This window comes from Indicator indicator, chromosome 4 (assembly GCF_027791375.1).
Source record: "Indicator indicator isolate 239-I01 chromosome 4, UM_Iind_1.1, whole genome shotgun sequence".
Lineage (NCBI taxonomy): Eukaryota > Metazoa > Chordata > Aves > Piciformes > Indicatoridae > Indicator > Indicator indicator.
The window spans coordinates 9,079,075-9,363,738 of record NC_072013.1 but is presented as its reverse complement, the minus strand read 5'-3'; the positions used below and the strand labels follow the sequence as shown (position 1 = coordinate 9,363,738).

General features: G+C 44.7%; 6 protein-coding genes across 6 annotated transcripts; all 6 read left to right on the top strand.

Moving 5' to 3' along the window:
* The first annotated feature begins 11,109 nt into the window (after positions 1–11,109).
* On the top strand, positions 11,110–12,534 carry LOC128981791 (transmembrane protein 151B-like). The gene has a single exon (XM_054400736.1). It carries the CDS (start codon positions 11,137–11,139, stop codon positions 12,532–12,534), a length of 1,398 nt encoding a protein of 465 aa, XP_054256711.1. The 5' UTR covers positions 11,110–11,136.
* Positions 12,535–19,199: 6,665 nt separating this feature from the next.
* On the top strand, positions 19,200–60,961 carry TYRO3 (TYRO3 protein tyrosine kinase). The gene is made up of 19 exons (XM_054400019.1): positions 19,200–19,287; positions 22,754–22,937; positions 25,232–25,332; positions 29,951–30,121; positions 32,464–32,550; positions 36,555–36,670; positions 39,460–39,637; positions 40,105–40,247; positions 41,532–41,676; positions 45,976–46,105; positions 46,932–47,032; positions 48,053–48,148; positions 50,421–50,501; positions 52,496–52,588; positions 53,320–53,441; positions 53,728–53,837; positions 55,290–55,449; positions 56,807–56,943; positions 59,582–60,961. The coding sequence occupies exons 1-19, from the start codon at positions 19,200–19,202 to the stop codon at positions 59,955–59,957; spliced, it is 2,619 nt and encodes an 872-aa protein (XP_054255994.1). The 3' UTR covers positions 59,958–60,961.
* Positions 60,962–87,269: 26,308 nt separating this feature from the next.
* On the top strand, positions 87,270–136,639 carry MGA (MAX dimerization protein MGA). The gene is made up of 25 exons (XM_054400722.1): positions 87,270–88,333; positions 94,469–95,399; positions 95,753–95,840; positions 95,974–96,069; positions 99,707–99,835; positions 101,294–101,392; positions 102,238–102,887; positions 103,770–104,127; positions 106,484–106,707; positions 107,590–107,730; positions 108,115–108,187; positions 109,593–110,113; positions 111,528–111,825; positions 113,536–113,652; positions 113,707–114,222; positions 114,870–115,169; positions 116,986–118,652; positions 125,879–126,003; positions 127,323–127,374; positions 129,025–129,210; positions 129,911–130,022; positions 131,821–132,054; positions 132,644–132,820; positions 133,221–133,373; positions 134,363–136,639. Exons 1-25 carry the CDS (start codon positions 87,270–87,272, stop codon positions 135,643–135,645), a joined length of 9,594 nt encoding a protein of 3,197 aa, XP_054256697.1. The 3' UTR covers positions 135,646–136,639.
* Positions 136,640–158,812: 22,173 nt separating this feature from the next.
* Positions 158,813–252,338, top strand: MAPKBP1 (mitogen-activated protein kinase binding protein 1). Its single transcript, XM_054400301.1, has 31 exons — positions 158,813–158,929; positions 186,628–186,719; positions 210,287–210,349; positions 211,080–211,137; positions 214,099–214,269; positions 215,309–215,446; positions 216,242–216,424; positions 217,029–217,046; positions 217,584–217,744; positions 219,972–220,161; positions 221,134–221,280; positions 222,157–222,341; positions 222,454–222,545; positions 222,909–223,034; positions 224,716–224,786; positions 225,228–225,349; positions 226,274–226,349; positions 228,387–228,498; positions 229,196–229,259; positions 232,166–232,291; positions 238,430–238,578; positions 239,279–239,328; positions 239,828–240,064; positions 240,983–241,152; positions 242,804–242,949; positions 243,434–243,604; positions 244,511–244,589; positions 246,102–246,403; positions 247,181–248,242; positions 251,020–251,105; positions 252,045–252,338. The coding sequence occupies exons 1-31, from the start codon at positions 158,813–158,815 to the stop codon at positions 252,336–252,338; spliced, it is 5,058 nt and encodes a 1,685-aa protein (XP_054256276.1).
* A 4,834-nt stretch (positions 252,339–257,172) lies between these two features.
* JMJD7 (jumonji domain containing 7) lies at positions 257,173–266,161 on the top strand. The gene is made up of 8 exons (XM_054400511.1): positions 257,173–257,239; positions 257,934–258,087; positions 259,013–259,266; positions 260,485–260,541; positions 260,962–261,057; positions 262,784–262,860; positions 263,943–264,102; positions 266,073–266,161. The coding sequence occupies exons 1-8, from the start codon at positions 257,173–257,175 to the stop codon at positions 266,159–266,161; spliced, it is 954 nt and encodes a 317-aa protein (XP_054256486.1).
* A 1,729-nt stretch (positions 266,162–267,890) lies between these two features.
* LOC128981607 (acyl-coenzyme A thioesterase 1-like) lies at positions 267,891–271,086 on the top strand. Its single transcript, XM_054400510.1, has 3 exons — positions 267,891–268,344; positions 269,659–269,861; positions 270,484–271,086. Exons 1-3 carry the CDS (start codon positions 267,891–267,893, stop codon positions 271,084–271,086), a joined length of 1,260 nt encoding a protein of 419 aa, XP_054256485.1.
* The last annotated feature ends 13,578 nt before the right edge of the window (positions 271,087–284,664 follow it).

Here is a 284,664-nt window from a genome sequence, read left to right as displayed (position 1 = left end):
AGTTGCACTGAGGGATCAGCTAGGCATGAGACAAGATGCAAAACACCGAGCAGCACAGCTACAGCTCCTGCCAGTCACTGAGCTGACAGTGGTTTGGAACAGCATCCCAGGAGCTTTCCTGGGATATATGATGCTTTCAGCAGTTGACTTCTAAGTGTTGAGGTAAGCCATGTTGTTATACCTGTAAAAGTGACCCTGTGTCTGCTAGGAACCTCCAGCATTCAAGGTGGGAGAGTGGGTAATATGATGAGTGCTGAAAGCGTAGGGAAAAAACCAAACCTTTCTTGGAGCTACTCTTGCTCTTAAGCAGCTCAAATCCCAGCTTTTCTTTCCTGATGAACTTATTCCCAACATTGACATTACTGTGAAAAATCCTCTGCCCCCATGATATGCTCTTTGTGTTGCTGCTGAGTTGAAAGCCAGTGGCAGCAACATCAGCAGTTTGGGGGAAAAGGGGATAATTTTGTAAGTGTAGCATTTTTGTGAGCTTGTAAGAAGCTGCCACCAAAATAGCCTTGATTCCTATTTTGCAAATGGTGACCACTTTGTTGCTAGGATTCCTTGGCATTGAAAATGTAACTGCATGTTTTTCCTCAGAGCAGCTTGTGAGAGCATCACCTGTGGCTGTGTCTAGGGCCAAATTCTTCACACCATTTGCATACATGCCCACATAAATGGCTTTCCCCTCCTGCTGTGATGTGTGGCATGTATGTTGGCTGGGATCCAAATGCTTTGCTTTTCTGGGATTTCCTTTATTTCTGCTTGAAGAACTCAGAAGCATCCTGCAAGAGCTACTGCTGAATGTGACATTTTAGAGGACTGGAGGCACCTTCTGTCCTGACCTCTGCTTTCTTCATCTTCAGGTGGTGACTTGAATTCATGAGAGTCAAAGAGCAGGCTCTTTGGATGGTATTTCAGGGGTGTCCTAGCATTAGGAATTCAGGAGGGTCAGCAAGATTTGTTCCTTGGTTTGCCTTGTCCTGTGATAGGCTCTGCTGGGGAGAGGATTTAATTCTACCATTTTGTGCATCTTCCCACCTTGAGGAGTTCCTGCTGACAGCTCCACTGATGGAAAGAGGAGATTAAATCTCCACAGGAATTTAAGCAAGGAGAAACCAAACGATTCCTGCTCACCCCAGGAGGGCTACTACTGAAGTGAATGCCCGAGCCAGAGACACTGCAAACAAGTGGAATGTGTGCAGGTTATTCTTTCTAAATCCAGTAACAGTGTTTCTGCTGGGCCCTGACATCAGGGCCCTTGCTTGCAGGAACTTTCCATTCTCACAGGTGTGCTGTGGCAGAAAAGCAAATGGTGCATCCAACGCACACATGCAGCAGCCAATGTGCTGCATATTCAAAGACAAGAGAAGTTCACTTTGATGCAAAATGGCTTTTTCTGTTGCTTTCTATCCCTCATATTTTCCTTTCCCTCTGTGCAGGCAGCCACGCTGAGAGCACTTGCTACGGGCTCAGCATGAGCTAGGGGTAATGGGCTTCTTGCCATTCAAGATGGATAGCAGGAGGGATTTTGTTTCAGGCTCCCCAGGAGGGGATTTATGAGATGACTGTTGTAACATCTCCCTTTTCCTCACCAGGCCTTATTACTGATGCCTCATGCAGTGACCAGATTGGGTCACGCAGTGGAGGTGCACTTCTGCCCATCATACACCAATGTCTGGTTTAGCACAGCCCTGCAGGCTCCTGCCTTCCTGTACTAATGAATATCTGACCCAGGAGTTGATTTGGCTGTGGAAAGCAGTAAGAGGTTTTCTCTGACTCTTCTCCTGCAATTGTCATCTCCCTGGTTATCCCAGACCTCTTGGGACACTCATTGACCAGGATTGCCTCAGGAGCTGAAAGATATTTGTACCCACATCTGTTGTGGCTGCCTGAGGACAGTGGGTAGAGATCTTCTTGCTCTTCTCACATTGTCCCTATCCACTGCACAAATGGTGCAGCCTTTCTCCGGTCCAGAAGTTGAACCAAGTGTCAGAACTCACCTCAATTATGCTTAACAGTGCAGCCTAAGGCTAACTTAGCAAGGACTCAGGGGTTATGCCCTGTCACATCCATCAAGAGGTGGAATATTTTCTACTGTTCTGTGGAAAATGTGCCCTTGATCAAGATAGAAGACTCTCTCATAATTAGAGACAAAATTTGCTTTCATCCAGGAAGATCACCACGTGCCAAAGTGTGTGACTTGTGGTTATTGATTATTCTTTCCCTTTCATGTATCTCTATGGGATATATTAATCACAAGCACAAATCTGCAGAGGCAGATGCAATTATGAGTGCTATTAATTTATCCACCCTTTTCCCCTCTTTCTTCCCTTTATTCTTTTCTTCCGGTTCTCTATCAGTGTTTCCCCCACTCTTTTTTCCCCCATGGACAGGAAGATTACTCTTGCTAAATAAGAGGAAAAAGGACAAGATAAGACTGACTCCTTGCTCACATGATTAATTCCAAGCTGTGGGGTCATTTTGTTGTTGAGGACAATAATAAAGTCAACCTGTAGCCCCAAAGCCAGGCAGAGAGCAGGAGCGTGCTGTGATGCCACACATCTCACTGAAACACAGCTGCAGCATCAGCCCTGCAGCACATCGTCACCTCTGTGGGAGCTCCCTCAATTTAGCACAACCTTATCCAACCCCACAGGCTGCAGGGAGGAGTTAGGGGCATAGATCTGGTTTCTGGAGAAGTTCCCAGTGGTGAGAAAGCAGCTATTCAGGAGCAGCTGCTTTCCAGGTCGTAGATGGACCAGCAGGACTGCTGGCTCATATGATGCTTTGGTATTTTTGGGCTTAGTGCTTCCCTGTTGATCCTTGACCAGGTCCTTTCTCTGGGTCTGGTTCCCTCCTGCCGAAACTGACTGGTCTCCATCCTCACCTGCCAGCACCCTTCCCCTGCCTCGGTGGCAACAGCATTCAGAACATGTCTAGGCCATCCTTTAATCTTCTCCACCTCTTCCCACCACCCTGTGTTTCTCCTTCAGTTCCCTATTTCCATTCAGGCCACATCTTCACTACTCTCTGTTTTCTCTTATTCTTTTATTTTAGACATCACAGCATTTTGCTTCAGCAAAACTGCAGCTCCCAAGGTCAGCTACCAAGGGCAAACAGATTTTACAGGTGGGGTTTAAAAGGACAGGAAACCCTTTAGGCATGATTTCTGCCAAGTAGAATTCTAATGCTTTAGAAACTGGGGAACCCAGATATCTGGATGCAAACCAGACACAGACAGTCAATTGTGGGCCCCAAACTGTCCACAAAAGAAAACACATTAGAATAAATTCATGCTGTGGCAGCATATTTTCTGCTTATACAGTTCATGTTGGAGTTCTCAAGGAGCCTGAAGCATGCAGTCTGCCAGAAGAGGAGAAAAACTTTGTGTCAATAGTAAGCAAAAGGCAAAATTCTACATCAAATTTTTGAAGACTGTGATTCTGCCAAAACAGTTTAGTCCGTTTCCTTCGGACTTCACAGACTTTTTCTTCACCTCTATTTGGGTCAGTTTGGCAGCTTTCAGCTCCAATTTATTTTGCCAGTCAAAATCAGAAGTGGACAACACGAGGTTTTTTTGTTGTCACTGTAACCATTTGCGTGCCATAAGCGGTGCTGAGGCAGCTAGAAGAAGAGATGCCTCAAGCTCACACTGCCATACAGCTGCTCTTGGAGTAAAATACAGCTGCTGATGAAGAACATACAGCTGCAGCAGGCAGGTCACTATGTGCTCCACAGAAGCTTTGGGAGGCTTTCTCTTAATATTACCTGTAGAGCTGCATGTGGGATTGCTCCAGACAGTGGACACTGGAAGTGTGCGGAGCACCTCTGTGTCCATGTAATGCCTGCAGCTTTGTTTTTATGATTGACAGCTTTGTGAAGAGAGTTGTCTTGTACAAGGGTGTATTTAGCCATTAGATTGATGGGGTTATGCAGGAATGATTACCAGATTTGACACTAGCCATTGGAATTAAACATCAGAACATTGCTGGTAACATTTACAGTTGGCACAAACATTATCAGGCCAGTCTGTAACGATAAGAAGAGCACAGTCCTGCAGGGAGAGCTAATTCATTTGATGATTTCATTACCCAATCCAAAACCAGGTCTGAAGTTACACATTTCAGGGTGAAGAGTGCAGCCAACTCTTCAGCTGTCCTCAGAAACAGTGGCTCAAAAAACACCTGGGAGCAAAGTGGGTGAGTGGCTGAACATGAACTCTCAGGGAGGGGCTGGGCAAACATCTACTGAAGTAACCCCTGGAGACAGTAAAAAGGGGGAATGAGTAGGGATGGGAGGTGATTTTATGCTTTGGTATAGTACTAGTGAAATAAGTGCTGAAGTACTGTGTCCACTTGCACAGTACATGTCTAAAAATTATCTCGATGTACTGCAGAGAGACCAGAGCACCAAAAAAGAGATAGAACTGTGTAGTGAAGGGCTTCGAGGCCTTTATCCATTGAAATTGTCAAAAAGAAGGCTGAAAGGTGTCATAATTAAGATGAAGAAGTATCTTCAGAGAGAAAGGAGTCTGTCATTGCCTGCAGAATGGGTGTCCCCACTGCCATGAATAGAGGCTGAAGGGAGATGAAATTGCAATGGCAGTAAAATTTCATCACCAGAGCAAATCACAATGGGGACTGCAGGTTCTTTATTTCTTTTAGTCTATTGGTTAACTCAGAGCTTCTTTATGGGAGATGAGCTTTTACTAACCACCAGTCACCAGGCCCATTGTAGAGTGAAATTGCATTTCCTGTGAGATATAGGAGCTGTGGGGAGAGGGTGTAGTGTCTCCTAGTCTTAGGGTGTTATGTAGTTCCTGATCTTCCTGACCCAAAATAGCCTTGCAAAGTTGAGAGAAGTTTCTGTGACTACCTGTAAGTGCTAAAGAACCATCTGGTAATTTATTATATCATAAAGGACCCTGACATCACTGAGGGACAGGCACATGGCTCCTCAGTGTCCTGCTGTCACACAGACTTGTGTCTTGGGTCTGCAGAGGCAGTAAGCCATCACTGGTAAAGCAGAGGCACCAGAGTTTCAGGTTAGATTCCCAAAAATCTGATCTGGTGGTATCAGTCTGGGCTTCTCTGGGTGTGGCACTTCCTCCTCCTGCCAATAGGGTGCTTGCTTGGAAGAACAGGACACACAGACCACCTCAACCTGAGCCCTGGGAAGTTCATTAGTTCTTATCTACCTGTCAGAAGGAAGGGACCTAGACACAAGCACAATTTGCTCACCCAGAGGTATGTTGTTTCAGTTCTCTAGCATCAGACCCACATTTCAAATATGCCTTTTAAGGAGAAATCTGTGTTTGAGGGGAGGCAATGTTTTGGCATTCTCAGCCACCCCCAATGCAGTTGCTTGCAGGCTCACTCAGGATGGTTACCAGCTACAACTTTCTTGCCTGTGTCTTAATACTGGTCATTTGCAAGGAGGTTGGAGGGCCGAAACCCCAGCCACCAGAGCATTGCTCTTGCTCTCTCTCTGCTCCAGCTGCTGAGCAGGGGGCATGCCAGGCTGTGCACTCCCTCTCTGCTCTCTCTCCAGCCCTCCACACTAGGTCAGATTGACAGCCCAAACCTCCACACTGCTACAACACACAGCACGTTTTAATGATTTTAATTACGGCGGCTGCAGCCAGAACCCAGCCTGTTTGCTGTGGAGGCAGAAGGAGCCCTGGGTGGGTGTGCCTGTGCGAGGGAGGCTCCACGCCGGTCCTTGCATACCTTCTTTTGATCTTGGGCATCTGCCTTCGGACAATGTCTTTGAAGGCAACTACCCTTTCAGCCACTGCCCGGATGTTTTTATCATTTGCAAACTAAATTTTGCACTGAGCTTTCTTGAAGGAGAAATAATCAAAATGTTGCCAGCCTGGAAACTCCTGTCTGCTACAGGTGTCAGTTGAAATTCCAGTTCTTCGTCAGCAGTTGGGGCTTTCCAGAATATTTTCCAGCAACTGCAGCAACGAATTAAATAGCATCTATCATTTAGTGTCTTGGAAGGCTCCATGCCACCTGACAGAAAACAGACCATGGGAGGATGCAGAGATGCCTCTTCATTTTGTGTGGTACACAGATCCTTCACTCTGCCTGAGCTTTCTGGAAATGACATGCCAAAAAAACCCAATGCAAACGGGAAGCGGTGCTGTGAGGACAGCTGCTTGGGGACAGAGATGACTTAGGACAGGGCCATCCCCAGATCTTATCCCTCTCTGCAAGGCTTACAGCACAGGCACCCACAGCCCTACCCACACTTGCCACCTCTCACCCATGGTATTTTCCTAATTTGTGCTGAGACCTACTAAGGACTTTGGGAAATATTTTGCTGTGATTGTTTTTAAGTGTGGAAGAATAAAGTGAATGCTGGCTTGTGATTATGGATAGTTTGGGTAAGAGGTAGCAGGAGATTCCAACCCAGTCAGGTGCAACGAGAAGGAAGGCCTCTGAAAACTGTTGAGCAGCATGCCAGAGCATATCTAGCAAGAAGTCCTTTAGAAGCCTGTGCTTTTAACACAACTTGAAATCCGTAAGCAACAAGACTGACAGCTCAGCTTCTTCACAGCATTCCACCCAAAACAGGAGATTTTTACAATTTCTGCTGTCAACCTTCGGGGTGAAACATTTTATTTGGTGAATCCAGCCCTTTTCATGGAATCAGCTGTAGAAACACAGAATGGTTTAGGTTGGAAGGGACCTTCAAATGTAATCTAGACCAACCCCTGGCATGGGCAGGGATACCTCCCACTGGATCAGGTTGCTAAAAGCCCCATACCATCCCACTTCTGATGAGGGGACATCCACAACTTCTCTAGGCAATTTGTGTCTTATTTAATCTCCTGTCGAGAGGTTTCTCAGGTCAGCACTGGAAGCAAAGCCCAAAGCAAAGCCACAACAAGCAGGAGTGGAAGGATACCACTCTTGATTTTGGTTAGAGACTCAAATCCTGAGTCCTAGCTTGCAGGCAAAATGCCTGGTGGCTGAGCCTCTGTCTGTTCTGGGACAGTCTCTGACTCTGGCTTTATGTCAGGCTCTCTGTCTTTGCTTTCTTCAATTACATTTCTCTATTAACATTTTCCAGGGGTTATGGTTTTGTTCCACATCAAAACAACACACATCCCACAGCATTCCTCAAAGGATGTTACTCCCATTTGCTGGCTGGCTCAAGTTATCATGGAAATTATTGGTTTCCTTCAGCATTTATTGTGCTCATCTAGAAATACAAGCTTGCCCTGTTTCGATCTGAAACATTATGCACAGAAAGGAGAAAATTCCACGTAGTACCACAAACATCATGCATGCAAGAAGATGGTATGCTAATTAATAAAGTCTGGGAGGCACTGGTTTAACATATTAATCAATTTGTTATGCAGAGAGAGATGGAAAGATACATTTCCTTATTAGATTTTTGAATGTCTGATCTTTTTGTTGTAATTATGTCCTATTCCAGGTCTTTCTTACAAACACTCTAATAGTGTTTCCAATAGTATAATTGTGTTACTTAAATATATCAGCAAAGGGAAGGAAAAATAAGGGAACAAAGGCCAAATGAATGTATTCAGAACTTGAAAGAGGAGGGACAGCTGTGGGGGTAGACCCTGGAAGAAAGGTTCTTTCGTAACTGAGGACCTGCAGAAAATATGATCTGCTTAGGAACAAAGGAGTATATGAAATAGTGGGTCAGAAGAGCCAGGAGTGTTTTACCCAAAGGGTTTTGAATGTGAAGGCCCTGCTGGACTGGACTGGTAGGTATGTGAATTAGAGAGATGTGGCAGTGGGCTTTATGGCTTCATGTCTTCACTAATGCAAGGGTTAGGGTTTAGGGTTAGAGTCTTACATGCTGCAGTGACAGTTGTGGAGGTAGCCTGGCTCGGTCTGATCCAGCCTTATCAGTGCAGTGGGTTGAAGACCAGTCTTGAAGTGTGTCCAGAGGATGTATACAGAATGTCATCTTGGATCTACAAGCCTCTGAGCTGCTGCCAGCCCAGCCCAGTGCCACCGCAGGACTGGTGAGACCAGAGCTATCTCTTTCCCTAAATGTCATTTCATGGATCTAAGCTCATTAGGAGGCATTTGCCCGCTCTGATAATGGCCACTGATAGCCCCAACCAGCAGGGCTAGTTGAATTACCCTTTGGGGAGAAGCACACCTGTGGGTTGTAAGTTGGACCACAGAGCTGCAGAGAACAGAGGTTATTAGTCAAGGGATGTGAAATAAAGGGAAGGTGGGGATTGCAGTGCCTTTGGCAAATGGTGCCTTAACTGACATGGGGCAGCCCAGGGCCAGGCTGACAGCGCTTTAAACAAGCCACAGAAAAAAATGGGGTTCCCAGAACTGCATGGACTACTTAAGAACTCACCTTACATTAAAACTGACTGCTGGGCATCTTTTGCTGGGTCTGCTGGTGTTCTTCACAGTATTAACTGTGTGGGATTTCATGTGAGAAGTACCTGTGGAAACTTGTGTGTGAATTTCAACTACTGTGTTAGAATATTGCCCAGCTGTTTTCTTCTGCAGAGTCCCAGTGACTGGAGTAGAGAGATGTTCATTTTTAATTTTCTTCATCTCAGAAAACCTTCAGGGAAAAGAAAGGGTAGGGGTTTGCGATTCTTCATTGCAGTTTGTGTTTTTGCATTACTATCGTGCTTTAAAACTCTGAATCCATGTCGAGACAAAGAATAGAAGACACTGATTCCTGGTGGAGTTCCCATGAATCAGAACAGCCTAGGGCCCTAACCCAGGGTCCAGTGTATGGCTAGGGCAGAAGCCTATGTTGGGGCAGCACCCACATTGGGACAGAGTGACAGGTATTGGACAAGAGTTTCAAGATGTGAGACTCTCTGAGACTGCACACAGACTTAGGCATTCACCCCCACAGTCCTTTTTCAGCTGATTTGGGGACTGCCTGAAGCCCCCTTTTAGCTTTCCTCAAGGTTTCCTGCAAAAGGCTAATAAAAGCAGCCTTGTCCTTACCCATACAAATGACTTTTCACTCTTACCTACAAAAAAAGTTACATACTATATCATATATAACCCACTTAGCTTCTCTACACCCATTTTTGACTACCATAATTATTCTTTATTCTGTCACATACACATATGCAAAAGGTTTGGGATAAAAATAGAAATTCTTTACAAATTCCTTCTGGATGCATCAGGAAGACTCAAGGGTCAGATTCTACCTTAGTTCTTGCAGATGAATACTGGTGTAGCTCTCTAAAATCAATGAAATTGCACTGCACTAACACAGTGCACTTACACAGTGCATTTACACAGAAGCTAAGAAATCAAACCCAACCCCATGAAGTCTAGTTTGGTAGTGCTCACAGCAAGCCATAAAACCCTCTGTAGTTACTTAGAAGTGGTTCTCTGTCCCAGAAAAAACGAAACAAAACCAAACAAAACCAAACCAAACAAACCACAACAAAACAAAAAATTAAATAAATAAAAAAACAAACCCAAAACAAAACAAAAAGAACCCCAGAACACCAAAAAGCCCAAACAACAAACCAGCAATATTAAACCTGACCTTACTGCCCTGCAAGATAAGATGCCGACACTTCCATCTCATTGAGAAAATAGTAAATTCTCCTTTCTAGTGGCACCCTGCTATTATTTCTTGAATCAGAAGATGTTGCTCCTTAAATTCTTTGCTATTACACTGTGACTTAATGAATCTTAACTGCTATGGGACCAAGATAAGTTATACTAGGGAAGAACTTGCTCCATGGAGAAAGAAAGAGAAGACATTTTCCAACCTCAGCATCTGTTAGCATATACGGAGCAGTTTGATACGTTAGAGGTGGCCCCCGGGGAGAAGGAGTAACGTTGTGCTTCTATTTTTACATGAAATCAGGCTCGGCAGAGGGCATGATGATGCACGAGTATCAGTCTGTATCTGCTTTCTCGTTGTTGTTTCCTCAGCATTGGGGGGAGGCAGAGTATGGCAGCAGGAAGAGGGATGCAGACAGCCCTCCCCATTCTCTATCAGGGCAGCAGCAGGGGTCTGGCTTCATGCATTTTCTGCAGATGTGCAGCTGCCAGCCAGCCGCCTAACCCCAGCTGCTACTGCTCTGTGCAGGAGAGAACTCCGTTTCCGCTGGCTGCTTGGCTCAGTCTGGAGTTTTTTATTATAGCCCAGCACAGCGTGACGATGCAGCTGATTCACTGCACCACGGCTGGGGTGAGGGCTGCAGTCACACTGTGGGAGTACGAGAGTGCGAACTCCGACTTTACTCCCAACCTGACTTTTGGGACTTGAAAGGAAGGGAAGTGCTACCTTTTAAATATTCACACATACATCCTCAGCTCCAACACTTAAGCTTTCAGGTATTTTAGGTCAGAGTGAGTCTTCTAACCAGCCTGAAGCTGTGCTGCACCATGCTATAATCCTGACAATTTTTTTTTCAGCTAAATGTGCTTGAATCTAGTGATTTTCCTGATGGCTCACCTCCAAGAAAAATGGTGTCGATCATTTGGTAGGTTTCAGGGTTGAGTGTGAGTCAGCTCTGAGTCAGGCAGCATCTCCAGCTCCATAAAGCGCTAGTCCCCTGGTGCTGGCACAACCTATGGGGCTGCAGCCCTGTGATGGATGTTTCTCCCAAGCCTCCGCAGCAGTGTTGTGAAAGGAACCCAGGCACTGGGCACTTGCAAAGCAAAGGGGCAAGTCCACAGCCCCACATTTTCAGCTGTTTGTGTGCTGTGAAGCCCTCTTGGCCTCAGAAGATGGCAGGATGTGTAGATGATGCTATCTCCAGGCGAGGAGGAGGCAATGGGGACCCATCTCACCCATCATGAAAGGGCTTGTCCAGCTGGGGTGCAGACATGGAGAGTCACTGCGGCATGAGCAATTTCCCACCCTAGAGCCAGGAGGAAGCAGGGAAGGAGTTTTGTCCAGAGACCTCTGTCCTGGGCGTGGTGTTTCTGTTTATATTCACATTTTTATTAAATAGGGTAGTGTCCCAGTCCTCAGGCAGCTGAGAGCAAAGCCAGACACGGTCCTGAAGGCAACAGCCACTGAGTGTGTTGTGCAGAGTGGCGTGACTGATGGGTTCCTCACTCTCTCTTTGTCTTTCTCTCCCTTTCCCCGGTGATGTGATTGAAGCAACGCCCTGTGAAGCAGTCCCTGAGTGCCTGCATGTGCCGAGAGTCCCACTGGAAATGCCTCCTTCTCTCCATCCTGATGTATGGCTGCCTGGGGGCAGTGGCCTGGTGTCAGCTGGCCCGGGTCACGAAGCTCAGCTTTGATAGCTCCTTCAAGGGCAAGTCCATGATCTATCATGACAGCCCATGCTCGGACGGCTACGTCTATATCCCACTGGCCTTCCTCTCTATGCTGTACGTGGTGTACCTGGTGGAGTGCTGGCACTGCCACGTCAAGAGAGAGCTGCAGTACAAGGCAGACGTGGACAGTGTCTATGAATGCATCAACCGCATGCAGCAAGCCACTCCATGCATCTGGTGGAAGGCCATCAGCTACCACTTTGTGCGGCGAACCCGGCAGGTGACCCGGTACCGCAACGGTGATGCCTACACCACCACCCAAGTCTACCACGAGAGGGTCAACACCCACGTGGCTGAAGCTGAGTTTGACTACTCTCACTGTGGATACAAGGACATCTCCAAGGAGCTCCTGGGCTTGGAGAGCTACACGGCCACCAAGCTGAAGTTCACCAAGTGCTTCAGCTTTGCCAACATTGAGTCTGAGAACTCCTACCTGACTCAGAGGGCTCACTTTTTCACAGAGATTGAGGGGCTGGATGACTACATGGAGGTGAGGGAAGGCATGCAGCTCAAAAATGTGGACTTTAAAGAGCTTATGATGGCCTATGGGGACCCAGATCACCTCCCATGGTATGTGTCCCACTATGCTTTCTGGGTGGCAGCTATCCTGATGATCTCCTGGCCACTCAGAGTACTCATAGAGTATCGGACTGCTTATGTGCACTACCACGTGGAGAAGCTGCTAGGCCTGGAGTACACGGCACCCGTTGCAGCCGAGGAACCCTTGTACAGGTACCGCATGCCCCGAGATGCCACGCAGGACAGCACCGAGCTGGAATGGCACATCTGCACCAACCGGCAGCTGATCCCCAGCTACTCGGAGGCCATGCTCATGGACCTGGCCAACTCCCCAGCCTACAATGGCTACACGGTGTGCCGGTACGGCGAGACAGCCCATGGCTGCGAACGCTGCAACCGTTCCTCCAGCACCTCTTCCATCTTCTCCCGCCATGCTTTCCACAGCTGCAGTGGCACCTCCCGCCTCTCCCTCAACACCAGCCGCTTCTCCCTCTGCCGTGTCCACGGCTCCCACAGGACAGGCCTCTGGAGGAGCCGCAGCAGCAGCATCGCAGAGCGGGGCTGCCAGGACGAGCAGTGCTGCTCCTACTCCAGCCAGCTGGCTGTGAATGAAAACCCCCCGACCTACCACGATGCACGCTTCTTCCCCGTCCTCATCGTGCACAGGCCGGAGGGGCAGGACGGGCAGCGCTTCTACGTCAGGCGCTCCTCTTGTCTAGAAACCTCTCTGTGACAGGCCTCCATAGTTTCTTGGCTCCTCTGCCCCAAGGGGACAGGGCTTGCAGAGGTGCTGCTGGAGGAGAGCCAACATGAGAGGGAACTTCTTCACTGTGAGGGTCACAGAGCACTGGAACAGGCTGCCCAGAGAGGTTGTGGAGTCTCCTTCTCTGGAGACTTTCAAGACCCATCTGGATGTGTTCTTGTACGACCTGTGCTAGATTCTGTGGTCCAGCTCTAGCAGTGGGGTTGAACTCAATGACCTTTGGCGGTCCCTTCCAACCCCTAACATCCTATGATCCTGTGATGTGGTGGTCTCCGCAGTGTGTCCATAGCTTCAGCTCTTCTACCTGCCATGGCAAGAGGATACACACACTCTGATCAATGGTTAACTTTATTTCCAAGGACTTTTCCCCCTCCTTCAGATGGTCTCCCTAGTCTTTAGTTTCTCTCTACACTTTTCACTCACCTTTTCTCTGCTCCTCAGTTCCCTGCCTCTCCTCTTATCTCACCCTCAGTCTTTATTCTGTGTTTTAGTCACAGCATTTGACTGCTGTTACTGCTGGAGGATTTATAAAGCTTGTTCTTTGCAGAGTGTTTGCCCTCTTGAATACCCTGCAAGGTAAGAAACTCAGATAGCGCAAGGCTAAAGGCACACAGCCAGCCAGAGTCAAGTCAGAAGGAGAATTCAGATCTGCAGGCTCTGAGTCACCTCCTGCAACCCCAAAGGAGGTGCTGGCTTTATTTATTTTATTTTCACCACTCTTCCCCCCTCCCCCCTTATTCTATCATTTATTCTCTCCTTTCTTCATGTTCTCCTCTCCCTATACCCTCATCTTCCTTTTTTTTTTTTTTCCCCCAGTTTTCTCACTTCTGCTTCCCAATTTTTTCTGGGGTTTGCTGGGAGAAGGATGTAATTGCCTTCCATTGGGCAAAAATAAGGTAGTCATGGCACAAATGTCACTAACTGCTGACACAGCCAGAGGCTATGCCCCTGAGAAGTGCTGAAGACTTTCTTTCCAGAGCAGTGACATACACCAATAAAGCAAAAAGCCCTTTGCTCACCTTGTCCTGCCTGGTCTGCAGCAGAGACACTGGTGCATTTCCAGCTGTAGTTAACCTTGTCCAGCTCCACTCCTGTTAGCAATTGTTGAGAGCCATAATGTAGATCAGTGCCCTGTTAGTGCCACTATTTTTAGGACCTTAGGTCTGGTTTGTGGTTGTTTCATTCCTGCCACTTGCATAGAACAGCACTAGCTGGGTAAGGGGGGAGGGGCCGAAGGGGAAAAGGTAAATCTGGTATTAACTCTCCCACCCATAGACTGGAGTTGTTAAGAAGCTCTTCCACCCACAATGTCTATCAGAGCAGTTGCAGAACTGCTCTATGTTATCTTTTGGCTTTCCTTGTGCCCTGGGGAGGACTTTTGGCCCGTAGCCCACTGCTTGCCTTCCCAGGCGAGAAGTGGTGCCACCCCAGCCCCAAGCAGGGAGCACAGCTGGAAGCCAGCCACGCCAGCCACACCAGCCACTCCTGCTGGAGCTCCAGGCTCCTCCTGAAAGGTTTCCCCTAGAGCAGCTGCAGCACCTTCCAGAATTAATCCCAGCAATGCCAGACCCTGAAGATGTCCAGTCCTGGAGATGTGGGCTCCTGCACTGTGGGCTGCCCTTCTAGCCCGTCTGGAGATCCCTCGAGAAGCAGAGGCTGACCCAAGAAGCTTATGGCCACACTGAGGACCCACCAGGGACCTCACAACTGCCAAACCTCCATCCAGCAAAAGGTTGGTCATATGCTGAGCAAGCTCTATGCCATTTTGTCTTGTGGATGGTGGATTGTTCACTGTGAGTCACAGGAAAATGCAATACAATGGCAATACAATCACTTCCAAAGACAAAGTGTTGTCATACACAACAGCAAGTAGGTAAGAAACCAAGCCCCCAGAGGGGCTGGCAACAAATGCTTCCTCCCAGACCTGTTCTGTGTGTATCTATGTGTTATAAGGGATTTGTAAAGTCATACTAGTATGTGTAGATGACGTACAACTCTGCATACTTATATGGTGGTTTCTTATGGCATTGACTGTTGCACCATGTTCAATACATTTTGTTTTGGTTTGATGACTTCTTTTTGATGTGCTGTGTTTATTTTAAACCCAGAAATGGAAGTATTGCTAATACCTGGCTAACTTGCTGCAAGTGATGGCACCACCAGGAAGGTTGTTTAAATTCCTGTGAGTTGACCTTTTTTTTAATGTAAATACTTTATGTATGATTTATGTGCCATTTTCATTCTGACAGCTTGGCATCTAGTGCAAAAGATAGATAACACATAGGATGTGCTAGTTTATCACCTCTGAAAAGGAATAACCATCCCAGAAATGTGGAGGAATCAGGTTTGGTCTCAGGGTAGTGATTATGGCTGGGCTGGGGCCAAACCGGACAACATGGAAATTTACAAAAAAATTTCAAACTTAAAACCACCCTACAGTCCTAGGGCCCCCATCTACATCATGCCACCTACTACCTCCAGGCATCACTTGAAGAGTTTGGGAACTGGAAAAGGATCAGGCCTGATCTCATAGCTCAGACTCATTCCTGGTTTAGTTGTATTCTGAAGACAGAGTAAATGCAAGCCTTTAATATGGTTCCCTGTACTAATCATCATTCACACAGAAAAAAACAGCACATATGGAAGGTATAAGATCTGGAGGAGGCTGAAACTTCATGAAACAGAGAGGCTGGAATATGTCAGCACAGTTTCTAACTGAAGGAGGTGGTAGGGAGGAAGACAAGAAAGCAGAAAGGAAGAGATGATAGAATAATATGAATTAAAAGAGAACAGAGTTCAGCTGCAGCCAAGATAATTTCCAAATGAGCAGCGTAACTCAGTTATGGCAAGCTTCTCCTAGACACAGGCAGGATGAGTTTCAGTCTTCTTGTGAGTTGCTGCAGCCACCTGTGCCTTTAAATATCATGTCCAAGGTCTTGGCATGGCCAGTTTGGTTCCATATGTATTTCAAGATGGAAGGTTATATTTGGTTCCTCAGAAGTGGCCATGTTACACAGTGTTATTATCCAACATGAACAAGCTCTGGCAATCCCATTATTATGATGGGTTGGGCAGAGAATGGAGACAGTGTATGCCTAGCTTTTCGGCACCCTCAAAAGTCTCTGTAATATCCAGCAGCTCTCAAGCTGTGTCCTTGGCAGGGTTTGGAAAGTCTAGAGGGTTTCTGCTTCCTCACTCCTTTTACTCTTTGGGGCATTTATTCAAGAAGCCATCCTTAAGCTGTGAATCTGTGAGGGCATGTGTGTGATACACATGGAGCTTCCTCTTGTCACTTGCTGTAGCCTCTGCTGGTGACTGAAAAATTGGGAGCAGTTCTTTCTGGGGTTGAATGTGCTGATTTCAACAGATTGCCCAATCAGGAAGCATCTGAACAGCCATCCTAAGCCTCCTACACTGCAGAGCAGAGTTACTTGAAGATGACTTCGCTCTTCCCATTGCCACAGCTTGCTGATGCAGGCTGAGAGATCTGTCCCCTAGCAATGGAGGGGATAACATTGCTCTTCAAACCCCAGGTCAGAGGATGGAGCAGATAGGTTCTCAAATCTATGTGCAAACTAGGCAGCTAACTACTTCAACAATGGAGTAGTAGTAAGTGCCAGTAGCTTTTGCTGAACTTTTAGGTCTATGGCAGAAATAGGTGTTTTGGGTTGCTTTATCACCGGGATAATCCATCCTTGTCCTGTTGGGACTCAATAATTAGAAAAGGCTGAACAGCAGAGGAAGGTGAGAACATCCAGCAAATGCTTCCCTCCCTCTCGCTCTTCCTTTCTTCCTTTTTTCTTCTCCCTCATTTTCAGAACTCATCCAGCACTGGAAATTCACCTCTTTATTACTGTACAGATCTTCAGACAGTTTCTAGAACATGCCTATACCACCCAGCAAGTCCAGTGGGATGTGACACACTATCATAACAGGAGAAGCATGGAAAGGACATGAGCCAGAAAGGTACCCGCATGTTTATAAGCAACTCTGCTGTGTCCTGTGTGTGTGAGCAGTAAGCACTGCCACTGGTTTTATGGCCTGTAGATCAAAGCCACATTGCTTAATTCAGTGGCACAAGAGGCCAAGCGAATTTATTTGTCTTCAGTTCCTTAAAGCCTTTCAGACTCACCAGTTCCTTTGATTTGTGCATGGTAATATTGCACTCCTCCATAAGTTTTCCCACAGCAGTTTGCACTCCAACTGGCAGTGTGTGTGGGATTTCTGTCCAATTTTCATATGGCTCTTCCTGCCTATCGCTGTTGACACAAAGCCCTTCTCAGAAGAGCTGAAGCCAGATCCCCTGCTGGGAAAAGTTCCCTTTAGTCTACAGCTTCCAGCAAAGCTTTGCTCTGTTCCACCAGCCTGGAATCTGGCTTGTGCTGAGCTATAACGACTTTCTATCAGGTTTCTGTCTCTGCAGATAAAACCTCCCTTCCCCTTTTGATTCCTCTTTCCAAAGCCTTTGGAAGCATTGCTTATGACAGTTGGGTGAAGCACAACATGCACATCAAGACAGAGGCTTGCTCCAGGCATCCAACATACACAGTGTGGAGTCAAGCCTCTCTCAGTTGCTGCCTCCTTGCCCAGGCTTGGCTGTGCCTCCTCTCTCCTGCTTGTACCCATGAGTGCTCCTGGAGCCTACAGGGCTACTCTGATGTTGTAAGCCTCTGTAATGGCAACACCAGAAGAGGTCCTTGGAAGGAAACTGCTGTAGAAACACAGAAACACGGAAACTGCCATTGCTTTTTCTCGTGAGACAGCTAAAATCTGCAGAAGTAGCTACTTTCTGGAAGGTGTGAGTGCCGAAACACACTGTGCACCTGGCTAGATGGGTATATATGGATCAAAGGGGGAGAGAGAGCAGTGACAGCAAGTGTGTGTGAAGCTTTTAGCAAACACCAGTACAGAACCTCTCAGCCCAAGAGCCGTCGTGATCCTGGTGAGAGGTGTGTCACGATTCCCTGTGCCCATGAGCACCCAGGCTTCCCACAAGCTCTCAGAAGGATGGCTTGTCAGTGTCTCCTCCCAGCTGCCTCATTGCAGCGGGAGGCACTGGGGAGGGAATGACATTTCCATTCCAGTCGTGAAATCTTCTTGGCCTTGCTCCAGTCCCCTAGGAATTTCTATCAGAAATGTAAATGGCTGGGGTGGGTGTGGGGAAAGATCAGAGTTTGGGAGGGAATTACATGAGCTTGCGGTGCCTTGGTTTCTCCATCTCCCTGACAGGGATAAAGCAGTTTCTCCTTGCTCCTACATTAAGCCAGGTTTGCAGAGAATTGCAGGATCTGCTGGTTAAGTGTTACACACAGTGATAGCTGTGGTGGAGCTGAAAGCTGCAGTCATGTAACGACACTGCTCCTTATGGTGCTTTTCAACCCAGATTCTCACCCTAACTCCTACAGAAAGGCAGTACCAGATTTTTCTTTAAAATTATTTGTCGGTGATTTTTTTCGTCAGTGACTTCTTCCACACCGTGGCAGTAACTTTGGCAGAGGAGATTTCCTTCCTCAGACCTCTCCCTACTTTTTCACTGGTGGAAAAGAGGACAAGGCTAAACCTAATCTTCCTGGAGGGCATGGGTGTATATCCTCACGTTGTCGGTACTCAGTTACCGGTGCTCCTTCACAGATCAGGCACCGGGATGGGGTGGTTGGCATCCACGGTGCAGGAGTCTAGCTGGTGAGGGGAGCCTGGCCAAGCCACGGAGCCGAGGTGGACCGTCCAGGGAAGATGGGTCTGGGGATGCTGTGAGCACGAGAAGAGGTTCTATTCATCCAGAACATCCTTGATTTGGGGAGGGGGGCGAGCCCTAGTGGTGGCCCCAAGCCCTGCTCCCCCGGGGAGCTGGAGGGTGTGTGGGGAGCTCCTGAGGTTGGCCTCCTGCTTCTGTGTGTAGGTAGGGGAATAACCGACCTGGTTTTCCACCCCTGCCCGGTACCCAGACAGCTCACGCAGATGTAGGTCACCCGCTCCCGGCGCTCTGAAAACACCACCGCCCCCGCTGGGGAACTGCCTCCAGACACCGCCCTCAGCCCGGCCCCGTGCCGCCTTGAGAGGGGTCCGACTCCGGGGCACGGACCGCCACGGCACGGCGCGGCGCGACACGGCACGGCACGGCGCGGCTCGGATAGGCGGCAGCGTCCGTTCTCCTCCTCCGGTCCCGTGCCGGAGCAGCAGAGTGGGGAAGGCGGGGGCGGTGATGCGGTGATTCGGCGCTTCGGGGGCGGTGAGGGCCCGGCTCATGCATATTCATGAGCGTGATGTCAGAGGGGGAGCACAGCGCGCGGTGACCGCCCGAGAGCGCCATTTCCTGGAGGAGAAGGCGGCGGCTGAGGAGGGACGGACCGTGTGGAGGAGCCGCGGAGCGGCTGCGCGCCGGCAGGGGGAGACCGCCGGGCGGCGGCGCCCGAACAGGACCCGACCGAGCCCCCTTGTCCCTTCCCGGCGGGACTGCCGTGCCACTCGCCCCGGCTGGAGCCGCGGCGAGAAGTTTGAGCGTCCCCAGCAGCCTCCCCGGGGAAGTCCCGTGGTGGGCACCGAGAAGTGGCTGCCTTAGCCGCTGCTGCTTGCGCGGGCGGTGGGAATCCCCCGCGGCGCCAGAAGCTGGAGGGGAGGATGGTGGTGCGCGAGCGATGGAGCTGAAGCGGAGCATGGCGATTCCGCGGCTCCTTTTGCTGGGACTGTGGGCTGCGGCACTTCGGGACGTCGCCGCTGTGGCAGGTGAGAGGGGCTGGCAGCTCGCCGGCGAGCCGGGAGGGAGGGCTGGTGGTTGCCGCGGCTGAGGACCTGGGACGGTGGGGCTGTGTTCTCTCGGGCTCCCTGGTGCGGCCGGACAGGACTGTAGCACACGGCTCCTGCCGCCGGGCCGTGAGAAGGAGCTGCCCCGCCAGCGGCGCCGGGCCCATTCCCTGCCGCCGGCCGCTCCGCCACGCTGCTTCTACAGGTGCCGGCAGCCCGCTGAGAGCACTGCGCCGCCCAGCCGGCAGCGCTGGGTGCACGGGGACCGGTCTCCGGGCAGGGGTCCGTCCGGTGTGGCAGCCGCGGGGCCACGGCAGCCACAAGTGGGGGTCGGGGCTCACCCGTTTTGGTCCTCACCCGCCCTCACAGGCGGTGGTGGAGGGCTCCTCTGCACCTGTGGGTCCAGCGGCTGGCCCATCGGCTACGTGGCGCTCGCAGTGCCGAACGAGACGCTCGGGCCGTGCGGGGAACTGCGAGCCTCGCCCGCCCGCCTGCGAGTACGGAGTCGTAAGTGTCAGCCCAAATAATCCTCCGCGTTGTTTGCCGAGGCATTGCTCTGGTATTTGCCCAGCGCGGCTCAGCGCCGAGGAAAGCCGTGCGCGAACGCATTCCTGAGCAGCTTGTGTTGGCTTTTCTCTCCCGAGCTCATTTTCCGAAGTTTCAGTCTGGAGCTGGCAGGGCGTGTGAGAGCCGCTCGACACCCCCGCCGACCTCCTGCCGGCTGCACCGGGACTTCGGGCTCCGCGCCGCCCGGAGAGCTTGGGGTGACATGAGGCTGTAGGGGCTGTGGCTCCGTCTGGGTCGCTGGATCGGGGTGCTAAGGAATCAGAGGAGCGAAAAGCCTTTCCCTCGGCGGCAAAGAGCAGGCGTCTTCCTCTCTCCACTGTCAAAATAACAAGAAGCCATGTATCTGTGCTTAACAGTCAAAATATTTAGAGGTGACAAGTTTCAAAAACAAATAAGCAGATAAGTCACCTATGTTGACAACTGGTGTATTCATTTGCTGTCAGCTCTGTCAGCTGTGTGAAAAATTTGATACCATTTTATTGCCTAGCTGTACATTCCAACTCCTGCAGCTCTCACAGGTAGGCTTGGAGGAACCTACTTGGCTGAGATTATTTCTTGTGCTGACAAGAGTGTTATCAGATGAGAAATCATGAGTAGGAGAGTAGAAGGAGCAATAAGTGGAAATTAAAAGCCATATTGGCCTCTTCTGTGCTTCTTCTTGGTACCTGCAGGAAGAGATGCTACAGTTAATACTGGCTTTTGGTGTTTTGGTTTGGTTTTGTCAAAAACCTGTGAATTTATTAAAAATCCCAGATCCATATTTTTTCATTTCATTTGATCTTGACAGAGGGTTTATACTTGAGTGATGTAGAGATGCAACTCAGGCCGCACACTTGTGCTATATATTAATTTCCTACATTATTAGTTTCATGGGAGTTGAAAACCACGAAGGGTCTCTAACAACACTTTCTGTGGTTTGTGGCTAACTTAGCCAAGCAGCCTGAGGAGAGCTGAGTAGTTTGCTTTTCCATAAAGGCACCTGTAATGAGAGTGTCTGTTGGTTTGTGCGTGTGCTCAGCAGCCTGGCGACATCAGTTTTCTGTAACAGAGAGCTGCTATGAAGCTTTCATGTTTTATTCCAGTAGCGTGAGTGGTGAAGGGGCAGATACTTTCTGGCATGCATTGGGACCTGTCAGTTGTGTTACAGAGGAGTTAAGTAATGCAAGGTCAGATCATCCTCACCCAAGTTGATTAAGTCCTTTGCCTAGCAAACGAGCTGCAGGGACTGAACTGAATCATCTTACCAGTTTTCCGGTGCTCTTCGTGAATTTGCTAAATTCGTAACAGCAGATAGAAAGGCAAAAGACTGAGGGTGGGAAGCCAGTGGTTAAACAGGCTGGGCATTTCATTAAGGAAGGAGATAAAGTCCTTCTGTCTATGTTTTGGAATTGGTCTTGGACCAGTGGTGCTCTACAAGGTACCATCTGCCAGTGCAGAATGTCGGCTGGTCCCACAGTGCAGGTTCCCTCTTCTTCCAGCTGTTACAGGCTCGTGGCCAGTCCTGTGGTAGCTGTGCCCAGTGACGTGGTGCTCTCGTGGCTGTGGGAGGGTGGTGTTTTGGCAAGAAGGGAAGTGGCACATGAGAAATCTCTGTATTTGATCGCTGGTGAGGCTGTAAGAGAGTTTGAAAGCAGCAGGGCTGCTTACTTAGCAGCACTTTGGATTTCACAACTGGCATTTTCCTGTCTGGCTCTGTAGCATCCCATGAGAAAGCTGGTCAACCAGTCAGCTGAGTGAAGCTGTAACATACTGTGATATGTGGCTGGGCAAGAGTGATGCAGTAATTATTTATTTCTCCCCCCCCCCTTGGAGGATGTGAAGGCCATTGCCAAAGTGTAATATCAAACTGGGGTAGACCTGGTCTGTCATTCTTGAGCCGCTGCATAGGAAATGACCACTCTCCCTAACAAAGCTAGCTTTACATTTATGTTCTACCTTCCTGGTTTCCCACAGTCTTCTTTGATCCTGTGGTTCTTCCTTTATATGGCTTTCTTTCTTCAATGCGCTTATAGTTGGCTTCTGTGTTTTCTCATGGTAACACATTCCATGTATTTGCTTCTGCTGGAGGGAAACACTCCCCATCCACCCACACATCGCGGTGCTCCAGGCCAAATTCTGATCACTTGTGTGTCAATGCAGACCTGAGCAGCTCCACTGACTCTGGCCCTGCTGCTTTGGGATCGCAGCTGTCTACCTCTGGGTGCAACATGGTCCTTCAGCTGCACCAAAGAGTCAGGGAGGCTCAACTGAATACACCCCCACATCGTGCGACAGAAATAGCTGTTCTGTAAACAGTTCTGCTCCTCAGCGAGGCTTGCTGTGGAATAGGCTTTGCTTGCACGGGTTTTGCAAATCGCAGAGGAGCTTTCTGTAACGCAGAGGAACAGTGTACGCTGAGTAACGAGACATAATTGATTCTTTCTCCTATCCCAGCTCTTTACAAATGCATACAATGGAGCGAACATGACCAATACTTAGCAGCACAGGAACACTGTAGCTGAAATGCAAGCCTGGGGAAAAGAGGGAGGTGTAGTACCGTGTTGAGCAAACGCTCTTAGCACTGCTGGATCACTGACACCACCAAGCTCCCAGCTTTTCTGTCTGCCTCTGCCTGGGCACTGTTCTGCAGAAGCTCACCCTGCTGTTACATGAGTTGAAAAAAGTACTGTGTACACTCCAAGCCACCACTTTTCTCTAGCAGTTGTGCTTTTAATGCTTGCCTTTGACTATTGCTTAGCAGACCCAGTAGAGCAGTGCTAACAGACCCCTCTGCAGCATGTGCTGGTAGGATGTGTAATTCGAGACCACCAACCTAGAGTAATTTGCTGTACTCCAACCCCCCTTCTTCTGGGGGTGGGGCGGAGTAGTATTTTTTTTTTAGGTATGAAATTTACAGGACCTCCAATCAAATTAAAGGTGTCCCAGGGTCAACCCGTGAAACTAAATTGCAGCCTGGAGGGAATGGAAGATCCCGAGATGTTGTGGATCAAGGACGGAGCAGTGGTGCAAAGCATAGACCAGGTGTACATTCCAGTAGATGAAGAACACTGGATCGGCTTCCTCAGGTACAACAGATGCAGAGAAGGAAGAATATTGCAGAAACTATTGCAAAGGTTTCAGCTGTCAGCTCTATCTCTGCAACTGCAGTTCCCTCGCTGGGGCAGGGTATTTAGGTCTGTGGTTCAGTGCGTGGCAAGGGCATAGCTAAGAGCAGAACTGAAGCCACTGAAGACTGAGATTTTGTGCGCTAGAACCATATTGGTTTCTTGATGACTCTGACAGGTGCTTTGCTAATGCTTGTGATGCTCGAGATGTGACTTCGAGGTGAAAGGATGTTCTTGCCTTGTTCATCTTGTTCTGCCATGCAGCAGGAAGACTGAGATCTGACTTGTAGAAATAGGCTTCCTCTCATACTCTTTCTGTTCTTTCTCTTGAGCTGTCAGTTTGCCTAAAGAGTGAGGATTGTTAATTGAAATGAGACTCCCAGGACTACATCCCCTTCCTTTCTTTAGGGACAGTGTCTGTCACCTAAATCACTGAGTTGTTTTGCAGAGACTTTCCTAATACATTTATACTACATGGTATCAGCCCTGCCCCGCTCAGAGGTGCAAAAACTCTTTTCTGCAAAGCAGCTCTCTGTGCCTTTACTTCAGCAGGAGAGAGATGTCAGCTGGTCCTGGAAGTCTGGAATTAAACGACACCCAAGGTTCTGCCCTGGCTTCTTTTGTGCATAAGGAGACCTTGCACAGACAAATATCCCGTTACTGTGAGGGCTCCAAACTGCTGACTGACTGAGAAATCGCTCTTTCCTGGGCTCCAGCTTCATCTCCTGTTAAGTTTTGTGGACTGACACTGCATAGTCTCCAATTCCAGTCACTAAAAGTCTGTGCTAAAGCTTGTTTGTGAGAAACCTTTTTTAAAGGAAAAACATCTGTGCCCAGTAAAACTATTGCATAACATTTTGTTGTGGGAACAGTTTGTCTGGAAACTATACCCTTTACTTCCCCCCCCCCACCAGTTCCGCTCCTTAACTCTCTTTGCCCTTCATAGTCTCTTAGCCTGATTTCCTTTTTCACCTCGTTTTCCTCCACTGAGAACTTTCTACAGCTGCAGAGCTAAGTTAGGGTGCTAAATCTATATGTACCCATATCTTTCTCCTTTTTCCTTTCTTCTGAAGTGATCATTTCTGCACACATCAGTGTGACTGCTGCAGTTGCTGTGTTTCAGAACGTGTGGCTGGATGGGCAAGACAGCTGATGCCATTTGAAGGTACAGCTCTGAAAATCAGGCTGTAGTGGGGCCCTTTTGTGCATTTCAGCAAACACCTCTCCCTTTTCTGTCTTACTTCCTGAGATGTTCTTCCTCTTTCCCAAGGCAGACTGTTAGCATTAGGAAGGCGAACATCAGATCTGCTGAGGATCCCTGCATGGTGGCAGATGCATGGCTGCACATCCTGTGGGAGGCTATCAGCGTTTGCTCATTGACAGGCACCTGGAGTCACACTGGGTGCCTTTGGTAGCTGGGAGCTTGTTGCTTTGGGACCAAACTCTGCCCTTGCTCACCATGCTAGCTTGATGTTGCTGATGGCAGCAAGGGTACCACAGATTTTCAGCAGTGGAGCAAGGAGCAGAATTTCTCCCCTGAATTGGAGTCAATACCTTGAACGCTACTCAGTCTGTGTGGTTGCCTTCCCCTGCTTGGATGCATTTTCTCAGAAGGGGAGATGTTGGTGAGCAAGGGAGACACAGAGGTGTTCATAAGGTGAAGTCCTGTGCTGGAGTAGGCTAGCATGACCCCTTGAAATCACAAATTGAGAGGCCCAAGAAATTTTGCAGTGTGAGGTGCTCTTGGTATCAGAATAACACTGAGTGCAGCTGAGGTGAGGGGGGACCTTTTCTGACTCATCTGTTCCTATGAGAGGCTGTCATTGGTCCTGTCACCCAACTGAAGCAAAACAGTTGAGCTTTTTGGAGGTTTGAGATTTGGAATTTCCTGCTAGCTCAGCTGCTGTAGGCCAAGCTGTAGCTCTTGAAGGCTAACTGGAGTCACAATTCAGGATTAGGATGATCAGACTCTTCCTCTCTTCAGAACACAAATGATGGGCTTTCTGTGAGGATGTTTTAGAGAGACTGTCTGCTCTGCTGAGGGTTCCCTCCACCCACTTTAGAGAGGAGCCTCCCAAATCCACTGTTTTGCCACATGCTTTGTGCTGGCAGGCTGTCGTGCTCTTCCCCGGAGCTGGCTGCGTCTCAGTGGGTGTTGTCCATGCGTTTGGTTTGCCAAACACTTGAAGGGTCCTTTGGGGCAAAAACATGCTTTATCCACGTAAAATATCGATATGGCTTTTGACTTTTTTCAGCTTGAAATCCGTCGAGCGGACAGATTCTGGGAAGTACTGGTGCGAGGTTGAGAACGGGGGGAAGAAGGAAGAATCACAGCAAGTGTGGCTCATAGTGGAAGGTAAGGAGGAGTAGTAGTGCTGGTTTCCTTTCAGGGCTGACCCACCAATATGCTTTAGGTGGAAGTGGTGAGAGCAGATTGCTCCAGTGACAGGCTTCTTGGCTCTGAACTATTGCTGCTAACTGCAGTGCGATTGCTACCAAGCAGAAGTAAGAAATAGGAGTTCATTGCCTTCTGGCTTTATTTTGGCATGTCAGAAAACAAGTTCCTTTGGTGCACACACTTTGTTCCAGCCTGTCAACTCATTGTTGCTTTCATCTCTAAATAATTCATGGAATGATAGGATAGTTCAGGCTGAAAGGGATCCATGGGGATCATCTGACCCAACCCACTTCTCAAAGCAGGGTTACAGCTTGATTCTGTGTATCAGCCAAGCAGGTCTTTGAGGGCAACGTACAGTTTTAGCCAAATCCTGAGAAGTGCTGTACACCAGCACTTCATAGCTGTGACTGTTCTATGTGGCACTGTTTTTTTTTTTTCCAGTCTATGTGGTTGCCCAGAAGTCACCCAAGGCAGTGTGGATTGGTGGCATCTCACTGACTCTACTTTCGTTTCCCTTCAGCCATGATTGCATTAGATCCTCAGAAGCTCGTACTCATACGATGGCTTAATGTTTGGTGAGGAAGTCGATGGAAACAGTGCATTTGCAGCAAGAAGGGGCTTTTTGTGTGTAATTGGTAACATTTTGGGCAACAGCTGAATCAACAGTCTTCAAGAGGGGAAGCAGAGAGGTTGTCACGGGAGTTGATATGGTCTGAAAGTTTTACAGTGAAGGCCTCACTCAGAAACATTCATGGCATCTCTCACAGGAAGAGGAGTGCTTATGTGCTACCTTCCATAAATCCCAGACTATTATCCACCACCAATTTTTAGTGCAGTTTCATCTGGAGCAAGTTGTTTACAGCTTGAAACCCTCTGTTGCGTGGAGTTGCTGTTTCAGTTACCATAGCCCACTCCAGAGGTGGCTGCGTTTGCATGGTGCATTAGGAGTGACTGGATAGCTCAGTGTGCCAAGCCATCTGAAAAACCAGGGAGCCTGTCTGGATAGCACAGACCAAAAAAATCAGTCACAAAAAGTGGCTGTAGCTGGACCAGGGGGAGTGTTGATAAGGAAGGCTAAAGCTTACAGTGGGAGCATAAGCTAAAAAAAAAATGCAGTTAGTTGCTTTTATGAGAAAGGAAAGCACATCAGAGGCCAGCTGAACTTGAACTGAGCATGCAGCCATCTGAAATGGGAGCTTCTGGGAAAAAAAATAAAAATAACAAGTAGTGGTAAGTGATGGAATTTTAAAAATGTCAGCACAAGAGGAGGACAGGGAACATGGATGCTGATGATGAGTCCCACCACCACGGTGATCTCTGCCTGTTTCTTAGCTGCTGGTATAGCAGCTTTGTCTAGAAGTGGTTGCTGTATCAATAACTGTTCACAGAATCACAGAATGTTAGGGGTTGGAATAGGCCTTGAAAGATCATCCAGTCCAACCCCCCAGCCAGAGCAGGATCACCTAGAACAGATCACACAGGAACGCATCCAGGCAGGTTTTGAGTATCTCCAGAGAGGGAGACTCCACAACCCCCCCATGACAGCCTGTTCCAGGGTTCAGTCACCCTCACAGTGAAAAGAATTTTTCCTCACGTTTCCATGGAACTCCCTATGCTTCAACTTCCATCCATTGCCCCTTGTCCTTTCATTGGGCATCACCAAGAAGAGCCTGACTCTATCTTCTTGGCACTCACCCTTCACATATTTATAAACATTAATGAGGTCACCCCTTAGTCTCCTCTCTCCAAGCTAGAGCCCCATCTCCCCAGTCTTTCCTTGTAAGGAAGGTGTTCCACTCCTTTAATCGTTTTTGTGGCTCTGCACTGGAGTCTCTCAAGCAGTTCCCTGACCTTCTTGAATGGAGGGGCCCAGAACTGGACACAATATTCCAGATGAGGACTCACCAGGGCAGAGTAGAGGGGGAGAACCTCTCTTGACCTACTAACCACAGCCCTTCTAATACACCCCAGAATGGCATGAGCACCTTCCATCCACTAGGACTTCTGTTGTGCCCACTGCTGGTCCCCTTCAACTGAGAGGATCTTTTCTCTGCTCTTCTGCAGTCTTCAGTAGGTGCTGACATCTTCCAGTACGCCACACAAAACAAGTGTGGACTGCTGGTGACGTAACTTAAAGTGAGTTCAAATAGATTTCTTTGCTGTCTAATATCTGCCTTGAAGTCCACTTAGTTAGCCTGTATTGAGCAGAATTTGTAGTGATGGTATTTGAACTGACTGTGTAATACAATTAAACATTTAACCCTCTGAAATGCTCCTCAGCATTCACAGCAACAAAATTGTTTTGAAACTGCTTTCTGGAAACTAAACTCTGGCCTTACTGAGAACATGATCGTGTTTGATGCCCGGGGAGATAATCGAAGAGGCACACTGCAGAGTGTGACTGTCTTGAACATATGGATTATGTTTCTTAGAGAACTTTCCCTCTGAAATTGCACCTCTGACTGCAAGGCTGTTCCCAGGGCTGCTATACCCTGTTGTGGCCACAGTCAGAGCCCCAGCCACACCTGTATGGACAAGTCTTCCTGAATTAACACTTTCGAAAACCAGAGCTGTTAAAACAAAAAAAAAAAGTTTGTCCTATAGGCTGGATGCCAGGTTGGAAGAGGGAATAGACATGTTCGTTGCCTTGCTTTGCCACTGATGTCCTGGCTGTTGGCTGTCCAGTGCATCTGTGAAAGGTGGGTGCTGGCATTCACCTCTTGTACCAGGAACTGGGAGGCTGAAAGAGTTGCAGCTAGTGAGGTACCCAGATAATACACGTACAAAGGCTTTGCAAGCTCCTGAGCTGGATGAGTCAGCTGCACTCCCTGAACTAGGAGAGTTTTTAATTGTGATCTTGTCTGATCTGTTTAGCTGCTCCCAAAGTGAGAAAACCTGCCAAGCTGGGCTGGATCTTCCCGTAAGGTTACCTTGGGTGCTATGGCAAAGGGAGAGGAGGCAGGAATCCTGTGCACAGGTAGAACCAAAAAATGGTTCTTTGCCTTCTAATCTTCCTTGGAGAAGGAGGGAAAGTAGGTGGAGGTGTCACAGCTGTTACCTGGGAAACTTATTTGCTTTTATTGTTCATGTATGACTGCAATAAAAAAGAAGTAAAGCATGTAAGCAAAACCCAGCAGTGAATCATCATGGTGGATATACCTGCCCTGAACATTAGCCTTTGCATAGATAGGCACCATCATTCCTGAAGTGACCTATTTTTAGACCTGCTTTAGTTTGTTCATTTACTTTAACTGCTCTAAAGGGAGTGGTAAGGAGGTGAGTAAGGTGCAAAGAAGCTGCCACCTGAAAGACACAAACAGTGGCTCAATGGTCAGTGAAAAATGGGGGACATCATGTTCAGCTGGAGTACAAGGGAAGTGTTAGGCTTCTAAATCCCTCTTTAGGCACCTGTGTTAATTGCCTGCTCTTGGAGGGGTTTCAGCATCTGCCACTTAAACTGGAGCTGCTTGAGCCTGTTGTATTTGGACAGGGACAGCCAGTGTGATTTGGGAGTGTGAATGAACAATGTTGTTGGTTTCTGTTTCTGTGAGGTGACAGATCAGCAGTTTCCAGAACGTGCTTCTTCCCGCTGAGAATACCTCACTTTGGTGTAGACAGTCAGCCTTGAGCCCAAAGCCTTGAGTACAAAAGGGAATTCAGTGTTTCTCGGGGCCTTCAGCTCCTCCATCAGAAGTGCACACTGGCTGTCCTGCAGGGTCAGGCTGGTGCTGATGGCTGTGAATTTGTTACTGTTTTGGACTGTTGAAACCACAAGAGTTTTGCCGTTGCCCATAGAAGGACCCACATCCCTTGCTTCTGTTATACTCAGCTATTACCAGTTAGAGATGACCTGAGGTAGTTATCACTGCAGCTGTGTTTTGCTTCCTATGGGCCTGATCTAAGACCTCTTGTACCAAACAGGAGTCTTTCTATGGTAGGGAATTGATAGTTATAGAGACCTCTGTCTATGGGTAGCCTTCAGCTCTGAAACAAATTACCTCCAACTCCAAGGTAGCCTGGTTTTTACAGTGTTGGAGCGTGCTGGAGGGCAGCTCCTGCCAATTAAGCTGTGGAGAGAGCATTGTAAATGATCCCATTCTCTCACCAGGAGGGTTCTTTCCTCATTCATGGGTTCGTTACAGCTGCTGTTTCAACACATTCACAAGCTTCAGTTTTTAATGCATGGTAAGAAGTGTCTGAAGCTGGATTAGGTATCTTTTGAAAGTGGTGTCTGCTGCTGCTGGAGTTATTGACTGCTGCCTGTTTAAACTCCAGTCTCTCCAGCTGAAAGATGGAGCAAATACTGACACTAAAAGCTACTTCACAGGGGAGTCTTGAAGGCTTTTCAAGGGCATTTTGGGAAGAAAGCATTCTTTTCTGTCTTCTTCCAGCAGCAGTATGCACACATACATGCCCTGAGGTGATCCAGCATATCTGACCCTTGGTTGTTGTGAAGGGCTTAGACCAGGCACAGGGGCAGGGCAGATGGGTGTCCAGTGTTGGGCACTGGTACTACTGGAAATAAGAGACAGAAGAAGTCTCTCCAGTTATTATCACTTGTCTGTTGCTTTTCTAGGTGTGCCCTACTTTACTGTGGAACCTGAGGATGTGTCTGTGTCCCCTAATGCCCCATTTCATATGACCTGTGCTGCTGTTGGTCCCCCTGAACCAGTGACAATTGTCTGGTGGATGGGAGACACTAGAGTGGGGCATCCAGACATCTCTCCCTCCATCTTAAATGTGTCAGGTAAGGCTGCTGCCAATGCAGGGGATCACCTTGAGCATCAGAAGATGGGGGGAGCTCTTTTCTGATAGTGTGTAGTGACGCGGGGTAGCCACACAGTGAGAATGGTCTTTGTACGTTGAGGGTTGAAAGGTCATAATCACAAAGCCAGATCATCTCAAGGGGCCATGCTGATCTTTGTATTTCTGCTGGCTTGAGGCACACAGGCTCTTGCAGAGCTTGAATGGGTCTGGCACTTTAGTAAAGATGCTACTAGAGAAATGATACATTGGGTGCCTCTTTTGTTCCAACTTGGGGAGGGCGTTTGTGGTTAAGTGCCGTTGGCTTGGCTATCCCTAGGTACTCACAGGTGCCACATCTTCTTTCTGTGCTCAGCCATATCATGCACTGCTTTCCCCTCTCTTCCCTCCCCTCTCTGCTCTTGCAGGCTTTTATTGTGAAAACCTGACCACCTCATGTAATTGTTTGACGCTTTCAGAGCAGTTGTTTTGGTGCTGAACTGGGCTGGCTGATATCCTCAGAGACCAAGGTTTGCCCCACAGCAGGTGCTGGGTGTATGGTGGTACGACTGCCTTCCCCAGAAGCTTCAGCTGAAGAACTTGAGAGCCAGTAGGTGTTGAGGCTTTTCTTCAGCTCACTTTTAGGGAAGTGTGATGTATCTCTACCAGAACCTGATTGCAGCTATTCTTGTAATTACCTCTTAAAGATAACTTTTACCCTAGTTAGTTGTCCAACAGCTTTGTGTTACTTGTTCTCTTTGCTGCTGTTTTATTATTCTCAGCAGTCCTGAGCTACAGTTGAGCTAGCTATTTGGAAAGAAAAGGCTTTACGACGAAGAGGCATCTCGGGGGCCTACTCATGAGTGCTAATACAGTTACACCCAGGGGGAGTTTCTTTCTGTACATCTTTGGCCATCCTTTGACGGCTAATCCTATTAAACCTTCCCTTAGAACTTAATTTATATGCAAATCAAAACCTGGTTCGTGATTTGCAATGGTTTTATCATTCCTCCCTCTCTTACGTAGCCACTCGATGCTGTTCCAAGTTAGAAATGAAAACTGCTCCCTCAAGATACAATCTGCCTGTTGAAGTGGAAACTGAAAAGACTGATAGTTGAGAGGAGAAAGGCAATAAAAAAGTAATTCTCCCCTTCTCCACTGAATTCATCTCATGGTGCTTCACAAAACTTCTGTCATTGTGAGTCAGAGACCCATGTCTCTGAAGAAGGGTATCTGCTCCTAGTGATTCTCCAAATGAATTGCTATTATATATATATATATATATATATATATTTCTTTGCCCCTTTCAGTGTTCTTTTAGATGTCTCTTGGGCAGATCTTGTCTTTGCAACAGTAAGAAATTTATCTGGACACAGACCACTAAAGCATGTCAAAAAGGAAAGTTGGTAAGAAACAAGTATTGCTAGCTCAGGTTCAGGAAAAAGGCATGAGCTAGAAAGCAAACAAGTTCAGCAAAAGGTAACAGGATCATTGGATTTGGAATGCAGTGCTGGCAATGGTGCTAGAGAGCAGGGAGATCTTGGTTTGTGGTGTGTTGTTTTCCTCAGGGCAGGGCTGTGTTTTGTTCTGTCTTTGGGACATTCTTACTATGTCAGGTGCTACTCAGCTCCCTGGCTTTCAGCCTGCTGGCAGCATTTTGTCTACTTCACTGGGATGAGTGGAGGAAGCTAGAATGCTTTGTGCTTTCATTTTTTTCAGTCCCTCCTCTTCCGTTACACCATCTTTGAATGTCATTAATCCAGGGCTTCGGAGATGAATGAAAGGGCCAAGACAGACACTCTACAAGCTGCCCCATGTCGCTCTGAAATCCTTTTCCCTCCCAAACTGTGTACTCATAATGTGTCAGTCCTTAACTTTTCTCAGAGAGAGCCCTATGAGGCAGCTTAGGGCCAGGTCAAGTGAAAATGTGCCGGACGCGCTTTTCCACGTGGCTTTGCGGAGCGGTCTCAATTCTGATTGATTAGCAATACCTATATGCATCTTGGAGCAGCCAGGCATCAGCAAGATCCCTGCTCCAAAGATGCTCACCAGAACGTGAGAAGTGGACCTGCACTCAGAGCTTCTGTTCTACCTTCTTTTCATTCTTCTTTTTCCGGTGCTTTCTGAAGCTCCCCTGGAAGCTTTTCTACACTCTCTCCATTAAAAATGTGTTTAGCACATTAATTGCATTGAAATCCACGTGCCTTTGATTGGCACCCAGCTCAGCCCTCCAATTGCCTGAACAGCTTGAGCTGGATGTCACAGATATTTGAAATGCTGCTGAAGGTTGAAGCTGGATTATATAGCTGTTTTGTGTTTCCTTCCCTTTTCTTGGCTGATCTCCAGGTATTAATCAAAGCACAGTTTTCTCCTGCGAAGCGCACAACATTAAGGGATTGTCTTCATCTCGGACAGCCACTGTTCAAATTAAAGGTGAGAGAGTACAAAACAGTGGGCAGGGGACTTGGGTGTGCTCTCTGGGGAGGAAAAGTAGGGCTCCTAAATGCAAGGGATTGTCTCACAGCTGCCAGAAACCAGCACCGGTTGGATCTCTTGGCAGCCAAAACAATACTTTGTGCTCTAACAGTAGTTCCTGCTTGCTGTGCAGGGCTGTCTCCCAGGCTGTGGAAGATAAACCACATCTGATTCAGGAGTGGAAATGTGATGTCAAATAGCAGCTTTTCCTTGAAATGGAGAGAGTCAGAGCAGCAAAATTGTTTGTGGGAGATGAAGCTGGATATAAATTTGTAGCTGGGGAAATCTTTCCTTCTTGGAGATAGATGGGTCTTGTTAAAGCTGAGAAGACCATTACTTCTGTTTGCTTCTATTGGCATCATATTAAGTGCTGAAAAGACAAGGAAGGTGGTCATCAGTGGTCAGTATGCTCTGCTCATCCACACTGTGTTAATGGATTTATTCTTGGTTTTAAACCTTTGGTCTTTAAAAACTAACTCAGTTAATTCCTAGCCTGTGCGTGACCAGTTGCTGTTTCAGAGCGCCTAAGCTGGTGTCACGTTTCCTCTGTTCCTCCAGATGAGTGAAAAGATGGGGATAATCAGAGCAATCAGCTCTTCCCCTCCTCTTCATGTTGAGATGCTTCTGCATTTGAATTTTTAGTCATGCTTTAATGTGCATTAAATAACATGATTATCAGTTCCAGTAGAGGCATGTCACAAAAATTGTTTGTTCCAAGTAGTAGTTTAGTGCTCAGTGCAAATGAAAGCAGGTGTTCATGTCTGTGTCAGAACTCAGAGTTGTATTAACTAATATTCATTAAAGGGTAGCTTAAATTCCAGCTGTAGGTCAGCTGCTCTTACAGTGTATTTTTCTTCAGGACATTGTGGTTGCTGCTATGCCAAGAATGCAGTGTGCTGGGCTAGTAAGATTTATAACTTAATTTTAAAATGTTTGGAGTTGTTGCCTTAAAGGCTTGTCTGCACAAGGGGATTAGATATTGTGGAATATGTCTTCCACGGATATTTTTATACTGGGCTAGAATTTAGTTCACGAAGCTATTAGCACTTAAAAATCTCATCAAGCTGTAATTTGCAACACCACTTAGCATAAACAAGCTTTTCTCTTTCTTTTTTTTTTTCTTTTTTCCTAAATGTTAACACAGATACTTTTTAAAAACCATTAATAGGATAATGGGGTAAAAGCCTCAGAATTATTGCATTTCCCAGCAATTACATTTAGCCTAAACACTCTCTGTAGGGATCAGTCATCAGCTAACGAATCCACACAACCCATCTAGGAGGGAGGCATCACCGTCACACACTTGTGCATGTACACACGCGTTTTGTAGAGCTGAGGAAGAGCAAGCTTAAGTGATTTGACAAATGTATGTGACATATTTTGGGGATAAAGCCCAAGTTTTAAATAGCAAGTCCAGTGCTGAATTCATAAAAGTTCTGTGATACCTGAAAGATATATCTGAAAGAGTAGTTACAAATTTAGGGAAGTGATAAGGCTCTTGGAAAGAGCCAAATTTTGAAGATCTAGTACAGCCCCTGTTAAAATTAAAGCTCCTAACATGGACACAACCTCCTGTAGCAGGCCCATAAAATGTTTTAGTCCTTGATCCTATGAACATGTAGACTTCAGTAAAATTACTCTGGGGAGTACTAGTCTGTATGTGCATGATCAGGGACTTCCCCCTCTTACACAGATCCATCTTGCTCATGAGAACTCAAGTCTTTCTACAATTTATTAAACAATTTGTTTCTCCTGTGTTTCCAGAGGCAAATATTTTTGCTAGGCCATTTACAAACTGTTAACATTTATTCCTATTTGCTGCCGTTGTTGTTCATTATCTATTCTCTGTAGTGCCCACAATGTGCTGGATGTACTCCAAGCAGAAAATTACTGTTGTTGTAGCCCAGGGTCCCTGGCCCTGTACAAAACTCCATTGTTTCAGTCACTCTAGAAGCACAGAGGAAGTTAAGTCTCATTATGTTAACACTCAAGGTCCTGTTTTCAGGCTGGCTTTGCTCTCCGTGTGTGTGGCTAAGAATTTTAGGGTTGTATCCCGTGTTTCAAAGGAAACAGCCACACAGAGTTATTTCCCAAAGGATGATGGGGAAACACATCTGTCCCTTCTGCAGATTGCAGTTAGGGGAGGCTGCTAGCAAGCTGACTCTTCTCAGTCGCTGTCTCCATGACAGAGTGGCTGTGTTACCAGTTGATTATTTATTTTCAGTGGTGGTATAGCCAGTCCCTCCTTCAGGCCTGCCATCCAGTGTTGAAAATTACACATTGCTAAACCCAAAGTTCATCAGTGTATTTACAAGACTCAAGGGCAGCGTTTCAGTGTTAGCTAAGTAAGCACTGAAAGCAAGCATTTCTCTCCCCAGAAAGCTTACAAACCTGGATGCCCAACATCAGAAGGGAAAGAAACCAAGACAGAAGTATGTTAACTCACAAAGACCTTTCATTGAAAGGCAAAGAGCTCACGGCTATCTTCTACCCCAGACTTGTGTTCTGCTGCCCCACCTCCCACCCACACTCACTGTTCTCATCTAAATGGCTGCCCCATGCCTCGGGTCCTGGTAATTAGTTAACCAGATAACAAAAAGCTTTATAGGGTTGATCTGTGGTACTATCGGTTCCCTGCCTCATCCTCTCTCTGTTGAGACCTGGGGTGAGAAGGGCTTTGGTCTATGCATTTCTCCTGCAAGATGGCCTTTGTGGAGATGCTGAAGGCAATACTGTGGGTGTCCTCAAGGCACTGAGGGCGAAATGAGCCCTCTGGCAGATGCAGCTAGAGTAACCCTGGGTTGTGGTTATTTTTCCACTGCTCTGTTTTGCTGTATGCAGCTCAGGAGAGGTGGAAACTTCAGTCAGTAGTCCTCAGAATAAGGGTCTGCCTACAGAGTTTTCAGAAGTGGACTCCTAATGCTACAATTTCTTGAGATGCTGCAGGAAAAGTATTACTTATGGTAGCAGTGTAGTACTTTTTAAAATGAGGAGAAGGTCAAGGGAAAGATTAATATTCATGAAGCTGGTGATTTTTCAGGAGTGAAGTGCCTAAATAAAAACAGGAGTGAAAGATATGCTATGGGGTGTATGTGACAGTGGGAAGTAACTATGTGGAATTGCTCTGGGAGGAAAAAGAGAAGGTAAAGGGAAGCACTGAGAATCTTAAAAGGATGCCTAAGAGCTCAGGTTACTGTGACAATATACTCAAGGCCCCTGCAGTGGTGGAGATGTCTGGTCAGAGCAATAGAGAGGCAACACTTCGGTGCTGGTAGGAAGCACAAACACCTGATTCAATGGCCTGTCTGGGAATCCGGATATTGTTCTTGGCTCTGCCCTTAGTTTGTGTGGTGCTTTCTGAGTTTATTCATCCCCGGCCTGAAGGAGGTCGGGTTTGCAGTCCAGGCTGTGTCCCAGGGTGTTTCAGGAAGAGTTGAAATGGACACCTGAAGGCAGAGCTTTCACCACACGAAGGGAGCAGTCTGCTGCAAATCCAGCTGCAGCATATTGTGATCACTGCAGCAAACCACCTTCAGACTGATACCGGCAGAGCTGGTTTCGGGGGCTGGACTGAGAACCAGGGGAGGGATTTGAAAGCCCTGATCTGCTTTACAACGGAGATCCACAGGCAGTTGTGTGTGAAAGGCGGGGTCCTGCATTGCAAGGGAGGGGACTGAGTAGTGAAGGTGTAAACATCACACGTTGCTATCAAAGAGGTAACTGCTGTCTGTATGCATCGGGCAAGTAGGCTGGACTGTTAAAGAATGGATGCCAAAACTTTGTTTGCTGCTAAAATAATAGCTTCATTCACAATAATCAGAGATGCTCTCTAAAGATGTGATATTGTACCTTTTCTGTCAGTGATTTCAGTGCCTGATTTCTAGCCTCAAGGCTCTACCATTTCCATGTGAATACCTGCTCATTTTTGTGTATACTGAAAGGTCTCTTTGTTTCCCTTACAGCCATGCCTCTCCCGCCTCTCAATGTAACTGTGAGCCAGGTCACCAGCAGCAATGCCAGCGTGGCCTGGGTGCCAGGATTCGATGGTCATGCACCCCTCCATTCTTGCACTCTTCAGGTACAGCCCCTCTGGATTGTTCCCTCCCCTGAGCCATGACGTTGTTTGTTCCATCTTTTGCTCTCCTAACTGCTTTGTAGTACTGTGTGAATTCTTATTCCATAGTTTTAAAATATAGAAACTTAACTCGTGGCATATCTAGTACTAAAGAGCAGAGCACAAAGTTCTGAGTATGAAGTGCCCAGCTGTGAAAGTGAGACTGGCCCCATTCTGCCTCGTGGCACATTATCACATCTGTTGTGCTGTGACAGCTACTCCTTGCAAAGTATAACACTGCAGCACACATGAAGCACATAGCATGCTGTGGGAAGTGCACTCCAGTAGCTGCAAGGTGCTCATACATCTTGCCTGCTAGTGTGAAGCAGGTGGCCTGTGGTAGCTTGTTCCAGTGCCAGTTCAGCCTTGTGCTGTGTGGTGCCGAAGGAAATGCTGGCATTTGGATATACCTGTGAGCCCAAGGAGGAGCTTGCAAAATGTAGGATATGGTACAGGAAAGGTGGGAATGATGGAGGCAGGAGACAGAGTGGGCTTTTTTGATACAAAGTCAGGCATATTTGCATGATTCAGTATAATTTTAAGCCCTGCCAGGTTTTGATAGGTCAAAGATCAGTTGCCAAAGACCAATTTTGCCCAGCAAATCAAGGGTGATACTATCCTGTAGCTCTACTGGCTGCTGAGTACTCAGAATCTCTGAAAAAAACAGACGGCATCTTTAGGTTCCTGGGAACAATGATACAGCTTCTAGCATCACACCTTTAACTGTAAAGTCAGCTGAAACAGCTGGTAATAGTGTCAGAAAGAAATGGTGATTCCAGAAGTGCAAGCACAACTAGGCACATGCCCTGTGTACTTACCTGCTGGTTGTGAATATTGGGCTCCTACTTTTCCTTACCTCATTATAGCAGCTATGTAAGCTGGTGTGGAATTTCTGTGGGGTGCAGCTATGTAGAGGAGGATTGGAGACACAAGGTATGCTGGAAGCAGGTGTAGCAAATTCACTTGCAGTCCTTTTTTTATAGGAGGAAGACACCGAAGGTTTCATGCTCTGATGTTTCATAAATAAAAGAAACCATCGTCTTGTTTAAACTCATTGTCAAAAAGAGTGCTTGAATCTAGCTGGCCTCAATCTCTGTGTTGTGTTGCTGTTTCTGTTCTTGTTCGAGGTTAAAAATGGGTTTCTTCCTCTGTTTGACAATGCAAGTTATCTCCAATTGGAACAGCCTATTCTTTCTGGCTTGCATGCTGCAATGCTAATCACCCCGGGTTTTGAGTTCCCTCTCTCACTTTTGGCAGGGACAGGGGTGTGGGGGATGGGTCATGTGAAAAAGAGCCCGAATCAGAGCAGCTCAGATTCTGTCCACTCAGCAGTCTTCCACCCCTTTTCAAAGCCTTTTCTGTTCAGTTGGGGAGGACAGAGTTGTTCCTGTGTTAGGACCTGGGAGCAGAGTAACGTGGTGGTAACCCCCTGCTCACAGTAAGCTGTGCTTCCTCTGTCTGCAACACTGAGAGACTGGGAGAGAGACGTTGACCCACATTTCCATGTGAAAATGCATATGCTCCTGGCTCCCCATGACTGCACTTCTGCTCACAGCCTCCCACAAAGAGGAGAGGGATTAAAACTTGGCTATGGTTTTCAGGCACATGAACTGCAGTGAGTGCCCCTAGAGCACCATGGTCAGGCAGACAGATTGCTCCTGGGGACAGGGTAGGGAATCGCTGTGTTTATTGGCTGTTAACATAACCCATGTTCTAGGGCATAAAGGAGGCAGATATAAGAGCAGTGGCTCTTCATACTGCTGAACTGTGACAGGGTTTTACACAAAAGTATGATTCGTTTTTTGCCTGCTTTGATTGATGCTGATAGTGACAAAATATGCCTTTCTATTAAGGAAACTTGAGATTCTTCCTTTTTATTAGCCACATAAATCAGGGGGCCAAAAGTGTGTGTGAGAGTGAGCAGAAGGGCAGGGAGGAAGGGGGGGAGACTGCTATAAAAAGTCCATATGAGTGTTTCACTTTTTGTCAGTACAGCTTGCTTTTATTCCCAGCTTTGCCATTTCATGTGCACTTGAGAGGAAAGACAGGCTGAGCCTGGGCGTTGTGCAGTGGTTTCTGCTATTCTCAGTAAAAAAGCAGGATCATTGAGCTTGTCTGTGCATTACAAGCACACAGTGGCATCAGATAATATTAACCTTCACATTGCTTAAGAGTTTGGATTTGAGGGAGGAGGGGCAAGTGTTGCAGGAGTGGTAAAATGTTTTTCAGTTTAATGTGGAACAGTTTTGTTAACCAAACCACCAGTGCCTCCCACTTGAATCCACTACAAAAGTGAAAATACACAAAATTCTGAAAAACCAGTTGAAAGAAAGTTTGCACTGGGCAACAGGGAAGGTGATCTACCAGCTTTCATTGCCCAAATGAAGAGAGCCTCAGAAGCTAGCCAGTAGCCCTCAAAGAAACAAGCACTTTTAGCTTTCCCTAAAGGAAATATTAATCAACTGTAGAATTTGTAACATAGGTAAGAAAATGTTTTCAAGTATGGAGTCATATTTTCAGCTGGTGGAAAATTGTACTGCTGGAGTCTGGAGAGTGATGTCACTTAAACCAAATAAAGGCATGGCTCATGTTGCTTAGTTTGACAACTCCCTTTTCTGTATTTTTAAACACCACTGGTACCACGTCTGCCTTTACACATTGCTAAACTAACCATGAAATGGATTCTTATCCTTATGGATCTGTTAGTCATATGGCTTATGGGAACAGTCTTCTCCATTTCATTCTTGGTGCAGGTAGCTGAATCACCAGATGACCAGGAGGTCTCCACTGAAGTCACCCCAGTGCCACCCTTTGCCTACAGCGTGCAAGGCCTGAAGCATTCCACCAACTACAGCGTTCGTGTGCAGTGCAGCAATGAGATGGGCAGCTCTGCTTTCACTGACAGGGTTTATTTCCAGACCCTGGAACTTGGTAAGCAAATAGCAGACAAAAACAGGAAAGCAGTTCTGTATCTGAAAAAGAGACCATGATAAACTACTGAACTCCTCCTTGCTAATTCTGAAATGCAGGAAACACTCTACTGTCAGATTGTTTGTTCTTCTCTGGAGGTCTCCTAAGGTAATATCCAGTCAAGTGTGATTAATTGTAGGGATGCCCACAGGTTGATCCTGCCACAGGGCTTCTGCATGCTGGGCATGTCCCATTTGCTCTGAGATTCTTGAGGTCTGAGAAAGAAACAAGAGACATTTTCCAGCCTCAGGTTCTCCACTTGAAGCAAGCATAGTGCTGGTGGCTTGCAGAAGTTGTTCTCTCTTTTCACTCTCTCTTTTCTGAATGATCTCAGGAAAGAGGGGGAAATTGTCTTTTCAGCCATTTTCAGTGTGGATAATGCATGGTTTTCCTGAGCAGAGTGACTTTGTTCTGTTCTTTGCTTTTAGCTCCAAGCAGCACCCCACAAAATATCCATGTTATCCAAAGAGATCCTGGTCTGATTTTGGAATGGGAAGGTGTGGCGCCGGATATGCTGAAGGAAAACGTCCTGGGATACAGGCTGGAGTGGATTCAGGATAATGTAACTCAGGTAACAGATCAAGAGGGGAGCTGAGCCATTAGGCACAGAGTTGGAAAATGTTCATCTTAGTATTAGGGTGCTTCACCCCTTGTCTGTACCAGGCCACTAGATTAGCTGGCACTGCTTTTGTGTAAATGGATCTGTTCTGATTTGCAATGACTCCTCAGTATCTGGCCTCAAGATTAAGGTCCATTTCTCCCCTCCTGGCATATGCAGCATTCCTTGACTTGGATGTTTTTCTGTGGACACACCCATCTGTACTGTTCCTTGTACAACAAGGACAACGTAGAAAGAATTTGGTTAGTCTCATCTCTTTGTGGTGCTGTCCCAAATGCAGGTCACACAGTGCAGGATCTGGACTATTTCTTGCCCATTGTGATTGGGACTTGGCTTTCCAAATCCTAGCAGCAAAAGTGTGTTTAACAAGTGAATGAGTTATCCTCTAACTCACAGAAAGAAGGTTATGGATTCTTTGGTTTCATTTACTGTACATGGGGAGCTGAAATGACCCTGTCAAGGTAGAAGGCCTTTCATTTGTTCTTCAGCATACACCTTTCCCAGGTATCTATCTGCCTTTGAAGTTCACAGCATTTCTTATGGTTTCTTGCTTCTTCATATGTCTTTAGTCAGTGCTTATTAGGGCTGAACAAGCCTGTAATAATGGACAGCTAGAGGGAAAAGAGACTTATTTCCCTTTTTACGTGACCTATTTCATAGTAGGTCAGTGTCATTGACTTTGAGTGACAATATTTTGAGTTCCCATTGAATTTACATTGTGTCAGTGATGGCAGCCAAATGATGTGTGTGAAGATCCACAAAATTACTGAAAATATGTTGGCCTAGCCATCCTGAAAGTGAAAATTTGCCTTTGGGATTTGGTCAACAAGTTAAAACAGACAAACTCCTCCCTTTTGCATTAAAGCTGTCAGATGCTTTGCAGGATGTTAGCACATCTTTGTGTTTAAACCACAAGAAGGAGGTGCATCTTTTAATAGCAGAAAAAGCCATCATTTCTGTAATAACTTTCATGGAAGGACCTCAAAGGAGGAAATCATTAAACCTCCTATCTTCCCTGAGCCCTGGGAAACTATTAGCAATTTTTGAGAACAGAAACCCAAGACGCCAGCCCAAGTTAAGTGGCAACACTGAGACTAGGACCCAGGAGTCACAGCTGCCAACCCTTGCTATAGCACCAATGAAGTACACAGTAATGCTTCAGTTCAGTTTTAAAAGTGAAGTTTTAGATTAGATTCCTTTCAAGACAGATTACCATTGCTTGCCATTTGCTTTCAGGGGGAGATGATTGTACAGGAGACAAAAGCTAATCTCACAACATGGAATCCTCTCAAAGACCTCATCATCAGGGTGTGTGTGCTGAACTCTGCAGGATGTGGGCCCTGGAGTGACCTCTTCCTTCTTGAAGCTCAAGAGGTCATGGGTGAGTGTCTACTGCCTTTCCTTCACTTTAAGGAAAAAAGTCAGAAATGCTGGGACAGGTGTTTTTCCTCTGTCTCTTGTCCTTTCAGTGCTTACAGCTGACTGAGCCACATGGCTTTATACAACAGCACACTTCATCAAGCAGGATAGAAGTAAATAATATTTAAAGAGCTAGTATAAACAAATCAGCTTCTGCCCACTACTGTGTCATCTTTAACAGGCTTTTGCTGCACAGGAGGGCAAGGGGAGACAATAGAAAAGATGCAAATGGAGATTTGAAATCCTTCAGTTAGGCTTAAGCCACACATATTTACAAGTGTAAACTCAACAGAGAACTTCTCTAACATAGGTTCTTTGATTTAATTTGAAGCCATTCCTGACAAGTTTCAGTTGAGCCTGATTGAAATTATGGTCACATGTGGGTTTGGTTTTGCTGAATGTATGTATATTAAACCACTTCAGTCTCTCCTTGGGAACTGGTAGAAATGGAAGATGATGGTACGCAAGCTGTACCTTGCAATCTGGACCACGTGGAAGGGTTTGTTGTGAGCAGAAAACATGCGTGTGTGGAGTGCATTTGTAGTGACAGAGGGTGGTTAGACTCATCTACACTGGTTTGCTTGCAGTGTTTATTTCAGAGTGAATGGGAAATGGGAGTCAGGCTATGGAGAAGGGCAGGATGCTATATGGGGAGATGGCTAAAAGAGTGAGAAGAATGCTTCTTGCTTGTCTTTGTTCCCTGACAGCTTTCTGAGATTGGCAGCATCTATTTCTTCTGCAAAACAGCTAAGAGGAAGATGTTCCAAATAAAAATAGGGACTGGTGATGATAAGTCAGTGAGGTACCATGATGCAAAAATCCCACAGTCTCCTGAGGTGGAGACTCCAAATCCACAGTCTCCAGTGCCTGTGGCAGAATGAGGCAGCAATCTCTCATCTCTGATGCTGACCCCCCTGCAACTGCTTTCTTCCCACTCCACATGTCTTTTGAGGAATCAAATGGACATTGATCCCTCCTGATCCCTCCACACATAAGGATGGCAAAGGGAACCTAGAGTGGAGTTCCCAGGCAAGCAAGAGGTGGGGAATAAGGGGCAGAGTAGCCAGGAGAGAGCTGTAGCCTTACCTGCGGTAGTGCATCTAATGCTGGTTTTTATGTGCATGTTACTCAGAAGGGCCCTTTGGCATACACAGTTCCTGTGATTAAGTCAGTACTAAGAGTTATCTGTGAGCACACAGTCTGTGGGATCACAGGCCTCAAATTACTTAAAGCAGAATGAAGAGATGCCAGAGGTCAGAGCTGACTCTACTGGAGGTTGGGCACTGGCTCCATCAATTTTCTTTTCCTGTTTTTTTTGCTCAGGCTGGTTTTTTTGTTTTTTTTTTTTTTTTTTGTGGCACACAAATACAGACAGAAGTACCTAAAAGGACTCGAAGATCCCTTTGGAAAGTGACCAGCACTGGAAAGATGCCCCAGGAAATGTATAGGGTTTGCATTTTACAGGGAGCTGGAATGGGGTAATCCTGAGAGTACAAGATGTTTTCTTTTTACAAACCACTTCAAGAAAAAAGAGGAAAAGTAACGTTAGGAGTAGTGCTTGTTTTGGTCAAATGCACTCCGAAAGCACATAGATTTCTTCACAAGCGTTACTGGCTGGAAATCAAGCCTCACTGTGGAAACACTGACAGGGCCTTAAACAGCAGAGCTGCAGAAAGACTGCAGTTTTGTTTCAGGCCTGGTAGAAAATACAAGTTGCTTCCTTTCCCAAAATAGCAAACTGGCACTGGTTGCTTTATATGAGAAATGCCAGGGGTGGTTTCTGACCAGCTCCCAGTGCGGCAGTAAAGATGACTAAGCTTGTATAAACTTTTAAGTCATATTTGTCACCACAGCAAAGCTAGTGGGAGCTCCACCCTGTTCATGCAGAGATCTTGTGCACTGTTAATCAAGATTATTTTAATATTTTCAGAAACATTTTCAGTAGAAACCTCTTCCCTTTCATTGCAAAGAGAGGATCAGAATGGTCTGCTAGCTTTTTCCGTATCTGTAGTCTTCATGATTGTATGCAGAAGACTCTTGGATTATGTTCTTTGCAGATCTTTGTGATATAAAAACTGCTGCAGAAATGAAAGGGGTTCTCTCATCATCAAAGGGCTCCAAAATACTCATTTAAGCTCATCTAATAACACTGTCTTCTCTCTGCTTTGTACATGCTTAATGCATATGCGAGTTGGAAAAGGCAGTACAGGAGATGGGAGAGAAACAGAGTTGGGGGAGGAGAGGCGACTCAGTCTTTACTTGAGCTGCAGCTGTCCTCTCTAGCTCAGTGGCATGAGTGGGAAGCAATGATCTGTGGGACAGAGGAGGAGCAGCAGTGAATTTCAACATTCATTTCTATTTCTGACACATTTGCTATAAACTGTGAGATGGACTCCTGATTCCTATGAGTTTAGAAGCAAGGAGAATAATTTATTTTAGTTTTCTTTGTATCTGTTCTCCTTTTAGAGACACACTCCACCCCCTAAAAAGAAAAAAAAGTGAGCTAAAGTCCTGCTCTCTCACCAGGCCAAGTAGCAGACAGAGACTAGAAAAACAGACCAAGAGAAGTCTGCCTCACCAGAGAGAGTAGGAAACCTTATCACTAACTATTGGAGAGGACCTTTTACACCAGTGTTAATTGTTTCTAGCCTGATTGTTTGTCAGGAACAGCTCAAGTGATTGGCTTGAGAATAGTGGAGAGGGTTGGAGTTACCTTAAATTGTGTTTTCATTCCATTTATGTTCCTGATCTCTCTCCTTCCTTATAAGCAGCCTTGAATGCCAGGTCAAAAGGTGGAGCAAGAGGGAGTATCATAAAACCCAGAGCCTGTAAAACCTTCTGGGTTGGAAAAGAGTCTGAAAGTCACTGACTGAGATAATACAAAGAAGAAAATAGGTGCCAAAGCTCTGATAATTTCTTTTAAGTGGAGGAGTACTGGTCTGCTGCCTCAGTGGGCCAGAATTCTGTTTCCTTAAGCTCTACCTGTTTATTAGACTAACATTGCTTCTTTGAAAGCTTGGATGATAAGGCTCAACAATGTGATCAAGCCTTAGAAGCCTTTTGCATGCCAGGACTCTGCCAGTAAGGACATCTGACTCATTTTCATGTACAACTATGTAGAGGTTCATCCAAATCACAGACCATTAACCTAACATCTATTTTAATGACAGGTTTGCTTGCTCTGTCATGGCATAATGGAATTACTTACATCATTAGAGATGATTCTTCCTTAGCTGCCAGTAAAGCACAGTCAAGTGCTGAGGGTGAGGGAGGGAGGGTGAAGATGAAGGAGGTGCTTCAGGGACCTGTTACCTGTTCTTGTTTTCTCTTAAACAATTTGGAGAGGGCCATCCTAAATTGTAATAAACCCATTCAAACTTAACATTTAATCTTTCGTAATTGTGTTTGAAGAAGAAATCTCTCAGGGAATTGCATTAATTTCTCTGTTGTTTGCCAAGCATAGATAATATTCTTTTATTCATAACTGTATTGCTTATCTTCCTTCCCTGGCAGCTTATTCAGATTGGCAACATGTCTAGTTCTTCTATAGACAGTTTACAGACAAAAGTACATATATTCTGGGAGCAAATAGTAGACCAGAATGGAAACCTCCATGCTGGCTAACTTATTTCTTGACTCACAGGGCGCTTTCTATAATGCACCTTTTCTCTAGTAGAGAGATGTTAAGAAGTTACAGCTGATACCAAGTCCTATAGGGTGCTTCACTTTGTGGGAGGGGTAAGAGGGGAATGTAAATATTTTTCAAGCAGATTGCCATGAGGCAATTGTCTTTTTCTATTGTCTTTCAAAATGTTATCTGGTTGGCATTCAGGCAGTACTGTGTAGCCTGGTCAAGGTTTTGCTGCCTGCCTTGAACAGGACAAGGTGAAACCTGCACAGAAAACATTGATATTAAGCAACCTTTTTGTCTCGAGATTCTAGTTTGAAGGTGCCCCAGATCGTGAGCCCATGTCAAGCAGTACAATTTGGAGCAGCGTCTTTGACTTTTTCTCGAGGCTCAAAACTGAGAATTAAGTTCTGATAACTGGGTGCATCTGCTCTGCCTGTGCTGTGTGAAACAGCTAGTGTCACCCATGATTGACTGAGTAGCTGTTTATGCCAAATTCCAGTGGACAATGAGCCACTGTGTACACCAGATCCAGCAGCATGGCTTTTCCATTTAAAATCAGAGAGGAGAAATATGGTCTGTTTACTGTTGACAGTCTTCTATTTCCTGACTGGTGTTTTCTGCATTGCCTAGGTGGCCAGAGACAACCTCCTTATGGGACGTCCTGGGTTCCTGTGGCGTTGGGCATTCTCACAGCTCTGGTCACAGCTGTTGCCCTGGCTCTTATTCTCCTTCGAAAAAGAAGAAAGGAAACTCGGTTTGGGTAAGGGAGGTTCACCTCGTGCTGGTTAGAGGTATCTTTGGTTTCTCCATTAATGTAGTTTCTGACATGGTTTATTTTTCAGAAGTCATTGTAGATTGAGTGCTTTTGGCACTTTCTTTGGATAACTGTTTTTTGTTGGGGTTTTTTTGAGGGGGGAAGGGGAGTCACTCTGGATTAGAGTCCATCAGGAAAGTGCTTTAGCTTTTCCTCAAAACGAGAACGCTGAAAATACAGTAAAAAATGTTATGTCAATAGCTGGCCTTTATTAGAATATAGAAATATAAACTAGATTAAGGTCATGATCTAAATCCTTGACATTAGTGTTTAAGAGATTTTAAGAGAAAAGTTACCCACAGATGAATCAATTTCTGTTTTCTTATGGGCTGGGCCTTTTATCCCATGCTGATTTTCAGTCTAGCAGCTGCTCATAACTTCCAGAACTCTCTGGATGCTCCGGGAATGTCTCCTTTCCATCACCTGTGGCACTTGTCTGTGGGTTGCTTCCTGCTGCAAGGAAGGTTCCCAGTCTTTTCAGTCTCCCAGACTTCCCACTCACAGCAGCACATCTGTTTATGTGACTCTTGAAACCTGCTCCAACCTGCAGCTTCTCCCAGGCACTCAGGACAAGTGATTTTCTTTTGGAAGGCTCCCATCAACAAGACAGCATAGCCCCATCATTCCTCCTCTCCAGCTATACTCTCTTCAGCAAAGCAGTCTGTAGTATCTCTATGGCAAGGGGGGAGAAATCATCTGTACTGTCAACATACCCTTTTCAAAGTGAACAGCCCATGTAATCATGACCTCGTGTGTCTTTTCTGCCTTCTAGCCATGCCTTTGGCAGTGTGGTTGGCAGAGTGGATCCAGCAGTCCATTTCAGAGCTGCCAGATCTTTCAACAGGGAGGGCCCAGAACTCATTGAAGCAACTTGTAAGTAAAATGACTGGAGCAGTTCTGCCTGAGAAGCTGTGCTCATGCATGTACTCAGCTCTCTGGTTTCCCTGAAACTGATGTATTTGCATCAAGAACATGGGATTAATTTACAAGGAAGTTCGGTTACTGTGGATGGCAGAGGGGAAAGGCCAGAACTGCTGTTGCCATACCAATCACAGCACTAATTACAGCTACAGTCATTGTGTACGTTAATGCAAAGTATAAATCCACCACTCCCCTGCCCCAGTTTCACACCACAGGGACTCCTTCAACTGTAACACTAGGCAACAGTAAGGCAAACGTGGCCAACAACATTAACGGTGCACTTGAAGCTCAGTGTGCTATGAGCATGAACCAATTCATCAGCCTTGGAAGGCCAGGAATTGGTAACTTCTCTAAGAGGTGGCTGAGTCCCAGGAATGGCCAGATTTAAGATGATCCATTTCTGTCTCCTAGTTCAGCAAGGGTGTGCCTCTGTAGCAGCACTGCATGGCTGGCGTAGGAGGATGCTTCAGCTGTCCTTTGACTTTGTTCCCCTGGGTTTTGAAGTCTCTCCATTAAATCTAGTGACTATAAACCACTGGCCATCGTGTTACTCTCTCAGCCAGGTGCTGAGAGCCAATCATACAAGACTGGTGCAGCTCTGTCAGCTGAAATGAAGCTGTATGAACCAGTGTCTTATCCGTGTCCCTTCTATTTGAATTTTGCCTTCTCAGTGTTATTTACAATAGTTCTGTGTTCCTGTTGCTCTTGATGTGTTTAAGGGTGGTGTTATCACACCCTTTCCCTTTCAGTAGTGTTTGTGCTTTTTCGTGTCATTATTGGCCTCATGTCTGTGGCTATGCTGGAGGGCATGGAAGGGAACCTATCTTTTTTTGCTTTTCTTGCTTAGGGTATGGGAGTCAGATTGGAGATGGATATTAGAACTGGTGACTTTTGATGTATGACAGAATATTTAAGTAACCCTTATTTGAATCTTCCATTGTTTGTTGTTTTGTTTTTTTTTTTTCGCCCTAGTGGAGAGTGTAGGGATCAGTGATGAGCTGAAGACGAAACTCAAAGATGTCCTAATCCAGGAACAGCAGTTCACCTTGGGAAGAATGCTGGGCAAGGGTAAGAACCAAAAGTGAACAAGGCTTTACATTGCAAGTCCTACTTGTGCTACCTTTACTGTTGAGCAGGGAGAAACAATTTTAAGCAGTCTGTTTTCTCTCCTTCTGCCTGTAGACAGTAATTTAAATGGAACTTTCCTTTCCACTGGGATAAAATTTTTCAAAGGTTTAGCATGACTAAGAGGATATTGGCTAAGCCATTCCTATAATATGGCTCTACAGAGTCATGAACTGCAGTCTGTGCTCTGCTTTCGAAGGTACTGGTGATTCACTGGCATGTGAATTCCTTTCAGAGATTTAAACAAAGAAATATGCAATTAAACTTCTGCTCTTTCTACTAAAAGAGTGGTACTATAGAAATCCTTCCATTTACATAAGCATGCATTAAGTCTTAAATGGGCTGAGACAAAGATGATCTATTCCATGCTCCCAACCCCTCAGAAAAAAATGTTGACTCACATATTCTCAACATCTGGGGTTATTTGACCCCAGATTTTAATTTGGTCTTTTATAGGGGCACATTTGGAACTAGCATTTAGGTCCTTAGGAGTAGTTCTGCCTGTGGATGTCTATCTGGATATCCCACACAGGTGGTCCCAATCTTTCTCTGAAGTTTTCAGGTCAGGAGGGATGAATGGAGTAAAGGTGGGATGCTTCTCACTTAACTCTAGCTAAAAGATTGCCCCAGAAACTCTGTGTGAAAAATGGGTTTGAATTTAGATTTCCCAAATGGCAAGCCAGTGTGCTCACTGGTGAGTCATCCTTCCCCATTTCTGAGGCTGAAGGCAATCTCCTAATCAGTGAAAACATATAATGATAAGGCTTGTAATTAAGAGAGAAGCATAAGTCAAGGCTTATAACCAAAAGGAAACTGAAGTCTTTTGTCTTTTTCTTGCTAAGACTAGTTGTATTGCAGTTTTCTTTGACCCTTTCCCACCGGGAACATTCTTCCGCTCCATGCCTCCTAGAACAAATGTGTTTCTTCCAGAGCAGGAAGATCACCTTCCTGCAGAAGTGGTCTTGGAGGGCTTAACAATGCTAAGCAATTAAACAGCTGTGTCATCTGTGAGTGTCAGCTCTTGACCAGTGTCTGTCATCTCGCTTCAACCCTTCTGGACTGTCCCCATGACAGGTGACACACTGGAATTTGGTTGTAGTGAGGCCCCTTGGGATGGCTTTGGTGGGAGGGTGCTAGTTGGCAAGGATCTGGTCTGGCTTGCCAACCCTATTCCCCCAACTCCATGTTCAGTATGCAGGTTGTAAGACGGCATGACTGCATTATCTTGGGCTGTGCTGACTCTACAGCTGAGCAACAGCTCCAGAGTATGGAAGGAAGCAGTGCAAAAACGCCTTTAGTCCTTCCCTTTTTCCTCTTTTGTGGTCAGATCCACTTCTCATGGTTATTGTGAAATAAGCACATGCCATGGAGTAGTGAAGGGCAGTGCTGAAAGGTTAGTGGAAAAAGATTTGGGGTGGGTGTCTTGAGTGCCATGTTTTGCTTCCCTCTTTTCATACCAGAGTTCCTCATGCTAATGGATTTTGGGTGGGGTAAGCAGTTACTAAATTTGGGAGAGCAAATCTCGAGCCAAAGTGAATGCAAAGAGGCTGTTTGGCTGTGGTGGAAGGCCGCTTCAGGCTAAAATCATTTCAAGAGGGTTTAGCCAGTTGCATTTTCTCTTATCTCCCCTTCCTCCTGTGAATTAGCATATCACACACACACATCAGTACGTGTTCTATGTTTTGTCTGGTCAGTGGTGATTCATAGAAGTCATTCCCTGAATTTTGAGAGGTAAGGCCTGATTGTGTCTCAAATGGTTGAGTGCTGTCACCATCACTCAGCTATGGATGGCTGTCAGCACTGAGAGCTTCCTCAGCCAACCCATCCACTCACTACTCCAGCTAACAGTCCACTCTCTGAGCAGAGCCTCGCTCCGACTCATCCCTCATGATATGGCTTCTCCAGAAATGTCTGTCTGGGATCCCAGCTTATACTCTGACTCTGCACTGTCCATCTGGTAGGGGATTGCTATCTTTCCCTCATGTTTTGCTTTGCCAGCACAGCGGTCTCTGTCTACTAGCAATGCTGCCTCCTCAAGGCACATACATGCTGAAAGCTGCTGGCTTGGAACTGCAGAATGGAAAATGGAGCTGGTAGCTGCATTTCTTACGATTATTCAGCTTCTTTGCCATTGACCCCTGGAGTAAACCTGCTATGAATCACATTTTATTCACAAGAAGCTGTTTCCTCACTGCCTACTCTGGTCATTTCACAGGGGAGTTTGGGTCAGTTCGAGAGGCACTACTGAAGCTAGATGATGGCTCTTTCCAGAAAGTGGCAGTGAAGATGCTGAAAGGTAGGTGGGAGATCTGCCCTGTTCTCCAGCAAGCATTCCCTGATACCTCTCTGAGCTTCCTACGTAGCCGTGCTACTCATGTTGTCTCCCATCCCTTTCAGGTTGGCCTTTTTGTAGTGGAAGCTCTTTAGGGAAGCACCTATCTCACCTTAGTTGCTTGTACAACACTTAGCATGTGGTTGTTTAGCCTGCACAAGAGGAGGCTCAGGGGAGACCTTAATGCTGTCTACAACTACCTGAAGGGTGGTTGTAGCCAGGTGGGGGTTGGTCTCTTCTCCCAGACAACCAGCAACAGAACAAGAGGACACAGTCTCAAGCTGTGCAGGGGGAGGTTTAGGCTTGATCTTAGAAGCTCTTCACAGAAAGAGATTGCCCATTGGAATGAGCTGCCCAGGGAGGTGGTGGAGTTGACATCCCTGGAGGTGTTTAAGAGAAGACTGGATAAGGCACTTAGTGCCATGCTCTAGTTGATTAGTTAGGGTTGGGTGAGCGGTTGGACTTGATGATCTTGGAGGTGTCTTCCAACCTGGCTGATTGTGTGAGTGCAACCAAAATCAAGTCATAGCTACAGCTTCCTCTGTGTGTAGAGGATCTCATTTGGTTGCTTGATTCAACACAGCACTACATCATGTGGCACAGACAGCTCAGACAGATCTGCTTTGCCCTAATAATTCAGCAGTGAAAGACAGGATTCCTCCAAACATATATCCCAGAATAAACAGAAGAGTGTTTGTTTGGGCTGAATGCAGCGACAAGCTAACTCATCTCAGCTAGGCAGATTTGACTAAGTAGTCTAACTCCCTTCTGGTTTGTTGCTTGATGACTGTACATAACAAGGACAACAAACACATTCATCAGGCAGAAAAGCAGTTACCAGATAGGTGCAAGCCAAAGCAAGCATGTGCATGTATTTGTATATGTATATATGTCTTAAGCTATGTTACTTCCCTCCTGTTGCCTGTAAGGCAAAAATTAATCACGAGTGGTGTAAAGCAGTCACACTCACTTATCTCTGGAGCTGAGATTGGCTGCCACAGAATACCAGTTTGTGCTAAGTAGACTAGTACCACATTAGTGTTAAGTTGCATCATTTTACCACTTTCAACAATAACACTAATTAATTTGCAAGCTTCTCTGTAGTCAGACTGTCTACCTTCAGGCAGCTGACTTGAGAACTCACTGTCACCCTCCAGAGGCACCTCTGGTAAAAAGGGAACCTACTTTTATCTGAGCCATATTGATATTACTTGCCTAGGGCAAGTCATGTGAATACTCCCTTACACTCTTGAGTGTGATCTTACAGCAAGACTGGAGGACTCCTAAATTCAGCAGCAGCAGTGGGGGATTTCCTCCACTGGGCTAATTCTTGATTATATCGCTAGGCTTCCATAAATCTGGGCTAAGAGAAAGGAGAAACGATTTACTTAAAATTTATGCTGTTGTACATGACTGCTGAATTTGGTCCAAGCTCTCACGTAGTGTGGTTGTTCAAGAAATCGTAACTCTAGCACCTTTAGAAGACTCAATCATACTAAGAGATGTAAAAGTTTTGATCTTTCATGCCATCCCTACCAGGGACGAATTAGGGTCTACCATGCCAGCCATGGGGTCTAGGTACTCTCCTCAGTTTCAACATTTCCTTTAATTTTTCATGACTCCTCGTCTCCTGGACATGTAGTGTAGGTATTTTTAGCTAATTCATTCTCCCATCTCTAACTCAAACACGCATGGCTTCCAAGGAAAGTTGTTACTGAGAAAGGAGCTGCTAACCAGTAGGTCTTTCCTCTGCCCAGCACCAATTTAACAACTCTTCCTGCTGTGTGCTTACTGCTGCCCATCCCAGGAGAAAGCATCAGGCTCTGTTTTGTTGTCAACTGGCTCACCTAGCTGTCAGTCTGAGAGGATCTGCTGTGCCACTAAGAGCAAGTTTCTGATTATCAGTATCTGTGAAGTCACCTACAGAGGAAGAAAACTTACAGTTGTTTTTTTTCCAGCGGACATCTTTACTTCGACTGACATCGAGGAGTTCCTGCGAGAGGCTGCCTGTATGAAGGAGTTTGACCACCCACATGTCACTAAATTAATTGGTAAGCCAGTGCTGCTGCTTGTGCCACAGGGCACCTCCTGTTCCTGCACAATCCCACATGTCCTCACATGCTTATGCCCGCTGGTGTCCCACAGCAGTGATACTGCAGTCACCTCTGTGCTGCCTGGAGTCCTGCAGTACATCAGCATTGCTCCTCCCTGGGCATAAAGGGAGTTGGGTGTGTGTAAGTGCTCAAGACACTTGCCCTTGCATGCCAATAATAACCATTTTCTGATTAAGCTATTTCTTTGGTGTTTGCAAATACATCAGGGAGCATTTGGCTGGCTGAGATACGGCTAAACTGCTGTCAAGTGTGGACAGGTGGGGGTTGGTAGACAAAGAGAGGGAGGGAAGATTGTGCTTTTCCTAAATACTGAGTAGGAAGCAAGACATTTGTGGGTGGGAGCTATGGAACCTGAGTAATTTCCAGAATGTGGATATTGCTCTGCAGAGCCTGAGGTTTGGGGCTGTCTCCTGTGGAGCGATCATAGAAACATTTATAACCTGCAAGGAAAGCTGACAAACACATAGTACTGCCCCTGAAGTAAACAGGGTTAGAGGTATTTTAACATCTCCTGGCATGAAGCCATGCAGAAGAACTTGGAGCATGGAACCTACCTGTCCAAGCTGCGCCTTTTCCTTCATGTTTGAAAGGGAAAGGTACAGCAGCCTGTAAGATGGCTCTGGGGACTCTGTTTGCTACAACTCCTTTGCTGTGTTTGTCCTCATCAGGAGTCAGCCTGCGGAGCCGTCCCAAGGGCCGTCTCCCAATCCCCATGGTGATCCTGCCCTTCATGAAGCACGGAGACCTTCATGCTTTTCTGCTGATGTCACGGATTGGGGAAAACCCTTTTGTAAGTTTGTCTTACCATAGAATTCCTTCTGGGAGAGTATGGATTTTCGGAGAGTGTACTTAGACCATGTCAGGCTTGGTCTACAAAAGCATTGGCAGATGGTCTGATTTTTAATACCAGAGAAAGTTGAGATGTGATGTTAAAATATGTAATGCCATGCATGTTGAGGAACATCTCCATTCTGTATCCCTTGTCCCTGCTCAGTAAGCTAGCAGCAAATCTTGCAGTTTTGCCGCACATGCTTGAAAGGGTGCAGGATTAGGACTCAAACTGTTATTTCTTTCAGAACTTGCCTGTTCAGACACTCCTCAAGTTTATGATTGACATTGCCAGTGGGATGGAGTACTTGAGCTCAAAAAATTTCATACACAGGGACCTTGCAGCTCGGAACTGCATGTAAGTGACCCATGGAATTTTTTGAAGAAAAGCAAGACCAGAGTGGGTGAGAGAGGGATGAGAAGCCTTTTGTGTGACAGAAGTGGGGAGAGGTCCTGTCTGAAGATGCTGAGCCTTGCATATAAGTGACAATAGGCATAGGAGATCCGTGACCATGGGGGTGGTGGTGTGTGGAGTGGTTCCTAATGTTTACTGACCTTCCAAATAGACCTTATTTATAAGGAACTTTTCCACCATGTATAGTTTGGGCAAGGTGACTAGAATATGTGTTTGAAATTAGTCACTGTAATGGCTGTGTGTCAGCATGGGCTTGTTTGTTCCACAACATGATGTAACCAACTGGAGAGAGTGGTTTTGGCCATGCTGGGAGAAAGGAACTTCCATTGTAGCCTGAAGTCTGTACTTCCTGTATCTATTTGGTGGACTTAATTATCAGAATATAAGAAAAGTAGAATATTCCTGAATGCTTGTGGAGAATTACCTTTAGAAATAATTGCCTGGAGAACACACTGTATGATCCCACATCACTGTTCTTGTACCCAAACTGCCTTGCCTGCTTTGAAGGGAAGAAAAGTCCTTTTTTATCCTTTCCATTCTGCCACTTCCCTGAGAATGAAGTAAGGAACAAACCATTCCGGCAGACGGGAGTCTGGCTCTGAACAAAACCACGACAACCAGTGAAATCCACAACCAGGCACAGATTTCCAAAGGCATTTGAATGTCCAGATGTACAGGCAGGAGCTTATAATCATAATGAAAAATGATGAGTTAGCCTGCTTTGACATTTACAAGAAACCCATCCTGATTTCCTATTTTTAACCATCTCAGAAATACAGACCTCCTCCAGAGGAAGCTGAATGCCTATTTCAACAAATCTTTTGCATAAAGCAGAGTCCAGGCCTGGGAGCATGAAGTCTTCACAGGCTTTGCCTGCACTATTTATCCATGTGCCTAGGTTTAATTGGGTGACAAAGCAATTCAGACAATTAACCAGGCCTGGAGAAGAAGATATTGCAGATCTAGTTTGAGCAGTTCTAACAAGCAGTCTAGGCAAGCAGCCCAGTTTGTTTGGTGGGTTGTTTGTTTTTGTTTTTGGTTTTTTTTTTGGATTGCCATACACAGTGCAGGACTTAGTGATAAGCAGTGAGCACTGCAGATGTCCTCTGATAATCTTGGAAACTACAGAAAGTATCAGAGTTTGTGTGTAACAGTAGACCACCTGAACGTTGCCATTTCCTTACTTCTAATTATCTTGCTGTTAGTCTTAAGGACCTAACTGGAGACCACTAAAGTATTTCACATTGGTCATCAAGTAGATGAAGTCATTATCTCTCTGGGTAATCCTGGGTGAACTATTTTACCTTGGTTCTGTGGAAATAACTTCTTGGCTTTTCTTTTGTCTGAGATAGCTCATGAATGCTTTCCTCAGTCATGAAAACTTCTTTCCCTTAGGTTGGATGAGAACATGAATGTGAGTGTTGCAGACTTTGGGCTTTCTAAGAAAATCTACAGTGGAGACTATTACCGTCAGGGCTGTGCCTCCAAGCTGCCAGTGAAGTGGCTTGCTCTGGAAAGCCTGGCAGATAATCTGTACACGACACACAGTGATGTGGTGAGTTTTGCTCTGATGCTTTGGGGACCACTTGTTTTCCTGCTGAAGTGAAAGAGTCCTTCTGTATTCACTGGGGGTGGGAAAAGGCCCTGGTGATGGGAAAGGGAGTTTGTCTTGTGTTTGAGGGACAGTGCTACTTCTGCCTTCAGTGATGTTAGAACTCAAGACTGATAACGTGTGAGCGGTTTATGTCAAAAGACATGAACCCTTTTCCTATTGTCCTTTCAGTCCTTCATTTTTTTAGTGTTTATCTCCATCCTCTCCTTCACCTTTCCCCTTCCTCCTCCTCTTCCTTTTCCTCTCTTTATGCAGTGTATTTGTTTTTTACCCTTTCTTGTCTGCATGACAATTTGAAAGTGATACTTGCAATGAATGTAACCCACATGCTCATGTACAAGTGCAGCAGAGGTACTCTGTCCTACAAAAAACACTGGTGGAACTTCATGGATTATGAGTGTATCAGTGCTTAGACACCTCTCCCCATAATTTCAGCCCTGAGGAATGAGGCTAAACACATTCATCTGAAGTTTTTGCTTCCTTTCTCCCTTCCCCCCCCCCCTTTCTGATACCTTCTACCCTCTTCCCTTGTGCCTTTTGATCTGGTTTCATGCTGGTTTTGTCCTTCAGGCCTATGGAATTGTCTTCCCAGTTATCCAGTGTCCCTGAAGAGATCACCAAGAGTGCCTTGCATCTTGGGTTTTCTCTTGCCCAATGATGGCTGCAACTACTGTAGACTGTGTCTAGTGATTGGTGGTCACTAGTTCAGCCAGTTTGCAATAGACCCTGGACAAGGTTTTGCTTATGAAAATTATTTTTTTGCACCTAACAAACCTTGCTGTTTAGTTTAAATGTACAAGCACAGCTGTTGCAGTGTAGAGCACAAATGGGCATGAGCCACAAAGTGTTGTTTTTTTCCTTGCCCTGCTTGTTGGTTAAACCTTGCTTTCATCTGTCTGTATTTTCCACTTAGTTTGTTAATTTCTTAATGAATTAAGAAACTGATTTGAGCCTCAAACCAAAATCTTCTTATAGTTGTGAACTACAAAACTGCTGCTGCATACCTTCAAGAACCATGGGAGAGGTTTGCAGGTGAAAGACAGCAGTAGCTCACAAATCTTCCCCTGCTTCGTGGCAGGATGGGGCCAAACATGGCCTTCAGCTGTCTCCCAAGATGTGTCAGCATCAGCAGGATCATTTTTTTCTAGATAGATTTTTTTTTTTATATTGTTTGCATTGCAGCTGCTCAGAGGACATTACTCTGAACTGGGAGGATTGGCACAGTTTGAGCATACTGAAACCCCACCCCAATGAGCAGGGAACTGTTTGTTCACTTGTTCTGTGTGCTGTTCCCTTTCAGTGGGCGTTTGGGGTGACCATGTGGGAGATTGTGACCCGAGGGCAAACCCCTTATGCTGGCATTGAGAATGCAGAAATCTACAACTACCTCATCAGTGGGAACAGGCTGAAGCAGCCACCGGAGTGCCTGGAAGATGTGTGAGTACTTCCTCACCCTGCTGACACATGATTCCTTGAGAAGTTTGGCTCACTGGAAGGAAACAGGGGCAGTTGGCTGGGATGCTAATCTGAATCTCTCCACTTTCCAATACACAGAGGCATTCATTAGAATGTCTCTGGGTTAGTTACCAGATGCTCTTCACTGGCAGAGCTCCCTGGAACCCATAGTAGCTACATGAGCAGCGAACTTGGCTGAAGAGTTTGAACAGTGTCAACATTAGTAGCTCTTGGCTTTTGTGGAAACTAGAACTGTTTCCAGAAACTCACTGCTCCCTACCTCCTGAGGCCAGTATCTGAGAAAAGAGATGAGTTTCATGGCACATGCAGATAGCTGAATAGAAAAGCAGTCTGGCAAGACTACCAGGAAACTGGATTGCAGAGGCAGTAGCCTCTGTGTGTCTTTCATAGCTTGGCCCACTTTTCAGAATTGGATCTACTCACAGAAATAGCAGAATGAAAGAGAAGAGCAGATAAGAGGATCTAAGGTTCTGTAGGTCAGCATCCTACCTTAAACAACAGGTGGAAACAAAACCAGGGCAGTCTTGGAGGTACTGGTTTCAGACAGTTTCAGGCTTGCAGAAAGAGTTCAGGTACCCCATGGGGCAGCAGGCAGCCACACGCTGCAGCCTGTACTCCTGCCATAGTCCTACAGCCAAGGGGAACTATTCTTGGCCAGCAGGTTATGTGGGATATTTCATCAGGAACCTTTGCTCATAGATGTAACTATGAGCACTGACTTCAGTGTGTGTGTACAATAGACAACATAAATCCTCTCTGAGGGATTATTTAATGTGGTTTCCCTTCTGTAGCCTTCTTTCCACACAGGGAGTAATTTGTACTCTTGTTATTAAAGCTGTTAAGTTTTTTATCTTCTCAGCAGTTAATTTTAACTGTTCCTGGGCTTCAGTAAAAACACTGTGATAGCACTGTTTAAATTCATTATTTGTCTGCACCTCAACTGCTGTGAGTCGCTTTGGTTCCAAGTTGTGGAGTTTATGGCCATAGGATGTTACAGATGCCAATAGTACAGAAAGGGATTCAGAAACCAGCTAGGCCTTCAAGAAAAATCCATCAGAAACTACTTAAAATGTACAGCCTTGGCTTCAAGAGGCCTTTGATGTACAGATTATTGAGACCTGAGAGAATATACCAGGAAAAAAATCTCACCACGTGCTCACTCGTGGTTTTCCCCAAGTGTCTGCTACTGGCTACTGTCAGAGGCAGGGTAGTGAGGCAAATGGACTTATGGGCTGATTCAGTGCAGCCATGAGTTTTCTACCTTTCTTTCAAAGAAATTTCTGCTGGTGTCCAATGAGGGTAAAAGAAAGTATTTCACCTGGTGCCACAGAGTAGGAAGTTTCTATTCTATCTGGAGGATTTAGAGTTGTTTCTACTGTTTGTGAGGGATGTAAATCAGGAGTAAGTCAACTTGAACATAGAAGCTTCCTGTAAAACTAGTGTGGGATCAACAGGTCTTGTAAAGCTGATACCAGCCAAGGGACACAAGAAGTAAAATAAAAGCCATCGTGAAATGCTTTATTTCCCAGTAAAGGACATATCAGATTTTTTCCATTTATAAGTATAACTGAGGTCCATTTGTCTGTGGTGTTTCTCAGTGCCAGTACTGTGCTTTGTTCCTGTTCCCTGCAGAACTGGCAACAATAAGGCCATAGGAATGCAGCTGCCAGTCTTTTGGGTGATGCACAAAGAGGAGGAGGACAATGGCTCTGGCCAGGCTCCAGCCCTGTGAGCTCCACTGGGAGCCTGGCCGGCGGGAGGCCAGCCAGTGTGAACCCTGAGCTGCAAAAGCAGCTGCAGGGGAGCAGAACTCCCATCCCTTGCCTGAGCACAGGTCATTGGAGCCAGCAACATTTCTTCACAATGGCCCTCAGAAAATCGGAGCTGAGGTGGCTGGTGTTTGACCACAGGAGAAACACTACAGGATAGGAGCCTGAGTAACAGCACTGAACATCTCTGCTGCATAGGGATTTGCCTTTGTAGATAGAAAGGCCATTCCAGCATCCCTCTTCCAGCAGTGAAGCTGTTGTCTGTTCCCGCACTGTCCTCTAAACAAACCCTTTTTCTAGTACTGCTGGAAACCTGTTGGGCAGCAAGAGCAGCACACCTCCAATACTGCAGAGTGCTAAGTTAACATGGTGTGAAAGAAGAATATTCTGGAAGTAACTTGCATCTCCCACAGCTGGATCTCTGCTTTCTTTCTTCCTGTGTTTTATCTTGCTCTTGAACTAGAGTTTGGAGGGATGGCTTCAGCCATGGCAGGGGTTGCTGGTATGCTCTTTGTGAATAAGTTCAAAAGCTATCACTGAGTGGTGTCACAATCCTCTTCTAGCTCTCCAGAGACACTGCATCCTTTGACAGGGCTTCTGGATTTTTTCAGTACTGTTTAAATTATTTTGACCAAAATATGAGAATGCCTTTGAAAATGGAAGGAACAAGGAGTTAGATACCCACATTATGTCACCTATGCTAGACTGAAGCTGATAGGTTTTGGGAAAAGTGTCTGTGCTGTTCAAGCTGCACTGCACAGAGCCCCTGTTAGGAGGTGCAGGAGGTGCTGCTCTGTTTCTCAGTGCTCTTGTCTGCCTCTGTTTTGCAGCTATGATCTCATGTGCAGATGTTGGCATCCCGAGCCCAAGCTACGCCCCAGCTTTGGATTGCTTCGGTCGCAGCTGGAAATGATTCGGGGGAGGATGTCCACACTCTCCTGCAGTCAAGATCCTCTCTATGTCAACATTGGGAGGGACAAAGAGGCGTCTGCGAGTGACCCTGCCCTGCACGCCTCCTTTGGAAACACGGACGGTGAAGAGACCATTGCTGCAGCAGCTGCTGCTGTCACAAGTGACTATCGCTACATCATGAGCCCCTTGTGCCTTGGAGATGATGCTGAGGGTGAAAAGCATCCAGATGGGCAGGAAGGGGAGGACAAAAGCCTTCTGTATGAGCTGGAAACAGAAGGAGAGAAAAGTTGTTAGCCTGTACATAGCAGTGACACTCTGCTTCCCTGGGATGGGATGTGTGTAGCCACGGTGCTGTGTCACCTGGGGCTCTAATGCTGGATCTGGAATGGCTTTGAACAGCACTGATCAGAGCTGTTGGGCAGCTTTTGTAGCTCTCACCATCTGTGTTAGCTGCAGTGGCGGACATCTTGAAAGGACTGCAGCCCCAGCAACCCCTTGGATTTGGGGGAGGGGAGCAGTAGAGTTACAAGTTGGTTGCATCCCGCTGAAAGGAGTTCAGAGCTAAGGTGGACAGTCAGTTTATGCTCTGCTCCTTCTCAATGACTGCTGGGGCAGAGCTGAATTCACCTTCTGTTCAGTCAGTGCTTGCTCTTGTGTAGATGTTGTCTTCGATCCTGGCTGCGTGACTTTGGGACTAGTACCTCCAAAAACACTAGTGGGTGCTTACTGTGTCATTCAGGACAAGAGGGCAAAATTCCCCTTGTGTTCACTCAGCAGTACTGCCTAGACTTGTTGCCTACCTCAGTGGTTCTCAAACTGATCTGCAGATCTGCTTCTACCCAGCACTGAATTTGAACAGCTGGCTTATTTTATGCAGTGACACTTGCTGCTTCCTCAGTCCAGGACTCTTCTAAGAGGCTCAGAATTTTTGCTGAGTGATGAAATTAGAGAAAATTAAAATCTAGCATCCCTCTTCACCTCACATACCTCTTTTATGTCTTTCGTTTTATTCTGTTTGATGCCAATTCAGGCCTGATCAGACTTGCAGCTGGCATTAAAATGCAAAGGGAGGGGGAGCAGCTGGCATACGTGAGGACAGAATCCAACTTCAAAGGGATGGAAAGGAAACAGTATAGAGAGGACTTAACAGTAGTATGGGGAAACAGTGCTAATTAATGCTGAGTGCTGCCCTCTGGGAGAGGAAGGAGGTGGAATGGCAGACTTGCTTCAGTTTCAGCAGGAGCAGGATTCAGCATTTGCTTTAAAATAGGATTTGTTTAGTCTTCCTCTTTTAACAGTCCTATGAGTTTTTTGAATAAGCAAGTGCTGTAGCTGCTGTAGGGAAGGTGTGAAATTGGTGTTGCGAAGGTGGAGAGGTGTGTGTGTGTGTGTTGGGGGATCAGCTGGGAAATACCTTTCTGAAGAGAGAGTCTTCATGATGAAAAAGCTTGAGAACCACTGGCCTTCCTATTTAGGAGGTCTTCTGGCACACTGTAAAAGTCACATCAGAACATAGACTACTATCACTGCAGCCTTCCAGACAGGGCAAAATTAATGGTTTTGCTCTTTGGGTTTTGTTTTGTTTTCCAATCAGCATGTCTGACTCACTATAACTGCAAGTGCTTGTGTGGTTTTTAATTATTTAATATTTTACTGTAAATCAACGTTTGTTTCGTGCAGTGGTTCCCAGAAAAGGAAGTGCAGTTACATCTTACTCTACTGATCTTAAGTATTTGCTAGATCTTAATTTCTTTTATTTCCAGAGAGCTGAAAACTTGCCAGTATCACAAGGCTTAGAATTCCATTTTCTTCTTCCTCAGAAATGAGTACCGCAAATGTTGTCAGTTGCTGATTTGTCAAAGGTGAGACCACTCAGTCAAGTGAGATTGCAGACTTGGTATCACAACACTTCACCCTTTGATGCTCATTATTTGCTTAATGTAAAGTTTGGGGCTAACTACGAAATTCAGGTCCAGTTTCAGCCCTTAATGAGAGCACTTCCTAGGGAAGGAGAATTTCAACCTGGGGTTTGTGCATGTGTCCGTTCTGTGAAGTTTCCTACCAAGGAGCGATGTTCTACAGCTGTGTCCAGAAGTTCAGTACAGTTTCTCAGTCACAGGTACAAACTGCACCATCTCCTACCCCAGGCAGTACAGGGTTTTTATTTCATTTAGCTGCAATGCTGTGAATGCAGGTGAGAAGATAACACCTAACAAAGGGTAACATAACCCATGCGGTGCATGTGTGCAGTGAGGGCAGAAGGCTATGCTCCCTGCAGCTGCCTGGGAAGCACAGATGTACATACAGACTCTAACTTTGGGAAGCATGTCTTTAATTTTTATGCATTTTTTAATAATAAAACATGTACTGTGTCTGAGTTCCAGCTTCTTTGTGGCAGAGTGTGTGATGATGCTCACTTTAACTGTGACCCCACCCAGGTAATCTGATAGCCCTATCTGAAAGCTGTTGTTGTCTGTTCACCAAACATAATTAAGCTACCTCGTGGAAGCAGAAAACTTGTTTGGCCTCCCTCTATGGCAGTTACTCTGCATTACTCCAGCTTTGAGACTGTGAAACATGAAATCTGATGAGCACAGGCCAATGGCCCCACAGGGAGACAGGCTCTGCTGCCCCCTCTGTGTGGGAACCTGTGGAGAGGTCCTTACTGGGATGTGCTGTATCCTACTTTGGAATGCCCAGTCTCTGCATCAGTTCCTCCCTGAAAACTGTTGCTTGCACACGTCCAACTACTTGTGGTGCTCTCTGTTGAAGAGAGGTTTGGAGGCTGTAAGTAAAATTCAGCTGTTGAGTCAAATGTTCCAAGCACAGTATGAAAGAGCCCCTGGATATCCAGCTCACAGAGAAGAAAAGGTGCACCTCATGTTTTATTCTTCCCCAGCAAACAGCCCATCACATGCCCTCTGCTTGCCAGCTCACACAGAGAGGAAGAGCGATGGTGAACGGTCCGAGTGCTCACCCCCATCTGCAATGCAAGAAAAATGACTCCTGAAGCACGAGGTGGCTGATACAGTTCATGGTTAAGGTCCCGTTTGCTCAGTGAGGGCCCTGGGCTCCGGTTCAAATGATGATTTAATCCTTTTGCGTACAAGCGTGGTCAGACCAGGTACAAATGAGGCTGTATTGTGGGTGGGAGAAGCAACACCAGAAGAAGAGCTAGTGAGAAAAGAGGGAGGAAAGGAGATTTCTAAAATGGGGACAGGTGCCACAAGCTGTCAAGACAGCAAACAAGGGAGTCAGAAAGCAGAGATGGGAATTTTATATATGGAATCCCAAAGCAGAGAAGGCATTGCCTCAGATGGGAGTGAGCAGCAGGGGTCTGAGGTGGGGGCTGGCTCTGTGGTTTGGTGAAGGATGAGTTGCTCTGGTCCAGCTCAGGTGCCTTGCACTGTGTTGGTCTTAAATAGGGAAGAGGCTGTATAGAGCTGGCCTGGTTTTGTGGTTGTGTGCTGACTACACTGTGATCCTGACCCCAGGGAAGCTTCAGAGCCTAACAGTTCTGATTTAGGCACCAGTCTGGCTCACTGGTTTCCTAACTAAACCAAATATTTCCCCTGCAAGCACTTTTTTCCACTGCTCCAGAATAAGTGCAGTCCCTTGTCCCAGCCTCCCAAGCAGCAGTCCTTGGCCCACCTCTTGTGGTGGGACAGCCAAGGAGCACTGCATGTTTCTGTTGAAGCAACCTCTGTCTCATACCAGTAAGCCTCCTCCATCCACATCTCCCTGAGGATGAGACAGGATCCCCTTCTTTCTGACACAGGCTCAAGCCACTTGGGGCAGTTGCCAGTCCAGTTGTGCCCTCACAATGCCCAACAAGGGAGCAGCAGAAACTCAGCACCACCCCATTTTGTGCAGGGGTAGTTAATGCATGAAGAGAGGTGTCCTGCTGTCAGCTTCAGTGCCAGGGCTGACTGATGGGCCCTAGGCTGTGCTGGCCACTCAGCCTGCAGGTGATGCAGCCTGCAGGGATGCTCCAGCCCTAACCAATACCTGCACAGTGTGGGGAATAATGTGCTCGGGCTGGTGGCTCAGCAGCTGCTTGCAGGGTGTGGATTTATCTTGGAGCTAGTGCACAGCTACCCTGGGACCTGCCACCTTCCTTCCTGGCCTGTGCTTGGAGGGATGTTTTGCAGTCTTGACTCAGTAAAAACATTCCCTGAAATCAAATACAATTAATTTTTAGTAAAAGTTTTGAGTCTGGCTGACCAGGAAAAGGAACAATATTTGCACATAGGTATTTTCCTAGTTGACATTCTGGTTTGGTGGTAGTATTCATTCTCCTCTGATGATCAACAGCCACCAACTTTTGCAAATTATTAGACTTTTTTTAGCAGGGGTTTTTGGGAGGGGGCCCCCTACACAGGCCTAATTTTATACTGGTTTGTTATTTAACATCCATTATGCTTCTTTAACATAACAAGTTGTTCTATGAGTACTTGGAGTGAAGGAAGCCTGGTCTCCTGTGAATTTTCATCCCACAGGTGATTGTAAGCCATGGGTGAAGCTTGCTCCTAGTTAAGGTACATCCAAGACCTTTTCCCTTGGTGGAGTCTCTGGTGTCCAATACAAAGCCATCGAATTTCCATCTTTGTTGAAGGTACTGATGTGGCACTAACAGGGTCTGCCACACACAGCCTGTTTGCAGAAAACCTGCCGGAACTTAATTATCCTTCAGCCCTCAATCTTGCCATCGCATTTGGCTGAAATGAAGCAGTGGATTCAAAAGCCATTAGGGCCAACATGTGCAGCTGGTGATCAGAAAGCTCTGTTACCATGGGAAACCCAGCTGAAAATCAATTACTTAGTCCAAGATCAGAAAGGAGTGACAGATATGGGTTTTGATTGCATTTGCTCTGCCATAAAAAAAGGAACTCAGCATCAGCATGAATCAGATCTTCGTCACTGTGCTGAGGTCTAGTGGCAAAACAAAGATGATTGACTTGTCGCTTACTAATTACTCTGTGGATCCTCCAGCTCGAGACATGCTGAGCCAAGTTATTCCCAAATGTGGTTAGGCTGGGGAAATGGAATGTGTTCTGGTCATATTTGACAACAAGAACAAAATGAGGAGCTGGATGTTTCAGTGTCACGGTTGCTGGCTCCCACCACGTCCAGCTTTCCAAGCAAGCGGCTCCGATGAGCCACCAGCCACAGCTTGGAAAGTATCTAAACAGCTTTTGTTTCCTCCAGTTTCTTTTTATGGGCTTAAAATAGAACTGAAAGAAACGGTTGACCTCAGGAAATAGAAGGCACTTGTTGGTTTAAGCTTTAAGTTCAGCAGGGATTTTATGGGATTGAACTAGTTTCCATGAGTCTTAATGGGAGCTGGCTCTTGCCAGACTGCAGTGTGAAGAAGCAGAAATTTGTGAAGAGGAAAGAGGGTTTGGATGCATAAACAATCTAACTAGGACTGTAAGATACTGCACTACGTGCTGATAAACACCAAACCAATACATGTGACAGAGCTGGGAGAACCAGTGGGGCTTTGGAGAGAAGCATGCTCTGCATGCTGCAACATGGCAATCTGTGCAGAAGGTTGCTGCTTTCTTAGTTAATGTATAAGACAATGATCCTGGCTGCCACCCTGTCACTCACTACCAGAGCTTCGTGGGAGACTGCCCCTTCCTCTTTCCTTCTGCTCCACCAATGAATGCCTCTGCAGCAGCCGCTCTTGCCTGTATGACGCGGTGTTAGCTGGAGCAGAGCCCTTGGGTCACTCACTGCTGCCTCTCCTTGCTTCTTCTTCTTAAGCTTCTTAAAAGAAGCTGAACAAGGTTCTCACTGCTAGCTGATGTAAAGCAGCATGCCTCTGCTAACATCCAGCAAGGGTCAGACCTAATCAATACATTTCATGGTATTATTTGTCTACATTATCCCTCCTCTAGCTACACAAAGAGAAAGAGAAGCAGAAATACCTTGCAGACTTGTGGCTGAGCTTACGAGGAGGGACTGAGCTGCAACAGCCTTTTGGTGCCTGTGAACCTTGTACCCAAGCTGTAGGGAGGAAGGGCAAAGGAAGAAGCAGAGTTGGGGGTTATGCAGGGGACTCAGACTGCACCTTGGAACAAAGCAGGCACTTAGCTGTTGTCAAAACCTATGTCAAAAAATCGATGTCAAATCCTGACTTCAAGGCTTGGCGTTTCCTTGGCAGACAGATAGGGCAGTTTAAGACCCAGCTCCCCCACGTTTCTTTGCTCCCTTCTGCTGAAACTGGGGATCCTGGCAGCTGGGGCTATCAGTGCCGGTGCTGCTGACGGTAGCAAGCAGAGACAGCAGAGGATGCACAGTGAAGGATGAAGCACGGGCACATGTTTCTACCAGCACTGCTGTGGGGGTGGAAATCTCCGGCAGAGCAAACAGCCGGTGACTTCTCACATTCCCTCCCCCCCGTCTGATTCACTCCAGCCTGTCTGCCAACACTCCCAGCTACGCCAATGCACGTTCATCGAAGCTGATATGCTGGGCTGTACCTGGGGCAGCGGCTGGCCTGGCTACGTGAATTACTTCCCATGTTTTCCACCTATTGATGGAATCTCTCTGGGTCACCACTGTAATCGCTCAGGGATGCTGCCCTGCCAGCAGGCCAACTTTTTGTGCAGGCATCATCAGGCAAGGCTCTAAATGAGAGGAGCTGAACCTATTTATAGCAGAAAACAACACAGATCGATATTTCTCCTTTTCCTCTCTTAATATACTCCAGCAGATACTGCCAGTCTGCTGAGCTCTGTTAAGCTCTAGTTGTGGGGCTGTGGTGCTGTAACTGGAGATGACAGTTAGCCCACAGGGACCTTATTTGGGTATTTATGCTCTTTCTTTCGACCATCGTTGTCTCAGTGGAGAAGACGTTATCCAAGAGGCCTCCTGCACCACGGGCCTGAATCACCTATTGCTGACACTGCTGTGAGTCAGTGAGAAAAGTGCCAAGATCATCGGAGGTTGGTTCCCTGGTATAAAAATGACAAAACCAAGAGAAGGATGTAGTCTGTAATCTGGAAACGTACCCAGCCTGCCTTTATACCATGCCCTGACCTCTTGCTGGTGAAGATGACTTTCTGGAATGACATCGTTTTTTCTCCTCGTACCTCTTCATCCGCTGAAGCATTATTTAGCACCACTGAGCCCTGATGCTGATCCCACAGCAGGGGCAAGGCGCAGCGCTCCATGGAAGCCCATGGGATGATGCCGTCACAAGGCTGGCAAGAGTTCAACATCGTGCTTTACAGCTTGCCTGTTTCTAGACTAATTTCTCTTGGCATCAGAAATCTGTGAATGTAGAAAATCTGCACACACCTTCATTCCAGGAAGGCTCTAAACTTTCATGAGAGAAAAGTAATGGATTAATTTCCTTGGTAAGCATTGTACAAATGGTCTGGGCAACAGAGCATCACTGGCAGTGAGTGTGGCAAATAAAAAAAAGGATGTTCTTAGCTCAAAATTACAGCTTGTAGGAGTAAAATTCTGAAGAAGACCAGGCTTTCTGTGGTCTTCTCAAGCATTACCAGGGGGGGTAATGTGTGGGTGCCTCCCCTACAATTCTCTTTTCCTGGACCCACTATCACAGGTGGAAGCAAGCAAGGCATTGCCTTGTTTTCACCAGGTATGGTAGAAGGGCACAACCCACCTTCCCCTTGGTGCAGATTAATCCACAGACAATGGTGACTGTCCAGTTTCTTCCCAGTCAACCTTTTGCTTGCAGAGAGGATGCTAGAAGCAGAAGCTGAGCTGAATGTGCTCAGGTGTTGGTGATAGAATCCCTCCTGAAGTACACAGAAAACCCCCAGGGCAGCCTGAAGGGGACAAGGTTTTACCCTGAGGAGGATGGCGACAAAATGCGGTTTTGGCCCACCAGGCCACCTGCTGCTTCAGTGGAGAGCTGGGAAAGCTCAGAGAAGGCAGCAATAGGATCATGTGCCTGTTGGGGACATTTTGTCCTTTGCAGCACAATGGCCCTATCTCTCAGAAATGCTGGCCTCCCCTGCTACAGCAGGAATCAGAGCTGATCAAGGGACTCAGCTGACAACAGGCTTTACCCTGTTTTTTGAAATCCCTCACATTTCACTGTTTACGTTCCTCAGAACTGTGTCTTTGAAAGTGGTTGAATATGGGCCTTTCAGAAAGGTGAAGTCATTCATTTATAACCTGCACATCCACAGGGAAATCCTTTACCATTTACCAGAAGGTCCTGTTTCCTCCCTATTTCTCCCTCCAGCCTGCCCAGCCACAAAATCCTATTTTGCATCCTGCAAATGCAGTTTCAGTACCTCCCCTTGACCACATTCTCCTTCATGTTCCTTCCCCACGCTGGGTAGAGAGTCACCACCTTTCCTGCCCTTGGGCAGCATTTCCACCCATGAGGATGCTGCGTGTTCCCATCTATATCCTTTGCCTTACCAACCAATTTGAGACCTTTGCCACCATGCTACTGAACTGGCCTGCGTGTCAAGGTGGCAGGCACACTACCCCAGGTGGCCTTGGTGCTCTTAGAGGTCTTGCTGGTGAATAGTGAAGAGTGATTTTACCTATGTTTCTGAACATGTATTTTAATGTGCTTCAGCTGTCAAGAGGGAGCAGCAGATTGCTGAGCAAGAGAAAATTCTGGTCTCTGGCTCCACACAGTCTGAGAGCTGGGAGATTTTCTTGGCCAGACTTTTACTCCTGCAAAACTGCAGGGAGCAACTGAAATGAGAATTTGGCCCCAAGCTAGCAATTTTCCTTTTGCATTGACATTCAGCATGCAAAACCTGATGAGATTATGGATGTACAGTCGGTGAGTTCCCCTGTGCAGCCAACAGTGAAATGGGCTTGGGAAAGATGCAGAAACACCTTTGACAAGTGGCAGCTCATAGTCCATGCAGAGTTTGTTGTATGTTTGCTCCCTAGGGAGCAGCTTTGTGATGACGTTATGTTTGTTGGCAGCATCTATGGAGAAAGTGCTTTGTGCATTTGATGGTTGCCCTGTCTGTACCATTTTGTAACCTCTCTGGATGCATTCCAGTGAAACACATAATGTGTGGACACCAGCTGTAAGCAGACACCTCAGCAAACTCTTGCTTTGGATAAGGATGCCACTTTCACGATCAATGTCCTGACAGTCCCCCCTCCTCATCAGGCACTGGGGAGTTTTGGCTGAAGTCCGTCTGGGAGATGGGTTGTGGGAATGCACCTCATGCTCACAAGATGCCTAAGAGCTGCTGGTTACCAGAACTGAAGAGGCGCTGGACTGAAGCAACCATCCCTGCCCCAAAATGGGTGCAGCACAAGCAGAAGGTTGCTAGCATCAGCTGTTTTGGTCTGTGAATATGCTCTAGCTGCACTACTCTCTGATGCAGTCAGAGCTTTTAAGCAAGTTTCCTTGCCTCAGGGGAGATGGTGAGGGCTGGTGCCAGGTGTCTGAGCTGGTCTATGGCTTACGTGCCTGCCTGAGGAAATTTATTTTTCCTTTGCATCAGCTTCTGAGGTAGAATATGGGCGGCAGCCAAGCAGGCAGGTGCTTGGTGGTGAGTTGCTCCAGGTGTCAAAATTGTTTGTCCTACTGCTTAGCTTTACTGTGTTGGGAGACAGGGGTGCTGGGAGATGGTTCAACACACACATGGGATGGCTGAAGCTTTGGGCCCCCCCTGCTGTGGGCCACTCAAACACCCGTGGAGACAGTAAAAATTTTGCATATGTGTGGTAGCCTCTAGATAGCTCACAAAGGTCTGAAGATGGCTTCCAACCCATGCAGCAATATTGGTGATCCCTTTCCTCTTCTCCTCTCCCTTTTTTATATCCTCCCTGTTACCCCTAGGGGAGGCCTCTCGCTGTGGGAAAGGGGAAAGGCTTTGGCCCCGAGGGTGCTGGTGGGTGAAAGCTCTGCTGGGGCAGAGCAGGAGGGATGAGCTGTGCCTGCTTCTGTGTAAGGCAGGATGGAGAGGCTGCAGGGCAATGCTATCATCTGTCAGTGCCCTTCAGATTTTTAATATCATTTGAGGTTCTCAAAGCTGCTTTAAATGAGGATATCAGTGCATGAGAACTACTTATGAGAGCTCCTCCCCAGCTACACAAGGTCCTGCACACTGCGTTTCAGGAAAGGTTCCTCCCCCACATCCTTGCCTCCATTTATTAACAGGTCTCAGATTTATGCTGTTTTGATAACGATCTGACCTTGGGGAGCTGCCTGCATCCTCTTTCCTCTGCATCCTCCTTCCTCAAAGGTTCAGTGGGAGGAAGGTTTAACCCCTCACTCTCGAAGTCGCCTGTTACAGTGGGGAAGGAGTGGGACAAGACCAAGTTTCAGCCATCTGGGGTTTGTTAGGCTGCTGTCCCTTCAAAGGGGGAAAGGAATGGAAAAGGACCAGGCTCTGCAGCGGGACAGTCAAACCTCTGGTGAATAAAGCAGCTGGGAGAAACTATAGGGCTGGAAAGGCAGCACTGAGACAGCTTACTGCCGTTCCCTCGGGGAGCAATGATTTGTGCCTGTTAGGAACCGGCCCTCAGCAAGAAAGCCAAGTCCAAGCATCTCACCACAGAGTTTTCTCCCAGGAGGTTTCTGCTTGAAATACACGCTGTGCCAGGAGCACACTACAGACCAACACTCATGGTTCAGGTGCTGCAAAACACCTCCTCTCTGCAGAAAGACACAGGCTGAGGGGCTGAAGTGCAGTCTTGTTTCTGCCCTGCCTTCTTTGGGCTGGGGAGGGCAACAGTTTGGGTATTCAGAGATCACAATTGTCCCTGGACCCTGTGTAGGGGCCCTGTGTGAGTCCTTTCATGGGAATGCCCTGTGGAGAAGGGGACTTCACTATCCTGCAGTCTTCCCTCTTCCAAGGAATGGCTGACAGACCTGGAGCTGCTTAGCCTGGAAAAGAGCAGGGGATCTTACCTATGCTTATCAGTATCTAAAGGGCAGGTGTCAAGAGGATGGGGCCAGATTCTTTTCAGTGGTGCCTTAGTGACAGGACAAGGGTCAATGGGCACAAATTTGAAGTTCTGTCTTTACTTTGAGGGTGACAGAGCACTAGAACAGGTTGTCCAGAGAGGTTGTGGAGTCACCATCTCTGGAGACTTTCAAAACCTTCTTAGACTCAATCCTGCACAGCCTGCTTTAGCAAGGGGCTGGACTAGATAATAGAATCATAGAATGGCTTGGATTGGAAGGGACCTCAGAGATCATCTACTCCAACCTCCCTGACATGGGCAGGGATGCCTCTCAATTAGACTCGGCTGCTCAAGGCCTCAGAGGTCTCTTCCAACCCACACCATTCTGTGATTCTGTAAAAGAGAAGCCAGGAGCCCAGACTTAATAGCACAGACTCCCATGTGTCCAGAGAGGTGTCTTCATTACAATCAACCACCAACCAGAGAAGCAGTCTGGAGACCTCAAGTGAGCTCTTGGTGGGCTTTATTACATCTGTGAAACAAAGACAACAATGAAGCTAGGGGCAGGCCCTCTACTTTGCCTGCTGCTTTTTCTTGCAGCCTGGACAGGCGTTCCTCTGAACTTTGCTTCTCCAGTCCCAGCAACTGATCTCTAGCCTCAGAATTCAGAAAGCAAGAGTCTTTCCTGCTGTGCAATTACACTCCTACCTTTGCAGCCCTGGTGACAGGTACAAAGTGAAGGTTCAGGCTTAAATCATGATGATAATGCACAATAGCAGCAGCTCCAAGTGTAACCAAGACAACTGATCATTTTTAAAACTTTGCCCAATAAAAAACAGCATTCGGGTACTCAAAGAAAGCAGCCACCATCAATGAACCCTCTCCATGTACCCAGATAAAAAAGTCCTTATCTGGGATGCAAAATGGAGACTAGAAAGCTAGTAAATGCCAGTTCCACAATTATCTCAGCAATCTTTATCTGGTTCCCATCTGCATAATGCTGATTTAATGAAAAATTCACACATTATTTTCTTCATATGATCCTGAGTCATTCTGTGCCCAGGATGTTGCATCCTGACATTTTGCAGGCTTTGAATGATTGATTAAAGCATTTAAATAACATACTTCAAACACAAGGGTGGTGGTTGTTGTTAAATGTAATTATTGTTGTTTAAATGTAATTATTTTTACATTATGACTAATTATAAATGGATATTATTAATGGAAAAGCAAAATTTGTTTATCAGGGTTTGGATGCTGCAGTCATCAGGAATAAACATAGCAGGTAATGACTCTGGCAATAAAATGCCAGCCTGAGGCACGGAGCAGATTTAGCACCGCCCTTTCTCCGTGTATCACACTTCCTCCCTCCCACCAGCTCAGCCCACTCAAAACCTGTATAATTTCTTCCTGGAAAAGGATGTGCCTGTTTCTGCTCTGTTTTCTAAAGCACATGCCTTTATTTCCAAATATGGTCCTCAGTGGGAACTCTACTAATGGATCTCCAGGCCCGATTTTGTCACTTTGACTGGGATGGGTGAGAATGGAAGAGCTGAAAGTTTGACTGAAAGGTTTGCTTTAGAGTGAAGGGGAAGGAGGCCTGTAGTGAAAAACCTGTGAACAGGTGAGCAGAGAGAGGCAGGATAGTGAGTGGGAACCTTGGGAGAACTGCAGATGTGGGAGAGCAGTGGGCACCCAGGCCACTGGAACAGGCACCATGCTGCCTCCCTTTTCCCCTTCTTAAGGTTTTATCCATAAAGGAAAGGAGTGGAAGAGGAGCAGTACTCTTTTTGTAACTTACTTCAGCTCTCATGAACTTCAGCACCCCAATACTCAGCTCTCAAAGCCAACCTGATTAGTCAGCAAACAGGAGATTCTTTGTAGGTGACAAAAAGCAGAGGGAATGATCAGCAAAGGATTTTTCTCCAAAGCTTCAGTGTGCAATTTGTTAACACCTCTGCTTCAAGATTACATGCTCATTTTCAAAATGACCATTTCCAAATCTGACTTGTGCAGGAATGTCTTCAGCAGAGCACTTCTGAGATCTGCCTGCTTTGGATAAAGGATGGATTTTGCACTTGAAGACCAGACCACTTTATTTTTGTTTTTTCCTAACCATATCACATTGTTGGCTTCTTTCTGTGGTAAGTCACAAACACCATCAGGTTTACTTTCAAGACAACTACAGCTGAAATGTCTTTTTCCCCTAAGAAATAAGTATCAGTGACCTACTTCCCCTGCATGTGTTCTCTTTCATTCATCTGGAGCCCAAACACCTCTGATTCCTTTCGCATTACTTCATTCTTTCCTGGGTTCACACCATCATTACATCTGATGTTAAACAGTGACTACAGTTTGCACAGCATTCCCTTTGCCTGGCCCATTAACTAACACACATCTTGCAGCTGGGAACTGGGCACCACATCCCTCAGGGTTGCAGGAATTTCAAAGTAGCCATTGGAACTCAGCCATGGCTTGATCTGCTCAGGGACTCCAAAAAGTCAGGACCTAAACCCACCAGTGGACACCTAAACACTTCCAAACCTCAGCAGCAGGGTTGCACAAGCCCACCCAGGTTTTAGCTTATGCACCAGTTAATGTGTTTGTCCCATTGTATATGGATGCCTCAAAAACATTTATCCAATAGGTGAAAGAGATATTTTGGAGCTTCTCAGTGATCTGGGAACCAACCACTCAATTCAGTATCAATTCCAAATGGTCAATTTTGTTAAAGTATAAATCTACACCTGATTAGACCCCTCCCTTTCAGCATCTCTCCTGGACTCCTAAGCCATAAATTCTCAGAGATGATAGCAGGCCTGTGGAATGCTGATTGCTGCCACCACTGAGCTCCTCTCGAGGCCAATACCTCCATCACACATCAACAAACACCTCTTGAAGCCAAGAGCTCCATCACAAAAGTTCTGGCCCAGGGTTTTCTTCAGTCATATTTTGTTTCCATTTTCAAATGCTTTCCATTACATGGGATGAGCCCATACCCAAAGCAACCAGAAATTATCTTTACAGGCTGTACAAGACGTCTCTTTCTTCACTGTCACTGCACTCCTTTGGTTACCATGGCTGCTGAGTTCATCTAGCCTCACTAACCTGTATGTACCCACACAGCCCACAGCTCAGGGGGCTTTGTTTATTTGTCCCATTAGTTTACTTTGGGCCCAATATAGACTTTCTGGATGGTCACCTTCAGTATCACCTTTCACATAAGCTGTACAAGGGTGTTCTACTTAGACGTACTGACGATTATGTTCCCATGTTAAAGGCTACCCAGCCTTCAGTCACTAAAGTATTTTACTGTGCTTACTTACTAGGTAAGTGCTACCTAAGTCACTGCTATGGTTGTGGTTCTGTGGACGCTCAGCAAATACACTCGTCTCCCCCGGAGCCCCACTTGGTACGGAGGTTTTGTGCAAGGCAGCGGTGAAAAGGTACGTTTATGAGACACATATAACAGCACTGCACTGAGGGTCGTTCCCTGGAGTTTCAACCACCATTCGAACACGGCGCCCTGATGCGTATAACCCTCTCCTACCGAAGAACCGGCGAAGCCGCAGGGTACCGGCTGTTGCCGGGCCCGCCTGAAGGCGCAGTAGGCGGGGGGCAGGCACAGGTCCCCTGCGCCGTGACGGGGCCGCCGGAAGCGCCACAGCCACGGCAGCATAGCGCCCACGGCAGGCGCCGGCGGGCACCGTTGCGCCGCCACCGTTCCGCGCGCGGCCGAGCCCCCCACAGCAGCGGAGCCCGCCCGATCACCGGTCGCCCTTCGCCGCCGGAGCGGGGGAAGGGCAGCCGCTCCTCCTCCCGCCCCGCCGCCAACGGCGAACGCGCGTCCATGCAGCCCACGCGCGAGCAGCGTGTTTCCCTCGCGCAAGGGCGGAGGAAGAGCAGGAAGGGCGTGGCCCGGCGGAGGGGAGCGGAACTGCGTCTGCGGGCGGCCCCGGCCAATCAGCTGCGCGCTGCTGGCGGGCGTCGCGAGGCAGTTTTACCGCGGCCGCTACTGGCTGCGCTCCCGCGAGCGCCGCCCGTCTGCCGAACTGCCGATCCGGTATCTGCCTTGTGGAAGCGGCCCCGCCGCAGGGTAGGGGTGGTTGGGGTGAAGCAGAGAGGAAAGGGGCAGGAAAAAAAAAACAAACAACCACAAGCGGGAGCGGCCCACGTGATGAGCTGCTGTAGCCAATGAAGATTGCAGGAGGTTGCGCGTGGCAGGCGAAGGCCGCAGGAGTCGCGAGCGGGGCGCGTGGGCCGGGACGTTGCTCGGCGCCCCGCGCCGCGTGAAGCCGGCGGCGGGAGGCAGGTAGGAGCCGAGCGACCGCCCCCGGGTGCTGCCCGCCGTCTCTCTCTCCTTCCATCCCCCCCTGCCCCGGTTTTGAAGTTTTATTCGAGGAGGTGGCGTGAGGTGTGCGCGTCACGTGAGCGCAGCGGCCCAATCACACGTGCGCGCTCCCTCCCCTTCGGCCGGCAGGGTCGTGTTTGAAGCGAGGGGGCTGTGGGACCGCTCTGGCGGAGAGCGGCGGGTGGGCTACCCTCTTTTCTCGCTCGCCTCCGCGCCGCTTCGCCTAGGGTCGTGGACGGATGGGCGGGGTTGGAAGCTGGGAGGGGCCGGGCAGTGGCTGGTGGTCACCTGACGGGGGGAAGGGCGGGGGTAAGGACTCGAGCCGCTCCGCATCCGGGCTCTCCGGCCGGCTAAGGGTCGGGTGAGGCCCGGCCCCGACCAGCTGCTGCCTCCCAGGGCCATCGAGCTCCCGGGGACCGTCCCACAGTGGGGGCGTGGTCGGCACCACCCATGAGAGAGGGTTGGGCTGCCTCCTCCTCGCCTCGCCTCGCCTCGCCCCGCCCCGCCCCGCCCTGCCCTGGCAGGAGAGCCATTCCAGGAGACCTGCCCCGGTGTAGGGGAACGTGCCCGCCCCCTGCCCACTCGGCGCCTCGGGAGGGTGGCTTAGTGGGCGGAGTGGGTTAGTGGGGGTTGGCGGCTGCGGCGGCTCTTAGCCGGGCGCGCCAGAGGCGGAGCGTAACGACTCGGCGGAGCGGTCCGAAGGCGGCCGCAGGCCCCCGGCGGCGCGCGTGCGCTTCGGCACGTCGCGTGCGGCGGCTGTTGGTGGCGGGCGGGGGTAGTGCCAGCTTCTCACAGCTCCGCGCCCGGCGCCGTGTCCTGTCCCCCATTACTGGGGCTCAGCAGCCCGGTGCGGCGCGCTTGCCGTCGTTCTGGTATCTTCCCGCTTCCCCTGACTGAGACCGAACCGAGGAGTCGCCAGCGTGGCGTCTTCGTGTGTCGGGATTGCGCGCTCCGCCGGCCGGGCAGCCGAGTAAACAAACAAAGAGCGGTGCTGTCCGGGGAGGGCGATACGGTGCTAGTGTTGGGCGCCGTGTTTTTTGGTGGCCTTGGTACCACACCATTTGATAAGCGATTCGAAAGGGAGTTAATAGCAAGGTGAGCTCAATGTAGTTGATAGGCATGAGGCCTAGCAGTTATTTCGTCAGCTTGATTAGACGAGCGTTTTCCAGTAATGTCGTTCGAGTTTCTTGCCTAGCTTCGTAATAAGTCTAAGCTCACACAGTTACACTGCCTTACATCTAACATGTATTGCTCAAACTCATAGGTTTCTATGACACTGATGGAGCAGGCTAAAGCCCTGGAGATTTGAAGTTGCTACACACTTTGAAAATCGAAGCCTATGTAAAACCTAGGGCAGGCTGATGAATTGGTCTTGCCACTTTAAGGTGTTTTGCCCGATGCAGCAGCTGGCTTTGTGGCTGCAGCACCGTTTCAGTGCCCTCAGGCTCAGTTCCTTTTGAGCGTGTTGAGAACCAGAATGGGTAGTGGATTCTTCCTGAAAAATGTGGCAGTGGATGAGTATATTTGTGTGTGCATATGTGTTTGTGTGGGGGAAAACAGCTTAGTCCTTAGGTCTGGCAGAGATGGGCAGTGATCGTTCATACACATTTTCTACCTGGTAGCAGCTATTAACCTCACTAGCTGTTAGCTCAGTGTTGGTACAGATGCTGTTGTGCCTGTATTAGTCTCACTTGTGAATAAACTTGTTTGGTCACCTACCAGAAAAAATAATAATTTAAATTCTCGGAGCGTATGCCTTTTCTTCATTTATACTCAGATTTACTAGATCACTTCTAAAGTATGTGGCTATGTATTCTAGCTTTTCAAAAACTAATTCCCTAAGGAATGAGAAGTCCCAAGACGTTCTTTTTAGGAACACAATTAAATAGATCTCTGCCTAGAGGAGTGAGAAAGAGCTCTTTTTTAAGAAGAGTCTTTTGTTAGTTTGCTATTTCACAGCCAGCAGAGGATCTACTAAAATTTAGTCATGTCATGTACATTGCAAACAATGCCATTAGCTGTGACGCTATGAGGACTAACTTGAGGTCTGGTTCTTCCATGGATGAAGGATGTGGTTGGTGTGTGTTGGCTTGTCTTTTGGTGTGTTGTTTGGATTCTTTATTTTAATGCTGTGTGACTTTAGAACAAAGAGTCAAATGATGTGGAGTTGCTCTTCTCTGTCCACAGAAAGATGTAATATGCTTTCACTATTGGGTTCTGGTTGGTCTTAGTATTTATGATAAATCCTTGATGCATCTTTTTCTCAACTGGATAAGGAAGAAAGCAGTGAGAAATATGGCTGTGAATAATTATGAAGGCTTGTCATAATAAGAAAGCAACCAGAAGAAAGTTGTGTTGATTTTTTTTTTTTTGGTGGTGTTTTTTCTCCCCCAATCAAGCCCAAACCAGAAAGAGGCTGTAAAGGATGCTAACATTGTAAGAGACAGAAAACAAATGTGGGAGCCAGATACAACATATCTAAAATAAAAATGTTTGCATTCATTGCAATAGTCACTATATTCAGGAGGGGCCAGTTTGGAGAATTACAAGATTGTGACCTACTTATTACTAATCAAATACTTGTACTGATGAAGTTGTACTGTCTTGCTACCACTTGCAGTACAGTGCTTTCTGCTAATACGGTGTAGTCTGCCTGACCACAGAGTCAGTCAATAATAATGAGCATGGATATAAACCTGGAACTCATCACCAATAGTATGTACTTTAATTGGTATTACTGTCCTGTTACTGTCCTTTACACCATAACTTAAAAGGGGAATAGGCGTTCCTTGGCAATTTTAACTGGATGAGCCATTGGTCACTCTCTGGCAATGCATATTGCTGTAAAACAACAGCTGAATGAGTAGGATATGCCTGAGCTTAGGTAAGTTTTTTTTCACTTGTCTGACTTGTTTTGGTGAATATTTTTATTTTTTGCTCTCATTTTATTCTTATAATTTGGACAAAGTCCCCAGCTGAAGATTCGTGTATGTGACAAATGTTCCTCATCATGGCCGTAGAGGGACTGAAACTAATCAAAATGGTGTTAGTTCTGCTGATTATGGCTTGTTTCTGCCATTGTTTTGTGTCAAAAAGCACGAAAAGCTGCTTTATTATTTTATTTAGTGTTTTTTTCAGTAGTTGAAATAATAGTATATTCAAACAATACAGCTGCCATTTAATGTGCAAGTTGTGGGCACATCAGTGACTTTCTGATAAAACAGGTAAAGTAATGTAAAACACATTATTTTGAGTGTTGAAATAATAATAATAATGTATACAGATTAAAAAGCGCACTTATTTGTAATGAAGCAGTGGCTTTTCTTCCTGTCCTCTCACCGTGGTCATGCTTTGTACAAATGGATTGTGCATTCCCGTTTTGCAGTCTTCAGTGTTTGGCAAGATTCCTGTATTTCCCAAAAGTGTGGGTAACTCTTGGGAAACGGAGAATGTTGTGCACTGTCCACGGCAGGATTAACGCTGTTAAAGCACCAGTTCGGGCTCTCGTGATGGTCAGTACTGGAGAGGAGAGGCAGGTATTTCCCTCCTCCTCCCTCCCAAGTGTTTGCTTTGTTCCTCCAATAGAAACTGCAGCTTTTGTGGGGCTGTAGCTGAGGACTGGTGAAGCACTTCCTGAACTGCCACCTATTCATCCTTCAGTACTCGGGGCTCTGAGAGTTCGGTGAATTGTTTTCACGATGAAATAGTTAAGTTGATTTGGTTTTAGTGTAAAGTAATGCTCTGGGCTGAAATCTGGTGGTGCAGAAGCTGTGTCACACTTGCTGTGGGGATACACGTTCTGTGTGTGGCTGGAGCCTGCATTTTGGCATGTTTGCATCAGCAAGAAAACCTCTATCTGGAAAAGCAGATTTCTTGCACTTTTCCCCTGCAACAGTCTATTTCTTGACTTTTTTTTTCTTTAACTCTCACACATTTAACTAGATTCTACCATAACTTATACCTTTAATCTTGAAACTGGATTTTACTTTCTCACTATAGCTAAAGGAAGAATGTAACTATTGATCTATCTATAAATAGAATTACATGCAGTTCATAAAAGTAGCTTTGGGGTGAGATTCTGTTGCCTAAGAACAGAGGTCTGAAGCTGTTACAGGTGCTGCAAGTTGTTGAAGACATCTGTGTAGAGCAAACATTCAAATCTGGGAGGCAAGTACTCTTCTGGAGAAGCAATTGGAGGCTGGTGGCAAAACACTGTCTGAGTATTTTAACCCTTCTAGCATGCACATTGCACAACAGTTCAGACTGGAGCATCACTAGATTTGCAGCTCTGAATTTTTTTTTCTTAAATGGCCTGAACTTGGGACTTTGTGCGGCTGTCCAGGCTGCCTGGTCATAGTAATGAACTTGTAGACCAGGCTCCACTGCCTGCCTGCTGCTATGAATATGTATTACATTGGAACAATTGGTTTTGATAGTTGTTGTTTTCAGCTAGTGAGTCTAACTTCAGCTAGTAAATTTGAGAGCTGAAAGCCTCTTTTATGCTCCAGTAATGATTCAGCAGTAGTGCCTTTCAGCTGTATGACAGAAGCGTCCTGTCCTGTACCTACTTGGGTAGCAGAGATCTTTGTATTCAAACTGAAAAGGACCTTGCTAACAGAAAATGCAGTCAGCACAGCTCTTGTGTTTTCCACAGGTTGGCAACTGTAACTGTGCTTAACTGTCTGTAACATAAAGTTGGTCTCCCACATAGGGATCTTTAGGAAAGCCTGAGCCTTGTGACCCTCCAGCTCCTAAGCCTCTTACTGAGGCTTTACAGAATCTTGGTTTTGGTTACAATTCGAAGTAGGAATCAAGAACACTGTTTTTTGCTACAGCTCCAGCTACTGATCTCTGAACTGCCCTGTGCTGAAGTTTCAGGCTCTGCATTACCTTGTGGTGTATATGCTTGAACTGGTGCTTTATGCTTGTGGGCATCACTGAAAGAAGGAATGTAGGTACTGCAATGCAGTGTGTAAAGATCTTCAAGGTGACACAAAGTTGGAATTATGTCTGAAAGCAGCACTTTGGGGAAGAGAGTACTTCTTGGTCATGTGCTTCAGCATTTCAGATACACATTACATAAGGTATCTCCCTCTGATCATGAAGGGTAGTGTTCACTTGGTGCAAACCAGTTCATTTTTGTGCTGCCAACTGGTGTTGAGCATAAACAAGGCCTTAAACTGGCATTTGTGCTGATCTAAATGGGATGTACTTCTTTACTGCAGTACTCCTGTTTTGTGTCAGCTATAAGCTGCTCAGAAATGGATTACTGAAACTGGTGGGAATTTGTGGCATGTGACTTCTACAGGTGAAGCTGTTCTCTTGATAAACGAGGTTCTGTTTGTGCTGCAGGCCAAGATTTCTACCTGCATTAGGTAAAATGGTAGCAAAATCCCTGGCAGTGACAACAGCCTCTGGTGTTGTTTCTTTTATCACCACTGGAACATGTGGCTTGCAGGCCCTGAATTGTCTATTGCTCAGTTCTGTGTGCCTGCACTTACTCATAGAGATGGCTCTCTCTTGGTGAAGAAAAAAAGCTGTATTTCGGTGTAGTCACTGGAATCCTAATCCCTTAGTGCAAAATAGTGTCCGTGCATCCTGTGACCCTGAAACATGATGGCTGCTATACCTAATATGTGATTGCTGATGACTACTCTTGATCAGTCTTGGACAAGTTGGTTTAAGTTTTTTAATTGCTGTAATTATTTCTGATTGAATTTGTTACAGGGAAAAGCACTGTGCTGAACACACAGCTTGAGGCTGCTGCAGCTCTTTGTCTCCAGGTATAACCAGAAGCAAGGTCAGAAATGCGTTTCCAGTAGGCACAAGCACGTAGAGCATACAGGGCATGGCAGGACAGAGGTCTGCTCGTTTGTGTGTATATTTAAAAATATTTGTGTGCATATATGTGTGTGTGCATATATGTGTATGTATGTACAAGGCAGAATCCCTCAAGTAGCTGGCTTAGGCACTCAGTCTGCCCAGCAGTTGGTGCTGTATCCCAGTCTCCCCACTTGTTGGCTTCTGGACACTGAAGCCCCAGAGGCCACAGGCCTGCATCAGGTGATGGTACATGCTGACTGTGTCTTGGCTGACTGGAACTGCGCCTGATGTCCAGCACCCCTTTGTCCCACATGACCTGGCCCTTCAATGAGACGCATATGTGCATATGCACACCGAGCACCCCCTGGCACTGCCCAAGTCACCCTATAGTCAGGACCTTTGTCAAGCTGCACACACACTCACCACACCTCTCCCAGGTTTTATAGCTAAACTAGAATGCTTTCTCGATTCCTTTCTTCCCCTTAACTCACATTTGGCACATGAAACATGAAAGCATTTGGCTGTTAGCCTTGGCTTTTGCTTGTGCAAAGGTATCTTAGAAACTTGTGAGAGACAACTGTCATGTGAAGCTGTTTTAGAATGGCTGAATGTGACCCTTAGTTAAACAGATACTGTCTCCCTGTGATTTTTCCTATCTCCTTCCTTTCTCATTTCTCTGAGCTTTTTTTCCTTTCCAAAGCTGATGTTGCCAGGATTTGGGGTGTTTCCCTTCCACCACGCCAACCTTATCTAGTATATGGGTATAATGGTTTAACCCCAGCTGGCAACTAAGCCCTGCATTAGTTACTTGCTTATATCACCTTGGTGGGATGGGGGAGATAATTGGAAGGATGACAGTGGGTTGACATAAAGACACTTTAGTGGGTAAAGAAAAAGCTGTGTGTGCAAGCAAAGCAAAACAAAGAATTAATTCGCCACTTCCCCTTGGCAGGCAGATAGGTGTTTAGCGATTTTCTGGAAAGCAGGGCTACATCACATGTCACGGTGACTTGGGAAGACAAATGTCATAACTTTGAACATCCCTCTAGTCCTTATTCTTTCCCCAGCTCCCTATGCTGAGTGTGAGGTCATATGGTGTGGTATATATCCTGTTGGTTAGTTAGGATCAGCTGTCCAGCTGTGTCCTCTTCCAGCTTCTTGTGTACACTAAGACCACTCGCTGGTGGGGTGAGGAGCAGAAAAGGTCTTGCATCTGTGTAAGCACTGCTCAGCAGTCATGAAAACATCTGTTACCCACATTGTTTTCAGCACAAATCCAAAACACAGCCCCATACCAGCTACTAAGGAAAATGTCAGCTCTGCCCCAGTCAAGACCAGCACTGTGATGCTGAGGCCTCCCTTTTGCTGCTGTCAATATGCCTTCATAAAATGCTGGAAGTGTCAAAATCACAATCATAGATTGTTTTCTGTTTGCAGAATCCTGTATTTAAGCAGTTTCTCTGTAGAGACAGTGTGTCCAGTCCTTATTTTATTTAGCCCAAGCTCATTTTTCTAGTCAAAGGAGAAAAAATACTTCATGGTCTTCTACAGAGCCTACCTATGTTACTGGTTTGATGCACATTTTTCAAGTGTCTTAAAAACATATTTCCTTCAGTTAGGTGCTTTTGAGATGTTCTCCCACAGCATAAACTTCTGTTCCCAAGAAACTTTCAAACTGGCCTTTGTGTTGCTGCTCTTTTGCCCATTTTCTGCGGTAAAGGCACAACTGTGTTAGTTAAAGTGGGGAGCAGCTGTAGTGAAGTTACAGTAGTAAGCAGCAGATGGTACAAAATTCTGGTCTACTGGTCGCTCTGAATTGTGCATCCCTTCTAACTGTGATGCTGTGACTTTGTGGCACCACAATGTAAATATCCATCGTTCTGCAGTGGATGTGGTGTCATGAAATAAATAGCCATGTTATGGAAAAAGGCAGAGTGTGAGGTTCCTCCGGGCTGTTTACCTGCAGCTGTTCTGCATTTTGGTGTTAATTCTCTTAATGTTCTGAGTTGTTTCAGTGGGCTCGTTCTCAGAAATACCCGGTTGACAAGATGAAGGACTGCCGGTCTAGGCGTGGTGCTGGGTGAGGTGCCGAGGGCGGGAAGACTCTTAGGTTATGCCTACACTGTGCAAAGCCAAGTTTTTTTATTAATTAGTTTGTCTGACATGGCACAGGACACCAGGCCTTGGGTACTCAGTTAACCTAGGGCACAGGTTGATAAGTGTTAGCTGTCTGAAAGCTCTGACACTGCAGGGTCAGATTCTGACGTGAGCTTTGGCAGATCAGTGAAGCCTGGCGCAGAGGGATGGAGACTAACGCTGATCTGGGCTCTAGCGTTACCTTCTTAACAAACGGTTTCCGCGGGTGCTCACGGCCGTGTCTCGGCTCAGATCTTTCCCAAGAACTGGAAGGTGTGTCACCCATTGCATTTGCAGAGGAACGCCGCGAGGGAGGCGGCAGCCTCCACCCTGGGGAGGGCGGGACCGTGCGGATGCGGCCTGCCCGCCGCGGAGGTTCTCCTAATGCCCCCGGACGTAGGCTGCGGAGGCTGGCGAGCAGTAGGGACCTACCGGGGTCCGCCCGGTGCGCTGCGCTCGCTGCCTTTGCCCAGCCCGGGCGGCCACCGGGAGCGCGTCCCGCCGGCGCCGCCCCCCGGCCGTCGTGTGCCAGCGCGGGAGGTGTCCCCACCCTCTCCGGCAGGCCCCGAGCCAGATCCGTGACCTGGGGCGGAGCCGGGCTTCTCCGTCGCAGGGAGGGCGAGCAGTGTGGTCGGGCGCCTCGCCCGTGATCGTCGGACGGCAGCGGAGAGGCCGCGGCTTTGCCTCTCGGAGCTCCGCGGGGCTTCGAAGGCGGCAGCCGGTGCGCGCGGCGGGGCAGCCTATTCGAGAAGCTTCCCCGCGCGCGGCGCTGTGCTGCGCGAGTCCCGGCTGGGCGCCGGGCCCCGTGCTCGGCGCGGGCACGTGACGAGCAGGCGGGAGGGAGGGGGGAGCGCTAGCCGTCTGCGCGTCTGCGCGCGTTGCGGCGCGGTGACGTCAGCGCGGTGCGCACGCACGTTGTCCCCAGCTGGCGGACACACGGTCCGCGTGAGGAGAAAGGAAGTGGGAGGCCCCTTGCCTCGCCGTGCCGCACGGTAACTACGGGGAAGAGGGATTGCGCCGGGGTGGGGAGGGTGTGCTGGCTCCCGGCGCCGGTCGCGCCGCGGTCTAGCTCCGCGCGCCTCTCCCGCGCCTCCTATCTGCTTCCTTAACTGCGAAAATTAACACCAGGCGCAGCCACGAGGCACCGGGCGCGGGCCCGAGCCCGCCGGTCGCTTCCCGGCGGCTACGCGAGGCGCCGCTTCGGGGCCGCATCGGGAGAGCCGGGCAGGGCTGCGTCGGCTCCCCGCGAAGAGCGGTACGGCTTCCCCACGTGCGCCCGTGCTGCTGCACTCTGCTGTCGTCAGGTGCTGCAGGCAGTGGTTCTGGCCTCAGCCGTTCCCAGAAAGTCCGGGCGGTTCCTGGCTGCGGCTGCCTGCCCCCATCCCCAGGCTTCCGGCTGGGGGCTGTCCAGCGGCAGGGAAGGAGGGACGGGCACTTAAAAGTGACAAGTGCGTCGCTCGGGCCGTGATCGTGCCGCCACCTGCCCCGGCCGGAGCGCTAGCGTCTAGTCGCATCGGGCGCAGCTCTCCGGGCTGCTCCCGCCCCTCCGGGTGCCCGGGCGGGCGGCACCGCTGCCATAGTGTTGAACGGCAGCGCCGCGCGTTCAGTGCTCTCTGTCATTGGACCCGGCGCCGGGCTCCCGTCGGCAACGCGGCGGCGGCGCTTGGCGGGATGTGCCGCGGATCCCGCGCACCGCAGCTCCCCTCCGCTGCGTGCTGGTTCTCACGCGGGCAGCAGAGTGTCGTCATCGGGTCGCTGTGTCTAACGGTACTGCCCTTCGGGACCAGAAACCCGGGCAGGACGCCTTCCTTCTCAGCGCTGTGCTCCAAATCGTGGTCATGTTTGCACGTCGGGGTTGGGTTTGTTTTGAAACGGACTTCTTCCCATCTGGTGGTTTTGACACGCCTCAGTGCAATTTTGAGTGCTTTTGTCCGCTGGTGCCTCGTTAGATGTTGCCCTTCAAATGAAAGGTCAGCATATAGGTAAAGTCCAATATCCGAAGCTGCTACAACTTAAGCGTTCACAAATACGTTTTGAAGTACTGGATTAAAAGCCCCATACTGTGCTACGTTAATAGCTTAGTGTGTATGACCAAGGGTAGTAAAATGTGTGAAATTGTTCTTGTAATAGGCCATATTAGTGCTGAAATAACGTGGCTTTTGGCTACTCTAATTACACGTTGAAACCACATGTATCTTTGACTGGATACCGTGAGTGGTCCTTACAGTGGAAATAGCTACAAGAGTGCAATGTGAGAACTTCACATGTCGGGAAACAGAAGCTGCGACTCAGTAGCTCTTTGTATGCATAAAGTTTTTTGCTGAATGCATGGTTATGGGACTTTTAGGAATTTATTTCTACCATGTCTGGAGTTCTACCTTAAGTAAATTTTAAAGTTACAGGCTTTCCGCATATCTTAAACCAGATCTGGTTTATGATTTGAAATCGTTTTGATAGTCTGTTTCCTTAATGAGTTGATACAATGTTCATGTCTGTTGCACAGCATTGCTGTGAGCTCACTGTATGATTGTACTTTCAGTGTACATGTAAATGTACAGCTTGTGTATATAGAAAGGGTCGATTGGTGGAAAAATCAACAACTTAGGATGCAGTTTCTTTCTCCCCGTTCCATGTATCTGATTTTAAAGAGAGAATTATGTGTTTTTGTGTGGTTGGTTTTTTTTGGTGAATGAATATGAAAAAGCCTTTTGAGGGTTAGCTTTTTGTATTGCTGAGACTTAAGGTTGTTCTTTTGTGAACAAGTAAGGCAGTGTTCTGGAAAACATGAAGCTGGTTTTGAACAGCTGCCTTATATTGTGTTCTGCACTCTATTAACTAGTCCTGGATGGGTGGGGGTGTGTTTGTACATCTCTTTCCTCCTCAAAGTAAAACTGAAAGCTAGGTCTTCTAACTCAACAGGTTAAAACCTGTGAAGAACATTTTTGTTATTTTCCTCTAATTTAGCTTTTGGGCAGGGTTTTAAAATGCAAAGTTTAAAGGGTGGGAGTAGGTCTGATGTGTTTTCTGGGTGTCAAGCACATTTATCATGGAGTACAAATTACCTGCCTCCTGAGCTTTGAGGTCATTTCCCACATGCATGTGGCAGCTGGTTTGCACAGGGGGAGTGTTTCCTCCTACAGTAACCCAGTTCTAACACAATAAATGTGGAATATGTAGTTCTCTTAAAACTCAGGAATTTAGATTAATTCTCTGGAAGGCAGATGGATTGTTTTCAAGCAGCAACCTGCTTGTGATGGTGATTGGGTCTTGTCCTTGGTTCCCACCATCTATACATTTAATGCAGGAGTCAAGAATATTTTGTCAGTGTTGTGTTCCGTATGTAGTAGGGATCAGTGATATCAGCATCTAACTGTGGGAATGAATTTGTGTGTTACCAGAAACACTTTAAGTTTTCACACTGGGAAATGTACAGACTGAAATACAGAGTTGTTTATGGTCTTTTGTAAGAGTGTTGACATAATGCTTAACCTGTGAGGTGAACACACAAGGTGGAATATGCAGATGAAGGTAACTTTTTTTTAGTTCCCTACATAAGGATTAGGTGATTGTAACAGTACAAATGTTTTCTTACTTGATGTAAATGATTTCTGTCTTTTAGAAGACAGAGGTAGCTAAGGTTTCCTGGTGCTTCATGTTCATCCTTTTAAGTTTAGCTGCACAGCCTTTTGGGGGTTAGTTTGTATACTTCTCCCCTGGTTTTTCCCTTCTATTGTTTGTCTCTGCCTTTGATAGACATTTAGACGCTCTTGGGGTTGAAAGAAATTGCGAAGAAATCCCAACTGCACAGACAGTCTGTTTCAATCAAGAAATGTGGGGAAAATGTTTTAACTTTTTTTTTTTTTCCTTCCCCCACCCCCACTTTCTCTTTTCTAGTCCTTTTTTCAATTTTGAGAAGTTTCAGACCTCTGGGAACTTTTTTTGTTCTGGCAACAGCAAGTGACTTCTGCTGTTGTCAGAGATGCACCGTTAGCTCTACTGTGCATTTTGCCAAATGCTGTTTGTTAAGCAAATGATAGGAAGAGTTGAGGCAAGATCAGAACAAAGAGCGCTTTGAAATACAAGCAAAGCAAGGAGTCCTGTCATGGCAAAGCATTATATGAAAATGCAGTTTAAAGGTGTCATAGCCCTTGTGTCTCAGGTCTAAATTATATACACATGGGCAACCTTGATTTGATCTATCCTAATTGTGCTTGATTTCATAGTGCTGATTATCTTTTAAGTTTCTAGCATGAAGAAGTGTTACAAAAAGGATCTTTCATGAGGCTTAATTACTTTCTTAGACTGTATCTGAATAATTTTAATGTGGTTTTCCTTTTTTCCAGAATGGTGAACACACATAGAAGATTATCAGAACTGTGTAGCATTTGCATTTAATTCGAGAACTTGTTAGAGCGCTCATCATGGAGAATCAGCAGATTGTCTTGAGTAGCCGGGATGGTGGGACTGTATCTGGTGCAGCACCTGCTTTTTTTGTCATCTTGAAACAGCAACAGGGGAATGGTAAAGCTGACCAAGGCATCCTAGTAGCAAATCATGATGCGTGTGCTCTGGCCAGCAGCGTATCAACTCCTGTAGAAACCAGAGCCAAGGCCTGCCTCCCAGCTGAGTGTGTCTCGGGGGACATTACTGTCACCCTAGATAACAACAGCATGTGGAACGAGTTCTACCATCGCAACACAGAGATGGTCCTGACAAAGCAGGGGAGACGCATGTTCCCTTACTGCCGATACTGGATTACAGGTCTGGATGCACGTCAGAGGTACATTCTGGTCATGGACATATCCCCTGTGGACAATCATCGATACAAATGGAATGGCCGTTGGTGGGAGCCCAGTGGGAAGGCAGAACCGCATGTTCTTGGGCGAGTGTTTATTCATCCAGAATCCCCATCCACCGGCCAGTACTGGATGCACCAGCCAGTATCCTTCTACAAACTCAAGCTTACCAATAATACCCTGGACCAGGAGGGTCATATCATCTTACATTCTATGCACCGTTATCTGCCACGGCTTCACTTGGTGCCTGCAGACAAAGCCACAGAAGTCATTCAGCTCAATGGCCCTGATGTCCATACGTTTACTTTTCCACAGACTGAGTTCTTCGCAGTTACAGCCTACCAGAACATCCAGATTACCCAGCTGAAAATAGATTACAATCCTTTTGCTAAAGGATTCAGAGATGATGGGTTGAATAGTCGACCTCAGCGTGATGTGAAACAAAACCGTAACTCAGGATTGGAAGGAGGTGATGTTTTTAGCCCTGCTAGCATTTGTGGTCACCCTGCTGAGATTGATCCGTTAGATTTACATCAGAAAAGTTCAGATTCTTCATTTGGTGGTCAAAACCCATCAGATGCTGATCTGGACAAAGAGTCTTTTAATGCAGAAAGGGACTTCCTGGGTTTCCTGGATGCTGACCTGTCTTCGAGTTGTATGCCAAAGCTAAAACAAGAAGTCTCTGAAAGGTGGGTTAACTTTGTATTTTTGGCTGCTGGTTGAGAGGAGTGTTCAGTGAAACATTAAATCCAGTTAAAAGTTCTGCCTTCAAATGGCAGAAAACACTTAGTATTATTAAAAGCTTTTCTTTGCTTGGACAGCAATCTATTAGTCTAGACTTTCTGATGTGTCTGGTGGGGGTGTAAGAGTTCAGTATTCTGGTGTTGCTTTAACTCCTTTTATAAAGAAGTGTTGAAGGATTTGTCTTAACCCTATAAGCATTTTAGAAGACTAATTTTTCAGAGTTTTAGACAGAGCAGGTTGCAGTCATTGAAGCATTGCCTTTCTCTTTAAGGTTGCTTACCACAGTAATGTGTTGTCTATCTTTAGTTTTCATTGGTGAGTGGGTGAGGATGTGTGGTGTGTATGGGTATTTAGATTTGGGTTGTGTAGGGGTTGCTACAGAGCAGCTGTAACTGGCAGCATGCCAATGTTTTGTTAATAACAGCTTCTGTAAATTCTTCTATTCCACAAAGTAGTAGGAGGCATCCTGCCTCTTGGTGGTCCTTTGCCTCATGCTTGCTGTGAGATAAGAGACCCTGCCCCCAGAGAAGTACTTCAGAAAAACTGTTCACTGTTCAGACCTTAATTTACAATCTGGTAATTTTATGTCTATGTGCCAATCCATTATTGACTTTTTGAACCATTCTGCTTATGTCACACATACAGAAATCAAGGTTATATTGGGAGGCTACTCATAGCGTGGAATCTGCAAGCCAGCAAGTGTTTGTGTTTGTAGAGCAAGTCTGGTGAAACCTTTTACTGCCCTTGCACTTAAACTTCCAAAATCTAGGCCAGAGAATGCAGCCAGTCTTAGTGAATAGTTAATTTGTGTCAAGAGATGCTAGAAATATTTCAAACCTGAAGAAATTATTAAAAAAGCAAAATAAAAAACCAAACCCCAACTAAACCAAAGCTTTCTCATGTTTCTTCATGTCTGTCTGGCACAGTTTGAGTGACAAAACTAGCCTTAGGTAGATCAGTACAGCAAGAAATTATTTAGCTGCAGGACATCAGGATGATGTTAATGGTGTAATTAGAGGCCAGTTCTGGAGGAAAAGAAGTTGTATGACAATTACACAGTTTGTTTCAAAGGCTGTATTACTACTACAATATATTTTAGAGAAGACAGATTTGCTCATGTTTTTTTACTTGCAGAAAGCCTCTATTTGCTGTTTGAGTAACTGAGAACCTTTCAAATCACAATATTCTTTATTCTTTGAGGCTTTATTGAGTTCAGCTGTAATCATTCTTAAGAATGCTAGAATTGTTTTGAGATCTAGAATGGCCTAGCTGTTCTTTGGCAGTACTTTAGTGTCAGTCTATTAGGAAGAAGAATATCATCTACACTTTTTATGTTGTCCAAAAATGTAAATTCTAGAGAAAATTTGAAGTCTGAAAGTGCATTGATTTCAGAGAGGGTGGCTTGCTTTAGTTCCTAAGAATATAGTGTGGAAAAATGTGTAGGTAACTTTGCATACTGGAATTGAAACATTACAGCTTTGAAAATAATTACTGAAAGGTTTATTTTGTCTTAAAAGAGATAGGTTTTTCCTCCTTGGGGTCAGCTGCACTAGAAAAAGCTGAAATTTTGGTAATTTTCATTACATGAGGAAGCTCATTGAAGCAGGTTACTTGGAGAACTTGGAAAACTTGGGGGTTTGGTTCTCTTCTTTCCCAAGGAATAAAACCCGTTGTTTTAAGAACTCAAGGACCTTCCTTAAACAAATGGTGCATATTGGCATACTTAATTTCTTTTGGTCCAGAGCATGTTAGATGCTTTCCCTGGTTTCACCTCTAAGACACTTTATCTCTGAAATGTGCTAAAAGCTTGTAAGCACAAGTTATTCAGTGAATAAGTGTTAACACAATTCTAGAACTACCCTCAAGCATTGTCCAGCTTTTTGTTTTACACTTTTGTAATATGTGGGGAAAAAGTCAGATCCTGTACTTGGAAGAGAAAAATTGAGCTAATCAAAGAAATGTCAAAACTGTCTTTATGTGCTGGAGTTCTCAGAACATTAGTTCTCCTTTTCCTTCAGATCTGTCCATGGTGTTTTTATGCTGTGCAGCTGATACCTGTTCATAAACATCTCAGCCTTGCAAGGACAATGAGCGAGTGGCACTTTCCTTTATGACACTGGGCACATAAATACTTGCATATTCATGAAGGTTGGGCAATTTTTAATTTTTTTTTTTTTTTTGTCATGAGCAAGGTATTACTAGTAATTGATGAGCCCTCTCTTGCTTTTATACAAGATAGTGATTTCTGCAGAGTTTAAATTTGAGTGAGAGTCCAAAGCTGGGACCTGATATCTCTCAAATAATGTTCACTAAAGTAAATGGAGTTCCTAGTGCTGTCGTCTATGCTATTTCCCACCAATGCTCAGTTTTTCTGACATTTTTGAAATTGGAACTATGTTAAAGTTTACATAGGACCTGAGGATAATTTTAATCTTGCGGTATTAGCACAATGTGAAAATGAAATACTATTATATTTATAGAGGGTGGTATAGTTTTCATTGTGGGGTCTGGTAGTACGTTTAGTTTCAGCAGATATATTGTAAATAAAATAAATGTTTAATTTAAGTTGTGGATGCTTACCTACAATCACACAATTGTTTTGGTTGTTAACTGAGCACTGACAGATCACAGCTAAACCATGTCCCTCAGCAGCATATCGCTCTGTCTTTTAAATCCTTCCAGAGATGGTGACTCCACTTCCCTGGGCAGCCTGTGCTTGACAACCCTTTTAGGGAAGAAATCTTTTCTAATTTCCAACCTAAACTTCCCCTGGCACTGAGGCTATTTCCTATTGTCCTACCACTTGTTTGCTGGGAGAAGAGACAGATTCCGCACCTCACTGCAACCTCAGGTAGTCTTAGAGTGACAAGGTCGCTCAGCCTCCTTTTCTCTAGGCTGAACAACTCCAGTTCCCTCTACCACTCCACCCTTCTCCATGTGCTCTAGACCCTTCACCAGTTGTTGTTGCTCGTGCTCCAGCACCTCAGTGTCCTTCCCATAGTGAGAAGCTCAAATGTGAACCCAGGATTAGAGGCTGGACCTCACCACTGCCAAGTACAGGTGGACAATCACTTCTCTAGTCCTGCTGGTCACATTAGTCCTGGTACTGGCCAGGATGCTGTTTGCCTTCATGGTCACCTGGGCACACTCCTGGCTCATATTCATTGGGCTGTTGACCAGCACCTAGAGATGCTTTTCCACCAGGCAGCTTTCCAGTCACTGTTCCCCAAGCTTGTAAGTCTTGCATGGGGTTGTTCTGATCCAAGTGCTGGACTCAGCATTTGGTTTTCTTGAACCTCATCCCATTGTCCTTGGCCCATCAATCAGACCTGTCCAGATTCCTCTGTAGAGTCTTCCTTACCCTCACAGCAAATCGACACCTAACTGCAGATTTACTGAGGGTGTACTTCATCCCTTTGTCCATATCATTGATAAAGATATTAAAAAACACAGGCACCAGTCCTGAGCCCTGGGGAGCATCACTTGTGATGTGCCACCAACAAGCTTTAAGTCCATTCGCCACAACTCTTTGACCTTGGTCATCCAGACAGTTTTTTATCCAGGAATACTTATAGGAGTATTTATGCCTGGAAGCACTCAGGTATTTGGGCTATGAAGGGAACCACAGGCAAATTTCAGTGGTTTTTAAGTCTTACAGGCTAATGTACCCTTTCTCCATTCTGAATTTCCTGCCTCAAAATTACAAATACTGTGAGATTTTTTAAAAGATCCAGTAGTCTTCCTTTTCTCTTATAATTGTCTGTGCTGATTCCAACTGTTTATTTTTCTTCCCTCCTTGTGTTCCTTTTGGAAGAGGAAGGCAAGTCATCCTGAGGTTTGAAAACCTCAGTCACAGATAGCTAGATTTAATTCTGAACAAAACTGGTTGGTTACTTTTCCCCATGGCATATTTTAAAATAATAGGGGGAAAAAAAATCCTGTATATCAGTGTTTTCAATAAATGAGCAGCTAAGTTCTTTTTAATTTGGCAGAACACAAGCGAGTGGTTTTTATGCTTTTACTGTTTTGCTGTAAGGGTACCAAGGACAGTACTTGGGCTATAGAAAAAGTTCAGTTAAATATGTGGCAAAGAAGGAGCTAGGCAAGATGTCATTTCACCATTTTGACCTGATGTCACATTAAGCCAAGAATTTTGAGAGGACAAACTTGAATGATTCATCTTCCCATAGGAAGAGAAGTTTCTGTGGCCATTATCTTGCCCATAGCTTCACAAACTGAGGGCCCAATGAAATTACTTCAGTGATAAAAAGCAACTCTTTAATTGTTCATAAGTTGCTAATTGCAGGTAAATTTAAAAATTTAGAAAAATTATGCTCAGCGTTTTTGTGCAAATATCTGGGTGATACCTCATTTTTGTCACCATCTTGGCTTATGGCTGCAATATGAAGAATAAAATAACATTTGTGTCTGAAAAATTTCATTTTTACAGTGGAGCTTCTTTCCTTTGGATACTGTCCAGAACCCTAACAGAAACATAATTGTTGACCCAATTATACATCTTGCAACAGATAAAAATGGCTAGAGAAGTGCAGGCTTTAACTGGGCTTCCAACTGGAAACAGTAGAATTCCAATGAGAAACTTAATCCTAGCCAGCAAATTTATTAGTTTTGGGGTTTTTTTTCCCCTGTCTCTTCATTTTATTTTAAGATGGAGGAGTAGGTGAGGTGGATCTTCTTAACAGCATTCTCTTAAGTTGTGGATCTGCTGTACTAGCTGTGGATCTGCCACTAGCTGTAATGTGACAGGGTTTTGAGTTGCCCAAAACCTGGATTGCCGTAGGATTTCTTTCACAATAAACTCACTGAAGAATAAAGGCTTTTTAATCTTACAAAGGCTTTTAAATCTTCAATTTGATACTCTTAATTAAATGAAAGCTAGAAACTCTTTAACAGGAAACTCGTTGGCCAGAGAAGACAGTAGATACAACAGGACTGGTATGCCCTTCTGCTGTCTGCCATTTCCTCACAGGTTTTTGCTTCAAGCTTAATTGTGGTTACTTAGCATCCTGAACTGAAGCAAGTTTTCTACATAGGTTCTGTCTGGCTGATTATAGTAAAATGCGCACACACACACACACACAATATATAAAGTACCATTCACTTCATAATGTATTGTTACTACAATTATGTTGACTTAGATTTGAAATGATGTTAGCATTAACTACCTAAAATATTGTTAATATTTTTATAACATAAACAAGTGTAATAATTTAACATAATTAAAATGTTAATAGTATCATACATATGAAGGGAGTATTGGGTTACTATCTGATATGTTTAGTAAATAAATTCAGAGGCTCATTATGCATATGAGTTTCTCGTTTCTTATCTTAGCTGCTTCCTCTTACGGTGAGGAGCCAGGTTCTGATGTGCTTAAGTAAACTGCCAACTGCAGTTTTTTGGTTTGTGTCTGTTCCTTCAAGAAGCCCATCATGGGAGTGGAGCTGGCTTCACCATTAGCCTTCTTAGTATAATACTCAGACTCAATGGAGCGTAATTCACTAGGATATTCAGGTAAGTGTTCAAACAGCAGTTGAGTTTAGGAATTGTCTGTATGTGGCTTCAGGGTGAATTAAAAGTATTTTTGCTAAATAACGTAAACTGCAGTGTGTTAAGTGCTCACTTGGCTTCTTATTTGCCAGCACAATAGCTTTAGTGCGGTGACTTTATGAGATATGCAGCAGACTAAGGCTACTTCTGAGCATTTAAAATATCTTAGTTTAACTTGAGTTCATGCTGAGTCTCAAGTAGGAAGAAGTACACATGTCACCCTGCTATTACTAGGGAAGGAAATTGTGCTGCTGCCTTCAGATAAGACATTGGATTGGTTTTAATGATGGCAAGTTTAAAAAAATGTTGGAGTGGGTTTTTTTGAGCACATACTTCTAAAAATGTAAGCCTGTAAATGACAGCTTGGTTAGCACACTCATGTCTCGTGGCATTTTGGAAGGTTTTTACAGTATCTAGCAAAGGATTCTAGGAGATAATGGACTTTTGGTAAAGGAAGTGATTTGATAAAGATCTTGTGTTTTGTTTTTGTCCTCTTCCTCCCACCCCAGTCCCATTGCTAGCAGTTATGGGAGCAGTTCCTGTGTGGCATCTCCACTGGACCCAAAGGGGCACTTTAACATAGTTGTTAAAGAGGAGCCAGTAGATGACTATGACTATAGTTCGGGTATTTGCACACAAGGAGTAAGTGTGAAACAGGAAGACACAGATGAAGAAACAGATGAGTATTCCAACGCTGAAGAGGATGATCTCATCCTACAAAAACACTTGATGAGACGCGGGGAACCAGATGGAATCGATGGAGAACTCGGGTCTAGGAAGCGTGCGTTAACCAGTCCTTCAGGTGTCGCCAAAGCAAAAATGTTAAAACTGGAGAGTGGGAAGATGCCTGTGGTCTATTTGGAACCTTGTGCAGTCACAAAGAGCACAGTGAAGATATCTGAGCTGCCGCAGACCATGCTCTCCTCAGCCAAAAAGGATAAATCTCCTTTGAATGCAGTAGTGGATTCTGTGCCCATGTGTTTTGAAAATGACAAAGACTCTTGCTCAGGTACAGCCACTGTGGCTGAGGAGCTAGTTATGAAAAAACAATCTCTGGGGAATAAAATGTCACAGAAATACTCTTCAATCAGAGAGGCCCAGTGGGCTTTATCTAAACCACCAAGTTTTAATTCCAGGGGCTCAGTAAGTTGTCACTTTTCAGCTAAAGAGGTTTCTGGAAGAAAAAGGACTGGCATATTGAAAAATCCTATGTCCCTGAAAGGCTCTGGTGGCAATCAGAACACCCTGTCCTCCGTTACAACTAAAAGAGGAAGGCCACGGAAGCTGAAAACTTCCAAAGGTGGTCGACCACCTAAAGGTATAGGGAAAACTGTAATAACAAGCAAAAACACTTCTTTGGGGCCTGGGAGCATCCTTCCAGATGTTAAGCCAGACCTTGAAGATGTTGATGGAGTCCTCTTTGTGTCCTTTGCATCAAAGGTAAAACCTAACTACTTCAAGTAAAATTTAAACTCTTTTATAAAAATGTCTCATTTTTAAGCCCTTTCTACTTAGGAGCTGAAAGTAAATTTTCTGTTAAACTGAGTTTTGAGATTTATAGCCTGCTTCCAAATCTGCTCTTAGCTTGTCTTTATGTTACTCAATATTTTCCTACTTCTTAATAACTTGGGGGAAAACAGTGGGATCTAGAGTTGTGTATGAAAGAATGCATGCTTATTTATTAAACAGCTTCATGTCTTGCAATATTTCAGTCATAATTTGATGTGGCCTAGTTTGCATCTAAGTCAGTGTTTTATGGTAATGCACTTATTCAAGGCTCTTCATATATGCAGGAAGCTCTTGACATTCATACTGTTGATAGAGCTGGAGGAGAAGAATCACAGAATCTTCAGGCTCCCTTGTTGACTACAAATGATCCAGGTACGTTTCTGTATTTTTTGTGTCTGTTCCCTTTAATAAGGGAATAGGTAAAGGCACACTGAAAAAATAACCATTTAAGTAATGTATTTCATAGTAAATATTTTTTGTATGTTCTCGCTATCTTTTTGAATAGATTGTCAAGCAAGAATACAAATACTGGAAAAGGAATTGATGGAAGAGCTGAAGACCTTGAGGCATAAGCAAGTAATACATCCTAGCCTTCAGGAAGGTAAGTGGGCAGCATACATGTTGTTACAGCTGGTTGGGTGTTATACTTTATCATACTGAGCTGATAATTTCCTATGGGATGCCATACTGTGTTTGCCCAGTATAGCTGGCATCTGATCTTGGATATTGTTTTTCTAGTGCAGGAGGGTGCCCAGGTCTGTAGATACAAATGTTAGACTATGTAGAGAAATTCATGTGAAACTCTTTCCCTCTTTCCACTTGTAGCAGTGAGACAAAAGTGGGTCAGATGTGATAGATTCTTCTTCCTGGAGGTTTTAAAAGTAGTTTCAGCTTGCCAGTAAAGATGTTTTCACTTTCACACATTCATGTTGCAAACTAGAAGAGGTGGAGGCAGCAGAAGATGAATCCTGAGTCTCCAACAGCATAGCAAGAGGTTGCATGTCATTAAACACCTCCTGCAGAAGGTGCTGAGCCTGCAGACTTCAGGCAGTGCCTGGTTTGTAATGAGCTAATTCTTGTAGAAAGCAGATGAAGTTGATTTTATTTCTCCATATAAAATAACAGTTTCCTGGTAGTAGAGGAGCTTGAGATCCAGAAACACTTAACTATAACACTCTGTTTACTGTGTTTTGAGTTGGTCACGGTAGATCCAGGTTCACAGGGCCAAGCACATTACTTGTAGCTTGTGATCTTTCATTTATATACAATATTGTCTTGATCAGATGAAAGAAAGTCAGGTATCAATACAGCAGAACTTAGATGTTCTCTTTTGAATGTTTTGTAAGTCTTCAGCATTAGTAGTCTTGTGACTGATGGCACTAACATAGATGTCAGAACAGATGGAGAAGAAATTGATCCAAATAGAAGGGTCATACCTCATGCTTTTGAGGTACTGACCCTGAATTTTTCAATCACACAACTGTAATGCTGTAGGGATTGAGACTCAAAATACTGATTTTGACTCTGTGAGTTATTTTGGGTCCTCACAGAGCTTCTGCTGTGAAGAGCCCTTGATTATCTTGAATGGTTTATGCATGGGATGTGATGAAGTAGCCTGTCATTTTTTGTAGCTGTTTAAAAGGATGCCTTTGCACCTTGCTGGTGTTCAGCTGATGTTCCTGTCTTATACCTTTGTGCAGTGGTCGTAAGAAGGGTACTAGAGAGGTCTCAGAGCCCTTTTTTGGGTGTGGTGGAAATGAAACAAGATAACCAATCTCAGCTACGTTGTACCTCGGTGGTATAGCATCATCATTGGCAATTGAATCATGGATGTCTAAGTGCCGTTTTCCCCTCTTGTGATTAGAGAAATAGGTGGCCCTGTTTCCTAATGACCTAACTGACAAACCTGTCCTCACAGCTCTGTGTGTGTTGTCATTTTTAAAAATGGTGGCAATGCTAGACGCAGCACTGAGCTAGTGTTACAGCAATATTGAGGGTTTTTAGGGTCATAGTGTAGGCCTCCTAGATGTTGTCTTTACCCAAGAACAGTATAATAAAATTATGGTATGTTGGCAACCAGTGCCGGCTGTTTGACTTGAGGCGATCCTGAAACTAGGAACATGTAAAACCCACGTGCTTTTCCTCCAGCTTCTGAATGAGCGGTGGTGAAGTGTGTGGTACCTTCTGAACAGTGTTGAGCAGTTCACGGATACTAGAAAACCGACAAGAAAAGTCAAGCATCAGGTTAAGGTCTGATCAATTTTGACTTTCTTGAATGCTTATGGCTATCGTTTCCAGTGTTGGATGATAATCTACTGAGCCTGTTAAATGGTGAAATTGTAAATCAGTAATGAAGAGAATGGCCCTCACCTGTCTAATTTGCAGAAGGAAAAGCAGCTATGTGAAGATTATTCACAGCAGGAGCATTACTGCAGATAGATACAGATGTAATTTGATCATGCTGTGAATTTTTTTGAGATCCACGGATGTGTTGGATCTGTACCTGAACCCCACAATTGCTGTTGATGTGTCAAAGTTAAGAAAATTATGGTTAAGGCTTACTAGGTCTTAGAGGCACCAAGTCTGCAGGAAGATGCTTCAGAAAGAAGGGAATTTGACTTAAGAATGTTAGAAGGAGAGCTCCTGCTGGAGTACTGCAGTGCTATGGGGTGCCTCTTCTATCTGAGCTAATTTGAGTCCCTCACCATATTCCTGAAAATCAAAGGCATTGGTGCCATGCATCCTATTTCAGATTTAGCAGTTACATCTGATGGGGAGTTCTTAAGGTTCTTCATTCATTGTTGTTGTTGAAATTTAGCGATACTCTGGAGATGATAAACATTAATAAAAGTGATGCCTATCATATACAGCAATGTCTGTACTGGGATAGTACTGTTACCTCTTGTTCTCCTTTGGCTACTTGTGTTCAATCCATGTTGCACTTGTTGGATTCATGCTCTTGTTTTCTGTCTGGGTGTTTTTTACTTCTGATCCTAAACTGAAATAATAGATTTTTGGGGAGAGTGATGTTCTTATTTTTGTTGGAACATTAAACAAAGCTAAGCTTGTTTTGGAAGGTGACAAAATAGTTCAAACGAAGTGTCAAGGAAAATAAACTGTATACACTTTTCATTTTATTTTAACTAGAATTTGAAAAGAAATGGATGGCATCTTGACATTTTTCAGTTGACATGTTTTTATACAAAGCACTAGATTGACTGGCTCGCTGCTCATTTTCTCCTTAGATTTGAAAATTATCTCACTGCAGTATCTTTGATAGTGGTATCTGTTAAAACAGCCATGTCTGAGATTTGTTCCATCTTGGTTGTTTTCATGATGCCAGTAATCAGGTCTCCGTGTTGCCACTTAAGAACATAAATACGTGCCAGCAACACGAGTTCTACTGTATGTGCAAATACTACTTTGTGTCCTAAGCCATGTCAAGTCATACATTCTCAATTTCAAAAGTCACCTATTTAATATATAAATTTCAGACCTGTTGGCAGCAACATTTGTAGGTTTCTGTAGCAAAGAACCAAAATAGATGTTCTCAACTCCAGACTGGGAGGTGAATTTGATTGACAAGCTATTTCTTGAACTCAGTGAAACTATTTTCTGAAAAAGCTCCCAAGTCAAATTTACTAACATCTTCTTTTTCCTCAGCATTTCTGTATCTGTGTTCATTCTGCCTTGGATAAAGATAGCTTTTGTGACCATGTCCAGTCTTTCAATGTGAGTGTTTTGGGGAAGTTGATGAAGGAAGGTGTTATCAGCAGTTAAGCATTTCTGACAGCATCAACAATGTGGATTATTTAGTTTCTTTATAACTCTTTTTTTGCTTAAAAAACCTATCCCACTTTTATTACAAAGTGCTGCACCTGGAAATAAAACAACCTACTTCATCAACAAATGAATTCTGAGAATTACTACAATGCTGGCACTTCAGCTAATGTGTTTCTGTGGAAACTTTGGTAGTAGTCAAGAAAGCTATGAAACTTTATTTATTTATTTATTCTTTTATTAAATTTCCCATTCCCTAAAAGACTCTTCATAGCTGCTGTAAATGCAGTCTGTAAGTAACAGGTACAGTCACTCTTCTTCAGGTCTCTCCAAATGGTGGGTGAATGCTAGAAAGGCCTGTTTGTAAGTTAAAGGTTTGTTATTTAGCAAGTACTTTGACTTTGTTTTTCCTAACGTCTTGCTTCATTGACACATTCACTGACATTTCCACCTTGTAGTGGGACTGAAGTTGAATTCTGTGGACCCAACAATGAGCATTGACCTGAAATATTTGGGTGTGCAGCTTCCTCTTTCCTACTCAAATTACTCTTTGTGGAGCTATCCAGGAGCCAATCCTAATTCTCCAGGTGGGTAACATGTGAATATGTTGAAGAAATTTCAAGTATTGCCTTTTAATATTAATGATCAGAAGGAGAGAACGGCCATTTAGTTGAACTTGTTATTTTGAAGAGATTAAAATAGTATTAAAATGGCAAAACACAAGAACTCCCTTAGATGGCTCTGTGGTTAGTGGCCAAGGAGTCTTGAGGAATTCTGGCCAGATTGTCTTCAGCCTTCCCTTTTTGTGATGGTTGTGATCCAATAATATTATCTGTCTAGTTTATTTTTACAGCCATGTTTGTCTATTTAACTGAGTTTTATAAATGTAAATATACAGATTAGCTAGTCTCAAGTTTCTCAGAAAACCCTAAACAATTGACATTTCTCTAATGTAGCTCACATGCAAAACAACAAAGTTGTCTTCCACAGAACTGAGTATCGAAACTGTCCAGAAGAAGCCTGAGGCTCCACTTGGAGGCTAACCTACAACTTCATGATAATTATAAAAATGCTGACCAGTTGTGCTTTTAAAAACTTACTTAGTGTCCAAACAATGCATTTCTTGTGGTACTCTGATTCTAATACTGTTGATAGATAGCATTTTTAATAATGAACTATTTGGAAAAAGCACAGGGGTAACTATATTTCTCTTGCCTCTTTCTCGTATTTTAATATTCTTAGTAAGAATATTAAAGATACTGTCTCTCTTAATCTGCCTCTTTGGGAGCTGGTAAAGAGGCAGCCATTGTATCTTGGCTTAGTTTACATTGAAAAAGAGGCAGATTCAGTTCAGAAGACCTCAGCTCAATATCAAACGCAATTTCTAGCCTAGTGATAGGTAAAATGGTCACACAGATCCTGGTTAGTGTTTTTACATTCCAACTTAGAATGCAAAGAGCTGATGGGTAACTTGACAGAGATGTTGCTGTTTGCCTGTTGTGATTGTTCTCTGTCTCTACCCCTAACTGGTACTCGGATAAATTTGACAGCAAATATTAAATGAAGTTTCTACAGGTCTTATAGAAGTTACTTGGTTCAGTTGAAGGCAGAGACTCAAATTGCTTTCCTTGCTGAGAAAGGTTGTGTCATCTCAAAACCTGCCTGTTCCTTTTTAAACTACTGACTAGCTGATTCAAGCAATTGAGTTCTGGAATCAACTGCTTGATCCATTGTTAAGGAGGAGACTAAAACTGAAAATATAGGAGACGTATTTTGTATGGGATAGCAGATGCAGAGCCATATAGCTTCTACAGGAAGCTTTGTTTGTTGAGTGTTTCATTAATTAAAAAAAGCAAAACCAAAGCCCAACTCCAAAAAAACCAGAACATACAAACAAACAAAACCAATAAACCCTAAGTTTCTTTATTTGGCCTTTTGATTTACTGCTGTTCATCTATTCCTCTAAAGGAGCAAGCACCATTTGCTAGGATATTGATGCAGTCAAGCTTAGCTCATAAACTGAGGCTAGCTTTCTTCCTTTCCAGATGCTGGATTTCCTTTTGTTTCCAGGACAGGAAAGACAAATGATTTCACAAAAATCAAAGGCTGGCGAGGGAAGCTTCACGGTGCTTCTCGAAATGAAGGTAAAAAAGAGAAAAAGAGATCATTGTACATATTTCCAACGTGTGGCCTTTCTCTGATTTTCCATAGATTTTGCAATTTGGTAACTGTATCTTGAGAGATTTCTTTTCTATATTGAAACTGTCATGAATAAAGACTTTTTTTTTTTTTTGGTAATGTTGCCATGGTCAGAGTGGAGGTTTATGAGGTAAGAGAGAAATTTACTCTGAGTAAGATAAAAAAAACATGTATTCTGCTTTAAACAGGAGGCCAGAGCGGAGATCAAAGCTGCGGTAGCTTTGTATTTGTTCACCAGTTTTGGGTTAATTGGAAATAATGCTAATCCCAGAACTGTGTTGCCCTAGGAACCCTGATGAACCAGAGTAATTTTCGCTTATATTGATGTATTTTTAGCTCTAGTTGGAGTAGATAGTCCATACCTAATTCCTTTGCCCTGTTTCTGGGAGAAATGGATGTTCAGCATTTGACATTTTTTATTTTAAATTGAGATTAAGTATTTATCTTGTGCCTTCTGCATTTTCACATCATGTTGTGTTGGGGCATTACTGCTGTGTTTGGTTGTAGCAGGAATGCTAGATTTTGAGGACAAACAAAGTAAGTTGGTAGAAGCGCTGCCTGATGAAGGCTTACTGGTTTTTGAACAAATACACCTGTAAAATCTCTACAAAAACAGCTGTTCTGACAGCTGGTTGTGTTTCAGAGTGGGTTGTATTTGGCCTGCCTGTGTTCTACTCTTCTAAAAGAATTGTATTTATTTTTGAGAGCTACTGATCTCTGTGTTGTTTCGTTATGAGATTTGACAATGTGATATCTCAGGAAATAGGTAATGTGCTCTTTATTGATTTAGGTGGCAGTTCGGAAGGTTCCTTGAAGAATCGCTCAGCGTTCTGTAGTGACAAGCTGGATGAGTACCTGGAAAATGAAGGGAAATTGATGGAAACAAGTATGGAATTCTCTTCTAGCACTTCCACCTCTCCTGTAGTATATCAGCTTCCCACTAAGAGCACTAGCTATGTACGAACACTCGACAGTGTTTTAAAGAAGCAGTCCACCATAATTCCATCAACATCTTACACGTTCAAGCCTATTCCTCTATCACCTACCTCTAGGAAGACAAAGGCTCAAACCAGACAGACATCTGCTAACAGCAGAGTAAAATCATCTTACAAGCCTATATTGCCATCACCTTACTCTGTAAGACAGAAACAGAACGCTGCAGCATCAGGGGACAAGGCTGCTAAGTCTGTCTCAAATAGCAGTTTGAGTAACCAGGGAGATAATTCTGTGGTACCAGCTCTGGACGAAAATGTACTTCCAAAACAGATTAGTTTGCGCCAAACTCCGCAACAGCAACAGGGAGCTCGCCCACCAGGTCTGTCTAAATCTCAAGTGAAGTTAATGGACTTGGAAGACTGTGCCCTCTGGGATGGCAAACCACGGACCTATATTACAGAAGAACGAGCAGACATCTCTCTGGCAACCCTGCTTACAGCTCAGGTACATCTGTCATAGTTTCTTACATTTCTGTACTGTTGCTCTTCCAAATCTGTCCACTTACAGATGTTACTTATAGAAACCATATATATATATATATATATATATAGTGACTGGGTAGGGTTAGACTGGATATTGGGAAAAATTTTTTCATGGAAAGAGTGGTCAGTGGGCTGGCCTGGGAGGTGGTTGAGTCACCAACCCTGGATTTGTTTAAAGGTTGTTTGGATGTGGTGCTTGGGGATATGGTTTAGGGATGGACCTCATAGAGTAGGCTTATCAGTTGGATCTGGGGATTCTGATGGTCTTTTCCAATCTGAATGTTTCTGTGATATATGAAATGCATCTATAAATGCAGCTTGAGGCTGCTAAGGAGCATGATAAAGCATGATGTTCCTTTGTGGTATAGTCTTTCAGTGGAAGTTGGGAACTGCTGCCTTAGCAGAATGTAAAAAACTAATGGTGATAATAGCATGTTGATATGAATTGTTATAGTATGTGATCTCAACTTCTCACCATAAAAAAATTCTGGTTAATGCAATTGCTCTGCAGTAACTGCAATTCCTTACTATTTCTCACTTTTTCAGTTTAACTAACTGCAAAAAAAAATTCTTGCCATGTAACTTTGGTTGTCATGTGAAAACCTCTTTTTCTTTTTTCACATCTTTATTTATTACCAAGATGGTTTAGCTGTCTTAAATTGCCTCTCAGAAGACTTGAATGCAAACTGTTCTTACCTTTTTTCCGGTATGAATGACAAATGTTCCTGTGCAAACCACACAGTTGGAGGGGTTATTCAAAGTTAACTTCGAATAGCGATTTTGCATGTGCATGGTCTAATCATACTAAAAGTTGAGGTGTAAACTTCTTTACAATTTTTCTTAGGCTTCTCTCAAAACCAAACCTATCCACAAAATAATAAAGCGACGAGCACCTCCCTGCAACAGGGATTTCTGCCGACTGGGATGCATCTGTGCCAGTCTAGCACTGGAGAAACGTCAGCCCACCCACTGCCGCAGGCCAGACTGTATGTTTGGTTGTACGTGCTTTAAGAGAAAAGTGCTGCTGGTGAAGGGAGGATCAAAACATAAGAAAATGATGAAGAAGGCTGTGCGTGGAAGTCTTGTGGTCTGTGGAACACAGGAAGAACAGCAAGAGGATGAAAATAGGGAAGAAGAGGGCGATGGGGAGGAAGATGAGCTGAAGCAGAAAGATAAGAAGAAGAGAAAAAGAGTGGAATACAGTGAGTATTGCTGGGGAAAAAAGTGATTACTTAAAACTTTCCATCTATCTTGATGGGCATTTTTATTGGGGCATAATAGTGATGCCATTTCTAAATCCAGAAATTTTGAGTGAATTCTAAGATTCATAGATTCATGGAATAGTTTGCTTCATCTGCTTCCATATAGCTGACTAACAGGAAATAACATCTTTTCTCTTACTGATAAGACTGAGTGTTTTGGGTACTACTGAGTTATGAACGCCACCTATTTTATCACAATAGTCAACTTCCAGTTCCTTAAGAAGCTAGTCAGTAGGACCCCATGGGAAAGTATCCTCAGGGACAGGGGAGCAGAGCTGGCAGATCTTAAGGACATTATCCTTGATCATCCCCATGTGTAAGAAATCAGGCAAGGAAGGGAAGAGACTAGCATGGCTGAATTAGAGACCTGCTGGTCAAAACAAAGAGCAAGAGGGAACTGCACAGGCAGCGGAAGCATGGGCAGGTAACCTGGGATGAATGTAGGACACAGGAACTACATCAGCAGACAAAGACCAACAGATGTCATCTGTCTGGACTTCTGTAAAGCCTTCGATGCAGTCCCCCTCAACATCCTTCTCTCTAAACTGGAGAGATGGATTTGATGGGTTGAATGGATAAGGAATTGGTTGGATGATCACATACAAAGGGTATTGGACCAGAGCTCGACGTTCAGATGGAGACAGGTGACAAGTGGTGTCCCTCAAGGGTCTTTACTGGAACTAGTGCTGTTCAGTGTTTTCATCAGTGATAGAGAGATTGAGTACAGCTTTGGCAAGTTTGCAGACACGACACCAAGCTGAGTGCTGCAGATGATAAGGCTGAAGGATGGGATGCCATCCAGAGGGACCTGGACAGGCTGGAGAGGTAGGCTGAGGAGAACCAGTCCTGCACCTAGGTTGAAGCAATCCTTGATATCAGTACAGGCTGGGAGATGATGAAGTTCAGAGCAGCCCTGCAGAAAAGGACCTGGGGGTGTTGGCAGATGAGAAGCTGTATGTGAGCCAACAATATGCACAGCCCTGAAGGTGAATTGCATCCTGGGCTGCATCAAAAACGTGGCCAGCAGGTCATGAGAGGTGATTCTGCCACTCTGCTCTGCTCTGGTGAGACCTCACCTGGAGTACTGTGTCCAGTAAGGGGAGCCCCAACACAAGAGAGATGTGGATCTGCTGCAGTGGGTCCAGAGGAGAGCGACCAAGATGATCAGAGGGGTGAAGCACCCCTCCTATCAAGACAGACTGAGAGAACTGGGGTTGTTCAGCCTGGAGAAGGGAAGGCTCCAAGCAGATCCTACAGCTACATTTCAGTATCTGAAGGGGACCTACAGGAGGGCTGTGGAAGGACTGTTCGGAAGGACTTGTAGCAATAAGACAAGGGGCAACGCTTTGAAACTGGAGCAGGGTAGATTTGGGTTGTACATATGAAATGAAAGTGGTGAAATACTGAAACAAGGTGCCCAGGAATGTGCTTGAGGCCCTGTCTCTGCAGACATTCAAGATCAGACTTCATGTGGTCCTGGGCAGGCTGGTATAGTTGGAAGGGTCCCTGCTCCCTGCAGGCAGTTGGACAAGATGGCCCTTCCAACCTGATGCAATCTGTGAATATGAGTTTCTTTTTGATAATTTAAATTCTTGCTCAGCTCTCCAAGTATCCAAGATGAAGGATGTGACATAATTACTGCTGTCACTGTTGGTCATCTTCTCTGTCAAAATGCTGTTTTCTCATTGCATCTTACCCAGTATCCACAGCTGCATTTTCAGTTGCTCTATACAGCTGCATGATTCATTGATCTCAGTGGAAATAGAGTGATTTAGGGTAGTTTCAGATTAGGTCTAGGGTATGCTCAGAAAACCAAATTGCTAGAAATTAACCATGAATGACACTTTCAGTTTCTTGCCTAGTAGTACTTTGAGCAGCAGCTAAAAGTGAACATAGTGTTGTTAACTGGTGTTCCACTGGAATAAATTAAGTATTCCGTTAGAGCTGAGATATGAAGTCTGATGTTTTGAGGGAGTTTTGTGAATTTTAAGCATGCAGCGTCAATGGAGATCACTAATTCATCAGTGTTCTTCTGTATCTGCTAACACAGTACAAGTGAGAAACAATGATTACTGTAGAGTAATTTTGATTTTTCATTTCCTTTCTTGTGGACAAATCTCAGTTACTTTTGGTTAGAATTGGGGACAATAAAGACAGCCAGTAGTGTTTCATGGCAGTTCAAACTAGTGATTGTTACATGACCACACCTCAGGCTCAAGCAGCAAATTTCTGTTACTGCTGTGTTAGATGGGGTTTCAAATTTAAGTGTGTTTTCTGTTCCTCCTCTTTTTTTCAGCTATCTGTGACTCGGAGCCAGAACAGCCTGTTAGGAATTGTCCCTTGTGGGTGAAAGTAAAAGGTGAAATAGACCCGGAGCCAATTTACATCCCAACACCATCTGTTATGGAACCAGTTAAATCTGTGGTACCATCCAACCCAGAAGTCCTGCCTTCTACTAGGCATAGATCCTCCAGTGGAGTGAAACCTGGCAGAGTGTATACTCCAAAACCCAATCCAGTGGTAAGAGAGAAGAGACATGTTTGCTTTTCTTTGTATTGAAAAATAAAACAGTGCCAAAAGCTTCTGTGCAGGGCCGTTTGAGGTGAAATTTGAGATGAAGGCCTGAAGTTTGACAGCTCATAGGTATGTTGGTAAGCTGGGATGCACTGACTGTATATACATCTTTAACTCTGTGTTCTGTTGAGAATTTTCTGTAGCAATATACAAATGGTGAAAAGTGATTGTGATTCATTAACAGCCTCATATAAAAAATGCTATCATGTATGCTATTTTTGGCAAAATGATTGCTGGTCCTGTAATGGTTGTGAAAGTCATCAGCTGTATAATGCAGCCTCAGTGATGAATTATGTGCCAAAAAAAACCCTCGAGTGTTCAGTGTAGTTCTGGAGTCTTTTTTTTTTTTGGTCTTTTTGAGGTTTCACTGCCAATATCAAAAGAATCTGCCTTTGCCTCTCTCCTCACCTTAGTATCTTACAAAAGCAGTAACAGCAGTAGAGGAACAACAGCAGTAGAGTTGCATCTAGTTATGTCTGAAGAGCAAGCATACTGGAGTTGCTATTTAATGTATACCAGATAATGCTAAACAATGCATGACACTTGGGACTCACTTCCACATTGATACCTGTATAGGTATGTGAGCAGGTGTAGGTTTTCGGGGCTGCTGGTGGTGGTCTGTTTTCCCCCTTCCCCCATGCCCTGAGTACTGTTTTGAAGCAAAATGTAGACTGGGCTATGTGATACAGAGGGCAGATTCAGTTAGGCCTTTCTTTTGATGCTATTGAGGCATTAGTGTTGAACAGTTTTTAGAAAGCAAAACCATTTCATGAATGAAATGTGCATCTAAAATGGAGAGGGTTTATTTTTGTGGTTGTTTTTTGGTAGATTCGAGAGGAGGACAAGGATCCTGTCTACTTGTACTTTGAACGTATGATGACTTGTGCAAGGGTCCGACCAAATGAACACAAGAGAACAGAGAAGAGGCAAGAAAAAGTCAAAGGTGATTCACAGAGTTCTAGTGTAAAGGTAAGAATTCACACTGTATCTAAGCTGTATTGTAGAACAGGCTGAAATACTACATGTTGAAGTAATTTTTAACCCAGGAATTCCTAGGTGACATGGGGGCTTGACTTATATCTGATGGTGATAGGGTTGTGGAACCTGGAGCCTAAATCACCTGGCAGTGCTGGTAAACCTAACCTGATACAGCAAATGTCTTGTCTGTGGAAGTTTCTGGCTGTCAAGTGTATTACCATGTAAGGCTCACATGTTCATTGTTAAACATTGTCCAAGTTAGCCTGAATGTTATGAATCAGGGTAACAGTGTGATGAGCTAATATAGTCTGTGACATGTATTTTAGTGTGTAAGAGAAATACAAAGGATGAATTTGCATTTCTTTCCTCCCACAGGAGCATGAACCAGCACTTCAGCCTCCAGAGAAAGCAACCTGTGGGGCAAATAAAGACTCAGACAAAGCAAAAGGTAAGAGCCAAGTCTTGAGTATAATTTGACCTCTTGGTAGTTCCACGTTTTTGGGGGGGATTTTGTGTTGGTGTTGGTTGGGTTTTTTTTGGTTTGTGGGGTTGTTTGGTTTTTTTTTTTTTTTTTCCCAAAAGTTACAGCTATTGATGAAACAAAAGTCCATTTGTGGGAGGAGTTACTACAAATGTCAATAAAATCTGACAATGGGCTTACAGATTCCTCTTTTCTGAAGCAATTGTATGTGTGTCACATGGGGGGTACAGCAGACCAAATATCCAGTTCCTAGAGGTTAAAATGACTGGTATTGCAGTAGCTTGTTTAGCAGTAAAAGATAATACTGCACAGCAGAGATTGTCTTCAAGTGATAATTAGATACTTGTGAAGGAATGGACATCACTCATTCTGGTTTGTCTGTTTTGGGAGGGTTTTCTTCATAATTACTGAAGAGTTGCTAACTGTCCAAGTAGTAGTACTGTGAGGATGGGATCCTCATGTTCTCCACTTAGAACTGGACAAGGGAGCACCTGTGCTTCATTTAGAGTTGCTTGATGTTGAATTCTTTTAGTACAAGTTGAAAGGTTGAATTGAAATTTTGCTCCATTATGTATACTGGGGTTGATTTTCAAGTTCCTAAAGAAGTAGGCTAGGCATCTGTGCTCTCTTTCGGCCTGAAGTGGCCAAAATCAAGTTCTGAACTTTAAAGTGAGAGGTATCCTAGAGGCATTATGTATGTCACCAACTGATGAAATATAGTTGCCTTTTTGAGCTGGATTTTTTTACTGTTCACTATATACAACAGCGCACTCCACGTTTAAGGATGGGAATGGAAAAATAATACAAGTAGAAAATGCTTGTGAATTGGTAGGTGAAATTAAAATGGCCAGGACACAGGGGTCAACATCCTTACAGTTTTGCAAAAAAATGACTTTGGATCTTTAATGACAACAAGAGGTCATGCTCCTGATACACATCTTCTGCAAAAGACAGTTCTGCTAGCAGCATGTTTGCCATTATAGGACACTGGTCCTTTTCTGACTCCAAGAGAAAAGTGCCATCTTTTGCATAACCAGTGATGCTCTCTGCTGCATGTTGGTGTTGCTTGGAGATCTTTCATCCATGTACTGAAACAACCCAGCTGTATTTAGCTTGTGATGCAATGGGATGCAACTGGAAATGGTATGGCTGCAGGGAATGAACTGTGACAAATAGTTACATGAGTTTTGCAGTGAGGTTTTGCTTGTTGGTGAACCACTGCAAGGGGAAGTGATGGTTTGAACAGTTCTTTTATTTGTTGTTGCCCTGCAGCTGAGACAAGGGTGGAGGTGTGGGCAGAATGAAACTGTTTGAATATCCAGGTGATTGAAATACCACAGTATTGCAGAAACCTATTTCAATTCTTTCTCAGAGAAAAGCTGGTGGTCTTCCCATAGTGAGGGGGACTCTTCTTCCACCTCCTATGTTCATCACACCACTCCAGGTGGACCAACCAAACTTATCGAGATTATCTCTGACTGCAACTTGGAGGAAGATCACAATAAGATCTTGACCATGTTATCTCAGCATATCGACGGTAATGCGCCACAGTGCCTCAAAGTGGGTAGCTTCATTATTGAATTGGCTTCAGAACACAAGGCCCAGGATGAGGACCACCCTCCTGTCTACTCCTCCAGAGTGAAAATTTCAGTGCCATCCCACAAGGACAAGGATGAGAAGCCTGAAGTGCCTGTCTTGGAGACTCCTGGTAGCCAAGTGTCATCATGCAAAACCTCAGAAAATCTAAAGTTCCTGCGGGCAAACACACTGGACAAACTGCAGGAGAAGTTGCATGGGGGCAAAGGCTTGCCTTTTTATGCAGGGATTATTCCTGCAGGAAAGTTGGTTGTCTACAAACGCACAGCTAATATGAGCCACTCAGGCTTGATTCAGGTGGGTCCCTCTGCCTTTACTGTGCAGATTAGATTCAGTTTCATCCAGTATCCCAGAACTCCTTGAAGGAGAGAACAGTCTTTTTGCTGTCCCGAATAGGATTCTTAGTATCTTGTGGCATTCCTGCCTTCTCCATAAGCTTGTCCCTTTCAAGATTGCCTCAGTAACAAGAAATCTCATGGGAAGTGTGAATTCCAATGGTTTAGCTTGTCATTTTAGCTATTTAGGGCTTGGTGGCCCAAGTACAGAACCTCTCTGAATATCTTTCTGGTGCTTTGAAAAACTCCCTGCAGATCCATTTGACAGATGATACTTATAAATTACTGGCCTTGAGAGAGCATGAAAAGAATATTTTCTGAGGAAATGTACACTGGGACAAAACTTTGAAAGGAAGCTGTAAATGTTAAATTGCTCTTTGCTACAGCTTTCTGTTAATCTTCACTAATAGCCAGCATCCTTTTTGCAAAATGCTAAGTTCAAAGTCAGCCCTTTCCCTGCAGTTTCATGCTGCCAACTTGGTAATATGAGTCAGTGGTAGGAACTACTGTGCAGCTAGGATGAAGATTTTTTTTTTTCAGTCAAAGGTATTTGTGTCTATAGTAATACCACTTTCAGAGAAGGCATATGAACTAGAAAATCAGAGTAAAATTTATTTCAGTAGTGCTTTTCAATATGGCATCTTCAGAAAGAGAAACTACAGGAGAGAAAAATGTAGGTGGACATGTTGTACTTTAAATAAATTTGATCAGTATGAAGAGTCAATTATTATGTAGTAGCATGTTAAATATATTTGGCTTTTAGATTATCAAACTACCTGAAAGTAAAGTACAACACTGGCAAAACTTTGTATTGACCACTAGGCATAAAGCCTGACATTCAGAAAGATGTTCTGTTTTTAATCTCACATGCAGGTAGTTACTATGACTGAATTTTAAGTTAGCCAACTTACCATACCTAAACTACAGTCTCAAACAACAGTACAGATTAGAAAAAAACTGATAAAGCTCTTTTGAGTTTTGTCCCAATGTATATGACACACTTCCTATTGTGATGCTAGGTGTTAATTAGGTTTGAGAATTTTAGCCCAAACTCCTCAAATTTCGGAACCTGTTTTTATACAGGACTGTAGTGTAAGTAAGGGACAGGAAAAATAGGTGCTAGCTTCACTAGCTGATTTCAGTGATGTCACATGCTCATTTGGACTCTGCTTCTCAGAGTCTGAGTAGCATCTAAAATCTGTTTTATAAGGGTGTAGCAGAGTTGATTAAAGTTCTCCTGGGCAGTAAGGAAATTGGGAATTCCCATTCTGAATTGCAGTGGTTTTTTGCAAAGGAGTCCCATGAGATGAAACACCTCTCCAGAGGTGGTGAGCTAGCATTCTTTTCACAAAGTTTCCCTTTTCCACTTTTTTCAGGTTAATGATAAAAGGTATCCTCAGGCCAAACTGCTTTTGGGACAGATGGGGGCATTGCATCCTGCCAATCGGCTAGCAGCTTATATCGCAGGCAGGCTGCGACCCACAGTACTTGATATCTCAACCCTCAGTACTATGATCACCAAGGTAGCATCCAATGGTAATGCAGCTGCTTCTGGGACACCATCAGTCCAGGTGCCCACAACATCAACTCCCAATACTACATCTTCCACCAGCACTTCTTCAACCCCCACTGTGACGACTCTGAAAACCCATGTCCCAGCACAGAGACAGATAGGTAGGTTGGAAACTTCTTACTGTGTTTTACATTGCGTGAAGCTGAAGAGTGTACAGCATTGCTGTTGATTTCTGTGCAGCAGAGCATGCTGCCTAGGGCTGCCTTGCCTACCTAACAGACTTTTTGCAATAAATAACTTCTTTAAAGCAGAAAGGTTTTGTTTTTTTTTACTTCAGAATAAGATTACAGATGTTGACTATTAGTTATTTTATTAATGCTAGTAGAGCGTGTTTTGAAGAGACAAGGAAGAGTGGATGGACACACACTGAATGTTAAGCTTGGATTTTTGTCTTGAGAGTTTCCTTACTATGATTTTAATTCCTTTCATCAAACATGGATATAACTTAAAAGTATTTTGAGTAAAGGATCACTCTAACCTGTGGTGGTTCTGTTAGTCAGTCTGATGATGTTGCACTTAAAACTGGAGTTCTTGTGACCACCAACGATGCGTGAAACAGCAGTGAAAGGCAAGATGGTTCAAATCTGGATTAGTGAGACAACAGGTGTGCAGCAAATAACCACACCATCCAGTAACCTCATTGGATTTCACAAGCTAAACAGGGTTGGACTTAGCACTTTGAGTAAAGAAAATAAGAGTATTGGAAGAAGCATGTGGTCCTTGTGCCTGAGTTGGTACTGAAACGGTTACCCCAACGTGCCAAGAGAGAAAGTTGCCTTTAACTATTACATTTCGCATGACTTCAGAACAACAAAAAAAAAGATACTTAGTGCCCATCCACCCACACATTAATTAAAGATCTGAAGAAGCTTTGCAAGAGAAAAGGATGTTACCTGTGTCCTGGCAAAACTTTTAATTTCTGATTGCTTGTTTTTCTGCCTAAACTTTTATTACCATGTAAATGGGTGTGTTGTTTTTTTTTCTCTTAAAATAAAATTTCTTGTTTTGTATGTTTATGCAGTATTAAAGAGATGGATGCATTTCATTGAAAGGTGAAGTGGTTGTTGCCTGTATAAGTGTTCTGGTATCTTTTGGGTTAAAGATGTATGAATAACTCCACTATTTAAGTTGGACTTGCTCCATGATCTCTATACTGTTCTACTCACCTGTCTGAATCTGCAGTGATGTAGGTGCAGTATTCTCATGCCTTTGAGAGCAAGGAAAGATGGGAAGGATTTTCCCAGTAGTGATTACTTGACTTTGCTCAAATTTGTCCCATCTAATCCTCTATTGCACAAATGTCACTGCAGCAAGAAGGGAACATCGCAAACTCTTACCTCCTTCTTGCCCTTTTCCTCCATGGCTGTGTAAGATACGGATGCAGTAAAAGGGGGATGTAAACAAAGAAGCCGTGAAATGTAGATCATACAAGCTGTTACAGCAAGAATTAGAGGTTGAAAAAGCAATTTGAGCCCATTATTCACATAGGTGTTTGTTTTCTTGTACTGTAATTAGAATTATCTGCTCCAAGTTTCACAATACAGAACAGCCCCTCAAGACCGTATTCTTTTGTGTGACTAGGAAGAATTGGGGAAAAGCAAACCAAAAAAAACCCCAAAGAACTGTAGAAGTGAAATAAAACAGATGTGTTTGTAATATATAAGGCATGTTCAGGACTGTCATTAAGGGTTCAGTTACAAGGTACAAAGGAAAGGAAGGCTCAGGTTCATGCTGAAATTGCAAGTGTAGCTCTTTATGAAAGGCGCAGGGGAAATTGGTAAAAATTTTAACCTGTGAGTTTTTATTTGCAGCTGCCCGACCCTCACCTGGTGGTATGTTTGCACAGTTTGTTATGAACAGAGCTGGAGCCCTACGGCAGATTCCTCTAATGAGCACACGCCTCCCTTTGTCAGAATCACAGAATTTCAGTATCAGGCCTGCAACGAGCACATGCCTGCCTGTGTCAGAGCCACGAAAGTTAGCTATCAAGCCTGCACCAGTAATGGTTGTAGCTCCTGCAGCTCCCTCAAAGCCGTCTCTGACTCAATGCACAGTGTCTCCTATGCTCACTACAGCCATTGCTGCTTCTCCAGTTATTGTGGAAGGTACCAGTGTGGCATCTGCTGTGACCACTCCTAGCCAAGCAACAACTAATCAACCTGCCTGTTCTGCAATTACACTCACAGCTGCTTCTGCAGCACCTGTACTCGACATCTGTGCTACTTCTTCATCCCCCATTCCTGCTGCCACAGTGAACACAGCATCAGCAACAGGGCTTGTCTCACCAGTAACAGCCACATCATTGCCTAAAACTGTAGTAGCAACACCAACTGTTACTTCTCCTGTTGTCACAACATCGACTTCTACAGTTGTATTAACAACAGCTGTGACAGCTACAACAGCTACATCTGTGGTGACCACACCGGTTTCCTCTCCCAGCTCTGTTCCAGTTACACCACCTAGAGTTAATTCAAGTCCTTCGTTAACTCCAAAAAGAGGTAAGGCTTAGGTGATTTGGGTTATTGCTGCAAACACCTACTGTTTTTATTCTGCCTTCTTCATAGCTGGACAGGCTGCAGTTGTGGAACACAATTTAAATATAGGTTCACTTGCTTTACCCTCCTTTTTAAAATAGGATAAGAAATATAATCTCTTAAGTTGCTTGTTTTATTCCAGCCTGAGCCAATAGAAAAGGAAAAAACTGTAGCTGTCTGGTCAGTGACTGCTATGAAATGAGCTAGCAGTCTCACATTCTTCCTTGGCCAATTAGGGAAATGTACAGCACAGTTATAACTGCTAGAATTTCACAGCTAGTGTAGAGTCCAAGAAGTAGATAGGAAATTACTCTCTCATCATTGACACAGAAGTCTTCTGAGTCATGGCTGAGAAATGTTGATGGAACTGCATGGAAAAGACTATTGGACCTGATGATCTCTGGAGGTCCCTTCCAACCTCTAATGTACTGTGATACTGTGATTTTGGCCTGGTTGGTTCTACGTTCATTCTGTCAGTAAAAAAATTGGGTTTAAATTTAAAGAGATCCAGTTGTTTCCAAAACACTTGTGCTTGTTTTCATCAAGAAAAGCACTTGCTTTATAGGCTGTTGTCTTAGGCTGATTTTTATATGCCTTTTTGAATGTTTCAGAAGATGCTTCTCCACAAGCTGCAAATAAGACTCCCCCAAAGCTGTCTCCTGGAACGGAGAAACGTTTGGGACCTCGATTGTTGCTGATTCCTGTGCATCAGACGTCTCCTGCTTTGCGGCTGCTAAACAACACACAGCAGGCTCAGAGGCAGAGGATGATCCTTCAGCCCCTCAGGAGCCCTGGTGCTGTTAACCTGTTCAGGCATCCTAATGGGCAGATAATTCAGCTTGTCCCCCTGCAGCAGTTTCGAGCTGCAGGTGCCCAGCCCAATGTGCAGCCGATGATGCTTCGCAATCCAGGTACAAAGTGCAATGATTCTTCCTTGACTGACCAGTGTGTCACCCAGAAATTAACAATGCATTAAAAGCATCTCTCTGATGTTCCTTCTCTTGATGGAAGTAATTGAACAGTGTTTTAATTTGGTTCTGCTTGAGTGGTTGAAGAACGTCATGTAATTATTCAGTGCAATGCACCTTAAGGCAGCCATCCAGTACCTGAAAGGGGTCTACAGGAAAGCTGGGGAGGGACTTTTTACAAGGGCTTATTGTGATAGCACGAGAGGGAATGGATTTAAGCTTGAGGAGGGTAGATTTAGACTGGATATTAGGAAGAAATTCTTTACTGTATGGATGGTGAGACATTGGAATGTGTTGCCCAGGGAGGTTGTGGATGCTCCTTCCCTGGAGGCGTTTCAAAGCTGGGTTGGATGAGGTCTTGAGCAGCCTGATATAGTGGAAGGTGTCCCTGCCCCTAGCAAGGGGGTTGGAACTAGGTGATCTTTCAGGTCCCTTGCAACCCAAACCGTACTATGAATCTGTGAACTTAAATTCCATGTGTCTAAAATGCAGACAGCGCTGAGTCACCAGAATCTGGGAGTTTTGTGCAGCAAGTAAAGAACCTCTGTGTGACAACAGAGCCTTGTCCATTGTACTTTCATAACTTAATTTCTGTTGATCCAAAAATAATTCTTGTTGGAGATTCTGTTAAAAGAATGAGTTTTACTTGTGTCTCAATGGATGCACTGCTCTCTTTTGGTTTGGTTTGCTTTAATGCTTTTACTAGAAAATAAAATGTTACCCTACAGTACAAAGTTGCTGGGGTTTTTCCTCCTTAGAGTATAAGAAGAAAAATAAGTTTGATTTTCAGCTATTTCTCTAGTGCATAGTTGAAGACAAGGTTTGAAAGACTTAGAAATTGCAGGTGTCTGACAGAAGGTAGGTAGGGTGGTTGTTGGACTATTTTGTTGTATGTATTTGTAAATAATGTTTATAAACAAAATATCTTTTAAATGCATGTTTATGTTCCAGGAGGACTTTTTTTGCTGTTCTCCCTTTATAAAGAAGCATCTTGGAAGTTACAGAGGCAGAGTGGTGTTGAAAAGAGAGAGAGAAGTGAGAGCAAGCATAGTAGATAATAAAACTGTAGGGAGGAGAGAAAATAATCCTGTGCCTTACTTAGGTGAAGCTGGAGCAAGAGGTGTAGTAAAGAGTCAGTCAACAACTTCATTGAATTCTTTCTTGCTTTGGGCTTTTGCTGTTTAAGAGAAACTAGTTGCCAGTGGTGGTGGTTTTCCTCCTTTTTTTACAGAGCTCTGGAATGCTGCAGAAGGTGAAAAAGATTGTGGTATAATTGTGTAATCTTGTCATAGTTTGCTTTAATCTGTGGAAGACTTTTTTTGGGAGTGGGGGGGAATAAATGAATTAAAAAAAGAAAAATCCCCATTTTCCTGTTTTCCAGTAAACGGGAAAGTAAAATGCAGAGGCCTTTAAATGCCTTTAAAGTCCTTTTTGATTAAAAAGCTTATTACTAGAACTTGTTAAATCTGTTAACTTTTTGAGCAGCCACCTTGTTTTATTGGGGTGTTCCATATAAAAATTCAACAGTTCGTATTCCTTTATGCAGTACCAGCTTTTTCACCCTGTATGGTTTAGTGCTGGGTTAACAGTTGGATTTGATGCTCTTAAGGTCTTTTCCAACCAGAACTTGTGGTCAAATGCCTGCTTACATTCTGATCCTCGAGAATGCTGGCTACTTAAAACAGCATCAAATACTAAAACTAAAAGAAAAGGAAATTGGTTTTGGCAAATACTAGTTGATGTTTTGTTTTCCTCACAGGATCTGTTGTAGGAATCAGGCTGCCTACACCTTCTAAACCTCCTGACCCACCTGTGCCTCCTGCTACCTCTTTGTCTTCCACTCCTTCTGCCACAAATTCAACTGTGCAAGCTGTAGTACCCAAGTTATCCCCTACATCTAGCACGGCCACTCAAGCATCTTCTCTTCTTCCCTCAGTAACAAACTTTGTGTCACAGGCAGGCACTCTGACTCTGAGGATGTCTCCTCCTGCTGCTAGCAGTGTGACAAATCAAACAACTTCTGAGTCTAAAATAACCTGCAGCTCAGGTAGTGTGCCATCTACCACTGCTAATCTCATACCTTTACAATCCAGTAGTTTTGCTTTACTTCAGCTCCCAGGACAGAAAACTGTGCCAAACTCTATTCTCAACCATTTTGCATCTCTTCAGATGAAGAAAGAGTACCGGAAAATATGTAAGAAAGATGACTCAGGTGCTGCTCAGCAGAAGGAGAATGGGAAGGCTTCACACTCAGATGACACTGAAGTTACAGAGCCTGAGGTTACAGTGTCAGATATGAAACAAGAAGAAAATGAGTTGCCAGTTAGCCAGTCACATGATGTTGAAGAGTCCACATTTGATACAATTGCACCTGATAAAAATTCCACTGTGTTAGAGATGGTAGAGAAGGACTCAATGGTGCCAGATAGTTCTTGTGATGATGGCACTTCTCAGCATGATGTTTCTGCAGATGTTGTATCATCTGACCATTCGTACATTAGTGAGAAGCCAAATGATGAGGAAGAGGCTTCTGATGAAAAGGAGGATTCTGTCAGTTCTGAAACTGGAGTGGAGGCTGTTTCAACTAATTCCGAAACTGTTTGTGAGCCCTCAGATCAGTCTCTAATTGCTTCTCTGGATAATGCACATCCACAGAGCCTTGAGAATCAGGAGACAGCACAGTCGAAGAACCATGGAAAGGAACAAATACATGCTGATCAGGAAGAGAAACCAGTAAAAGAGGATGAAGGAGATGCACAAACACAGATGGAGAACAACAAAGCAAGTTCTGGGCAGTCAGAGAGTCAAGAACAAGATACACAGCTGGAGAACAAGACAGAACAGAGAGGGACTGAACTGTCTCAGAACAAACAAGAATGTCAGTGGGATGCTGTGCAGCCAGATGTGGAAAGGCAGGAGGACAACAGCTCTACAGAAGCAGAAAGCATAGGAGAGAAAATAGAAAATAGGAATGAAAACAGTTCTGCGAGAGGGCAGGATAATGCTTCAGGTGTAGAGCATGCTGTCAAGCTGGAAGTCAGTAACAATAAAGAACAAGATACTTTTGATTGTCAGGAAGGATTGAAAACAGGTCATGATATTGTAACACATGTCAACAGTTCTTGGAGCAAAATATCCAGCATTGTACCCGCTTTAGAAAATAAAAGCGAGGAGGAAAGCAGAGATGATACATCTGAGAAAAGTGACTTCCTGGTAGCAGAACAAAGGGCACAGGAACCCAGGTATCATAAAAAGGCTTTTGTACCCATTATTGATGTAACTGCTGATGACACAGAAGAGGAGGAAGAGGAGGAGGAAGAGGAGGAAGATGAAGAGGAGGATGAAAAAACTGATGATTCTGCTGATGAGATGCTGGATGGTGGTTCTGACTATGCAAGTGAAGAGGAAATAGATGTGGAAAAAGTGGTAAGCATTTAACTATTTAAGAAGAGATTTCTTGTTTTGTTAAATCAACTAACAAACATGTCAGAACACATGGATTTGAAAGACACAAAATACGATGTTTATGTTCTGGGCTTAAGTTTCTTTAGAAAGTCTAGAATGGGATTCCTGGTGGAAATGTCTTATTTCTTCTGAGTTCCATGGTTTTTCATAGGTAGTGTTGTTAGGGGCCTTTTAAAAACTGCCCATTTTTCAGGTAACTGGAGTTACATGTAGCAATCTGTAATAGAACCTTTGCATGTCTTCCTCCAGTATTTACTCAAGCTACTTAGTTCTTCATAATATGACTTATGATCCTAAAATGTGGCTGCCAATCTAGTATTTCTGTTACTTTAAAGTGTTTACTTCTACTTAACTTTTGTAGCCCTTAGTTAATGTTCCTTTCTGGAAGCAATGTTTGAAGTTCTTTTTAAATTCCTCTGGAAATCTAGTGATAATCTTAAGTAGTGTGTGGAAGCTGTCATGTCATATTCAACAGAAAACAAACTGCTTCAGAAGTCATAAAATAGGGGTACAACATTGTGGTTATTATAGTAAAAATACGTTTAGATTTTAATGCTTACAGAATTTCCATCAAATTTCACCCCCAAATTAAAAGAAAAATTCCACATGTAACTAGGTGGTATGCTTCTTCTGTATCAATGTGTGCCTTAAGAAACAGTGTGTTGTTTCTTAGAATTTATGAAGTTGAGGTTTTGAGAGTCAGTCAAATAAGAAGTAAGGGATGAGGTAAAAGTGGAAAGACAGAGGTTAACCTGGAGAAGAACTGAAGAACAAACAAAAGTGATTAGGCCACATCTTGAATACTGTGTCCAGTTCTGGGCCCCTCAATTCAAGAAAGATGTTGAGTTGCTCAAACATGTCCAGAGCACAGCAACAAAGCTGGTGAGGGGTCTGGAGCACCAACCCTATGAGGAGTGGCTGAGGGAGCTGGGGTTGTTTAGCCTGGAGAAGAGAAGGTTCAGGGGAGACCTTATTGCTGTTCACAACTGCCTGAAGGGAGGCTGTAGCTGGATGGGGGTTGGTCTCTTCTCCCAGGAAACTAGCAACAGACCAAGAGGACACAGCCTCAAGCTGCGCCAGGGGAGCTTTAGGCTGAATGTTAGGAAGAAATTCTTCACAGAAAGAGAGATTGGCCACTGGAATGGGCTGCCCAGGGAGGTGGTGGAGTCACCGTCCCTGGAGGTGTTTGAAATAAGACTGGGTGAGGCACTTAGTGCCATGGTTTAGTTATTAGATGGTGTTGGGTGATAGCTTAGACTAGATGATTTTGAAGGTCTTTTCCAACCTGGTTAATTCTGTGAAAAGAAGAGGAGATCGTGTTAGTGTCTTTGGGAATTTGAAAGTATGTAGTTCTTTCAGCCCTTTTGTGTTAGTGTAGTCCTCTTGCAGGTGAAAACCAAATTAGACTTCTTTTTCTGCTAACTGTATCCAGAGTAACCTGATGAAGTTGACAACTCTGGCTTTTAGATAATCTATGTAACTTCCAGGAAAATGGACTACTCAATTCATGTTCCAGCTCACTGTTCTCAGACAAAGTGTTAGAATCTCAGCTTCACAAAGATGAGGAAACCAAAAGCAGGTGTAATTTGTGGAAGTTCTTCCAAGCTGAAAAGTGAGCTGTTGCTGTCTTGTCTTGAGTTAGAGAGTGACATTTTGGTAACTCCTGTGTCCTTCAGTAACAGCAGCAGAGTTGTTATTAGGTTTTGAGAACCACATCTGATTCATGCCTGGTGGTGGATAAATTTTCCAGGCAACAAGGTAGTCTTAGGAACCTGGGTAAGCCAAGAGGTGATAGAATGTCTAGGTCACAGATAAACCTGTTATCAGGTTTGATGTTTTGAAGATGTATTTTCTTTTGTCTTGCAAAAGAATGATGAGAGGGAATTAAATAAAAGGATATTATAAGGACTGTTTGGTTTGGAAGAAACTTACTATGCAGGTTTTGACTCACATGTTTGGTAAGCTATATAGGGGTATGGCTTTGCCATAAGCTCACACAAACATGAGCCAGCTGGCTCTAGAGTAGTCAGCCAGAGGAATGAGAACTTGGAGGACTGGAAAAGCCTGTCTAGACTTTGTGTGAGTTCTTGCCTTGTTAGTCTGTGCTGCCTGCAAGTTAAGTTAGTGTGTCAGTGTCTAGTGGAGAATTCAGTTTTAAATCTAAGTCTCTGTTCTTTTCACTGGGGTGTGCTCTTTTATCAGCATAGTGCTTACAGGACAGGCTGCACTGGTATTGTTTGTCAGGCTGGATGAAGTCAGATCATCAAAGCGACAGGCAGAAGTCAGATCATGTAAGCAGATCATATAAAGAGGATGTTTATCTGTTTCATTAAGCTAGTGGAAACACAGAAGCCAAGTGTTACATGCATGTCTGCTAGTGCTTTTGTTTAGTGGAAATACCAATGACAGCCCTTTCACTGCTAGTTTGCAATATGGACTGATTTTAATTATTCAGGAAACAGCCATTAAAGCCCCCATAAACTCCAGTGAGATGCAGGATAATTGCTACTTATCTGTAGTAGCTATAACTTTATTTTTTTAATATGTTTCCCCACACTGGTTCTTATTGCAGTAACGAATTCATTTTTCTTTATTTTTGCATATTGATGCTCTTCAGATTATGTTCTTGTGTTAACTTTGTGTAATTGACTTGAGAAACTCTTGTAAACTTCTACTCACCAAAAAAAAAAAAAACAAAAGAAAAGCTTGCTGAGGTGGTATCTTTGCTTTTTGCTTTTCCTACAAAGAATTGCTTCAAAACAAGTTTAGGTGAGTTGATTGCTGTGCATTTGGTGATATGAATACAACCACCTGAGAATATCTATATAAACAAACTATTTGGTATCAGGAGCTCTTGTCTAAGCAAATAGAATTGCAGTGGTCTGGGACATGATGCTAAACTCTTGATCTCCAAGGCATGTTGATTGCATCAGGTATTTCTGTTGAGAATGACTACTTGGCCTGGGCTAAGTCACAGACTCTGTCTGTGAACCGTTCACCTAAGTGCTCCTTGGCTTAAGCCGAAACCATGCCGGGGTTGTTGTGGTATTTTAATGCTACAGATGAGTCCCGTCGTCCTGTTCGACTTACTAGTCTTAACATAGCTTTTGTGGCTGGCAATTTATTTTATTTTAAATTATGCCAAAAGATTCAATCATTCTTTTGCTGAGCTGAACTTTCACACTATTTCCATATCCTTTTAATTATTATAACATTGTAAGCTTAATAAAAAGTGCAAGTGACATATTTTTTGGGGTGATTTAAGTTCTAACAATCTTTTGCATGTTCTGAGCTTATATGGAATCTTCAGACTTTGTAACACAGAAGACTGATCCAGAAAGGAGGCTTGGGTGAAGCCTAACGACATCTGCTATCATCTACCCTCCTTTTTTCTCAGCATTGTCATTGAGGATCCTCCACCATCAGGTGATTTGCTGTTTAGGAACCACCAATAGGATGTAGGCTGCCAGGAACAGACAGATAAATTGAGAGGGCTTAGAAACAGGCATTGAAATGCAGACAGGGGAGAAGTGCTGGCATTTCTGCAGTGACACGGGAACTCCTGTTCTAGTGCCAAATTGTGCCTCTTGTGTCTTCATTCCTTAAGGAATTGTACAAGTTCAAAGGCATTGAGATGTTTGGTAACTAGAGGACGTGTGGAAAGACTGATGTTAAAAGTTTGAGCTTTCTCACTAGGCTATGAATAAGGTTCAGCCTACTGTCAGCCTGGCAGAACTTACGTAGGAGTAGCTGTCCTTATGAGGAGGAGCAGAACCTCACTGGACTTCTGACAATCTTCACAATTTCAGAGGTATTTTTTGTGTTGTTAGGAAGTCAGAAATAAAGAGGCAAGATTTACCATCTTGAAGCATTTTTCTCTTTGTTACTAGATGGAAGAAGAGACAAATAATGTTTTTTTATGTACATATGTCCATATTCAGGATTTGTGAACTTAAAGATGTGAAGGTCTTGGTGGGGCAGTGGAGAGTTTTTACCTGGGTTTTTTTTGTTTGTTTGGGTTTTTTCCCCTCCCCATTTTGGGGTTTAAATACTGTTTGTCCAGTAAGAAAACATGTGGAAATTTCCACTCTGCCAACAGCTCTAGCTGGATAATTATGATCAACCCTTTGGCTAACCCAGTGCAAGTTGTTAGCACTCAAAATCTGTCCATGATAGTGTTTCTACAGTAAGCTAATTTCCTGGGGTTTCATTGCTCTTACTCTGTGGATTGTAGTGTCTTTTGAACTGCACTGCACATCTGCCTTCCCTGCATTGTGGTGATATCCAAATGAACTCTAGACAGAGTATTACTGCCCACTGACAAAAAAACTGTGCATTCCCAAGCATGTGGAATCACAGCATTGATGCTGTATAAAGGGAAAGCTAGAGAAAGTATCAGGAAGCTTCTAGTGTCAGGGAGTCCTCTATGTGATCTATGTTGTAAAATGTGATCTGTTAAAATGACTTACCCATGTACCTCTCTCACATGCAATGCTTCCAACATAAGGGCATGTATCTATTCAGTAAGTGTCTTTTTGTTTGAATAATCTTTGTTCAGGCAGGCTTTTTTTCCTCTGGCTTTATGATGCTTTTCCTTCTCTCTTTGCACCCTAGGGAGGATTAACAAGGGCTGTGGAAGCAGCTGTGCTGTGTATTTATGTAACCTGTTGCAGCTCAGCAGGTCTGTTTCAAGGGAGATGTTGCAGTTTCGGTATCTTAGAGCTTCCTTTCTTTTGCTCTCCGCTTCCACCACTCTTTACCAGTGATCAGACTTTTATTTCAGATTCAAGCTTATGTTCTTCTCAGCTGAGGAATTCTTGGAATTTCAGCACTCTGGGTCCTCTGATGCATCCTCTAGTTCACTCTGTGTACCTCAGCATATCAGTTCAGGACTTAACTGAAGATTTCAAATTCTCTCTAAGTTTTTGATTTTCCTGCCTTTCTGTGACCTTGTGCAAATGGATCATTCTGTTATCTTAGAACAAAACTGCTTGATTAGAAAAATATCTAAAAAGTTGCTTCTATTCATTAAAATTGGATCTTTACAAAGTCTGTAACAAGTAAAGCAAGTGTGAAGAGGCTGTATAAGCAATATGCTTGAAGTGAAGTGATGTTCTTCAGCTTCTTTAAGGAGGCAGAGCAGTTCAGACAGGAGGCAAAGCTGCCTGCTTTTCACAAGCAATGTTTGAAAGCTGCTGAAATACGCATGCTGAAATGCAATGTAGCCTTGACTTAACTGAAATTTCAGTAGCCCTTGTGTATGAGTTGTGGATCTAGACTGCAAGCAGTATTTGGTTGGACCTCACCGAGGTCCCAGGAATGTGTTGTCTCCTGACCTGCGCTCGCTGCTGTCTTGGGGAACAGTGGTGACATGCAGCTTCTGACCAGCCTGTCAAGTTCAAAGTTAGAGTGCATCAGCACTGCTTCCTTGGTAAAGGCCGTTTAGTTTCTTTGTGCTCTACCTGGTTGCAGTGCAAACACGTCTTGCTTTGTAGGAGAATATGTGCAAGATGGAACAAATGAGGATGTTACGTGCTTTTATGTGCAGGGAGAAACAGTATTAAAGTTCCTGCCAGTGCCAGTACCATGCTTTCCAACTGAGATGAGAATTTGTTCTGCCTCCATGCTGCTCTTTATACTCATAACAAGAACTGTCAATGGCATAATACAATAATAGATGCCTTTTTGTGTTGATCATTGAGTTTTAGATCTAATTGCGAGTTGTGGGTTTCAGGGTTGTGTTCTTTTTTGTTTTGGCTTTGTTTGTTTTTTTTTCATGTTTGTTTAGAAAAAGCTGGATTTAGTCAGCATGAAGAAGCCAAATATGATACCAAATACTAGATTATTAGAGATCCTGCTTATCTGAAAGAAATTATCATCTGATTGGCTCCAAATCAACTAAGTCTGATTACAAATTGAATCTTTTTAATATAGGTGCAGTAAATTTCATGACTGATGATTGGAAATATGTATCCTTAACCACTTGTTGGTTGTGTAGTCAATTTAGGCTGCCTTTGCTTGGTTTTGTTGCAGTGCTGTATGTAAGTCTAATTTGTGGTCATCAGTCAGTGCAACACTTTCTAAAACAGCAGAGTTTCAGATAATTTCAAATAATCAGTACCGTGAGAAGCCAGTTAATCATCCACAGTTGCCTGTTACTTTTTTTTTTTCTCCTCCTGTTCCAAACTTAGTGTTTTTTGGTGATTAACTTTTTGCATCTATTTCAGGTAAGTATTCTGTTCAGAGAAGGGGGAGATTGCATCTCCTCAGAAAGAAAGGAAAGAAGGACAAAGAGAAGGAAGGAAAGACAGAAGAGAAGATTAGGAGGAGGACAAGACTGTGTTAATTGAGGGAACTTCATGATATAGACTACGAAATGGAAGTATAATTACATTTTCTTCCTGAAGGAGGAGAAAGAGTTCTGCATTCTCTGAGCAGACCAAAGAGTATAATAACTTCAATAAGAACTGTAATGTAAAAAATAGGTTGCATAAGGCTTGTTTTGTTTGGGGAGTGGGTGAGGGAATCACTTGGTACCGCAAATGACCGCAAGATAGATATTTGACTCTTGCTAACAGCACTCCCTGCAGTTCTCTGTCTTCACAGATGGTAGCAAGTTTTTGTGGTCAGGCAAACATGGAGAAAAAGTGATTTAAGTCTAATTATCTAAAATTATTATTGGGCAGTGTTTTGGAAAGAGACAAAATCAGATTCTTCATGTAAGCAGTTTACTGTATGACCATAAGAAGCCTGATTGTATGATGTTCAGACTGTTGCTATCATAGGTATGAGAAACCATTGCCAAGGTGATAACTATCTCAATTTGTGTCTAAAAAATTTAACTAGCCAAGAGTCTGTAAGTAGTAGGTTGTAAAGGCACTTTAATCTTATCTGAAAGCGAAAGCAGGAAAGCTCTACTCTGTGATAGCCTTTTATCTCACCCATAGTAAAAGCATAAATGAAAAAGATGGGACTTGCCCTCACCAAAATTGATTGCTGGGGGTGTCAGTTAAAATAACCACCTGCTTAGCACTGTTTATTGACCAGAGTAGCTGGAGATGTTGGTCCTTTAATAGTTCTTAATGTTATAATATAATCTCTGTTGAGACTAAAGTGAAACTGTTTTGGCCTGAGCTCTATTGCTAAGTAGATACTCATTTTAAAAAACAAAACAAAAACTGTTCCAGGATTCGTGTGAATACAGTGAGGATGACGAGCAGGTGGACATTGAGACCGTGGAGGAGTTTTCAGAGAAGATTAACCTTGCCCGTCTGAAGGCCACAGCTGCTAAATCCAAGCCTTCCAAACAGAAGTAAGCATCCTTGGAGAGCACTACAGTTTTGCATTTGACTGATGAGCTGGTGTTGAATGAACCCATTAAACAGGTTTAATGTGATGGTAAGATGAGGTGAGGCTTGTGCCAGGTCTTCCTGAGCACTGGTGCTTCCCAATGCCTGTGAGGACAGGGCTGTGAGAACCTAAGAGTAGATTCAAGGTGTCTTAGTCTTTTTTTTCCTCTTCCCCCCTAATAATTTGTATATGGGGATGCTGAAGTTTTAATATAAAGTTACTATGAGTGAGTGACCTTCCCTCCTGCAAACAGTATGAGCAGGGCCATCTTTGTTTTACATGTGACTTTGCAAGCTTTGTTTATTCTTGATGGTAGATTTGTTATTTTCAGGAGGAGCAGTCATTAGCTTAATCCCTGATCCTGTAAATGAAAGCTTTGTCTTTGGGACTATAGCCCCAGCAAAGAAGTATTTTCTTACATACAGTCTGCCAGGGTTGGATAGCTTGGCTTTTGGTGGTCTGACTTAATTGTTTGTTTTTGTTACTGTTACTGCCCTTGCAAAGTGAAAACATGGCTTGCTTGAGGTATGTAAAGATGGTCATGGTTATTGCTCAGTTGCACCAAACAAAATAATGAGGAACTTGCATCTTTAGTTTGGTTTAGGGTTGGGTTGTGGGGTTTTTTTTTGGTAGAAATCTCAAAAAATCTTGTTTGGTGATATAATATACCACCCAGGATTTTCTCCCCCACACCCCTTCTTCAAAGATACAGCTCAACTTCTGTCCCTAGATGGTGACTTTGCTGTACATTGCTAAGATTTTTTTAATAAGAGAGAAAACCAGACGTAATGCTCTGTAAAAAATAATTCTTTCAAATGTGTATTGTTCTGTGTTTTCTTGAAGCTCCTGAGATATGAGTAAGCTGTTAGGGTAGTCATAAATGTGAGCATTTTTGGTTGGTTCCTGCTGGGGGTGGGATTGCTCTGCCATCTGTATTGAACTTGTGTTTTTTCAAATAAGAATCAAAACAAAATTAAAAAAAAAAAAATCTGGAGCTATTGGTCACAGGCTGAATTTATTCTCTTTGGCATATAGTGAAATAGTTTGTCTTTTGCACTAGGGGTTAATTTTACAGCTCTTTTTTTTCCAGGACCAATGGCATTGGAGATAGAGTTCACTTTCTTGAGAAAGCTCAGCACTGTCTTGCTTTCATGTAGTCATACAGGAAGAGTTCATTTCAAGGGATAAAAATGAGCAGTTCTGGGCTGTTGGAAATCAGTTGATGAGGACAGAGTGCATGAGATGAGTAGTGTTGGGAAAAACTTTTTACCTTTCTTCCAGATACCATGCTCGTAAATCTTCGGATGAGAAATTATCAGAAAAACGTACAAAGGTATATGTTTGCTCTCCTCTTTCCTTTTGGTATCACACCTCCATTGTAAAGATAAACTTCCATCTCCAGTGCAGCTCTGAACGTGATTTAGCTACCTTCCATATATTTACAATTGAATGCCAGAAACCAAATGTGTGTATGGGGGGAGGGGCTCAGTCCAAATCTCATTAAAGAAAAAGGACTGCTACTGGCATCAGTGGGTTTCAGACTTGGCTTCATGTGTGGGAGGGATATCTGCTTTTTATTTATTCGTATGCTTGCTTAGGTTTGGTGTCCTTGGCATAAACAATTTTTACGGCACGCATAAGGAACAACTGAGAAATACTTTCACGTGTGGAAGAAGACAGTGTGTAAGGGTGTACAGGCACAGGGTGAAGTGTTTCTGAAAGCAATAGTTGTAAAAAACATATTCAGGGAAGTTAAAGATAGTACAGAAACCTTCCCAAAGCCACTGCAATCCTTCCAAAGCTCAGACTGTATTCTAGGGTGGATGTGATGTACTTGATGTCAGATCTGCAGCTACTTGCTGGGGTGAGGTTGGGCTTTGAGGTGAAGTGTGAGCCTGGTATATGTCTTATACATTAGAGCAGACTGATACGTATGCTTTTGCCTGAGATTGAGCTGGATTCCAGGTTGCTCTGCCTGCCTCGCCTTCTCCGTATTTTCTTCTGTCTGCCCTTGAAGTTATGGCATGAGGCCCTTCCTTGAGAGGAACCTAATGCCTGACACAAGATCAGATGCAGTTACAGCGTTACTGTGCTTGGTATGCCTATGAGGGCAAAATGGATGTCAAAAGACAGTCTTCAAATTCCTCTCAAGGCCAGCAGGCTCAGAAATTGTATCACTGGACCTGGGGAATATTTCCACTAATTCACTGAGGTTTGGGGCAGACCTAAATTGATGTAAAACCCACATGAGTGCTACTTTATAAATATTGCTTTGTCATGAAATAAATAGCACAATTGTACAAGACCTGTAAGAGTGGTGATGAAATAACAAACCTTCAAATCAGCAGAGATCAGTAGTTACTCTAATTGCCTGCCAAACTTTTTGGAAGCTTAAGCAAATTCTCAATCAGAGCCTGTCTTGACACTTTCTGTTACTTGCTAGATGTCTGGGATGACAAGTTTCAATTCCGCCTTTCACGTTCTTGCCTGTAATTTCTCTTGGCCCTAACCTGTATGTACCCATGAAACAAAACAGAAATCAAACCTGTTTAGCTCCAGGGGAAAATTCAAGTGACCTGTATTTGCTGTGATTGTTTCAGTCATTAGGAGACTTTTTTTTTTTTTTACAAGCAAACAACAAAATAATTTGGCTCAAATGTGTGATTTTTTTGCTGTCATTCTGTGGTTGACCTCAGTAGCCTTGTATTGCAAAAACAAACAAAAAAAAAAGCAGCAGCTTATGAAAAGAAGGGTCTGGCCATGATGTTTTCCGTTAGGTTTGGTGTGATTATGTTGGTCATTTCTTTTGGTTGGCATTTCACGCTTACTGCCTGTGCTGTTGATGCTGAAGACATAAGAGCAGAACAGCATGAAATCTTCAGGTGTCTGTACAGGCCTTGCAAATCAGGCATGCATTTGAACATTGTCTGCCATGACGTTCCTTTTTTTTCCTTTAAACTGGTACCTACGGTTACTTCTCTAGCAGAGACGTCAATTCCAGAACAGGAGGCTGAAGTCTGAAGCAGAAGCCTTTGCTCATTATCGCCAGACACACACAGCAAACGAGCGCCGGCGGCGTCATGAATTGAGAGATCTCTTTGAAAAGTTGAAGAAAGCTCTGGGGTTAAACAACCTTCCCAAAGTCTCCAAATCCTACATTCTCAAGCAAGTAAGTATTTCGAAGCTTAAGTGAGGAGGAGAATCATTTCATCTGGATAGAGTAACTAAGATAGTATGAACATTTTGAATGAGTCCCAGTGATACTGCAAGTAGAGAAATTCTTTCACCTTTACAGGACTCTCTAAAGCAGTATCTGCAAGGATCTGCAAGGATCTGTGTTCCTAAAAGCTTAATCTTGGTGACACATGCATGATTAGCCCTCTCCTCCTTGTATTCTTTGTGGATGTAACCACAGAAGGTTACATCTTAATTCCTCAGTGGTTTGCTGTGTACACCTGGCAGTTCAAAGCCAATTGAAAACTTAATTTTTATTAATGCAGGAGAAGGTAGCATTTTATTAAGTATTATATAGACATAGAAAAAATTATGAAGTTTTCAATGACAGGAAACAAAACATAAGTCGAAGATACATAATTATGCTTACCAGCTCTACCTTGAAATCGTGGGATAGAAGCTGGATTTAAAATAACCATACCTTGGAGGAAGGAGGAACAAACTGCTTGCCACTTCTTAGCTTGTGTTTAGGGAAAGCTGGCATGACATAGTACTTCACATGCTTCCTCTGAGTCCTAGTTTCTCAAGGTGATGAAAATGTCTACATAAATTTTGTAAAGGTTTCTGGGAAGGATAATTGTTTAACTGTCTTGTGTGTCGTTGGTTTGTAACTCAGTTCCCTGACACTTTTCCAGGCCTATGAAGAAATCCAAGGATTGACTGATCAGGCAGATAAACTTATTGGACAGAAGAACTTGCTGTCACGCAACCAAGATACTTTGATTCGAAAAGTGTCCACGCTTTCAGGTGAGACTGTTTTTGGATGCAGACTAGCTGGAATAATCAAAGAAAAGGCTTTTAAGAGTGGGAGTGAGTGGAGTAATCCTCTAGATCCAGGTGAGTCATTAGTTCACATAAAATTTAGGCTCCTGAAGACAAAGGACTGCAGAGCTTTTGGCTTGTCATGCTGAAAGAACTGCTTTTGTTTTCCTTTATGCCCAAAGGAAGTGTAGAATGATTTCTGCATACTCCTGTGCCTTGAGTATGCTGTAGTGGTGGTGGGAAAGTGCCAGCATCCTGTCACTGGTCACTTCCTCAAAGCCCTTTTCTGCTCACTGCTTACAAAGGTACACAGCTTTCTTTGATCAGAACCAAAACCTCTGAGTCCTTTGGTCAGCTTAGCAAATAACTCTCCTTGTATTGCTTTTCTCAGACCTAGGGTTAGTAGTGTCTAGCTCTGTCCTTAGTACAGCTCTATCCTTAATACAAAATGGGCAGTGATGTTCTGAGCTGCTGCTCACCTAGGCACTTTCAAGACAAAACCATGTGGTATTCATTTTGTCTTTGTCTCATTTGGAAGTGTAGGAAAGCTGTGACACCTTCTCAGCTGGTGCCAAAATGTGTGTGAACAAAAAAACATTTTGTAATCTTCTTTCTGTCTGGGATAAACCCAGGAGACTGCCTATGAAGTAGAAATAAAAGATACTTACATATTGTGTATGTGAATTTGTTCATGTACTTTGAGGTACTTTGAGAAAGAAGAAAAGAATTAAGTAAAATCAGAAAGCCATTTTAGTGAACCCTCATCTTGATCCAGAAATGTATGCTAGGCCTTTTGGACAGGGATTAAAAGTAAGTAACTTCACAAAATAGTTTTGTGATGTTTTGCATTCCTACTGAAATACCTCAAAACTGACAAGTTAAAAAAATCCTTACTCAGGAGAGTTAGTTAAATACAGACTTAATTAAATATAGGCTATGATACTGGAACATAACTACTAAGCGGGAAACAAGCCAATATAGTTACTTCAACTTTGATCATATTAAATCCTTCAGGGAGGTTCTCCTCCACTCTGCCCTGGTGAGACTGTGCCTGTAGTATTGTGTCCAGTTCTGGGCCTTCCCAGTTCAAGAGGGAAAGCCAACTACTGGAGAGAGTCCAATCGAGGGCCTTGAGGATGCTGAGGGGACTAGAGTATCTCTTAGGAGGAGAGGCTGAGAGACCTGGGGCTGTTTAGCCTGGAAAAGCGAAGACTGAGAGGGAATCTTACAAATGTGTGTAAATACCTAAAGGGTGGAACTCAAGAGGATGGGCCTGGGCTCTTTTCAGTAGTGGCCAGTGATAGGATAAGGGACAGTGGGTACAAACTAGAACATAGGAGGTTTCACTTGAAGGTAAGGAGAAATTTTTTTTCTTTGAGGGTGACAGCTCTGGAATAGGCTGCCCAGAGAGGTTGTGGAGTCTCTTTCTCTGGAGGCTTTATAAATCTGTATCTTGTAAAAACTAAATAATTTATAGAACTTTTGTTTGTTCATGGTTACAGTGTTCATGTCAATGGTAGTGTGTGTGAGTTTACCTCTAAATGTCATTGAGTATCAGGGTCCACTTGTCCAAGAAGTTTCAGACTGGCGAAAGACAACATTTTGTGTGGTAGTCATATATTGATGATCATCAGGAGAGACGTGAGGGCTATTTTCAAATGGCAGTTGCTGTGTAAGAGCTAGTGCTTGTCCAAGCTGATGTGTGCTCATCAGAATTGCAGGTAATTTTCAAATGCATGTATGTTTATGAAGGAAAAAAATATCTCTGATACTCTTTTTGTAGGGAATACTGAAGAGGTTGTCTTGAAGAAGCTGGAATATATTTATGCCAAACAAAAAGCAATAGAGGCACAAAAAAAGAAGAAACAACCTGAGTCAGAGGCACCTGTTGCAACCAAAACTGCTAGCACACAGCAAGAAAGAACACCTGCTCCTCCCAGAGAGCTGACTGAAATACCTATGACAAACAGAAGAGGCAAGCCGTTGATACTCGCCAGGAAAGGAGTCCGTCCCACAGGTGGGCTAAAAGCAATACATGTTTTGCACAAAGGGATGACAGACATTGAAGCAGCATGCACCAGGAGAGCAAAATGCGGCCTCCTTGTATAGGCAACTTCATTCTTGAAGCAGCATCGAGCATAGGACAAGGAGGTGTCCATGTAATAGGTGTGGGAACGATTTGTTTTAAGTAAGGATGAGACCAGCACTACTGAGTTCTTCAGATGAACACGACTTGAGTTTCAGAACGATGTGAAGTAAATTCCTGTTGAGTTGCCCTGCAGTCTCAGAGTTTCACTGCAATCCTGCAGAAATTTCTGAGAGTCAGAGGTGGTTCTTGTTCTACTGACTCAAAACCTGAACCACTCTGGAGAGTTAGGATTGTCACACTGCACAAATTGATGGCACACAGAGAGGCTCTAGCTGTGTATGTGAAGTTCCTGGAGCCTGCATGGCTTCTGTATCAGCTTTTTAATCTAAGGCTTGTAAACCTTCTGACTGGAGTTTCTTCCACAATAGTACTTAATGCTTAATCACAGGATGTCATTTCCCACCAGGGGTGCTGGGCCAGAATAAATGACTGATTGACATAGTTCTGATTTTTTCAGAGGACACCACATCCTGTCTCACACTGACTGCAGCAAGCCTGGTGATGACCACACAGGGACAGGTGCTTACACTGAAGAGCCCACTGGTACCAGGGCAGGTGGCAGCTGTTCCTTCCACACTGTTGCAGGCTGAGTTAAACCCTCAGACCATCAGTACTGCCATGACATCACAGCCAGGTATGGCCATAGGACAAGATGTTAATGAAAAGTCAGTATAATGCTGTTCATAGCTGTGCACAACATTTTGCAGAGTAACATGTTATTCAGGTTTGTGTTTTTTTTAAACAACTGCCTGAGGTAGAACATGACTCTTATCAGAAGGATTCAATATAGTTATACTATCAGTATATCAACAGGAAAGTAAAATACGTTATCTTTTTGCTGTGCCCAAATTAGGGAAACAGAGAAGATTTCTTATTCACTTAACAAATCAATCTTTCTATTTTTAACACTTTTAGATGGTTTTATAGCATAAAGTCTTCCTTAGAAGTGAAAGGCTCTTACTTTCCAGGCTTAACTGAGTATCTAAAAAGCTCTTCTTTCCACTTTACCTCCCCCTCCCCTTTTCTTGGATAAGGTATTGCTTCTGTGATGATTCAACTGCCAGGATCAACAGTTCCTGTCCAAGTAAAAGGAATCCTTACTAACTCTACCATTCCTATTACACTGTCAGCTGTTTCTGGGAACACAGTGCCCTCAACAGTAGCACCAGCTACAGGGCCTGAATCAGGTAGGCTCTTTATTTTTATGGATCTTTTTGCTTGCATGCAGGGAACATTATCCTTGGGAAAATTAATGTAAATTGTCTTCTTACTAGGAAGCAATGAGAGGTATCATTATCTGAGTTTTCAAAGAAAATCACTATTAAATGTTTTGAACAGTTGAGAAGAGCCTCTAGGGGATTATAGAGGAGAAAGTTTTAACTTCACCTCACTGAGCCCCCTTGCCTTCAGCAAGATTGGGGTGAGGAGGGACTGGAACATGTCTGTGGAGTAATGCCTCCTTCTGGGAAAGCTGCAGTGCAAAGTGGTGGTGGAGGGTGGTTGAAAATCTGATGCCTTACATTGGCACACCCCCTTCCTGTATCCTGCCAGCTCTGCTGCCTGCTGAACAGATGTTTCCAGACTGCTGTATGTTGGATCTAAGTGTGGGGTGGTTCCTGCCCATAGTGTGCTGCTTGCCCTGGGCTGTGTTAAAAAGCAAGGAGCTGGCTTTCTGCTTCATTGTAGTCATGTGGTCATCAATGGAAAAGGAGAGTTCACTTCAGATTTGGGGCTGGGAAAAACCTGAGTGCTTGGAGGCACAAAGTATAGAATCATGTAGTCCCTGACGTGTCCTTGTAGTATTGTGCACAAAACCAGCACTGCAAAATGTGTGCATCAAAGTAAAGCCTGAAAAAACAGGGAGAAAAACGGTCACTCTTTCTTTGTGCCTCACCATCAGAACTGTAACTGTTACAGCCACTTATCTTTGTGCCAGCCTTCTGAAGGAAGGGTCTGGGCAAGTGGCTCTGGGATCATGGATGTGGAGCTTGCTCCTGTTCTACAAGTTGAAAGCCAAGCTTAGTAGTGTTTTAAGGCTTCGCTTAACCAAACCTGTGTAAGCAGTTGCAGAAGAACTGCATCTGACTTGAAGACCTGAAAGTCAGCCAAGTCTGTTTAGTTAGAAATTACCTTGTGGTTAGCATGGATCCTGATGAGTGCTGCTTTGTTTTTGCAGAAAATGAAGATTCCTTCATGATGCCAAAGATTGTTAATGTAACATCACTGGCTGCTGAGGGGAGCATGAGTCTAAACTTGAACAGAAATAATTCTGATGCAACAACAGCAGCAGGAGATCAGGCTTCGGAGAAATCCTTGTCTGCGTCACCCCTTGAAAGTGATGACATCCTTTCGGAAGAAAAAATCAAATCGTGTTCTGGAGACAGTGGTGGAGATGGAAGAAATTCCACAAGTCCCGCAAAAGCTTCCTTTGAAACTAAAGACAGCTTTCCACAGCTCCGGAACGTGCCGTGTTCAAAGGAACCTCTGGAGCCCTTCAGCAAAAAGCTCAGTGTTGGTGAGTTTGTGGGAAGCCAAGCCAGGAGGAAAGACAGTGACCTGGGAGGGGAGAGGTTGAAATCAAAAGAGTTGACATTCCGCAAGCTGCAGATCAAAGATTCCAGGATAGAAATGGAATTGAGGAAAGTAGCCTCTGCAATGGAGGAAGCAGATCTGGATGCAAGCGAGTTATTGAGCAGCATTGAGGACAGTGATGACACTGATGAAACCCTCACTTCCCTGCTCAATGAGATTGCCTTCCTCAATCAGCAGCTGAATGATGATGCACCCTCAGAACTTCCCAGCACTCTAAACTCTGACTTCGCTCATGAAGATGCAGAAGGTCATCGGAGAACAGCTGGGGATCTTGCTGCTGCAGATGGGTCTTCCTTCCAGTTTGGCCATTTGGGAGGCAGTTTTAAGGACCTTTCTGAAGGTCCAGAGAGTGGTGGCTCTATAAGTCCTCTTCTGCTGCATCTAGAAGATTGTGACCTTACTGATGGAGACAAGAACTCTGGGGAGCCTTCATCTGAACCAGATGTTTTAAAGATAGTAATAGGTACTGAAATGAAGGATCCACTTCCCAAGCTGTCCAGAACTAGTGGTGGGAATGGCACAACTGCAACAACCTTGGCAGAGACCTCTAATGTGACTCCACCAGTTTTGCAGATGAAAACTAATTCTGAAGCTGGTAGTGCTGACACTTTGTGGAGGCCCATGCCCAAGCTGGCACCACTTGGCTTAAAAGTGGCAAGTCTGCCAGCAGACTCAGAAGGGCAAAGTAATAAAGTGATGCCCTTATTGGCACCTATAGTTGCAAAACTGGCACCCAGTGGGGTAAAAACTCCGTTACCTGCAGCTGCCCAGGAGGGGCAGGATAACAAAGTGATGCCCACGTTAGCACCTGTGGTTACAAAAATGAATGCTGCTGGGACCTTGCCTTCAAATTCATCAGGCAAATAAATGCATCTATTTTTAATTGGAGATCTGGAGCAGTGTGAACCAGTGGTGGTGTTCAGCAACCCCCCATGTTCTGCATGGCATCAGCACTCTGCTCATCTGAGGGCAGGCCCCAAACTGAGAAATAAGTGCTATGAAACTTTAAGCACACTGACTTACTTTTACCTCACTGTTGTGTTCTGAGTGTCCTCCTCCCCTTTCAACAAAACAAGGAAGATGGTCTATAACCATTGCTGTGCACATGGTATCCTTCCCAAACTGGGTCCTTCACAGAAATACTTTGTCAAGGGACAAACCTGGGCTAGTGAAACAGATTGCCTTTTTATGTTTTGTTTTGGTTTTTTCCCCAGCAGGAAGGCAGCCATCTTGTTGGGGAAAAAAATCTGGATTACCTGTTTTTGTATCAGGAGAATTATCTATGCAGAAATGGGCTTGTTGACATTTGCTGTTGTTTTTGGTTTGGTTTGGTTTGGTTTTAATGTTTGCAGAATAGAGTGAATGTGCAGAAAGGGAGATTGAGGCTACTCTCAAACCAGTCACCCAGAGCAGCAGAAGGGGGGGAATCCATGACTGTGCAGAGGGCTGAAGTGAAAATTTGTTGTTTTTTGGTGCTAGATGGTTCTCTGGCAGAAACTCTTTTTTAGAGGCTCCTGCACAGAAGATTTTAATAAACATCTGTAACTCTCACTACATGGGGAAGAAAATGCTGTTTCCCAGTGTAATTAGAAGTAGGACAGTATGTTAACTTCAATAAAACTACTAAACCCCCTCTCACTTTTTCCCCTATACAAATTCTCTTTCCTTCCGTGCTTAGGGCATGTGGAAGGAAAAACTGCAGAGAGTAGGAAGCATCCCACCACTTGCTGTCATTTCCTTTCCTCCTGTCGTTGTGGCGGCCAGGAGTGGCAGCAGGAAGCGTGGCTTCAGAGAAACACGGAAGGCTCTCAGGGCTGGTGCAGCCGAGCGTAGAGGAGCGAGGTGTACATGTGAATGTATATATGGAAATATGTTTATATCCTTCTGGACCTTCAGTTTCTTTATGAATTCAGGAAAGGTACTCAGAGGTTTCTCACTGCATTTGCACAAGCTGTGTATAGAAAACAAAAACAAAAAAAAAAAAAAAAGAAAAAGTCAATAAAACTGCTCCTCATTACCAGGGAAATAGGGCAGTATTGAATCACAAGATGTATTTTTTATTCTTCTCTGCCACTGCTTACTCAATAACCTGTAGAATACTCTTCAGTGTTCAGCTGTTGGATGTGAAGGGCCTACAGACTGTAAAGATATTTATATTTTTGTACACAGGTTTTGTTTTCATAGTTTTCTTGACAAAAGAGATTTTCAGCCTAGGCGAGATGATTTGTTAATGAGTGTACACACAATCTTTTCCTATTGAGTTTGTAAATAGGAGTGACGGTGCACTTGAGGGGCTTCTGAACTGCTCCCGAACGCTAACCAACTGTGCTGAATCTGGTGGTGCATATTGCTTTATGTTTAGGAACATCGTCCCCTGACTTACTGTTCCAGCAACAGCTGCTGGGATGTCCTCCCCCAAATTCCCCACCTCTGGCCATGCAGTAATACAGGAGTTTCACCTTTCCAGCACTGAGGCTGTGCAGGTGTCAAATGATGTTCTTCCACAGCTGTTTGTTCACAGCGCAGCCCTATGCCCTGGGTTGGATCCACCATGATCCACACATCCCTGGAGTGTTTCCTCCTCTTCTTGATGACTTAAATCATGTTGCAGAGGAGACATAAAGACACTCCAGAGCCTACAACAAAAAGGCTCTTCACCCAGCTGCTCTAAATGGTGTGGTTTAAAGCAATTCCCTGTAACTCTCTATTGCCTTTTGCATATTTACTGTTTTAATAGTTGGTGCAAGTCCTGTGTCGGTGATTTGGAGAAAAGAGTTTATGTCAGCATGGGAGTGATGCAGGGGCTTAGAGTTGTCACTTGAATGCCTTGGAAAAGGGACTTTACGATATGATTGAGTACTTAGATATGTTGGGTTTTATTAAGGAATTTTAACCTGATTTTAAACCAGTGGAAGTCTGGAGTAACTAAATTATTTTAGTAGCACCACATCAGACTTAAAACTTACTTACCTGGAAATATGGTTCTGAGCATTTCTTACAGGCTGAAGTTGCTATTTTTTTGTTTACCTGTGGCAATTGTTTTGCCAAGAACTTTCATTCCTTGACTGTGTTAAACAGCAACCAGCACCGTGCTGTGATTCTTTTCAGATTCCTGATCACTGACCTTTCTTTCTGCACCCCATCCCTTTACTACTCCAAGCAGATAATTGTAATTACAGAATTAGGTGCTAATCACACCTGAATCCTTTTTAAAAACAGGCTTACTTTGCACACTGCTGGGGACAGAGAAAGCTGCAACAGGAGAACCATGCAAATATTACCTGAAATGAAGGCTATTCTTGGGGGTGTTTCATCCATTGCCAAAGTCATGGGGAATGCCTTGGATGTATTTAGTGTTTGGCACTGGGCAGTAAGGAACTGCACTGCAATAAAAATGTACTGTGTAAAGCTGACAGCAGATCGTTTTTGAACCTGATCACTGAATTAACTTAAAACAGGCCTCGAATTTGGCTATAAAAAGTGGCAGTTGGTGCAGTTCCAGAAGGATCTGTGATAGGCTCTACCAGGCAACAAAGCATGTTTGAAATGCTCTTCGTTTTCCCTCTTCTTGTTGTGCTGTCTCATGTCTGCAGCTTAATATTTTGCTATGAATTTAAGTGCTGAGTCTTTTTTAGCTCTTCCCTTATGCTCCCATTGGTTTGGAACAAACGTTTTAAAAACGATGTATGTCTTTTGAGGCAATAATGCAAGAAGAGTATGGCACAGAATTGCAAGATTTGGGAATGGGGAGAAGAAAGAAAACCCCTGCAAGGCGCACGTTCTCACTAGACCAAGAGACCTGGAGATTTTCTTTGTTTTTTTACACACCTGTAAATAGACTGGAATGTTTTTAAGAATATAATGAAATGTCAGATTTAGGTTTTTTTTTTTTTTCCTTTTATATATTAAAAGATATCTTTCCTTTTCTGCTTTTGAAAAATGGATATTTTTGTAGAAATCTAACAGTACAGGAACTCTTAAATAACTGTATGTGAGGGACAAAGTGTAAAACTAAAATAAACCAATCGAGGTCAACTAGAAATTGGCTTTGAAAGTTTATTACAGGGAGGGAGGGGGAGCAGAAGTGATGTGGTGGTGTGCTGATGGTGACACGTGGCATTGGACCTGAGCAGATGACAAGCGTATGCTCTGAGGCAGAAGGTTTGGCAACACAAACATCTGGGCAACTGGGCAAACATCTGGGTAATTGGACAACTGGGAGGAGATTTCTCTCTTCAGCCTTGAGCAGTACACAGGATGTTACTGGTTGTAAAAAGGGATTTTGAGTTGCTAAAGCAAAAAAAGGTACTGAAGGGGCTTTTGTTTTCACTAGAATGCATCTTAAGCAGGGAATCAGTCAGGTTATTATCTGGTCACAGAATAAAAGGGGAAAAAAAAAAAACACTAACACCCCCCCAAAGGAAAAAAACCCACAACAAAACCCAAAAAAACCACAACAGTTGAGGATTAAGTCCATGCAAATCACTCTCCAGCCCCCCTTTCCCAATTCCAAACCTAATTAATTGTTTTCTTTAGAGAAGCTGTACAACAGGTGTACTAACCTGAAGTTCTGCCTCCCAAGTGAAGTATCAGAGGAGATGCTTTTTTTACAAGAAATAGCTCAAATGGCTGTAACAGTCACTGTCTGTTGCTTCCATAGCCACAACGTGGAAGAAAACTCCTGCCTGCTTGCCTGCCTTTTTGGAGTAGAGGGGGAGAATCACCTCCCTCGACCTGCTGGCCATGCTTCTCTTGATGCAACCCAGAAAGCCTGGGCTGCAAGTGCACGCTGGCAGCTCATGTTGAGCTGCTTCTTCACCAGTACCCCAAAGTCCTTTTCTTCAGGGCTGCTCTCAAGCCAGCCACTGCCCAGCCTATATCGATGCTTGGGGTTGCCCTGACCCAGATGCAGGACTCTGCATACAAACAAGCTCAGCTGGCTATAAAAAGTAACAAGGAACCTTTGCAATAACTTTTTAGCTATTTTTAGTTGAGCCCATAAAGGCAACCAAAAAAATGTGTGGAGGGCCAGTTTGTCCATAATTAGCAGTGACTGGAGTCTAAATTTAGTCAGTTGGGATCACAAGGGTAGTGGAGAAATTGTGGTGCTATCTGGGATCCCTTTAGCTCAGTGCATCATCTATTTGCCGCTTTAACTGCTGCTGCAGGCCAGGAAGGTGTTGTTACACAGCTGCGTACTTGGGTATTGCTGTACATTTGACTGTTGTGTTGCTTCACCTGGCACCTTTGTTATCTCTTGGGAGCTGGAGGTCCATGACAGAGTGGCAGCTCTTTTGCAGGTGCCCTACTCTTCATTTTGAAACGGACTTTTACTCCAGGAAAGAGCTGGAGTCTCCACTGTCCTCACCAGCCACCTGGGGAAGCGTGAACAGCCTGTGCAGCATTTCAAGTAGATGGCAAGTCCTTTGCCCCAGCTTTGCAGCCACACAACCTCCAGCATCCTCATGAGTACCTGCCTGTGCCAGTGAGGCCTCTGGCTCCTGTAGTTAATGTGTCTCAGTAATTTCACTTACACTCCACCAGCCTGGAGGGTGACCTGCATTAATGCATCTGTGAATGCCCACTGCTAAGGCTGCTGTCCAATAGGACCCATGTGACATGAAGCAGGAGTGAAAAATCTCTCCTTGCTTGAGCAGTGTCCACTTACCTGGTTCATCTTGCTCTTGTGGGGGGTCTCTTGGGGCTTTTTTGTTAGGACTACCACTGTACAAGACTGGCTCCTTGAAGTTACAGTTGTTAGCTCTGGTTCTCCTCTGGTGAAAACCAGATGCTGGAAATCAAGGCTGAAGGACTCGAACTTGGCACGGACTTCCTGACAAGACGTCTGCAGCCTTTGCTCCTCAGCTCTCAGCATGAAGGTTGCAGCAAATCAGGCTCCCAGTGAGATGTGGATGGGAAGGGAGGGGGAGAGTCATTGACAGCAGCCGTGCCTATCTGGTCTCAGCCACAGGCTACATGCGTGTAAGCAAGAAGGCTGGGGTGCTGCAGGAGCAGGCATCACTCTGCTCTGCCAGCCTGCTGGGACCAGCTCTGAGGAGGAGGAGAAAATGGGCTTTTCTGTGTGTTTTTTGGCTTCCTTTCTCCTCTGGCCACTGGCAGGACTGCCAGCTTTGAGGTCCCTGTCATTCCTCTGTCCAACACGGAGGGGTGTCTCTACAAGCTCCACAGCATGCAGTGCCTCGTGGGCTAAACCCAGGCAATTAAATAGCAGCTAAAAAAAGATACACAAACATAAGCCGTGTGCCATTTTTAGTGGCTTTCAGTTGTGATTAACTCCTTAGATAACAGCTCTGTAGAACCCCTTGCCTGTTCTCTGGCCAAGCCTGAGACCTGCTGGGGTAGGGCTGCAGCTGAGGCCATGCAGTCAAAAATACGAGGGAGCTGCTCAGAGGCAGTTCTCCACCACAGTTTCTCCTGTGCACAGGGCACAAAGCTGTTGGATGAGGTCTGTAGGCTGACATGGGTCTGCACAGCTGGTGTCAGCAATGGGCTGCAGCTGAGGCTGCTGCAAGGATATAAAATGCTTCAGAGTGCTGAGGTCCCAAAGGGCCTGGAAAACAGACTTTGAATCCCTGGACTTTGGTATCCAGTCATCTGTGATTGTTATTAGAAAAAAATGTGGAATATCCTGGGAGTTATCACTGATCAGCTTTAAAAAAAAAAGAGCAGAGTTTGGTTTTGGACTCTGCTGGTTCCAATCTACATGAAAACCTAAATGGGAGGATGGGTTTATGACAAAAGCTTCCTGCTTTCTGGAATAGCACCATCGTGTTTTCAGCCCATGGGGTCTGGGGGACTGATCACCCCATCCCCTCTTCACCTGGGCCTTCTGCTCCATAAAAATATGATCAAAGACTTGTTTGATTTGTAGCTGTATGATTGTTCTGATTACAAGAAATCCATCAGCAGGACAGTAACAGCTTTACAGGAGTTTTAGGACAACACCCTGCTGCTCCTCTGAAGGACTGAGAATGCCTGCTGCAGCAGCACACACTGCTGGAGCTTCCAGTTGAAGCCCTGGCCAGGATTTCCTGCAACATTTAGAGGAGAAGGGTGGGTCTGTGCTAGAGCTGACAGGGTAGTTTGGCAGAAGCAACTGGGGAAGTTGCTGCTGGCTCCAGCACCACCTGTCTCTTGCTGCCTCCACAGTACCCTGTGTGCCAGACCCCCTTGTAGGAGCTGCACAAGCTGCTCTTGGCCTGAGGGGCTGCTCCTCTTTCTCCTTCCACCAATCCTTCTGCTTGCTCAGGCCAGAGTTGCCATCCTTTGCATAGAGCGCTCAGACTCTGCTGCTTCCCACACTCCACCCTGGCCTGCTGTGATGCACAAAGAGCAGCGCCTCAAAGCCCAGGCCTGTGCCTACAGTGGCCTCCTGGCTCAGAGTCAAGGGCTAAGCAACTGCTGGGTTTTCTCTCCTGAGAGCAAGGCTGGGGCCTCTGCAGCAGAGCCTTGCTGGTCCTGGTGAGTGGAGCTCCGGTTATCCATTAAGCTGGGAACAGCAGATCTACAGCATCAGCCTCCTACGTATTCTCTATCTATCCAGCTATATCCTGGTTTCCTTTGGGGGCTGCCTACCTGCTTTATCCTGCAGCCAGCAAACTTGCATCTCTCACCCCTGTGGTTGTGTCTGCACAGCCAGAGCTCAGCCATGAGCTCTCCGTTCCCTTCTTCTTCCCTCTGAATGACTGAGGGCTTGCTACTTGTGCTCTTTTATTCACACAATGTTTCCACCCTGAGGTGTCCTAAAACAATGGTAAAATTTTTGAAGGGATGCTATTGTTTGCTAGGTTGCTTTTCTCCTGAAGGCAAAATGCCAGTGGTGACCAGGAGTCTGCTCTCTTTTGGTGTTGAATGAAGCCTGGAGCTGTTTGGGTAACAGCAGCCGAAGATGCTTCTTCCTGCAAGAGCCACTTGTTGCTTGGCATGGATGTGAAGCTGTGCTGTTCTCAGCCATGAGCCCTTGGCCCTTTTTGCATGGGGACACAGCTCTTGGTTAGACTGCTTTGTCCATCCCCACCTCAGCCTGAGATTTGACAAGGTGTTGGCTGATGTTCTGCATTATTTCTGAGACATGCTGGACCTGGGCTTTACTGTAAGTTGGTTACACAGCAAAACCGAATTTGATAAACCATTAATGCCCCTTTGGGGCCTGGCTGGAGCCATGATCTATGTGCTCAGCCTTGTAAAGGTAGCAGGCCCCAGAGCAGGTCCCTCCAACCCAGGCAGTCCTGTGTGGGAGCAGGATGCTTGGGCAGATGGGAGGCTGGTGGGGAGCCCCCACAGACCGTGCCCTCAAATGCATGGTGAGGGGCAGCTGCTGGCTTGGCCAGGCTTTGCTGGCTTTGGGCCATGTGGGAGGTGGCAGTGATGAGTGCTAGCCCCACTCTGAGGACATGGCACAGGTTATGTGGCTGGAGAAATCTGGATGGGCTGAGCTTCAGCAAAGTTCAAACATATGTGAACATTTCCATGTATGAGATGGATAGTGCAGCAGGTAGGATCCTCCTGCTCTGATTATCTTGATAGGGAATATTTTAAGGATGTAGAGCTGATGTGATTATGTTGTAACTCGTGTTAAGGTGACTGACTGCAAAGGCATGACAGAAAAAAAGAGGTGCAACAGTGGTGATCAACTTCTGTTCCTCAAGCAGTACTCTCACTTCCAGGTTACTGTGACTCTGGGTTTAAAAGTGGCTCAAGCAGAGCTTTGCAAAGCTTTATGCTTACTTTCTTAGCTTTTCAACATCCATAGCAAAAAAAATAGAGAAGAGTTCTTCTGCAGAATCTCACCCCACAAAGGATTTGTGGTTCTGACATATGGGGCAATCAGCTTCAACCTGGAGGCTTAGTCTCCAGGAATAAATGTTAATAAATGGCTCCCACCCTGCAAGCTGAAGTGATGGCAGCCACAGTGGGAATTGTTTTTCTCCCGTGGTCCAGTGCAGACAAGGCCTCATTGTCTGGCTTTGACAGGGAAAATGTCCAGTTTCGCAAACTTTGCTGAGCAAGGGAGAAAATGATGATATTGCAGATCAGCTTACAAGGGGCACATTCATGTTTGAAAGAAAACTTGATTTTCCTACAGTGAGGAAGAGAGGCACAACTGCCAACGGGGAAAGGCAGCAGCTTCAGTGACCTACTAAAATTGCCTGCAGTCAGAAGTTATTCCTGGGAAGGTGGACCCTCGAGGGGCTGGATCCCTGCCTCTGGCTGGGAGGCAGGCAGTGCTGGGGGGAAGCACACAGGAAACCAAGCGCTCCTCTGTCTCCACAGCTGCTCTGGGTATGGCTGGCACACACGTGTGAGGCAGGCAGGGCAGATGGCAGAGCCTTGCCATGGCTGGACAGAAAGCCATCACTGCAGCTGCACCGTGCTCAGCTCCAGCACCTCCTGTCTCCAAGCTCCCCAAAGGGTGTTCGTTGGAGCAGAGCTGTGGTGGCAGGCTCCTGTGTCCCTCTCTGCTCCCTGCTGACCCAGGAGCCCACAGGCTCTTCAGAGCAGGTCAGCTTGGTGCTCCTCCCGCCTGCCACAAACCAGTCTGGGCACCAGGCTCCCCAGCACTGCTCTCTGGATGGGTGACATCGTGCCACAGGAGCACTGCTGCCCAGACTCTGCCTGTTTTCAGCTCCCAGTTACCCCAGTTGTGGTTCCATTTGCAGTATTTGAGCAAAGCACTGGCAGCATTTTGCTTCATGTGATCTTACTTAGGAGGACACTGAGGCGAATGCTGAAGGAATACATTTTACAGTCCTGTGATGAGCCACACACAGCTGGCCTGGGCTGCTGACTGGCTGCCTTCCCCCAGGGTCTGGGAGTGTGAGCTGAAGCCATTTTAGCTGTCTCCCCAAGGGGGAGCATGTAATTATCTTCTTGTTGTAAGATTGCATGTAATTTTCTCTTCTCTATCTTAATAAAAACTGAAAGAGAAGCAGAAATGAACTGTGTAACAAGCTGATAACCTATTAATTCTTTCATCAGACTCAAAGCAAAGCTCCAGTGAATCTAGAGCTATAAATCTTGATGGTTCTGGTGAGTATTTCTCTCAAGGAAGCACACACTCTTCTCTTTGCAAGGGAAGATGCAACACCAGCACAAACCCAGTTTGTTGTCATGGCAATGTCAGTAGTTGCCTTTTCTGTATGCCAAATCGTAGGCACTCACAGGATCACGGGAATACTGAGGTGGGAAGGGACCTCTGGAGATCTGTGGTCCAGTCTTCTGCTCAAGGTAAGGTCAGCCATGAAATCAAAACAGGTTGCTCAAGGCTTTATTCAAGGCTTTCTCCAAGGCTTTCTCCAGACAAGATTTAAAAACTTGGGTGGATGAAGGTGGTGCCACCTCCCCAGCCAGTGTTTCTGGGCTGCTGCTGCCAGCTCCTAGCTTTCCTTGTCTCAGTCATTCTGGCAATAACATTTTGGTTTTGCTGGGTCTTTGACATTTACTCACTTTGCTGTCTGTTTCTCACAATGCTGAGTCTATCCAGAAGAGGAATTTCCCTTCTGCTTTGTTTTCTTTCTCTGTTTGCAGGGTTGTTGTTCATGTTTATAGCTCATGAACACAGCAGTGCAAGCCACACTACTGTCTTTAATTGCCATTTCTGCTAAGGATTTTGATGCCTTGCTCATCACCATGACATCTGAAGAGTGCCCCTGTGAACTTAAGATCTGGCTATATTTTCAGATTTCCAGCTCTGGGGAAACCCTGGCTGTGTTTTCTTGTGTTTGACATTTGTTTTCTGCCCATGTTGGCACAGCTTTAGGAGACCACCCCTAGTCAGAACAATATTTGCAGCAATGGGAACAAACACATCCATGCGCACAAGGTAAAGGCGAGCTCGATGGCTCTTCAGGTAGCCTCACAAGTGCATAAATGTTGCCATTAATCTCAGTCCTTTCTAATTGTTGTCATCTGTATGTAGAGTGCACTGGCCTGAAGAAAGGAGAGAGTGTAGCTGTTTGTGTGTCCTTGTCCTGAAGGGCACCCACTTGCCAACTCTCTTTTGACAGGATTGTTTCATGAGTTTTGTGTTTCACTCTTCTCCTGCTTGTATCCTGTGTCCTTAGGGCAACTGCTGCCCAAGGTTTGCTCTGTTTAATTGAATTATGGTTGCCATGGGTAGTGGAAAGGTCATATTTCATTCTGCATGGTGAATTCTGCAGACAAGGCATGTTACAGAGGAAGGCTCTCAAAGTCTGTAACAATGAGCCAGGGGTTGAACTGACAGATTTTTAAAGGGGTTTATGGTAATGTGTTGCTCCACTTCCCAAGGAAATGTGGTTGTGCTGGGTACCAAATTTAGGCTTATTGGAAAACCCCAGTCCAAGAGTCATGTGCCACAGCTTTTTTTTTTGTCCCTATCTCCATGTCATCTCCCTGCTTTCTGTCCAGAGTCTCCTCTGGAATGGAGTTGTGCTTTGCCTCAGATGCCTACGACATTGTAGTTTGCATTTCAGCCCTTGTGACTCGTTCCAGCATCTCTGGGGTGAGAGGATGGAGCTTGGTGTTCAGGGATGCCACGGACCCAAGCCCTCCCTGATAGGCTCTATACCAGCCCCTGCGGGCCTACATATTGACCTCAGTACCAACCTGACATAGGGAACCCAACACAGCCCTGCCCACAGACATGGGCACCCCAGTGACCAATTAGAATTGTTTCAGTTGCAAAAGACCTCTTAAGATCAGTGAGTCCAATTGTCAAAGCAGCAGAAACTGCAGAACATCTCTGGGGGAGGAAGTCTTAGAAAAACTCTCTTGCAAGGTTTTGTTTTAATGTTTGCTTTTTGTTTTTAGGGATGTGAAAGGCAAAAAGCTGAGCCAGTAGAGAATGTCCATGAGATGTCACTCTGCAGGCAGTTCAAGAGAACAGATGGGGACACTGAGGAAAAGGCAGTGGCCATCTGAGTGATGCTCTACATGAGAGAAGAGAGAGATGTAACTTGAATGCTTCATTGCATTTGATTTTCCAACATTCCTACTTGAGCCCTTATGGGGAGGGCAAGGTCATGACATGAGAGGAAATTTCTAATTAATGTGCTAAGTGTGATTGCAGGAGACACAGCTGCTAAAACGCTACAAAGGGGTGGATTTCATGGCTTGCAGGGCAGCACTTTGACATCACTTCTCGTCAGAGGGACTTTCATTTTCGCTTGCTCGCTTCCTGTTTTGCTGTAGTCCTTTAGTTTTGCCAATGGTAGTAATAATAAAAGACATCTGTGGAGGCCAGAGAGCAGCATTCAAGATGTAAGATCTCTCATATTGTCTTCTCAGAGTAAAACTCAAAGCTGGCTGAGTTCTGATTTACACTGTTAGCTTTGTGAGGATCAGCAAGAGCAACTCCAGCCAGGGCACCGTTTTGTTTTGGACTTGCAGAAGATATTTGTGCTGAATTGTTCTCCTTAATTACTGCTCTGTGGAAACATAAGGCATGGGATGAAGGCAAATGAAACAAACAGGCTCATTTAGGTCAATTACCAAAGTACAGGCTAATTGTGAACAAAGTGGTAAAACAGGAGCAGGCAGGGCTCACAGGAAAACAATGCCAGCAGTGACCTACATAGTCTGGAGAGGGAGGGAGGGGAAGGTTAGACAGCAGAGGTGGGGACTGTGTAGTTTAGCCCAAGAGGGGCTTGCTCACTTCTCCCCTTTCAGGGCCCTGGGCCAGGGCCAGCTTGCACACTGAGTGCCATCCATGCAGGCTGTGCAGCACTGGCCCAAACATGTAGGAACATCCAGGGAGACATCAGCCTGGTGATGCAGAGGTACTGTTCCCATGTGACATTTAGCTCCACTGGAAGCTGCAAGACCTCTTCCCCAAGCCTCAGGGCAGACCTGGAAAATGCCAGTCCCCTGCTCTCCATGCAGAACAGCCCTGGAGTGAAAATGGTGCAGTTTGTATGCTCCTGCTTATGCTGCCCAAGGGAGGACAAGTGAAGGACAATCAGTTGCTTAGACACAACTGGAAAACCTATCTCGTGATCCCTTTCTGTGCCTGTAATGCTAAGGAGCACTCTCCAACCTAACCTGACCCAACAGAACCCAACCCAACCTTTCTACAGTAAACAGGCCCTGAGGTGATCTTGTAGCAGTAAGGCAGCAGCTTTCAACGAGCTCAGCGAAGCCTTCCAAGTACTTTTAAGGTGTTTGTGAAAGCTGTCCTCAGCTACCTTTCACAAACCCCTCCAAACCCCTGGCCAACAGGCTCAACCATCTGGGTGTCTGCCCCTCCACTCACTGCAAAACGTTTATGGGCCCAAAACTGGGAAGGGCAAAAAGTGAATGTTCTAAGGGAAACCTTTATCACTCCTCACAGAGCTCAATGGTAAGTTCATCATGTGCTTCACATTTCCAGAAAGCAGTAATTAAGGAGAACAATGGAACACAAATAACTCCTACAAAAGGGAACAAGGATCTGGCATCCCTTATTTAAGTACCAGCTCAGTCAAATGCTTTCCCACCCTGTGGTTTTCTGCTCCGGACTCCCCTTGCAAGCAAGGACTCTGATCTAACGTCCAGTCTCTGTGTGCCTGCCAGCCCTGGCACCTGGCCAGTCAGTTGGAGACAGCCCTCGCCTAGCTGCACACTGCTCTTCTTGTCTCAACCATATCTAAGGTCCCAGATAACTGCTCTCCACAAAAGAGAGTTCCACTGTGGGCTTTGGAGACTGTCAAACCATTTGGTCCTGCACGTAAATCAGAGTGACTGTTAGAGCTAAGCTTACCGAACCCCCGTGGATCAGCCTGGGTAACGTGGCACGGCCTACCTGACTAGCCAAACCTGTGATGGTGGCAAGTTCACAGGTCCCAGATGGCCTCCAGGCTGAGTTTTACCTCAGTGCTTGCTGTGTGTCCCTTCCTATAGGCACCATGTAGACAGCAGGAAATACAACACATTTACTTTCACCAGCTGGTATTCTGATCACTTGCTACTGTGAAATGAACACCACAGGGCCTGCTCCTGGTAGAAGTTTAACATGTTCTAACAATTTGCCTCCCTTCACAAGCTGGCTAAAGCATTTATGTGTGGGGATAACTGTTCACACCTAGTGCTGCATGAGCTGAGAAGCTGCAACAGAAGTAGCTGGGGCTGTGGTATCACCCCTAGGAAGCTGCCTGCCCTCAGACAAGCCCTGGCAGGCTTGTCCACCCCCACAGAATCCAAGTGGTGACAAGGGTCTTGTGAGGACTGTTCACAGCACGTGCTGCCTGAAGTGGCTGCGGGAAGCCCTGCAGCCATCCCTTCAGGCTTCAATCAGCTAGATTTATTTTTACCAATCACACCTGCCACCTCCCAGCAGGCTGGGAAGCAAGCAGAGCTGGCTGCTCACCTGGCTGCACACAGGATGCTCGTGCCTCAGGCACCAGGTGAGTCAGAATGTGGCCTGGGTTTGACAACTGAAGGGACACAGTGAGGCACTTCCCTAATTATAGAAACAATACTCTTAAATGAGGGCATGGATTTTGTTAATCCCTTGAAACACAGGAGTGAGAAGTAAGTGGACTGGTTCACCTGTTATCATAGCAGAGCCAAAATGTAAATGGATTTATAATTTGTTCCTTCAGTTTACGGCACACTCCCAGGTACAACTGTGCACCTTTTGTCTTATTACAGAAACTACCCATCCTTGGTGGCTATAAGCCTCTTCTCAGCAGCATCTTCCTGTCTTCAGCTGGGCTTTCTCTAGTAGAAATTTTGTTCATGCTCCCTATGGTTTCCCTTTATCAGCACAATCTCCTGGCAGCCAGCTGGAGGGCATTCATGCATGTATATTTTTATTTTTTCAGAGCTCAGCTGGGATCTATGATATAACCATATTCTCCCAGGATGCATTATGAGCCAAAGACGTCTACATGACCTTTCCATGAGAACGCATCAAGAAAAGATCCTGCTGGCTGGAATCTAAACATTTCAAGTCAGGTACCAGAAGCCTGATAAAAGTCCCAGGTGAGAGCTGGAAGAAATTTCCAGAAACTGGTTCTGCTTGTCACTTGTAGCTGTGGCGATAAAGGAGAGAGAGGAAGGGACAAAGCTCACTGGGGCAAAACAAGTCAACAAAACCAACTAACTCTATCTGGGCCTCATCACTGCACATGCTGTACATTGACTTTTGGAGACCTTGTGTCTCTGTGGCTGCGAACTCATATCTAATTAAGAAGTTAATAACATAATTATTATAATTAGGCTTGCTGGCATTTTCATAGTTGAACAATAAAATGTAAAATGCTCTCTATATACTGCATGGTAGCTGCTTTTCCTCTCTTCACCCTCTACTTGTCTCTCATCTAGTTAATTCTGGATTAGACCAATGCTGTTTATCTTTCCTCCTCCACCCTCTCTCCATGTCTGAAAGCCTGCTGTTCCCTGTTCTAACAAATCAACAGGTGGAAAAAGGCATTATGACCCTGCTGAATCAACATCCTGCAAGGCTGAAAGATGGCCATTAGCCTAACTGGAAAGCAGTACCATGGTCCTTTGGAGGCAGAAGGGTAGACAGCTCTTACAGAAGACTGAATGCTCTTTCACAGGGCTTTAAAGTTTGTGGGAAAGATGTGTTCTCCTCACTCAGCCTGAAAGCTGCTCAAATGTCTCTCCCTGCTATTTTTGCAGAGAGACATGAGCAAGTTCAACCCGTTGCACTAAGCTGTCTGGCACTTAGGGATCTGCATGAGTGTGACGCTGATCCCTGACTAACTCACCTGGTCTCTGGGCTGGCCTCAATTGCTCTGTGTTGGCTGCCACCAAGTTCCAGCTTGGAGTTCCTTCTTGTACCCGGAGAGCAGGACAGTTCTGGCATGTCAGTGTGTGTAAAAAATAATTCTTCTCAGATTTGTTTCTCTGACTATAAAATCAGTTTAAAAACGGCAAAGCCAAGCTGATCAAGCAACCATCCTGGGTCATGGCTGAAGTGTAGTAATGCACATCAGGGTTTCAGAGGCATGGAGCACCTTGCTGCCCCTGTCACACAATGCTTGGTCAGTGCTCAGCAGATCCAGCTAGCCTCATCATGTCAGCATGGGTGGCTCGAGAGTCATGTCATGCTGCTTGCCTGACCACAGATGGTGAGAAGAGCTTTGTGTGTGAGGGGAACAAGGTCAAGGAAAGGTTTAAATATTGCACTGAGAGGGCTAAGGTAGCACTGCTGCTCCGTTGCTTTGTGTCTTCTTTCACATGCTCTTTTTAAATCATGATGTTCTTGACTAGGAAAATTATTTTGTTTAAAATCACATCTGAAATGTTCCTTTTGCTTGGAGCTCTACAGGAGGATTATGTGATTATTTGCAAGATGCTATTTCATAGAAAAGCACAGAGGATTTCTGCATCAGAGGAAAACATTTTCAGATACTTCATTACCTAAGGCTTAAAAATGCAGCATTCAATGTATTGAGGCATCTGTTGTCTCTCATTATTTATGGCATCCTCAGAACACTACTTTAAGAACAGAACACATCATTCAAGACCAAATGCCACCAATCCCAAAGAAAAATGATCTAATTTATTCATGCTACATTGTCCTTTCTAGGAAGGCAGAATTCATGGTCTCTAGAGTCAGGCTGAAAATCCTCTTGCCTTTGGTTATCATCAATTGATCTCAGTCAAGGTGCTGCCCAGGGGAGATGAGCCCTATAGGAGCATACTGCAAAAGACAAGATTTTCATAGGCTCATGGAATGGTCTGGGTTGGAAGGGACCTTAAAGATCATCTGGTTTTGTGATGGTTTGAAAATAGGATTATGGGAACAAGCGGAGATGGAAGTCTGCAGTGTGGAGTCCAACGCGCAGAGTTGCAGAAGCGAGAGATGGAGAAGGAGAATCCAGTCAATTTGCAGAGGTAAAAGCTGTCCAGCTAGCTCTTAACATAGCTGAACGTGAGAGATGGCCAAAGCTTTATCTCTACACCGACTCGTGGATGGTAGCCAATGCCTTGTGGGGTTGGCTGAAAGACTGGAAGAAGAATGGCTGGCAGAGGAAAGGAAAGCCAATCTGGGCTGCAGATCTGTGGCAAGACATTGCTGCTCGCATTGAGAGAATCCCAGTGAAAGTGAGACACATCGATGCTCACATTCCTAAGAGCAAAGCTACTGAGGAACAACAACACAACCATCAGGCAGATCTAGCTGCAAGAGTTTCCCAGGTGGACACAAACTCTGATCCTGATCTTGACTGGAAACACCGAGGTGAGCTGTTCTTAGCTCGGTGGGCCCATGACTCGTCAGGACATCAAGGCAGAGATGCAACCTACCGATGGGCTCGTGACAGATCCATTGACATTTCCATGGATGCTATCACACAAGTCATCCATGACTGTGACATTTGTGCTGCTATTAAGCAGGCAAAGCGGATCAAGCCCTTGTGGTACGGTGACCGATGGTCCAAGTACAAGTATGGTGAAGCCTGGCAGATTGACTACATCACTCTACCTCGTTCTCCATCTGGTAAGCAGTATGTGCTGACTATGGTAGAGGCAAGCACTGGATGGCTGGAAACTTATCCAGTTCCTCATGCAACTGCACGTAACACCATTCTTGGCCTGGAGAGACAAATCCTGTGGAGACACGGAACTCCAGAGAGGATTGAGTCGGACAATGGAACTCATTTCAAGAACAATCTTGTAAAAAACTGGGCCAAAGAGCACGGCATCGAGTGGATATTCCACATTCCCTACTATGCACCAGCTGCAGGGAAGATCGAACGCTACAACGGTTTGCTGAAAACCACTCTCAAAGCCATGGGGGGTGGATCTTTGAAAAACTGGGAGAAACATTTAGCACAAGCAACCTGGTTGGTGAATAGTAGAGGTTCAGTGAATCGAGCTGGACCTGCCCAATCAGATTTGTTGCGAAAGGAGGAAGGTGATAGAGTTCCTGTTATCAGAGAAAAGAATCTGTTAGGCAAAACTGTTTGGGTATTTTCTCCTTCAGGAGAGGCCAAACCTGTCCGAGGGGTGGTTTCTGCTGAAGGTCCTGGTCACACCTATTGGGTGATGCAAGAAAATGGTGAAATTCAGTGTATTCCACAAAGAAATCTAACTTTGGCTGAGAGAGGTTAAATTCAGAGTGTTGCGCAGATACAGCATCGCGCCCAAGAGGAGAGTTCATGAGATCTACGGTGCACGAACCCTGAGAGCCCTGAGTCACCTGAGAGTCCCTGTTCCTTCCTTCGCTCCATCTGCGAGGAAACAAGCTGTTTGCTGTTTTTCCTGTGATTTGACTCTTTTGAATCATCTACATCTGAGATAGCCGGAATGGACTATGGTCTTTATTCACCTATTGTTGTAGATATTATTTTAGATTAGATAAATGATAGTAGCAGCCAATGGAATTGTTTAGAAGGGGTGGACTGTGATGGTTTGAAACTGTCTTTTTAATTTTTCCTTGCAAAGTTCAGAACAGAGAAAGTGAAAGAATGTAAATAAGTCACTATTGGGTGTAAGAAAGCAAAATAACGATTGTTCTAAACACTTCCATTGGATAGATAGAAATGTTTAAGAACTATTACCCAAAACAAAGTAGGCATTCTGCACATTCTGCGTTCGGCAGTGGGGGCAGTTGCTGGGCTGTCTGGCTGCTGTTTTCTTCTTCTCTTCTGGCTGAAGATAACACACTGACCTTGGCAGCTAAGTTAACAACTTTCTGCTTAACTAACTCTGCTTCTCTGTCCAGGGGGGTCTGGGGGGGAAGCTCCTGGGAGAGGGAGGCCCCTTTGGGAGGGTCCCCTTGGGGGGAAGCAAAGGGAGATCGATTGTGCTTTTTCTGTTGATTGTATATATTTGTGAATGTTGTGAATTTTGTATATTTGTACATATTCATTGCATTTCATTGTAGATTTTAGACTCTGCTTGTAAATACAGCTTTTCATTTGCTTCCAGACTGAGCTAGCCTGGTTATTGTTGGTGGGGGGGGAATTTCAGCTCACACCGACACAGGTTCCAACCTCCACCACCATGGGCAGGGATACTTTCTACTAGACCAGGTTGCTCAAGGCCTCATGCAACCTGGCCTTCAACACCTCCAGGAAGGGGAGCTTTGTTCTGACACATCAGCTTTGTTCTGACATAAAGGCAACATTGGGAAAGGTGAGCAATAGTGAGAAGACAATAGTGACACAGCAAAAGGGGGTTGGAAGGGACCTCTGGGGATCATCTAGCTTAACCCAACTGCCAAAGCAGGTTCACCTAGAGCAGGTTGCACGGGATTGCTTCCAGGCAGGTTTTGGGTATCTCCAGAGAAGGAAATTCCATAGCTTGTGTGGGCAGCTTGATTGCTGCTGTAGGAGAGGTTATTTTGGACACTGTGAGCAAGAGCAACATCAGGAGGCATGTCGTGAAAGCAGTGACTTTACCAATTGCTTCTAGATATGCCACCAGATTAAAAGTAAAAGTTTATTTCCAATCATCTCAAGTTATTTGGTATTTAAGTTACAAGATGTGTAGAACAGAAACCATGCAGTTTAGCATCATCTAGTCCAGTTTCACCCAAACTAGAGATCTAGTAGAACTGTAAAGCCAGTGCAAGAGTTTTGCCCTGACCTTTCCTAAGTTTGATATCACAATTAGAAAATCAGGCCCTTCTAATGATGAAATAGGTGAGTGGGAAGCCTTGTAGTGCTATATCTAGAGGAAGCTGGTGATTTCTGCCTGTTTCCCCTTTGTATTAATATGTATTTTTTAAAGGAGCAAGTTTTTGTATTAATAAAACTATGGAAAAAGGTTTATTTAAAAATCACTGGCAAGATCCTTCTCTTTAGGATGAACTGAAGAAACTGCGACATTTCATCCTGCTTAAAAAAATGACTGGAAAAGTAGGATGCTTTGGTCAGAAGACCAGAAACATCAATTCCCTGTCCCAGTTACTTTTCACTGCATTTAGAAGTCCACTGGTGTTTCAGAGTTAGCCTGTCTCCTCTGTGGCTTCACAGATACAAAGAATTGTAATCACAAATCATGCTATGCTGTGCTCAGCTTTCAACAGAAGAGGAACAAGGCTGGTTGCATTTAAACCCTGTCTCCCAAGGAAACATCTCAGTTGTCCCTTGTTTTCAAAGATATCACTCACTCATGTCTCAGATGGATAAATTTCTCCCAAATGTGATGACTCTGAGGTTTTACTGTTGGGCAGCAGCAGTTTAAGAACCATTTAACATTTTTTTCTGCCTGCCCTGTGCAGTGCCAGGTCCCAGTCTTGGACAGGTCAGTGCATGCTTTAACTCCGTGTCCAGCATGAGTAGTTCTGCTCACTAGAACTGACAGTCTGGATAAGACCAAGCACGTGTAAATCTTCACAGAAGAGGGAGTTCCTTTTTGCATCAGCAGCAGCTCTGGTTTCCTTCAACAGGGCAGTGTTTTTCAGCAAAAGGACAATAGGGTTGGTAGGATTGGACAACACTGACATTTTCTAGAAGAATCCTCCTCTTCTGTGCCATCTCTTGGGCTTTGGGCCATGCCTGGGGCTGAAAGCTAAGATACCTAAATGATTCTATGATTTTATACTTGTATTCCTAGCTCCCACGGATTTCAATTGCTTTGATTTTAAAAATATATTATAGCATTAGCAACTCTTGCTATTTTACTGTAAATCTCACTACATTTGGTGTCTTTTGGAAAGCCTAAGGGTTTATGGACCCTTAGGACTTTCTGACACAAACAAACACGGCTTTCTCTAGAGCAGCTGTGTATCAAAACTAAAGCCTAACCAAGGTCAGAAACTGACATTTTGAATTCACTCCCTGCAGGTTAGTATAGTACGACTGGAGCTGAGAGCAAGCAAAAAGTTGTCCTGTGTTAATGCCTCTGAGGGTTTTCATCAATGCATGCAGGTTTCTGACCAGTCATGCCTTAATATCCTGCAAGCTGTTGTCCCTGCTCAGAATCCCACAATATTTTCCTAAAATTGAGGCAGTGCAGGTTCATACAGTCACAAGCTGTGATGGTGGCAGTGTGCTGGCCACAACGGGTGCCATTAAGGGGAACACCCCAACCTATGGGGATTGTCTATCACGGTAAATCTATGCCTGAGCTTCAGCAGATCTTCATGGACAGTATTTTTGGAATTATCATCTCAAATTGCTATCAATATTCCAGGTTTGAATTAGTTACTGAAGATGGGACAGTCACCAAAGACAAGAAGGGGTGGAGGACACCTACAATAGGAAATAAGGAGCTGGAAAGATGCTCCAAGGACAGATAAAAGATTGTAATAAATGGCAGAGAATTTTAAGGAGTGGGGTGCTGGCAGGACTTTTCCATCCTAAAAAATCCTCGTTTCCTTTCTCTCCTGTAGACCTTTGATATGGAGATGTATGCTAGGCCAGTGTGGACATGTACAGTCTCTTTGAACTCTTAGGGAGACTGCTACGTCCTAAATGTAAGCTCTTTGATAGCAAATCAAGGCTCAGCGGCCTGTCAAATCTGCCTCCCCACCTCCTCTCATGTGGTCAGGCATGGTCTCTCTCATGGCCATGGCATGGTAGGGCAGCTGTCTGTCCACATTTGAGCAGCACAGGAATTAGTGCAGTTGCTTCTGAACTCTTCCATGGGGAACAGCTATTAGGCAACTCTAGGGCTAAACCTGACTGCTGGCCTGGTGTATGCTTGCTTCTAGGCTCTCACCTGCCATGAGCCAGCACTCAAGTGATCGAATTTCTGACTTTGTGGGCTCCATTCCCACATCTTAGTCTCCTTCTCTGCAGATATTCGAAACCCACCTGGAACTGATTGTGTGCAACCTGCTTTAGCAGGTGGGGTGAACTAGATGATACTGAGGTCCCTTGCAACCCCTACTGTTCTATGATTCTGTCATCTTGATGCTACAGTGGTCTGCCAGACTCCTAGCAAAATCTTTGGAGAGCTGAGAGAAGAAGGAGCTCCAGGACCTCATCATAGGTGGGAACCTATAGAGCTGAGTCCTACCACACCATTGTGGAGCTGTAGAGTCCTGTGGTCATCCTGTACTGCCCAGCTCAGCTGCTATGGGTCTGGCTTTGCTGGCAGCCTCCACATCAGTTACCTCTGTGAATACTGTAACCTCAGTACAGGACTCAAACACCAGCTGTATAGTTTCAGAAGATGTGCATCACTCAAGGGAGGCTACCTTGTGGTAGGGTGGCTCGTCAAGAGCTTGTTCACCTCCACAGTGAAATCCTGTCTTTCCATATGCATCCTCAGCACTGCTGCCCTAAAGAAGGCCCCGAAGACCCTGCACGTACCACACCAACGGTGTGTATGACAAGGCCAACCCGGCTATTGCCCAGCACAGGCTGACACCCTCCGTCTGCCCTCCCAGCCCAGCGTGGCTCTGCCACGCAGTCCCCTGCCCTGCTGCTTGTCCAGAGGCGTCCTGTCAGCGCAGACAGACTGCGGCGCCAGACCAGAAACGGTTGGCCAGCGTAGACCGGCGGTATTCACAGAACACAACCCAGGACCCTATAGGGCGGCAGGCACGGCAGGGTGGGTCTCAACGCGCCCCTGCGTTCCTCTGTGTCCCGTTTATCTCATGGATGGGTGAAACACTCCCAGCTGTCTCCCCTGCAAAGCGCCCGAGCTCTCCCAGCCCCTGCTCTAAAGCCCGCTAGCGGCCGCTCGGTAACGGTCACCAGCCCCTCACGATCCCTCCTCCATCCCCCAAGCTCCGCGCCGCGTTTTGAGCCGCGCGGGCCGCCGTAGCACGGGCGGGCAGCCCGGGGCTGCGGGCGGCGTTGCGGCCGCCGGGGGGAGCGGCTGGGCGGGCGCTCGCCCCTGGGCTCCCGGGGCCGGCGTGGGGCTGGGCAGACGGCCTCGGCCCCTGTGTCTGGCCGAGACCTGAGGCTGCGGAGCCGCCCTCTCGCTGCCGCCCCTGCCGCCGTTGAGGGAGTGGTCCCCGCCCCGCCCGCGGGGGCGGCCCGCGCCGCGGCCCCTCCTCGGGGGAGGCCGGCTGCATGGGCAGGCGCTGCGGGGCACCGCGGTGGCCGACCTCGCTGCTCGTGGTCACCAGGTGGGAGAGGTTTAACTCGGCGCGTTCGGGTGAGGCCGTTGGGAGCTGGGGGGTGGTGGTGGAAAGGAGGCGCGTCCCCTCAGTCCGCAGTGCTGCTGCCGCCGCAGAGAGTGGCTGGCAGTTGTGCTGACTCGGACGGTTCTCTCCTCTTTCCCCTTCTGTGTCTTACCCTCGCCCTCATTTTGCACGGAGGCCGGGAGGATAATTTGCTGCGGGCTTTGACTGGATCCCTTTTTCCCCCCCGGCCACCGTCGGGTCTTCGTGAAAGGTGAAGCTTTTGACGGGGGGTCTGTAATCGTTTGTGGCAGTTACGCTTCCTTCTCCATCCCCTTTATGAATAGGAGGTGCGGGGAAGTGAAATATTCTATGCCTTTATTATCAGCACCCACTCGACTTAAAGCAGAGCTAAATTTCTGAGAGTTAAAAACTCCCATGTGTTTATTCTCGGTGTGCTTCAGCGACTTGGCATTTAATGATTAAGTACAGCCTTGTGCTTTCCAGACCGAGAAAAGCCTAAGGTGGAATGGATGTGTATGGAGAAAAAGCAAGGGGCTGGATGGAGCCCGTTAATGGACTCCAAGGGCTGGAATTTGTGTCTTTTGTATTAAAATGATACTGACACGTAAAACATCTAAATTTTGCATCTGGGAATTGGTTTAGATGTGGGAATCAGTACTAAAAGGATGGTAATTTTTGTGTAAGCCTCTGAGAACAAGTAACACAGCACCTATCCTTACCATAAACTCATCCATTTGGCATTTCATGCAAAGAATGAGGCTGGAATTTATTGCAAATGTCGTATTGACCTGCGGATGCATCTTTCAGTTTAGATTACTGCTGATTTGATCCTCTGGAATCTGCAAAAGGAAAGTCTGCCAGCCTCTGTGAATAGCTTTGCAGTGTAACAGGAGTGGAGCTCCCGAGCAGAATCTCTGAGAGATATGTGAACGACTGTGAGCAAAGCTGAGCACATCGGTATTTCTGCCTCAGACCTGGGCTCATTCCCCAGGCACGGTTTTGGGGGCTGTGTGAATACCCTCCTGGCACCTGGAGATGATGTCGGTCGAAGGGTCTACGATAACAAGCCGGATCAAAAATCTGCTTCGCTCCCCTTCCATTAAGCTAAGGAGAAGCAAGCCTGGGAACAAGCGTGAAGACATAGGCAGCAAGGTGAGTGCTGGGTGGTGCAACCACTGTGCTTTAACTTTGTTGCCTAAGGTCCCATCTGTGCTTACAATACTGCTTTGGGAGGCCTGGTATAACTGTGAAGTGATGCAGAGCAACTGATAGTGACCATGGTCAGTCTTTTAGTTGGGGTCTTTACTGTGCTGCAGATATGTACTAAAGACAGGGGCCTGTTCTTCACACTCTTTTTGCTTGTGTGGTATGTACCCAGTCTGTATCAGAGAGCTTTTGGGATTTCCCATGCTGTGGTGTGTGCAATTGATAGAGATGACTGACAGGAGTAATATAATGCTGCCTCTTCCTCCACAACTCCAATTCTAGCCTGCACTACCAGCAGCTAACGACACACAAAGACTTGTTCTGTGTAAGCAATTGCTCTCAGCCCTGCAAAGGAGTGTTCTGTGAGCGTGTGGGGAAGGGTGGGATGGTTTGAAAGATGAAGGATGCAAGACACGTTTTGGAGGTGACAGTTCAGATGGGCCTAGATGTGCTTTTCCCCATGTTCCTCCTCTCTGTGCCTCAGAGTCCCTTCCTTTGGTGATGTCTTGTCTGGAGCATAATTGCTTCTACCTGAAAAGTCTGTCTGTCATTCTTCTTGGTGTTGTAGAGAATGCCTGACAGGCAGTCAGTCACTGGGAATGGGCTGGTGTCATGAGAAGGATGACTTAACCCTGGCTGCAGGGAGAATAGGAGTTGGGTGGCATTGCTTGCGCTGACAGCAGGCGCCTCTGAGTCAGGGCATCTCATTCTGTCCCTGCCACTGATTCACTTGTAACCCTGGGCAAATCACTAAGCCTTTTCATATCTCTGTCTCCATAAATAAAAACCTTAATCCCTCCCTCATTGTGAAGACACACTAATTAATAAGAAATGCTTGTAATCCATGACCGAAAAGTGCATTAATTTATCTCAAAACAGTATTGCTTCAGAATTTATCTCTCTGAGTGAAAACTGTGTGTAAAACTTCAGCAGGAATAAATGATATCTTGTCTAAATGACCTGTCCCCAGCATGAAACCCTGTTCTTAGAACTCTGGTACAGGTTGGAGTTTTCCTGAGATGGCTGTTTAATACCAAGGATCACAATATTCTTCTCTTGCCAAGTGAAGCAAAACCCTGCTTGACTTCCTCAGAGTTGTCTAGAGGAGACAACTTCTTTTGTGACCCTGGTGTGTATGCAGCCTGTGGACTGCCAGTGAAATGTGCTTTGTAGCTGTTGCTGATGAACAGGTATTCTGCATTCTGTATTCTGCAGACCTCTGTCAAAAGAACCAAAAGCCACCTGTACCACCATGTACAGTGGTCACTAGATTATGGATCTGTAAATAGGAGCTAGGGTCTGCACACCCTTTTCCAGAGCTGGGACCTGCTGCTACATACCCCAAGTATTCCCTGATACCTGTTTCATTTTGTTTTCCTTACCACATGCCTTTTGGAGGAGCTACATTGTATCCCTTGTGCTGTCTCTCAGTGCACAGGCAGGGCTGCCTGATCCCCTGGGAATACTGTGGATTCATGTCACACCATCAAATTGGGGTTTGAGGGCTGAATTTTATGTATCTTACTAGTAAAAGCAGTTATTCAGTGAGATGCAAGGGAACTGCTGGGGAGTTTGCTGGTAGAAGCAGTTTGTCATGATGAGGAGTTAGGTGCTCTGCTCTGAATTTCCCTCAAATGAGTTATGGCCAGCCTTCAGTGGGACAGCTGGAGTGAGCAAGGCAAAAAGGAGAGGGTCCCTTACCAAAGATCCAGCCTATGTTAGGTATCTGTGGAGTTGCTCCCTCTGCTATGTGTGTGCTCCTCTGCCTTCCAAGGTGAGAAGTAGCTCTACTTTCTAAAAGAGCAGGAAACAGATCATCTCAGTCTGCTATTTGGTGTGAGTGTAAATCCCTTGAGACTGGAATTGAGCATCATACACATCCCTCCTGAAAGACCTTTTGCTGACCTGCTGGGAAGGGTTTTTCAGGCTTCTTTGCCTCTTGCACCTTTTGAGAAGTGGCTGCTTCAAGAGGTGCATGTGACTGTAGTCACACGGATGTATGGAAGGGCCTCTGAAGCTGGTGGCTTTGGCTGGTCATCTCTGCTGAGTGCTGCTTGGTTATGAAGGACTGGTGCACTAGATTAGTGCCTGAAAGGTGATACTATGATTTGTACATGCCCATGTAGGTGAAGACCAAGCACTCAACACTCCTGTGGTTCCTCAGAGTCCCTCAAACTTTATTGCAACCAGCTGCTCAGTTTAAGATGGACAGGCACTCTCAGTGGCACTGCTTTGACTTCCCTGAGCAGTGATTTTTTTTTTTTTTTTCCCCCGCTGGTGGAAAGTGTCCGTAGTGTCCCTGCTCCTTCCAAAACAGCCCTTGGGTGGTATGAGACCTGCCAGACTGTCTCAGCAGTTAGTGACAGACCCCTTGGGCAGTTGTCATGCTGAGGAAAAGCCCTGTGAAAATTGTCCCTGTGAAAGCAGCTGTGCAGTGCTGGGCTGCATGTGGGCAGGCTGTGGGAGGCTGGCTCTGCAGAGACCTGTTTGTGCATTGCTCTGAAGGGGGAGTGTGGGTAAGCAGAGATGTTTGCATGAGGGCTGTGCTGGACATGCAGTGTGCTCCTTGGGAGCTGTACAAGAGAGAACTTGTTTTGTGACTTCTCTTAGGACTTTATTTCTTGCTTATAATTAATGCATGGTTTTACTGTACAGCCCTAGAAGATCTCAAGAAGAGTAAAACTATGGAACCAATACATAATCATGGATATTAAAAATCATAATAAATAAAGCCAGGAGAAGGAACAGAAGCTCTTTAAGTAAACAAATTGGATGTAGTGTTTGGTTTTGTGGATGCTTTTTGAAAGCAACTTTTGTTTTGTGAGATTCAAGTTTGGTTTTTTTTCTGCCTGACTAGCTCTGTGTTTAGAGACCTTTTTTGTGTGTGTGTGTGTCTTCTGATGTTCATGATTTGAATCCACTTTTTCTGCTCTTTCTAGTTCCCTGGTGTTTGGGGTTTTTTTGATTTTTTTTTTTTTTTTTTTTTTTTTTTTTTTTTTTTTTTAGTGCTAGACTACAGTGGACTTGAGTCTCAGCCTGTTGATGCTGGGATTGTAACATGTCAGTGTGGTGGCTGGAAGCAAGAATTTCCTCAGATAAATTGGTTGGCCCGTTTGATTTCTAGGGGATTACTGGCCCAACCAGAGACCCAGCCATGTGTCTGGTCACCATGCTTGTGATTCCAGTAGAGACACAGAGTTAAAAACTGGGCACTGGGTGCCCTTGAAGCAGCATCCACCCCCCTGAATGAGCAGCGCTGGCAGTACGGTGGGGAAACCAAGGGTTGAGCTATCTCCCATTGCTAAAATGCCCTGGTTGCTGTAGTACCCTGCACCTTGGCAACACAAATCTGTCTCTACTGACAGAAGGGATGTACCTGAGCAGATGCAGCTCCTGCAATTCATACTCTTGAGCTCTGTTCTCCTAAATACAGTTAAAAACTGGCGTACCTGTGTCTGTTTCAGGGGGTGTGGGGGTACCATCAGTCAAAACAGATTATCAGTCTCAACATAAAAACAAATTGATATAAAACATGCAACAGACTTTTTCCCTGAAAGGCTGAGCCAGTGAGTCAAAGGAAGACATGTGGAATTTGCTGCTTGTTTCTTTGATCTCTCCTGTTTTTTCTAAGCCAGAAATATTTCAACTTGCCAGCTTAAAAGAGAGGTTTGACTAAAACCTGACATTCCCCAGCAGGAAGTCATTCAGCACTGGGACTGTTCTGTTGTGGTCTCCCCTCTCCAAGTATCACACAAGTATGTGCAGCTGGAGCTCCAGTTCCCACTCAACGATGTTGGGTTGGATGGGGTGGCTCTGCAAAATCTTTGAGAGCTTTTTTTCTGAAAATGAGCCCTAAGCTGCTCTTAGTGGGACAAGGTTTCCTGTCCTCCTTTGGTGAGACATGGTCTGTTCTTAGTCCAGCCTCTAGGCTACCATCAGCCTGATGGTAGCTCCCTTGTTAGGGCATCAGAAACATGTACATGTACCTCTGAGTGGGAACAGATTTAAAAGGGAAACAGATCCGTGGAAGCTTGAGTCCCCTCATGCTTTGTCATGCCCCTCACATTCCCAGTGTACCCTGAGAAGCTGCAGGGCTTGGCTAGGATCTCAAGCTGTCCTGGTCACAGGCCTGGCTGTAGTTTTCTGCCTTCAGTACACAGGCTTTTTTGTTTGAAAATATTGTAGCTTCCAGCAGAAATCAGTTTAGACCACTACTAGTTGTAACCAGATCAGCTGAGAATTGCTGAACCTGAACTGGAACAGAATCAAAAACCACACAAGTTTGATTCACTGATATAAATGCTTCAGAAATCATCACCTCTTATGAAATCATTCAAGGTGCAGCTGAGGCTTGTTGCAGAGTGGGATTCTTTGTGAGTTTTTGGAAATAACTTAGTCCTGTGGCAGCAGAGCCTGCTGGGTTCCTTGTGGGAGCACTTCCCAGGGAGCTGTTTGGGGGGCTGAGCAGCCTGTCTGTGTGAGGGTGAGGATGACAGCAGCCTGTCTGATGCTGTCATAGGTTTTTTTTCTTGGCAGGATTTGGAAGAGTCTTTTATGTAATGGTGATGCTTTTGAGGAGCTCTTCAATGAAGCATTGCCCTATTCACCTTCTCCACTCTACTGGAGTCTGAGCCTACCAGGAGTGGAACCAGTACAGCCTGTGGCACAGCTGAAAGGATTCGTCTAACCCTGGTCTAGCTTTCTGCTGCTGTGCCTGTTCTGCTTTGACATCCATGAATGTTGCTTGGCCCCAGTTGATAATTAGGTATCTGTCTCACAGCTTTGCACTGCTCAGTCTAAACACACCCAATTGCTTCAACAGCTTAGGGGCTGATGCCCAGAGATAGAAGGGATTTCATATCTGTCTCTGGTTGGGCTAATAACAATGTCCCTTAAAGCAGAGGGCAAAGGCAGGTTAGTTTCTCTATAGCCAGACCTTCATATCAGTGGCATGTTTGTATCTGTGGTTAGTCAGTGGAACAACTGGGGGTGTCATAGCTCAAGGGCAGCATCATTCCCTGCTGGGCTGTTCTGGTCCCTTCTGCTCCATCCTCAAATATATGGTGCTCAAGATGACCTTGTGATGGTTAGCAATTTCACGCATAAGATCTTCCTCATTCCATTCTTCACCCTATGAATGTTATGCCTCATTCTGAAATTACAGGGTGACCTGGTTAGCTCTCTTGCCGTGAACTGAAGCCAAACATGGGTCTTAAATGTGACTTAGAGCCACAAGGCTTATCAAAACCAATTTTTTTTTTCTGCCAGGGGACAGCAGCATCAACTGCTTTTGGTTCTTGAATTATGGTGGACATAAAATCGTATAACAATTCAACATGTTTGGGTTTGTAGCCTGAAACTGTATGAATGAAGCACTGTGTGATCCTTCTTGTCAATCTTGGGGCAGGATTTATGGAAAGATCCACTCTTCTATCCTGCCCTAAATAATGTGCTGTCTTTACTGTGAAAGACCACTCCATGGCAGGGAGGAGTGATGATGTGCTAACAGCTGGGGTGCAGTCAGCATAAGTAACACCAACCAGAGATCATGTGCCTAGTGGTTTTAAATGGTTCTTGCTTCCCCTGGGTGGTCATATGCTGCTTACCTGGATGGCCTTTTGGAGCTGCTGGTTCTTGCCTTTCATGTTGTTCTTCACCTCCTTCAGCTGAGCTGGGTATTCTGAGAAGGCACGTGGGCCTTAGCTAACCTGGCTGGAGAGCCTCGTAAGCAGGTTACTCTGCCCTGCTGTACTGGATAAGCCCTATGCATATAGACTAACAACCCCCTTCTGCCTGTGGGCTGCTGTTCTGCAGGGGGCTGTGAATCATCAACTATTTTGCCAGAGACTAGGCTGGGCTGGTAAGATGGCAGAGGTCAGGGCTGGTCAGAGGTGTTGCAGGTGGTACATTTGCTGCTTGCTGGTTAGAGCTGTTGTTCACTGTGGTGCAGGCTGACGGAGAAGGGAGTCCACAGGCGCAGCAGAAAGAGACCTCCTCCAAAGTGTACCACCTGTTTCATTAGCTGTGTGCTTGGTGCTACCTGTGGTGTATCACCTCGTTTGTTTCAAGAGGGCAGAACAGTTGAAGTGATGGTTGGGAGTTGGGCCAGGTTGGGCCACTGTCTGCTTTTTTATGACCAAGAGTTTTCAAGGGCCTGTAAAATGATTTGTATGTTATTTCACCCTCTTCTGTGTCTAGAGGAAAGCAACTGCAGGGCATCACCTCCATTTCCAGATGAGAAAGTGGTGATCAGCATTTTGTTGCCCTAGTAAATGTGAGTAGGTACTTTGCTTCCTGGTGATGAGGTCTTATGGAGAAGTTGCTGGATTAGCCTTGGTACAATTTTCTCCATGAGACTGAAAGCCAAGACATGTACTAGCTAGTCATGGCTTTTCTAAAAAGTCTCTTTTCTTGGTTTTTTTGAGCAAGGAGTGGCACTGACATGCTTCTCAAACAGTGCTTAGCAGAATGGGGCCCTGGTGCTAGTGCTGAGTGATCCCAGCTAAAGCTTGAATAATTAATAGTACCAAGCCCAGTTTCAGTCATTTCAGGCTTGTGTCAGATGTAGTTGCCTCCACAGAGCTGAAAGTTTCTGAGGGCTCCCAAACATCTGCAGCATGGTTGCGGCACGCTCTCTGCTCTGGTTCCAGCTCCAGATGTGGGCTGGTCCCTGTGCCTGAAACCTTGTGGGCTCTGCTGAGCCTGTACCCACCAAAGGGTGGCTGCTGCAATTCAGAAAAAACCTCCCACTGTTTCCTTTCACCACAGTGCTGCTGAGCCTTGCCCTGAGCATGTGTTAAGTTGTGCAAGGAAAGCACAGCTGAGGCCTGTGGCTGTTGTAAGCAGCAGTGGAGCTGTGCCCTGTGATCCGTAGACAAAAATACTAGTGCAGAGGTGAGGTGCTGCTAGTACTTGTTTGACCATAGGCTGGAGGAGCAGCCCAATTCCCCAGCTCTTTCTTGCTTTGGTGAGCACTGGACAGATGTGTGATAAAGTAGACCCAATCCAGACGAGCTTCAGGATTAAAAAAAATGAAAAAAAAAAAAGAAGAAAAAAGGTGTGTGTGGAACAGGATGTGCTTTTCCTATACAGACATGGCTCCAAACTCCCATGGGAAGTCTGATACAGACCTAGGAATTAAATCCTAATCCTCTGGGGCCAAATCTTATCTTTAGCCACAAAGCCCAGCCTCTTGCAGATTACCAGGGATGTTTCTCACCTCTCCTACATGAGGACTCTCCGTTTAGGATTATTTGCTTAAAAGTCCCCAAACTGTGCTGTTGTAAACGCTGACTTGGTTCCCTTGTCACTAAAGATTCTGGTAGTTCTGGTGATGATGACTTTCCAACAGGCTCAAGCAGATTAAGCAGCATACGAATTAGAGCTGTGGAAACCCCAGTAAGTCTTGTAATTTTGCTAGTGTCCCAGGAGACCAGTACTGTTGTTAGTTACTGTAGGGAAACTGGTTGAAAATAGTACTATAGAAAAGTCTATGAGCTGCTGGTGTATTCAGTGTTTCCAAGTCAATAGCAATAAAAGCCAGTCCTGCTTGTTCTCCCAAATACAGTATTAAAATTCACAACTGGCTGAGAGGGCTGATGTGATTTAACAACAAATATGACATTCCTTCCTTACAGGGATGGATCTTTAATTGCTGCATCTTCCAAGCAATTTGCATAGTTAGGCTGAAATTTCTCCCAGCATGGATCTAGAGAGACTCTTTTCTCTGGAAAAAGGGAGGTTATTGGAGGTTGCATAGTAGTAGAGAGTCACAACATTAGCAAATGGCTTGAGAGCAGGCAGATGGCAGAGTTTCTGAAAGGGGGAGAGAGCAGCTTCATGGCAGTGTCAACAGATTCAAGGTTACAGACTTGTAAAGCTCTATCCTCCATCTTTATCTTCTGAGAAGGTACTATGAAAAACAGTGCAGCCTGCTCAGAAACCCTTCCCTATGGACAGGCAGGCCCAGCACAAGGCAGCTGTTGTTTGAAGTGCCAGTGCTGAAGTGTTGGCCACGTCTGCTCTGCTAACAGTGGTAGGCTTTGAGCTCTCCTCAGGGCTTTGAAATCGGTTGCTCACCTTTGAGTAGCACATAACGGGCTGCTGCCTTTGAAGTCTTGTTTGTACTAGGGATGCTTTTGTTTGCCAAAAAATAAAAAGCACCATTGCTCAGCCCAGGACTTTGCAGCAAAGGAGCTCGAGCTCATTACACAGTCCTGAACACAAACCTGATGTTGGAGCTCCTGAAACACTGATTAGGACTGAGAGTGAGAAGAGTGTGTGCAAGACTTGCCTTATTATGTGGTCACTGCTCCTGCTCCTCAGAACTTCTTGTTCTCTATGCTTCAGCCATACTGTGGGGACCATAAGGGGATGGGGATGGCGTCAGACGTATCCAGACAGAGCATGAATGTAAGGGTGTGCTTGGCCCTGTGCTAGAAATGACTTGCAAGCTGAGTTTCCACCATAATCTGTCTTAATGGTGACACGGTATCAAAAGAGTCTGTTGAATGATCCTGCCTCTCAAAAACCAGGCTATACCAGTTAAAGGGCTTCTTTTTGCCAGTTACATTGCATCAATATTAGTGCCTTTTCTGCAAGAGCTTTGTCTAGGCTAAGAGTGAGGGTTTTCGCACTCCTAACCAGTGTTTCTATGCTGCTGAAATGTGTGAAGGTAAAGAGAACCTTGAAACAGAGCTGTGAATTTTTGATTTTTAAATGCAATTAAAGAGTCTTGGTTCTGTGCTCTGCTCTTCAGACTGTATCCAAGCTTCTTTTTTCCCTCAATGTAAAATAGACAAGATATTTATCCACTTACTGCAAAGTGTTCTAGCATCCAGGGCTTTAGAACAGCTGCATAACTCCTTGGGTTTGGCTTATCTCCCAGTTTTGAACTAGATATAGTGGTCCCAAGTGCATTTGTTTTGAACCTGCTTTGGGGTGTCATCCTTCTTGAGCAGCTGGGTTCTAAAGCATTGCTGACCCTAAACTGTAACTGATCTTTTTGGATCTGCTTAATTTGTGGAAGCCCATCTGGTCCACATGGTTTTCTTGGACTGAGTCATGGCCAGACAGGTTAAAAAATGGTTCTGTGTATCTTGCTCAACCATGAGGGCTACACCATGAGGGCTAACTGGAGAGTGTTTGCCCAGCCTGTTCCCCGAACCCCACTATGAGAGTAAAGGTGGAGGGAAATGGGGACAGGATGACACAAAATGCTCTTAATGAAATGCATTAACAAGTATTTCTGATGTGTGTGTGTGGTATCAATGGATGCAGTTGTTGCTGAAAGCTGCTTTTGAGGCTGGAATTGGGATTCCTCCTTCTCCAGCACGGGGAGGATAATCTTCCTCCTGATAATCCATGGTTTGCACTGCGTGTCTCTGCAGGCTTCCTGAGCTAAGCCATTGAGATGTATTTTACATGCGATCAGCAGCGCGAGTAGCGCGCTGTGGGAGGACGAGGGCAGGGTGCTCAGGGCTGCAGCTGCCTCCCTTCAGCTGCCTTGCTGCTGCCTGCTTTGGCTGTAACCTCTGGAAGAGGGGGTCTCCAGCACCACTGCTGTGGTGCATGGCTTACAGATGTTTGCTCTGCAAAGTTCTTTGCCTGTAGCAGGGCTGTAGATAGGCGTTGCGATAGTATAAATATGTTTTTGATGGAGCCATCAGTGGACAGGAGCATGGTGGTGAGGGAGGAGATTCTTCTCCTGGAGTGTCTCTGCTCTCCCTTGGAGCTGCTCCACATCCTTGATATGAACATCTCTGAATGTAAACATGACTGTTAATGAAATGGCTGGAGGGCTGATTTATGGCCTCCTGCGAGGCGGGCTGGAGCTGAGGTGAGAGCTGGTGGGCCACTAGCAGCAAAGGTGCAGCTGCCCAGCCTGTCCTTGCTGCCCCCTCATACCCTTGCTGCCCCCCCTGCCCCTCCTGCTCCTGCAGCCCTGGGCTGGCCGCAACCTCCCCTGCTCATGCACCCACCTCCCCCTCACTCTGGTCTTGGGGTATAGCCACGCTGCTTAATTTAAACACAGGTTTGGGAAAAAGCAGACAAACCAAGCTTCCGGTCTAGACAAGCCCCATATGTTCTGCTCAGTATTGTCTCCAGGGTCTGGTCCGTCGTGGTGGAGCTCTGGTGGCCAAGGTTCCACGCTGACCAGCAGGGCTGGAAGAGCACCAGCAATAACACTGTCCTCTGTGGTACAGGATATGGTTGCGTGAGATGCATTGGGCAGCTTCCAGCTCTGCCTCTGTGCCGAGGGAACGGAATCGTCCTCTTAGTTCAGGAAAATCTGCCTCTTGTGAAAGAAGTTGTTTTACAGGGCACCTGGGGAACTCTGAGGTCACCAGGGGTGGAGAACTACTGCTTGCTGTGAAGAGCCCTGTGATGTTCCAGTGGGGAGAGAATACTTGCTGTGTTAAGGCATTTAGTTTTGCTGTCACTGCTTCCCAGAGGTTTAAAACAACTGGGAACACTCATCACCTACTGCCTAAAGGTTTGTTGGCAAGTAACAGGAACTCCTTTCTACTAGTAGTTTTTTCTGGCACTTAAGGCCTGTTCTACTGGGAGGAGCAACCTGGACTGCCTTTATCCAGCAGCTCTGGCTGAGGAGGGGAGGAGGCTGTGTAGGGAATACTGTAACTCTCCAGGCAGAGAGGAGCTGATATTCCTGCTCTGGGCTGTGGGGAAGGGAGTTGTGGGCCTCCAGCATGTTTGTGTAGCACTTGGGATTACCTGAGTTGGGGAGCTCTGCTGCTGAGGTGATGCCAGAACTGTAGCTCATCGGTGATCTATGTAAGCTGTGGAAGCAGCTAGGGCAGAAGGAAGGGCTTAGAAGCAAAATCCATTATAAAAATGTCAAAGTGGGTGATTTCCCTGCCTGGAGAGGGGGTTCTGTCTCTAGGCAGCAGAGGGAATGATTCCTGTGCATTGGGGCTGTCCCTCTGAAATAGAGATTTACTTCCAGATCTGCTGCCTGGGTTGTGTCCCGTGTCCTGCCCTCCCACTCTCTAATGTGATTTAATTTGTATGCTTTTCCCAGAAGGGAAAGTAGTATAAACAGCTGCCAAGGGGGTTTCATGTTGTAAAGTATACTTAAATGCTGGGGCCTGGTTGGGTGATGGTGTGAGTATGTTCCTATTTCTCAGCATGTGTGTGTTTGATAGGAAGAACATACTCTGCTCTGGTGGGGTGTATGTTACTTTTCTTAGTGTGCCTACTAGTACAGTGACTTACAACCCACTCTTTTCCTCAGCTTACAAAGTGTCACTGGTATTGTGTTACAGCTGTAACATACACAAAGTCTTGCACTTCTCTTTGTGTAACTTTTACAGTCGTGATGACCTTGAAGAGTTTAAAAGAAACCTGAATACAAACTCTGGCACCCTTCCTGCAAATACTTAAGCATGTGCTTAACTTTGTGTGAGGCAGTATGAACATGAGCAGTGCCATTTCACCCACTGGATGTAAAGGCCTTCGTGTCTGATTGCAAGATCAGAGTCTGTGTGTGATGAATCATTTCATGCACATAACTGTATGTGTGTGCATTCCTTATATGTATATCATGCAGTTGTCTTTATCATGTTGTTTTGACCAGTTTAGCTGCACTTTGTCTGTTAATCCATATTCCCTGAACATGTTGCTAACCAATCCTCTGAAGCCTGGAACAGGGATTGTTTCTCTTTCCCTGGTTCCTATTCCCCAAGTAACCAAGTTAACCAGAGGTATTTATTTTTTCTTTTTGTATCCACGTAATCTTTCCCAAAATGTGATTTCTTTTGATTTCCCCTTTTCTCCCAGCTAGAGACTCACTGACAGAGCCTCCTCTGACCCAAGCAAGATGCCAACTTGCCATGTTCAGGAAGGGCAGTTTCATCCCTGAAGTTACAACAGGTTTATCAAAGGATAAAGCTGGGTTATTTATACCCCAGGAGAAGGCACACCTGTCTCTGCAGAGACCTGAGATGGTGGCCATTAACTTTTCCACATGATGAACCAAAGATGCTGTGGCTTTTTAGATACTTCTGAAGTGCTGATTATACTGTCTTCCTCTTTAAAGTCCAGTCCCATGGGATCTAGACATAAGAAAAGGCAGGATTTATCCCCCCACCCAGTATTTAGCTGTTGCAGAAAAGAATGTGATGAAAGGTTGTTTTAATGTATTATGGGAAGACTGGCAGAGCTGTCTTTGCAGCCCTTGTTGGTCTGTGGCTCCTGCACCTTGCCTTCCTTGTTTCTTTTCGGTGTGTGAGCTGATGGATATTGAACTAAATTCAGACTCATTAAAACATGGTAGGCTTACTGATATTTTCAGTACAAGCAAGGTTTGCAAACAGAGGTGTGCAAATCTGACTATCTTCTGTTTGTCCATCCCTTAGGTTTGTAAGATGGCTTTAAAATGCAAGTGGCAGATGGTCTGTGTATTGCAGGGCTGCCCTTGTGCTGGCCCACACCCTGGTCCACCCCTTTGTGGTCTCTTGGCAGTCAGACACTGTATCTCAATGTGACAAGAGCTGGCTGTTAGCCTACAGCTATAAATCTGTTGGGGCTTTACTGGAGGTCTGTCAGTGCTGTGCAGGTGGTGAGCAGCTTGCTTAGCTTCTGGGTGGGTGACTGTTTTGTTTTATTTGTTTTCTGAGCATGGCTGAGGTGGTAGAGCCTGTTCTGGTCACAGTGGAGCAGCAGAGTTAACAGTGTTTATGGGACATTCTTTCCAATGGCTGTGGTCTAAACACATGGACACCAGCATTGAGTTACTTCTGCCTGGAAATAAGCCACAGAGCTATAAATAAAATAAGTTTGAACTGTTGCAGTAATGTTGTTGGTATAAATAGGAGAATGGGGTAGCACCAAGGCTTCCCTTCCTCTGAGCTGGTTCAAGAGGATGCCTTGGAGCTCCATCTTCAACAACAAAATGCCATATGGCTTGCCTTCAGGGAAGATCATGAAGTGAGAGGTACTTGGGTCTGAAGGATTTGCTTCCTGCTTGACAGTTGCTCAGCTGTTTTGTCTTGTGGTGGAACATCTGTCAGAAATCCCACATGGTTCAGTTTGCAGCAGCCAAGTGTCCCAAAGGCATGGAGTTTGGTCTTTGACAGTCTCTTGGTTTCTTGTAACTCTATAAGTGTTGCTGAGTTTTCTGGAACTTCTTCTGGCAGGCATTTCCCTGCTCAAGCTATTAGACAAGTAGTCTGGGTACTTGTAGAGCTTCCAATTGCTCTGGCCATCATGTTGTGGCATATTTTATGGAGAAGTATTTTGAAGTGACATTGTTGTGTGGTTGCACAGCTGCATTGGGATGATGCTGTCTTGGTAAACCGTGTGAAGTGTGCATAGGACTCCTCTCAGGCAGTGCTTCTATGCAAAGCAGCTTCTGCAATTTCTAACTACCTTTCTGGTTCTTTGTATGAGATTGTTTAGTGCAAGTCTTTGCTGGGTCAGCTTGCCTGTTCTAGCAGATTGTGCCAATTTCTGTCACTAATAGATTTTTATCTCGCCCAGAAGAAATGTAGGAAGTGACTGCTATAGAAATAGCAGAAAGTGCTGATAAGCACTCAGCAGCCAGTTGTAGTCTTTGCTTGTGGCTGCTGTTAATTCCATCTTTTAAACTCTGAAGTGCTTGTTTGTCTTTGGCTAATTTGTCAAGAGATCCTTCCACAATATTACCTCCTTAGTGCTTTATTGCAGATATCATCTTGTGATGCTCTAAGGACATGAGAGGCTAGGTTTGAGGGTAGGAGTAATGTTTTTTCTTAATCACACTGCTACAACTAAAAGAGAGGCAAGACTGTGGACAGCTGACAACGTTTTCAGAGTTCAGTATCCCATGAACAGTTCTCTACCATGATTTCTTTCTGCAATACTTCTTTTTTTTTTTTTTTTTTTTTTAAAGAATCTGAATCATCAGTTGTGTTCTTACAAGCGTGGCAGGCAATCAGCTCCATTTCATCCCACACACCTTCTCTGGTTGGTGATGAGAATTGCAGCCTGGCTTCGTGCAGAAGCCAGTTCCTGTGCAGGGCTGACAGTTAAGCTTGTATTCAACAATTGCTCACTACCTAGCTGCCCATGCACCACATCAAGGAAGGGACGTAAGCTGCATAGAAGTTTACAGCTGTCTTTTTACTGGAGGAATGAAATACAATTTGAGCAGGGTTAGTATAGTGGTTCAGTACAAACAGAGTCAGCAGAGATGTTCTGACTCTTAAGCACTTTGCTTTGCTGTTCAGTCCTTCAAGTGTTTGTCTGCTTTTTAGATCCTTTGTTTCAACCCTAGAAATGTACCTGGGACTCGTATTCAGGAATTTCTGAGCTACATGTGTCACTCAAAGTTATTTCTCACCAAGACAGGATCTGATAAATAGTTCTGAGTAGGTGAATGAGTTTAAAACTCTTGACCAGAAAATCTTTTGTTGGGAGTATTGACTCTTTGCAAAGTCTGGAGTTCTATAGTCTCTTTTTTTTTCGCATTCTGCTTTTTACAGGAGCATTTTTTTATTAACAACTAAACATGTAAAAAGAGAAGTACTTTGAAGTGTTAAAGGAACAAGAAGTGGTTGTGTGCCAGGGTCTAGGGCTTTCTGAGTTTCTAAACAAGGGCAGTAAAGAAATAGTGGCTGTAATGGTTTGCTTTCTTGGAAGTGCAGCAGGAGCTAGGTGATAACAAATACAAAGGGGTTTTTAAGCCTGTGGATAAAATTTGTTTCCTCTGAGTGTGGTTTTACTTCCTCAGTTCTCACATTTGGTAATACTACCAGTTACCCATGCTGCTGAGCCTAAAGAGAGGAGACCTGATTTTCCAGCCTTAGTCCCCCTATTTCAGGGTTTAAATCACTTAGATGGCAACCTACTCCCTTTTTCTTTTTGTTAAGCCGCTTTTAACAAACTCCTCAAACAAGTCATTTACGGCCTTTGTTTCATTCAAGAAAAGAAACTGAAAAAGTGCTTGAGAAAAATCACAGGAAGAAGTGATTTAATAGCAAAGTACATGAAGAAGGAAAGTGGGCTGAATGAATGACTTAATGAGTTTGTTTAGGATTGCTTTGTAGTTATCTTTAGTAGTTATCTTTATGATCTTTTGTCTCTCTGTGGTTTATTGTCTAGTGGTGGTTTCCTCTGTGTGTGTGTCTAAGGGAGAGAGGATCGATGGTGTTTCTTGCTGCTGACTTTCAGGGGGAGCTATTCAAGTCTTTAGGGTGCTGGCTGTAGGCCATAAAACTTGGAAGAAATTGTAACTGTTTGGAAAAGACTAACCCAAGTTCTGCATCTAGGGTAGCTGTGATTGTGAATGACAGTTGCCTCTCCTGTAGCACCAGTTTGCACCTTAGAAGCAGAAAGATGACCCAACGGTGCCTTCTTGGGTGCGTTTGCTGGAGTTGTCTGTGCTGGTGGTTGAGCAGCAGGTGCAGTGATGGTGACACAGTGAAGGACTTTCCATCTATACTGGAACAGGAGAAGGTAGCAACAAGGCTGTGAAGGAGATAATGGAAGTCAGTGTTTGTGCTGTTCTCTTGAGTTTGTTTTCTCAATCTTTGGCCTGCGTTCCTGTGTAAAACTTCTCTTGGATGACACAGTCTCCTTTCTGGCTGACAGGAGAAATCTCTTGAGTGCTCAGTATCCATGTTGACTGACAGATGCGAAGAGCTTAATTCTAGGAAGCATGAAGGACAGATGATGATAAAGGCTCTTCTGTAAGAAGCTTATTCCTCAGGCCAGAGGGCAGGGAGCAGTGCAGGAAGGGATTGCCAAGAGCTAGGCGGTGAGTGGTAGCTGGGGGTGGGTGGGAGGGTTGGGTGGCCTCTATCCATCTATCCTGGTTGGTTTAGGGAAGACAAGAAAACTCTCATGCTTTCCTTTTGATTAATTTTTTTTAAGCATTCTTTGTATATATTGTCTCTAGCCTTAAGAAGTAGTGAGATACACAATGGTGCAGTAGATAGCTACTGGAATTTGGGAGGGAGGTGATGTTATTCCCAGCTCTGCTGCTGGTTTGTTGCATAACCAAGATCAAGACATTTTACCTCAGTGTTTCTGCTTTTTTGCCACCTGCTCCTCTTGTATCTGATTATAGATAGCAAGCTGTATGAGAGTGCATGTTACTACCTACCTGCTATAAGCACAGGAGGCCTTTGTGGTTGTTAGGACTTCTTGCAAGTACAGTGAATCAAACCTGAAATAGTCCAGACAATGTTTAGGGAAAGATTGAATACTAATCCCTTTACCATCTGCCTCCTTCCACAGGGATGTTGCCTGTGTGATAAATGCCATGTACTTGCTCTCTCCCGTCTGTTATTCCAATCTTAGCATCTTTTAAATTGCTGATAAGTGTTTTTTTTTAATATAATTTAAATTGGTTTAAACCAAAACCATTTTCTAATCCCCCAAGGATGCAAGGATTTACTTTCCCCAGTAGCATCACTGCAGTCATAGGGAGATGCAAGCATGGAAAGACAAGGTATCTAGTCCTGGGGTGGTTGGGGTATAACAGACAGGAACCTTCAAGCACTGGGAGAGGTGAGGTCTCTGACCTCCTGAGGAGGGGACAGATAATTTGCACGGTGTGAGGAATCTGGGTGAGGCTTTTACATACAGAGAGTCTCTTTAAATCTTTCCTGGAGACATAAATATACTCCTTACAGCTGTTCTCCAAGAAAAAAAAAAAAGTGGTTGCCTTCATGGCAGTGCGGGTTGGGGAGGTAGGGACAAGATTGAGAGATGCAGTATAGAAGTGGCAGATGCTGACTTTTATGACAGAGCTGCTGTGGGGATACAAATAGATTGATTTGGCATGGAGTGATAATGTGTGAATAAAGAAACCACAAATGAATTGAGAGTGTCACCTCTGGCAGGCTGATCAAAAGCCTTTTCTTCATCCAGCATAGCTCTAGCTTGTGTGTTTCTACTCTTGGACTCAAAGTTAACCATGAAGTTCCCCCTCCATGCTCTGTCAAACAGGCACTGGTCCATTTATACCAAAAATAAGCCCCAGTGAGAAGAAATGAGGGGGATTATAACATGGTGCTTTTCTTCAAACATTGAGATGTGGCTTCCCTGGTTCTCCATGGCAGGGTTAACTGTGGGGAAGGCTTTCTGTGCCCTCCCAGTCTATCTTCCCTGTGTCCATGTTTGGTTTGAACATATGCATTGTTTATAGAGTTGAGCAGAGGTGATTTAGGATGGAGCTCCTCACCACAGCGGTGCTGGTGCTAGAAATGCTGTATTATGGCTCCTGTGCTTCACTGCTCTGGAGAGTTAGGCAGAGCTGCCAGTTTCCTTTGGAGTAGATGCTCATCTCTGACATGAAGCTGTGGACTTTCAGCTATGGGCTGTTCATATTTAGGAACAGGCCCAGCTTGGGGCCAGGGCTGTGGGGGGAGGGACTTTGGCAAAGCTGCAGAGGGAACAGCCTTGCCAGCCTGTACCCACATCCCTGTTTGGCTCTTTTCCTCGTTCTTGTCTCTTGCTTCTCCTGAGTGCTAAAGCCTGGGCGAAATAGAGGGGAAAGAGCCTTTCCTATCTGGGGAGTGATGATTAATGATGATAAACAGTGACCCTTATGCTGAGAGAACCGTTTGTTCCTGCTTGATTTCAAACCCTTATATGAGTAACTGAAACACTGCCCAAGGGAGCTGTATTTACTTCTTTTACTTCGACTCACTGAAGCACTTTCTTTGCCTATATTCAGGCCCTGTGTGTGGATTTGGAGGAGACCAATATATAACCCTGCCATAAAGTCAGAAGTTGCTTCCTTTGATCTCCACTGTTGGGACAGATTGATAGAGGAGCATTGCAAATCCTCACTTGTACCCAATCTTTATACAGATGGTTTTCCATGCAGTGGAAGGTAAATTGGTTTCCTTTCCTACAACAAAGAAGGAATCACTGGACAAATTGCCTATGTGTGAGGGCAGAGGCACCCCCTGGGTGAAGTCTGGTATTTTGCCTGCTCACTTTCCTTATGAAAAAGTCATTCACATCTGCAAGTCAGAAAAATCTGTTCCCTGTGAAGAACTGATTCTGCAGAATCCCAGGTCCCAAGAGCTGAAGGTATGGTTTCTTTGAAGCCTGCCCACACAGGATGTGTCTCCTTGCTGTGTCCCATAGGGCTTGCCTGCCCATGGAGCTGGTCCGATTGTCTCCATGCGCAGATGCTCAGTCTGGAATAAATCACGATTGATTCTTTGTGTGCCTGTATGCAAACCTGTAGCCTGTTTGAAGTCACTTTTCCTGTGCACATTCATCACACAATCTTTATAAACTTTCCTTACATCGCCAAAAAGAATTCCCCACACCAAAGTCAAAATAGCATCATGACAACATCAACAAAGGCGGACAATTTACATACGTTCCACCCTTTGTCCCTTCATCACATTTGTATCTTTGAAGCACAAATATTCTGAAAGTTTTGTGAAATCTCATGAAAATCAGAGTCAGGGCTGCTTTTATGGTGAGATGATGGCTGGGTGGGAGAAGTTGCTGCTTGCTATGTCTTTAGCCAGGGTTGATAAGGTTACATGCCCCTCTCCTCATCCCTGCAGTATTTTAGAAGAAACTGGACCTGGGTGTGGGGGTGGAGAAGAGAAACTGGGGGATCAGCCTGGTGTTAAGTGAAGAAACAGAAGGTAATTATTTAATGATGGCTAAGTCATGCTGCAGAAGCTGGTAGGAAATTAACCCTGAATATGTCCTCTTTTGCAGGCCACAGGGATACTTGCAGATGTGTGCTGCTGTCAGTTTTGAGTTCCTTCACTATGGTTCCTGGTGGAGGTGCTTTTAATAGCCTCCCACCCACTTCCCTGGGGCTGTGCAATGGTATTTATGGCTGCCCTGGGACTGCCTTATTCCAGGTGCTTGAAGAAGAAGGCAGAATGCAGATTCAGCACGTAGCCCCTGACAGCTGGGGCTGACGGGTCAGGAATGCAGTCCTGACAGCTGGAATTGGACTGCAAGCAGCCAGCACGGTGGGGAGGCCAGGAGGGGAGAGCAAGCAAGAGGGGCTGTGTGGAGAGATGGACAAATGCACGCACTGTGCAGGCACGTGTGGAAAGACAGCCTGTGGGGACCTGCTCATGTTCCCATTCTTCTGCCTCTGTTCTCTTCCCAGTTCTCTGAGCTGCCTGGATCACTTCTAATAAATACATGCACACCCCTCTGCAGCCATTGTCCTGGCACCTGGCAGAGCCATTAGAGCTGAGGCTCAGCATTTCCATCGGAACACCCCCAGATCCCACCTCTGCTTTTGTGCAGGTTTACAAATGTAATGTAATGCTTCCTCTAACTCAGCAATTCAAAACCTCTGGCAAGCTGATTTCTACTCGTGCCACTCCTGTGCATAATTTGTGTTATGGGAGATTGTTCCCTGATGTTCTTAGAGCAATTATCTTGAAATCAGATTGCCCAGAATTGGCAACTGCTTGTTGCATGTGGTAATGTTCTGGTCAAGTGGTTGGTTTTTAATTTTTTTTCTTTGTTTTTTTTTCTTTAAGATTGGTTAAAATGTGAGGGCCTGTTCAGTGGTCAGACATAGCTCTGAATCGTTTCATCCCATGAAACAATTGAGCATTGGCTGGAAACACTTTGAAGTGTTGCCACAAGCCTTTGTGTTGGATTGCATGAAACTAGTTTGATGATGGTCTTGGAGAAGTTCCTGGAGGGTCAGTTAGGCAATTGGTGCAACTCTACGATGGTGGCAGTGAGCAAAGCTTGTGAGATTTGCTGTGAGAGACATGGAAACTGCTCTGTCAAGGCAGAGATGTTCTGAATTGATTGTGTGTTGGAGCTTGGCTTACTACTGTGGCTTTTGCAGGTGGAATGTTTTTGGTCTTCAGGCTTGTCCAGACAGTGCTTTGCTTGCGTTGGATGCTGAGGGGTAGAAGGCTGAAGCTGGAGAGGAGGGAAAGGGTAGCAAAGACTCCTATATATTAAAAGAATGTAAAAGTGCATATTCTATGTGCACATACAACGCCAGGAAGACATTGGGTATGGGAAGGACAGAGCTGAGTGGCTTTGTTGTTTGTGTGCTTTTGTAAGTCAAACATCCCCTGCAGTTAATTCCATCCGCCCATCTTCAGCCCTCTCCGAGCCAGGCCAACAACAAAAGCCCCAACTCCCCCCAAAACAAACAGACAGAGGAACTGGAGCCAAAGCCAGACCTTTGCATGTCAAGCTCAAGTGCAAAATGACTATTTCACAGCTGTGTTACAAAGCCCTGAAGCGTAGGCTTTGCAGTGGGAATGCTGACAGCCCTTTAAGTAGAACGGTATACTGTAATTAGTGTTCTGTGTTTCATGCGCCAAATGAAGCACAGCAGAGCAAAATGTAAAACTTGAAGCCTTTGTTTTTCTGCAGCAGTAACAGGAGATCAGACAGCGTGTTCCGACGGCGGATTAGAGCCTGCAGCGTGCGCGCTGCTCCCTGGAGGTTAGATGTGCTTTTTTGTGGTGGGGCTTGGGGGCAGCAGGACGGACGTACAAACAGGGCCAGCTGTGAGGTTTGGAGCTCTGTATCAAATGTCACTTATGTAAGAAATAGATGGCTCTTTCTTAAGTGCTGACACTGACAATGTCCTGCCGTGATGCATTTTCACGTATGGGATGCCGGGGTGCGTTGATCCGACTTTGTGACAGCATGGAAAGCCCTCTGGAGTGTGTGCAATGGTGCTGAAAACGGTGAGCAGGATATAGGCAGAGAGGTGGGAAAACCACAGTGCTGTGGTGAAACTCAGGCCTGATGTTGGAGTTCCCTCTCTGAGTGTTTTGCCAGGACTGAGTGTTTTGCCAGGACTCTGAGAGTTTCGAGGTCTCAAGTTGGGCCCTAAAAGCATTTTATTTATCCTTTTTTAAGGCAAAAGGACTGATGATACAAGACAGTAGCTGATTACTTGGCGTGCTAGAGAAGACTTTGCAAAGTAGCCCTCATGACTTATGTATCTCTGGGGTTTCTGTGTCCACTGCTTCCTCGGGAGCATGTGCCTTTGCACATACATTATTAATATGCCCACGTTCAGCCAGGAGAGGGGTGAGAGCAGGCACATTGTGCAGAGGATGATAGATGAGGTCTGGTGGATGTTGTCTTTTCATGCTGACTCAAGTGCTGCTACTTAATTAAATGGATTCAAACGTTAACTGTGTTATACACAGGCCCGTGGGAAGGCTTTTAAAACAGAACTTGTCTACATGTGGACATTTATTGAAGTAGCCCTTCTGGAGTGAAATGGAGTAATTGCACTGTAAGAACTCCCTCTGAGGATGCTCTTCTTCATGAATAAGAGTCAGAAAGGCTTGGAGGGGAAGGAGGAAGTTGAGACCGAACTGTTGATTCAAGGATAGGATTTCCCTTTCCAGAGGGGAGCAGAGAGAAGAGAACAGGGGATTTGTCTTCGAGTGCAAAGCGGCAGTTCTCATTTGTGTCTTTGTGGAGGAGAGTGAGTGACCTCTTTGCTCCTGACTGTAAATGATCTTAAATGTCGAAAAGGCAGATTGAGTGTCACATAATAATGGGAAAAAAGAATGGAAAACAAACCAGAAGACTTTATTCTTCTGCTCTCTAAACACTTGCTGTGACCACACTTTGAAGCTGTATGCAATCTTGGCATTTCCTCTTAATCTCAGGAAGATTAGTGGGCTTGGAAGGTGGCTCACAGAAGAGCATCAGGGCTGATCAAAGATATGAAATGGCTCTCAAGACAGTCAGAAACAGTGTAAGTGTAGACTCTTTTACCTGGAACAGATGACTTGTGGTGATAACGTAGCTCCTTATAAAACCATGAGCCACCTGAAGATGATAGGTGGGGATTGGATCTTCATAGGCAAGAACTTCCATACAAGAACTAGGGCACATCAAACAGAACTAGTAGAAGTGAGGTTTAAAACGAGATGTTCTTCTTACAAGATGTACCAGACTGGTGGGGTTCCTTGCCAAAAGATGTGAATGATAAACTTTTATAGACAGTGGATAAGTTCATGGTAGAGAACTCTACTGAAGTAGGTTAAAAATTGAGAATATCTATTTTGAGACTAGGAGATTGACAGGAGGCGAGGAAGGTGCAAATTTACTTTCCCTGCTCTGAAACTTTATCTATACATTTGGTTGTGATACTGTGCTTCCTCACTTTTCTCCTTCACTTATGGCTGCAAATGGAAACAGGAACCAGGCTTAGATACTGGTATCTGATCCAGGATAGCCAGTTTTATGAAGCCTGGAACAGACACATCTGCTTGGTGGACATGGTTTTCCCAGGCTGTAGCCTCCTGCCTTATGCTGTAGGTATTGGGACATATGGGCAGCCTTGTACAGTAACACCACATTTATTTCCCCTTGGTCTTTCTGAAGACTGGAGGGTTGCATGTATCTCCTCAAATCAGTTGCTTCTTTATTTCCATGCTTGAATAATTTGCATTTGTAGAGAATGATGAGTTTTGGGGCCCAGAGGGGAGCATAGCTAATATTAGAAGGTGGGAAGTTAGGTGGTTGAGTCAGAAAACTCTTTAATTTCTTGAGCTTATGAGTGTGGGGAATTGGGGCTGAATATTACTGAATTCCTACTTAGTGTTTTGTGGGCCTGGGAGGATGATGGGATGAGCAGCAGCATCATTCAGCCTGCAGTTGAAACCCTTTGAGGGATACCTGGTGTTAAAAATGGATGTCTCCTGAAATTTCTTTTTCTTCTCTTTCTCTAAGATGAAACCAGACTGCAGAAGTCTGCTGGTGGTCAAGCAGACATGGACACAGGGGCTCCTATCCAGCAGCCCATGGCTCAGTAGTAAAGCAGTGCAATTGTATAGAGTGTCTGTGAGATCAGGTCAGGCAGGACTGTCACTGTGACTAGGTTGTCCCCTTTGGCACATGTGTTGGTGGCACTTAAAACTGCACTGAGGGTGTTTACTACTGCTTTCTAGCAGTGGGCAGCTTAGATGTGCAGGCCACAGTGTGTACCTCCTGTGGGGCTTTGCAGTGCAGGTGGTCCCAAAGGGATGTAAACAATGGGAAGGAAGAGAGTGTTTGCAGAGGGGTGAAATTAGGCTTCAAGGATTTCTGTGTTTTCCTTCTAGCATGTGGAAACAATTGCACGTGGTGACTTCCTCAAAACAACAGAAATAGCTCACGCAAGTATGAAACTCGTTCTGTGAGAGCTGGGAACAGCTGGTCGTGTGTCTTGTTTCCTGAAAAGACAAACAGGGCTGGCGGGGTTGTTCAGACCAGCCTTTCCAAAAGGATTATCTGCACCTCAGTGCTGAGGCAGATGTGGCATGGCTTTGTCACGCAAGCATGGGCTTCCCCCTCATGCTGCGTGGGACCATGCCTGAGGGAAGCAAGGGCAGCTCTTGGGTGTGTCCTTTTACTTCCAGGTTGGATTAGGCTGCAGCGAGCCCCTCTCCCTGGGAAGAGCTGGCTGACATGAATACCTGTCTGTATACCAAGTCCTGGAACTCAATTCTCTGCTGGTCTGGTCCTACCACGTGTGGGAACTATCTGATGGTCTTGGAATCTGCTGTGGAAGGAACAGGGAAAGTGATCTTCTTAAGCACTAGATTTTTTTTGTGTTTGTGCAACTTTGAGCAGCCCAATTTAGATTAAAGCCTGGAAAATGAGGGAATATCAGGTTTTGCAAGGCAGGTGTTAGCTGCACAGCTGATTCTGGGTTTGGTGCCTAAGAGTGTGGAAAAAAAGTTGATCTTGAAAGGAATGGAGATGGAGTGGTTGCAGGTAGCATAGTGGCAGTGCTAAGTGAGCTGCAGAAGCAGGTTATGTGTGGATCCATTCGACAATGCCTCCAAATTGCATAGAGAACCTTGGCCAAAAGTGCCAAGCACTATTAATAGAAGCCTCCAGATGAAGTAACAAATGTGGATAGCCAGCCTCCTCCCTGCACCTCTAATTTAGGCACACAAAATGACAGGTTTAATCTTGCAGTTGTTTCCAGGCTTGGAGGAGGGTGCAGAGGTGGCCCATTGATTGCCTGTGACCGCCTGAGCAAGCAGTGACATGTCCCACGACTCCGGGAAGCAGGCTGGGCCAGCGTGGGAGCTATCGGTAATGAATGTGGCCTCTAAGGTCTGCAGGGGAACTCTCCAGGTTCTCTGGTTAGCTGGGAAAGGTGTGTCAGGGAATTTATTTCTGATTGGGATGTGCTAAAGTGCCACCTGAGCAGCGGTGGCAGTGCCACTTGTGTAAATGGCAGTGGTTCCATGAGGAAGTGGACTCCTATCTGGTTGTAACTTTGGAAGTGGAATAATGGCAGACCCGCATCCACAAATTTGCTCTTTGATAACAAATTTTAGTTCCAGATTAGGAAGTTAAGGTTAGTGTACTTCAGCCCTGCATTAACTGCATTAATATTTCCTCTGTTTTAGCTAGCAAGTTGAGAGGGATCCACTTTATCCCGTGTTTCTCTCTGAACTATTTTTTTGTTCTCTTGTTGTGTTTTGTGATGAGTGACTGAACCTCTTGCCCTTATGTCACCTAGTCTGGAGTTTGTTCATGGGGATAAAGCCCTAGTATATTGTGGGCAGGGTGGTGGGAATAGAGCTCACAAGTGTCATGAGGTCACATTTTAGATGTGCATGTGTTCCTTTTTGAAACAAGTAGATTTTTGATACTCAAGGGCTGTTATGTGGAGGTGTTGTAAGAACTTCTATTGGACTGGCTTATGGGGTTGTCTTTCAGATTCTTTACATTAGGAGGCTTTTAAAGACAAGACTAGGAGCTAAAGAGGGGGAGTCTTTTCCAGAAAGTTAATTATGAGTCACTGGACACAGGTATCTATTTCTGTGGCACTAGGTGCCAGTGGTACAGCCTTAATAGTCGTCATTTTCTAGTGGAAAGAGTGATCTGTTGGAGGCCAGATGGTGCTATTGGCAGTAGAATAACTGGACCACAAGACTGAGCTGATCCTTTTATGTCGAGCTTTGTGCTGACCATAGGAGGAAGGTAGACTGTCCACCTCCTAGCACTGCCACAAATGTGCTGTTGGCAGAGCAGCATGGGACCTCCAAAGGCCCTAGAGTGAGAGAGGAACCTGGAGCAAGCATGAGATTTTGATGTTGGTAGGGGGAGTGCCAGGATAAATTGGTACTCTTGTTCCATTTCTCTCCCTCTTAAAGACCAGGAGGGGGAAGATTTTTCTGCACCACCAAGCGCAGGGTGGGCTTTGAAGGTGCAGCTGGGTTGGTCTAGTTGCTGCTGAAAGGAGACAGTTTTTCTTTTCCCTGGCCTTGAACTCCCTGCAGCTTCCCCAAGCTGGCAAACAGAAAACAGAAACTACAACATGGTTTTCTGCTGATTTGACCTGCTGGGCAGGCAGCTGCCATGCCAGTGCTGCCATGAGGGAAATAGCAGGAGGTGTCACTGGGCTGAGTGGGATGAGGGGGGGGAAGAGCTGACCCCTTCAGAGCAGGCAGCTGTAAGATCAGCTCAGCTGTGGTGTAAGACTCAACGCTGAGAGGCTCGATATACATCCTCACAGAGCAAAAATGTACCTGTTGGTGAAAGTAGCTTGCTGAATTGCTGCTGAATAGCTGCGTGGCCAAGGTCAAGTAGTGCCTTGGAGGAGAGTTGAGCCAGCCTGAGCTCAAGCCTGTGCTAAGCACAGCATTGCTAAATTGATGTTTGCTGACAGCATCAAGTAATTGGTGCCTTATCTAGATTGGAGCACTTAAATGGCACATGTCTCTTCCACTTCCTCCTTCCCAGTCAAGAATGCAGTTTGTGTAGAAATTTAAGCCTCTTGTAGTTTGATGGGTTGGGAACTGCTGATAAGAGCTGGAAGCTCAGCAGCAGAAGGATTGGGTTCTTCTTTGTGCGCATTTGTGAGGCTGCTTTAGGAAGAAATGTTTTGAGGTTTTGCTAGCAAGCCTGGAAGAGTGGATATCCTCCCAGCCTCCATCACTCCTTCCTCCTCCCCAACATTGGTGTTCCAACTTAACGTTGGAACAAAACTCTTTCTTTATCCGTTGATCTGTAAATAGGTTTTTAATTGTATGTTCTTCTCCTAAATACAAATCCAGTGGGGTTTTTTAAAAGCCATGTTTCCAGAGATAGTCATTTCACTAGGGAAGGGGACAATTTGGTGTTCTCTCGTACTGTCTCAAAGTATCTGGGGTATATTATTACCAAAAGGGAAAAAAACCCCAACAAGATGTTCCAGGGACAGAGAGATGAAATCTTCTATTTCCCATGTCACTGGTTTGAAAGCAGGCCACATTTGAACTGGCTGGCTCTAAGTGGTAGCATCTCATCCCTGCTTTACTTGTTGAAGCGAGGTGGTTCTCTGGGGTTACTTCTGTCTCTAGTGTGTGCGCTGGGCCATGAACAAAATGACACCTGGTGTCTTCACCCTACAGCAGAACTCCTTAGGGCTGGTAAGCTGTGTGGTCAGGGTGGCTGGGTGAACCTGCTCTGCCCCTGCCTTTTGTGCACCATGTGGGTCTGAACACAAGATGCTCATCTCCGGGGCAGCTATTAAAGATAATGGTAATTATTGCAATAGTAACTTATTAAACTGCGTCCACACCCTTAGGGCTTTAACCAAATATAACTTAGACGATGATAATGATAATTAAAAACAGAGGACTGTGACCCAGTAAAATGTATGAGTTTTGCAGGGACAGCAATGCTGGGGAGGAATGTATGCATCAAATACATTATAAATAAAATCAAGCTGTGCAAATGTAAAGGAAAGGGAATAATTTTGTGTCGGTCAAAACAACCCCAAGGCTGAAAACTGGTTTGTGTTCAGAGGTTGAATCCTTTCATGTCAGAGACCAGGTTTTGTGCAGTCTAATCCCACTGCAGCCTTTTACCTTGGGGTAATTGCTAAATTCTGATGCTTTCTCTGCCATGGAATGCTCCCCAAAATCTTGTGTTGTGTTTATCTATCCTCTTCCTTTTTTTTTTTTCCTTGCTTTGCCTGACTTCTTGCCTCAGAGGCCTGCCTATGAATCTTTGTATCTTCCAAGTAGCTCTTCCTAATTGCATTTATTTTCTTTTCCTAAAAATAGTGGAGATCTTTGTTCAGATGGGAGAGCAAGCATTTTGGATTACTGTCTCTTGCATGGGTCACTGGTACATGGATTTGTGAACCCAGCCATGTAAGCTGTTCTGCCTTTTGAGATTCCTGAGGAGGGATGCTCTGGTCCCTTGGATGTGATTTCCCATTCCAGCACTGTGGGAAGAAAATTATTCAGTTCCTAGGAACATGGGACTGGTACCAGGCCGAATGAGCTAATACTGGAGGGGACAAAGAGAGGGGTCAACCTAGAAACAATTTTTGGGAAAATGCACCAAAAAAGTGATTTGCTGCTCTTGCTTGGAGCATGGGAATTGCAGGACAGTGAGTATGCCTCTCACCACCTGCTGCAGCAGCACTACCTGCTGCTTGCAGTCCTCTGTCTTTTCAATACTCTGTCATAGACAAAAATAATTAGTGGAATGATGACCCCTTCTCTGTACCCCAGCAGTATTTTACTGTGCCTGTGTTGATAACTGAGTAGGGTTGCTTCTCTACCTGGATGCTTGCCAGTGAATTTCTGGGAGCTGAGATTCTCCTCAGTGCCAATGTGAACCAGACCATCAGTGTCTGTGTATAGTCCATCTGAATTGCACTCACTTTTCCTAATGTTTCTTGTTTTGTGTTTCTCATTCACTAGGTGACTTTGGAGAAGGTATTGGGAATAACTGTGTCAGGAGGCAGAGGATTAGCCTGCGACCCCAGGACTGGCCTCGTTGCTTATCCAGCAGGGTGAGTCACTAACCACATTCTTCAAAGCTAAGACAAACCAGGACTGATGTATCAACAGGAAGATTTAGGGTGTTTCCACTATGGTCTTCTGCAGGGAGGCTATTTGCCATTCTTCACTCTTTTAACACCAGAGAACGATGGGACTGGGCACTGTTAGTGTAATTAGCAAGGGAGAAGATTGCAGTTTACCCACCAAGTGTTACTGGGATCCCTTTTGGTGGAACCCCTCTCCTTTTCTCTAATTTGGATGTGGGCTTTTTAACCCTGCTCTGTAGTGTGGTGAACTTGCACATGACTCCATGTGCTCAAGCCAGTGAGTACCTAATGGAACAGGTGATGCTTTCAATGAACTGACAAAAGCCTTCTAGCAGATGATGACTTACTTTATTCCTCATCCAAGTGAGGAGAAAGATTTTAGGCTGGCAGCCGCTTGCATGTGGGTTCTCTGGAGTGCAACACATCTATCAACTGCAGTCTAAGTCTAGAGACTTTGATGGACAGCAAAAGAGATACCTTGAGAGAGGTAGCTGAGGGCTGCAGAGTGGCTTTGTGAGCTGCACATTTAGCAAAGTCATAGACAACTGAGACCAGATCCTGATCTTACTGAAGGCAGAGCTCACCCAAAGGGCGTGTGTCCCAGGAGGAGCAGAGCATGTCGTTCTTGCTGATCTGTGGAATGGGAATTGTCTGAAAGAACAAAGCCCTGGAATGTTTCTAAAGGGGCTATGAAAGAGGCAGGCAGAGATCTCGGATGGCATTTTGAAAAGCCGAGGAGGAAAAACGTTCTACCCTGCCAGTGTAAGTGTGGTTGTTGAGATTGGGTACACTTATGACTTGGGGTACATTTATGACTTAGGTCAAAGATATGATATTGTAGTGGGAACAGATTGGGAAGAAGGAAAAGTGACTCTTGAGGAGGACCCTCACTGCCTAATGTAGCACTGTTGTGAGCATACTCCAGCTGGCTGGATTGCAGAAGTACACATGAGCACAGCTCTTCTTACAAGCTAGTTTATTCTGCTGGTCAGCAAGCTAAAGGAGAAGAGGAAGGGCAGTATCCTCAAGTGGCATTGCACAGCTATACTCTTAAACACAAAAGCTGAGATTAGAAATTTTTGCCCATCCTGGTGATATCCTAGTTCACAGAATCACAAAATCATGGTGGTTGGGAGGAACCTCTTGAAATCATCTGGGCCAACTCCCATGCTTAAGCAAGAACACCCAGAACAGGCTGCCCAGGACCACGGCCAGGCAGCTTTTGCATATCTGCAAAGATGGAGATTTACACAACCTCTCTGAGTAGCCTGTTCCAGTGTTTGATTATTCTCACAGTCAGAAAAAAACCCATGACAACAGCTATCAACAAATCAACCAAAAAACCCACCACACACACAAAAGTAATACCCCCCCTCCAAAACCCCAACCAACCAACTAACACCAAAAAAAACCCAAACCCAAACCAAACTCAAACAAAAACGGCAACAAACCCCACCAAAAACAAAAAAAGAAAAAAGAGAGAAAAAATCGAAATAAAAAGAAGTGTGGGGACATTGTTTTGTTTTTCTTTTGTGTTCAAATGGAATTTCATGTGTTTAAATTTCTGCCCATTGCCTGTTCTTCTGTCAGTGAGCAGTCTGTTAACCTCCAGACCACTTGAGATCCATATCTGCACTTGACAGCATCCTTTATGCTTGAGCTCTTTGGAGCCAGGCAAATACATTCCAGCATGTGTTGCCTCTTCCTCTGCATCTTTTCTTATACTGAGTAAGTTCAGACTTGAAGAGGGCAAGGAGAGAGAGAAGCAAACAAGTGGAGCAAACAGATGTTTTGGGCTCATGCATAGCTAAAGATAGATTAGTTCTTAGTGATGTCCTCTGATGAGCTTGTGCACGCCTAACATTGATTTAATCGAGCATGAGGACACCTGGGATTCTTTTGGGTAATTAAAAGGTTATGTGATTCCTTAGGGCTTTACAGAGAAATTCCTGTTCTTAACTTGTTGGTGATGGCATCTTATGGCCTGGGCAGGAGACCTATGGAATATACTAGATATGTGTTGTAGCAGTTCAGTGGCTTGTGTGACTTGCTGCTTTTGTGCCATGGCTAGCATGTTTTGTGATGCCGTTGTGATTTGTTGCAGTCAAGAATCTCTACCAAAACCAGCATTCATTAAGGGGTTGTTGTTGGGTTTTGTTTGTATTTTTTACTCTGTTCTCATTTCCAGTGAATTTCTCTTGGTGTGCCAGAATCCTAGCATTGGCTTTGTTTATTTTTATTTCTATTTGTTTTAATTTACTGGACAGCTAAAGCCTCTTACACGAGGCTGATGTAACAGCCTGGATATGGCTCATGCACGTTTGGTTTATGACCTGTCCATGCAAGTTGGTCATCTTCACCTGTGCTGCAGGTTCTCCAGTGATTTCCTCAGCCTTCTGCTCAGCTGAGGTTTTGCAATCCTGACATAGAGATTCTTTGCTCCTTCAGTCTGTCCTACGACTAAAAGCTGAATTTATGTAACAGCTCTGTATTTTCCTAAGAACACTTTCAACATACCTAGGTGCATTTGGTTAGGATCAAAACAGCTGCCCCAGGCATCCTGACTTCACCCCCATCAGCCATACAAATGCATATGTAGTGAGGACTTGTGCATGAGAAGCTCAGGCATTCTTTGAGCAGGATCTTAGCCATGGTCTCTGGTTTGCCTAAAATAAATTTAAAAAAACCCAACCAACAATCTGATTGCATTTCTGGAGTTTCTGAATCTCCTAAAAGAATCAGTTCCCAAAGCAACCCAAGCTCTTTCCAACTCCAGAGCGATGCCAAAGAGCTGAGTGTTACATTATTATTATTTTCTCCCCTTCTTACTAGTTTTTGAACTTTTTATCCTTTTTCTTCTTTGACCCTAATGAGGCTTTTGTTCTGACAGCTCTTTTTGCTGTGACAGCAGCTTTACTGACCCTGGTATTGTTTTGGTGGGATGCTTGTGTTACAGGATCCTTTTTGATTCATGTCTGCCATCAAGGCTAAAGGCACCAAATGCTGCACATATATTAGGCCACCACTTTCATATAAGGCTCTTGTCTTGGGAGATAAGGCAGCACAGGTGAGAAAATTGCATCTTCTCTGAAGGTTGCACATCTGCTGCCTACACTTGCCTGTTCTTACGCTGGCAAGTGAAATAAACCCAGAGTAGCTTAGTTTGATGTCTGTCAGGGTTATGCAGTGAGTAACAAAGTCAGTCTGGTAGGAAGGGTGAGGGGAGAGAAATGCAATTGTGCAGGACCAATGCTCTGTCCTTTTCTTTCAGATGTTTTTTCCCTTTGCTTTTTTTCTGCTCTCATTTTGGTTTACTCTCTTTTGGTGGTGTGTGTTTTTTTTTTTTCCTTCTTTTTTTCCCAGTAGCTAGTTGAGGTTCTGTTTCCTAGAAACAAGAAAGGAAACAAAGCTAAGAAAATCCTCAGAGGATGACTCGCATTAAAAAAGGAAAAAAGGGGAGTAGACACAACATGTCCATTTAAATTCTAGATCAGTTGCTCAGATAGCTTGGGTCAGCTTATCTGGTTTTGGGCTTGTGCTTGTTGTTGTTTTTTAGTCCTGTAGGTTGGTATGACTGACTGATTTAGTTTGCTTCTCCTTATTCTTCTTGCCTTGGCTCCCCATTGATAATGATAGCTTGTTGGGAGCCTTGTCTTCATGTGAGGCACTTGCCTACTTCAGTCTTTTTCCTTCATAGGAGCTCTTCAGTGTGCTGTGCCTTTTTGAACACTATTCTGTTATATTCTGTCCAAATCAGAATATAGAACCTCCCTCTAGGTCTGCTCAGCAATTCCCAGCCATCCTGATAGAAGTCAGGGATTTTCACCTTAGTGTTCCTTGCTGGGGAAACATATTCCACACATAGCATGTGTGATGAGTTCACCTGTCTCAGCTTGCGTATTTTTTCCCCTACCTTCAGCTCTCTAGGATATCTCTTAACACACAGCAACTCCTGCTGAAGGCAAACACAGGTTTAACACAGTGAATCCTCTTTGAGGCACAGTGAAGTGAATTTCTTTGGGTTTCTCCCAGAAAGTAATGTAGCCAGCACTGACGTGGTCCCTGGGCTCTCTCAGTGTGTGTGCAGTACATCTGCTGAAGAAATGATTTGGAAGTCCCCACATTCTATACCATTTCAGAATGAATCCCCCTGGTTTGTAGTTAGGAAGGGATGGACAATGAAAGAAGGAGCTATGCGATCAAAATTAAGACGAGATGTTCTTTTCTCCTGCTGCTTTCTAACCACAAGATCTTGTTGAAGACCTAGACTTGTTCTGTTTCACCTTTATCACCCTGAGGTTTTTTTAAGATAGGACAACTAATATTCAGAAATGAATAGTGGTATGGTATGTTCAAAATCAGAAGACTGCACAGCTGTCCAGGAAAAAATTTATTTTGCTGCTGTCGTGCCATTCATGTGGGACATAAATGCAGCAACTTCTCGTGTGCCAACCTGAACTACAGCAGAATCGAGCCACAGTCTCCTTCCTTTGCTGTTTCTCCTTCTGTCTCTTGGCTGGTTTGCAGTACTGAGTGGAAGCCTCTTAGCTCTGTCAGCCCTTCTGACTCATACCCCTCCTGGCTCTCTGTCCACAGATCAGGGAGGTAAGTGTCAGGTCCTGCCATCACAGGGCTGTGACCATGCTCTGTGTCATAGTGAAGGGAGGAAGGGGAGGAGCACAGTGGGAAATGAATGTGTTGTTTTTAAACCCAGCCAGGAGTCTGCTCAGCACGTGTGGAGCTGTCTCACGTAATTGAGTGGTAAATCCCCCTGGAATCTGAAAGAATGAGGATTTTTCTTTTCCAGAAGTGGTTGCTGGTTTTGTCCCAAATACCTCTTTCCAGTTCTGGTAGATAGACTGTAAGGCTAAGTGGTTTCCAGCCCATCCTTGGAAAGTTTTAATCATCATTTTCCATCATTATATAGATATATTGTTCCACAACATAATAAATTGTCATCTTAGAACAATTTCCTTTTACCTTAAGCTGCATATAACTCACAATGGAAGAATAACATTTAGGATAAATGTTGTGTAACTTTACCAGGCATAATGTTGCTTTGTTCTCTCTTTTCTCTTTAAAGTGGAATGTCTTAGGCCGTGGGGTACACTGAGTTGTGAGAGGCACATTTAGTAGATGACTGCTGGTGAGAGAGGCAAAATGCTGTTCTGAAGTGAATTGTTTTCAAGGCTTATGACTGTTGTGGCCAGGTTAGAATGGGTGGCTACATGGACAATGAAATCCTGATTTATAGGATGACAAGTACCCCTGCCTTTTTTCAGGGCATGTTTTTCTGAAGTAATTGATTACTTTGCTAGAATGTCACAGTGGTGGTTGCCTTTAGAAATCCACTTCTTTACAAACCCAGTGTACCTTTTGATACACATTAAGTTTGTGCAAAGCTCTCCTGCTTTCTGCAGGTACAGTTCTTCACTAATTTTTCTTAAGCATAAAGGCTAACACTCTTGGGCTGGATCCCAAATGCAGCTTTAATAGGTACAGGGACATTGAAATACTCAAACTGCTGGGTTGCCAGGAGATAAATCCAGTTCTGTTGATGCTGGCTTCTTCAGTTTTGCTTAACCCAAACTTCTGAAGGAGAATGTTGTCTAGGCCTTCCTTGTATACTCTGTTCTAAAGGAGAATCCTGTGGTGTTGTAAAGATTGTAGAAGCCTGCCCTAAAATGAAGATAAGTTCTCATTTGTGGTTTAAAGCAAATGTCAGCATCTTTGGCCACACCAGAAGCAACATGCTTAGTCCTTTTTAAGATGGGACAGTTGCTTTCAAGGACCAGACCTCTTTGCCCTCCTCATCTCCTAGGAATCTGGACTGTTGTTAATGCATTTCTTGTGAGTGTTTCTACTGTGCTTGTACATACCATGTGGGGAGATTTTCCAGCTGTCACAATTATGATGGACCTTGAGAGGAAGATAAGCAAATCCCCTTCATTGAGATTGCTAAGCATGATTTGAATTGAAGAGCTGTAACTGCAGCTGGGTTTGAGTTGGGCCATTACAACCAAACCACACAGATTTGCCTGTGCCAGGAAGGAATAACACCAAGTTTCAGTATCCTGAAAGTGTCCAAAAAATCTGATGAAAAGCATCCAAACCCTTTGCTCCCTTTCCTTCCCCAGCAATAGTAGATATCTCAGAAAGAAGCAGAAATACTTTAACTCTTAAATCTCCCTGTTCTGGATACCCACTGGAGGGCAAGAAGCATATCTGCCCTAAGTCACGAAGACCTGAAGTATAAAATACTTCCTTTCATTCCTTACTTTTATTAATGTAGGTTAGCCAGGGAGGGTGGGCTGGGGAAGCCTAATCCAGTGTTAGCTTCTGGCAAGTGAGCAAACTCTCTGCACTTGTGACAAGGGAGTGGAGAACCTCTTTGCAGTAGTGCTTTATTTTCAGGGCAGAGAATCATTACTTTGATATTTTAACTTCAGAGTGGTTTTAAGGGGACTCTGGCTTCTTCCCTGCTCTCTTGCTGTTGACCTGTTTGATTCACAGATAACAATCAGTCAGTCCTGGAGCAAATGCCTTCTTCTCGTCTAAAGAGCAGTTAAATGCAGTTTTGAATGCCCATCGTTGTATTTCAGATAAAAAGCACCTTGCCTAATGGATCGGGTGCATACTTACTCATCAGAGCTCTTTCCATCTGCCTGTACAGCTTGGCAAGATTTTCTACATTAGTTTTTGGCTTGGTCTCTTTTTTTGTGAGTCCTGGAGACTCTTCTATGTTGTATCCATGTCTCTGTAATAAAACTGCAGCTATAAAATAGAGTATAGCTGTGTATTGATCCAGTTCAGTTGTAATCTCACTTGGTTTGACAGAAGGGGAGATGAAGAAGCAGTGTAGTGATAGGACAAGGGGCAGTGGTTTCAAACTGGAAAAGAGCTGATTTAGATTGGATGTTAGGAACAAGTTCTTTACCATGAGGGTGGTGGAACACTGGAATAGGCTGCCCAGGGAGGTAGTTGAGGCCCCATCCCTGGAGATATTCAGGGTGATGCTTGACAGGGCTCTGGGCAACCTGATCTGGTTGAGGGGCCTGCTGACTGCAGAGGTGGTTGGACTAGATGACCTTTGGAGGTGCCTTCCAACCCAAACCGTTCTATGATTCTGTGAAACACAACAGCACCAGTGATCACCCAGAGCAGTGGGCAAACTCCCCTGGTATGAGTCCTTAGTGGAATGGAATCAAACCTGTCAAATTGACTTCCAGACAGTTTCCATCAGCCAGGCCACAGGCATGTGTGTGTGTGCAGGGGCTCTTGATGTCCCATCTAATTAACTGAAAATCTTTACCTGTGACAACCAACTGTGGACATAATACTTAGAAGAATCTTAAATAACGAGATAGCCATGAATCAGCTGCAGCCCTGCAGCAAGCCAGCTGAAAAGGGAGAAAAGTAGGACAAAATGTCAGAAGAATTGGGCAGAAAAGCTTCTTACTAAATCAGAGGGAGACTGTGGTGAGTCTCTGCCAAAAGAGCTGCGGTGTCTGCTGCATGCACTGAAGACTGACTGCAGCACTGAGGTGCTGTCAGTGCTGGAGGCAAGGTGTTGGGAGCCTGAGCAGAGCTGCTGGCTGAGGAAGTGGTTAATGCTGTTTTTGCCAGCAGTGGAGTAGGTTTCAAGATCTCGTAATGGACAGTGGGAATCTTGTGGGATGCTTGGCTTCAGTACCTGTTGTGATTTGTGCCCTGTGTCACACTTGATACTGAAAAACTAGTCGAGGCAGTGCTGCTGTTTGGCTTTGCCAGCTCCCTTGGAGACAAGCTGCTGTTTTGCTGTATGCAGAGCTGATGTTTTGATGTACACTGAGCTTCTGGTTACTTCTCCAGAGAGCCATACACTAATCCAGCTGTGGCAGTTTAGGCTGGGTGCCCCCTGCCACTGCCGCATGAGATACACCTCTGGTGTCCTGGGTGCCCACCCACAGGGGTGGACACAGGAAACGGTGTATTTCTACCCATAAATCCTGTGCCCTATAAAGCCATCTGCAGAGTCATTCTCTTCCTCTTTCTTCCCTCTCTGCTCCCATGGGAGATGTCCTCTCTTATCGGGTAATGCCGGGGGAGTATCCTCAAGGCCTCTTAGGCCTGTCTAGGCCTAATGCTAGGAGGAGGATGGAGGGGGGGCAGTCTCAGACCTGGCCAGCCTGAGACTTGCCTAGCAGCAGGAGGGGGAAGAAAGAGCCCTGAGGGTTTGGGTTTACCCTCAGGTGGGAGAAGGGAAGGATTGGAAGCCTCTGGGAATTGTGTAAGGGACTCTGTATGCTTTAGGATGTTCTTTGCCACTATGCTTTGTAGTTTTCTGTAGTTTCACCAATCGCTTTTCCATTTAAACTTTCCATCACTCTCCAATCCATTTGTGTGTGTGTCATTCTTTTGTCCCTTTCGGGGCAAGAGATGTCCTGGCTGGCCTCAAACCAGCACACCAGCCTTCAGGTTACAAGGGGATGGGTTGCTGTTCTCTAGCCAGCTGCTAGAGCCTCAGGAGAAGTAGAGATGAAGTGTGATGCTTTGTCCCATAGTTGCTATTTGAGGCTCTGGCAGCAGCAGCAAGTCTGATAGGACATCCTCCCTCACGCTGCCAGGTACCAACGTGCCTGTTTATCCCCTGCCTTTCCACAGAAGCCATGTAACATCGACCCTTGCTCCCAAAACACTTCCTTTGTACACCCCATCCTTTCTGGAGTGAGCCTGTGTTCATCCATACTTCTGTGCTTCCTCCTTTCTGTCAGGGAAGGGCTGGACTCGTGCTGCTGCATCTCCAGCATGCTGCTGCTATAGAACATCCTCAAGTGAGGAGTAGCACTCTGTGCTTCCTCTTGTAGCCCTTCCAGTGGTTGGACCCACCCTGTTGGCTCAGGGATAAATCAGAGTTAAAATCTGGTGACCCTTGATAGCAGAGTTTGCTGCTGTTTAGAACAACAACAACAAAATAAACCAAAACCCAAACTGGACAAAGCCAAACAACCTGATAAAACCCACAATACAACAGACCTGTTTAGATTGCCAGATGGTTTTGACATTCAGATGGATGTGAGACTTTTCCAAGGGAATGGTCCAATTGCAATGAAAAAATTTTGGGAAACATTTCACAGATTGGTTCACCAGGAATTCTGTGGAGATAAGGAGTGTACAAATGGGAGTGGGTGCCTTTCCCAGAACAAATTGCCTGAGAACATTGCCTTGGGGTATGGGCAGCCCTGCTTTGAGTTGAGCAGAAAACTGGGTACAGTCAGAGATAAGCTGGTAACCCTACTTCTCTTTTCCTTCCTCACCTTCAAAATTACAGTGTTAGGGGCCAGTAAATCATGAAATGATTTGGGTTGGAAGGGACCTTTAAAGGTCATCTAGTCCAACCTCCCTGCATTGAGCAGGGACATCTTCAACTAAGTCAGGTTGCTCAGAACTGCATCCAACCAGACCTTGAATGTTTCCAGGGATGGGGCACCTGCTGCCCCTCTGGGCAATATGTGCCAATGTTTCACCACACTCATTGTAACAAAATTTCTCTCTTGTATCTAATGTAAATCTCCCTCTTTTAGTTTAAAACCATCACCTCTTGTCCTGTTGCAACAGGCCCTGCTAAAAAGTCTGTCCCCATCTTTCTTATAGGCCCCCTTTAAGTACTGAAAGACTGCAAGGCCCAGAGCCTTCTCTTCTCTCAGGCCGTCTTTGCAGCAACGATGTCCCATCCCTCTGATCATTTTTGTGTGTCTGGACCTGCTCCCATAGGTGTGTGTCTTTCCTGTGCTGAAGACTCCAGAGCTGGACACAGTGTTCCAGGTGGGGTCTCAGCAGAAGTATCTTGATCTGCATGTTGTTCTGTATTTGGGATGGTAGTGAGAGTTTGAAGGACAGGAAGACTTTCCTGAAAACAGGCAGTAGTGGGGAAGAGGCAAACTGTGGTAGGGCATGGAGAACTGAGACTTTTTTCCTCTATTTTTAGGTTGACATGGGACTGGAGGTAGAGAAAAATCACTTTGCTTCTCCCAGCTTGCACCTTTTTCTAAAAATAACAGTTTTCTATTTCCTCCCTTGTAAAGCTGTAGGTAATAGAAATAGGGCGTTAAACAGATGACTTAAAAAAACCCAACTACTTAATGAATGCTGCTGTCCTGTAGATCAATCCTGACTCTTGGTAGTTTGGGTGTCAGCCTTCAAGGCAATAGAGCTCATGAAGAGGTGTTGTGCTGCTGCTTAAGTGCCTCTGCAGTGTGCTGCTCTTGCCTAATGTCCCACAGCTGGTTCCATACATGGGACGTGCTTGGGTGATGTTCTGGTAGGCCTATGCACAGAAAGTTAAGGACTTGATTGAGGTAAAGAACACCAAAAGCTGCCAACTCCATTACTTCTGTGTCCTCTTTTCTACCTGTTTCCAGTACTGAGCAAGCCTGGTTCTTGACAGAGACAGGAGAGCAGAACAGGGTAGTGATAGAAAGAAATGCTCTCAGAATGGTTTTGTAGAGGAAGTTGGATGGAAGATGCATAGACATGTCTTCAGTGGTGCGTTTTGCATTTTTTTTTGAACATCAGAGTGTTTTTACATCCAAATGCTTTGATTTCTTCAAAGAAATAAGTAAAAGCTTTTCTTGTTACACCCCTCTCCTGTTCCATACCATGTACCTTTGAGCTTTGGCCCTTTAGAACCACAGCATGGCACACAACTGTGTTAACTAAAAGCAACTTTTGTGCTTAACTGAACAGTAACCCTGGGGATGGCTTTTAGTGTAAGAATGAATTTCAGGACCCTTATTCTGGGCTAAGGAAGGCTCCTTGCCTGCAGTGTGCATGGAAGCATCTTGAATGTGCTCTCACCTCCAGGGATGGAAATCCTGGAGAGGTGGTTTCTTTCCATGTGTGATGCTGCAGCAGAGTGAGCGAGCTGTAAGTGAAGTTCAGTAGTGTGGGTAGGGCAAATCTAGTTAGGTAGCTTCAGTCCCACACTGCCTTGCATGACTGGTGTGGCAGGTCCAGGCACTGCCTGTGCAGTGTGTCTTGGGGGGCCTGAAGTATTAGCTGAGCCCTCAAGAAAGTTTGTATTAGAGTGTGGATTCTTGCTGTTACCAAAAATGTTAGAGATGAAGAAAGCGAGAGCAGGGAAATGGGAATGCTTCCCCTCCCCCTCATCTTTGCAAAGACTGTGACAAAAAAAACCCCACTTGAGTGCCCCTGAAGCTTCCCTGTGCTGGATTCCTGAGGATGCAAGCAGGGAAAGGTAGTGCTTCTTGGAGAAGTCCTGTGAATTTACTGCTCTTTGGGTTGCCTAACAAACCATTTTCAGGAGATGTCCATAGTACATGCTTGTTACTGCTTCCACCCTAGTTCCAGCCAGTCGGAGCTGCTACAACAGTTGCTGTTTAATGATTTTCTTCATCATAACTGACTTCCACCTGCCTTACTAAGAGAAACACTGATTACCCTCAGTCTCTCACTGTGCCAGTTGTACCAATTTGATTTTTAAATTGGGAGGCAGGCTAGAAATAATCCCATGTAGATGATTACTTTGATACTTTGTGCTTTGATCTCATTAACCAGCATGTGAACTAAAAGGAAGCACTGTCTAAAAAACAACAAAAAAGAAACAACAACAGCAAAAAAAAGGTCAGTGCTGTGGTGGGAGTCACTTGCATGTTGGCTTCATTTAATAACAGAGTTAAACACCCTGGTAGAGCTCTGCAAGTGGGAAGCTGTGAGAGGTTTGGAAAGCTAGTGCATGCTAGTGAAATAGGCAGGAGGGGTGGTTACAAAGCTCTTGCTGCCTTGGCTATTTTGGAACATGTAGAACTTTTCTCAGCTTGAAGCTCTGCAACTCCCTGGGATTTGCCTGAGAAAAGAGGGGGATGTCACAGAGCAGGAGTGCCCGAAACCCTGTGTACTGTGTACCTGCAGGTAGTAACCTGCTCTCTTCTCTACCTGCTCTGCATCTTTTCAGCAATTGTACCTCCTAGCAACCAGAGCCTTGGTGCAGCAACATGAGTTGTTCTTGAGCCAAGTCCTGAGCTTGCATAAGAGCAAGGAGGGGGGGAATGGGGACTGAATAGCAAAGTCTGGGATGAAAATGAGATACCAACTGCCTCAGCTGAGCTCCACCCTTTCTAAGAATCTCAAAACAGGCACTGTGTCTCCTGGCAACCTTGACACAAATCAGAGTTTAACTTAAAAGACATACATATAGTCCAAAGGATATATGCCATCACCAGGTATGAACAACAGGGAATGTATGCTTTTCTTCCTCCTGGAAGATCTGGCATGGTAGATGGTCTTGGGTTTCTCTTGGTGTCAGAAAGCCAACAAGTTAAAGGTGAAAGAGCATCATGTTAGGATAGCCAAGAAGTGCCAGGAAGCAGTGTGTATTTTGTTTATTGTAAGCGTGCCCAGAAGTGCCCTGGCTATTGCTTAGGAACCAGATGTAAGACTTGGCCCTCCCTGCTAGGCTGGCTCTGACAGCTGTGCCTAGTGCTGGAAGCTGGGTCCTGCACATGAGAACTGGCATATTGTGCATCTGAACCTGGTTCTTTAGGTTAGCTGTCAAGAACCAACTGAGCTGATACCAGCCACTTCCTTGCCTGTGGTATCAGTTACTAGGCTTTTGCAATGCTGACCTCATGCTTTTTAATCTTGGCTTCCAACCTGGCCACGTTTCTCTGTGACAAAAGATGTAGATATACGAGAAAGCAAAACTGAGTTCTGTCATGATTGCTTCTCCTTCCAGGAAAGCTGTCTTTTCAGATCTCCTGACAACTGATGCTCATTAGCTGCTCTGAAGAAAAAGTTTAGTTCATTTAAGGTTCTGTATTATGCTGAGATACAGACAGATCAGAGATAAATGCTCATCTTCCATTAAAGCCAGAGCTGTCACAATGCTTCTAAAAAGATCATGCAGGCAGAACTGAATTTTGCCAATCTGGCAACACCTGAGCTGTACCTGCTGTGAGAAGTGGTGGTGCTGGGGCAGGAAGCCCACAGGAGCTTTGGACGTTTGGGACTGGGACCTGCAGAAGGCTGTGCCTGGGTTGTGACGCCGAGAGCAGCTGTGGGGAGATGCAGACTCCCCCTGTCCCTTCTTCCAGCATCCACTGTCCCGACCTCATAGGGCTCCAAACAGGCAAGGTTGGCAGGAGCCTTTATAGCCTTTTAGCTGGCCTTGGCAGCCTGCTGCCCAAGGCAGCTGTGAGCTCTGTGTGTGCCTAGAGGAGCTGCAAACAGCAGCAGTCTGAGTGGGTGATTCTTTAGCTCCTTGCTTTTGAAGAAGTGGGTTTGGGACCTTTTTGCCTCTGACACCATTACAGAGCTGTAGCAAAGCTGAGGCTCACCGAAGCGTTCAGGGGGAAAAGCTGCTCCAGTTTCTCTGCCACAGTGGGGGCTTTCCACCTCTGCTCTGGAATGCAGAGGAGATCAACGTTGGGTCAATGAACAATGAAGGGGCCTGCCCAGTCTTACCCCTGCATGGCCATCCCCCCCAGGGAGATGATGCTGGGGACAGGGCTGGGACACAGACCTGCCTCAGTCTGGTTCTTTCTGAAGGTTAATTAGATGAGAGCAGGGTGAGAGTTTAAATTGTATTACTTATTGGGTTGCTCCTTTGACTGATGCCTCTTTAATACTGACTGTACTGCTTGCTCATGGTTAAACAATTAAAGCCCTGAGGCATCTCTCATGAGCTGTCATGTTCATCTGCTCCAGATGATTAGTTTGATGTATAGATCTTTCTCTGTGGTCCCAAGCTGCTGAAGCACAATGAGGGAATGCTCTGGTTGTGCTTGCTGCTGGAAAGAGAGGTGTCAGCCAGTTGCTTGCAAGCAGGGATATATTTTTCCTTTGGGACTTGATTTTAAAGGAAGACACACTTGTGGGTGATGGGAGGTGCTCGAGCAGAGAAGTCAGTGGAGACCTAAAGTGTAGAGTCAGATGTTCCTGTGTGAGCCCAGCTGGGTTTGCAGATCTCTGCAGGGAGCCACTTGCTCCCAGGAGGGTGCCTTCAGAGAGGGCTCCCATCTTCTCTGTTGGGCTGAAGAGCTGAATTTGCTCAGCTCTTGATGGCAGATTGATTATTCTGCAGGAATTGCAAACTTTTCTTCTCTTTATCTCTGCCTTTCTTTCCTTTCCCTCTGAATTGCTATGTGCATCAGCTTTTAAAATATTTTCTGTCTCTCTCTTCCTCCCCCCCCCCCCCCTTCAACTTGTCTTTCAGTGCTTGCTCTTCCCCTAAACCTGTGCATTTTCTTTCCTCTCCCCTTGGACTTTGTTACATTCGGTGTTGTTTATGAGCAGAGAGGAAGCACACCTTGTTTATGTGGACTGTGTGTACACATAAAAAATGGCAGGAGTTTGTTGTTAGTATAACTGAGTTATTAATACTCTAACTCAGGAATCATTTTACTCTGCCACTGATTACTACAGAAAAATAAGTAATATTAATAATGCATTAGAATATTTCAATATAGAAAAAGTCTCAATAATTGTGATAGTGCAGCAAAACCTCTTAATACATTTCTTCATTTCTGTTCAGTTTTCCTGGTGTTATGCTTACCCTTGTCTTGCTTCTCTGGATCTTAAAGTCAGTTGTTGGAAGGTAAAACCATAAATCTTTAGCCTTTTTAGCCCTTTACTGTGAATGTTCCTGGATTCTTCCTCACTCCAGGGCCCATCTGGGTCATTTTTTATGTTTGCTAACACACTTTCACAGCTTTCTTAGCTGGTCTGCAGCTCCACAGTGCTTTTGAATTCACTATGTATGGTGTCTTTCCTGCACTGTTGGGTATTATTTCCTTGTTTTCTCTCCTTAAACCTGTTTTGATCAGCTTCAGGCCTGTGTGTCTTTAACAAACCTTGGGTGAGTTGTTCATAGCCATGGAGTCTTTGCTGCCAAGCATGTGCCTCATCTTTTATCAGTCTGTGCCTGTACTCCTCTGCACTGCATCCTGCATCTCCACTTCTCAAGGCCTCTGCTATCACACCATGCCTGTGTTTCTCTCCAATACATTATTGAGTTAGCTGTAAATATCTCAGTCTACAAAAAATTACTGTTATTTATATAAAACTATAGTTGTATCACACAAAGATAAAAAGAAGTGCAACAAATTAGCCATGGACACCTGGTCAGTTAGAGAAATTGCTGTCACAGCTCAACTAAGTAAAACAGAGCTACAGGCAGATCAAGGAAAGTTCAGAATGGGCAAGCCCAGGAAGCCTGGGTCCTTTCAGACTCAGCACAGAGCTTACAGCCTGTTGCTGAGAATGGAAAATCTGGGGTTGTCCTCCAGATGCTGGTGGAAGAAGTACTGGCCCTTGAGAGCAAGTGGAGGGGTGGAGCACAACTGGTGAGCAAGAGATCCCCAAAGCAGGTGTCTTGGCTGGTCTGTCAGGATGGAGGGTTGTTCTCTTCTATTTGTCCATGTGCCTGTGACAGCCATAACTTTGGGAGGAGACCTCAGCATATGGAGACAAGTCCTCTCTCAATAATTGATACAGTATGCTGTGATTCTGTGACATCCATCCTGGAAAAAGTTGTACTCTTTGCCTTATGCAAAGCTCTTCAGGCTTTCAGCCATGTTCTGGCTCTTGTTCCATCTCTCTTGGTTGCATCTGGGACCAGCCAGATGCTTAAGGCTCCGTTTCCTACTGCTTCTCAGTCTCTCCTGTCTGACTGATCAGCACATTTTCTTGTGAACCGTCTCAGTGATCCTTTTATCCCTCCAGCCTTCCTATCATCAGCTGCCCATTGCTCTAGTCCCTGGGGCTGCTGCTCATTTGCAGGATTCAGTGGGTGTTTGCCAAGAGTGTTGAAATAAAATGCAGCTCTGCTTCTCCTACCCTCATGTAGGTGTGTTGCTGGCATTGCTTCCCTGCCCCTGGGGAAGTGAGTGATTTTGGAGAGAGGAATGTGGGCTCTGTGCATGTGTGTGTGTGTTAGAGTCAGCCAGGAGCCATGTGTATGCACACACCTATGTATACACCTGCACAGATCTAGGTGTGTGCACATGCATTTAGTGTCAGTGCCTTGTGTCCTCTGAAGCTAGTCAGACACTGTGTAAGTGCAGCTGCTGCTTTGCCTGGCTTTGCTGTTTCACCTACCTTTGCTGCAGGATGGAGGAGAGGTGGGATTTTCCACAAGGCAGAGAGAATGGCCTATTCCCAGTCTGCTGGGGCAGACTTTTATCCTTTTTTCTCATCCATGAGTTTTTTTTTTTTCCTTTCCTGGCTTTGCAGTGTTGAAGGGAATCAGGATGTTTTGAAGGTGAAGTTCCTGCTGAATCACTAGTGACTAGGCAGCCATGAGCCATAGCAATTAACTGGAATCATTTTCATCTTCTTTGCAACTGTAATAATTCCCAGTTGGTTAGCTGGTTTGAATTCTGTGGTTTGCCTCTGAGCCCGTTCCTCCCCTCTGCTTTCCCCACACACCCTCTTGCCCAAGTCTTTCACAATCTCTGTCTGGCATAATCTCTGCCTCCTCATCGAGCAGCTCTGTGCAGCCATCACTCTCCCAAGGGCACTACTGCTGTGTCTCTGGCTCCAGCATGGCTGCTGTGGAGTTGTGTGGAGCTTTCCCAGAGGGACACAGGACCTGAGCTGTGTTTTGTCCCTGCACCCATTTTGTGCAAAGTGTGGATCTGAGTTTGTTCTAAATCATCACTGCCTTATGTTTGCCCTATGTCAGAAGAGTTGCTGGTTGTAAAACTCCTCCTTCTCTCTCTTCTACTCTGCCCCTTTAAAAAGAGACCTCGAAATAACCTAGTGCTGGAAGTTTCTGTGCTGAGATGGAGTTTTCCATATATGATACTTCCAGGGAAGCAAGGATATGTTGCAATGAGATCAACTGGACCCACTAGAAATCACTGCAGCCAGTTCTTGTGAGCAAACAGTGCCCTCACTCTGGTAAGAAGTGGCAGGAAGGCTTCTGCAGAGTTTCTCCTCTCTACCTGGTAAAACCTGAACTTCAATGGTGTCTATGTGTATGCAAGAAGAGAGGTCTGGACTGCTCAGAGTACAGTCACACTCTGTGCTCTTTATTGGATCTTTTCATCCATTTATGGATTGGGGTTTTCCAAGTCTTTTTAAAGTGCCTTGGGTGTCTTTTCACATCTGTTCACATGTTCACATGTTGCACATCTGTGCATCTGTTCTCTGCCATCTGCAGCTTGATGTTGGATGTGTGGCTGGTTGTTTCAGAGTCCATTGAAGGCTGGATGGGAAAGGAACTGTTGCTGGTGTTACCCTACTTCAGCTGAGGAGAGTAATCAGAGCAAAGCAAATGACACTGGGCAGGCACAGAGAGAGGCTGCTTGGCTCCTTCATCTTGTGTTCTCTCCTGCTGGACATGTCTGCCCTATCAGCCAATGAAATGTGGATGATGTGAATTCAATAGCCTGAAATGGTGGGGGGGGGAGGGAGCAGAGGGTGGTGGTGTTCCTTTGGGGATTATCTTTGCAAATCCTTCTTGTCAGTTCTACTCTACCTTCTTATAGACTCTATTTACTGGGCTGCTCTCCCTCTTCTTGTGTGTGGGTGTCCACTGGCTTAGGATCTCTCAGAATGTCAAATTTCTAGACTAGGAGAATAATCTGGGTAAGAGTCTAAAATCTGTCCAGTTCTTCCCTAAGCCTGGGCTTCTGGGGTCAAGTTTGGCTTGGTGTGGCTGTGTTTTTTTGGAGCAGAGCCTATTCTGTGGTGCATTTGAGCTCCCACTCCTGGAGGTTTGGGGTGCCACAACCTTTTAAACAGAACATGTTCCTGGTTGACAATCAGAAATTCTTCTTTATTAGCCAAACAACACATTGAACATATTGATTATTTTTCACAGTGAATTTCTTGTTTGGCATTTGCAGCTTCTGTTATCCTGTGCTGGTTTCTGAAGCATGAATTTATCTGCATATCTCACACTCTCACCCTTCCAGTCTTCTTGGTTGTGGTCTAGCGCAGGAAGCTCCAAAGGCTTTTCTGCTCAGGCAGTGACACCCAAATCTTAACCTCTCAACAGACACATCTTTCTTCTCAGCATGCATTTAATTAATAAAGCTTGCATGGAAATACCTATTCAGTTACACAGTCAGTGTGCACATCCTCTCTCCTCGCTGTTAACCCACTCCCAGAACTGGCTGTGAATTAAAGGAGCTTTTTGGCAGGAAGAGTTGCCACAGAGAAAATTAACACCAGCTTTTGTAGACACTGCTTCACTCTGATCAAGCTTCCCTTGGCAACCAGTGCAGTACAAAAAGGATTTTTGTCCTTATCAATGTCTTTTTTTTTTTTCCTCCTTTTTCATAAATGTATGCGTAGGAAGCTATTGTGCTCTCGTTTGAACAGCTTTGGGTGGTGGTGGTGGCACAGTGAGCAGAGTATGAGCCAGAAATTGAGAAATGGACCAATTTTAAGGGATGGGACTGCTTGCTCTTTTCATGTATTCTTGCAGTAGCATGAAAGGGATATATTGTGGGGGAAAAAGAAAGCAAATGTTTGTGTTGATGTCTTAATGGAGGTCTCTTTCCTCCATACAGGCATCCTCTTTATAGCATAGGGTGTGTGCATTTGGGAGAGGAGGACTTGACCTATGAGCTCTGCCTCTCACGAGATAGGGCAGTGCTGAGCTGATGGGTAACTTGGGAAGGAACACTAGCACGGGCTTCCCTTTTTCCCAAGCCCTCTGAAGGGGAGGTGGCCTGCAGAGGAAGGAAAGAGGAAAACTGACTTCTGCAGAAATCTGGGTTTTGTTAACTTGTTGAGGAAGGGTGAGGAAGGAAGTGGCTGAGGGAAGGCAGCTGAAAGTAGGGGGATGTACATGGAAACAAGAGGACAATGAGAAGAGCAAAATGCCCAGGAACTAGGATTTTACTAAGAGCAGGAGAAGAAAAGGCAGAAGTAAAGGTGGGGCGTGTGTGTGTGTTTGTGGAGTGATCCACTGCTGCTTAGTGAGTCAGATACTTCATGTCAATCTGATACTGATGCGGAATTCCTCTCCATTCCTGCTCCTGCTCCTCCTGGAGAAATTGCTTCTTTTATCTCTCTCTATATTTTTTTCCTTTTTAGTTATTTTTTTCTTTTCACTTTTGCTTAAGCCAATGGAAACCGCTCTGACAGCCCCTTCTCCTCCCCCTCCTTTGAAATAGCACTGCTTTTTGGATCTGCATATGTGGTGCACAGTTGTGCACATGTAAGACAGGGCTGTGCAGCCATGGGAGTTTGGAGAGCTCTGTAAAGAACCTTTCACCACTTGTTGGCTGACTCAGATGGGGTCCCTGAGGAAGACAGCTCAGGGTGTCTGCAAAAACCTTCGACCATGCTGATTCCATCCTTCCCTTGTGTTTGAGGTTAGCTGAATGTCCTACAAGAAAGAGAACTGAGAGAGGTTCCACAGCCAAGTTGTTTTTAAAGCCTTCTTGCATCATGAAGGTGTTCTTAAAGGTTGTGGAGTGGCATCACAGCCCTCAAAATAACACCTTTAAGTATGCATGCCACTGCCAACGGCCTCTGCAGAAACCAGCCTGCAAACAAACAGGACACTTGATCTCAGCTGGCGATAGATGGTTTCTACAGCAGAAATCCATACAGGAGTCAATAGTTTCTATAAATATCTTGGAAATCAGAATGTGCTTGTCTTGTGGATTATAAAGGTGCTGTGGTCATCAAGCCCTGCCTGCAGCTGCAAAGGAGGTAGGGTTTGTGCTGAAACAAAGGTGCTAACAAGGTTGACCTTCTAAACAGCAAGTGTGCACCACAGTCAGCATAGTTCTCTCTAGGTCCTGTGTGAGGTGCTTATAGTGCTAGTCTTAGTTCTCATAGATCATTGCTGTCTTCCCTTGCATCCTTTCCATCCCTCTGGCTGTAAAATATTGAATGCAGTCTTCTAGAGGATCAGGCAAAGGTAGAGGATGGATAGATGAGTGTATGCTCTTGTATGCAATTAATTTTCCGTGCTAATTATTTTAGTATTTTAACTGCAGTATTAAAGCCAGCAGAAACAGAATTAGCTACTTCTGAGTCTCCTGAATGCTTCGTAGCCTTACCAGACTTGGAGGTAGTGTGGAGCAGGTAGATCAGCAATCTGAACATTCTATGTCTCCAATCCCTATGTTTTTCTAGACCAATTTCCTTTACTAAAATGGAGCACATTCAGATTATTAATGAGCTGTGAGGTACCTTGTATGGAGAGCTGCTGCAAGTTCTGCTGGGGAACAACTTTCTGGCTATATGGGGTGGAGGAGCACTTCTGATGCCACAGTTAGCTGTGCTAACTGTGAGTGTCTGAGCAAGCAATTGAGGCCACCCTGAACACTGCAGAAATCAGAGTGGTTCATTTCTGCTCTCTAGCATGGAGTGGACTCGAAACCTTCCCAAGCATTTTGAGAGGGAGCTAGTTTTCAAAGTTGGGTGCTTCTGACTTCCAGGACAGTATCTGTGTCCTGCTGTAAGACTGGTGAGTGGCTTGCCTTCTTGCTGAATAAGGTGTCCTTGGAGTTGCTTGGAGTCTTCATTGCCCCTGTGTATGGCAGACAAGAGAGGGATGGGAATCAGCATGGGGCAGCATAGCAGTGGGGTAGCTTTTGTTGGGTAGCAGCTAATTTAAGAAACCAAGTTTAGAAGGCTGGTTTATCATGGCTCAGCAACTTTATTGGCATAGAAGTTCATAACCAATTAGCAAGGTAAGTTAGTTATTAGCTTACAACTCAACATGGCACTGTGCAATTGTGCTTGACTGAGTCTATGAGTTAAAAATTACCTTTTTTGTAGCATAGATGAATGCTTGATGAGCAGTAAGAATACTGTTTTTAATTCTCTGCACCTCCAGCAGAGTTTATCAATGATAGGTCAAACTCCATGAACTGAGCAAGGCAAAGTTAAAACATCCATGTTTGTGACAGCTGCTCTGGCACTACAAGCTGTGTTGTTGCCCTTGGAGTGGTTTGTTGGTTGGCCTTGTGTGTGAGCTGGGTGGCTTTTACCTTCACTGTGCATTCTAGACTAAGCCAAGGGCTGGGAAGGGGAGAGGAAGCCTGAGCGTGGATAACTCCGAAGAGCAACTGAGCTAAATTCATGATTGTAAGTGACCAAAGACTCTCTTGTGTAAGTTAATGGCAAAGCCCTGGATCTTAGTGGTTCACTGTACTATTCTAGGAAATAGTTTGCTTGCCTGGTTTGAAGCCCATTGTTTGTATTTTGCATCTTTCCTGTGCTTTTTCAGACCGTTGTTTGAAGTCCTGTTTTTCTGCAGTTCCTCACAATACAACAGAAACATAGATTTAAGAGCTGCATAGGAAAGTCTTTACCAGGATTTTGTGTCTTTCCTTTATTCTTCCTGGTTTTTTGAAGCTTGTTTTGAGCACAATTCATCACTGTCATAACACAGCAGGATTTTGGTCCATTAACTCTGTCCAGCTCCACATAATGGAGTTTTGCTTTGCTTTTCTGATTATCTGAAGGTTTGGGATTAGGTAGATTTTCACATCTGCTAACTTCCTATCTCGTATCTCATGATTTGCGAGGCTTAACCTCCCCTGACTTGTTAATGGTTCACAAACCACCTGCTTCTTTACACTAATCCCTCAGAAATATATAGCATAGCTTTGACTTAAAACTCTCCAGGTTGGGTCCCCAGAGTAAAAAGTGCAGCAGGATCAGTCCCAGTCAGAACAAACTGCTTATTTACTTTCCCTACTCTTCCACAAGTTTACCTCTCCAGCCATGGTTCTCTGCTTTAACTATCGAGAAATTTTGGAGCTCTTATTGCCTTGGCCTTCAGAGTAGGGCATGAGTGCAGAAGAGCAGGTGAAACAGTGTGGGTGGAGAGGAGTAGTCTAAAGAAGGAGAGACATACCTTGTGAGCGGTTGGTGCTTGGGAGGTTAAAGCTTTGGTACCATCTGATGGTGTCCTCTGGGCTAGCAATGCTGCTGGAGCATGACATCTTCAGCCAAGCTGAGCTCAAGCTCTTGGTGTGTCAGTCTTCCTTTCTGCTCTCTTTTCCACTTCAAAATTTACACTGCTCCTGGCAGGTTAGCCTGGTCAGACCAAGGGAAATGTCAGCTGTCTGGCCTACACGAGGAGATACCAGAGGCATCACAGGTCCCTGTCAACCCAGAGCTGTGCCTGTAACACTGCTAGCCCTGCCAGCTGCTGGGGATGTGCAGAGGGACCCAGAAGACACAACACTTGTTCTGTGCAGCACGGTGCCAGGGTGTGCTCAGCCCCGTGCATGAATGTGCACTGCCTGTCTTGAAATGTAGGTGAGGTCTGTAGGTGGGTCTGCAGTGATGCCTTAGCTTTCACCTTTCTGCTTGGCTGCTTCAGACCAACTTCTCTACTTCTTTGTCCTGTGCATTTCTCCCCCTGGCTGATGTCTGTAGCCTGGCACACGTTGCAGGGAGGCCTCCGAGCAACGGTGACGTGAGTGAAGTCCCCAGCGTGGTGAGCGCTGCCAGCAGTGGAGCAGGAGACTCAGGCAGTGCTCCCCTGGCACTGGTGAAAGCCACAGTTTCTATTTCAGAGGTGAAGTGAGAGATAGGGCACAAGGTCATCAGAGCAACTGCTGTTCTACCTCCTCTTACTCAGCCGTTACACTTCTGGGAGGAGGCAGTAAGGGCCATGTGCTTTCTGTTACTGGTCTCTGCTGCTCTTTGCTGTGAGACAAATGCTGTCAAGTGAGGATTTAAAAATTGTGTGCAGGGTGTTTGTGCAGGATGTTTGTGCAGGATGAGGAGGGCTCCAGTACCTGAGACTGCCCCAGGCAGGTTATGGTGGGCTGAGGCACCAAGGCCATGTGCTATGGGCAAGATGAGTAGGGAAGTGGGGTCTCTTTTCCTTCCCTCCCCTTTCAGTCAGCAACTGCTTTGCGACAGTGGAGGTGACTATATTGCAGTAGTAATGCAGGAGTTTACTGCTGCTTGCTTTTGCAGTTCATCTTGCTGACAGATTTCTTCAAGTCCTCTGAACAAGTTACTTATTCATATACATCCCTTGGGTCAATAGTTTTTTGGCACCATGTGTCTCAGTTCTCAACTGGCCAGCCACTTGTGCCTTATTGAATAGTTTCTGTCCTGCCTAGTGTTAGGGCCAGGCACAGAAATTTGGTCCCTCTGCCTGCCCTTCTTCCATTCCCCCAGACCTTTACTGAAGGATCCCTTCTGTCTTTCTTCCTGACTACCTTACTGTTCTGTAGACCTGCTGGTTTGGTGCCCAGGACACAGGGTCACTTTCATGGCAGGGCACATAATCCATTACGGCTGTTGCACAAACCTTCATGGTTACCTTTTTGTCCAGCATGAGCAGTTAGAGACTCATGGCTCCTGGATGCTAGAAAGGTAATTATTTGTAGTACTACCATGGTACTCCTCAACATGGAAGAGAATTCTGATTCCCCTCTAGGCTGCTCTTTTTCTTTGTGATTTCTGGTTAACCCCAGCTCAGTCTGTGAGATTAGGGGTGAAACAGCTCTTTGGGGCTGTTTTTGCTGCTACTCTGCCAGCAAGCATACATATGGTGACAATCAACTCTCTTCTGTTCTGTTTCCTCCATCTAGGTGCGTTGTTGTGCTGTTCAACCCTAGAAAAAATAAGCAACACCATATTCTAAACAGTTCCAGGTGAGTGAAGCTTTACACTGGGCTTGCTTTTTTCTGTGGGAGGTGAATTCAAGTGTTTTAGTGGCTTGAGTGAAGTGCAAGACCTGCCATTGCTCCAGGATAAATCCCCTCAGTGAGAGCTGCCTTGGGGAGAGGTTGCCTGCTGGTTTGACTCCAGGTGCTGTTAGCAGTGAGGTGCTATTGATGGTGAGGAAAAAGTGAAAAGTGCATGTGGAGTGGAGCTTTAGGAATAGTGACAGAAGATGCTGGTGCCTGTGGTTTGGCATTGTGTGTCTGGATGGGGGTGACAGCAGCTTCCTCTTTCCTAACATGGTGCTATTGATGGTGAGGTTCCACCACTGAAACACTGTGACCTCAGGAGGAGCTGCTAACATGGCATGACATGGAGGAAATCTTACTTCATGGTGTCTGACTGTTTTTATTTCACCTAACCTAACCTAACCTCTTTATTGAGGCCAGGACTGGGACATGGTCCTTCCTCTGAATAAAGGCACAAGAGTGAATTTTTTGAGCTTTCTTGGTGCTGTTGTAGGCATGCTGCTTGAACCTCAGGCAGCAGGGCAATCCCCATGGCAAGTGGTAGATCTCTGGGAAAGCAAAACCATTGTGTCAGCCTCTTATGTGTAATTTTAGCCTCCTTCCAGTTTGTCTCAACCTACTCCCCAGTCATGATGTATTGAATGAAATCACATGTTGGAAATGTTTCTCAGTGTCATTTTCTCTATTGTAGGAAAACAATTACAGCACTTGCTTTCTCTCCAGATGGAAAATATTTGGTTACAGGAGAGGTAAGTGTGAGAGGGCACACCTTATCCATCGCCTCTGGAAACAAAGCAGAGGGTGTTAGAAGAAATAAGCCAGTGAGCTGCCTTGACAGACAAATCTATTTCAGCATTGCATCTCTGGGTGGACCTGCTGGGTTGTGAGTGGCTCTGGGTGCTCCAGTGGGAAGATGGATCTTCTGGGGTAGCATCTCTGGGTGGAAGGAAGGTAGAGTGAAAAGAAGTGGAAGAAGAAGTGAAAATAAGTGGAAGAGTACACAGCACGTCTGGGCTGTAGCATCAATGCACAGTACTTGGGTGGTCCTTAATCTTGGTCTGAGTTTAGCATTGTCCCTTTAGGATTTCAGGAAGTAACTGAAGCCAGTAACAGTGTTGTGGAAAAAGTGAAAAGTGCATGTGGAGTGGAGCTTTAGGAATAGTGACAGAAGATGCTGGTGCCTGTGGTTTGGCATTGTGTGTCTGGCTGGGGGTGACAACAGCTTCCTCTTTCCTAACATGCCCACGGGGGGAGAATGAGTGCACTTCACGTCTGTTCTACCTTAGAAGTTCAAGACACAGGCTGTGTCGTGAGGCTGGGATTGCTTGGTGTTGGAAATCCACACAAATGCTGACTTCTGTGCCTCTGTAAGACGCAGGGGTGGGAGCGTGTGTGAAGCAGGTCCCCTTCTGAGCCTCAGCCACAGAGAAGTATGTCCCAGGCCTGTGTGGAGCTGTCAGAGTGGAGGCTGTTCACTCCAGAGGTCATTCCAGAGGTCCCATGGCAGCTGTCATGTTCACTGGGTAGTTCCTAAGCTGGACCTGAATCCTGCATGGATCAGGCCAAGGATAGAAACAAAAGTGTTTTGGGATGTAGGCTACCTTGACACAGAAAAAAGTGAGCACAGTTTTTCCATCAGAGCATCAGAAATTATAGTTATTAAGCTTTTAGTGGAAACATGAGGGTTTGTAGCTATAATTTGTTTTAATGCCCTCTTGCAGTCTAGAATTCTTAAGGTAATAAATCCCCTTTATATTAAAACGATATTAATATAACATATATATTTGTTCCTGTTGTTAATTTCTGATGCTTTCTTTTCCCTATTTATTTTATTTTTTAAAAAAATCTCTGATGCTGTGTTGTTTCATGTGGGGTAGGAAAAGTAGTGAAAAACGAAGGGTGTATTTTTCTTCCTAACATCTCAAACTTTTCAGTTTGAAACTCCATTGGGGTAAATGACAAATTTAGTTTAAAAAAGTAAATAACAACCAAAAAAAAGCCTTTCCAGTTATACTTGAATGTTGGTTTGTTTTTTTTTTTTTTGCCTTGTTGCTAAACATGTCTCCTCCTGCCCTGTTGTAAAACCATTCTGTCTTTGGTATCCTCCCACGCGCCTGACATTTGAGTTATTACTTAGTCCAGCAGTGTCCCCTACTGGTGTCAGCAGCCTGGGCTTAGTTCACCCTCTGTCCCATAGGGAAATGCTTTCCAAGTTCACTTTGTCAAGCTCACTTTTAGGAGCCTCATGCTAGCTCTGCCTCGTAACACATCAGTTTTGTGCACAGTTGGCTTTTCAGGAAGGAGAGCAAGGAGGTTAGTCCCTGGCCACCAGATTAATGAATATCTTTTCTGTGTTTCAAGCCCAGCAGAAAATGGATATTTTTCTTTTATTTTGATTTCTGTTCATGGAGGTATGGATTCCTCATCCATGGTGATTGCACAGAGCTTACTTTTGATGAGCGTTTCTAAAATGATGAAGTATCACCTGAGGTCTTGGGATGCACGCTAAGATGCTCAGAAACACAGTTATGTATGTATGTACACACTTAGTTTGGAGAGCTGCTGATTCAGCTCATTGCCAGCCATCCTGAGACCTGAGCTCTGCCTTGCAGGAGGAAGAACTGTTCCAACCACAGTAAAATCTGACCACGGCGTTTTTCTAAGCCACAGGCAGTTGCTTGGCAAAGCTTTTGAACAGACAATTAAAACATGCATCACAATTCTGATTTTTTTTTTTTTTTTTTTTTTTTTAAACTTTGACTTCTCCTTGTGATCAGACTTGCCTCTCCCACACAATCAAGTGACTTACTTAAAAGTGATCAGAAAAGCTACCATTTTGCCAGGTTGCCATGGATATGTTATCTTGCAAGCTAGTGTTTTGACAGACTTCAATGAGCAATCTTGAGCAGGCTTTTGAGTAGGATTTGCCCATGAAGCACATTTTGGGCCAGCATTTCAGCTCATCTTTTGTGCCTTGTTTTATTTGGGTTTAATAACAAACAATTAAACAAAAGAATAGAATTGTCTGGCAGAAGGTGCTGAGCTGGCATTTCTGAAGTCTATGACCTTCTGTTTCCCTGGAGAACAAGAGTAAAACCGGAGGCTCTGTTCCCTCAGTATCTTTCCCTCTGACACTTCCCTGCCCATACTCTGTCAGGCAGCATGCATTTGGGTGTTAAACTTGGTGACAGAATGATGCTGCTAAGCTCCCAAAGGCCTCCCTCAAATGGTGTGATAGTTATCACAAGTCATGTCGTGTCCTTGTATGGCATGACTGGCTTGAGATCTTAGATGTCCACATTGCATTAGGAGCAAAGAATGTGATGGCCTTTGGGTTCACTGAGTTCAGAAGTATGATCTATTATAATCCTTTTCATGAGCTGGCTCTGAGTTCCCATTGGAAAGATCAGAAAGCATCAAAAGCAATGTTCTAGTCTCTGGCTGTTTTATGAGTAGCATAAGGAAAGGATCAAAGCAGGGGGATGATAGGAATGTTTTCAGACACCTGTTGAAGTGCATGTGCTCCTTAGGCTGTCAATCTCAACCTGGGCTTTAAATAACTGAAGGAACCTTAAAGCTTATTATGAGTATGCCATCTAGACACCTTTCTGCAAGCTCCTCCCCCCCCCCCCCCATTTACAAGTGTGAATATGTCAGAACTGACATTGAGAATTATGTTTCCTGTTCTGTCTGGTTCTTGTCCTCTCCAGAGTGGGCACATGCCAGCAGTTCGAGTGTGGGATGTGGCTGAGCGAACCCAGGTGGCTGAGCTCCAGGAGCACAAGTATGGTGTGGCCTGTGTGGCCTTCTCCCCGAGCTCCAAGTACATTGTTTCGGTGGGGTACCAGCATGACATGATTGTCAATGTGTGGTCATGGAAGGTAAGTTCTCCAGGAGGTTGGGTGGCCCAGAGGGTATTGCTAAATGAAAAAGAGTTGGGAGTGTGACTGTAAACTATCGCAGGTCTATCTTGCTTTCTGCTTTATGAAAGTTCTGTTGTTGTTGTTTGCTTTTTGACATTCTTGGACACAAATGAGTTTGTACATGAGAGAGCACCATGGTCCCTTAGGGAAGGTCTAAGTTATTTCAGTGAAGGGATGTTCTTTATACTTGGAGACATGTGACAGCTTGCTGTCCAGTTGAAAAAGTCTGGCCTCTGAAACCTTGTCAAAGCCTTGTCCTTTTTAGAGGCTTATTAAAAGAAATTTGTGAGGTTGAGGAAGGAAACTCTCATTGGCCAAGGATTTCTTTTGTGGTGTAGTGGATGCTCTTGGCTTGTTTTGGTTTTGTTGTGTCAGGGTTTGTGATAGTCTGGTTTCATCCTTCATTTCTCAAACTCTTTGGTGTTTTGAGGTGCAGATTTGAACCTTCCAGCTCAGACATGGTTTTTTGTGTGATTTGGGTCTTTTGATAAAATGTCACATTTTTAAAGAGGCAAGAGAATTTATGGAGGAATCAGGTACTGTTTTCCCTGCAGGAAATACCTGTTCCCCAACCTTGAATGCCTTGCCCTCATTGCTGCCTGAGAGCTGGGAGAGCTCCTTCCTGTGCTGGCCTATATATGCTTCTGCTGTTTAGAAAGGGAAATGGGTTTGCTCCAAGCTTCTAGTGATTGTGAAACCAACGTGTTTATCATGGCTCAGGCAGCAAGTTCCTGCAGGCACTGGTACCTGCTGATGCGTTCTCGATCCCGGTCAGCGTGGAAGTGGAAATGAATGTAAATGTGAATGGTACTATCTGCCAAACCACTGCTCCCAGCTCATGCTGGGGAAGTTGTAATCAGGGGCAAAGGGGAAATAGTTTGGGCCTCATCTTTCTTACTGCTGCAGCACTTGTACTGGATATGTGCCTGGACTTGAAAGTTGAAGAATGAGTTTACTGAGCAAAGAAATTAAGCTATCTGAACAATTATGTTTCCAGAAAAACATTGTAGTGGCAGCCAACAAAGTCTCGAGCAAAGTGACAGCTGTGTCATTCTCAGAGGACTGCAGTTACTTTGTCACTGCTGGAAATCGACACATCAAGTTCTGGTACCTGGATGACAGCAAAACCTCCAAGGTGAGAGAAGGTGCATCAAGGCCAAGCTGTGAACAGGCATTTCCATCTTATGGCAAGGTGGATTTTGCCCCAGTGAGCTGTGGGAACTGGAAATTGTTTGATTTTGCTGGGATTCAAGAATAGTCCTCTACCCCCAGGTCTCAAGTCTTAGTCTCCCTGTGGGTTGGTAGCACCAAAGCTTGTCTTATCCCAGTGAGGTAGAGGCATGGCTCCTGGAGCTGCATAGCAGCGTGCTTGCTCTTTAGTAGTCACATATCCCAAAGGACAGAAAAAAGCCTAACAAAACAGAAAAGAGCTGCACTCAGTAAACATTTTGGAACACAGAGGTGGGGAGAGCTGTTTGATGTTGGTATGAGTATCTCAATATGTTGTCAGTGTTATTTTGAAGTGTCAACTAAATTGTTTCAACTTTTAGCCATTCTTCTCTGAGAGACAGAATCCACATATGACAATTGTTCGATGTTCCTGCTTCATAGAATCAGAATTGTTTCAGTTGGAAAAGACCTCTAAGATCATTGAGTCCAACACACTTGGACCCTGCTTTGGCATGTGGTATAAATCATGGGTTGACCATGGAAGGGTTATTGCAGTGGTCTGACCTGCTGCCTCTGGGTCATATGTTTGGATGTATAGTTTCGGTGGCACTAATAGTGCTCTGTGCTACTGATGGTCCCAATACATTGTGCAACCAATGGGTCTGCAGCAAGTCAAACACGGCACTGCCTTTCCTTGTAGGCTGTTTGCAGCCATTTCAGTACTCAAGGCTTGCTCTAACAAACTGTATTTTATTGCTAGGTCAATGCCACAGTCCCCTTGCTAGGTCGCTCAGGATTGCTTGGAGAACTGAGGAACAACTTCTTTGCGGACGTGGCTTGTGGAAAGGGCAAAAAGGCTGACAGCACCTTCTGTATCACATCCTCAGGCCTGCTCTGTGAATTCAATGAAAAAAGGCTGCTAGACAAATGGGTGGAGCTGAGGGTGAGTTTTACATCCTCCTGTCCTGCAATATTTGTGCCTGCTGAAGCAGAGCAGGAACAACAACTAATAAGGGCACTGGGAGCGCAAGATGCTGGACCACCAGCAGTGAAAGTCGTTGGGCCTCTGCCACTTTGTGATCTACTCTGGAAGGCCAGGCAAAAATAGTGTTGCTTCTTGGCAAAGGGAGTTTATTAATCATTGAGGCTCTTTCATTCTCAACCTCAGTGTTACAGTTACAGCTCTTCTGTCAAAGCAGTGTCCTTATGTGACTTTGGCCTCCCCTGTGTTGTCCCTCCTGGCTTGACTTGGAAAAGTAGGAGTTTTAGAAGGATTCTGATTTCTCTCCATCCACCTATGTTTTACTTGGCTTGTGCATCTCAAATGCAGGTTCCCAAGGTACTAATTGGTTTGACTATTCTAAACCACCATGTTATCCCATAGTTAGAGTTTGGTTGTGCTTATTTTCCTGCAAGATGCTCACCTGAAAGGATCCACTGTATTAATGTCAAGGGAAAAAAGTCTTTCCACGCTTTCACTCAAGTGAAATGCCTCTTCTTCTTTTCTTTCCTTTCCTCTCTAAAATCTGCCTTTCCCTCTCGCTCAGAATACAGACAGCTTCACAGTAAGTTGGAAAAAAGTTTTGCGTTGAACTCATCCCCCTGTCACCATGCTCCATTTTGTACCATTTTCTGTCATTTATACAGATCCCAATGGGAGGGGAAAGAAATCCATTTTTTTTCTTTTCTTATCCCCTTGTGACAGGTAATGTACTGCTGTGCTAGCACAGGGTGAGGTGCTGCTGCTTGTCTGCCAGTGGTGCTGAGTGTCACAGAGGAACAAAAACCAACGGTCAGAGTAAGACTCTGCTGGAGCAAATGTGTAGCTCTGCTGACCTCCACCACAATAGATGGCAGAGGAACTGGGCCTTTTCCTTAACCACTTGGAATCTGCAATACACCTTTGCTAGGAAGCTCCTCAGAAAGGAAAGATGGATTTTTAGGGTCTCCTTACTCCCAGGGCTTGACTTCATTTCACTTCAGCTCTTCTGACCATGGCTCTTTTGTCTGTCCATTTGCTATTCTCCCTGTTGTGTGTCTTGAGACCTTTGAAGTGAGAACGCATTGCTTATTTGCCTTCCTGTCTGCTGTGTCCTCCTCAGACCACTGTGGCAAACTGCATCTCTGTGAACCATGACTACATCTTCTGTGGCTGCGCTGATGGCACCGTGCGGATTTTTAACCCCCTGAACCTGCACTTTGTCACCACACTGCCGAAGCCGCACTTCCTAGGAACAGACATCGCGAGTGTGACTGAGGCCAGGTACCATGGAGAGGCTGGAAGGGAAGCAAGGGAGACTTGTGGGGGTTAGAACCTCTCCCCAGATCTTTGCCATCTGGTGTGGGCCCTTTTTAGGGATTGAGACTGGCAGCCTGTTGTAGATCTCCCTGAGTTGTTGCAGCCCTGCCTCACATGGCTGGGCTACAGCCCAAAGCTGGTTGCTGGACTACGCAGCCTGTCTCGCTCCTCATCACCCTTGGGCTGCTTGGGCCTGGTGGCCTTTTGGCATTGGTTGCTGTGAGCGAGCAGGCAGAGAGCACAGAATGCTGTGGTGCACCTCAGTTGTTCTAGTACTGTCCTTTGCTTATCTCTGGTGAGGTCTGAGGGCTCTCCTCTGTAGCAATGTAACAACATTGCTAAAAGACACCCAGGCTCTCCTGGGGCATTTTTCCAAAGGCTCCCTTGCAGTCTTTCATAGATCCAAATCTACTGTTGCCTGTGGTTTCGATTCTTCCTCAATTTGTGCATTCCATTGTCTTGTTTTCCTACCTTGCTCCTGTATCTTCTGCCTTGTCTCTCTGTTTCTCATTTTCTGAGGTGGGTAATGTGATTTCCATACAGTTCTGTCAGCCAGGTTGAGAAGGCTTATGCTGTAGAAAACCCTTCATGTCTTGCTGTTTGCCAGGCTGGGTTGGAGCCTTTCCCAATGTTCTTCTGTTGTCCTCTTTCACTTCTGTCACTTGCAGGGAAAGAAATCCAAAGGTGTGCAAATCCACCAGCCATCATTCCGCTGGATATCGGAGTTCCCCAGTCTACAGATACATCTTCTTTTGGTTTCCTATCTTTATCTTTTTCCCCACCTTGTGTCTCAACAGGTTTTCTTTAAACATTTTGTAAGAACTTGAGGGAAGAGGTCAAGCAATGCATTGGATAGTCCCCCTTCAGAGGATCAGTGGGAGATGATGATCTGTTTAGGAAGCCAGAAAAAGAACTCCCTCAATTTCAAGTGTTACCAGTTTCTGTTAGTGCTAAAAATCAAGCAATTGCATACATGGACCCTTTAAAAATACTCTGTGCTGCTCTCAGGCATCAGCTGAGCAGAAATATTAGTGTGGTTCTTAAACATGCATTTTTTTATGCTGGTTACAATCTTAACAGCAGTTTAAAAATTTTTAATTTCCAAAGAAGCTTGAAACACAAGGCTCCTTATATTCCCGTGCATGCCAGAGCTTCTCTGTGGGATGCCAGTTGCCTGCCATGAACTGCTCTCAACTGTATCAATGACTTGATTTTTTTGATAGGATTTGAGCTGTTCTCTTATGGATCTCAAAGCTTTGTACTTGCAGAAGCAGGACTCCAATTGTCTGGTGTGCTACATTTGCTTTGGCCATCCTCCCTGCATCTCCATTAGTCCTTTTAAATTACCTGCTGTCAACCTCCTGGCATTGGGGCTGTAACTACCTATTTGATGTTATTAGCAGTGCTGTGGGATGGCTGCATTCACCTCAGGTCATGAGAGCAGCTCTTTCTCTATGTGCATGGCAGCAGGACGTGATAGAGGACAATCAGGGTTCACATGGTGTGATCTTGGTCTAACCTGGGGAAAGAGGGGTATTATTGTTCTGCAGAATCCCTCTGGTTTTAAGTTTGTATTGGAGAGGTTGCCTATTTAGAAGGGACTGTACCCATCCACATTTGCCTGTTTAGTGAGCTGCTGTAAGAAGCACCAAGCTAGCCTGTGTAGGGTGGGGGTGGAAGGGAAGCATGTCAGACAAGCATCTGCTGAAATGAATTGTTCCTTTGTCCCTTGTGCCAGTGTGCTCCTATTTTTGAATGCAGTACTTGCTCTTTGACTTGGTCCCACACAAGAGCAATTCCTGCAATCAGAGAACAAAATACAGTACCCACCAAGAGATGATACACCCCCACCCCCCTTGTTTCAAGCTTTTTGACTTGTATTTTACCACCTGGCTATGCAGGAGTAAATTATGATGATCTGTGGTGATGATCAAGAGTCCTGTTTGGTCCTTCTTCAGGGAAGATGTGGTGGGACTCTGACTTGGATGGCAAGGAGAATTACTTTTACCATAGGACTTTCAGGCTTCTTTTGTGAGTCTGATTATGCAAGAGACAAATCTTCCCAGCCAGCTATTCTCTCTACTTACACTTCACCAGTGTCCTATGGAGCATCTGAGCTCCCTGCTTCACCTCCTTGCTCTGACCCCCAGAGAGCACAAGCTGACCAGGCTGTTGTTCTCTGTTTGTGCAGTCGCCTTTTCTCTGGTGTGGCTGATGCAAAGTACCCAGACACGATTGCCTTGACCTTTGACCCCACCAACCAGTGGCTTTCCTGCGTGTACAATGACCACAGCCTCTACGTGTGGGATGTCAAAGACCCAAAGAAAGTGGGCAAGGTGTACTCTGCTCTGTACCACTCTTCCTGCGTGTGGAACATTGAGGTATGTTGTCTGCAGACAGGAGTGCTGGATTGCGGCTTTCAGCTGAGGAAGCCATCTAAAGAGCTGCCAAAGCTGAATGTGAACACTTACTGCAGAGAGAAAGAATCAACTTAAATTTCCTCCTGTGGTTCATGTGGTTGCTAATGGGCTTGAGCTGGAGCTGGGGCCAGTTCCCTGGCTGCATGGCTGACCAAATGTGTTAGAAACAGTGTGTTCCTGGAAAAAAAGTCTCACCAGTAAAAGGTGAGAGGTGGGATAAGGAGCACAGCTTTGCAAAGCTGAATGCAGGGGCTCCTCTCACAAAATGCACAACAGTTTACTGCTGATGCAAGTGCTGGGGAGCAAGTGCTCCAAAGTCAAAAAGAATGAAAGAAGTTATAAGGTCTTAATTCTGATCCTTCTTAACCTATTCCAGGGCATCTGGAATTAGCCTTCCAACTGTCTGTCATCTTCCAGTCTGTCTAGTTGGCTTTCCCTCAGGGGAAAACAGGAAACAATGTAATTGTTAATATGCTGAGATGTGTCCAAGAGTGTCAGGAAAGAAAGTAGAAGAAGTTGAGGACTCTTCTGGCTATTATTTATTAATTGCATCTCACCCTCTCCTTCTGCATTATCAATCAACAGTAGTGGTTGTAAGTTGCAAACAACTGTGCAAGGTTTTTGTTGCATTGTTGTTGCATGGTCTTTAAAGTGTTGACTTTGAACTATTGGGGAGAAAAAAAAAGGCTTCTTGCATGCTTCTTAAGGAGATGTTCCATATTCAGAAAAGCTCAGCGAGAATTTGTATGAAGTGAATATGAAGCTCTTGTCTGCAAACAGGTTTTCATTAGGAGAACTGGTTGGGTCTTGCCTTTACAAAACAGAGAGGACAACCCTTTTATCTTATTTTGGTTTGAAACTTGCTACCAGTCAGTGTCTAGGATGCCAGCTGCCAGGCAGTCTCATTCAGAGGTTGATTTTACCTGCCCTTAGATGTATCCAGAGATAAAGGACAACAACCAGCCATGCCTTCCCCCTGGTTCCTTCATCACCTGCTCCTCTGACAACACCATTCGCCTGTGGAACACTGAGAGCTCCAACATTCATGGCACAGCCCTGCACCGAAACATCCTCAGCAATGTAAGAGCTGAGGTTTGATCACCTCTTTGCCCTTGGGGTTGCCCTTCCTCATACACAGACCTTCCCAAATTAACACCCAAACTTCTTTGGATCTCTAAGTCAGCATAAGCCTCTCTGCAAACAGAGCACAAGTCTGGTAAAATGTATGAAGAAACACTAAGGGAGTATCAGGTCAAAGATAGTGTGGAAGAGTTTTGGAGACTATTGCTATTTGCATAAACCACCCAAGGATTCATCAAGCTTAGTATCTTCCAAAGTGGCTCATGCCATGTTCTTCCAGAAAGCTGTTTCTCTGTAGTTTGAAAAAGTTGCATTAAATAAGGCAGAGGTCTGGGAGATTTGAATGAGAAACAGTTTACACTCACTTCATCTGTATCAGAGGGAGGATAATAATAACAAGCAGTGATTACTTATGGACAGTTGTTTCCATTCTCAGTTGAGCTGGAAGATCCATGGGTACAACAGCCCTGACCTGCCTGTTCTCAGCAATCTGCTGGTGGTAGAAAAAATTCATGCTTTTTCTGTTGGTTCTTAAAAGGCATGGGCTGACTTGGACGATCCCTAGAAGTCTTTTCAGATTTCAACTGTGTCCCTTACTGCATTCTAATCACCAATCCCAGAGCTTGTCTGTTGTGTGGGAGATGCTGATAGTTTCTGGCTTGAAGTGGAATCTTTTGCAAGGGTGATTGTGAGACAGCTGTGAAACTTTCATCCTACAGTATGACAGGGCTGTGTGCTTGCTGCTAGCTAAAAGATCCCTCTAATTGCAGCCTTGCTGCCAGTGAAGTGTGTCTGTTGGCCAGGATCCCAGTTTCTAAGGCGGATGTTTTAATATTTTGTGACCAGTTCATATTTCTGGGTGTGTTGTGTTCTCAGGACTTGATGAAAATCATCTATGTAGATGACAACACTCAGGTACTTCTGGACACTGATTACAACACAGCAGGAAGTGCAGAGAAAGCTGATGCACAAGTGATGGATACAAAGGTGGGGATACGCACTGTCTGCGTCAGTCCCAGTGGGGAGCACCTGGCCTCGGGGGACAGGATAGGCACTCTCAGGTAATCCCAAAACGCTGCTTCTGCAGATTGCAGGCTGGGCAATCAAAATGCATCAAACCCAGGTCTTGCTAATTTTATTAAACACACTGCAATCAGCCATTTTGTGTCTTAGGATATACGAGTTGCAGTCTCTGAGGGAAATGCTGAAGGTGGAAGCCCATGATTCTGAGATCCTCTGTCTGGAGTACTCCAAACCTGATACAGGTAAATGCAATGGAGCTTCTTCCCTTCTACATAGGAATATAGTGGTGAGCAAGTCAGAATGTCCAACCATGCTATGTCAGATCTTTCAGTGGTCAGCTACTTCTGGATTTCAGATTGTAGCAATGGGCCAGTAAAGCTTGACTTTGAAAAAGGGTTCTTTTTCATACTTGGAATATTGTAGGTTGATATCGAAACTTCCTCTGTCTGGTTTTCTAGTGTGAAATCCAGGGGCCTTCCTTTATGTCCATGCATGCAGTTAGCTACAGCATTATGTTTTATCCCTTGAAAAGCCATTTTAAAATAGTGACTATAAGAGCAAATGACTTTAGTAATGGTCTTGCACTCTTTTTAACTTTCTGATAGGCTTAAAGCTCTTAGCCTCAGCCAGTCGGGATAGATTGATTCATGTCTTGGATGCTGGGAAGGACTACAGCCTGCAGCAGACCCTGGATGAGCATTCATCTTCCATCACTGCTGTGAAGTTTGCAGGTAGAGAATCATGGCCTCCCTCTGAAGCTGGAAGACTGCTGTTTTCCCATTGTGGCTGTAAACTAATTCTAACTGCTTAAACACTGGATTAGGCTGGGCTAAAGCTGAAGCTGCTTTTTTGTCATCTTCTAGCTGCAGAAGGTGGTATCTGACATTTGCATTCTTTATCCTTTTCATTTTTTCTTCTCTTGTTTCTTCTCCATTCAAGAAACCTCTCCTGATTGAAGTCCTCAGCATTTCTTTGGAAAGCTGTTTTCTGTAATGATTTACTCTCTTTAACTCATGTCAGATGACTACGCAGTGCTGTTTGTGAGGAGAACTGTGAAAGTCATTCTCCAAAAAATCCCGAAACCCACAAAAACCATTTTGATGATTAACTAGTCACAAATAACTTTGTCATTGCAAACCAGTGTAAGACTTCACATTTATGGTAGTGGAGCACACTACATCCCCAGTACTCAGTTACCAATATCAGCCAGATGTCAGTGTGGTCTATTGTGCAGTTGTTAGGGAAGCAACAAAGGTTGGTTGCTCGGCTGGGGAAAGCCAGAAGCCAAGGGAGACAGAAAAGCCTCACTGGCGGTGGGGAAGTCCCATAGTACCTGAGCAAGGGGGACCAGATCAAGTGCAGTAACAGTAACCAGATTCAGCCCCTAGTCTGGGTCACCAGGCAAATCCATAGTGATAAGACAGATCAGCAGTTCAAGGTCAGGTTCAGTCTGGAGACAGTGGTCAGGGTCAGCTACAGTTCAGTGCCTGCCAGGCAAGCCCATAGCAGCAAGGTGGGTTTGAGTTCAAATTAGGAAGCCAAGTCAATGAATCAGGGTCAGGATTTGGATCAGAAGGCTGTGTGGCCAGGCACAAGTGTGTTAGGGTTCAAGGGTGAGAGACTCAGCTCCTAAGTGAAGGGACCTTGCTGAAGCTTCACAGCAGAGGTTCTCCAAAGCCACTGTGAGACTTTTCCCAAAGAGCCCCACATCCAGGAAAAGTTACTCTGATAGGTCTATCTTAGCAATGAGCTGACCTTGAATGCAGTCAGCTAAACTCCTAGGAGATGAGGGAACTGCACTCAAGGGTTGTCAGGGAAAGCCTTTGTGCTAGTCTGTCATGCTCTAAAAATGCTGTCATGCTCTAAAAATGCTGTCATGCTCTAAAAATGCTGTCATGCTCTAAAAATGCTGTCATGCTCTAAGTGGGTGCAGGTCAAGTCCATTTGTGTGATATTGGATCCACTTTTATTATGTGGAAGCTTACTAAAGGTTGCAAAAGAGTGCTAAGGGAAGAAGGGAGATCTGATTCTGCAGTAAGAAAGGGCAGCAAAAAATGTGGCTGAGGACTGGAGGACTGAAAAGTGCCTATTGCCTGTTTTCAGCTCATACTGAGTGTGAACTGGTCTCCTTGCCACAGAGTGCTGTGGCACATAGAGAATTAACAGGTGAGCATACTGTTGAGGGAGAAGGCAGAATTACATCCTAATCTGTTGTGCAGAGCCTCAGTATTAAGGCCTTATGCACCCTGAGCATTAACAAATTCTGTGAAGGGGCTTCTGTTTTGCTGCAGCGGGTAGGAGTCAGTCAGAGCTAATCAGGACAGGAATAAATGAGCAGTGGTAGAAATAGCAACATTTCCTCCACCTTGCACCTGCATTCATCTTTGATCAGCTCCTGCTTTTCTGTTCCAGCCAACGATGGGAAAGTGCGAATGATAAGCTGTGGGGCAGACAAGAGCATCTATTTCCGCACGGCGCAGAAGGTAACCTTGCCACAGCTTTTTGTGCTGTTGTTGAAATAATCTCTCCACAAAGGAGCTCCTTTAAAGAGTGATATCAGAGTTTCTGTAGGATCCTGTTGCTATTTCAGCTTTAGTGTCTCCCACTGGCTCAATGTGAGAGGTTACATCTAGAAAACTAGTTCTGTGAAGCATGCAGCAGCTGCTCCCAACCTGACCTCGCTCAGTGAGGGGCAAAGCAGAGGATTGTTAAGTATTTGCTTTTCTTTTGCTGCCAGGGTTATTGTGAGGAGTAGTAAAAGAGTGTGGGCTGGAAGGAGGGCTTCATTGTGCCACCAGTCCCAGCTGCTTCTGGCAGACCTGGAAGGATTGGTTGTGCTGGCTGTGTAAGAAGTTTCATCTGTGTTTAGAAGTTTTCAATAATGGGTTAGCTTGATTTTGACACTGTCTTTACCACACTCCTAGACAGGAGAAGGGGTTCAGTTTACCCGAACTCATCACATTGTTAGGAAGACCACTCTGTATGACATGGATGTGGACCCCAGCTGGAAATACGCAGCTATTGGATGCCAGGATCGTAACATCAGGTTAGTTTACTTCTTATCTTGAAAATATTTGTGCAGTCACAAATGAGTTGGCCAAGGTGGTCCCCTCTCCACCTGTTCTCCTGTTGAACTCTAAGTTCTTTGACACAGCATTTTCACACAAATCTGAAGCCTTACCTCAAGCTCTATGAGGCTGAACACTGCCTTTCCTCTTGCTGATAAAAAGCTGTGGGTATATGCAAATGCCCGTGGGAGTCTTGTGAGAAGCTGTGAGGTCCTGTGGAATAACTGGGACTGTAGGAACCTAAAACTGAGCTAGGTGTGACTGCCTTTGGGCTAGTAGAATCCATTCACTGCTCCCTTTTTATCCATTTCACCAATCTGCTTCTACAAAAGAGGCTCTCTGTAGCTGTGTCTCCTCCTGCTGTATCTGGGTGAGATGGCCAGAGTTTTATTCATAGCTAAATACCACGACTGAATGTAGTTAGCTGTTGTATTCTAACATAAATAAAGCTTCTTCCTCTCTTAACCCTTTCCTTTAGTATGAAGGAGCCACAGGTATTGTTATAGCAGGGAAGACTTACTGAGGCTTACTAAGAGCTGTTCCTCCTACAAACCCAATAGCCATTACAAGGTTTTCTCCCTCCTGTTTGATCTCTCCTTCAGTGCCATGATGCTATACTTGTCTTTGATTATTGGCTTGAGAATCAAGATTCAATTTTAATTCAGATAATTTGATATTATATTGTTCAGTCTTGTTCCTCTACATTGCTTTCAACATTGTTTCCCAAACCATTGAGATTATTGGTGGTCATAGTTCATAGAGATCATTTCTGCAAATCTTATGGCTTGGCACTGTATGTTATGTGGAATGAGGAACAGAAAAAGAAAAGGATCCTGGTGACAAGAGCAACAAAGCAGTACCTGGGCAAAATGAGAGATGTTGTCTTATGTCATCCCCCTCAGGGTTTTCAACATAAGCAGTGGGAAACAGAAGAAACTTTACAAGGGATCCCAAGGTGAAGATGGCACCCTCATCAAAGTAAGCTGTTTTCTTTCTTCCTCCCATTTTCCTTTTTTCCGTCTCTTATGAATGCAGTTTAGGGCTGCATGAAATGAAATGAAATCTGAACATGGTAGGTTTTTTTCTGCTTATTGCATGCTTTGTCCCTTATCCTCCTGCTGCTTCCTCCTACCTCTCTCCTGAAGGGCTGGTGATGTATCTGGGTTCCATCAGGCTGAAACAGGCAAAGAATCACTGGATGCTGAAATTGATGTATAACTTGTCTCTCTGTCCTGTTTCTGAAGTGAGGCATGGGCCTATGCTGTAAAAGCAAGTAGGACTCATGGCAGTGGTTCAAAGCTCTGCTAAAAGCAAGTAGGACTCATGGCAGTGGTTCAGAGCTCTGCCAGGGGAGGTCTAAAGTGGACATTGGGAAGCATTTCTTTACCAGGAGGATAATCAGACACAGGAACAAGCTTCCTAGAGAGGTGGTTGATGCTCTACATCTGTCAGCATTTAAGAGGCATTTGGGCAACACCCCTAATACATGCTTTAACTTGTCAGCCTTGAATTGGTCAGACAGTTGCACTTGATAATTGTAGGTTCCTTCCAGCTGAAACAGTCTAGTTTATTATTGATGGCTGTGAACATCTGGGTAAAAAGGGAGAGCAAAGCAAACAGATTCACCATCAACTCTTCTGTTTTACAGAAGGAGAGAAGTTTTTCTTCTTTTTGCCTATTGTATTTCCTACAAAGGTTTTTTTTTTTTTTTTTAAGCCAGAGTGATGAAAATGAGAATTCATACCGCACTGTGTTGCTGGTAAACTCAGGTGCTTGAGTATATCTTTCTCAGACCACACTGTTACAACCACAAACCATTACATGTTGCTGGGAGCTGGATTTTTGGTTTTAATATCCTTTAGTTTGGGTGTTTTGTGTTTGGTTGTTTGTTTTTTTTTTTTTTTTTTTATGTGAGGCTCAAGTAGGGAATCTCAATTATTTTGAATGTTGCTTTGTTCATTTTTAGGACAATTACATAATCAAGGGATTAGAATTGGCATGTTGTTCTGAGATAATATACATTGCAGTCTAACAATGGGAACCCAAGCAGTGACATTGGAAGCAAAAGACACAGCAACAAACTAAATATAACCAAATAAAGTTATCATTATTGAGAAACCATGTCTCCCTCAAAACCCAGACATTTTCACTCAGCTCTTTAACGTTCTACAGGACAATTGGTGACAGCAGCTGCATTTGTTGTGCCACATTAGACCTAGTGAGGCATTTGGAAGGGATTTTATATTTGATCCAAGGTAAAGCAATAAATGGGTGTCTATGAAAAGTAAAAACAACCCAACTCAGAGCTGCAAACGCTGGAGATTCGACAGCATCTTTTGACAGCGACTGGAACAGGTTGGCCAGGGAGGTGATAGAAGCCTCATCCCTGGAGGCTTTTAAGGCCAGGCTGGATATGGCTCTGAGCAACCTGATCTAGTGTGAGGTGTCCCTGCTCATGGCACAGGGGTTGGAACTGGATGATCCTTGAGGTCCCTTCCAACCCTAACAATTCTATGATTCTATGATTATCAAAGACAGTTTCTTGTGGCAGTGTTGAGTTCTTTTTTGATTTCTCTTTTCAATATTGGAGCCTTTTAAGAATTTACTTAAATCTTCTCCACTCTGATAATTTTTGGGGGGTGTTTTTGGCATGTGTGGGGTTTTGTTTTTTCCATTTTGATCTTTAGATAGAAGGTAAGACCCCAGTGGTTAAAAGGAGGTAGGAGAGAGAGGTAAAAGTCTGTCCATTGGTGGTGCTGCCTTCACAATCATTAATGCATTCAATGTAAGTGTCTTTAATGTCTGATTAGGATGGAGATAGTTTTAAGTTTAGCTAGGTTGGAGATGTGTCCTGGGATGCTGGATAGTGGGGTCATCAATTTGGAGTCCTGTGGGAGCTACTTGCTTTTTTTTCTGTGAACTACTAGGACTGTCTTGGGTATTCTGGACAATTTTCATGAAGTTTGAAGGCACTTTCTCACCAGATCTTTGCACTTGTCTTATCTCTTAAACCAGGTACAAACGGATCCATCTGGTCTTTATATTGCAACCAGTTGTTCTGACAAGAACCTTTCCATCTTTGATTTCTATTCTGGCGAGTGTGTGGCAACCATGTATGGACATTCAGGTAAGGCACCTGAACTCTGGAAATGGATATGTTCTGCTGATGACTGTGCAGCAGGGTCTGGTACTAGAAAAAACTTTCTGATCACAGACCCACAGAATGATAGGGGCTAGAACGGACCTCCAAAGATCAACAAGTCCAACCCCGCTGCCCGAGCAGGACCACCTAGAGTAGGTCACACAGGATGGTTCCTCCCTAAAACTAAAGTTTACCCCCGCAGCGATTTTGGAGTAGGTTATAGTTGGATGGAGTTCTAAAAGCTTGTTTCCTTGTAATTCCAGCTTTTTTTCAGACTGCATTTTGCATTGCAGAGCACAGTCACCCACATACTTGTCAGGCCGTGTATTTGTTTACAGTTTTTCTAACAGCCCGTAAAGCAGTTGGTGGGTTTTTTTTGGGGTGTGTTAAGTTTCATCATACACCCTCAGCTCCTACCACACAGGGGCTGTTGTATCATAGGCTAGAAGAAACTTCAATCTTGGTGTTTATTTTGTTGTTCCCTTTCCATGCCAAGCCTAGATTCCTTGTTAAATGCTTATGGTAATTGGGGCATATTGATCTGTGAAGCGTGTTGGCTTTCACTAGCATTTGAGTTACAGATAGGCTGTTTGGCTAATGATCTCTTCTCCCCATTGGAATGATTCAGTGGTTTTATTTTGTTGTTTTGTTTTGTTTTGTTTTTGTGCTTTATTTCACACAGAGATTGTAACTGGGATGAAATTCAGTAATGACTGCAAACATCTGATCTCTGTTTCCGGTGACAGGTAAGAGAAGTTTGTTTCCTTGTATCAGCTCGTGCCATCTTACACTAGATGTAATGTGTGTCCTGAAGGAAGGTAGATTTTTTTTTTTTTTAATTAAAAATGTTTATGAATTACAAATAAATTTCAGAGCTTTCTGAATCTTAATTTTGTGCTGTTGGCTAAGCTCACAGTGCTTCTATTAACCTTTGTGGAATGAGGCGCTCATTGAAAGTACATGCCCTGTGGTTTTCTGAGTGTAAGTACTGTTCCCTGCTGGAAAGGAGACAGGGATGTGGCCTGTTTCCTCACCAGCCTTCAGGTCTGTAATGCAAGGCAGCTTGTGATGTTCTTACCAGTGATGCCAAAATTTTGTCTTACAGTACACCTGTTGGTGAGGTGAATGAGTCTGTCTTGCAGCAAAAGGGACAGGCCTGTCCCCATTCTTTGCTCCTGTCCATCTGGTCCTCTTCCCTACTCCCCTAAGTCAGCTGTGCTGTGGCTTACCCCTCATTAAGCTGATTCAGGTCACTACATCAGCCCCCTCCCCCTGAGCTGAGTTTTCTGCTGATTTAGTGAGCTAAATCAGGTCACCAAAAGCTTAAGTAATCACTAGACTGAGCCCAGGGGAAAAAGGGAGAGGATGTGCCTAACCTGATGATTGCAGAGGCGAGTGGACCTGCCACTTCTGGAATTGATGAATGCTTAAATCTCAAATGCTTAAGTACTTAAACACTAAAATAAAATTTTTCATTTGAGAAAGATGGTTCCTGAAGTACTATTTCAAGGCCAGAGCAACCCAGATTCTCTAAATTTCTTTTCCTCTTTTCTATTAATAAAACACAGTTGAACTGGTAAAAGAGTTTTAGAAGGTGAGTTGTTACAGAACATCGAATATATCACCTTATGTCTCTTTAGTTGGTTATTTCTGTCTTTCAGTAAGAAGTAAGTTTAGTTTTGATCTTTCTTTACCTTTCATGTGAATGAATAGATTAGGGGAAAAGTTGCAAGAGAGAGTCCTTTTTTTGTGGATTTCTGATAAATTCCAGAAATATTGAAGATTTGAGATCCCTAGTGATCCTTGTAATTTAGTGCAACATTCTCTTGTTCACTATTGCCATGAAGAAAAGAGTAATATTTTTCACTGAGGGTGTGAAGGAGCTGGAAAAAAGCTGAGGAAAGGATCATGAAAAACTTTGCTGTAAGGAAATTTGAAAGCGTGTTTTTCAATGAAGAACAGGAAAATACTGTTCACACACATCAGCGTATGCAGAGAATAGAAACAAAAACAGATGAGGAAGGTCACAAGGACTGGAAGACCCATGTGAGAAAAGTACTGCAAGGGGGAAAGGAAAAAAGCACTAAAAGGAGTAGGTGGGAATGTACTTTGTGTTGAATGCTCAATGTTCATACTGTTTGCTGCTCTGGGTCTGCAGCTGTGGGGGTGGCATAAATGAACAAACGAGATTTGCTTTCGGAATTTTGTTTCCTGCTTTTCCGTATTTTCTGAGCAGCAGTTGATGGTTGGTGTTACTTTGGAAAGAGCTGCTGCTTGAGGGGAAGCAGCTGGCTGCCCTGGGTTGCCATAGTTCCCAGATGCAGTGCCTCACCACTTTCTGCTAGCTGAAAAGCTGGGCCAGGAGGATGATGGCACGCTTGCTGCTGATGGGAAGCGTCTGTGTGTGGCTTCAGTAGCTGGAGTGATGCTTCTGAGCATTGTCACAAAGGCAGTAGCACGGGGGGCAGGAAGGGAAGGTTTATTTCTTTCATTCAAATCTCCACAGACTGCAAAGTGGGGCTTCTGTTTTCTTTTTGAGTTGTTTGGAAATAAAACCCTTTAAAAGTGTCTTTTCACAAGAGGAGAAAACAGAGAAGATGCAGGCATTCAGGATCCTGGCACATTCAGCACTTGCCTTCAGTCAGGGAGACTGAGGTTCGTGGTCGTTGTTCAAAATGGCAGAGTAGATGAAGTTTTACAGGCTAGCAAAGAAGAGGGGAAAGCCCCTCACTGAAAAGTCCTTTGTGAATTGGAGTACCTGTGAGTATGGTGGCACTGGCAGGTCTTGAAGAAATGGATTAAATCCTCTTTGAATTCCAAAGCAGGCTGCAGGGTTTTGTGAGTGATAGCAAAAGCACCACCTCTGTTTCTACATCACTGTGAGTGTTACCAACTAGACAGGAAAGATGGGTGAGAGGAAAAGAGTTAGTACTGAGGTTAAAGTTCAAAGAGAATGGTGGTCATTTTACATTCTAGTAGCTGAATGAGAGATGTGGTGTTCTCTAACATGATGAGGAATTATTTATTTATTTAATTTATTTTTTTAGCCAGATGTCTGAAGAAAGTGAGATCATGTTGTTTGTTTACCCTCTCTCAAACACTTTTGAATCTGTTGACCAAATTCAATCAAATTCCTTAGAAGTTTCCTGAAGGGCATCCAAGTGACATATTAGGAGCACCCTGAGTGCAAAAAGCCCTGCCACAGAATCATAACCATTATTACACCCCAGAGGCTCCATGGGATGGTGGGCATGTGGAAGGCCTCGCTCATGGAAGCAGTTGCAATCAGAGGCTTCAGCTTAGCCCATGTCAGAGGATGCAAAGAACATCTGTAGGCTCCTGTTATCCTCCTGACCAATGAGGAACTTGTCATGGCATTTCCTCCAGCAGCTGGTCAGATAGTCAAATAAAGGTATAGGATCAGAGAGGAGTCTGTGCAAACACCTCCGCAGTTGTTCTCGGTCATGGGGAGTCTGCCAGGCAGGTTTTAGCCTTTTGTCATGAGGCTTGTGATGGGATTGAGTTTCTGTGAAGCTGTTTCTGTGTGTCTCCCTGCCACAGGCAGAAGGGTTCTTGTTTGCCTCCACAATGGGAACTGATATCAATAAACTGAGCTGAGACTTGACCTAAGCCTCACCTTTCCCTCTTTCAGCTGTATCTTCATCTGGCGTCTGAGCTCAGAGATGACCATCAACATGCGGCAGCGACTGTCTGACATGAAGCAGAGAGGGAAGCAGGCAGAAAAGTCTCCTCCACACAAGGCAACTGGGCTCATGAGGTGAGCAGAACAGACTGAGAAGAGGTGACTGGCTTTCTAGGGTTTAATGAAGTATAGCATTGAGATTCAACTGTAAGGTTCCTGCTCTCATCAGCGATAGTATCTTCCAAAAGTTCTCTCGTTCCTCTGTTGCATTTGCCGTGGGTTTTGTGCCTCCCTTCCTTGGATATAGAAGACTGACTATGATCTTCCAGAAATACTTACTTAGTGTTGCTTCACTGATGGCAATATGTATCTTTAGCTGAATGTTGTGGTTTAAAACTTTAATAAGCATCTTACCCAGCAATACTGAAGCTGGTACAAAGCATCCCACCAGGGAAGCCTTGCTCCTTCATGAAGAAAGTTCTCTGGATCTAGGCTGAATGTGATTTAAAAGCTGTTTTCTGCAGTGTCACTACTAAAGTATGAGCTGTTTGAGCTTGCCATGTTGATTATCATCCTGAAAGTGTCCTTACAGCTTTGCTGTTTCTCTGTTAAATATTTTCCAGAGGCTTTGAAAAAGGTCACCTAAAAATAATTATAGTATAAACAATAAATATAAAAATAATTTCCATGGGAAAAGTTCTTGGCAGCTAAATCATATTATTATTTTTTGCTCAGTAAACAACATGTCTAAAAACAGATTTACCACAGCCTAGAAACTGAATAGATCTAAATTTATCTGGTGACCTTTCTTTAAAAAGTGGTGCTTAAACACAGACCCTGCTTTTAAACAGAGCAAGAGTGACAGGGGACTATGGATTATTAGTGTAATGTATTTGGTTTCTCCGTAGTTAGTAAGTAGCTGAGACTGATTGGACTGTTAGCAGTGCAGGAGAGGGTCCTGAACAAGCTAATGTGGGATCGAAGTAGAGAAAAAAGAATAACAAAAAACTTCTAATGCCATGTTCCACAATTTTCCTCCTACAAATGACTACAAATTGAGTTCTGGATATACAATTGTCGAAGCACTGGAGGACTTACCACAGTGGTGGTTGTGTTGCGTATTAAAGAAACTTCCCACTCCCTTTGGGAGCAAGTAATGTTGAAACAAGTCTGTCTGCATAGTTTCATTTGGGAAAGTTTTGATCTGCTCATTCTTGAAACAAGTCTTGTCTGATAAGTGCTTTTGGTGTTGATGCTGGGAGAACTCAGGAAGCCTTTTTTCCTAGCCAAAATTCTGGAGCTGTCAAGCAACATGCTTTTTATAGCAGACTCCATCGTTCCAGCAGCTGCAGCCTTACCCTACGCAGGCTCAGCCAGTGACAGATAATCCCAGTCCTCTTCCGCATTAGGTGATACTTGTTTCCGTCACAGACGCTCGCTGAAGGGCGGTGTTAGTGCCACGCCAAGCCCAGAAACTATTAAACTTGTTTGGTAACCTCTTTGCAAGCCTGGAGCCTACTTGTCTGGTCAGCTCTGAAAGCTTGTTTTCAGTTTTGATCGACTGCTGTGGTCATTGGCGATCAGCAAAGACATAACTCCAGAGCATTTTGGACTGAGAACTGAATATGGAGGAAGAGCCTATTGGACCAGCGTTACTGAGGTGGGAGAAGGAAAACTAATGAACTTGAGTAAGATTGGTTTTCTAGATGGCCTGTACATGTTCTGGCTGTGTAGGTTGCAGTGGGGAGCTGGATTGCTCCTTGCAGTGTAAAACTGTTGTCTCAAAAGAACTTGGCAGTAGCATAAGAAAGCCCCCTGCCTGGTGATATGCCATTTCTTCTACTAGGTTTTCTCTAGAATAGTGTTGCTAGAATTCGATGAGAGAAGTGATGCATTCTGCTAGCTCCATAGTTTGAGTGTATGACAGGAGGATTAATCAAAATGATACTAGAGAAACAAAACTGAGCTGAGGAGGCAGTGGGGAGCTGAAGATTTCCAGTTCAGGGCAGTGCTGTCTTTATCCAGCTGCAACTGGCGGGGTGGGAATTGGCCCAGTTTAGTAATATCTGAAGTGTAAACACACAGAGGATGCCTTTCTGGGTCAAACCAGTTCTCCATGAAGCCCAGTATTCTGCCTGTGACAGTGGCATGGAAGATGCTATTTAGTGAGATGCTCTGTGAGTCTTGCTTTATGAACCTTTCTGGCCCATTTGTCTCATGCTCAATTGTTATGTTAGGGGTGCTAGGAGGTACATCTCTACCTGTTCCCTTTAGTATTTGGTCACAGACCCATTGTCCCCTGAATTTGTGTAAATTCTTTTTGAACTTTGTAATATCGTCTGCTTCTGCAACCTCCTTTGGTGACATGTTGGGTTCACTGTTTTCTGTTTAGATAAAGACTTCTTTGTCTCTATTAAACCATACCCCTGCTACTTTCACTGAAAGCTCCCTGCTTCTGAATATTATGAGCTTTGGTCAACCATTGTTCTAGATCCAGCTATCTCTAGTCCCTGTTGATTTGTAAACCTTCACCATGATCTCTCTTCACCCAATCTTGTCTCCAAACTGACCCTTTTCAGTCGCTCCAAAACTTCTAGAAAGACTAAGTCTTCTGAAGGGTTTTTTCTGACTCAACTTTATGGGACACTGTGTTATTTTGGAAATAATCTGACCTGTGTGACCCACAGTTCTCCACAGTGCCCCTGGGAGCCTTTCAGTTCTGCCTCAGGTTGTGACAATTGCAGATGTGTGCTTTTCTTTCATCTGCTGAACATGAGGAGCTTTGATTGCTTGGGATAATAGAACTTGTGCTTGATTGATAGTGCTGGTACATTTTGGATTTGAGGCATTTATATTGTCAGAGAAGGGACCCTGTCAAAGTCTTTCAACAGGGTTTTGATTTTAATCCATGTTTAGAAAAGCTTGCCTTAGTTTTTGGGAGGGAAGTTTTAAATTGATTTTAATGTGGAATGTTTGCAGGGCTTGTAGTCATGTTTGAGCTGAGCATTTATATTTTTTAAATTTTAAAAATCATGTTTTCCATTTAATTGAAGCTCTAGTATAAATAACACGAGATAGAAACATTATCCAAATTAAATATGTATGCCAAAGAAGCTCTCTGTGTGTCAGATGTATTTGGAAAGAAGACCTCCTTATCAAATTCTCAGTGAGGCTTTGGTCCAGCCCAGCAAAGCTGTGTGGTTTCCAGGGTTCAGAATGAGGCATGCTTTTGATGCCAGATCAGAAGTAGTGCCTGAGTTTGTGCTGAAAAATTGCAATTAGAATGCCAGGGAAACTCTGAAGTCAGCAGCACTGTGATCCTTCTGTGGGGAAAAGCAGGGTAACTTTCTTTTTAAAACCCTCAGGCACCTTGTGTGTGTGTGGGGTGGGGTGGAGGGGTAGGAGGTGGGGAGCAATCTGCTGGTGATCCCTGCCACGTAGAATGTTGCAGTTTCATAAATATGCCCCTAAAGCTGAGGGTTCAAGTAGCACAAGATCAGAGTGAGAATGCTGACATACCTACCTCTTTAAATGCATAGTTGCCATTCTTGTCTGTTTTGTTTTGTTTTAAGAAAAGAAAGAAGAGATGAATTGAGGACACACAAAAGAAAAGAGAGTACCTAACATCAGATATCTTAATACTAGAACCCCATAAAGATATGTGGTCTTTTTAAGTCTGTATATGTGTCCTGAAGACTTCCTAATTAAAGGTCCTTCTCTGCCATGGACTCTGTTCTGGCAGACCCTTCAGAAACTAGGTGCTGATTCTGCCCAACTGTACAGGACAAGATCCAGGCATGGTGCTAAAATGGGATAGTTCTTCAGCAAAGCAAGAAGACAAGAGCCAGGGCAGTTAAAATCTTTGCTCTGAGTCACACGTATGATGAAAACTGGACATGTCTGTACATGCTGTTCTGGAATAGCTACTCTCAAACACTGGTTCTGGTATCATGATGCACCATTTGGGTTTGGCTGAACCCACTCTTGGCAGGAATTCAGCAAAACCCAGAACTCTTACTTCTTCACTTCCTATGTACTCCTGTGTGATGCTTCTTTGGAAGCAGCATCTGAGCTTGACACCTCACCCTACATTACTGAGACTTCCATCTAACCATGAACAAGAACTGAAGAAGAGTTGAGTACATGTGTGCCACAGAGTACTTAGAAGAAAATCCAAAGTACAGAAAGGAAGAGAGAGAAAGAGAGGAGAAAGTTGGGAAGTCTGAATTGCAGGATTAACTTGGGCAAGCACAACAGTTAAAGCACTCAAGAACCTAGGTTTCACTTTCAGGTGTATCTCAGTTTGAAGTCAGAGGGCCTAAGATCCTTTTGAAAACCCTTTTCAATTATCTCCCTTCAAGTCACAGGACTGAGTTTGAAAAACACATTTGAGTTGTAAAAAGCAGGATGTAGAAGAGGGGCATGAATTTTTGCTGGGATAATGCAAGATAACCCTACCTTTGTATCAAACACATGTGACTTCATAATTCATTTGGCACTTCCTTTGTGGCATAAAAAAAAAATCCGACTTCCAAAATAATCTCTGAATTCTCTTACTCAGCTCCTTCAAGTCTATTGGAACATGCTTTTATCCCCATTACTAATTTTGTCTGTCACCATCTGATGGACAGAGGCCATTTTTCTATTTGTAATATGAAACACATTGGTAACATTCTTCTCCATTGACAGCGATGACAGTACACGCAGGAGTTTAGTGAAGGCAGCCTTGCTTTGCCATATCACCTCATCATAGTGAGGTATCTAACCAGTTAGATGTTCAAGTGTTTCATAGTCCCACACTTCTTCCTCAATAAACTCCTCAGCCAACCATAATTAATACAAGCAGAAGCAACTATGGAAGTAACTGTTGAAGTTGCTGATAGAAGGTTAATATTCCATATATATAAATGTAATATACCTCATGGGATGCAACATGGCATAACCTTAAATGTACTGCAGGGCTTGAACTTTGTTGATAATCCCCTGCTAAGACACAAGAATCTGAAAGTGACAACATGGACACAGAAAGAGACAGCAGAAAAAAATAAAGAGACTGACAAACTCAAATGTCAAAAGTAGATGAGGACAACCCAACACAAAACTGTTTCACTGAAGGATTCTGCAGACTGCTTCCCTGTTTCACTCTTTTTGCCAGAAAACCTCAAAGCTCATTTGAAAGCATAGTTCTTGCTCAGCATTCTTAATCAAATGGAAATTAGTGTTCTGTCACTATATGGGAAGGGAAAAGATTAAAATACCTGAACTACTTCTTGCCACATTTCAATAGTGCCTGCTATCTGTTAGCTGCAGGAGAAGCTGGTCCTTTGCCAGACTGCTCTGTATTTGGTGGATGAGCTATTTTTACTTTGTGAATAATGCTTGGCACTCAACACCCATCAATGATACCCTACAAAATGTCACTAATGATAAGTTTGACACTGTAGCTCAGGGCTGTGGAGTGGGTACTACTCAGATTGATTTGTTAGAGATTCTTTGTTCAATTATTGTCCAAAGTGAGTTAGTTCATTTGGTTCTGTTGACTGAAGGGGCAGAAGGAAAGGAGAAAGAGGGAAGATAGAGTTTGGTGTTGGTAAGTACCTTGATTGGTGTTGGGGAATTCTATGCAGGGTATGCCTCTGAGGTCTGAGTGGGAACACTTTTCTGATCTACTTTGATTAAAGAGCTGCCCCCAGTATGTTTTACATTTTTGCTTGTGGCTGAAAGCTAAAAAAGACAGCATGGTGCTTTTATGGTGTGTGGGTTGTGCCTTCAGGTTCTGCCTGGTGCAATCCTTGATGTGAACCTGTCTCTTACATGATAATTTACCATATTCCAAATTGTTGTCAAACAAGAAGTATCTCTGTGACATTTTTGATGTGTAAAGCAGTTCCAGAGAAGAAATGCTTAAGGCTGGGTAGAACATTTGCCTCTCAGATATGTTCTGCCATCTTGATCTTATCAGTTTGCAGGGCCTGAAGTGGAAGACCAAGTTTTAATTCCATTTGACTTTCACAGACTCATTTACTTTTGTTCTGGTTTCTGTCATCCTTCTACATGTGTGAGACGATTGCTGTCTGACTCTACACACCCTCATGCAGAACTTGCCCTGTTTCTCAGAGATGGGTTTTGGTAGAGCAAGGGCAGTTTGGGAGAGTTGAGGCAGCTTCCTGAGTGTGAATGGAGAGAAGGTGAAGAACCACCTGGTGTAAGGATTGAAATGGTGGGCAATTCTTGAGATAGACCATAATACTCCTTCCAATTCCTGCCTCCCAGGCGTGAATCCATCTCTGCTCTGACTTCCGTGCCTGCACTCTCATCAGACAGCGACAAGGATGGTGAAGACGAAGGGAATGATGAAGATGAATTGCGTGGGTTGCAGTCTTTCCATATTCAGTCCAACTGCAACACTGAGAGAGACTCAGGTATGAAGGGAAGAGGGGCAGACTTGGAGAAAAAATGGGATGAATGGGAAGTGGGGAGATGAATGACACTGGCTTATATATAGCAAGACAGAAGGACAGAAGATGAAAGACCAAGGCAGAAATGGGTAGATAAACACCAATGACTAATGTGGAGTTGTCCGTTCCTGTATCTGAAGAGGGATACACTTTGGAGGTCTCTGATTAGGAATGTAGTTGTTAAATTGCCAGGTTTCTTACTAGTTCAAGCTAGCCAAAGAAATACTGAATTAGTGCCCTGGGTTTGTGTCTACAAGCTATTAGAATTCCATAGAAGCCAAAAGCGATCCTATGCAAGGTTCTAGAGATGTCTGGTAAAACTTACAGTAGAGATTACTGTTACTAATATGAGGTGTTTTTGCTACAGATGGTAGTAGTGTATTGGGGCAGGGTTTTTTCCCAAGCCTTTGGTGGGTCACTGCACTGTGAGCAGGTGTTCTGCAATAGATCTGCTAAGTCCATGAAAATCTTACATAAACAGTACGGTTCCTTTGAAAGATTGATACCAATGATTTGGTAGTTTGTCGGAAAGCATGTGTGGGCAGTGGTCTTCTGTCCAAAGGTATATATGCTGTCTTTGAGGAGAGATGAGGCAAGAGGGCTTTAAAAAGATGTACTGATAGCCAAGGATGTCAACTAACTGTATATCTTTTCTCCTTTTCAGATCCAGACCTTACCCTCTCCAGAAGCCTTTCCCATTGGGAAATGAGGAGGGTGAGTTGCTAGACCTTCAAATTGTATTTCTTGTCATGGGGAAACTGGAAAAGAAATTCTCATGGAGAGTGAAAACTTCATTTACACTGTTGGGAAAGGTGTAGCTGTGGTGGGAAACCATTGAGAAGAGAAATGTGGGGGTGGCAAAATAGAGCCTTGTTTAAGAGACAGCTTCACTTGGGATTTTTGCGTTGGTATCTTTCCTTGCTTTTGCCTCTTCAATTTCTGGGCTGAATCTCATGTGGTGCTGAAGCTGATGGTATACTTGGATCCAAGATGGGCATTTAAATGTTTAGTCCTGCAAGAAGCAGCAACAGAAGTATCATCTGTACTTGATACTTTATGCTTAAGGGAGGAACTTTAAGCTGTTTCACAGAGGGCTTTGGGACTTTTGTGGAGGTGGACATTATGATGTTTTTTTCTGTGGGTCCTGTATTTTCTCTCCTGTTTTCCCATTGCCAGAACTCAGTCCCTAAGACTGTCTTTCAATTTCCTTCAGGCCAAAGAGCTAGCAGCGATCCAGCGCTCGGAGGCAGCTATGAGCAAGATGCCGCGGCAGCGCGGGCGCTGGTCCCAGCCGAGCAGCAGCATCGAGATGACCGTGAAATCCATGCTTGACTTGCGCCAGCTGGAGTCTTTCTCTGTTTCCCGTTCTCCAAGCAGAGACTCGCTGTCTCAAAACAGCAATGGGGATGACAGAGAAGAACAGGCAGACCTTCCTGTAAACATCAACAAAGTAAGGGCAGTACTACTCTGAGGAGGTGAACCTACTCTGAGCGCACCTGTCCTGCTTCTGTTTGATCACCTGTGTTTATTGCTACCTGATGCTGTTCTTTGTATCTTTAGAGCTGACTCTAAATGCCTTCTGAGAAACTCGTTTAGATAACTCTTTTGTTGTTAGTACTCCTGCAATGTGTGACTCTGCCACAGCAGACCCATATGGGATCAAGGTTTCATTCCAACGATGGGGATAACTTCATATTTTCGTTTAGCTTTTTGATTCTTTATAGCAAAAACAAACTGAGAACTCGAGCTTGAAATAACAGTTGTGTACCTGAGTCCCTCTTAGCTCACTCTGCAGGGGACCATTTTTCATTGAAATGGTGCTCATATGGTTATCAGGTTCTCTTTAATCTTTGTACTGATGAGTCACAGCAAGTAAAGCACGCTCATACCTCAGAAAGCTAGTGCCTGTTTCACAGTAGCAGTCTGTCCCTGTGGCCAACATTAGAGATTTTCCTTTCTTTATAACTGTTTGACTGAGAGAGGATTAGGTTTGTGCATGCAGTAAGTCAGTGTTTTTCAGCTGTGGCCCACAGACTGTCTCATCTGTCTATAAATGGTAATGGTAGAACCTTCTGCCACATGTCTTATGCTCCTGATGTGTGGTCAAAGGATAGGGAGCCCAGTACTTTACCAGAGAATTTTAGGGGACTGCAAACAGGAAACACAACAGGAAACTACATCAGGAGTTTGTCAGGGCTAGTAAATAAAGAACAGGAAAGGCATAGGAGTGCTGTGTTTTCTGATCATGTTCTGTGCTGTAATGCATAATTTCTGCACAGCACTTCATGCCTTAAGGGAAAGACACTGGTAATATCTCATTTTCTCTCTTTTCCCTGACAATGTCTCATTTTCTCTCTTTTAAAACCAGGTTGGCAGCTCAATACCTCCCCAAGATAATCGATCTTGTGTGCGACCCCAAGTGATCCAGCTTGTTCCTTGTGAAGAGGGGATTTTCTCTCAGGAACTGGAGCCTTCTGAGAGTGAGGAGTGTGTAATCTACCCTGAGCAAGATGAGATCAATCCCACAGACACAAGCAGGTTAAATATAAACTCTCTGCAGTGCATGGCTTAGATGTTTCTGGTTTAGTTTGCTTACAGCTTGTGTGGTAACTTGGATGAGTTGACATACTCTGCCTGATTGATGCCAGACGTGTTTAGTTGAGGGTTTTATGCCAGCCTGACGCTAAAGGAATCTGAAGCTAAGAAGGCACTATTAAAATAGTCTTTCCTCTGAGGAAACAGCACATGAGCAGCCTCCTCCAAGTTTGTTTTTGGTTTTGGGTTTTTTTGGGGGAGGGGTGGGGTGGTTTGTTGAATAAACAACTTGGGAGCAGCCTTTTTGCTCTCTCCCTTATCCAGATTGAAATAAGCAAGGGAAAACTTGAGAACTGAAAAACTACCCAGCAGTGACTTCTACAAAGCAGTGAAATGTCTACCCAGGAGAAATGACAGCACATTATTACTTAGGACAATTTCAAATGTAATGGGGCAAGAATTTAACAAATGTAGTATGTGATGACCCTTTTGTGGGAAATAAACAGCTTGTGTGAGACAGATGGAATTGAAAAGGGCACTGGAGACAATGGAGGCGTTTTTTTTTTTCCTCTGATGTTTCTTCTGTTTTAGTTTACCTCACTTAATTTTCTGTTTCATTATGTGCTCCATTATTTTTTTTCCTTCCCTGAATCTCCCTTCCCTTCTTAACCTGATACTAATAGCTGTTTAATTTCCTGTGTCTCCTCCTGCTCTCTTACAAGGAGTGGGCTGATAGCTTTAGACAGGCTTTTATGCAACAGTGCATGCCAAGATTTTGCAGCTGAAGCTGCTAGGTTTCTCCCAGTTTCTCTTTATTTAGATTTTAAATTTTATTATGATAACATTTGGACAGAGCAGGCCTATGTGCTGCTCCATCATGTAAGAAAGGGAGGCTCTCTGATGATGTTGGTTACGGACTGGACACATTCCAAAGCATACAGGGCTTGCAAGCTGCCAGTGGTGATTGCCGTTCAGTTCTGTTGAGTGCCTTCTGCATCCTACCTTGTGTTGGAGAACATCTGAAACCGAAGTGTTTTATAAAGTAGAAAACTGAGATCCTTAGGCATCAGGCAAAAGAATGTTTAATGAAATAAGGCTCATGAAATGGCAACAGAAATCAGGAAACCTGCCCTGCAATACTGTATATTTGTACTACATTCTTCAGTAAATGAATCTAGCTCAAACCCAGATTCTTCTGTGTTATGCAACACAGAAGTTACCCAGAGAACCAGATCATAAAGATGAAAAAAAATAATATCTTAGAGTTTACAAATCTATGGCAAACTGGAGTTTCTATCTTGGTACAGGCTGGTTTTAGTCCCTTTTTCATTATGTGGACCTCTATGTTTATTCCTCACTTGTGCTGGAAATGAAGCCAGGACAGTTCTGTGCTGGTGCCTGGTGATCCTGGGAAAGTGGCAACACTCAGGAAGTCAGACAGTCCCCTTGAGACTTCACTGTCCAAGCTTAATGAAATGCAAAAAATGTACTGTATAATGATGAGAGAAACGAACTTCTTTTTCTCTTTAAAACCTTACTTTTATAGTCAAGGTGTTACTAACACAGGTAAGGCCTTATTAAAGTTAGAATGTGCTTCTTTACATGCAAAACAAATATCTCTTCTAGTGCTGTACATTTCCTGTCTCTCTTGTAGTGAGTTCCAGGTAAAAGCATTGCCCCATGGGAAGCTAAGTAGAGGTTATCACAGCAATGGATGCCCAGACAAACACAGTCCTGACAGTGCCTGCTCTGTAGATTACAGCAGCAGTCGCCTGTCCAGCCCAGATCATCCAAATGAAGGTAAGGTGCAAAGACATTATAAATGTCCTTATGTGATGTAAAACAGTGCAGAAACTTGCTGTAATGGTTCTGTGCCATGTTTATCAGTAGCTACCTTGACCTGTAATTCTTGATCCTCTTGATGAGCTACACTGAGGTCACAGTGTTAGTCTTGCTAATGTTGCTGTAAGGATTCTGGTGCATTTGACCAGGCACTTCAGTGAAGCCACTGTAGAAGCAGGAGTTGGTTAAATAGCACTTCCCTTGTGTACCTGTGGCTTTCTTGATAGGTAAGGAGACACGTTTAGTATTGATTATCCCTTAGGCTATGCTGTTTGTGGGATATGGAAATTAGAGAATTACACTTAATGCTGACTGGCTTTTGCTTTAAAATTCTAAGTTTGATTTAGCATCTCTGATGAATTTATTTATTTACTTCTTTACCTGGCTCATGTTGCTGTGGTTATGCTATTACAGGCTTGGGGGTTTTTCTGTCTTTTCCCAGATTCTGAGAGCACCGAGCCTCTAAGTGTGGATGGAATCTCAGATCTGGAGGGAGAGGAAGGAGAGGATGATGTGGGTACTAGCGTGCCTGAAGGAGAAATTCCCCAGACACCTGATCAGGAAAAGTTCCTCAAGCAGCATTTTGGGACCCTGGGCAGCACTGATGGAAAAGGTACAGCTATCTTGCTCAGTGGGTGGACTTTGTGAGGTCACTCCAAATTTGTGCCCTGCATAAATCAAACCAGGCTAGACGTTCTGCTAGGCTTTTGTGAGTGGGGGGGTGTGTATGAGGGAGCAAAAATGGGGAACCAGTGTAGCGAGGCCTGAAGAAGAACAACATCTGCTAACTCCATTAGTCTGTGTGTAAGTTTGTGTGAATAAGACTGGGGCCTGTGTCAGTTTGGGTTAATACTGCCCCTGGAATCCTTTAGAGCTGTTCTCTTCTGCCCGGGCTATTTTTTCCTGCTGTATATAAAGGTATTAACTGTGTTCACCCCCTCCTGGAGGTGACATTTAGTGGCCTCTAGTGGTACTTTGAGGCATAACAAATGTCACAAAAGAAAAGGCTGAAATGCTGGGTGGAGGGAGAGAATGAGAGAGACATCAGAGTGGCAAAGCTGTTTAGTCTCTATGGACCAACTCCAGAACAAAGCGTATCTTTTTAGAATCGATGATGGTTGCAGGCAGCAATATCTATGTGAGTTTTCAGTTTTCTCTTTGTTTTTTCTTTTTTTTTTTTTTCTTTCATGTTTTGGTTTGGTTTTCCTTTTCCCCGTTGATTGGTTTGTTTTCTTCTTGAAGCCAGTGCCTCACAGCCCTACAGGCAGGATAGGACACAAAGGGAAGTGAAAAAGGAGGAGGCGTACCATTAGGGAGAGTGGCAGTTTAAGGCAGAGTAATTTAAGTAGAAAAGAAAAGGCAAAAACAATGAAATTATCTCATTCTCTGTGGTTTTAACTCCAAAAACCCTGTTGGATATGGGGGAGCATTTGATAGTTGCTGTGGTAAGAAAATGTGCATCAGAATGCTTGTAACTAAACTGCTCCCTTTTTCTCTCTACTTTAACCCAAATTTTTAGGTGGCTCATGTAGAAATCTGGAAAGAACTGATAACCTCAGCATTTCCTCTCGCTTTCTTTCCCAGTCCCCAGCTCTCAGGTATGGTTTTGCTTGTTTTGAGTGTTTCTGTCTATTTTTACTGGTGTGAGCAGGTCTTGTGCTGGGCCCTGGGTCAAAATAGTTGAGCAAACTTCTTGCCTTGGTGTGCCTGGCACAGGAAAGTGCTAGCACATCACCTGGCCAGCTGCAGGCGGATCCTGGTGATTTGGACAGGCCATCCTGTACCACTTTAGCCCTTCTCTTTCTTCCTAAAACAGTGTTGTTTTGTTCTTTTTCCTCTTTCAATAATATGCTAAATTGTTTCTTTATTAATGCCATGATTGACTAAGTTGGAGGGGATTGCTAATCATCTAATTTACTCCTCACTGTTTATGCTCTGTTTATTCTTTTGCATTTCATTCGGCTTGGACAATGAAAGTAGGCTTGTCAACTTTTCCTTTGTTGTACAGTCCTTTCTTACTCAGCTTTGTTTCTCAGTCCCATGTCTTCTCAGGGTGCTTTGGTGTCTTATACAAAGGCCAATGGGGATATTATTCTTCCAAAAATGCCCTTAACCTTAAAGCACCTCAAAAGGCCTCTCTAAGCTGTTTCCCTTGTTGTTTAAAACAATTCCCAACAAGGTAAACAACAACAAAAACCTGAAAAAAAAATTGGGGTAATTATTTTTGTTAATTTGGGTTCTTAAATGTTTGAAACAAAAGATACTTTTGTATTCCTCTAAAATAACAGCCTGAAATCTGAGCTCCAGTTAATTCCATTGTGTAGGAGATACCAACCGTGCCTAAATTCACTGTGTTAGGGAATTTTTTTTTGTCATGGCCGTATTCAGCTGCTGTTGCTGCAGTCAGGAGTGCCTCCTAATCTGTCTCCTGTTGGGACCATATGTTTGGGAAGACAGTGGTTAGCTATTGTGTAAGCTTCTAGAGAGTTGCAGTGGTGAGTGAAGGAAGTCACTGGTGCTCTATACACCTAACAGGTAGTTTTAGGTTATGAAAACCTCTGGGCTTTTAATCTGTTCAGCTGTTTAAACATGCCAGATTGAAAGAGTTTCCTTTTCTGAGGTAAGCCCCCACTGTACTTGTCTGAAGTGGAGAGGAAGAGGAGATCAGGCTTTCCTCTTGAAGACACTGGCCAGCTTTCCTAGAAATTATTCTTTCATAATGTTAGGGTAATATAATTACTTTCTCTCAGGGTATCTTAGAATTGAAAAGATTCCATTGTTCATAAGGTGAGCTGAGAGAAAAGACCTGACTTAGGTTTTCCCAGTCTTCCCCCTGCCTGGAATTTTTCCTTCTCTTTTGCCTTCACCTTTTACAGTGTCCTCCCCGAAAACAGTGACCCAATGGTATTTGCAGTCGCACAGCCTAAGGTCAAATGAAGACCATTGCTTCCAGGGTAGAGCAGAATGAAGTCTTAACAGACTAGTTTTGACTTAAAAATATCCAGATAGGGAAGGGCTCTTTATACCAGAGAAATTGGCTTCATGCATGAGCCTGTGCAGGGCAACACACTTACTTGTTTTAACTGGAATGTCTTTATCGTGTTCTCTAGACGATTGTCCCTCTCTTCATCAAACCTGGTACTGGATTCAAAGCCCATCGAGATGCTGACCCAGTTTACAACAGACCTCTTGAAAAATGGCAGCAGCCATCCTGGTGATGCTTTGGAGAACAGCCAGCTCCTGGAGACTGCAAATTCAAATCGGGCTGTTCATGTTCAGAAAAAACGCAAATCAGCTTTGGATGCCAGCAGAGTTGGTGTGGCTCCTGAACAGGGTACAGCGACCTTCCCAGAAGGCCCTGTAAATGCAGTGATGAGAAAGGCACAGTCAGTTCACGACCTCGTTCATGAGGGTAAGGACACAGGTCGGAATGATGGCATAAATCCGGGAATGAAACAGGGAGATTTGGGCTTGAGAAGCAGTTTGAGTTAAGCTTATGTCTTTCTGCATTGTGAGCTACAGGCTTTGCCTGTCTTCTAACACCCTGTCAAGGAAGAGCATTTTTAATTTGTAATGCAGATGCTGGTCTCCTAATTATCGGTGTCTGATATTTGTCTGGCAGCTGTGGGAGGAGCAATGCCAGGAGTGAAATGAACTATTTGTAAAGAAATTCTCTCTTGCTTGCTCCAGGCCAAGACTGAAAGTCCCTGGGGCAGGGAGGAGAGAGGGAGAAGAGAGGGAAGGAGGAGAAAGTAACAGGGAGCTTACTATATCCATGCCCTCTATAGAACTCCATTTCTGAAATAATCAAGTCATGAACCATCACTAAGCACTCAGGGTTTTTTTTTTTAATAAAAAAACACTTTATCACTGCAAAATCATACAGAAGTTTTTGCCTCCTTCCTCTGACCTCTCAGTTAACAGTCACAGTGGTCTGAGGCCTTCTGGCCATACACTTTTCAGAGCAAGTCTCTCTGTCATCAGGTAAGCAGCAATGTGTGAACAGGAGGAGGGATGAGCAAAATGAAAGCTGTGGAGGCTTGGTGATCCTAACCTGAAGGAGTGGTTCTGTACACCTCTCCAGGTGCTGAGGCCCGTAGGCTGGAGCAGCTCTTTTTACTTTCCGATTTTGGAATTCCGTGCTGGCTCTCGTCTATTTTTGGTATGTTTGTCTCTTTAATTTTCACAGATAAGGGTCCTGGAGTCATACCTTCTGCCAAGCAGCGTCCTCAGACTCTTTTGGTGGTTGAGAAGGATCCCAGACCTAACAATTGCAGGGTGTTATCAGCCAGTATGTTGAAGATGGATGGATCTGGTGCTCTGCTGGCCAAAGATGTCAGGGCTGCAAAACCGAAGTCCTACATGAACCCTACAACCAGCTTCCGGGCTAAGATGTCAAGGAGTGTATCTGTAGGGGAAAATCTGTACCTTGGTTGCCCCACTGAAATGTTGACTGATGGGAGGACTAGCCCTCCAGTGGTAGAGAAGACACAGTTTAGTTCCACAGCAGATGCTGAGAAGATGAAACTACCAGTGAAAGAAAATGCTCCGGTGAAGCCAGCACTTCAGCCAGTTGTAAACTGCTCTTCTCCCAAGTCCTTCCACAGCAAGTTGGCATCATCAAACCGAGCACATCTGATTCTTGATATTTCAAAGCCATTGCCTGATAGACCAACACTGGCCTCCTTCTCACCCACTACCAAAGCAAAAACCCTGCTTGAGCCACAGTCTCCGCAGTCACCTGCTGGGGCCTGTAAAAAGAAACCCTCTTTTCCTGAGTTGCGAGCCTCCAAGAGGGAGAGTCAAACTGCTGGGTCTCTGGTTCCTGATAGAGAGATCCCAACAGGACTTACTAAGGAGAGCCCAGTGGAGAGTCCAGTCTCAAGGACAGGTTGCCAGGATGAGCCAGGGGTCACTAATCCAAAACTGAGGGAGTTGGCAGAGGGCCGGCACCTGAGGTCTCCTGAGGGCTCACTGCCCAGGTGCAGGGAGAGGATCACTGGCATCGGCTGTGTGCTAGACAACCAACCTGGACTTTGCCCACTAGACCCCATCAGGCCGAGGTCTCCTACATCTATAACTGCCTCGGCACAGGTCTCAGGTGTGCATGGATATCCATCTCTTATCTTCCCCCTTCTGTCTCCTGTCTTTGTGAACCGCCTCACGATCCCATCACATTTCTTTACGTCCAGCTTCTGGCCTGTCTCGTCCTGTCTGCACCTGTCTCGTTCCATAAGCCATCCCCTCAATGGTGAGACACTTCTTCAACCTGACATCTTTTTTTCCGTCTTTAATTTCCGTTTCCTGAGTCTTATGTCAGAAGGTTATTTTTAGCTGAATGTTTTGTAGACCTCAACACTCATGTTTTCAGTTGTACCTGTAATTACCCGTAGGGGTTCAAACATCTTTCTGGTCAATACTAAAATCAGTTGTGCTGGAAATCCCCATAAGTGTGTAGGTTGCATGCCTTGTGTCCCTCTCAGAACAAGTCTGACCAGCACATGATGGTGTAGGCCAACATCTGCTAGCTGAACCCAGCAAGCACAGATAACAGTGAAGTTATGCCAGGCAGCTCAGGCTTCACTTTGGTAATGCACAAGTGTGTAGGGTCCAGAAGTGTTTGCATGCAGCTCTTGGATCTGTTGCAGGACCTAGTTTAAGGTACTCCAATCAAATGAAAACTAGCAGGTAACTTCAAACTGAAGTGAAAATCTTGCCATTCAAGGCAGGAGAACTTCTGGTGGCAAAGAGCACACAATTTAGTCCCACAGCATTCCAACTTTTTAGGTCAGAACCTGGAAGTTTTCTCTTCCTTCCTGAAATACTAGGCTGAGAGCTCTGCAGCGGGAAGCTGGATGTTAACCACTGCACTGATGCTTTGTACCCTCAAGGGGCTATACAGTCCATGGGTTTCAGTCTCTTTTGCTAAGTTGTTCTTATCCATATCTGAGGATATTCACCACAATGGCTAAGCACAGCATTTCAGCACTGAAGCATCGCAGGGGGATAATTCAGGTTTCAGTGCACTGATATTTTTATTTTGCATTTCTAGAAGGAGGGATCAAACACCCTAAGATTGAAGCACTCTTATGTGAAGCAGAAACGGTGTTTGTTGGAGAGACCTGGTGTTCTGGTACCACAGGGTATCTGCTTTGTAGAACAGGGAATGCATCTGATACTTTCAGACACTGCCCCGCCAGGGGTGAGGTTTTCTCCAACAGCAAGTACAGCCTGGACCTGTGGAATCACATTTTATAGAGGAGAAGTAGCTGTTCAGTGGGTCTACTCTTAAGCTGAATTTTCACTTCTAGACTTGAGAATCAAGCTATGTATTGCACTGGTTTGGGTCAGCTGCTAGAAATATTTGCAGAATTAGCACAGACAGTGCAGAAAAAGAGCAATTTTTTTTCCCAGAAGTGAATATTTTTATTTTGCAGTTTAGATTAAAACTATAGGTTTGACAGAGACCTGTTCTGCTTCTGACTTGCTCTGTGACTTTGGGTTTCCACTTAACGTTCATGTCCGTCCGTTTTCCTGCCTGTATAACAGCTGTAGATAAAGGAACTTAACTGTTTTTGTTAAACCATTTTGACATCTACACTTAAAAGGCTGTAGAAGTGCTTAATACTGGTGCTGTGTTTCATATTCTCTGCTGGTTTCTGAAGAGCTCTGCTCTGCACACCTGAGAGGCAGAAAATGCCTATTACCACAAGCATTTGTGTCATTTTTGGGACCTTTCTCCAGGCTGCAGCTCACAGAGCTGTAGTCCAGCATAAAAAGCATGATCAGTGGAGAAATTCTGGGAACACTCATGAGAAGAAGCAGCTGAGTTTAAAACAAAAAGAGAGGAGGAGGGGAGCAGCAAAATAAATAAATAAATAACAGTGGAGGGGGGAAAAAGGCAAGATTCTTGGACTCTACCGAAGCCCACTATGCTCAAACTCTACCAGACTGGGTGATCTGGGAAAAAAAAAATGCAGTGGAAGGATTTGTTCATGTCCCTTTGTTCTTCTAGATGTGTTTGTTTATGTATGAATAGATGTTTTTCCAGCTGTATTTGTTTCTACTTCATGTAGATGTATTCATAAAATTAGTTAAGGTCCCCTCCAGGCTGTTCAAAGGTGATATTCTTGAAACTGCAGAAATAATAGTGCTAATGCAACCAAGTTTTGTTTTTAGGTAACCGAAGGAAATCAGATGGCCTTTGTTCAGGCCTTTGCAGTTTGAAGATAACTGCAGATTGTGTGTGTGTGCGTGTGTGTGTCTGTCTTTGTGGTTTATGTCTAACTCATGAAAGAGCTTATTTTCTTGAAACTTTGCAGGCCTTCAGCTCTGATGCTTTGGAGATAATATCTAATGAGGGCACACAGAAGATGGTGTCCTTTAGTTGCTTGCTTTTATTTCTGATTTTTGAATTCCAGTGTATCAGCAGTGCATGTCCTGGGTTGCTCAGAAATGTGATTCTGTTGTGACTGAATTTATTTGTCAGCACTCCCCTAGAGCTCAGTCCTCACTAGACAGCACTGTAATAATTCACTATAATCCTTCATCCTCAGTGCTTGGTTGCACACTGTTCAGAAAGGATGCATGAAGGGGAGAATGTAGATTTCTGACTAGGTGGAGGTTAAGTTAGAGGCTGTCAGGTCAGTGCCTTTTGTCACTGGAAGCCTTTATTTGAACTTGAATTTAATTATAATGGAGAATGACATGAGTGATCTGCAGCTGTCCTTGACTGTAACAAAAATGTGCCACCTGAGAAAAACTATTGCTGACTTTGGAAAGGCTAAAACCAGGGAAAACAGGAATGTTTAAACAAGGTGTAACTCAAGGCAGTATGAAGGAAAGCTCATGTAGAGCTTGCCTGTTTAATGATTAGCTCAAACCAGTCCTAACCATTGAATAACTGTGTGCACATGGTCTTCCAAAGATGTATTTAAAAAAAAAAGCTTTCTTACCCACCTGCTAGATTGCAGGTATTGGAGCATGTCTATGCCTTAGTTTGGTTTTTTATTTTCTCCTCCCCTTCAGAGTCGTGCATCAGCGTGGAGCAGTGTGAGCACGTGGTATCCGAGCTCCAGGACAGCATGCGCAGGGCCATGCATCTCTACCGCATGGTGAGTGGCCTCAGGCATGGCCTTTGTCACAGCCATCAAATACACGTGCTGCTGCTTGTCCACTTGGTTGCATATTACGCTTGAGCTGGACAGGCAGAAGCTCCTGATTTCCAACTTTTGGATTTTCCAGTGGCTTGCTGTGGTACTCTGAGCACATCAATTCCCTTTTCAGTCTGTTTAGCCTATCTGTAAACTGAAGATAACAGTATGCTGTCTTTTTCAGAGGGGTATTAGGGAATTAGTTAATATTTATACGGTGCTTCAGAGAGATGAAATGTTGGAGGAGCTTTAAGTTTTATTATCCCCATCTGTTCTCTGTCTTTGATGCCTGGGTAAAGGATTAGCAAATGAAAGGTACCATGGGAATCCAGCTGTGAGAGGGAGCATGTAGTCGCTTGCCTGTCCCTCTCACTGCCAGACCAGAGTTACGTGTAGAGCAGGAAGGCAGCTTCTTATTCCCTTGCTTAGCACTGATCTGCCAAGTCTCCTGCAATGAGCCTGAAACTTTCTACAGCTTGCTTCTGCCCCATGGGCCTCTGTAGCTCTGGCCTTAGCGCTTGCATTAGCTCTCTGACCTTGCTGCGTTCCTGCGACCAGCTGCATCTGGCAGAAAGAAAAGGAGACTGTAGCCCTGTGCTGCATCTGGGAAACAGAACACTTCCTTATATATAAGGAGGAACCTAAAAGGGGAACACTGCCTGAAAATGTGCATGACATCTTTGCCCTACTGTAGTAATGCCTCTGGATTCTGCGTGACTAGTACTGTTGGATGCATGCCTCATTATATGACTAAATTGACAGTCTCGAATGGAGAAGAAAAGGGCACTTGAATGGTCTGCAAGTCTTCATGGCTCCACTTACATCAAGGGCCTAAACCCACTTGTTTGGTGTTATACATAAACCCAAATGCTTTTTTATTTTCCTTTTTCTTATTTCCAGGTGTTAAATGATACAGAGTCTTCTACTGACAAAGATAAAATAGCAGGCCTCCTGACACAAACATTCTCCTCAATGAAGAAAGAATTGGACTCTTTGAAGGATGAGGAAGAGCTTCCAAAGGTTAAGGGGGTGATGGAAAAGCCACAAGATACCACTACTCCACTGAATGAAGGATGTGGTGCCAATCTACCGAGTTCCAAGAGTTTGGGAGATGAGCAGACGCTAGCTTTGCTGGAACAGTACTCGGAGCTTTTGCTACAAGCTGTGGAACGGCGCATGGACAAAAAACTCTAAGGGTGGCTTTTGAGTGTGAACACACAGAAATTATCCCAAGAAGAGGACCACAGAGAGAGCTTCAGACTGATGCACTGGTCTAGGGCTGGTGGGGAGACCATTTTAAATTGATTTCCTCATGCCCCTGCAACTGACTTTGTCCAATTCTTAGCAGTGTGCTGGCCACAATTTTAATAGTTTTTCCCCAGTTGTCTTCAACTTCCTGTCTCTAGACAAAGTATTGAAAGAGGAGTTTGGAGAAATTGCCTTGAAATTTCTTCATAGCCAGGAGGTCAGGATGTATGGCACCTAAAGGAACAAAGAAAATCCAGTTTATCCAAGAAATTCTGAGCTGCTGATTAAAAACAAAGGCATCCAAGTGAAGCCAATCCCTTCTTCTCCAAGGCTTTGTGAGAATCAAGAAGCAGACTTCTAATGGGTTTATTTATTAATTTATTTTTCTGACTGTTGCTCTGTGTCACGTTAGTGGCTGTTATCTTTGTCCTTTAACAAAAACTGTCAATCCCTTTGCCCTATCCCAGCGAGAAACAATCTCTGTATTTTAAACCCCCAAGAGGGAGACAGGCTGGAGTGTCTGTGCAATTAACGAACTGTTTTCCACTTAAAGCTTGTCTTGCTGTTCTTTCTTTTCCTGCCTTAGTTTTGTTACCTGGAGTAATCCTTCTGCTGTCATGACAACCCTGTTTTCTTTTCTCTTGTTTCAAGACAGTCCCCACACTGTATTTTATCTGCATTCACCTCCCGGGGAAGGGTCTGCTTCCCTTGGACCGTGCTTTGGAGATTACTTTGTGAATTCAGTAGTGATATTTTTAATCTGGAATTTGTGATGTTATGTTGATCCTTCTGACTGGGTTTTCTGCAGACATTTTAAAAATGTGATTTAGATGCAAACATGAAAGTTTGTTTCAGCTACCTTTCATGATTAGGAATTGGCTATTGACTTTGGTGTTGCCATCACTGGGAACTGTGGGATAATGAATTATTTGTTGAGAAGTGACATGAAGAACATGTTTTCCATCTCTTTGATTTGAGAGTTCTTCAGTACAATGGCTCATCCATGTCATTTGTTTCTTTCACTGTGATAGGAAAATATTTTCTTCTTGCTTTTCCAGGCAGACAATATTTGCATCCCAAGAAAGCTGAGATTCTCTTATCTTTTGTAAAATTATTTCAACTACTTACAGAAAATGGTTTTCCCAGAACTTCGAACAGGATATTTTGGCATGTGATTACCACCATTTCCCCTGCCCCAGCTTCTTAGCTTTTTCATTAATTTCTGGTCTGGGAGACAGAAAATCTTCCCTTCTTGCATTTGTGTGTGCAATACTCTTTTTACCCTGTGGAGCTTCTCTAAGGCCATGCTAACTTGTGTTTGTTGTGGCTTGCAACTGTCCAGTGATGCGGTTTTGATCAATGATAAGCTAAGAAAAAAAGATTTAAAACCAATGAAATTCTTTAGCACCTTCCCCTGTACTCCCATTCCTTTGCACAACAGGGACAGTACACAAAATGCTTTATTTCTTCCTCCATCTCCAATCTGTCTTGTATTTGTTTTAAGGCAGAGCAGTGTGATCCCGGTTTATAAAACTAATGCAAGCAACAAGCTTGTGGTGGGAGAGTCACTCCATGGCAGCCAGGCTGCATCACTTGGTTCCACAGATTACAGGCTTGAAGCCATTCTCTTTCGTTTTACCTTCCTGGCTGGCTGAAACCCTGTGGCACCTGGAAATGTGGTCTGTTGTCTTCTCTTTTTGTGACTGGAGATCTGCAGTGCAGCCTTCTTTTCTACTGGGCTGTCCAGACTTGTGTAAAATGACCTATTTCTCATGAATAATTCCAAGGCTGAATAATCTGCAGTTCTCACTCTCCCTCCAACAGGCTTGCTGGTTGATCACACTGCCAAGCGCTTCAGGACTTGGCATTGTGGGAGCACTTTGAGAGCTTTCCACCTGTTTCTGCCTGTAGTTTAAATCTACCTAATCATGTTTCAGGTGTCCTGGCTAACTTCTCCTTCCATGGGCTTGTACTGAAACTTTAAAACGTGTTATTTTCTAGTCCTGTCTTGGCTTTGCACTGCGCTGAATCAGCTGATGTGCTCAGTCCCATGGGCTGTTTCTCTTGCACAGACAAGTTTTGCAGAGGAAGGCAAGTTGAAAACCAGAGGGGACATTTCTGGCAGCTTCCTTGGGTGGAAAGGTGTGCTGGAGATGCAGTGAGTGGAATGTATGATGTCAGTCATGTTTGGTCTGTGATGGAGTTAGTGTGGGTCAAGTTTGCTTTTGAGGTGACTAGTTCCTCCACTTTCAGACTGTGAACATATGTCCTAGTATACAGGAAATGTCTTGCTGTACTGGGATCACAAGACACTCAGGTAAAATAATAATCCCTTCAACCCAGGTACCTTTTGGTACTGGTGATAAAGGTTTGAGGGTCCTTTATATTACTTCCCTGTGCAATTTATTCCATTTTATAACTTAAACTTTGAGGTAGTGGCAAAAAGAGTCAGAGGTGATATAGAAGAGCCAGTGGCAAGAATGAAATTCCCATTAAGGTAAAGAGCAACAACCAGTGAAGCTGGCCTGGAGATATGAAACAAAGCTCCTTGAAAATGAGTTGGATGAAGCAAGTCTTATTTTTAAGCTTATCAGAGTGGCTTTTGCTACTTGGAATGGATTTTGCTTGTGATCACAGCTGCATACAAGAAACCAGAGGTAAAATCGCATCAGAATGATGGTAAGAGAAGTGTTGGGCAAGTGGATCGGTGGGAGGATGGTTGTGTAGTTTAAAATTAGAATAGTATATGTAGAACACTTTGGAAAACAGAGTAGAAGTAGAGATGGTCTTGGCTTGAGGAACATCATTTGGCCAATACCTGTGAAGGATATAGTACAGAAAGGCTTCAGGAAAGTAGATTTAAGACTGAGATGGTGATCTGTAATTGAAGAACGAATTGGAAGGGGTTGTGTTTTAAATATGTCCTACTGAGCCTCTTGTTTCTTTGCTTGCTGTCCTCTGGGCAACTATTTCTTCTAAAATGGTAGTCGTGAGCTGTTTGCTCAAGGCTTGGATGTTACAAATTGAGTAGTAGAAGCCTAGTAAAGGAGGTGCTGATGCCACAAGTTTGTTGCTGAGAGGTCTGAGGAGGTAGTGTTGCTCTTTATAATTTGAGACTGATATAAGGGATTCTTCTCTTCTAACTTCCTATTGCTGGCAGTAGGAAATACTCCTAAAAAACCTAGTTTACAGAACAAAGAGAACGCAAATGTGTTACATTTTATTGCACCTTGTGAATATATTTCACCACAGGCTGTCCATTGGACCAGGCAGAGAAATACTGAATGGTTACTGCCTGGGAAGTTAAGGGGCTTGTGAGAGGAGGTAATAGACTTGAGGCTATCCCACTTACTGGTTTGTGTGTGTGTTTGCATAGGCACAACCGGACACCTGTTTTAGAACAAGTTGTTTAACATAAAGCCTAAAAAAATAATTTGAATCTACCAATCCTCTTTACGTACATTTAGTCCCCTCAAATCCAACATTCCTCATCAAAATAAGGATACTTGTTGGGGTTTTTTTCCCATCTTGTAAATAGTGTTACTTTGCCTGTTCAATCCTTGGTTCGCTCTTGGTGCAGTAGGATGGGCTGCAACCTGAGAGGGTACCAAACTCTTTCTGTTTGTTTGGGTTGGGTTTTTTGTTTGTTTGTTTTTTCTTTCTTTTTTTTTTTTTTGTTCTCTTCAGCTGACAGGTAACCCTTTCCTCCTCTCCATCCCTCAGTAGCACCAGGAGACGTGAGTATAGGAGTCTGCATTTCCTCCACCTCCTCTCTCAGGTTGTCCTCTACTTTCTGTGGGACCTCCCAGGCAATGGTTGGGGCAGGCCTTACTGGAGCCCCCTCCCCAATCCCCCATTTCCCAGACTTCATCATATCTCAGAGGAATTGGGACATTTCTTTCTGGGAGTAGAAACGTGCAAACTTGATCTTTTTTTTAGAAAAAAGAATATGTATATAGTTATATATAAGACAAAAACGAAATACAGGTATTTAAACACCATTGGTAAATTGATGCATGTATACGGTGTCTCCCCCCCCCATCCTGTTGGATGTGTAGCATCCAGGATACTAAATGACAAAAACCTCATTAAAATAATAGACAGGTCTCCTAAGCAGCCCCTGGGTGAGAAGGTGCTTCCTTCTCTGGGTACAAACTGCACGTCCCATATGTCAGACCGGGGGCTGCTGGGGCTGTGTTGATGTGGGTGACCTGCTGTAACGTGTGGAGGGGAGATGCGTGGGGCAGCAGTGTTAAGAATTAAGCCATGTCCACTCTGCATGTCTTACCTGCACTCAAGGCAGGCAACTCCTCACCTGGGTTCTCCAACACTACCCTTTTCCTTCCCCCCTTAAAAAACCCCCCACCAAAACAACAACAACAAATCCCTCCTGCTTTATTTATAAATGTGTGTTTTTATACTTTTGGCTTTAGGTAAAATAATCCTTTAAAATGTCCTTTTTTTTTTTTTTTTTTTTTTGAAAAAGGTAATAATAAAAGTCGTTTGTTGGGTTTTTTTTTTGCACTGTGAGGCTCCCCTCCCCGGGAGCTGTTTTTAACTCTGTATTCATTTGTACTCCGTGTCTTAAACTGTTTCAATAAAAATGTGATCATTTGTTACTGAGCTGCGGGTCTCACTGACAACGAGCGCTTGGGATGTCCTGGTCCTGGAGGGAGGGCGAGAAGGTGGGAGGGAGGAGGCGGCCAGCAGCTCCTCCTCCGGGGCTGGGCTGGGGCTCGCTCCTCGTTCCCGGCAGTGGCCGGGCAGCGGCATCGCCGCCATGGCGGAGGGCGCGGCGCTGCGGGCCGTCAGGGAGCGCCTGGCCGCCTTCCCGCGGGAGGCCCGCGGTGAGCGCTGGGCCGGAGCCGCGGCCGAGCGGGGCGAGGGGGGCGCAGCCCGGCGGGAAGGGGGTGGGAGGCAACGGGGGTTGGCCACGCCTGTAACAGCCGTGCGAGAGCAGCGGGCGCTAGGGCCCGGGCAGGGCCTGGCGCCCTCCGAGGGCTTCAGGGCTGCCATGTGGGAAGGAAAACTCGGTTCCCAGCTGCTCTGACCCTGGCTGCGCCGCAGAACCGGCAAATGGCATTTGCGTGCCGTGTGCTGGAGCACCCGACTGTATTTTCACCCAAATGTTTCCAAGGTGAAGAAGCAGCAGAATGGCCATTGCATGAAGGAAATGAAACTCTGGCTTGTTTTCCTATGTATAAAATAGCAAAGCACTACTGCAGCTTCCAAGATTATTCCTGTTGTGTGTGCATCAGAGGTGCATCTGATGCATGTGTCCTTCATGCTGACTCTTCTGTGGGCCCACAGCATGGCCATCTGTGGCTGGTGGCAGGAGAGTAGTGGCAGGGGGTGGTCTCAGCTACCCATCTGGCACTGACACCTTTCCCAACTGGCTCCAGCTTTAAACAGAGCAACTTCTGGAGCTGGGGGACACTGCTTGCTGTCAGCTGAGTGAGTGCCTGTGGTGTGGAGTTTTTGTAGCCTGGGTTATACCAGAACACGTTTCTCTCAAGAGCTGTTTGTCTTTTGCCTGGACAGAGCTGGGGTGGTTGGAGTCCATACCCTATCTTGATAGACCTCCGTCCCCACTGGAGTTTTATCGAGAATGGGTGAGTCCGAATAAACCTTGTATAATTCAGAATGCCATCAGCCACTGGCCGGCTCTGAAGAAATGGACCTCAGCATACCTCAGGTATGAGTGAGCTTTGGAACAGAACCTGCTGGTTAATGTTGGTTGATCTCAGTAAAAGCCCTTGTTAATCTGTTATTCATAGCTCAGATTCCTCTGTGATTTGGTTATGAAGGTGTTGAGTCCTGCCAGCATGTCCAAAACTCCTGCAGACATAGTGTCCTGTCCATTTCTGGTGGGGTCAAAAGGGGGGGTGTGTACAACTGACAAGCTCGGGTTATCTAAGCCAGTCCAATCGCTGTGCTCTGGCCAGTTCTCCACCCTGTAGCCTTCCAGTGGAGCTGTAGTGCTGTGAGAAGAGACTGACTTGTTTGTGGCTGAGTACACCTTGTTGTTTTAAAGAATCTCAAACAACAAGCATTTTAAAAATGACTGCATTTTTAAAGAAAAGTGCAATTAAGAGGGGGATTTATGGTTATCTGTGGATTAGACCTAAATCTGTGGGCTTAAAGATAGATTTCTTGTGGGACTAAGAGCCGTTAGCCTCATGATATGTATATTCATCAGTCTCTGTCCACCCCTTCTCCCTCCTTGTTTGCTTTTGAGCGTGTAGCCACCCAAATTTGTCTAAGTTGAGTGGTCTCCAGAATAATCAAGCTCTGTCATAATTCATGAAAAAAAGTGGCTAAAGAGGGCCCTCTACCTGCATGGAGGGAAAGGGAGGCCCTTTGTGAAGTCACCTGTTTGGAGAGAATTTGGAGGTACAAAAAATACTACAGTTGCCTTGACCACAGGTATCAATTGAGGCAGAATGTGAGCCCATACCAGAGAGTAGAAAATATAGTCTACAAACACCCATCTGTTGGTGTTTCTAAGAACAGCCAGGCTTCTTATGTTTGCTGCCCATGAAATGGTGTTTCTAAAGTAACCAGTGTCCATACCTGGGGCAGTTGCAGGTCTGGCTATAAACCTTTGGTTTATTTTGCAGGGAGGTAGTAGGTCCCAAGGTAGTGAGTGTGGCAGTAACACCAAATGGTTATGCAGATGCGGTGTTTCAGGACCGTTTTGTCATGCCAGAGGAGCGCCAAATGCCTTTCATGGACTTTTTGGACATTGTGGAGAAGAAGGTGACCTCACCCAACGTGTTCTATGTCCAGAAGCAGTGCTCAAACCTCACCGAGGAGTTCCCTGAACTTGTCTGTGATGTGCAGCCTGACATACCATGGATGAGTGAGGCACTTGGTAAACCTATTTCTCCTATATTCAGTAAATGTTTCGTGTGGAGCTTTAAAACAATCGTGCTAGCTACTCGGTGAATGTTCTCTTTCTGGATGTCACAGCTCAGTTTGATTTTCATCCCTGTAGAAAGCAGAAGTGGCAAAATACTTCAGAATTGAGTAATCCAAGTTTTGGGTTTGGATTACTCTAAGCATTGGTATCTCAGGTGTGCAACTGGGTCATCACAACTGAAGCAATGTGGTGACAGTGCCACATAGCCCTTATTTATAGTGGCTTTTCTTTGTTTTAGTCATGTTTCAATGTGGATTCATGCTGTTGCTTCCAAACATTACATAACAAAGGAGTGAAACACCACATAGCCCTCACCACTCTTGGTGAAATTATAGCTGTTTGTTTCTAGTTAATCACTGTTCTGTTTCAGTTGGTTTCTATTTTACAGTGTGTCTTTCCTTAAAATGTCAATGAAAATGATTTACTGTGATCATAGAATAGTTTGAGTGGGAAGGGACCTTTAACAGTCATCTAGTCCCATCTCCCTGCAATGAGCAGGGACAAATTCAACCAGATCAGGTTGTTCAGAGCCTCATCCAACCTGACCTCAAATGTTTCCAGGAATGGGGCATTCACCACCCCTCTGGGTAACCTGTGCCAGTATTTCACCATCCTCAGTCTAAACAATTTCTTCTTTACCTGTAGTCTAAATCTACCCTTTTAGTTTAAAACCATCATCCCTTCTCCTGTCACAAGAGGCTCAGCTAAATAGATTGTCCCCATCTTTCTTATAGACCCCCTTTAAGTACTGAGAGGCCACAGTAAGGTCTCCCCAGAGTCTTCTCCAGGCTGAACAGCCCCAATTTTCCCAGCCTGTCTTCATGGGAGAGGCATAGGAGAAGGCAGACATGTACACAGACATGCTGCAGTTTCTCTGTGAGCTAAGTTTTATGGATTCAGACTGTGGAAACAAAGCACTGTAGCCATTGATTTGGGGATGAATGATAGCCATGTCATGATGTCTGATGAGCACTACAGTGACTTCCAGTGTAGAAGGAGGTTGCTGTTGCTCACGGAATGCTATTTGCAATGAAACCAGTCACAGTTGTAAAGGAAGTTAAAGAACAGAGTTTGGAAGAAATTAGCTGAAAATTATTTGAAATGCTTTTAAACATGACACAGGAAATGCAGTTTTTGTTGTCAACATTGCTCTGCTCTCTAACCATGCAGGGAGGAAGCCTGATGCTGTGAATTTCTGGCTTGGGGAGTCGGCCGCCGTGACATCTTGTATGTATTGTATAGAGCTGTAAATCTTCTGTGTGCTTTCAGCACAGGTTTAAGCAGGCTTGTTTAGTTAGTGGCTCAGTAGGAGCTCAGTAGGAGCTCAGTAGAGCTGTGTGCTTTCTCTGACAAGGCAGTTCTACTTTAAGATGCCTTTTTGCTTGCTTTCTTCTGCACTTCAGCCTCTTGATCCTGTGTCTGTGGGTGAATCTACCTGGCATTGTGTTAGGCTAGGCAGTGAAAATTAGCTCGTTGAATACATTTGCTGCAACATTACATTCTTACTTTCTGCTCTCACTGGCTGCAAGGGGAGGAAGCAGCCTGATGATGACAGGACAAAATGACTGTTTAAGATTACTATAGTTTCTGGTGTAGAAAAGGAATTTACACTGATTTTTCTCTCTCTTTTTTTCTTCTCAATCCTAGTACATAAAGATCATTATGAGAACTTGTACTGTGTGATATCTGGAGAGAAACATTTTCTACTACATCCACCGAGTGACCGTCCCTTCATCCCATATGGTACACAGTTTACTGTGTAGTATGTCTGGAGGAAGCAGAGCTAACATTTTGATGCTTAGGCAGTGTTAACACTTTCCAGCATGAACAGAAATATATTCTGTTTTGTGCTGCAGGTAGTTTGTAATACAAACATTATTCTGACATGTCACAGCCCTGTGAAGTAATAGATTCGTTGATGCTTGTGACAGCCTCTTCAGCTTTAGAATATTTAAATTATTCAAGTATTTTGTAAGTATTGTAGCATGGCTTCTTTGATGTTTGATAGGTTTGCATTCTGCTTTTCATTCTTTTCCCTAGGGAGATGAAAAATAATTTGTAATTTAATGAAATATTCAAGTTATTGACTGAAACTCTGAAAGCTGGAGAAACAAACAAGAAAAAGAGATTCTTGTGGCAGCTTACTTCCAATTGCCCATTTTCTGTTTCTTTATATTGCTTTTCTCTGTGCACAGTAATAGTTTGTTATATTACAGTGTCATCTAGAAGATGGAAAGCTTAACTTTGTGCCTCATAAAATAAGATTTTATTTTCCCAATCCTTGTCTTTCAAACCTTCAGACTAAGTGAATGCAGAGTGCTATGGGACACAAATATACATTTACCTAGATATGTGCCCTGCTACAGTGTTTTATTTATACTGGTTTTATTTTCTTAACAGCCTTGAAGTCATAGAATCATATAATGGTTTGGGTTGGAAGGGACCTTTAAATTAATCATCTAGTCCACACCTCCTGCCATTCACTTGATCAGATTGCTCAGTGCTCTGTCTAACCTGACTTTGAACACTTTCAGTGATTAGACATCCACAGTTTCTCTGGGCAACCTGTTCCAGTGTCTCATGACCCTCACTGTAAAAAATGTATTCCTTGCATCCAGTCTAAAACTAGCCTTTTCTCACCTTGGTAAAAGGTCTTCCCCTCTTTTCTTTTAAGCCCATGTTATACACTGAAAGGCTACTACAAGATTTCCCTGCAGCCTTCTCTTCTCCAGAATGATCAAGCCCATCTGTCTCAGCCTTTCTTGACAGGAGAGGTGGTGTCATATGTACACAAATGTATGAAATACATGTACATGGTGTGAATCATGCTTTGTAAAACGAATTATTATGAAAGCAAAGAAGGGAGATAACATCTACTTTTTATAGTGTGTAGTAAAGACAGCTCTTATCTTTTTGAACATCAGGTTAACAGAGAGAAACTCAAGGGTGGTCTTAGAAAACCACATGTGCTGAAGCAGTGAAAGAAAAGCAACCTGTAATATATGAAGCAGTTGAAGAGCCTTACCAGATAAAATTAGAAGTGAAAGGCTGGCCACAAGTCACCAATAGCTCTTGTTGAGTGCTGTCTTATTTGACTGACCTGAGGAGAAACACCAGAATATGGAATGATGTGTAAGTCAGGGATGCCTTTATGACTTCTGAAAGGGAAACAAAACAGTATAGGAACTAAATAGGACCAGGAATACAATGGGTTTTGAGGACAACCATTCCTACGAAGAAAGAAATTTGGAATTCCAAGCACTAAGGCAGTTCAGTATTCAGACTGACTTTAAAAAAAAAGTAAATAAGAAATTGGATAAAAATTGAAAAGGGCAAAGGGAAGGACAGTAAGTTGAAAATAGTTTTGTCTTAATTTTTCTTGTATTTGGTGAAAATATGACATGCCCTGCCATTAATTTCTCCAAGTACTTCTCTGAGTTGTGTCATTTAATTTGTTCTGTGGTTCCAGAGCTCTATCAGCCAGCAACTTACCACGTATCAGAAGATGGCACATTTGAAATTGTGGATGAGAAGAGTGCAGATAAGGTAAGGAGTATATAAAGAACACAAGGTACGAAGTATATAAAGAACACAATCAATACAGTAAAGATAGTTTGGGGGATTGCTGAGCCCTCAAACTAAGTACATTGATTGATTGATATTTAGAAATCCTTCATTCCTGGAAAGAGAATGCCTAGGTATTTCACTATTCACAAAGCTTTTAGGAAAGAGTGTTACTGCACACCTCAAACTATTGATACCATAAACTGTCTTCCTTGCACCAAACTTAAATAGATTCAGTAAAGGACTTTTCAATGAATCAGCAATAAAGGGATTGATGTCATTAAGATTGAAATAGACTCCTTTGCATTCCCTTTCTATTGGCTCTCTACTCCAGCCTCAATTTTGCTCTACAACAGCATCACCCAGAGCAATAAAACATACCTGTCTGAAGGAATAAATGGTGTATTCATAGTAGTAGTAATATTTATTTGATTAAAATATAGAGATCTGAAGGTACTTCACAAAAACTCAGTAGTCTTTTGTATCTGTTGTCTCCCATTTTACTTCTGCAATGTCTAATGACTACAGCTGAACCTGAGCTGGGGCTTTTGCTCTGTTTCCAGAGTAGTGTTCATGGAGTCTCATGGGAACCTTCCTGTAGCACAGTAAAGTGGAGTCCTGAGGTAGGGCATAGAAGAAGTGAATGTAGGCAGGAGGGATCTCCCAGCAGGAAGGGAGGTTTTAGCTACAGGGAATAAAATTAGACCAGAGAGCTTTAGAAGAAGAAAGGAAAGAGTGGTGCAGATAAAATACTCAAGTACTGAATGTAGGAGGAACAAGAGACTTAAAGGGCTGAAGGTGTTTTGAAAGTATGCCACAAGACTGAAATTCTGTGGCTGACATTTAGCACCTTTTTCCTAGTTAGCAATGCTTCACCGGAGACAAATTTTTGCATCCATAATTTATTCCCAGTTTATTGTGGAGGGCTGTGTAGCTGTGCATTTGTTTGCTGGGCAGAATACATGCTTTGTAGCCAATTAAGTTTGGTTAACAGTTGTTTTTCTGGAAACTTGCTGGATTTTTTTGCCAGAGTCAGTAACATATACATGCTCTTTTGCTTTTAGGTGCCCTGGATCCCCCTGGACCCCTTGAACCCGAATCTGGAATTGTATCCAGAGTATGCTCAAGCAAAGCCTTTGCAGTGTACAGTGAAAGCTGGTGAGATGTTATACCTGCCTTCTCTCTGGTTCCATCATGTCCAGCAGTCACATGGCTGTATAGCAGGTAAAATACACAGTGTTTCCAGATGCAATAGAATCATAGAATGGTTTGGGTAGGAAGGGACCTTAAAGGTCATCTGGTTCCAACTGCCCTGCCCTAGGCAGGGATACTTTCTGCTGGACTGGGTTGTTCAAAGTCCCATCCAATCTGGCCTTGAACGCTTCCAGGGAGGGGGCATCCCTAACTTTTCTCTTGCAGTGTCTCAGCACCCTCACAGTGGAGAATTTCTTTCTAGTATCTAATCCCACATCTTCCTAATATCTAATCTTTCAATTTAAAATCATCTTACCATTGCACTTTCTGATAAAGTCCCTCCCCATCTTTCCTGCAAGCCCCTGCAAGGTACTGGAAATCTGCTATAATCCTGCAAGGTACTGGAAATCTGCTATAAAGTCTCCCCAAAGCCTTCTCTTCTCTAAGCGAACAACCCCAACTCTCTCAGCCTGTCCTCACAGAGGCTATGTTCCAGCCCACTGATAATATGTTTTGGAGCTGTGGTGAGTGTGTAGCTAGATATCCCATAGCAAAGCACAGCTGAGACCAAAGGTCCTTTTCAGACCATCTGCCTCTTCTCAGGAGGAAATAACAATCTTGGGAGATGCCATGGAGCTACCTCCTTGCAGTCTGTTTTGCTTATAATTCATATAATTGTTGGCAAGTGCTGGGGATGTAGCAGAAGAAAAAGTCTCTCCCAGTTGTCAGGTCTGGAGAAGGATAGCTATTTCAGTAATCCTCATCCAGTTTCTGTTTCTGACATGGAGCTAAGCAATCAGTCTGCTGAGCGTGCTAACCACAAGCTGGTCATCTACATACCTTGCACAAAGAAACTGCCTGTTTTATGTGCCATTATCACATCAGCAAAAAAAGGATCTGGGAGAAGAAAAGGAAACTAAAAGCTGTATGACTTTTAGATGTGGATGTAGACACAACTGTTTTGTCATGTGAGCTGGAATCTGCTCCATTGCAGTCTCTCACCCTGTTAATAAGCCTGTGCTTGTGTTACTGTTCTTCTGCACTTGTCAAAAGTCTGGTCACCTCTTACCTCTTTGTAAGATTTATCATCATCACTTTCTCTATTATTTTTTTTTTTAATTCCCCAAAAGAGTTCCAGAATTTCAAGCACTGCTCATTTGGTGCAGGTGAAGGGATGGGGATGGTGGGAAGTATTATTGTTCTATTGTGCAAAGTTTGCAGTGTTTGAGAATGAAGAGTTTTTGTTCTCCTTTACCTTGAATAGTCCTGTCTGCACAGGATGAGTAAATACAGTATTTCAGACAACATAACATTAACATTTGTGTTACACTGCAAATATTGCAAGCCTCTCCCCCCCACTTTTTTTTTCCAGTGTTTGCTGTACTGTGATAAAAATGATAAGCTAGCAGTAAAGCATTCTCTTTTCCCAGTACTCCTGCGTCAGTCCTTAAAGATTTGTTTTTGGAAAGGGTATGGTTGTTTCCCAACTGCAAAGCCCAGGCCACTCTCTTTTTCTATCAGAAATATTAAACAGTTGATGAGCTTATATAGTCTCTAGTCTGTTAACTGCACTACATTCTGTATACACTTGAAAGATCAATATTCTCTGGCTCTGAGTGCATGTCTGAAGCTAGAGTATATCCTCCTCCACAAACCATTGGCACAATATTGTACTGCTTGGCTTGTTTTTTCTAGGATACATATGCCAAATTAAGAAACAGAAATAAAGCACTGTCTAAACATTTTGCCATCTTCTGCTTCAAGGAATCTCCAGTGTAGAGCCTGAGAAAGAGCTGGTTTGGGTTAAAACAGAGTTGCATTGGCAGCACTATGCAAGAACTCTAGTGTTTACTTACATTATTTTTTTGCTTGTTTCAAAGTTCAGTCACTAAGGAGAAGAAGCCTGTACTAGTTGAACTCTGTAAAAGAGTCTATGAATGTGTTTGTAAGTCATTACATTCTAGCCTTAGAAGTGTTTCTCTTTTTCCTTGTCTCCTCAGTGAATTATTGGTATGACATGGAATATGACCTCAAGTACAGCTATTATCAGCTACTAGATTGTCTCACAAAAGCTGTGGGAGTGTTGTAGCAGAGGTGGGGGACTCAAGCTTGTGATCTCTCTCTCTGATGGGATACAACCATCAGCATCTGTGACTGGAGAACAAACATGATTCCAGTGAAAAGAACTGAATGTTAAATTATCCTCAACAATGTCTGTCAAACAGATCATGGATATTTTGCTTGATTTCAGAGTCCAGATCAACTGACCAGCTCTATTTTGTCTGTAACTTTGATAACAGTAGTTTTAGGTCTTTGTGTGTTGCCTCAGTGATGGTGAACAAAACAGAATTGGAAGGGAGGCAATCCAAGTTTTGGAAACCCAGAACAGAAGTCACAACTGTTTGTTCAGATCTACAGACTGTTTTCATAACAGCCCAAGCAGACAAGGAGAAATCTGCTCCTCCACCCACCTGTGCATCAGGCTGCATCAGTCCGACACATGCATTCTGCTTGAGGCAAAAGTCCTGCCTGGTTCTAATTCACTAAATTCAGTATTTGTGGTTTTTTGATGGTAAGAAATTGGAACTTCTTCAATAAAAGGTCGGTTTAAAAGCTTACTTCTCTACTAATTTCTTTCTCTATCTAGGGGGACATGCAAAAGTCAATGCTGGCTGTACACACATTAAGCTACATGGTTTTATTGCTTTTTTTTTTTTTTTTTTTTGCTTGTTTCTTTTCACTGTTGTAATTTAAATGTAGCCACACTTTTTTATGTCCTGAGTGGTGACTGTAGAGTTGCTTTGCCAGATCTACAGTCAATCTGTACGTCACCTGTGGTCTTGTGGCATGATGTGTGATTCTGCAGCTCGCTGATTGTTTCGTTCCTTTGCTGCCTAACACGTGCTCAGGTGAGCTGTGTAAGCCAGGTGCCTGTTTCTGCAGCCTGAATTCCCGTTTGTATTTCCACACAATGGGATGAGACTACAGGGCAGGACTGGAAGGTGGTTAAATACACCAACACTGCAAAGATGTGGTATTATTCTTTATGAAACCCAAAAGTTGGTATTTATCCTCAAATCTTCAAACAGTTCCTTAGAAACATAAGTGATATGGGGAAAATTTATTTTTCATGTATTAATTAGGAAAATGCAGATACTCTTTTGACAGGATTGATTACTGTGAACAAAAATGTAATCTTTCTTTTACTTTGTTTCTTTTTTATTTGTTTGGGGATTTATATTTGTTTTGGTGGGGGTTTTGTTTTGTTTGTTTTGTTTTGTTTTGTTTTGTTTTAAAGAAACACAGTCAAAGCATAAGGCATCATTTTACCTTTTGGCACTCATTCAGAAATTGCTGAAACCTCCAGAGGAATTAAGGGCAGGCTTTGGTTTACAGTTGGATTAAGATGTCACGTTACTTCAGGCTTTCCAGCTCGTTTGTGCTCACTGTGCTTTAGCAAAGGTGCCCAAGCCAGTTCTGCAATCGAATCCAGACTTCCCCACTGCTGACTTCTTAATTAGTCTCTTTCTGTAGCCAAAATTAAGACCGGAAACGAAGAGGACAGCTTGGGCTCTCGCAGGTGGGTGGTGTCACTGTGTCACCTCTGAGCTGGAGCATCTGGAGGGGAGAGTGCTCTGAACTACACCTCCCAGCAGCCCGTGTTTGTCGACTGAAGGAAGCCGTCACGGTGGTTGCTGCTGGACTGGGCAGAGGTTTAAGTCTGGAAAGGCTTGTGGCAAGCTGTGTCACGCAGTTTCAGGCAGCCCGTGTGTGGTCGCACAGGAAGGGGCAGCTCCTGTGGCAGCAGCAGAGCTGGGATGGCGGCGCGGGTGTCGGTGCTGCCCGCCCGCAGGTGCCTCTTCGATGACCCTGTGCAGATCCTCGTTGCCGGTCTCCGCCCGCAGCAGGCGGTGACCCTCCGAGCCAGCCTGGTGGACGAGAGCGGGGAGCTTTTCCAAGCCCATGCGCTCTACAGAGCTGGGAGCCGCGGCGAGCTCGACCTCAGCCGCTCCCCAGCGCTCGGGGGCAGCTATTTGGGAGTGGAGCCGACGGGGCTGCTGTGGTCTTTGCAGTCTAAAACGCCCTATAAGCGACTGGCAAAGAGGAACGTCCTGACCCCTTTCCATGTGGACATAGAAGTTTATGATGGTCACGGGGACATGAGCCACTTGCTGGCAAAATGTACCAATGAACGATGGTTTTTAGGAGAGGGGGTGAAGAGGATTTCAGTCAGAGAAGGTCGTCTGAAAGCAACCCTCTTCCTCCCTCCTGGTGAGTTTTAATTCAGTTCTGGTTTTCAAGGTGTGGCTTACACCAGGTATTGTGCCCCGTGGCCCCTGGATGCACTCGACAGCCCAGAGCAAAGCCTCAGCTAATGGTTCGCTCAGGCTGTGCGTGGTCCAGCTGCTGGGATCATCACAGTAGAACAGGGAGGAGCAAGTGTTGCACAGATAGGTCAAATGCTGAGGCACAAGGGTGCAGGGATGGCAGAGAGGTAACTAAAAGTCTCTTTTGTTTGTTTGTTTGATTTTTAATAGAGGGTGATCAGGATCTCTCCTGTGGTGAGAACTCTGGGGAAAAGTATGCTTGTTTCTTAGCTCTTCTGTTTAGGTCCCCTGGTCTTCTGCAGAGCTGAGAGGTGTGGCAGCTCTGGCTATGGAGTGAGGAATGATGAGGTGTGATGGGTGGGAGCACTGTACTCAGTCTGTAGCCAGCCTAGGCTGCTCCACCAGCTGCCGTTGATTTTCCTGAAGGCTCTAGACTTGTATGTCTCTCTCTTTGGCTAAGGAAAAGCCAAAGAATGAAGTCTCTACTCCACTGAGCAGCGTCACTGCATGGAATGCTTAGGAAGATGGGAGACGAATGAAAAAAGCAAGGTCTTTAACTAAACAGCCATCATATTCCACAGCTCTGCACAGAGGGAGTGCTGGGACTGGATCCAGTGTAAAGCTGCTCTGACCACTGAACTGCTTACGTTCCTTGAGTAGTACTTCAAATATCTTGCTCTGTAATGAATGAAAAGTCCCTTGCAGCTGCAGTGACACCACATCTTGTAAGGGAAGTCTGGCCATAAGAATGGGCAGAGCAGCAGCAGCAAAGAAAAGGTCCTGTGGGTGCAGAAGAGCTGAGAAGGCCGGGGCTAGTTACCCAGATCATACTGAAGCCTGAACTGGTGCAGGTTGGTGCTGACCTTTGTGGTGTATGTCATAACCCAAGGTATTCCCTCCATGGAAAACCTGTTAGCATAGTTGCTAAATATGTGCAGCTGTGCAGCTATGCAGCAACACTGTTTGTTCATTGACCCCCAGTGCCTGGGAACATCTAGGCCAGTGTCAGCTGAAATTCATGGCAGGAGAAGGATGCCTAAGTTCCTATAATGAGTTCCTAAGAGAAAAAAGAAACATACAGATCAGTGTCCTTACAGTTATTGTATGTGTGCCTGAGAATGACAACCTCTCCTTCAGAGGAAAATTTCTTTCTGATAACTACTGTCCTGATGTGTGCTGAGGGAACACTACTGAAACGACAACTGTGGAAACTTTTCTCTTTGATTATATACATACACAGGCACGTCTTTCATTGCAGGACCTGGTCCATTCCCTGGACTTATTGATTTGTATGGATCTGGAGGAGGTCTTGTTGAATACAGAGCAAGTCTCCTGGCTAGCAGAGGTTTTGTGACTCTGGCTCTTGCTTACATGGCCTTTGAAGATCTCCCTCCTATGCCAGAGGTTCTTGAACTCAGCTATTTTGAGGAAGCTGTGAACTTTCTGCAGAAACAGCAGCAGGTAAGAGAAAAATTATGATGCTCTTCCTGTTGGAAGCTACGTTCCAGTTTTCTGACTGGAATGCTATATGTCACGGAATGCAGCTAAGTTTCTGAGATGTTAGAGGGGGTCAGCATAAGCTGGTTTAAACAGCTACTGTGCTTACCCAGCCTCAGATGTAATGAATCTTCTGCACTTCAAGATAAACCAGAAGATAACAAATAGACTGTAGGAGACTATAAAACAAACAACGGCATGAAAAACAATCAATGCAAGTAAACCATGCAAAAGTGGTTTTCCAAAGGGGACCATAACAAGAGAAGATCAAGGGGGCTTGGAGATACAATAGTGAGAGCAAATGTCTCACCAGGATGTAGAGTGAGCAAAGAGGCTTTGTCTATAGGTGTCACCAGGAAGAAAAAGTGTTGCAAGAGGAGAAATGTTGAGGAGCTCTAGAGTTCATAGCCTTGTGAAGGCTTAGCAAAGGGATAGATATGGGAGTGATATAACCTGAACAGGGAGAGGGAAGGAGTAAAGTACGGGTAGTCTTGGATGAGGAGTGAGGAAGCAGAACTGGAGAAGTTACGTCAGGCCAGGAAATGAGGAGTAGTTGGTAATGCTTATTTTCATAACTGTGTTTCAGGTGAAAGACACTGGGATTGGTGTTTTGGGCTTGTCTAAAGGAGCTGATCTTGCCCTTTCCATGGCCACATTTCTACCTGGAATCAAGGCAGCTGTCAGCATATCTGGAAGTAGTTTTAATTCTTTCATTCCCTTGCGGGGGGATGGCTTCACTATTCCTGCCCACCCATATGATTTGCAGAAGATAAAGACCAGTGATGAGTCTGGTGTAGTAGATTTCTCAGATATCCTAGTTGATCACAGGGACCCAGCAACCTGGGATTGTCGCATTCCCTTGGAGAGGTCCTTGGCCAAGTTCCTCTTCCTGTCTGGACTGGATGACAGGAACTGGAAAAGTGACCTCTATTGCCAGGACGCTGTTCAACGCCTTCAGCAGCATGGGCGGGACACAGAGTTTTGCTCCTATTCTGGAGCTGGGCACCTGTTGGAGCCACCATACTTGCCTCTGTGCCAGGTTTCAATCCACAAAGTACTTGGGATGCTTGTGCATTGGGGAGGGCAATGGAGGGAGCATGCCAAAGCCCAGGAAGATGCTTGGCGCAGGATCCAGGCCTTTTTCTGGCAGCACTTGATGGACTCAGATATCCCAAGGAGCAAACTCTAATGGAAGCTGTCAAAGATGCTGGCCAGGGTTGGTATTTCAGCTCTCACTGAATCTTGGAAGCTCACTGAAAATTTCCTGGCCTGCTTTCCTCTAAACACCAGTGTTGCATAGTTTTTTATTTTCATTCCCCAAATAGTTTTCCAACTTCTAGTTGAATTTTTGTTGTTTTCTGTCCCCAGCTGCATTGTAGATTGGCACCATCTGACCAGCCTGTGTGCCGTAGGCATCTGAGAAAACCTGGCAACCTATCATGCAAGAGTACATTTGTACTGAGCCATCTGCAGTGCCCTTCACTCTCAAACCATCTCCTCTGGTAGCAGGGAATACTTTCATAGGAGAAATTTTCCACTGAATTGGTTAGTCTTGCACCTTGAACTAACCTAGATCTAACCAACAGTTTTTTGGGATAGCAGAGCAGTGCGCTTTTCTTTCCTCTTGGGATCATTTTCTCACATTTCTTAGTAAAAGTGTTGTGGCAGGTCTGATCTGATCTAAATGAACAGGAACTTTTCTGGCTTATTTTGAAATGCGGTGGTGATGTTTTTTTCATGGTACTTCAGAAACCAGAAGTAGTGAACCATACCCAGGTTACACTGGTTGTATCTCCTGCTGCCTCCAGAGAAGTTCCATACTGGGGCAAAGTTCCCACTGTGCTGCTCAATAAATACCATGTGTGTTATGTGTCTATACACGCTTTGCTTGGAATTAACATAAAGTACAATATTAAAACGCATTGGGTTGAAAGAGACATGTAAAGGTATCTAGTCCAACACCCCTGCCCTGAGCAGGGACATCTTTAACTAGATCTGGTTGCTCAGAGCTCCATAAAGCCTGACCTTGAGTATCTCCAGGAATGGGCCCTCCACCGCCCTTTCTCCTGTCTCTACATACCCTTGTAGACAGCCCCCCCATCCCCACCTACGCTTTTATGCAGGTCCTCTTCAGGCACTTGAAGGCTGCTGTAAGGTCTCCCTGGAGCCTTCTTCAGGCTGAACAACCCCAACTCTCTCAGCTGACTTCAAAGGAGAGGTGTTCCAGCCCTCTGAAAGTTTTTGTGGCCCTCCTCTGGCCCCTCTCCATCTGGTCCATGTCTTTGTGTTGAGGACTCCAGAGCTGGACACAGTGCTTCATCAGAGCAGAGCAGAGTGGCTCAACCTCTCAACCTGCTGGCCACGTTTCTTTTGATGAAGCCCTGCAATTCCCCTTCTGGGCTGCAAGTGCACATTGTTGGCTCATGTCCAGCTTCTCATCCACCAGTATTCCCAAGTGCTTTTCTGCAGGGCTGCTTTCTATCACCTCATCTCCCAGCCTGTATCGATAACAATGATTGTTCCAACCCAGGTGCAGGACAGTGCGTTTGACCTTGTTGAACCTCATCAGGTTCACCCAGGCTTACTTCTCCAGCTTGCCCAGGTTCCTGTGGATGTCATCCCATCCCTCTGGCATATCAGCTGCACCATTCAGCTTGGTGTCATCTGCAAACTCACTGAAGGTACACTTGATCCCACTGTCTGCATCACTGATGAAGATATTAATCAGCACTGGTCCCAGTACAGACCCCAGAGACCATAAATTGTCTGAATGAAGCCTTCAGCAGTCTTTATGTCTGTAAGTACTCAGGCAGCAGTCCTGTTGTAGTCACAGCTGTTTCTTCACCTGGCTGAAGGTCTTCTATACAGAAGTTTCGGAAGTACAAATACTGAAAATAGGAAAGCATAACTTGATGATAAGCATCTAGGTCTGAACCAGACACTACTGCTGGGTGAAGGCCCAGCTGTCTTTGTTTGGTGATGAGATCAAAACAGGGATGTTGGCTGAGGCCAAGTATGGCTCTGGAATGCCTTTGTCTCACTTATCACAGTTAGCTATATTGGCAGAAGATGATTTTTTTCCCAGCAGAAGACATCAAGCTTGAAAAGCTGTGAAGAAATGTTTGTGCAACCAAAGAGCCCATTTGGTGATATGGCTGCAGTCCCACCCCACACTCTACACAGCTGAAACCTGAGGTATCAATATTAGCCCTTTGGAACCCGATGTGTGGATGAGAATTTGACAAAGAAACCCCTGGGGGCACTTGGGTGGGTTTGTCTTCCTCACCCTCCCCAGAAGGGGTACCCTTTTGGGTAAGCTGCATCCTGGGTACTGACGTGGGTAGTGACAATTGATTTTCTCACAGCTGCAGAGCAATTTCTGAAGGTGAGTCCCTGTCACTGGCAGTCGTAAAGCACCTGCGTATATGTTGCAAGTCTCAACTCCAGGGCTGTTTGTGTGTGGTGTTACACCTATAAAAACCCACCCTAACTGGCATCCCTGTTAAGAGAGAGATCCAGATGCCCCCAGCCCCTCTAATCTCTGAGGGCTTGGTTAGAACTCAAGGGGGCTTATCTCTTGCTAAATTTACCCCCACATCATGCAGCAAGAAGTCCTCACCTGCTGCAGGTAAGAGGAGTGGTGGAGTTTGTGGTAGGGGTCTGCACAGTGCTCAAGATGAGAGTGATCGAGCTGTGCTAAGTACCTGCCTTTAAATGCTGAAAGTCAGGTTATACTCCTTTGGGGAGGAAGAATAAAGGCACTGCTGCTGCCAAGGAGCCCTCTGCCTTGTCTCTGTGGCTGTCTCTGTGTCTCTGGGCTCTCTCTGTGGTCTTGCCTGTGGGCTCAGCAGCAGCTAGGAAATGTTACTCTTCAGAGAGGGCTGACCTTTCCTTCTGGGAGAATGCATTTTCTCACCCTTTGCTGAGGTCCAAACCTGCCAAGGATGCCTGTGATCTACCTCTTACTTTTGTGAGATAGTGGCAAACAGCAGCTTGCTGGCATTTTCTAGATATCAAATGACATCAACTGGGAAGACTTTGCTTCCTGGAGCTCCCATTCTCCTACAGAGGCAAGCAGGAGCTGGAGGTCTCTGTCTTTCACTTAGGCAGCAAAATCTTGCTTTAGGAGAGCAGTTTCCAATTCCTGCTGAGATATGAGCCCTGCAGCAGCCTGGATCCTGAAGCTGAAGGCCAAACCATGCCCCCTTGGTTTTGTTGCTCCAGGAAGCAATGACTACTCAAAATGAACGTGTTGGGCCCCAAAGGGCTGCGGGCTCTCAAGCAATATATCCCAGGCAAGTGCATGTCCTTTAGATTCTTCCAGTTTTCCTGCTCCAGCTGTGCCTTCAAATGGTAGATGAGGGAGATCTCACTCCTGCTCACTCACACTGGCCATCCCAGTTTTCTGCTGTTACCTCTTCTTAATTTCTGTTTGTCACCTGAGTGTCTACATCCTGCCCAGACTGTGGTTATCCTAGATGTTTAGTGAAAGTGTAGGACCTTGCAGAAGAGCAACATGTAGTAACAAGAGAAGTCAAACACATTGAAGCCGTTCAGTCTGGAAAAGGTGCATTTTCTTTCCCCTCATTTTTCTGTTGTCTTAAAGCAGTCAGAAAGCCCTGGGTTGTCAATCCAAGTTTTCTTCAAACTCAGTGTGCTGGGTTGTAAATTTCTCTAGGGCACCAGCCAGTTTGTCTTTTAGTTTTTACTGAACACAGGGAGACTTCTGCAGTACAATGTATTAACCTCCAGCCCGTGGGATAACTCACATCTATTTCAGTCCCTTCTGAGGGGAAAACAAACTTCCTCAACCTTCAGTAAGCAGTTTACAGATCTATGCTTTGGACTACAAAATTGTGAGTTTATGAGAAAATACATTATCTATAGGAAACTACTATGAAAAGGAAAAAGGCTTTTCCCTTGGTAAATGAAGAATGTGGTCAGTGAAGCTTTCATACAGTCTGTTAGATTGTCACAGTCAGCACTCAGGTTCAAGGAAAACAGTGTTGAAGCTAAAGGATGAAGGGAGCATGAATAGGAACTCCATCAATGACATAGGAAATAGGATCTCTTTGTGGTGTTGCTCCGGCATGAAAACCTTGCTCCCCTCACCCCTCCTCCCCAGTTAAAAGCCCTTTATTTATCACTTGGATGGCAGCTGTCGAGAAAGTCTTAAAAAGCTGGCTTAGCTGTGCCACATACAAACAGCAAAACACACCAGCCAGGTGGCACTGAGAATTCTTCTTACATCATCTGTCCTTCTTAAATTAAACTCAGTTTTGAAACTTATCTCCAGGAAACAGAAACTTGGAAACTGAAGGGAGACTAATATCAGATAATTGCAAATGGCCTAACTTTGGCAAAATGCTTATGCCTGTTCTTCAGTGTTTTGCTGGAGACTTGGACTGCTTAGCATTTCTGCTGCTGAAGAGGTGGCTTAGACTAATAGGGCTCAGATCACTTTTTTTTTTTTTTTTTTTATCACAAGTTAGTGGCAAAAATTCTTGTAATTGCAGCCTGTAGGGTCAGGGTGCTTTATATCATTTCTCAAGGCTTACAGATCACAGACAGCATTCTTCAAAGAGCATCGTGGAAGTTATTTAATTAAAGATAATTGATCTTCAGCTGCAAAAGACAGCCTATGCCAAGCACAACTGATAAAACTAACAAAAATTGGATGGGAAAAGCTCTTCTGGTAATCCACTTGTAATTGAAAAGTGTTTCAGATAAAGCGGAGCATCAAAGGACTACTTTGAGCTGAAGGATCTCGGCTTGATGCTTACATCAGTCATGCCTGTGCTTAGCACTTTGCTCTACGTTTCTCTTACAGGGATGAAAAATGCTTGTGACAGGTCTCTCAAGAAACTGAGAGGCAGTCTCCCTTCAGCTAAGCTGCTATGAGCAAATGCATCCTAAGGGAACAGTACATCTTGCAGTGCTCCTCTGGGGCGTTTCCTGAGCTCGTTTGGAGTCAGGCAACAACAGAGATTGCAGATCTGCCAGTGCATACTTAAAACTCCCCCTCTTTGCTCTAGTACAACTTGTGCTCTCTTTACAGAGAAAGGAGACTACCCCCAAAAGAACTGGTGTGAAAAAAATATCCTTGACTGGAACATCTCTAAATTCTGTTCTAGCCTTACTGCCCAGGCCCCATGATTCTCAGATAATCTGGATGAATGCAATCTAAGATGTATGAGGCATATAAAATCAAGTGTCCCTGAAGCAGGTCACAGGCTGTTTGAACACTGTGAGAACTTGGGAGAGGTCTTACTATTTTCTTTGTGGGGACTTGGGAGAGGTCTTATTACTTTCTTTGTGGGCTTTCTGTATCACAGTGCAGATTATTTTCCTCATATGGCTCCATGCTGTTGTCTTGTCTACTCAGTGGCCCTTCACAAAAAACCTCTGGGCACTCCTGACAGTTTGGAAACAGTTGGGCACTGCATGGAGCAATATTCTCTGTACTTCTCAAGACTTCTTGAAAAAGATTATGGGGTTCTTTCCCCATTCTTTGCCATGTGTGTTGTTAAGCTGTAAAAAGTAGTTCTGGATGTTCTTTCCTGAAGACTAGGTCCAATCAGGTATTTCATTGAACACAAGCTAAAGCTGATCCTGAAACATTTTGATGCATTTACAGTGTAACTTGGAAGAAACTGCAGAATGAAAGTAGCCAAAATGCCTTTATTAGAGAAGAATGAACCACAGGTACAAAAGTGGTGAAACATCTTTGAGAAAGTAGTTATGCCTTGAGCACTGTGCCTCTGCAGAAGCAGTGGATATTTGAGGCTTCAGTGGAATTTTTACCATGCTGAACAAGGAGACTTCAGTGCAAATGTGCTTCTGTATCACTCGAAGCTTCTCACTCAGTATCTCTGGGTGGCTTCTGTGAGCAACTTCACTTCATGGCCACAGGACAGAAGGAATGAAGGGAAAGATGAGAACATACACTGTGCAGTGTAATTTAGAAGTGACCTTTCTCCATCTTCTGTTTCCTGTGGTTATTTGGAAGTCTGAAGGTGTTCAGGGCCTTTCTTTCTCTTTCTCTTCTTCCTTTTCCTTTTTCCTTTTTCCTTTTTCCTTTTTCCTTTTTCCTTTTTCCTTTTTCCTTTTTCCTTTTCCTTTTTTTCCTTTTTCCTTTTCCTTTTCCTTTTCCTTTTTTTCCTTTTTCCTTTTCCTTTTTTTCCTTTTTCCTTTTTCTTTTTCCTTTTTCCTTTTTCCTTTTTCCTTTTTCTTTTTCTTTTCCTTTTCCTTTTCCTTTTCCTTTTCCTTTTCCTTTTCCTTTTCCTTTTCCTTTTCCTTTTCCTTTTCCTTTTCCTTTTCCTTTTCCTTTTCCTTTCTTTTCCTTTTCCTTTTTCCTTTTCTTTTCTTTTTCCTTTTCCTTTTTCCTTTTTCCTTTTTCCTTTTTCCTTTTTCTTTTTCCTTTTTCCTTTTTCCTTTTTCCTTTTTCCTTTTTCCTTTTTCCTTTTTCCTTTTTCTTTTCCTTTTTCCTTTTTCCTTTTTCCTTTTTCCTTTTTCCTTTTCCTTTTTCCTTTTTTCCTTTTTCCCTTTTCCCTTTTTCCTTTTCCCTTTTTCCTTTTCCCTTTTTCCTTTTCCCTTTTCCCCTTTTCTTTTTCCTTTCCTTTTTTCTCTCTTCTCTTCATTTATTTTAATTTCTTTTCTTCTTTCTCTCTTTCTCTCTTTCTTTCTGTCTTTCTCTCTCTTTCTCTCTTTCTTTCTGTACGTTTGTCTTTTTTATTCAAAACTCACTCAGGTCTCTCATACATTACCAGATCATTTGTTATCAAGCTGTGGGATAAGACCAAAGTTTAATGACAACATAAAAACAGTAACATTTTTTCCTATATTAATATTTGTGCTAAGACATATGTAATTCTAACATTTCAGGAAAAAAATAAATCACTTTTCAGTGCTCCATACATGTCTTTTAGAAATGGAATCTGAGCCAACTATAGTATTAAGTGCCAAGAAAGTGATACTTTGTTTGAAGTTTGGCTAGAAGGAAAATTAATGATTCTGATGAACTTATGCTCCTTGTAGTGTTTACTGCAAAATACCACTGCCAGTTGTCATGGTCCAGGACAAAATTGAGAGATGCTAAACCTCATTGTTTTTGAAACTCTTAAGAAATTGTCCATATAAAATTTACATTATACCTTAAACTGCCAGGGCCCTGACTCTAGATACAACTTAGAGAGAAATATTTAAATCAGTTGCATTCTAGTAATTCAGACTTGTATCTTTTCAGTGACATAAGTCTCTGGACATCTTGCTTTTAGACTGTAAAGTTATGTCTGCATTAAAGTCGCTTCAGTTGAAGGTGTGATTTGATCCCAGAATGATAGAGGTTGGAGATCTGGAGATCATCTAGTCCACCCCCCCTGCTAAAAGCCAAGTGACCCAGAGCAGGTTGTACAAAATTGCATCCAGGTGGGCTTTTGATCTTTCCACAGAAGGAGACTCCACAACCTCTCTGGGCAGCCTGCTCCAGCTCTGCCACCCTCACAGTTCTGGTTTGTGCCCATTGCCCTTTGTCCTGTCACTGGGCATCACTGAAAACAGCCTCACTCCATAGCCATGCCCCCCACCCTTTAGATATTGATAATCATTGAAAAGATCCTCTTTTAGCTGTCTCTTCTCCAGGCTGAAGTTTAACTGTTCTAAGAACACCTTGCTGCCCAAAGGGGTGGTCATGCCTTTTTCCTGCTTCCTGATCTGAGATGTAATCCTGTGGAAGAAAAAGCCCACAAAAGAAGATAAAATGTTCGGCTGGATCAGAGAAGGAAGTAGCAGGAACCTGCACAGGGTTATCAGGAGAAGCAGTGGTGAGTGGTACCCTGACTTTCAGGGTCAGTGTGGCTTTATGCCATACCAGGATAACATAACAGTTTTTAGTTATGTTTGTAATAATTTGTCCAACTGATCCTGAATTTTAACCAGTTTCTGTGTACAGTAGAGTGAATCCTTGTTGGCTTATTGTGTGCTGCCCTCCTCTGCAATGGATCTGGTCCTGAGAAAGTATTTGCTGGTGGTGAGACAACAGTGAAATATGAATACAAAAGACAAGCTGTATAGACAGTCTGAGGGAGTTGTCCTGCACAGGAACAGAGCATGTGCATATCACTGCCTTCAGTCAGACAGAAAGGTTCAAATGCAGTTCTATAATTTTAATGTGCTGTAAATGCAGTAAGACAGTTTTGAATCAATAAGGCTGGAGAGCTGGGTGCAGGCAAACCTCATGAAGTTCATTAAGGATAAGTGCAGGACCCTGCATTTGGGAGGGAATAACAACACACACCAGTACAGGTTAGGGGCTGCTCTGCTGGAAAACAGCTCCACGGAGAAAGACCTTGAAGTGTTGGTGGACAGCAAGTTCTCCATGGAACAACAATGTGCCCTTGTGGCCAAGAGAGCCAATGGGATCCTGGGGTGCATCGAGAAAAGTGTGTCCAGTAGGTCTAGGGAAGTTCTTCTACCTCTCTACTCTGCCCTGGTAAGACCACACCTGGAATACTGTGTCCAGTTTTGGGCTCTCCAGTTCAAGAAGGACAGAGAACTGCTGGAGAGAATCCAACAGATAGCCAGGAGGATGATGAGGGGACTTGAGCATCTCCCCTACGAAGAGAGACTGAGATCCCTGGGGCTCTTTAGTCTTGAGAAAACTGAGAGGGGATCTCATCAATGTGTGTAAATATCTGAAGAGTGGGTGTCAAGTGGAGAGGGCCAGGCTCTTTTCAGTGGCGTGCACTAATAAGACAAGAAAAAACAAGTTCAAGCTTGAACACAGAAAGTTTCACCTCAACATGAGGAGAAACTTCTTTACAGTGAGGGTGACAGAGCACTGGAACAGGCTGCCTGGAGAGATTGTGAAGTCTCCTTCTCTGGAGACTTTCAAAACCCACCTGGATGCATTCCTGTGATCCTGCTTTGGCAGGGGTGTTAGACTCGATGATCTCTTGAGGCCCCTTCCAACCACGGTACTGTGATAAGCCTGTGCCATCTGCAGGCGTCTGTCCCTGGATAGTGTCAGTTTGATGCTCTCAAACATCAAGCATTAACTCAAAATTAATTATTTTTTTCTAGCATTTCCTCCCATCTTTGGAGCATTCTGGGTCAGAGATACTTGTCTTGTTGATGCAGGAAGATTACTTTGATACCTGACAGCATCACTACTGTCATGGAAGGGAAAGAAGTTAGGGGTGTGTAATTTTTGATAGAAATACCACTTCCAATTGCTGGAACAGCCCAGCACTTACTGCCTTCTTGACAGTGTGTTTGCCACTTCCCATAAAACTGAGTTCTCCTGGGCTCAATTTAGATCACCTATGTGCAGAGACAACTTCTGTGCCTCCTGGGAATCTTTTTTTTTTTTTTTTACTATGGTCATCTGTACCCTCACCTGAAAGCAGAATGTCTGTTTTTATTCTACCTTTTGCACAGTCTTGCAGCACTTCAGGCATTTCCTCTTTTTTATGACAGAGCATCAATCCCTAAAGGAAGGAAAATAATTCTTTTTTTGTGTCTCTCACTTGACAGAGACCAGATTGTTAGAAGTGGGCACCAGCACTCAGTAAGCCTCTTAATTCCCCAGGCTGTGGCTCTGGCCCACTGCCGCTGGACTGAAGACAGACCCACACTGCTTTAGCTTTGGGGATGTTCCCAGGGAGCATGTGCTGTCTGTTGGGAAGTGGAGCATGACAATGTAATTTTCCAGAGAAAGGGTATGTTTGGAAGGTCCTTATTTGCTGATAGGGGTGATTTGTTCATCTTGCAAGAGAAGATTGTGAGTGGCAGTTCATATGGGAGGATTCTCTCAGCTGGGCTGTTGTTCTGAGTAACTCCGTAGTCTCCTTTCTTACTGTATAATGCAGAAGCAACTGGGGAAAAAAAATTGTGTTCTATCTATTGAAGTACATCTGGATGCAGTTTTATGCTGATTATTCATATTCCTATTTGTAGTATGAAGTAGGTAAATGCTAACACTGGACATTAGGAAAATTTTTTTCATGGAAAGAGTGGTTAGGCATTGGAATGTGCTGCCCAGGGAGGTGGTTGAGTCAGCAACCCTGGATGTGTGTAAGGGTCATTTGGATGTGGTGCTTGGGGCTATGGTTTAGGGGTGAACCTTGTAGAGTAGGGTTATGGGTTGGACTTAGTGATCCTGAGGGTCTTTTCCAACCTGAATATTTCTGTGATTCTGTGATTCTATGAAAACCATCTGAAGCCTTTCATTAGGCTGACAACCTTCAGAACCTTCCTGACTCTTTTCTATAGGATGGATGATAACTAAAGAACACAATCACATGCTACCCTTCCCTCTAAGTTCAGGATCAAGGTTAGGATATTGCTTGTGTGCCCATACTTAAAACCAAAAACATGAAACAGGCTATCTGAAGTGACTGATTACTGTGACAGTGTTCAGGGCTTTAAATAAGAAATAGAGATTCCTGCTTGAATACCTGATCATCTTTTGTACAAGAATTTGCATGCTAGAGAAATAGTGGCTGGTAAACACATCTGTTCTGGTAAGGAAGGTAGTTAGGAAGGTACCTCCTTCAGTTTGTGGGTTATCTTGCATGTAGGCAAACCAGCCAGACCTTGAGACAGGGTTCAGCTAAGCCACTGACAGCAACTGAGACACTATTGAAGGAAAGAATGTGTTGCAATAAAAAAGCTGATACAGGGTGTGCTCTCTTCTGCTAGCAGGGACCGTGGACTGCAAGAACATGTGGTCACAGTTTGCAACATGGGAAGACTGAGAAACAGCAGAGAAAAAGATTCTTCACAACAAGAGTGGTTAAACACTAGATGAGATGCCCAAAGAGATTGTGGAGTCACTCTCTGTGAAGGTTTTTAACTGAAAAACAAAACAAAAAACAGCAACATGATCTAACACTGGAAGTTGGTCCTCCTTTGATCAGATGTTTGGATGAGATGGCCCTTCCCAATTTTTTGAGAGTCTAAGAAATGGCATGTTCCTCAGCATGAAGTGCACTTCCCTGACATAGAAAGGCTGGCTCATGAGGTGTTAAACACACCTTTGAGTGTACACCACTCATGCATTGCATCCATAGCCAGAAGAATAGGTACAAGAACTTACGAATTCCTGATAACAAATGTATGAATACTTCAGGAGGGGATGCAATATCTCCACCTGTCTTCTGGAATGTGTACATTCCTTTCACAGAAACTGAGGGAAAAATTTAACCAGGCAGTAAATGACACAGTTCCAGTCAGTTCTGTTGAGGCAGGTGTTCAGGAAGGTTTCCTCTCTTTGAAGAAGAAAGTACATACTGTAACTGAGATTATTTTTTGGGGTGGAGAAACACATTCCAGTCTGAGAGGAACTGGTAGAGTTTTGAAAAGATGCTACCCATGGATCTAGCAGGAAATAATTCTATAGAGCACTTGGGGATCTTAAACTTATCTTAGGATGGTTTTAATGAGTGAATATTTTGAGTACTGTATCTATAAGTCAAAGTACATCTAAGTGGTAGAAGAGGTTTTTTGCCTGATGAAAAGAAGTGTAGCTTCTGTGGTGACAGCAGTCCTTACTTTTATGTTGTTCTGTTTGTTGTTCTGCTAAAGATAAACCCAGGAGAAGTAGCTGGCAAGTGGAAGGGAGTGAACCTGTATATGCCACCCACAACACATCTTTCACTCAAAGCTGTCAGTGGTGTTGTGTGCATATTGCTACAAGCCTTGTTTTAAAGTGATGAGAGATGTCTAACAGCTGCATGAAACCCTGCCATAGTGCAGTTTTAGTCATCTTGTACTGGAACAGTGCAAAAAGGTGATGCTTGAGAAAACTCTTTCATTTTGTGTGCTGGTTTATTTCTGCCCTGCTCATCAGATGAGGTATTATAGTCCAAGTCTCTCTAGAAATGACTCCCATTGCCTTATGAAAAAGCAGAAGGAGAAAGGGCAAAAGAGTATCCTGCAGAAGAATCTGTCCATTTGATTTCTCAGGAGTCTGTCAGGAGCATCCCCACAGAAAAGGGAAAGGAGTTATTTCAAACATGCCTAGATTTCATCAGGAAGAGGGTTTTTGCCTTTTAGATCAATACTCACCGTAAGAGGAATTTTGATGAAAAGTGATGATAAAATATTTGATTATGATTGCCATTGTCAGTCACAGATCCTGTAAGATTTCTTATCCTTCCCAATCTCAGTTGCTTCAGAGGTTTGTTCATAGCTCTTGTTATCAGTGAAAGCTCAGCACCTTGAGTGTAGTCACTGATTTATTAAGTCCTATGCTCTTGCAAATGATTTCCAATACTTCCTATCATCAACACTTTATCATCATTCTTCAGCTCTGTGGAAGAAAATACTGTGCAGCTCCAACAGTGGCCGTTTGAAAGTGGTCCATTACAAGCCCTGTTGCCTGCTACTGTCTCACAAGTGGTTGTTTAATTAGTTGCCACTTTAGGATGAGAAAACATGCAGAAATATTTCTCTCCAGTTTAGTACAGGCAGAGGAATTTCAGTATGTGCAATACTCAAAATCAAGATCATAACCCAGCTAGGTAGAACCAAAAATCATCCCTAACAGAGGTGTGAATTGCACCATTCTAAAGAAAAGCAAGACAAAGACTACATTCAAGGGGTATCAAAATAAAATTGCCAGACCAGCTCAGTTGGAAAGAAAATGAAGCTATATTTACGAGCAAAACTACAATCTAGAAATAGGAAATGCAATGAATATGTAAAAATATACAATATTTACATGTATTTACAATTTATAAACAGCACAAGAACCCCCCTGGACAAAACCAGGGGGTTACCAACAGCTTCTCCCTCTCTGCTACCTTTCCCCCTTACCCTGTACAAGGGAAAAGAGAGAGAGAAGAGCAGAGAGTAGCTTGTTGGTACTTAGCTACAACAAGAATGCAGCCAAGGTCAGCAACAGCCAAGCAAAAGCCACCAGTTAGTATCTGCTAGAGCGAAGAAGCTGAAAAGAGAAATTTAGTTTATACAACTAACTTTATGTTAGTTATCAGACTAGTGGGATTATTTAGACCTTATCATCACTTTTCTTTTGCATCCAGTGGTAGTTTATTTGCATTCCACCACTTTCTGATTGAGATCTGTGGAAAATTTTGTAGGCATCAGCCTAAACCTGCCACACAATTCTTGAAGTATGCGAGTGTGGGTGGGTAGAAGACGGTGTTGGAAAGGACGGGAAGAATGGAGAGTGGAAGGAAAAGGAAAGACAGAAGATTAAAATAATCTGTTTTGTAATGACTTGTATATATATATATATATATATTTTTTTTTTTTTTCCAGAATGTAGGGTCTCCAGCAGAAATCTCCCTCTGCCAGAAGATATCCATATGCTAGTGAAAGCAAGGTGGCTCAGCTCCCCAGCAGCTGGCTGGTTTCACTGTGCAGTGCCAGAGGCGAGCGCAGGGTAAGCCCTGCCAGCTCCGGGATTAGGGGAATAAGCAATGGTTTTGAGATGCCACAGGACACAATGCCTCCTTAGAAACAAGCCATGGAAGTCTGTGTTTTGTGCACTTTCACAACTAAGTGGTTTTGCAATCAGTTACTGCTAGTGTGCTTACTGTCTTGAGATGCTGACAACACAAAGAGGTAACAACTGCTTTATGTCACTGAGGCTCTTGTGACAGGTTATAGACATTTCCTCAAGACCTCTCACTTTGTGGTCAATGTAGAAACCAAGGAACAAATTCTGCTTATTTCATTTTTTTTGTTGATTTCACTCAGATTTTCCACTCACTACTCAGACATGAAAATAACACGGTGCTTT

What these genes read in the sequence shown, in the direction of transcription:
- JMJD7 (XM_054400511.1), top strand. Translation starts at nt 257,173, where the DNA reads ATGGCGGAGGGCGCGGCGCTGCGGGCCGTCAGGGAGCGCCTGGCCGCC. An exon ending in CCGTCCCTTCATCCCATATG is followed by an intron (nt 261,058 to 262,783) that starts GTACACAGTTTA and finishes CTGTGGTTCCAG; the next exon opens with AGCTCTATCAGCCAGCAACT. An exon ending in ATGAGAAGAGTGCAGATAAG is followed by an intron (nt 262,861 to 263,942) that starts GTAAGGAGTATA and finishes TTTTGCTTTTAG; the next exon opens with GTGCCCTGGATCCCCCTGGA.
- MGA (XM_054400722.1), top strand. Translation starts at nt 87,270, where the DNA reads ATGGAGAATCAGCAGATTGTCTTGAGTAGCCGGGATGGTGGGACTGTA. An exon ending in TTGTGTCCTTTGCATCAAAG is followed by an intron (nt 95,400 to 95,752) that starts GTAAAACCTAAC and finishes TCATATATGCAG; the next exon opens with GAAGCTCTTGACATTCATAC. An exon ending in AAATAGATGTGGAAAAAGTG is followed by an intron (nt 118,653 to 125,878) that starts GTAAGCATTTAA and finishes AAACTGTTCCAG; the next exon opens with GATTCGTGTGAATACAGTGA.
- MAPKBP1 (XM_054400301.1), top strand. Translation starts at nt 158,813, where the DNA reads ATGATGTCGGTCGAAGGGTCTACGATAACAAGCCGGATCAAAAATCTG. An exon ending in CATATTCTAAACAGTTCCAG is followed by an intron (nt 210,350 to 211,079) that starts GTGAGTGAAGCT and finishes TCTCTATTGTAG; the next exon opens with GAAAACAATTACAGCACTTG. An exon ending in AATCCCACAGACACAAGCAG is followed by an intron (nt 241,153 to 242,803) that starts GTTAAATATAAA and finishes TCTCTCTTGTAG; the next exon opens with TGAGTTCCAGGTAAAAGCAT.
- TYRO3 (XM_054400019.1), top strand. Translation starts at nt 19,200, where the DNA reads ATGGAGCTGAAGCGGAGCATGGCGATTCCGCGGCTCCTTTTGCTGGGA. An exon ending in CACTGGATCGGCTTCCTCAG is followed by an intron (nt 22,938 to 25,231) that starts GTACAACAGATG and finishes GACTTTTTTCAG; the next exon opens with CTTGAAATCCGTCGAGCGGA. An exon ending in TTCAGGATAATGTAACTCAG is followed by an intron (nt 40,248 to 41,531) that starts GTAACAGATCAA and finishes ATTTGCTTTCAG; the next exon opens with GGGGAGATGATTGTACAGGA.
- LOC128981791 (XM_054400736.1), top strand. Translation starts at nt 11,137, where the DNA reads ATGTGCCGAGAGTCCCACTGGAAATGCCTCCTTCTCTCCATCCTGATG.
- LOC128981607 (XM_054400510.1), top strand. Translation starts at nt 267,891, where the DNA reads ATGGCGGCGCGGGTGTCGGTGCTGCCCGCCCGCAGGTGCCTCTTCGAT. An exon ending in AACCCTCTTCCTCCCTCCTG is followed by an intron (nt 268,345 to 269,658) that starts GTGAGTTTTAAT and finishes CTTTCATTGCAG; the next exon opens with GACCTGGTCCATTCCCTGGA. An exon ending in TTCTGCAGAAACAGCAGCAG is followed by an intron (nt 269,862 to 270,483) that starts GTAAGAGAAAAA and finishes ACTGTGTTTCAG; the next exon opens with GTGAAAGACACTGGGATTGG.